Source organism: Callorhinus ursinus, unplaced genomic scaffold (genome assembly GCF_003265705.2).
Source record: "Callorhinus ursinus isolate GAN/ISIS: 27379988/994484 unplaced genomic scaffold, GSC_fseal_2.0 scaffold9, whole genome shotgun sequence".
Lineage (NCBI taxonomy): Eukaryota > Metazoa > Chordata > Mammalia > Carnivora > Otariidae > Callorhinus > Callorhinus ursinus.
The window spans coordinates 33,477,672-33,763,468 of NW_027397071.1; the positions used below are offsets into that span (position 1 = coordinate 33,477,672).

The window sequence follows — 285,797 nt, forward strand, 5'->3', positions numbered from 1 at the left end:
CTCGTACACTCATGCCCATTAAATGGTTATTCTCTACTGTTTTTGCAGGGATAGGGGCTAGAACACACTGAATCACAGATGCCATTGCCAGGTCCCAATCACAAGTGACCATGTGACTGGGGAAAAAAGAGCTCTGAGAAGTGCACCCTTTAATTTATGTTTGTCATAGCCTCGTTGAAGAAAACCCAGCATCAGACTGCTGATGTCCTGGGGCGTCAATTACTCCTGGTTTCTTCTTTTGGCACAAATTTAACCTCGCAGTTTGCAAGTACGTGTGTCTCTTGTTATGGGATCCTTCAGGAGAACCTATTGAAATCATGCCCCCTCTTTTTTGTTCCCCCCACCTGTCTTGAAAACATCTTTTTCCCTATTAGGTTGGTTTGAGAGGTTTTTCTTTCTTTTTTTTATTAACATTTTTTTTTCATAAGTCTGGGTTTCACTCAGATATCGGGAAGCCCCCACTGTTCTAGGACATTTATCCCATGTTGACAAGTCCTTTAAAAGTGCTGTCATTGCTTCTTCAAAGAAAAAACTCACACTGGAAAAAATCTACAGCGTTTGTTCAAACTGAAAGACTTTTCATGAGCCCAAAACGGGGAAAATAAAGAGTATTCAACATTTTTCACTTGTGCAGTTTACCACCGAATGATTTTACTGCATTTTATTTTAAATCTCAGGACACTTTCAAGAAGGCATTCATCTTTAATGACTGATACGTAAGTTGGAGAGTGGGTTGGGATAGTTCTATCTATATGCCCACATCATAGCTACCAAAGATTTTATTTTTCATTTCTTTCCTACTGAGCCCTTAGCCAATCCTCACCAAGGCAGGCAGATCAGTGAGCTCCCCAGCTCAAGAATTAATCTTGCTGCGATAAACCAAGTTTCAGTATGCCCGAGACAGGTACAATATCACTCACGTGCAACATTGTCCCAAAGCCTATAGGCATAGCATCTGTCTCATCCCCAGGTCAACATAGGCTTAGTAATTTCAGAAGAAATTTTAGACAGAGCTCCTGCATAATAAATAATTTGGTTGGACTTAGTCCCTGGTTCCTGAGAAATAACTTCTAAATTTTGGAATTTTCTGAGTGAGAGGAGTGTTATTCATGGTAGGTCTGACCACACCTGAGTTTATGCTAATGAAATGATTCATAGTTGGCCCTTAGATCGTTTTGTGCTAACAAGATGACTCAGAATGGAGGCTGGCCATGTTAGAAAGACCACCCACAAGATTAGAGGATTGGGGCTTTGAGCCATGTGATATTAGCCCAACTTCTCTGGATAGGAAGGCCACTGAGCATTAAGGTCAACCACATAGCCCGTGATTCAATCAGTTGTGCCTGTATAATAGGGTTCCAACAGAAACTCTGGACACTGAAGCTTGGGTGAGCTTCTTTGATTGGCAGTATTCTGCTTTTGTCACATATCCATGTGCTGGAGGGGTAATGCATCCTGACTTTACAGGGAGAAGACAGCAGAAGCTTCACATTCGGGACCCTTTTAGGCCTCACCCTGCGCATCTCTCCCTTTAGCAGGTTCTAATTTGTATTCTCTTCCTATAGTAAAGTGTGGTCATAGTATGCTTCCTTGAGTTCTATGTAAGTTGTTCTAGCAAATTATCAAAACTGAGGTGTTAGTGTGAAACCCTGAATCTGTAGTTAGTTGGTCAGAAGTGAGAGTGGCCTGTGGACCCCAAGCTTACGACTGAAGTAGGGGCAGTCTTGTAGAGGATTATGCCCTTAAGCTGTGAAGTTGGACCCAAGTCCAAGTAGTTGGTGTCAGAAATCATTGCAGCCCCAAATTTACTACTTACTAGGTACTTCGTATAATGTATTAGTTTCCTATTACTGCTGGTCACAATCACCACAAACTAAATGGCTAAAAACAATACAATGATCATCTTACAGTTTTGGAACTTAGAAGTCTGAAATGAGTTGTCAAGTGCTGCATTCCTTTTGGAGGCTCTAGGGTAGAATGCGTTTTCTTATCTGTTCCAGCTTCTAGAGGAGGCCTGCACACCTTGCCTCATGATATCATCATATCTCCTTCAACCCCTCTGTGTTGCTTTGCAAACTGACCCCCATCCATGGAAGGCAAAGAGAGTTGGAAGAAAGAGGCAGACCAGTCCAGAATGGTAGGTGGCAGGTTTAATCAACAAGGGAACTTAACAAGGCCTGTCTTGGGTAACCACAAGACTAGTAGATGTCTGCACCCACCCACCATAACCCTAAAAGTTTATTAAGAGGCCTTAACTGGGTTCAGTCATGTATATGGTCCAGATGGTCTCAACAGTACATAGCCCCACGTCAGGCTCCTGACTCAGCAGGGAGCCTGCTTCTCCCTCTCCCTCTGCCTCTCTCCCTGCTCATGCTCTCTCTCTCTGTATCTCTGTGTCTCAAATGAATAAATAAAAATCTTTAAAAAAATATATCACTATCTAAAGGCTGTGTCCTTGGGGTAGCTTCTAACACAGGGAAGGCAAGTAGAATGCACATTCCAAGAACAGAAGGGGTGAGTGCCCAGGTCCAGCTCACAGGTCAACTGGTAGTCATACCCTCCTGACAACCTCCTCCAGCACTCTGCTTCTATTGTGACATCACCTTCTCTGACTGTGGCCTTTCTGCCTTCCTCTTATAAGGACCCCTATAATTGCATTTGGCCTATCTGCAATCCAGGATAACTCAAGATTCTTACTTTAATCGCTCTGCAAAGTCTCTTTTGAATGTAAGTTAACATGTTTACACGTTCTGGGGACTAGGTCATGGGCATATTTGGGGAGCCATTAGTCTGCCTACCATATATGGCTTTTGCCAATGGAAGAAGACTCAAAAGAAGTAGCCTTCCCTAGGTTTTTGTTCACAAAGCCAAAACCATACTTCGAAATCATTTCAAAAGGCACAAGTATATTTTGCTAAATGTAATTGGTTTCTGTCTACATAGGCCTCTCTTGTTAAAATTTAATTATTACTACCCTTAGGGTTGTCTTTACTTTTCTTTTTATTTCCTCTTACATACCTATTATTATTAACCCAGATCCCTTACACCAGAAGTTTATATCTGAGAACAGAGAATAGGATTCTAAATTCTATTGCTAAAGTTCATTATAATCCTTCTTAAAATGGCTTCTGATCCTAACGCCCTCATTTTTCTCAATAGCAATATAGCAGAATAGTAATTGTGGATAAGACAATGAGCAGAGGAATTAATTGTATCTGAGTTACAAGTTTGGTCCCCCCATTTCACTAGTCGTATGTTCTCGGAGAAGCTACTAAATCTCTCTAAAGTTGAGTTTCTTCATCGGCATAATGGCAATAATAGTTTTACTGTAATCACATTAATTAAATTGCTGTGAGGATGAGAGACCCAGCACAGTGTCTTGCACACAGTAGGTCCAAAAAACCCCTTCTCTCCTTCACCGTCACCAACAATTGCAGACCTGAAGGGGGGGGCCTACCTGCTCATGTGAGATTATGACTCTATATGCCCACCTTAAGCCATACATTCTACATACACACATCACTGAGCCTTGGCACAGTGGGTCTGTTTCCAATGTCAATGCTTTTTAAACCATTCAGGCGTGTGTTACCTGGCTGTGGGTGGGGGGATGAAATATGATATGAGGCTCTGTCCTGACTCTTATGATATTCTTCCAACTTCATCTCATTCTACTCTGCAGCCAGCATGCCCTCCACTAGGTTACCTGAGATCTCCATGAGAAAAGAAACAATGTCTGCCCTGTTAGTCTGTTTCTCCAGCCCCTGGCAGAATGTGGGACCCATAGACCTCCCTCCATAAATATTTGCCAGATTAAATGAGAAAACTAACAAACGCCTTGTTCTTTCTTGTTTTTTTTTTTTTTCATGTGACTTCTGCTCTACCCTCCACTCCCCACTGTTATTTTTTATCTTTGACCTACAGTCATAATTTTAGGATCAGCCTAACCACCTCTCAGGCCTCACTCTCTTGTGAGGTTTTTCTGACCACTTCACAGGGCCGGTCCTCACCTGCTTCTGAATTCCTCCAACATTCCCACTATCTGCGCCTTCTATCGTGCACTGTATTCTTCATAACCTTTTCACCTCTGTTAAATATCAGTTGAAAGCCTCTCAAGGACAGTTTGTCTTATACTTCTATTACTAGTGCAGGTGTTATTCATTTTATTGCACTTGACTTTGTTGTACTTCATAAATACTGAGGGTTTTTTTTTACAAATGGAAGGTTTGTGACAACTCTGCATTGAGCAAGTCTATCGGCACCCTTCTTCCAATGGCATTTGCTCATTTCATGTTGCTGTGTCAAATTTTGCGGATTCTCGCAATATTTCAAACTTTTTCATTATTATTATATTTGTTATGGTCATCAGTGATTGCAACTCACTGAAAGGTCAGATGATAGCATTTTTTAGCAATTTTTTTACTTACAGTATCTACATATTTTTAGACATATTGTTATTGAACACTAAGACCATAATTAGTGTAAACTAACTTTATATGCCCTGGGAAACCAAAGAAAAAAATGATTATATTGGCTTTATTGCAATGCTTGCTTTATTGTGGTGGTCTGGAACTAAACCCACAGTATCTCTGAGATATGCCTGTGCAGAGCTTGAACACACAGTAGGCATTTGATAAATGCTTCTGGAATTGGCCTTCCCTTGCTCCAAGTGACACACATAGCAGGAGAGCCTTAAGAAATATGGCCATGGTTATGGTTATATTTATAACTAGTTCATTTTGCAGAATTGTCAACATTGTTTAATTAAATTGCTTTGTTTTAACAACATGCCTGATTGAATCAACTACACAAAATCCAGTTGCAATTCACATTAGCAGTTTGCAACCATTAAGTGATATACAGTGGGGGCCACCAAAAATGTTGCTGGGCTACTAATGGCATTCCCATGTTGCATTTTGTAGAATTTTTGCCTCAAGTTTTGGGATTTCTCATTGTTTCTTTCATAAAGTATCACTCCAAGGTGTATGGAGGGACTGGATGGTTATAGCAAATGGCAAACTGTGTTAATGGGAGTCAGGGAGGAACTTAATTATTCTCCCAATTTCCAAAGGCAATGATGTATCACATTAATACTTTTCCTTTGCTTTTCCTGCACGCTAGTTGCTGAAAGTGAAATGATATCCCAGTCCCCAGTGTGTTTGCAGAGGTGTCATAAATTATACTTCTGCACCTTTTCAATGTAAGAGCTATTTCCTCCTGATGCTCCTTGTCTGCACAGACCACAGACAGAATGGAACAGGCTACAAACATAGTGAAGACAATATGTTATTCCAAGTTTAATTTCAGGAAACTTTTTTTTTTTTTTTAATTTGGGGATTTTCCCCGATTTCCATTCTGCAGGGCTGATGACTCTTACTAACCAAATCTTCCTAGGGTGTGATTTTTTTTTTTATTAGCCTATTTAATCAGTTTTAGTAGTATCCTTGAAATCTCTGAAATTCTGAAAATAACACACCTGCAATTTTACAATTCTGTGATTGGGCATGATGAAGAATATAAATCGCTGGGGTGGTTCCTAATGGTGAGTGACTAGGGCCAATGCCTCTGGATCACTCACTCCACAGTGCAGATGGGGGAGCCAATTGAACTGATGATTCTCACTGCCTGAGCCAATGCAGCCAAGTTCATAGGATATCAGCCTCCGTGACTTTTAGCAAAACAAGCTCTGAGTGTAGCTTGTACAACTGTCAAGTGGAATCCTCTAGTTAGAAATGTTCTGAGGATTACTAGGTAGAATTGCTAAGGCAGTAGAAATCTGTAGAAATAAAATTTCCCCTTGAATTCAAAATATTATTAGAATTTATAATGTTGAATATAAAAATCCAGTTAAAACAGAACAGTTTTATATGGAAAAAAGAAAAAAGGGAAAGAAAAAGGAAAGAGGGAGAGACTGAGGGGAAGAGGGAGGGAAGGGAGAGAGGAAGAAAGGAAGGGAGAGAGAGAAGGAAAAATGATTTTGAGATCTTCAAATAAAGTTAATTCTGCCTATTGAGACTGCATATTAATTCTTTTCTTCTGGCTTATCTTGGCTTATTTTCTTGTATAATAATATATGTCTTATAAGCAAAAAATTACATTTATGAAAAAAATTATTTAGAAATTTCCACAGTGCCAAAATATTTATTTTGTGAAAAAATTATTTAGAAATGTCCACAGTCCACAGAGAAATGTCTCATCACCCATTTTTCTCAGATACCCAAGATTTCCATTTACTTAATTGCTCAGAACAATAGTTATTGATCTCTTTACATATTTTTTCATGAAAAAGTGATTGGAAAATAAATCTGAATTTTACTTTTCCACAATATTTATTTTATTAAGCTCTCTAGATACTTCAGCCTTATACATCAGATGTGAATTGACGGTCCCACTTCCCTTTTAACATATTTTTTAAAAGATTTATTTTATTTTTGAGAGAGAGAGAGAGCATGAGTGGGAGGGGAAAGAGAGAGGGAGAGAGAATCTTAAACAGACTCCACACTCAGTGTGGAGCCTGACTTTGTGCTCGATCCCGCGACCCTGAGATCATGACCTGAGCCGAAACCAAGAGTCGGATACTCAACCATCCGTACCACCGAGGCGCCCCCATGGCCCACCTTCTCTTAAGTTATAAAAAGAATAGAAGAATTCTTTCTTTTTAGAAGCATTCAGCTCTTCATAGCTACCAAAAGTCCAGGTCTCAAGTGCAGGATGAAATGCTAGCATAACAGTTATGTTTGTTTTTTTGTTGCTTGTCTAGCTCTTTGGTTCTCAATTGAGTTTTTAGGAAAAAATAAGACTTAAGACTTAAAATAGTCTAAAAGAAAAAGAACTGGACCTATTGGTAATGAGAAATTGGGCTGCTATTCTTGGATCTTTCAGGCCCAACTGGCCTTGGGAAGTAATTTAATGTCTCTATTACTTTTATTCCCACCCCCTGCCCCCCAGTAAGATAAGAAAGAGAGCTACCCTTTCTACTCAGGGATGTAATAAAAGAACAATAAATAATAAGTACGCAAAAGTCCTATGTACACTTAGCAAGCTATACTATTACCAGATTGTTGGGGGCGGGGGGGAGCTCCAGTTACCAGTTAGTTTGTGACTGGCCCTATGCTAAGTAGTTTGTATACATCATATCTTTTAATCCTTAAATAAGCTATAATATTATTGTCTTTTAGAGTTATAAAACTCTAACCAATTTAGTTTATGCATCCCCCAAGGTCTACTCGTTGGCCATGCTATCTAGCCAGAGGGACTAGAGCAAAGGCGGAGCGTTACTCCACCATCACGGAGCTGCTCTCTGCTCTCTGCTGTGGCAACTGTTCAGGGCCCCGCATGTTGCTCACAGCACAGCAGCCTCGTCTGTTGCCCCTGGACTGCCCTGTCACCACTGAGGCATGAGCTTCTGCTACACCCATGCATACGCAAATCAGAAATGTCTGGGAGCTCAAACCCCATGGGGCATCTGTTGACCAATGTGAGATGGGGGTGAGAGGATATATTTTCTTCTCATCCTGTCTGTCGTCCATGCTGTTTCGTTCAGCTTCTCTGAAGACAGCCTGAGAAACCAAACAGTGTATCACAAAGCTATGGCCCGCTCTGTAATTTACCGCCTTAGTATCCGTTTTCCTTTCCTGGCCTTGCCTCCCTTCTACCTCCCTTCTACTTTCCCAGGTTTCCACTTCCATAAACTACTAGTACTTAAGCTTTCACTTTGGGTTTTGTCTTACAGAAAACCCATTCTAAGAGAGAAAGCCATCAAGAACAGACCGGATGGGGAATCCCAGAATCATAAGCAAAGAATCTATTTGGTAGTGTGCCACAAAAGATAAATCATATGTCAAGATAAATTTCTTTGGGATCACTATTTATAGTCATATGTCCTATTACTTATGTCAATTCTTTTCTTCTTGCTCATCTCGGCTTTTTTCTTGTATAATAATATATGTCTTACAACATAATGTTAAAGAATAATAGCAAACAAACTCATAAAAATACCAATATCTCTCTATTAGTTAGAATGGGCTATCCTTTTGTTACAGTAACAAACCATCCCCAAATCTCAGTTACTGAAAACATAAATTATTTTTCTCCTTCAGACAATTCTCCATAGCAGTCAATCATCCATGTGATGACTAAGGATTCAGGCTGCTTCAATCCTGTGGCTCTGCCATCTCAACCCATTGCCTCTACTGTAGACAATGAAGGGGAAGAGAGAGAGAGCTGGAAAAGCCATGTGAATGTTCACTGCCTCCACTCAGAAGGAACCGTCACCCAACTGTAAGAAGCTGGGAAGAGTAGTTTTCAGTGGTCCTCTGAGGAGACTTCATACTGAAAAACACTGGTACTGTCCACTAGAATCTACCAGAATCTACTTATTTATACACAGCTGAGGTAGCTACTGCTTGTCAATGTTTTAAGTTAAAAAATGTGTTTAACCAGGGGCATAATAAACCCAAATCTGGAATATTTATTAGAGTTCACTGATGCTACTTAATTCAGTAATCTGTCACAGGAGTCAGATTACTCAATGCCCATTATTATTCAATACCAAAAGTCACTTGGGAATGTAAGTCACTTGGACCTCATGGGCCTTGGTTTCTTAATCTACAAGTAAGACATGGGAGTAGTGTCCTGTCTGGAACTTCCATTTCACAAGTTTTGCCTCAGTTGTGCTGGGCACTTTGGACGCTCTAGGAAAAGGCAGCCCAAGCCTTTTTGCTCAATCCTCTACTGCCATCTTGCAGTCAGTCCTGCAGGCGCCGTCCACCCAGGATTTGAACTGAAGGATGCCGCTCATTCCGATTTCCGGAATGAGGATGCTGAGGTCGCACCTGCTTGCATTTCTCGCTGTGCTCCAATAAGTGATTGAATGTCAAAGAAAAAGTTAGTACATGACTCCTAACACAGAAAATGGTGCACTAAATTTTGTCATTTTCCCCACTGTTTTATTATCCTTACCTGTTGAGAGAAAAGTGATTAAGCAGTGAGTGTTAGCTTTACTCGCAGAGTTAGAAGAAACAGTGCATGCTGGTGGAACGGCTCCTGCTCTGTGATTAGCTAATGAAGCAGAGGGGAGAGTGTACGGGAGGAAATAATAACAGCAGCCTGAACCAGGTTCAGGGAGAACTAACACATTCCCATTGGGATGAGGGGGCAGGCTTGTTAGGTGGGGTTCCCTGAAGACACATGTGATTTTCATCTTCTTTTTCCTTTTTCTTGTCCCCAGTCTCTGACCTCAAGGTTCAAACCTTATGTCATGAAGCGCAAATGTACACGGCCAGATTACGGTCATTCTGCACACAGCCTGAGCCTAATTCCTCCTATCAGTGCTACAAAGTGCTACCCACTGCAGTACTTCTTAATAGTACGGTGGGTCCCGTTGTGCTACGCTTGTGCTTTTCTAAGCGAGCTAAATAAAATCAACTCCTGTTGTCTACATGCCAACACTTCAGACCACGCTATGTTAATGTAGTCAAATAGAATTATCCAACCTGGGTAATGTTAGTGCCAAAGCAAGCCTATCTAAGTAACTATTACATTATGTTTTGAGTTCAACGTTGTGGGTTTTGAGGAGTGAGCAAGTAGCACATTAGAATAAAGGAGAGATTCATTGTCACACACTCGGGCTTGACGGGCTGCAGGGGGAAGGAAAATGAAAGAGATCTTTGGAGACAATAAGGGAAGGTATCTGGCAAATCCAAGAAGGGGAAACACTGTAGACACGGGGGCTGGAAAACATAAAGGTATGCAATTAGAAGAAAATTGAGGTGTCTCCAGAATGAAGGAGAGCAGAAACTGAATGAAGGGTGGAAAATTGAACTGAGTGGTAAGGAGATTAGTATGGGAGGAGAGAGAAGAATGGGTAAAAGATGCCAAGAATAACTAGAGGGAGTAGAAGAAGGCATGAGGGAGTCTTCCTGCTTGCTCACACTCCAATATACACGGTGCTATTTCCTTGCATGTACAATTGGAGGTACTGCTTCTCAAATTTCTTTTCTTCCTCTACTTTCTTGGAGTTATGAGCATCCAAATCCTGTGACTGGTGTTTCGTTGTTTGAACTTTGGATTAGACTCAGACGAGTTGCCAAAAAGTCCTCAACTTTAGAACAATTTACCATAAAGATCTGGAAGAAAAGGTCAGCTTACCTGCTTGACCCATTCATTTGAGAAACATTTACTGAAATAATCTATTCCCTTAACTGCCTGAGTTGATTTAAATCTCTTTGTTATTTAGTCACAAATTCAAAAATATCCTTGGCTTCATTTTTCATGTATTAAGAGACCTGGGTTTTGGCAGGATATTTAAAATCTGAATAAACAAATTAAAAACTTATGAAAGTTAATGACCTGGATAATTAACACATTTCAGAAATTATGGTCAACTATGTGCAGATACTATTCACGAGATGCAATCCTACCTTTTTATGAAATTAATAAAAAGAAAATATCCTCCTTGGGGTGCCTGGGTGGCTCAGCCGGTTAAGCGGCTACCTTCGGCTCAGGTCATGATCCCGGAGTCCTGGGATCGAGCCCCACATCGGGCTCCCTGCTCAGCGGGGAGCCTGCTTCTCCCTCACCCTCTGCCTGCCTCTCTGCCTACTTGTTCTCTCTCTCCTCTATGTCAAATAAATAAAATCTTTAAAAGAGAAAAAAAATATCCTCAACTTTCCTTTCCCTCCCATGACATACAATTAGCAATCAAGTTCTATATATCCTTTCTCCATAATGTCTCAAACTAAGAAGACCTCCTTCCCATCACTACTCTTCTCTTCCCTACCTAGTATCTAAGCCACTTCAATACCTCAAGGCTACACTTCTCACCCTGGCACATATTCACCACTGGAATAAGAACTACGCACAATGCTATGAGCACATCCATGGTTAGTCATTCCTGTCCTCAGAAACGCACAAAGGCCGGCCTTGAATAAAATACAAACCTGTATCACAGTATCCCAAACCTCCCACAATCTGCCCTCAGGCTATTTTCCAACCTCACTGTCCCCGATGTCCCTTCACATCTCCACATTTCTCTTAACCCTTTTGTGCTTCAGTTTCTTCATCGCAGAAAGGGACAATTAGGGGCACCTGGGTGGCTCAGTTGGTTAAGCGACTGACTCTTGATTTTGGCTCAGGTGGTGATTTCAGGGTCATGAGATCGACCCCTGTGTCCAGCTCTGCCCTGGCATGGAGCCTGCTTGAGATTCTCTCTCCCTCTTCCTCTGCCCCTCCCTCCACCATGCTCGCAAGTGCTCTCTCTCTCTAAAGTAAATAAATCTTAAAAAAAAAAAAAAAGAAAGGGACAATTAAACTACTGCCTTCAGAGGGTTATTGAAGGATTAAGTATGTATCTGGCACATAGTAAGCATTCTCCATATTAATATTATAATTATTTGTAGCACTAATCTAACCCAGCTTTGAATATTTGAATATATGAATATATATATTTCCTAATTCTCAACTATGTGTTCTTCTACTGTGCCAAGTTTTATTTGCTGAAGTGACTCCCACGATCAGACTCTGGGTGAGGCATTTTCACATTGTTCACGTTGTTACCCTATTTAATCTGCTTTAGGTGGACCTAAGAGAATACTTAATTTTCACAGAAGCACAGGGTTCTTGTGGTGGAGAGAATAGCTTGCTCTGTTTGCTTGATATTGTAACAAATCAAGTATCATGTGCAAGTGGACTCTATAAAGGTAAAGGAATATTTTAGCCTGGAGCATGAAAGCTGGTTTTATTGAGCATTGAGATCTATTTAAAACATGCTTTTTTAAAAGCTATCTTGCATAAAGTCTGGATTGAGCATCACAAGTCCAGAGTGGTCCTTGAGAAGGTTTTTAGTAGAGCTTCCAACCTAAAGCAGAAGTACCCTGAGATAGAAGAAAATCTCTTCTGTTTTAAACTATCATCTGAAAAGATTTTCCAACCATCTTTCATAACCTACTGCAAAATTGTTGTCTCAGAATATCCAAAATGCTCAACTATAATATAAATTATCCTGTGGGTACTACTTCCTGTTTTTCTTTCTTCTATAAAAATGAATCCAAGGGCGCCTGGGTGGCTCAGTCATTAAGCATCTGCCTTCGGCTCAGGTCATGATCCCAGGATCCTGAGATTGAGCCCCGCATCGGGCTCTCTGCTCCACAGGAAGCCTGCTTCTCCTTCTCCCACTCCCCCTGCTTGTGTTCCTGCTCTCGTGCTCTCTCTCTCTCTGTCAAATAAATAAATAAAATCTTTAAAAATAAAGAAACAAATAAATAAATAAAAATGAATCCAGTTCATACCCTTTGATATAATAATAATTCTACTTTTACTGTTTTAAGCAATTCTTTTTCTTAGATTTAATAAATACCAGTTTCTTTGAGTTTGCTATGTAGGTCTTACAATCTAATCATCTCTGCGCTTCTTCACTGAGCTTGCTCAGAAATGTCCTACATAAATTTGTAAAGGTCAAGACAGTGCAAAGTACTGTGGTTTCACTTACTGACAAATTCAGTAAGAATAGTAACTCAGGTTCTTCAGTTAGATACTTTGCTATGATGCTGGAAGTGCTTATTTTAATAACTGATGAGTTCTCCCAGATAAAAATTTATATGTTTGATACTAGTAAACTTGAATATATTTTAATATTTTTATTAAATATTGATTTTTGTATTTGTTTTCATTATTTCTATCAAGAGTTTTATGTTTCATGTGATCTAATCATATTTATATAGTTTTTCCTTCATTGCTCTTATGATTATATAATCTTTCTATATCTAAGCCTCTTTATATTTTTTAACTTTAAAAATACCAACTTTTATTTTTAACTCTTTAATGTTCGTGATTTTGTTCATTTGTATGTTTGTTTTTGTATGTCACCTCAGGTAAGACTCTATCCATTTTTTTTCCTCCAAGAGTAAAATACTCCCTACAGTAAAATATTATTTTTAATACATTAAGGTCTCATATAGACCAAAGGTCTCCTGGAAAAAAAAACTGTTTTCAGTTAGTCTCTGGGTCTATTTTATACCAGTTGTAGAGAGATTAAATAACTGTTTAATTAAATAATTGATATTTTATAATAAACAGGAGATTAAACATGGAAAAATAGTCCAGATAAATTTTTAAATTATGACAAAATATACGTGACATAAAATTTACTGTTTTAACCATTTTTAAGTATACAGTTCAGTGTCAGTAAGTAGATTGACGTTGCTCTGCAACCATCATCACCATCCATCTCCAGAACTTTTTTGAACCACCAAAACTGACATCACTTTTCAATAAGAGAGGAGGCTGATATTTTCTCTCCCTTTTGCTGTAATATTTTGTCATGGTGCCATTTCGTTTTTCTCATTTACTCAATAGGGTGTGTGATTGACATTGGCCCCAGTCTTGTGCCTTCCCGGGGGCAATCCCTTGAGATCCTCAGCTCGTGGGCTGGTTGATATAAATAATTCCCAACCCAAATCCCAATGACTGTGTATTCTTGGGAAGGAACTCTCCTAGACTGAGGCAAGACCAGACAATAGTAAGACCTTTGTTGTTTCGGTCTGACAGGGTTCTGGAAAAGCAACAGTCTGCAGGATGTACCAAGGCCATGGCTCTTCCTGACTCTGGCCACATGCCCCACAAAAAGGGCATGAAACTAATGTAACACCGCGTGTCAACTACACCTCAATAATAAAGAAAGAAAAAAAATCGGTGGACTTGGAGTAAAGCAGGTTGTGGGTGGGCTTCCTCCAACCAGCTGAAGGCCTGGATAGAACAAAAGGTTGACCTCCCCTGAATGGGAGGGAATTGTGCAGCCTGAGGTGACGGCCTTCGGACTTGAGAGGCAGCATTGGGTCACTCCGGGCTCTTCTCGTTTCCTGCCGACCTGCCGAGTTTGTACTTGCCAGACTCCCCAATAGTGTAAAACAATTCCTCGAAACACATCGCTTTCTTCATGCATAGACACATCCTACGGGTTCTGATTCTCTGGAGAACTTCAACTAATACAACAAATATCAAACCTTAACTTTCCTTGGGAAAAGTCTTTCCTTCCTCGGCTGGTTTGTTAAGGGCAACATTTCTACTGGTTTTCTGATGATCAAACTCAACTCTATGATGAAACAGCCTTCCTTAAGCTTTAGTGGGTGATAAAAATCCTCAAGGATATTCTACTTCATTGCAAACACCTCCTTTCACTTCATGAAAGTAAATCTTCCTCACAAAACTCTCTTAAACTGGGGCCCAGGAACATTTAAACTGCATAAGCTTGTTACTGTTAAATATTCATATTTGCACTGCCAAGGAATATTGCATTTTAATACCGATTGCATTTTTAGGAAGGCAAGAGCTTGAACTTACTGAATCAGATTGTATTCTCGACACTTCAAACTTCTGTCAAACTCCTCTCAACTCTTCATTTTCTTCAGCACACATTGCCACTTTTCTGCACTCATTGGCACTGTTTGTACATTAGTCAGTGTACATCAAGACAATGATAATTAAATTTCACTTGAAGATCAGAGACAGAGTGATTACATTTAAACTTACAGCTTTCCGCAATAGGTAGCTTTCTTGTATTTCACAGAGGGAAAATTCTACTTGAGCATTAGGAGGAATATAATTATCTTGTTCAAGATACCAGATCTTTCAAGAAACAATACAATAGTATCTTGGGGAGGAAAAGGGTAATCAGAAATTCAAAGCAGGTCTTTTCTTACAGTTATTTTGCATTTTCAGGATGTAACTGTCCTTCCCTCATATGCAGACATTTGCTACAGCCCAAAAGAGAGAGGAGCGCAGGGAAGCCTCTGTTTACCTCCCTCAGTGTAAAAGAAAACGGGGAGAAAATCCGATGTCTCTCTGTGGCAGAAAGACGCACGATGAGGTGATCTGATCCGCAAAAGCTTCGCAATCACACAGCGATAGTAGCCCACAGTTCACTCTCCCAAGATGCTGCGGGCCACCGAGATGCCCCACGGTGGAGTCTCCCCGGGCACACGGAGCCCCCTCCCGCGTGTGGCTCGAGTCCCTCGCAGTTGGGTCTGGGTGTGGGAGGAGGATGATCTTTGCTCAAGGTTGGTCATGGTCAATAAGGATACCCGGATAGTCAGATCTAGCTGTGCCTCTCAGTGATCTAATTCAAATTCGCTTCCTAAACTGCAGGGCTCATCCATTTCCTACTGCACTGTAACTTTAATTCAGCTGTGTCCCCTCAGCCTCCATCCAGCACTGATGAAGGAATCTGAATGCAGAAGTCAAAGTTGCATTACAAGTGGAGGCTGTGCATCAGTGCCGAAGTGACAATCATCCCTATTCTCCATGTGAACTGGGAGCAAGCACTAATTAAAATTACAAGCTAGAGAGAACATGCATTGAAAAAAAGAAGCCGTCCCTAACCAATAATTCCAGGGATAAATTATACTTGATTTGCTAACATATAGAAGTGTCCAGGAACTATGATCTACAAATGTCTTGAATATGGTTCTAATCAATCTGCAGAACAATAATCAAGGAGGCATATAATTAGAACCGACTCATCCGACGAGCAGCACATAACATTGTCTCACCTTGAAACAGTGCAGCGCATCCTCTCTCAAAAGTAAGAACTAATGGCAAACAGAGGCGGTTTTCTCATTGGAAATGCACCCTGACAGACTTCTCGTGGTCCAGGAAATGCAGTCCTGGACGTCAGAGATGCCCCGGGCCGGTTTCACCGAGGCTCCAGCTCTTCTGGCGACTTCTCCTTTCCCCTCTGACCCTTGCTACAACCGCTACATGAATGTGACAAGGATTCTGACCTGAGAGGCCCTTCATGACAGCTCCAAGCCCCACTTGGCGATATACACTCAGTAGTGAAAAAGGGCAGACAGGAGACTGAGAAAATGGTCCGCCACCTTCTTTCCGGAGCTACTGACGACCTGTGGCAGCTCCCTGTTGCACCACTGCCCTCAGGTAGGGATGGCAGGGGAGATCCCGAACAAGAGGAAACAAAACTGTGAGCACTTACTACTTGCCTTGTTGGTGTTCTAAGCCTTTCTATGGATCACCACATCACCACAGAAAGACTAATGCAGTGGATTATGAAACAGCAGTGTAGAAAGAAAAATGGCCTCTGGTATGTGTTGAAGGTGATATTTGAACCCATGTCTCTATAGCTCTAACCTGTCCTTGGCTGAGGCCTCACTCCTCTCCACTGTCCTCCTTTCTGACCTTAAGCATGCCGAGCTCGTCCCTGCCTCAGAGCCTTTTTACTTGATGTTCATTGTGCCTGGAATGTTCTGTCTCCAGATCTTCACACAAATGCCTCTTCTTCACCGTTCAGTTCTCCAACTCAGACATGCCTCCCTTGGGAGGCCACGTGCTAGCCACACCAGCCTGCTCACCGCCGTATTCCTTATCATCGTACCCCTCATAGATCCGTGGTTATGTGCACAGACTCTGGAGCCAAACTGTCTGGATCTGAACTCCGGTTCCTCCGTTTACGAACTGGGGGACCTAAGGCGAAGGACCTGCACTCTCCATGTTTCAGCATCATCATCTGTAAAATGATTGGGAGAATAGCTATTGTACCTCTCTCATGGATTTGTTTTGAAAAATAGACAAAGTAATGCAGGGCCTGCTACAAACTCATACTGGATACGTGTTTTTTACTCTCTTCCTCACAGCACTGTGAGTGGCCAGTGCTACCTTCTTCGTACCTAAATGTTTATTGGGAGGGAAGCTGTTTTATTCCTTACTATGCCCTCAGCAGCTAGAAGGGTACCTGGCACACAATAAACTATTGTGTAATGCACTCAATAAGGTATTGACTAGAGATTGAATGATTCATACCCCATGTTATACTGCTCTTCAGGCTTTCGAATGGGATGGTACTGGGTCAAAGTCTTTGTTCTGCTACTTTGTAGTTTTGTGATTTAAAACGTTAGAGGCGCCTGGGTGGCTCAGTCAGTTAAGCATCCGACTCTTCATTTCGGCTCAGGTCATGATCTCAGGGTGGAGAGATGGAGCTCCGCGTGAGGCTCCGTGCTCAGTGGGGAGTCTGCTTGAGATTGTCCCTCTCCCTCTGTACCCCCTTCTCTAGCTTTCTCTCAAACAAATCAGTCATTTAAAAACCCTAGTTATTTAACCTACCCAGGTTTTATCATTTTAATAATAGCTACTCTGAGGCTAGATAATGAGTTTGTGATGTAGCCATTGATGGAATATTATGCATCAATGAAAAGGAACAAACTACAGCTGCATACACCTGCCTGCGTGGATTTCACAAGCATAGTGTTGAAGAAAAAAAACTGTACACAACATAGGATATATTGCCATAGTCCACTTTCCAGAGTTCAGAAGAGGCAGGGTTACACTATGGTGTCAGAAGTCAGGTAGTGTTATCCTTGGGGGTCTGATGACCGGGAGAGGACACATGGCAGCTTTTGGAGTTTTTCATAGTCTGTTTCCCATCCTGGGTGCTATGTTAGCCAGTGCTCACTTTGTGAGAACTTAGTTAAAAGCTACACTTATCATTTGTATGCTTTGAGTAATAATAGTAATAATAATCGCATACTTCCTTGTATGGTTGTGAGAATTAAATGAAATAATGTAAATAAGGGACAGAGAGATCTCACTAAACACTAATTCCCTTCCCTTCCAACATGGGTGTAAAACAACAGACTTCGGTTCCAGCACCTCAGGGGCATTCAAGGCCCTTTCAGTCTGGTCTCAATCCAGGTCCCCAGATTGTCGGTCACCACACTCCATCAGATACATTGTATCGTTCCAGCCACACAGAACTTCTCCCTCGAGTCATCTCATGGTTTTTCACACTTGTTTGCTTTTCACATAATTTTCCATCTACCTAGAATGTTCCTTCTCTATTTTGTTCACCTAGTAGGCTCCTACTTCTCTCTCAAAACCCAGCTCCAACACTGTCTCCTCAATAAGGCCTTTCTTAGGATTCCTTTCAGTCAAGCACTCGCCCCCTTATGCTCTCACAAGAGTTAAGCCTTTATCTTATTATGTTGTAATTATCCTTTTAGGTATGTTTTGGTTTCAAGCTATGTAAGTTGTATCCTAACAAGGTCCCTAGGAACTTAGGTTCTCAGGTTCTCCAGTGACTAGCTTTTTAATCTTCAGCACGTTACTTCACCTTGCTAAGCTTCCGTTTCCTCGCTTACAAAAATGCAGGTAATAATAGTTTCTGTAACATAGGAAAGTTACAAAAATTAGAATTTTTAAATGAAATAATATTGATGAAGGGTTTAAATACAAAACTTAGCAAACAGTAGGTGGTCAATGTTAGTTATTGCCATTATTAATTCAAGGGGAGACATCCTTCATTTCTGTGTTCCCCCACCTACTTTTATACATAAAACACATAGTAGATACTCAATATCATTAGAGAAAGGAAATCAATAAAGCAAGAGACTCATCTGCTGCTTTGTAGGCAAGAACAAGAAGGCAAAGGGAAGGAAAAGAGAAAGTAGAGAAGTGGAAAACTGAGTGACAGACTTCTCTGCATGACATAAATATTTTTTTTAATTAGCTAAATTAATATTCCAGAAGGAGACTGACAGACCGGCTCCCCTTTGCTCTCATTAACCCAGATCACTGCAGAGAGCTGAGCATTCCCTAAAGTCACCCATCTCTCATAGGCAGGAGCCCGTGCATTGTGCGTAAAGTGTTACTGATATATCCTAGCCGCATGGCTTGAGGCAGATAATGACAATCCAGTTGAAGTCCTGATGACTGATTATTTTCATAAGACTTAAAGTCAGGAGATGTTTATGCTACTCACAGTACCTTCCTAAGAAAGCTACCATCTATTGAGTGCCCATCACGTGCCAGATGCTGCACTAAGGCACTTTACATACATTACTTCTAATCCATACAGCAAGGTAGGCTGATTCCAATTTTACGGAGGAGGAAACAATGTGAAAGAGGTTAAGCAATTTGCCCAAGAGAGAGCAAAGTTAAACCTATGTCTATGTAAATCTAAAGTTTCCATAACCATTATACCTCTATTTGCTTAAATTATTTATATGAATATCTTACCGTATAAAATAAACACTAAAATTGGGATAAATATGTAATTACAATGAGGATTGACATGCTGGGGAATGCTTCTCAGTGCTGCCACCTTCATGGCTGTAACTCTGGCTGACTACTGGAAAAGCAAGTTAACAAAAAAGAAATGAAAAAGAAACAGAGGGTCTCTATTGTTTTTTAAAGAATGTGAAGAGCGAAAAGAAAATTAGGAGGAAATTAAAAAGAAATTTAAAATAAGCAATTTACTTCCAATAAAGATGAAAAGTTAATACTAAAAAACAATATAAAATATATGAGATTTTTAAAAATGTATATGAAGCTAGAAGACCGTGAGATTAAAGAGGAATTCCACACACTAAAATATATACTCTAGTAAGAAAAGGGCTAAAGTCCATGACATGAAAAGATGATATATAAAAGTAGATATGATTAAGAACTAAAATGGGTTTTCTTAATAAAATAAATACCACCACAACCACCAACAAAAACAAAACCCAAAAAGCTTGAAGAGAAAATAGAGGAGGGAGAGTAGGGTACCAAGGGAGGCAAGCAGGAGCCTGCAGTAGGCGTAGCACCAACAAGGCCATTCAGATAGCCCTCAGGTGCAGTGGCCGGTGGGGGGGGATGGGGGACAGGGAAGAGGCAGTGTCTAAGTGGACAGGAGCCCACAGGACAAAGTCTCGGATCCCTTGGGTATTCTTCCTTTACCTCTGTCACCCCAAGACTAGCTACTTAATGAGCAGAAAAGTTGGTGCACATGGCTTTTTGGTACTACCTGACGGCTGGGATGGAGGTGGGGGATGGCTTGAGGCGGACTGACCGTCCCAGGACAGTGCTTAAGTGCCTGGGACTTAGTGGCATGAAGCTGAGTTCCAGTTCCCACACGCCACTTGCAGCTGGCTAAGTTGATGTACTTAGGTTAACTCAGTTTCCTCACTTGTAAGAATATTTACCTTCAACAGTTGTGAGAATTAATGCAATAAATCAGAAAGCTTGGGATAATACCTGCCTTAGTGGACTACATTTCCAACAAACTTCATTTTTCAAAGGGAAAGAATAGGTCTCTGGCCAAATGTTAAAGAAAATGCTAGATTATGAACTTGAAAAGCCCTAAATACAAATACACACACACACCACCTTATATACCATTTAAATTTAAAACAATATTAACTATTACAAGAGTTAAGGGAACACAAATAATTTGATTTTTCATTGTTATTATGGCTTGATTGTGAAGGAAAATAAAAAGCATGTACTTGAATAAACTGTTTTTCATTTTTTGTGGTTGTTGACTGAATAAGCCAGTATTATTTTATTGGTCAGGTGAGGACTAGAAATTCGACATCCTCAATCAAAATCTTTTGCTTCTTTTTCCCGTCACAACTCCCTCAGGATGACCTTTTATTTCCAAGGGAAATGGTAAATTAGTAACCAGTAAACTTTACATTAGACTAGCACTCAGATAATGTGCCCACTTCTGCTAAAAATTGAGGTAAATAGATGGTCTTTTATCTGGGTACCTTCTTCTGAACACTTTGACTTAATTAACTGACTTCTTTATTTCATTTTCCTTTACAGCCCTATAAACTCAAAGCCAATCAACCAACAAGCCAACCCTCTCTGATTACCGCCAGAGAAAGAGTCCACGAAGTATAAAGAATATTCTTGGAACTCCGAGTAAAACCACAGGTGACCTATGTTGGCTAAATGATCAGACTCTGTAGCCAAACAACCATCACACCGGCGCAGGTCCGGCCCCTCACCAGCTGTGAGACCTTAAGCAAATTATTTATCTTCTTTTGCAAAAGTGGATAATGAGTACCCTTCTCAGAGGAGTGTTGAGAGGATGGAGTGCAGATAAAGCCCGTGACATTTAGCGCAAAGCCTGGCACATATGAAGCATCTATTAAATGGTAGGCTCTAGCACTTTTATTGTTGCAATACGCAAAATTAGTAAATGGGGGACATCATTTAGGTTGAGATACTTTTAAAAATTACACAGCAATTCTTGTTTTGTGGTTCCTTCATTATACTGTTGAATTTACTGTGTGCTAGTGCTCTGTTTTGGTTTAAAAGCTATTAGGATTGATATTTCAGCAGAAAAACATGAGTCTCTCATCTAATCAATATCTCTGATACCTATCATTATTATTCCTGGGTGTTCTACATAGTAGCTGTCAGCCTTTCTAAAAGAATATCAAAAGACCAGTCATTTTATGCCTAATAAAATCAAACAACAAAGCCATGTTGCTGTGACTGCCAAAATGCTTTTTAAAAAGCTTAAGTTCTGACATATGATTTTAAAAAGGCCTATGAAAAACATTCAGAAAACTATTCAAACCATGATCATTCAACACTGGTCTCTTATGCTCAGACAACATTGGTTTGCTTAAGACTATGCCTTTTAAACATTTCAAAAAAAAAAACCCAAAAAACATTTCTAAGGGATTTTGGTCTTAGAGTTTCAATAAGCAAATAAGAGGAGAAATGTGTGAAAGATTAATGAGGCAGGTTTTTTTTTCTCTAGCAGGTAAAGACTTTGGTCAGCTCCATTGTACTGGGTTATCTGTTTTGTTTATTTCATACAGTGATCTCTAATGTTAAGTGTTAGTATACCCGACAGCATCCACAATGTATTAATTCAGAAAAATTTTACCAGTTAAAACAATAGGCTTTAAAAATCAAACTGACCTCTGGAGACTTCTTTCTCAAAAATGGCACACTCAGTAAACAGTAAAGCCATCAGGAAAAGGACAAGGATTCCAGGAAACCTTATTAAGAATGAGGGGTGATCTATTGCCAATATTTGAAAAAGTTTATAGACTTAACGAGCCTCATTATATGGTGCACCTACAGCTTATTATTAATACACTCTGACAGAGATGTTACCCTGACCTTGAAAGCTCGGTGGCCACAGTGCCTTGAAATGTACTTGGGTAACGTGCAGGAATTTCCACCAGTCCCATACATTTTGGAACGAAGTACCAGTAATATGCACAAAGTACATGTTGGTTAAGCGTGTGATCTCCTAAACATTAAGGTTTTCTGTTTGGTGCATTTAGCTAACATAATGTGTTTCTGTGATCATTTGGAGAAAGACTCAAAGTGACATAACAGAAAATCCTCACTCCACACCATTCAAGTGATAATTAAGACTGTCATGAATTAATCTGCAAACCACCAATGCTTCCTGTCTGCCAATGCATACTATTTAAGGACTACTCAAAAGCAACTTGATACTTACTAGCAGGAAGCATGAGATATGGCATTTTCACCAAAAAGCACACTAATTTGATTACCCTGTGAAGCAATCCTCAGCTGTAGTCAACATGCTAGTAACTCTTCACACTAATGTGAGATTAAATGCAACAATTTCATGGAAAGAGAAATATGTGGAACACAGGATTGTGTGAACACTTGGTACTAAGTTTTACTTGTAAAATACTGCAGGGATTACTGTCTTTAAAGAAAATTTCATTATAAACCAAATATGGAGAGCTGTTTTCACTGCAGAAATTCAACTTGTATGCATTCATTCAAGCTTTTCTAGTTAGGCGAAAACTGCAATAAAAATTTTACTGAGTTAAAATTCTTACAAAACACTCTATACTATGAGAGCATCTTGAAGGTCACTTTTAAGACTGCAGTTCAAAGTTGAATTGTTGGAAACATACATTTTCTCCTTTCGCATTTAAATAAAGCAGGCATCCTGAATATACCCCTTTAACAAGTGCACATGCATATTTTTAAATTTGTTCATGAATTTGTGCAAAATACTTTTCTTTGTGGAGAGAAGATAGTGATGGTGATTTTGTCACACACGTGCAGCTGTTGTTTTACTGGTTAAAATATTATATAGCTACCCTCGAATAAATGTGGATGAGTTTGAATTGACTATTTAAGTAATTTATAGATTTGTATGGATTCTCTTCCTTATACCTAAATGATTTTAAAAGCCTGTAAGACAAATGAACTGTGTGTGTGTGTGTAGAAAAGAACAAAACCAAGCCTATATTTTAAAATAAAATAAAGGAGATCAATCTGAATTAATCTGTATCAAGCTGCATCTAAATAAATGGAAAAAAATTCCTTATTACTAGTAGACCAGTTGTATCTGTCTCTGAGAATACGTACACTAATGTGAATAAAAGTTCACAGTTGTGACTATTGCAAAGAGAAACAATCAAGAATGTGGAAATTCTATATCCAGGTGAAGTCCGAGGAGTCCCAAAGAAACCATTGGGTTAATAAACAGAATAATGTGTCAGTCAGTAGATTAATAATTTTAAACATAAGAAATTAATTTGTACTAGGGGACATCCTGAATGGAATTTAAGGCAACATTTATATACTTTTAAAAAGAAATCCCTTTTAAAAATGATTCTTCTTTTGGTGATGAAGATGAAAGATTCCAGACCGTATTCTCTAATACAGACTCATCATAAATTAGCATTTCTAAAGAGAACAGTAACTACTTAGGTACTATGTACTTACGTACCTGGTCACATCACATCAGTTTTAAGAACTGCTTCAAGAGAAAGAAATAGTACTAACTGAATAATCAGTGTTTTTTTTTTTGGTAATTCATCACTGAACCAGCCCGACCCTAGTTAGCTTGTATACTGGGAAGTACGTATCACACAACACTGTATAGCTTGATAGGAAAAAAGTGTTAACAAAATAGAAAATTAAAACGTTAATTTTAATTATATAATGCCCCCAAATAAAGTTTTGTAAATTCCTGAAGAATGTTAGCCAAAGAAATAAAAATACCCTTCTCAGAGGATTATTAAATCTGTTTGAATATTAATACAATTTCTTATGTCAGTCTCCAACTTAAATATTAACTCTTATGTGAATATACCCCTCTGTTGTTACCCTATTATTAAATACTGATACTTTATTATATAGTGTCTGCCTTACTCTATCTGTATTTAGATATATGAATATATACTTGAAAAATTTTTTCTCATTATTCTTTTTCAATTCAATAGGCATGATGAAGTATGTCCACACAAAAAATAAAGTTATTTCTAACTTAGTGGAAGCACTTGAGAACCACTACCCTTTAGAAGAATTTGGTATAAATGCTTATGATGTAGACAGGAAAAATCTATTTGTTGAGATTCAATTATATGATTTTTGAACCTTTCCATGATAACAAATATTGTCATTCGCAGCCTATAGGGATAGTTATAATCCTCAAATTGTAAAAGTATGCCCTAGGAATTTCTTCTCAATTCTGCTGAAAAATCAATTTTTTTATGATGCCCAAATTTGATTGTAGAATTTCTAGCCCTTCTTTTTTTAATTTTTGTTTTAGTCCTGATGCAATGCAACAAGCAAAAGTATTTTCAGTAGATTTCTCCATTGAAACTTTTCTGCCAGATTCTGTGCATGGGTCATGGGCAGTTTGAATACAAATGTATTCTTGACAGCACACAGAACCACCAGGCAGGTTAACTGTATTCTTTCTCATACCCGTGGGTTATTATTATGAAGGGACCTACATATGCCATGGGAGTGGGGGGGGGAGTGGTGGGAAAGTGCCAGTGTGTTAAAGCCAATTAGGTATCATACATAAAAGTGCACGTTAACTACTTGAAAAAATTCACATTTATTTACTGTCAAACCGTGTTAAACTTTACACTGGATATTAGTGATGGGCTCATTATTAACAGGTTTACACAAAGGGATGAAAAGAAAAGCAGAATTTTGCGGAAACAATTTACATTTCATTAGAACTTTATCATAAAATAAATTAATTACTAAATATAGGCAGAAGGAATATGGAAGAGTAATATTTATGTTTTATTTTATTTTTTAAAAAAGAATAGGCACCTTTTGTTCACTAGAAAGTTTGTGAGAAGTGCCCAGTGCCCTCATTGCCCTCTGTTCAAGAATAAACAGAGGGGTAACACACACTCTTTTCTAGATTTCACCACATTTGTGCAAGGCATGGCGTAACTGGCTTCGAAGTTTTTTTTCCCCCATAAATGGCATTCTTTTGGCAATAAGAAATTTAAATGTAAGAATAAAGACTAAGTGGTCAAAGCAGAACACTGTGTACAGTGGAAAATAAGTGAAAATGGGTAGAACTTACCATGACAAGGTGTAAGAAAAAACATTTCATAACATATGTGCAACCAAGAGCTTTTCACAATATTTTCTTCAAACTCTTTAAAATTATTTTAATGACAATTATATTTCAGTTGGACACAAATGTATTTATTTTACCCTAGCAATAGAACAAAATATAATTTCTTTAGCCATCTTTCATGAGAATAGTTCATTGTACAGTTGAGGAAACATAGGAAATAAGGCCTGTGGCTTGATTGCTAGTGGTTAAACATGTTTTCAACCTTTGCCTTAATGTAAAAGATTTGCAGCGAGCTCCAAACTGACGCAGAATAGCTCTCCTGCTTTTCCAAGTCTTGTCAGGAACAGTAAGGTACAGTAAATTTGTCCCACAGGATTTTAAAGCCTACGTCTTGTATATAATACAATGCAGGCCTACAAAAACGGTGCAGCCATATTTACAGATTTAGTTCACAGACTGCTGCAGTAAAATGGCTGGAAAAGTTTTGTTTTGCTTGCTTCACAATTTCTCTAAAGAGCAGCAGAATCTTAAAATACCTGGTTGGCATCTCTTTTCTTTGTAACAAATAATCATTTTAGTATACTCTGTGTATATACAAAGTTTTTGTACGTTCTATAAAAATTCACAGAACTTCAAGGTTCAGTCACCTTTTTACACTGGAGAACCACAGGTCAACAGAGCCATGTCTCTGAGCAGAGTGTGAGGGAGCTGCAGTGGGCCAACGGAGTCTTTATTAACACTTGCCTGTGGCCCCTGGAATTCCTTAGCTGCACTGTTAAAGACTCGTGACCAGCTGCATTTGTCCTTCCCTAACATCTCCTTCAGGAATACACCCTTCCTTGTTAATGGGGATTATGTAACCATCACTATTGCCCCGGCTGATCTGGTAACACATCTGAAGCTGATGGCCAGCTCCAAGATTTGGCATGCTTTTGTAGTAAATGTCCTCGTTCTCACTCCTCCTGCACGGAGAGAGGTCCTCTTCCATGTCCGGGCTGCTCTCCGGGTAGGGAGAGTCTCTGAGGTTGGGCATGCTTGTATAAAGAGAGTCTCTGTTGGGGGACTGCAGGTGGTCCTCAGCCTCGGCGGTCAGCTGGGAGACGTAGCTGTCCGTCCCCTCAGGCTTCGCCTTCTTCTGGGGCTGGTACAGAAGGGAGTGAGTCCGCTGAGGAATGAGCGGCGCCTCGAGCTCTTGGTGATGGAGCTCCAGCCCCGGGTTGTCGCCGTGCATTAACGAGGAAGCGTCGGCCACGATCGCGTCATCTTCGCTGCTGCTGCCCCCAATCACAGGCTTGACTGGCAGCGTGAGCTCGAGGTTGTGAGTCTTGCCGCTGCCCCGCAGGTTGTTGTGCACCAACTCTGAAATGATCATTTTCTCGAAAGCAGTATCATTCAGACTGAGTCCACAGTCCACGACTTGCACGCTGTCATTATAGTCCCCCTTGCGCAGTGAGTAGCTGTTGTTAAAATTACCATTTAGCGGTAGAGTATCCATGGCACTTGTATCCCTGGCATTGTTCAGTGAATGTCCTGGAACGGCAAAGGGGGGGGGGTCTGTTACTGCCTCTGTTCCTTCCCAAAGAATCTTTACTTCTTTCATACAAAACTCTTTAATGTCGTTCAGGACAAAGTTGTATTTAAAAGCTAACCCTTGAACAGTGCCAGGCTCTCCCGCATTCCCAACTGTAAACAGTTGCGACCCCTTAGGTAATAGGAAAAAGTGTGAAAGAATAATACTATTTTCCAGGGAGGGAAGATGGCATACGGGATAGTACTTCATCAATTTCGGGGAGACAGTGGTTATCAATTGATTGATTTTTTTGGTCAACTCTCTGACACTCTTTACAAAGAAGACTTCACTCCATGCCCTTGCATAGTTAATGCAAAGCAATTCATTAGTGACATTTACATTTTAAAGTACGAGACTATGGTTTATAAAAATAAAATTAACAGAATTTGTCCTAAACAACACTAAATTAAAAAGGAATAAGTCACATACAAAAACCGAAGGCAAATGTACAACATAAACCCACATAACTGGCAAGCAACTTTTTAAACAACATTCTAACATTTCCTTTTTCTGGAGATGAAGTAAAAAAAAGAATGAAAAAAAATGGACAGATACAAAGAATTCATGTGAAACAAAGACAGCCATCTCTCATACTGACTGGACCAAGGGCCCACAAGCACCATCCAACAACACGATAGACAGCAGGTGGAATGACTCACTTTGGACAACTCACATCATGTCTGTCTGCTCAGGCTATCTGGCCTAAGAGTAGCTGATATATAAAAGAAAGTAAAATGATTTATTGTAACATGATGAAGAATTTCTAAGCTTCTCAGCAACTTAGTCAGAGCAAGGGTTCAACAAATTAGATTACCAGCAATAGCAGCCTTTTGCTTTTTCATTTAATATTTATTACTTTTTTTTTTCTTTTGGTACTAATACTCTCTCTAATCGCAATGGCCCCAGGCTCCTAATGGTCAAAGTTTGCCTGCAGCCCTGCAGTTGCATCAGCCACAGTGGCAGCACCGAATGAACCAGCAAAGTCTACTGTACGAGACTGGCCCACAGACACACCATGGGCATGAAGGTTAGACGCGGAAATGTTAGAGATTTCTTAAGTATGGGTCACAGAAATCAAACCAATAAGAGATATTAACTATGGAATGGGAAAAGGGTGTCAGCCTTGGCTAATTATATTTTTTATCTCTAAAGGAATGAAAGATTGGATAAGTCTGCTGAAGGTATGAAAAGAGGTTTAGGAGGGGAAAAAAAAGATGGTAACATGCTCTCTTGGAATCAGAGGTGTATTTTCTACAGACACATAAACATGTAAACTAAGACATCACAGTGCTTCTCAGGCAAATGGAGATAAAAAGTTTTAGAGAAAATTAAATGGTCTGCACCATGTAAAGTTAGGTTATTCATTCTCAAAATCCTAGAGAAAAAAAAATCACTTGTTTACAGATAGGTCTGGAAAAAAAAAAAGAATGAAATGATGTTACTGAATGAGACTGGCCACTGTGCAGCTGCTGCATTGTATGCAAGGCTTGGAGGAGTCGAGGAAAAATTTCATTCTTGGAAAAAATAGGAAATTTCCCTTTTTAGTGCTGACTCCACTCTTAAAGCTGCAGATTATCCTAGAAAACTCGATTTCATGACCAATAAGTACATGGGCATTGTTCAATAACTCCTCATTAGCAGAAAATGAGACCGTGTGTGTGTGTGGGGGGGTGTATCTGTCGGTGACTCGTGCTATTTTAGAAACTCTGATCCAACTTCTACGTTGGAAAAGCTGACAATTTCATTTTTATCAGGCTCCACGTATAACAAAATGAAGTTACAATAGTATTTGTAAGGCTTCCTTTAGCTTGATTGACATAATGGTCTAGCTTGCTAAATTCATGCCTGTGCCACCATCTTTATTTAGAAAACATCTGGTGTTTTAAGTTATAGGTGACACATAGATCACTTGCTAGTATTTGTTTCCCCTCTCGAGGTTCGATCTTGCCATTTTTCTTTCTTTTTATCATTGCTTAATGAATATAAAAAATATACTGGATAATGCAAAAGGTGTTTTCTATGATATACTGCAGATTTAAGCACATCTTTGACTGGTTTTGAAGAGGTAACTTTTTCTGCCCAAGTTTAGGCAATTCACTTGAAGACTTTCCACAGCCTGTAGCAAGATTACTGTGGGAATGCAGAAATGATAAGTCAATTATTAAGCATTCTGGTTGACAGCACCTCAGGCTTTAAAGAGCAAATTATTTCAGCATTGCATATACTTAAGTATGGACAGCATTTGCTACAGACCTCTATTACTGAGAAAAGACAGTACAGATAGATGTACTGTTTGAATTTGGTAATAGTTTCGTTGGAAATTGTGAACCACTTGCCCGCTGAGTCTACTTCATGACTGCTAGTTATGTTTGAATTGTGCCGGTTAAAAATCATGCTGAAAAAATTTACATTTGATAGGCAAAGTTAAGTTTGACTCCCATACTTGTCTCTCTGTAGGTTGCTAGAGGAAAGCATAAGGAAAGTAAGAAAAACAAGAGAATGAAAAGAGAAACTGCAGTTACGTTAAAAAAGAATTTTAAGGAAAAAAAACGGAAACAAAGTTCTTTGTTTAATTTAGTGGCAAATGTCAACCACAAATAAATATCATAGGCTAGCAGTAATTATGTGATAACTTTCACCGAAATCTTGAAAACTGTGTTAATATTAATTTTTTTAATAAGCTATTAGAAAACACAGTAATACAGGATGGGTTAGTGACAATCTCTCCCCCTCCCCCAATAAAAAACTAAAGGCGTAAACTGACTAATATTAACTTCATTCTCAAAGTTTTTTTTAAGAAAAAAAAAAACACTACCATAAAGCTGCACTATACTATAGTTTGGTTACATTGATAATGCTGGATGTAGTTTTCTATACCTAGGCATCCAAATTATCTTTATCAGCTAATTCATTTCAGAAGCAAATTCTGTCTGCAAGCTTTAGAGTAAACTAAACAGTATATTACATAGATAGGATACCTCTAAATGATATAAATCTTGAAGATGGGCTCTCGGACCATGTGATGTCAGTCCTGTAATAATATATTAAGATTTATGCCACCTGTGTTAAAAACATGGATAATTATTGGTAAATACTATCATGACTGAATTTTTACTATAATATAGTGCAGTTTTAGAAGCCTGGCATGGGCAATACCATAATTCTTTAAATTGAGAAATTAAAGATGTAATAATAAATATATGGCAACAAGTATTTTAGAAAAAGGGCAAAGATCAGAGCTCTGTTTAGCAGCAAAGAAAGGTAGTTTTATTTGTAAGTATAAGCACACCTGGTGAGTTAAATACAGGAGCTGAAGGGGCATTACATACAACTGTTTCAGCGAGCAATGTGTTATAGGGGTTGTTAGTGCCGTGGGGTCGAAGAAGAGGGTTTGTTAGTAGGTAATTGCCAGTCATTCCTAAAGCAAAGAAACAGAAAAAAATACATCAGTTCTCTTATTTTTGTGTTACAGTTGCAGTAAAGTATTTTTTGTATTCATCAAGGGTAGCAGACAAGTTGGCAACGGATAATGTGCTGAAATTTTCTGACTGTATTTGAACTACTAATTTGAAGGAGAAAGGGGAGAGGGAAGGTAAATTTCAGTAATTCACAGGTGCTTTCTAAGTCCCCCAAGTAAACACCTGCTGAGGATGACATTTACTAATTTATACAAAATCACTTTTAAACAAAAATGGCAATTAAATGCACAGAGATCAACATTATGTTTCAAGATGTTACTGCTTAATATTAAAAACCTAACCACTGAGGCCCAGAAGAGGGAATCTCAAACTTTCAGAATTTACAGGTGTGGGATTATCCCTCATGAAAACATCTGTGTTAATACCAACTTTGACACAAGCAGGAGGAAAAACAACTTCCACAAACAAGTAAAAAGTATGACACACTGCACAAAGCTTCTCTTAGTAAATGCAAGAGCACGCATGCCGAGGTGGGGAGAAAGAGACTGTGTGTATAATCAATTATTAGACCATTCACAAACTCCATACAGTAAGAATTTTCATTCTGTAATCTTATTTGCCAGGTTTCAAAAATGAATCACTGAATAATTCATTTCCTTTTTGATAGTCATCTTAACAGAATTAGGTAAAACATCAGAGCAATGGAATAAACACACATTTCACTCATTCTAATTGACAAATTACAAACCTTTCAATACTTATCAAACATATGTTTTGCATCGCTAATGTAATTTGACTAAAAATATTTTAAAATTCAAGTTGGTTTTGATGCCATACATACTCCTTTCTTCATTTTAAACCAGAATCTCATCAGAACAATGTCAACAGTGGAAAGCGTCTTTAATATTTGTGATAAAATATAACATGTTCTATTATATTACAAATCAGTACATCCAAATTACCTGGATAAATTACCTTCTTAAGGATATGTATACATAAGATAACATGATTTTTTCATACCAAATTCAAATTAACTAAGCTTGCACTCAGGATTTTGTGTGTCTCTGTGCACTTGTGTCCTTATCCTGCTAAATTATTTTATTTGCCAGCTTATTTTAAGTAAGCATTATATTGTTCATATGAGTTTAAAGTTGTAAACACATTAAAAATAGTATTCAAATAGAAAAAACTGCTTTGTAGATTCTCATGTCTTTAATTATTTGCTTATGAAGATATACTATAAATGTTTTTGACACTTATTTTTTACTTTTGGAAGGAAGTGTAAGATAAAATAATTTTACAAATAAGAATTTTCGCCGCAAAACTGGCACTATTTAACGTGAATAGGAGTTATTCTAACTATATTAATATTTTAAAAAGAAAACGTTCGCAAATGTCTCAGAAAAGAAAAATCTGTATTCACTAAAGGAAAACATTTTAATCTGTGGCAAAGTATGTTCTTAGTAATTACTTTTTCCTGCCTTGTTCTGTTACTGTGGAGTTTTGAAATTCTACTTTTTGCATTACATTATTGAATAAGATGAATTTATATGTACTTTTATAAAGGATAAAAGTTGACTCAACAGGTTTAAGAGCCTGTGATATAAACCCATTTGAGAGGGGAAAAATAAATCAGTATTTTCTCTAGAATTATTGTAAATTGGCAAAAGGAACAAAATTTATATTGTAGGCTCAAATTTTCCTAGTAACTGACCTTGATTAAGTGTTGAGGTGCTATTGATGTCGCCTGAGATAAAAGAAGATTCAGACTGTTTCCTCACAGTGTCATTCCACATCCTTCTTATACGACTCTATTAACATAAAATAGCAAACATATGTTATGTTAGTTTCCCCAAGCTCACCTTCTGAAAGTCACATAAAGACCTACCCTAAACAACCTGTGTAGGATTATCTGGTGGCCTTTAAAAAGGAATGTGTGTTGATGCTGGTCTAAAACTAAGGAAGTCTAGAACTAAAGAATATTTAATCTTCCACTCTTAAAAAGTTTTTTTTTTTAACGGCCTTTTTAAAAAGTGGAGGTGACTGATTATTCAACAAATGTTCAGTGAGTGCCCACTATGAGAACTCAGGGTATCCAAATGATGATCATATACTTCTTAAAGAAGGAGAGCTCTCAAAAATGATGTTCACACCTGAAGAAACACCTTGAATAAATACTTAAGAAGAAATTAAGACCAAAATACTAAAAAAGCAAGTATTTGCTACCTAGATCATTATTAATGAGGAGACAATTAGTGCATGTGAACACAACATGTCTCAGTAGGCTTTCTATAAAGAAGGTTAATTAAAGATGCTGTCAAGTTCTTTGTTACCTGTGTGCCAGAGGAATACCGAGCACTAGTTCTGGTGGTTGATGCCTTCACTGAACTGTGGGGGCTCTCGGTTGGGAGGCCGCCGCAGCAATAGGAGTGTCTGAAGCACTTGCCATATTCTTTTCGTACCTGTATTGAATAACCACGGAGACCGAGAGATTAACTCACACATACTTGGCTTCTCTTTCTCTCTCTCTCTAATTAAATGAGTAGTGGAAATAACTGAGAAGAATAAGTTCCACTAACACTCTTCTGTGGAGCAAATACACCGAATTTCTAAAATCAAGCTCGACGGAAACTGCTGAAATAGTAATCAGAAAAATATCTCTGCCTACCAGACTGGCTAGTAGGATCTTCAAAATGTGATGTAATATGTAGAAATGCTTTATGCCTTATTATTATACAAATGTTATTAATACACACGTTTTAAAGCCTTATTCTATCTATATACTTAGCAACCCCAATTTTATATTTCATGCTAAGAAAATAAGGACAAAAAATTAGTACCTTCCTTGCTTAATTACATTCAACCACTCGTAATTCAGTCATTTGAGTTTTATACACTTCGTGTCCTTTTAGGTAGGTCAATACATAAACTTCTTTTACTGGATTGCATAGTTTTGCGGGTAACCTCTTTATAATGACAAGACTACTTTGGCACATGAATAAAGAGAAAAAGGACTTTGATACATATGCTGTTAATTAGGATGGAATGTTTTCTTCATTTTCTGATGTGTCTAGCTTTAACATTTAGTGTAGAGTGTCCAAGATGCCTATTCACTTCATTAGCACACAAGGGAACTATTTATGCAATTTCCATTCACATTAATGAGTTACCCATGTAATTTCCCTTTTCCCCTGAAGCTTGGATATATGAATAGACAGGAAAGCTGTTAGGCCTAAAGAAAGTTTAAAGGAAACTTTAAAAAGTGAAGTCCAAACAATTGCTAAAGAATAGGGCCCCACCTAGAAAGGTGGTGCAGAATTGGGAGGCATGGGGAGGAGGGCTGGATTCTGTGCAGTTCTATTGGCCTATGAACAAGTTCTGCTCTGGCTTAGAGCCAGACTAAAATTAGAACAGACAAGAAGGAGAAGTTGCATGAGAAATTATTTTCTAGTAGGTTGCCAAAAACACTCAAAAAGACGCCCCCCCCCACATACACACACAGTTCTGTGCTCAGTATCTGCCTGCAAAGACCATGACTTTGACACTTATTCCCTGAAAAATTACAGCATTAGAGGTACTAGATGACCTTTTAAATCCAAGTGCACTTGCATTTTCATCCTCTTAGCCTTATTATACACCTATTAGAACAAATAACAATGGGCTTGAACTTTCAAAGAATTTTCTTTGCTTAAATATGCTCACTCAAGCAGTAAGAAGCGTGATGTTAACTAAATCATTTTATATCATATTCTTAGCCATTCATCCTGGCAGCACCCAACAGGACATATCCAAGGCTAAGTAGAATGTGTTCAAAAGGAAGTCCAACACACTGTTTCAAAAATGTAATTGTTAATTAAAAAGCACAGCAAAATCTCTTTGTTCAATTAATAAACATACCTCTATGAGGAAATAATTTATGCTTTATGTCAAACAAACACATTTGGAAGAAATTATGATATGTGATGCTATGTATGTATACAAAATGCTCATTTGTGTAAGAAATAGTAAAAACTAAAGTAGTTACAAGGTTATACCTGTATAATGTTTAGAAAATTAAAGTTCAGTGTTATTAAATAACACCTGATACCTCACAAAATTTTTTTGTACATTTAGTGGCTATTAATTGCTCTGAAATGCTGTTGACCAAGACAATGGCAATCAAAATGGTATTTTATCCAAATAATACCCTCCAATGTTGGTTTTGCTTAATGCCTATATTGCTGTGAATGTACATTATCTGTCAGTATTGCACATTCCACTGTCATTATCTCAAAATTATAGCTTACTCAACAACTGATGGAAGTAACAACACTATCATCTTGTCAAGACTGAAAACATAATAGTTTTCACTTTCAAAATTCTATTTCTCTGTTCAATTTAGTGACCAACTAGTAATAACAAAATAAAAAGACTATATTAGATATGCAGACAGAGAAAGGATGTGATACCTAGTTAAAAGGCAGCTAAACTCTTCTCTTAGGTTTACATCTTCTTGCAAGTTTTTCATCTTTAACTTTAATTTTTGAATCATTTTTGCTGACTCCAGTTAACATAAAATCAAGACAAAATAATAAGATGTGAGATATTAAATTACTGGGTTTTAGATCTTCCACAACTACTCAAAAGGTAACATTAACATTAATTTTTTGTATGTCTGGTGCTTTTAAAATCAAAGTCATTTATCCTTATGCTCAATTTCGTTTTGGACCACTGCATTCCCTTTATCGAGCAAAAAAAATGAGATTATTTAACCTTTTCTTTATCTTGTATACCTTTTGCACAAAGCACGTTTGTAGACCCCACTAGCAAAGAAGGAATCTTAACATAAGTGTCTAGCTTCTAATATTCCCAAAGTGAGATCCAAAAAGATGATTGGTACTGACTTACTTTATATGTGAAGCCCGAATTTCCAGACATGCATTACAATTAATGTATGATTAAAAATGATTCTATTTAGTACTATGTCAGCTGTAAAACTGTAAAATCTTCTCTATTTCATCTCTGATTTTCAAACCAAAGAACAAGGAACTAAAGCCTCTAGGTGACTTCACTTACTTTCTTTTGGAGAGCACAGTGAAAGATGAAAATGAACACTCCCTGGAAAGCATTAAAGATGGTGAAGAGATATGCCATCACAATAGTCTCCTCATTTATAAAAAGCAACCCAAATGACCAGGTTAGGCCAAGAAGACATAGAAGAGCAAAAGCGCCAAGCACCCAAGACCTGAAAAAATAAAGTGAATTTTATTAACAAGTTCAATGAGAGAACAACATATCTCACACTTAAATATTAACATTATCAGTAGTAGCAGTTGACTTTCTCTATGTTCACATTCAAATTCAACCAGCATTTTGGCTTTAACCTTTCACTGATTAAAGAAAGAACAATAGCATTTAGTACTGCAGCCTCCAGTGAAAACAGCAACAGCAGGTATGACCTTCTCTTACTCCAGCATTAACAAGGTATCAAAACTATATTAAAATACAAGGTGTGAAAACATCCCCCATAACTTTATTGTCTTTTATGTGCATTTTAGTAAAAGAAATTAAGGAGTCCTTAATTAGTTCACTCCTATCTTTTTATTCCTGTGGTGTACTCATGACACTGAATAATGTGACACATACAGAAAGGTTAAATGGCAGATAATCGCTTAACACCTAAACTGCAGATTCTAATCAACTAATCTTAGGTGAACCTAAGGTATTTTAACTAAAGCATGAAGAAGCCTTGCTGAAATGGGACGAAAATATGAGAACAACTTCAAAATAAAATAATTTTGGAGAGATTTCATCATGAATAGCTTAAGGAGAAAAGAACTGTAGAAAATAGGACGGAATGGAAAGGATTTAAAGTCAGTGCATTGCATGTCTAACTAATGATCTTACTTGATAAATGGCTTATTATCTTCATAGCTAGAAAGCATTATAAGCAGAAAAGAGAAACAAAATTATTAGACAGAATTAAAATAGAAAGTAGTAAGAAAGCATTTATATATTTTATAAATTAGTCAAAATTAAGAAAGTCAAAATGCAGAGGCAAGCAATTAAAAAATAAAGGCATATTACAGTTTAAAAATACTATAGCAACTTAGATATTCCAAAATAATTACAAAAATTAAGGGCAATTCATGATATTGACGGATTTGTAAAAAATATAAATCATGCCATAAATCTGTTAATGTAGGGTTCTACCTTACCCAGGTAAGTCCGTATTATAGTAGCCATCACAAACACGGTAATTACTGGTGTAGATGAGAAGACAGAAAGAGGAAAAGGAAGAAAAGAGAGATGCTAAAGATTAGCTCTCTCTCTTACCATGCAACATGCAATGAAGCTGGCACTAACCTATCTAAAACAGCTAAGTTTAAAAAAAAAAAATTACCCTTATTGTAGATCTGCCATTTTTTACATTAAAAATATTCTTCACATTCCCATTATAACCAACTTGAATAATACCTCCTCACATTTTAAATTAACTCATATCTAAAAGATAACTCTGGAAATGCTTCCATAAATGACTTAATGAATCAACAAATATAAATTTTATAATTAGATAGCATTTTTCATTGATAGGACATTGTAGTTTTTATTCAATATTGAAATAAACATTTCTTTAATTATCATGAAAACAAAAGATAATCTCCAAGTTAACAATAGTAATAGAGTGAATTATCTTAGGAAAACAGGATTAGAAGTAGAAAACTGCTCAGAATCCTTAAATCGAAAAAGTCATTTAACAAAACAAGCTTAATATAATCATATCAGCCATGCAAACAGCAACATCATTTTGAACTGCATTTTAAATTCAAATGAAATTGCTACAGTGATATGGAATTTCCACAAAGCCACTAAAACAATTTCTTGGCTCTAGATCAAGACAGAAACTGTTATCTAATTTTTGACCAATGTCTGTGACATGATTCACACTGAGACTCAACCTTGATCAGTAAAACTTCATTCTGAAAATTTCTACAGTTGATAGAAGGCATTCATGTATTCTCTGTGGAGAGTATCTTTCACTTAGTTTGTCAAACACTAAAATTAAAATACTAAATACTTACTTAATGTTTTCCAACCTGCTAGAATCTGGTTTCAAAGTGTTTGAGTGCTTCACCATTTTGCATAATGTGATCACCAGGAAGATAATATTTAGCTGTTATAACAAATAAAGAATTAGGCCACTATAACCACAGAGAAAAAATGAGTAAGTTTTGCAAATATACTTAACAAGTTAATGCAGCTAAATACCAATGACATGAGTATATAGTAGACACTCACTGACTGAATTTTACATAGGCAATGATCAAGTTGAGTCTAAATAAAAAATACCCCAACTATGTATGATTCATTTTTTTAATAGATCATTTGACATGAAACTGCAACCTAATTAAATCAGCATCATGTGGTGATGATTAAATAAATTAGAAAACCTAAATTAGTTTCTTTAGCTAGACATACTCCAGGGCCTAAAAGCCATCTAACGGAAGCACTGAAGTGAAGTCTTTAGAAGGGGCGTTGACATCACGTAGCTTACAAGAATTGCTGGATTTGGGACCCTAAGATTTAGCCGAGAGTCTAGCTTTTGATTTTGACTGATTAGAAGAGGATAATAACATTTGCACGATCTACTTGTAAGGTAATTGTGAGGATCAAATGAAATAAAATAAATGAAAAATAAAAATATTTATTAGTTCTAGAAAGACAAACTTTTAAAATATCTATTTATTTGTTATATACCATTTGTTAAATGGTTAAAAGCCATCATCAGTCCTTTTGTCTTTATGCCTCTCTATTGTATGGGTGTGGGTAAATTCTGAAGGAAGGCTGCTCTGGGTCCCTCTAAACACTGAGTTGTGCAAAGAATCCAGGTGCAAACAAAAGCAAAAAAAGGGAAGATGGAACCTGACATGGAGGGTAGGCTTGGGAGGCCAACATGAGTGAACTCAGACGAAAAGACATGTTTTGACTCAAGAGAGATAATGTTTGCAACTTTGCATCTGCTTCTACAGAAACCTGGCCAAATGCTGGACAGAGGAAAGGCTATTCCATTTTTAGGCTCTAAGAACAGAACTAAGCTCGATCACTCCTGGATTTCTTTGACATTTTATTTACTTCAGATTATTACTTTTAAAAAGACAAAACAAAGTTATATTTTGTAAGCTTTACTTGGCTTAGAGAGTGCAAGCCCAAATGCTGTATTCAGAAAAGGACAAATAGGGATGAAAGCAATTCCTTGATGGTAAGCACTCAGCATAATTTTGTTATAATAAGATGATCATTTTTACTGAGTCACAATACCATCTGATAAAATGATAATGCTATTTTACTCATTCATCACTACTTCTGATTTTATAATTAGGAAAAATTATATAGGGCAATAAATAAAATTTCCAAGTCCTTCCTAATGATGAGTTTAGGAACAGAGTGAAGGCTTTAATCTAAGCTGTTTATCACTCATTTTGTCTACTGTGCCTTATTATTTCTCTTAAATGTAGAATTTCCTCTTAAGGGATAAAATGAGGTTAATGGGTATAATTTGCAAGTGTTGGCAGATAGCATTCTATCGTTTCATGTTAATTACTTAACATTAACAAAAGAAGGACAAAAGAAGCTCTCTGTTTAAAAAACCTACTTAAAAATTAACTTATTAAAATACTTGTCTAGAGAAAATGCAAATAGATTTTCTAGTTTTATATTCTAATGATTATTCCAGTTGGTCACGATATAAATAAATGTTTACATTTTCAGAGACATTACAGTATAATGCAATTCATTCAACAAATATTTATTGACCTTACTGCTCCACACAAGAATGTGCCTATTGTATTGTGGGTAAGATACAATTTCTACCTTTGAGAAGTTAGGGAGATCCTTCTGATAGTACAGTAAATATCTGATTTAGTTTCTAAAGAATGATGGTACAGTATATCTCTAATTTTTTTAAAGGCAAAACCAATAGTGTTTTTACTTTTTATTTTATGCAACAGTAGGTCTTAACTAGTAAAATTAAGAGAGTGGTTTTACAAATAAGAACTCCAAATATCCTAAAAACAAAACAAAACCCAAATAAACACACAACTGATACAACTCTTAGGAAAGAAAAGCTGCCTTGTAGATTCAGAGTTAAAATCCTTTAAATCTCTAGACCCTTCTTTTTGAATGTCCTAATATAACCATTTATTTCTTTCATTCCATAATTCTGGACCTAGGGTTGTTTCTTCCCCCTTCCTTTACTTACACAATTTCCTAAAGCATATAGGGCGGCCACAATTTGGTGTTCATCACTGTCTAAGTATATTAATTATCCCTTCAGGAATAAAATAATAGTAGTAGTAGTATACTCCAGGAAAGAAAAAAGTTATCCACTATAATGTATAAATTACAAGAAAATAAAGAATGTGAATGTGAAAAAATGTGATGTATAAAGTATCATATTATGAAAAGAAAATGAGTAGAAAGGATGAACACATACCAACATATTTTTTTCAATGAAGACGACCAGGTTAAAATCTGTTATTTCAGAACTAACACATTTTCTAATAAAACTGAAATGAAAATGAAATCTACCCATTGAAGAATAGAATTAAAGCTTAAATATGATACAAAGCTTTTTTTTTTTTTTTTTTTTTTTAGTCTGAGGATTAACCAAGTTGAATGTGACACAGAAAACTTATTTAATCCTTAAAACACAGACTGGTAGATACATCCCCCCTTCCTTTCTCCTCACTCTACTGAGGTTTTTTAACATTATAAATGCATCTAGGGCTTCTTTCTAGTTACAAATATAGTATATTCACAATACAAACAAGTTCAGAAAATTACGCGAAAAACAGCAACAACCTATAATCCTATGTCCAGAGGTAACAGGGAGCACTTGGAGAGTCAATTTACATTCTAAGATGTTAAGTACCTTGCCAAAGATTACTTAGCTACTATAATGTCAGTGCTGAGATTCAATATACTGTGAGCTGAGTCCATAGCCCAGCATCTTTACAAATAAAATGAACCAGTTTATTCTGGGCAAGAAAATTAAGAGTCCCTAGCAAAGACATACTAGTTTTTTATTAAAAAAAAAAAAGATTCTACTTCTATAAAGAGTAATCCATTTTAGAAATCACTCAGAGATGATGAATGAGTTGAAGATAAATAATAAATTAATTAATATATAAAATACAGCCTCAAGGAAATCCTGAACATAAGAGATGTGCTCTTCAAATGACTTCTACCTGATCGACTTGCTAGAGTAACTAATTCTCTATTTCTTTGGAAAACACTACCATCCCATAATCAGCAAATGGCTAAAATGTCCACACACTCCTACTCCCACTAGACAAACGATATGTTTAACAGATAGTTCTCTTTTCTCAAACCTGTGTGTGTTCCACTCATATAACTAAACATCACACAAACTCATAATTGAGTCCAAAAAAGGGCTGTCATTTCTAACATACGTAGAATAGAATGTTTCAAAAAGATGTTTTAAAAGTGAATCTCTTTAAAAATAATTAAAACTACTAGAAAAATAATCATAAAACCACAGAAAGATTTTTGCACTCAGATTGTTTCACAAATGTCTGTGATTTCTCCAATTTCAAAAAACTAAATGGAAGAATTAGAACCAGTGCACTAATATTTAGGTTGCCAAGAAATTTATAGTTAAATCCAACACTAATTTAGACTTTGAAATATGACTTGAAAATATACAAATAATGAAGCAATGGTATCTTCAACAGAACAAAATACCATCATTTCAAGACAAAGTAGTTATGAAAAAAGGCACACAAGACATACTGTGAACCATAATATAAAATGGCAAAAAAAAGCGCTAAACATAAGGTACTTTTCTTTTCCCCAAATCCACATTAAAAATTTCACTGATAATGTGTTTATTATATTAAAGAAGTGAAAAAGATACTTATGTCACTTAGGTATTAAACATTTTTATATATTATCACCAATATGTATGACAGTGAAATGCTTTCTGGAATTAAATAGAACAAATCCTGAAGTGTAAAAAAATTTTTAATATGAGGTTTTAGAGTTCTTTCTTTCTCTCTACTGCTAAAAAAATGTAAATATATTTATTTTCATAGAAAAAACATTGTTGGTTGTGATCTTTTTCAGGAAGACTCTTCATAAAGGAGTCATGATTTTGTAGAGTAAAATATTTTTCCCCTCTCTTCTCCTTTGTTGTTCTCTTAAAATGTAACTAAGGGAATCAGAATAAGAAACTGAAGGGCAAATAGAAATATCTCTGATATTATCATCCAAAATAGTCACTTACAGGCAAAAAAAAAAAAAAAAGTTAGTTTCAAATGAAGTACTGACTGCAAATCTGAGTTCTCCCTTCTTCGCATTTTCCCCATGACATAAATGGCTCTTTCCAGCCATCAACTTTGGGGGCTTCTTTTTTTTCCCTTTCTAATCACAGGAAGTGATTTCTTTCTCCTCCCTTTTATTTCTTCCCAATTTATTTTCCTGCCTTTGGTATGCATTTAAAAAATAAAAGAAATCCCAAACATCAAAGAAATTTCTCCTATTTCTTCCAGGAAAGCAGGCAAAAAGCCAGGGAGAGAAGAATGTCTCTACCGTTGAAGTGCTGCTTTTCTCCCCTCAAATTCCAATGCAGCCATTTTTTGTCTACTTGTTTTGGGTTTTTTTTCTTTCCAACATAAATACTACTAAGCTTAAACATAGTACATATTTTGAGATAGGCTGAAAGGTGCTATGCATCAGAGAGAAAGGAAAAAGACAGAGTTACAACTGTGTATCCAAAGATTTGTCTAAACCTGGAAAGTGCATGTCATTACTCAGTCATTCACAGAGAAGTCAGTAGTCGTAGGACTGTGCTCAATATTGAATGCCAACCCACCAGCCTAAATGCCCACACTGATGATTAATCTTAGAGATGAGGCAACTCATCCAGGGATTAATCAGATTTATCTCTGCTCCGTGTGTGTGTGTGTACACATAGGTAAATAGGTAGACGGGCATCTCTTAATAGAATTCTATGTGAAAGACAGCCAATTCAGAAGAAACAGATTTTCCTATTCAGCTAAATAGAGTTAATTGCCAAATGGGGCATTCCTTCTCTTCTAAGGACAAATAATACTCTTTTACCTATCTCAAAATAATAATTTCACGAGTTCTTGTATACATAATCTGCCAGTATAATTTGCTGACAGAATTTGCTACTTGATGATATGGCAGAGCTAACTGTCACCCACACTGGTGACACGAAAATACAAAGAAGTTAAAAGAAAGCAGAGGGTACCAGCGATTACAGGAGCACACAGTTTGTTTTAGAGTCATCAACCTGCTCAATTGAATCACATCCGTCTGAGCTTAGCAGCTTAAAATTCACTCCACAGCTTGCAGTGCTGACATGGATATGATAAGACAGAAGAACAGAAACACCACTCTGAAGTAACCTAACTGAACTGCACATGTTCTGACCCTTTTTGTCCTCCCTGGAGCTTTTGCTACCTGGCAAATGCAACTCTAAAACCGCACTTGTATCTCCAGATCTTTGCTGTTAGCCGAGCAGAAGCCTATTCCTCCCTGGGACTAGCAGCCAGAGAGGTGTTCTCTGAAGAAGACTTCTAAATGAGTATGTGAGCTGAACTCTTACTGAACTGAATTAATTATTAACGATGCAGATGGAGCTGTCCAAATGATAAGAACAGCTCCTGACGTGTCATGATCCAAGCTTTCATTAAACCATTTCAGGCATACTAATGGTTTCCCACTGCTCATTACTTACAAGCACTTTTCTCATAGATATAATAACTCTAGTGCCTGTAGGCAAGATAGTCTATAGAAATACCGAAGCAGGAAGTTTTAGCTTCCATAGCATGTTATTTTTCTTCATAGAACATTATTAAAAACGTACACTTACTTAATACTATTAAGTTAAACGGCTTCCATTCAGAAAAGTTGGAAATGTAAAACTACACTTTCCAGGAATGGTAATGAGTACTTTTTGTTGTAAGAGTACTCCTTAAAAGGGAGTACTATATTATATAGTGTGTGTGTGTATATATATATTTACATAAATAACTTTTATATAAATATAAATATAATAAATATATTTATAAAATAATTATATATTATATATTAATATATTTTTAAAATAAATATAAAATATTTATATAAACCAATTATATATATAAATATAGCTTATATTACTAAGATTTGTGTTTGAATTGACTTTTAGATATCCTTTCTCATCGGAAGGATGTATGTGGTATAACTATATTAACATTCAACAAATATGCTGAACAATCATATTAGATCTCAATTTAGGTTATGCACAATGTTTTACACCTCTATACCACTCTTTGACTCTGTGTTGGGAGAATTAGAGGGCAAAGCAGGTGCAGGAGAATTACTCCTAGGATCTGTACTGTCAAAATAGCTACCTGCTGGTTTTTGTGTGTGTGTGTTTTTTTAAGATATTATTTATTTATTTGACAGAGAGAGACACAGTGAGAGAAGGAACACAAGCGGGGGCGTGGGAGAGGGAGAAGCAGGCTTCCTGCGGAGGAGGGAGCCCGATGCTGGGCTCGATCCCAGGACCCTGGGACCATGACCTGAGCCGAAGGCAGACGCTTAAAGACTAAGCCACCCAGGCACCCCAACCTGCTGGGTTTCTTTGTTGTTTTTTAAAGTTGGGAGCACTATTCCCCAAAGCCCTTCACATTTCAACCTAAATGATTTGGTACAGGATAGCAATGATGACAAGACTAATAAATAATGGCAGGCCCACACTGTAAATGGGCAATATAATAAAATGTCCTTCACCTCTTTTCTTACTAGAAGCTGATTATATGTGAACATTAAAGTCTTTCGGCCAAGTGAAAAAAATTTTAATACTCTAAAGTCAGTATTTATTTTTAGATGGAAATAAAACTAGTACAAAAGAAGTTAACACGATACTTCTATAGACTAGGTATCTCTAAAATGGTCTTTACAATTTTCAAAGTTACCAATACATTTACCTAAGGGCTCAGGGGGAAAAAAAAGAGAAGCCTGTGTCTTTAAGGATCATGCCACTTCAAATCAGCTGCTTACCATTTAATTTGAGAATGGCTTAGGCTATGTTAAATTAAATAAACCAAGAACAAAAACTAGGGCAACCATTTGGATTGAGTAATTCTGATGAGAAATTAGCTTTTCTAGGAACACTTGAGAATGTTTTACTGGCTTGATTCAAACAGGCATTCACCTCAAATTTTCATTTTGCTTTGTATAAGTGTATAATTCAATTTAAGGACAAAAGTACATACATTTGAAGTGGTTGTACATTTCCTTGAACTACTACATATTTCCCTCAATTTTATGAAACATGTTAATTCTATGTTAACTATAGAAATATCTTAAGCTCATGTGTATCACTTCTTTTAAAGAAAAAAAATCCTTAAACTAGGTATTTAAAAGATATATGCAATATTTAAACTTGCTTATGTTTCCTTTTCAATCTTATAATGGTCAATAGCATCTATCTGTAAGAACAGAATGCTAAAACTCAGTGAAAATTTTAAATCCCAAAATCCAAATATTTTAGCTACATCCTTTTATTTCAACTATATTTCAAATATTTGACTAATGGTAATGTAAGCAGTTCAAAAAAAAAACTTACGTCACTATATTTAACTTGCATCAAATTTATTTAAAAAAATTTCTTGAAGACCAGTATTTTTACTTGGCATTTTAAAGTCTTAGAAAAGTAATTTTATTTCTAATGAGTTTAAAATTGATTTAATGCTTATTAATCTAAGCTTAAAAAAATTTTGTGCCCTAAAAAGAATTTAGGGTGTGGACATTTATTTAACAGTATTAAATTACTATGTGGAAATTAATATTATAAATATTAAGCTAATGTTATTTCAATTCCACAAAACATTCATTTAATTTACAAATGCCACATAACTTGGTACAGGGCTAATAGTACAGATTTTGAAGACATAACTTCCTGAACTACAACTCTTAGCAAAAAACTCCACTACCCAAACACAAAATACACTATACATTTCAGTTATTCCTAATTATTAAACTAGGCCCAAATCATGCAATATATTTTTTTAGATTATGACATGACATTGTAGCAAACTAGATAAGAAAAAGTACTTTTTAGAGGAAAGAGTATTTTCGAAATAGTACTAATGAGCAAGTACATAAACTCTCAATAATGGCATAACATTTAAGGTATATTACGTATTTTTATCCTGTCGCGGCTAGACACATTTATAAATCCTTCGATGCATAGATAAATTAAAAATAAAATCAATTATCTTTGTTTCAGTAGCACTGCAGAAGCAGCAAGCTAAAAATGAAAGGAAAACAGCATCTGCTTACCAGAATAATGAAGGTAACTGGTCCAATGAAACTCCATATAAAATAGTTATCAACATGAAGCCAGCAACTATGATGAAAAGAAGAGTATGCATTAAGTAGCTTCAATGGATCCTCAACATTACAAAAAATATAGAATTTAAAAAAATCTAACAAAACTATCTTTACATTTGCCTTTGAAATTTCATTTACCATGGGTAAGAACAATTTTAATGATTCTGAGTGGGCTTTGACATATAAGAGTAGTAATTCATTTACTTCCGCCTACTGTTTTTCATTACAGGTTTTAAATTTGGTAAAGGCATACATTATTATGCTCGTATGGGATAAACAACCCCACCACACCCAATCCCTAATTCTTAAGACCTCTGATTTTACTAAGAAAAACTTGAAACTCAATATTCCAATTTGTCTCATCATTTTAAAGTTCTTATCTTCAAAATTTGCCTTTCAGATCTGTATCTGAGCTACAGTGTTTAACCCTATGGAACATAACAGACAAACAAAATGTTCAGCTGTTATGCTTGCTTCAAAACAGTACAGCATAAATATAATACCTCAACTGGGAATGGATGAATACGAGATAAAAAAAAATCAAAGCATAGCACTCATAGTATTAGAGTAAATGATGCATAAACTTATTAAGACAGATTTTACTTAGTGGTTCATTTTTCATGTAACACTGACTCCCCACTGAATTTCTTTTATTTGTCTTTCATCATCTGTTTAGTCAAAAAGCTTTCTTTAGTCCAAGGAATCTTTATATAACTAATTTTATCAAAGGCAAATATAAACAGAATTTGTACGCAAATTCATGCTCCTGGCAAATAAAATCCTCAGAAATATGGCTATGTCTACCTTCTGTCATTTTCCATAAATATCTATATTTTTTATAAATGAAAGACAGTGCCTTATTTTAATCCTTTCAAACTGCCTGATAAAATATTATCAAAGTAGAACATATGGGATGGAATGTGCTACTGTCACAATTCAGAATGAGAGTTAGCTAGAGGGTCGGATGCACAAAGAGAGCTAATGAAGCATTAGGTTAAAACTGAGTAGTTAAACCTGTCAGATGCTTTAAGTTCAGAAGAATTTTTACTTAATATCTTTCTAAGGCCAAAAAGTTATTTACTTTTTCAATTTGTTTCAGGTCAATCTTTTGTGTTAAAAAGAAAGTCCATAATTTAGAATCTGCCTCGCCAGAGTACAAATCCCCTGAACCTAGAAAATTACAAAAGACTTGATTGTAATTTGTGCACGGCATGCCCATTCTCTTACCAATAAAGCTTTCAGATGCTGTTTTAGTCTGTCAGGGACCCTCACTGACAGCTAACAGGCTTTAAAAAATTATTCACTTGAAAAACACTCAGGTCGCTTGCAATTACTTACGCTTTTTCTGTTCCATAGCTCTTATAGTCAATAGCAGCTGAAACTCCAACCACGGTGGCAGGAAACAAGTAACCAGCAACATAATAATATTTCTTCCTTGAATATTCACTTTCAAACACTTCAACCAACATCAGGTAGAGCTGCACACCTTCTAGGCACATCCAAGCAAAAGCGGCCAAAAAGAAAAAGTGTAAAAGTCCTGCAAATATTGGACAAGCAATCTAGAAAGGAAAAGAACAAGAAGCACAAAAAAGAACACATGAATACAAGCAGACCACCCCAAAATGAGACAGTGTTTACTGACAGTGCTCATGATTGTCTTTAAAATACATTATTTAAACTACTGTTTCTTAAAAAAAATTTAACAAATGGAAATGAGTTCTAAACACTGACAAATTTGAAGAGTTTAATGCTTATAGAGTATAATGGCAGGTGTGCTAGAAATTTCTTCACTGGAAGACACAACTACTTTTAGTGAAATTAAGTGTAAATAAAAAACATTAATTTCTCTTCTAGAATTATCCACTATTAAATCTGAATATTCTACTTATAGATTATTTGCTCCATATGTCTTCAGAACAATTGTTTCCAAATATATTATTTTTATTTTTTCAGTAAGAGAATTTAAAAATTCACTTTAATGACGAATACCCTGGATCTAATTCCTAGCATTCTTTTCCTGTCGTATGCAGAGCATTCTTAAATTCATCCCAGTGCAGATGAATACAAGGTAAAGCACTAACTACTTACTAATAAGTACTATTTCTGACACTGAGACCTCATGATGATGAACTGCTCAGAAGATGAAGAAATTATCACTGGGCAAAATAAAACCTGTAAAAATAGTATCTTTTCATTTCAGTGTCCCTGGCACTCTTCTATTCAAATTACATGTCTCAATAACAACCCAGAAAAATGCAAATGCACCTTTGTACGAGAAATGAGTTAACTCATAATAATAATAATACCTAACGATTGTGCTGTCTTTTAATTTATTACAGATTATCCTCCAATATCGCCATTGTCAACTTTATGAAGTTATAAAGTCAAATATCAATATGGGCATCATGTGTGGATTCACACCTGTTATAATAATTTTCAGAGATCCAAGGACAGTAAGCTGAAGGGGTGCTTACCATGTATTTTGTCTTGTCAATGCCTATTAGGAAAATAAATTCCGCAATGAAAAGGTTGATACAAAGGTTCTTGTGAATAGTATTGCGGTCACTTTGCAGACCACGGAAAAAGCAGAAGGTGAAGATGCATATAGCCAGGCAAACAAGGGAAATGACAATTCCCACCCAGGTGATGACTGTAAGGAGTAATTCGTGAACTCCATCTTTGTACTGAAAATAAAAATAGTATGAGGAACATTAGTATTCCTGCATCATTGCATCAACTAAAGTTAAGACAGCTTTTCACATGTGGTAGCTCATCTTTTAATACCAAACTCTATGAATATTCTTAAGTGTTCAAACAGGGCTCAAAACTAAAAAAAAACAAAACAAAAACAAACAAACAAAACAAAACTGATCTATGTAAGAGACTTCAATATTATCTTATCTTATATCCAAAAAATGACCTAAGAAAGTGGAAGATTTTACCTAGAAAATAATGCAAGAATCCAATTATTTCAAAATAATGGCTGAAATAATTACCTACATAAGCAAATATTTATATAATAGAATAAAAGATACTCAGTTATGTTTAAAAATGATTGATATCTTAATGACTCCTGGCTAACAAAAAATTTTAAGTTTTCATTTTCCCCTTGAGTTTTGATATTTATTTAAATGCTAAGCGTCAAATGCAAAATAGATCTGTGAGTTTTCATGCTTTATTTCTTTTTTTTTTTAAGATTTTATTTATTGATTTGACAGAGACAGAGACTGAGAGCAGGAACACAAGCAGGGGGAGTGGAGAGGAAGAAGCAGGCCTCCCGCCGAGCAGGGAGCCTGATGCGGGACTCAATCCCAGGACCTTGGGATCATGACCTGAGCTGAAGGCAGACGTTTAACGACTAAACCACCCAGGCGCGCTTCATGCTCTATTTCTTAAAATATTTTTTATCTTCTGGCTATCATTCCCTTAATCACAGAAAGGAATATAAAGAAACATTCCAGAGCTATCCTGACCTTTCAAAATCTGCAGTTTTGCACGGTGTGCAAAGTTAAAAAAACTTAAAAACAAAAGCTGTAAAACAAGATTCAAACATTCAAGAGGGTGTGTTAAACTTTAGAAGCCTCAGTCTTCTGTAGGACCTATTGCTGGTCATTTTTTAAATCCCCGACTGCCTCTGCCAAACACCTGCCCAAAGGAGACATACTTAGAATGAGTCTGTAAAACACACGATTTTGAGAAGTAACAATAAATATAGTGCCAAGACTTCCTAAAATATATGGACAGTGTAGAAACAATCAGAAATCCACACTACTTTGTTTGCTTTTTAGTTACGATAAGCACCCAAAGAAAGGACTATTATACAAGCTGTTTTGAATCTCTGAGGTTTTTCTCTGCTACTAATTAGAAGTGCAAATACTTACTGCAATTTCCCTGTGGGCCATGAGAATTGCAAAATTGGTTAGGTGGCTGCATGCACATGTTGTACGAGTTTTATTAGTGTCAACCAGCTTGCAGCCCTGAGTAGACCAATATCCCATCATAGTTCTTTCTGAGTAGTTCCAGAAGGAGCAGTTTGCATTGAAATAATTGTCAGGCTGGGAAATAAAATGACAAGATAAAATTAGGGTTTTACACTCTAAGATGGCAACAGCAATTGTTTAATATGTGTAAAAGGTAATTTAGATTAAACTTTGCATGTTTCGGACTATAAAGTTTTTCATCAGCAAAACATATACAAGGCAGATATCTAACTTAAAAGGGATTTTATAGTCCGAAACACTCTAAAGTGTACTCCAAATTACCAAAGACCCATTTTATACAATTACAATTTCCATCTTATGATTTTACATACTGATGGTACATTGGAATCATTTTTTTTTCTCTTCTGACAAAATCAGACCCATGAATTTGTTCTGAGAAAATTCTATAAGGACCAAGTGTTTTAAAATCGATTTGGGGCCCATTTTTATTCTAAGTGACATGTTAGCAACATCAAGGTTCTTAAGAGAGTGAACCAACTGCAGCAGATGTAACAGAATGACTGCACAAATTTATTTTTCTTTGCCAATTCTGGAGATCCACTTGGCTATCCGTGGGCTCTTATTCATTCTGCTTGTAACGGAAAGCCAAGATTCTGCACACAACCTTCCAACACAGTGTAATGATTTAACTCCCAACTTCATCCTAAGGCACGGCAGAGGAATAACATCTCTTTAAGCCTAGATTTTTAAAAACCCAAGGCTTGATAACAATTGTGTCACATATGATCAGTAAAATCAAAAAGAACAAAAACAACAACAAAAGGTGTGCCACACCAAAAAGGCAGAGTCCTAACAGTTAATACTCGGCTATCCCGCTGTTAAGGTAAGAGTTAATTTTCATTCTAAAACAAATTACAGTCATTTACATTTTCCTGTTGATTACTGAATTAGCTTTCATTAAGAATACACTTAAGTTCTAATAATCACTGAACCAGGCTCATTTAATTTTATGTTCACAGACTTAAATAAACTTATGTCTCTGACCTAGTCCAACATTTGAAATCAAATGGAAAGGTCTTTTCTTTCCTCTCTGCCACCTTCCCATTCCCTCTGTCCCCATCCCCAGCATGTCAAGTTTTGCTTTCCTTCCTCACTGGCTTTATAACCTTCCACTACTTCATTAGCATATATAACTTACATCAATGTGTGGCAGGGTAAAAAGAACAGGATCTGTCAAGTAGACTCGGCTGGATTCTTTATTGATTGAAACTGAAATGACGTGGGAATTCACTGCAATGGTGCTATTCCGACCAATAAAGTCAGCACCCAGTTTTATGGTTGCATTTTCTGTACTAAGAAACTGTCCCAAACTCCGGTAAATGATAAACACCAACTTTGCAAGCCCTAGGAAGGTAAAAACAGTCATATGCCTTTACAGGAAATATGCTTATGAATAAAATAAGATACATTCAAATAAGAATAAAAGGGAAAAAATCCTTATGGCCTTTATTTAGATTAAGTTTCTTGGGAAAGAGTAAAGCATTATTTTAAATCTGCTTTTAAATGATAAGTAGCATTATTATATTAGGAGTCAAATATCAGCATTCTAGGATTAATAGATTTAAATGAACAAAAAACCTGTCAATTTTTAAGACTTTGCTCCATCTTACCGTTCCTGCTGTTCTGTTTGACAGTATTTGCAGAGAGTTGGATTGAGCTGCCTGCTCCTTTGATGCCCAGAGGAAATTTAAAGTCTTGGACTTGTCCTTCTGTACTGAGTACTGCAACTTCCAGAACTGAAGGAGGCAAAAAATAAAGGGGGAGGGAAAAAGGGCATTCTTTAAACTACAAAGAAGCAAATGATAATTGCATGAAAACCACTACTTCTTTTTTTCCACTTAGAAAACTTTACTGTTACATTTCAACAAAATCATAAACAAACTAAATTAGGAGGTCTTAAACCTTGGCTATTCTAAAAAATTTCATATTAATAATTTTAACACATTTTCATAGTTTTGTATCTTTTGTCATCAACTAATTCCAGACATTTACCCTATGAATATGAACAGTGTATGAGCTGAAAGTGCACAACTTTCAAAGTTTCATTTATATCATTTATATTATTAAAATAAACATATTTCAAAAGGAATTTTTAGCTTTTTACATTAAATAACTTTTCAATGAACATTCCTTGACAATGGCAAAACGAAATAAGAAGCATAAGTTAGAGTGCCTTTATTGCATGTAGACATTTATTTCTTTGTATATGATACATTTTAACAGATAATGAGATTGCATAATGCAGTTCAATTTTGCAATACTTGATTTTCTCTAATTTCTAAACATGGTGAGACCAGCACAGAATATTTATGAGAAAATGTTTGGCATTATGTTAAAATTTCCCATTAATTCTCACTAGTAACTATAAATGTTTATATATTTAAGTTGGGCAAAACAGGCCCTGTGTGCCAAATCTGGCCTGCCACCTTTTTTTGTAAGTAAAGTTTTAGTAAAATACAACCATGTATGCTCATTCACATATTGTCTATGGCTGCCTGGGTGCTATAATGTCAGTTAAATATTTGCAACTTAGACCATGTGGTATAATTGCCTAAAATATATACTATTGAGGCCTTAATAGTAAAAATTTACCAACCACTATACTCTATTCCAAAGTTCAAAAATCATGGAAAGGTAAACAGGTTAACTTATAACACTAAGAACATCTACCTAATCAACAAGACCAATGTTGTTAAACTTTTTTTCAAATATATATGTATATTTAATGGTCATCAACATAAACATGTCTATTGTAATTCCAGTAAAGAGTGTAATACTTTACATCACTATTCATCAATACTCATTTAATTTTTAAAAAGAATGGAAAAGTATTCTTGTTTCTACTAAAGTCAACTATTTTATATTAGTAATTAGAAAATGTCATTTGATTGATGAAATTAGAGTAATTATATACAAAATTCATTAGTTTCATATGTTAGGATTTCTAAAAGTAACAAATACTTTTCAATACATACAGTTCATACATTTTACTCTGAATTTCACTCTATGGTATATATTTTTGTGTAGCTATTTCTATACCTGTACAAATATGTCTATGTGTTTGTACACACACACACACACACACACACACACACACACAGATATGATGAATTCACCCACCCTCTTTCTTATTACAAATATGGACTTACACCATTATAGTAACTTTTGGATAATAATTTATTCTTTTAAATCTTTCACAAATTTGTTCTGTAAAGTACATGTAGATTTAGTTGTAAATATGAAATCATAACATTGGAAGATTTTTATAAGCTATTGGACCACATGTCAAGCACCTGAAATGCAAGTTTATAATGAGAGTCATATAAATCTTAGAATTTTATAAGCTGCAAAAGTGGTTAAAATGTTTATGTTACTGGTCTATGCTTTGAAAGATTAAGCAGGTGGGTAGGTAAGTGATCTCCTCTTCCATGTGTGTGGGGGAAGAAAAGAGAAAAATACACATCTAATGTATGCCTCACTCTTACACTGAAAGGGACTCTCAATTATTAACTTTTCTTTTATTTTCCCCAATAACTAACTTTTCTTAAAGCAAGACAGAAGACAGAGTGAAAGACTGAAATCTGAGTTTTCGTGAAAAGTTCCAAATATAGACATACATGTACAGAGTTAATTTCTTTTTAAAGATTTTATTTATTTATTTGAGAGAGAGAGGGAGGGGGAGAAGCAGACTCCCTGCTGAGCAGGAAGCCTGATCCAGGATTTGATCCCAGGACCCTGAGATCATGACCTGAGCTGAAGGCAGACGCTTAACGGACTGAGCCATGCAGGCTCAAAGAGTTAATTTCATTCAACAAATATTTACTTATCAAACTTTAATTTCATTCAATGTATATTTACATAAGCTTAAAAATCACATCCATGGTAAAAAATTAATTTGAATTTTAAAAGGATCATTAATACAGATCTTTGTAGAGAATCAATAATCAACTTTATATTAATCAATTAATACATTTATATCAATAAGTAAATTTGAAAACAGACAAAAGGGAAAACTTCTAAGAAACAAAAAACTGACAAAAGTAAATTAAAAACCCTAATAGTTTATGACCATTAGAGAAAAAAAACTGATAGCTAAATATATATTGAATCTTAAAAAACTGCTCCAGAATAAAGAATGCTTTTCAACTCATTTCGTAAGACTTGCATAATTCTTTTTTTTTTTAAGATTTTATTTATTTATTCATGAGAGACACAGAGAGAGAGAGAGGCAGAGGGAGAAGTAGGCTCCCAGGGAGCAGGGAGCCTGATGCAGGACTTCATCCCAGGACTCTGGGATCACGACCTGAGCCGAAGGCAGACGCTCAACCATCTGAGCCACCCAGGTGCCCCAAGACTTGCATAATTCTGATGCATGAAACAGCATAAGGAAAGAAATTATAGGATATTCTCTTATTAAAAGGATGCAAAAATATTTAATAAATTATACGTACACTTTTTAATATCCTGAACAAACTGAGTTTAACTCAAAAGGACATTAGAAAATATATTAATATAATTCACCAAATTAAGAAATTAAAAACAAAATAATTATTAACCAGAAGAATTCAACAAATTTCAAAACCCATTCAATTAAAAGAAAAAACTTTACAAAATAATAAAAGAAAAAAAAATCCTTGCCCAGGTAAATTTTTGTTATCAAATAAAGTTTATCTATCCAAACCTACAGGCAAACAATGGTGAAAAACTCAAGAAACATTCTTTCTGAAGTCAGGATGATTCCTCTTAGGGGTTTTATTTATTAGCATTGTTTTAAAAGACCTTGCAGTAATTCAAGAAAAAAGGTGTATGGGCACCTGGGTGGCTCAGTAAGTTAAGTGTCTGCCTTCAGCTCAGGTGATGATCTCTGGGCCCTGGGGATGGAGCCCTCCCTCTCCCTCTGCCCCTCCCGGTCACTGCTCATGCTTTTGTTAATTCTCTCTCTCTCAAATAAATAAAATCTTTAAAAAAAAAAGAAAAAAGGTGTAAAGACTGAAGAAAAAAGCAAACTTATTGTTTACAGAAGATATAATTAACTACATAGTAATTTTGAGAGAGCTTCTATATATGATTGGAAGTAAAAGAATTTAACAAGGGTGCAATCAGCAAAATCAACTGTGATCCTATACACCAAGCAACAAACAATTAGAATATGTAATTTTAAAAAAAGATACTTTACAATGAAAACAAATATTGCAAGTTATCTAAGAATAAACCTGATTTTTAAAAGTGCAAGATATTAATGGGAAAAATACAGAACTTTATTAGAAGACCTAACAACAAATGGAGAATTACACAAGATTTTATTTGGGAGACTTTAACAGGTAAATAAATCTGTGAAATTTCTTTCAAAATCAATCTACAAACTCAGCCTAATTCTTCTTATATAATTTTTTATTTTTTCAAATTTTTATTTAAATTCCAGTTAGTTAACATACAGTGTAATATTGGTTTCAGGAGTAGAATTTAGTGATTTATCACTTACATACAACACCCAGTGCCCATCACAAGTGTCCTCTTTAATGCCCATCATCCATATTTAACCCATCTCCCACCCACCTCCCCTTCAGCAATGCTCAGTTTGTTCTCTATAGTTGAGTCTCTTATGGTGTGTTACCCCCTCTTCAACGTAATTCTAATAAAAATTCCAGCAAGACATTTTGGGGAAAAAAAAAGATTTTTGAGTTTGTGGAACTTGGCAACTGATTTTAAAATTCATACAGAAAAGACAGGCCAAAAGCAGCTAAGACAATTCCTCCAGGAGCAGAAATGAAAGAACTCACCAGATAATAATATTATCAAAACAAAAACAAAAGGAGCAATGCATAACACACTTCTAACATGTATAGAAACAAAAGAGATATCCTTACAAACCACTGGGGAAAGGTATGATGTTGAACTAATAAAAGCACTGAAACAACATATTATCAACAAAAACCCAGAAAACAAAAACCAAATTAGTTTCTTCCTTCATACCACAAATAAAAATCATTTCCAGGTAGATTAAAACATAATTATAAAAAGGCAAAGTTTTATCATTTCTAAAGGCTTATATAAGATCATTTATAAAGTTACAGGTATGACTGTGGAGAAAATTTTCTTGAGGACATCAAAAAGGAAAGTATTTCTTAAATAAGATACCAAGAGCACCTACCCTAAGAGAATAGACTGATAAATTTGACTTCATTATTCTGTAAAACAAAATATACCATAAACAAAGTAAAAAAGAGAAACGTTTTCAAACTATATAGTCTACAAAGAATTAGTGTCCAGAATGCATTAACTACAGAGAAACAGGTGCATAGGTAAAAGTCATGGAGAATAAACTCACAGGAGAGAAATCTAAAATACCCAATAAAGGCATTAAGTAATCTGAGAACTGTAAATTAAAACAATAATGTGATCAATTCAACCCATTAGAACGATAACATTTATGTCAATAACAAAGTGTTATTTAGCAAAGAGACTGATGGGGAGAGAACAATGGTGTTAACAGTTAAGAATGTAAATTGGTAAACAATATTAGAAAGCAACTTGGCAGTATTTAATAAAGTTGAAGGTGGGCATGCTCTACCATTCAAAAATTCTATTTCTGTGTATTCATATATGTCTAGAAAGGCACATACATATGAGAACAAAGACATACAAAACCCTTCACTGTTTTCCTTATTAGCAAAAAAGCATAAGCCACTAAAAAACCTATCATTGGCATAGTTAAATAATTGTGATGTATCTTAGATCAAATGAAAGAATGAACTAGAGATGCACATATTAACATGCATAAGTATAAAAATATAATGGCTAGGGACAATTATACAACTACATCTATAGTGTAAAATCATTAATGTTAAGAACATAAAAAGCAATTGTTAAATGTACATAGTTGTAGAGCAAAATTAGAAAAAAAAAAGCTTACTAAGGAAAGGTTACACCCTTCTTGATCTGATCAAGAAGGAGAGGATCCAGAGGACTCACACATTATCGATAACTATTTATTTCCCCCCAAATGTGAAGCAAATATGGTACAATACTAAGATGTGGCTCAGCTGGGTGACTGGAATACAGATTATTTATGATATTCTCTGTATCTATATATTCTGTATGCTTGAAATAATATATGCCTTTTACAACATATTTCCTGACACTGAATACACTTCATTCATAGGAAATCCTCCCCCACAACCAATGCCGTAGATGGTATTTTCATATATTTTTCTGTCCTTGTATTTTTCAAATTCATTACCGAGTAGTGGCTGCAATGAGAAGAGAGAGGAAGAAAAGAGAACACAGAGGAAAAATTATGACCTCTGCTAGAAGATCTGCAACATTCCAGGTGGGCTCCATCAGCCTGAATCCAAGGTACAAACAATATGGAGCTGACTAAAGATGACAGGTTGCACAGCCAAAGTCGAGCCTCAATGGTGACGTGGCTTGAAGGAGTGTAAGCCTTTGCTGCTGTGAGCTGCTGTGTCTTTGGGGTTTTTACGACAATATAACTAAGTCTAAATTGACAATCATGTTGGCTGCTAAGCACACTGGGAAAATAAATGATAGGGAATTTTATAATGGATGGATTAGGCTGATAACACCTAAATTACCTAATCAATCATAAGGTCACAAAGAGAGACAACCTAACATGTGCCTCTTTTGCAGGATGCACTGGAAAGTTCTTGGAGAAAACAAATGAAGAAACAAACTTAAACCTGACCTGATCAAGCTCTAGATCCAATTACAGTATATATCAATCATGTAAAATGATATAGCGGGGATGAAAACAGCCAAATCCAGAATGTGGGAAATTTCATAGTACAAATCATCTGCTCAATTTCTTCAAAAAAAGGAAAACGTTTTTTAAAAAAAGATGTAGAGAGAAATGACTTAAGCAACATATCAAATGTACCACATGGACTTGTCTGTATCCTGGTCAAAGCAAATTACGTATTAACAAATTTACAAAAATGAAGTAAATTTAAACATACTTTTGTTATCTTTTGAACCTATTTTTGCTAATTGTTAAAAGTATGAAAATGACATGGTTTTTTTTAAAGCATAGGATGCATAGTAAGGTATTTACAGTAATAATATGTTAAAATTTGCTTTATAATACAATGGTGAGAAATGAGTGAAATAGGATTAACTAGACATTGTTGAAGGTGGGTAATTTTTTAGCAACACGAAAAACTTCTGCTCCTCTTAAAATGTCATTAAGAAAATAAAAAGAAACGTCACATGCCGAGGGAAAATATTCACAGTACATATATCCAGCAAGACTTAATATAAGGAATATATTAAGAATCTCATTATTAAGAAGAAAAACAGCCCTATTAGAAGTGGGCAAAATATATGGACACTTCACAAAAAGATACACGAATGGCCCATAAGCACATAAGAGTTGAATAGTTATCAGCAATAAGCAACTTAGCAATTCTATAAATGCAAAATAGAACCAGGATGAGATGACATTACAAACCAAATGGCTAAAATTAAAAGGACTGACCATCCTAAATGTTAGTGAGGATGTGGAGTAACTGGCAGTCTCACAGCAGTTAAGAGTATGAAATTGTACAACCACTTGCAAAAATGGCAGCGTTACAAATAACAGTGAAAAAGTGGAAATGATGTAAGCACCTAATAGAGTGAAAACACAAATAGTGGTGTTTCCTTATAATGGAATACTACTCAGCAACAAAGGATTGAACTACAGATGCTCCTACCAACACAGATGAATCTCAAAAACATTATTCTGTGTAAAAATGCATGATCAAAAAGAGTACATATTGTATGATACTCTTCAACTAAAGGTCCAGAGAAGGCAAAATTAAATTACAGTGACAGAAAACAGATCGGTGGTCACCTGGGGCTGGGAGTATGAGGAGATCTACAACAAGAGAATAAAGGGCTCTTCTGGGGTGACAGAATGTTGGCCATGCTGTTGGTCACATAGTGTGCATTTTTCAAAACTCATCAACTGCACACTTACGACAACTGCTTGTATTGTATATAGACTATATCTCCAAGTTGACTTTAAAAAGCTATAATCAGATATATTTATAACAGATATAATTGTACCATTTTTATGAGGTCATGTATTATAAGGGTAAATCACACAATGAAGTTAAACTAGGGATTCAAGGGGAAATCACTAAGGAGTAAATCAAATTGTCTTAATAACCTAAGATATTGTAGCCATGCCCTAAATTTAGATAAGAGCTTCAGGAAAGTGAGGAGATAAAGGAATAATAGACTATTTTAGTCCTCATGTCTAAAAAAAAGAACAAGTCCTAGGAAAAAGGTAAATGCTTTCCTCATTCTAAATCATGGATGATATCTGCCACAAAATTGTATTTTAGAAACAAACAAAACAAAAACATAACTACACTAGAAGATGTAAAATGACTTTTGTACTGACAATTCTTGGGTAATCTACATGCATATGGTAAGTTCAGGGCATTATTTTTGAGAAGTCAGTAAAATGTGTACTACATTCTATAAGAATCTTTACCCACAATGTTCTTTTTAAAAATTTTAAAGGTTTTTTTAGTTTTTTAAGTAATCTCTATACCCCATGTGGGGCTCAAACTCACAACCCCAAGATCAAGAGTAACATGCTCTACTGACTGACCTAGCCAGGTGCCCCATCTTTTTTCATCAAAATTTTTAAAAAAATCAGTGTGAAGACTAATCCTTTAGAATTCTGAAAAACAGATTTTAGAAAAAATATATTCCTGGACATTTACATTTTAGACCATCTCAAACTGGTGTAGAAATATCTCAGATATCTAGTAATAGTGTGTCCTGTATATGTGAAGCTGATACGGGCATAGCATGTCACCCTGGCCCATCAAATGTTCTTGCATACTTTGAGAGGGTGTAGGAGGGAAATATTAGGTGTTTTTTTAAAAATAGCCATTGGAAGATTCTGAAAACAAATGTAGGCCAAAACACGCCACTTCAGATAATAGTTTCTATGATTCATCCTCTAAGATGATCAAGTTTATACTCTTTTATCCTTATAGGTACATCGCTGGGAAAATTTGAGAAGAACTGCTCAAAGTACATCCTAGGAATTTTATGAGACCAGCAAATAAATTAACCAAATATAATGAAAGCTTTAGACAGAAACAGGGAGCTTTATTCATTTTGTATTACTACTAAAGCTATAGTAGAGCATCATTTTCCCTATGACTGGTATCCCAGATCATTGCCAGCCAAATTATGTATCTTGACTTCATTTAATTTGAAGTTATTGAGTTATTTATCATCCCCAAAACTCATAGTACATAAAAACATCATTTTAATAATAGTTTTTTTCTTTCTAAAAATTCAGTTATTTAAAATAAACTTAAGGTTTTGAATTTAAATTCAGTTATCATAATCTGATTCTATACATCTTTATTTTCTGCATCTTAAAATACAAAGTCCCATGATTTAGGCAGGCACAATTAGGCAATGAGATATGGCCTCTCTCAGAGCAATACCTCATTCAGTATCTGTGGTGCCGATGCACTCTTTTGGTGGGAAGAGTCATCTGTGTTCCCTTTTGGCTTTTTTTTTTTTTTTACATTAATGCTTGGGAAACTTTTTTACTTTACTAAAAGATATTATAAATTTCATTTAAGTTCAACCTCCCTGAATAACCAACAATTCTAAATCAGTCAAGCCTAAATGAATATAATTGTACTGTATTTACTATATTTTTTCAAATATCATCAAAACTGAATTCCTACCTCTCATGGCCAGCATTTAAATTCTAAATTTAAATGCTTCAAAACTATCTGCAGCTATTTTGCAATCTATGAAGCATGTATAGTCTGCATTATGGGAGATGTAGTTCGCTGACCACATTTTCACCTGAAGGCAGTTGTGTTTAGTATAAATATTTGGCTCAAGTTCTGTGTGCCTAAAATATTTGACTGGGAGAACACATTCCAGAAAGTAATTTAAATTCATTAGGAACATATTATATAAAATGGAAAAGCATTTGCCACAGTTCCATAGCAAGCACTTTCATTACTTATGCAATCCATATTCTGGCATTTAAGTACTCTAAGCTTCTTTCCTTTAATGATTTTTCAGTTGGGGGAAAAAAAACCTACATAAAACCAACTTTTAAAAGATAGAGACAGATTTTGGCTTTTGCATTAATTTTATGAAGTGGGATCAATAATAATTTGACAAAAGAGAAGTTTGGCCTTGGGAAAGAACAGATTCAGAAGGGAAGCATCATTCTCTTACACATATATCTTCTAAATCAAAATTATCCCTGACAATGTATTCACTTACCAATATTTTCTGTAGGCATTGAGACCCTGGTTGGTTCTACAAGATTGTCAGCCAGGACAAAAGCTCCTTCTTCCAGTGTATCAAGTAACATTGTTGCTGTATGAGCCTGTTCAGAAGAATTCATGTGTTTCCAGGATTCCAAAGCTTCAGGTCTCAGAAGATTGTCCACTGTGTCCACAATTGCCTGCATCCGTTAGAAAACTACCATTAGTTTTGACTGCTTCTAGTACCAAGATGATTTTCAATCACTGACTAATGACAATTGTAATGTTTATCTGTCACGATGATTTACTCTTATTTCAAGATGGAAGAACACCTGAACACCTATATCTGGCCAATTAGGAACATAATCTTACCATCTCAAAATAAAACTAACTGCAGATTAGCAGACTGCTATTAGATTATAAAGGATAAATGTGAAAAGATGGCTTGTTGATACTTGTCAAAGAGGCACAACCAATGTCAGCTCTTAACCTGAGGTATTACTGGTACATGCATAGTCACTCCTATTTATAACCTCAAGGTTTAAATGTTCTAAATAGAAAACACTGATGTCTCTGGAATAGCCTGATACCTATGCTTGAAAGTTACACCATACTGTTTTTTGGAACCTGAACTAAAATAATAACCAAAATTATGCCTTATAACATTGTCTAATTACGACCATTGGGAAAAAAACAAGTTGATTTCAAAGTTTATATATTATCTGTGAATATTTCACTCTTCTAATTCCCTGTCCAGCTAGAAAACACTGGAGAACATACCTTCATAAACAATGATCTGTTTTTAAAAGAATCAAGAGATCAAAACATTTAAAGCCTATACCAATAATTTAATGAAAGATTTTAATGAAATAATTTAAGTAAAGTAGAATAAGGTCGTCATAAACATCCAAGTTGTACATGTTCATATTTGTAGGTTTAGTTTATTACCATGCAAAATAACATTAAATAAAAAATAAAACACAGTCCGTTAAGCAATTGAAGGCAGGCTTTTGTTCTGATACTATAGTTATTCATGGACTATGCCTTGCATAGCTGAAATCACTAAGTTTATTTACTCTATCCCATTTATCTAGTCATAATACGTCATTAAGACCATATATAAATTGTTTTGATCTATTGGTAATCCACTGAGGGAAAAGAACATACATTGTACAAAGAACAACAACAAAAATTACTAGTTTGAGGTATGATATTGAAGTAAGCAGAGGGAAAAGTTGTTTGAAGCTACTGTCAGAGTAAGATTAATTAGCTTAATCCATCTTAATATCCTCGTTGTCTGCCTTGTGAGCCACCACGACCTTCCTGGCAGGTGGAAGATACTTCCAAGTGGCGTTAAAGGCTTTTTTCTCTCTCTAATGGGAGACAGAATAGTCAAAATGTTCACAGTGATACTGATGCAGCCATTAACTAGAGTGGAACAGAAATTGGTCTGCCAAGGCCAGATTCATTAGTCACCAAGAAATACAGACTGGAGTCTCTAATCTAAGTTACAAATGAATCTTCTGTCACAAAGTGGGAATTCGCTTCATTTGCATAGTGTAAGTCAGCTTCTGATTTGTAATTTAAGGAGTTTTATTAGTCTTATCTCAGCAGAGAAGCTCATTTGAGAGATAGTGAAAATGACACTGGTCAGAAATTAAGGTCATGCTGAAACTTACTACATACACACATAACTCGCTGATGACATGCTTTTTATTAATTTGAAACACTCCTTATTTATTACCATTTGTACTTTTCTAGTGGAATCAAAAATGATCATTAGTCTAATCATATTCCTTAAATAGTCTCTCCCTGCCAGAGAAAAAAAGCTATTCTTTTCCCACTGAGCTATATGAACTGGGCAACATACCAATTATTACATTTCACACATTAACTAATACCTTAAAGGTGAACTGAAAATTTCAATATGACAAATTCTATACACTCCAGCAGTTATTTCTTTGCCCTCATTAAACAGGCTAAAAAGAACATTCAGAATATTACTACCTAAAAACAGAATTTCCCACCACCTTTTCTCGTAAAGTTCTCAGGTCCAACAATGTCTATTACAAACTAGTGATATGCCGCTTTTTTTTTTTTTTTTCCTAGAGCTTGCCAACCAAAACTGGTAGTTATGGCTTTTGAATAACTGCTACTCTACAAAACTACAAGCTTCTTTTGTTTTTTTGTCATATGTATACGGGTAAGTTCTTTAAGGCTGGATTTATGAAGGATATGGTCCTCAGATGAGGACGATTAGAAAATAACTATCACCCCAAAAGAAACGTCTAAAATTCACGTAATAAAACAAAACGCAAGCTGGTAACGCTATTCTGATCTATCCCACAGAACTAGCATGGCATAGTCCACTGCTGGCCTCAGCACATTTCGTATTACTTGGATATACCAGGGAGAAAAACTGGCTGGAGTGAACAAGGATTCTGAGCCAAACAGTGGCTTTCTGTTTCTGTTAGCCTGATAAAAACCAACATAGAACATACAATGATAACACTGTCACATTATTTATATTTCATTTCTAGTAACCCATCCCCATATCAACCTGATTCTAGAAATGACTCCTAAAAATTTCAGGACAAGCCTATTTTATTTAAGAGTACACCACGGAGATAAGAAAGCTGTGACTTTTTCATGCACATACATTATGACTATACAGTCTTTGATATGATAAACTGCCAAGAATATATCATAGCTGTTTTACTCAAGTTGTTTTTTAATCCATAGAGATGACAACAGGAAACAGAGAGACGACATGATTACTTTCCAATTCAGAGGACACTTCATTAAAATTCTTGTATGTTTGGATGAATGGAAAAAGAGCAAAAATTATAAAGGTAAATTATTTGCTTATTCTGAGAGTAATATACCTGAGAAGAGCCAACATTTGTACAGCTGATATGGGGCACATTATATAATTATCAAAGACTGAAATACATTGGATCATGCAGCAAGATGATAAAGCGTGGCAGGTAGCTGAAGAAGGGAGAAAGCAGGGTGACAGCACAGGAGAGATACCTTAAGGTAAGCCCTGCATGTCTTCTCTCGTTTTTGGAGCTTTTTAGTAAAAGAAAAGAAAATCAGAGGTTAGATTTTATCTGTTGAAAATGAGGGAAAAAGAAATCCTCAAAACTTAGGCTGGCATTCCTGACTTCAAAGGTTATTATGCACAGTAGTCCTTTGGATTTTTTTGAGTTTACACCGATTGCCAAAACTGCCTATTTGTAGTTCATAGCTGCATTTTATTAAGTGTACTAATCCAAAGTATCATGATAAAACCAGAGACAAAATATGTGGTTATAAGAAACAAAAATGTCTATTTTTTTAACCCTGTAACACCATATTAGCCATGGATTTTGGCTTAATATGAATCTCCTATGCTTATTTTATAGTGTGGTTAAAATAACTACCAAATTTTTGTCATATTAGGAAAAATTAAGAGCACTAACACACTATCCTCCTAGAGAGGGAAACTTGCCCTTCTCCCAAAACCTGAAATTGAAAGCAGTATTACAGTGGCTAACATTCCCCTATGCGTCGCAATTTTAGTGGAAACATGAGTTGCATGTATTAGTGTACAGAGTATATGAGATGTAGAACACATAATCTCTCCAAGTGCAGATAATGCATTCTTAAGTGTGAGTACTGAACACAATCAGGCAATGTCTGCCATCAACTAAAATCTCCCTCAGAGATTTTAATTTTTTTTTTTTTTTTTTTTTTTTTTGCCATGTTGTTCCTTTCTCAGCTGTTAATTCTTTCTTGGGAAATTGACCAAATTAGAAATTTTGTTTCTGAGTATATGTCAAGGGGGGCAAAGGTTTGGCAGTCCATTGCTAGAGGAATCAAGAGCTGCCATACAAAATGTCTGATTAAATAACAGGAAATTCCTACCTACCTTGTTATAACTCCGTCCGGCAGAATCCTTTTCACTAGGTTTCAGTTCCTGCAGCTGTGCATCAAGAATGTCCACCAACTGCTCCATCAATCTCACTGAAGAACTCACATCCCCAGCAAACACCGGCCCTTTGGTATGTTTAGCCAGTTCGTTGGCGAGACTAGCAGCATTTTCTCCACTTCTGATCTGAAATCACAATTTATATTATCTCAGTATGATTTCTTGCCCTGTCTGCAGCTTCTTGTTCTTTTCCTGAGTATCTTTGTTGTGGTGAGAGAAATATTTGCAAATATGTCAAAATCTGCAACTAATTGAGACCAATAACTTTCTCCTCATTTCAGATGATTAAAGGGTCTTAGATCCTCAGCACACAAAAGAAATTCTTAGCCAGACATTTAAAAGAAAAAAAAACAGAAATCCTTTTTTTTAAAGTTTTTCAGACAGCTTTCTCATTTCACTGCCACCATTTGAAACTGCTGTTTAAAAATCTTATTTATTTTTTCCAATGATCCAGAAATTTAAATCAGAATGTAATCAGTATGATACTGGGAGTTATTATCTACTGCTTGCCTGCATTTCAGAAAGGTAGATGACGAAGGAGAAACTAAAATGTCACTGCATTGCATTGTAATATTAAAGTTACTAATGCCTTTTAAAGTCGTTTTTACTTATTCTATCATAATCATCTGTGATATAAACATCTGCTTGCATTCTGTGGATTCAGTTTCAAACTTAATGGTATGTGATTTATTAGGCCAATGGACCATTTGTCTTACAAACATCAAAAGAAAGAGAACAAACTGAATATGAATGAAATTAAAAAAAAAAAGAAGCAAGTATCTACTCATTAAAAAGCTCAACATAGAAAACAGCATGCCCCAAAACATGTAACTTTGAATAAATAGTTTACAGACAAAACTATGCATAATTTTTTATTTTTGTACTGAACAAAGAGCGATGAAGCCGGTTTTAACACACAAAGCTAAATTATTTATGTTAGACGTTAAAGCCCTTAATCACCAATGTGTATCATATTAAAAGGTTCCAACCAACCTTCTGAGCCAGCTGATTTACCCAGTGTGAGGTACAGTTGCTAAGATCAGGGCCCTTAGGGTTCCATGTTCCAGTGGAAACCATGCAGAGATAGGAGGCAGTTCCTACAACAGAAATTGAAACCATTTTTCTGCATGCATTCGGGAAATCAGCTACAATGATACTACACTGCATGTTAAATTTTGAATAAACGCTAATGGAAGTGGCTGACAATATCTGACAAAGAACAGGGTATAATGCATATTATAAACAGTAAATATAAAGTCAGCATAGAAATATCAGACGTTTACAGCAAACAAACAAAAAGCCCTTGATTTTCTTGGGACTCATCCAAAACGGTACTTGTAATGAGAAAGGCAGCTGTAAGGAAGCCTCACTGGAGTCCATGGGCAAAAAATGTCAGGCTTGACCTAGGTCTTTAAGAGGGAGAGGTATACTTCAGGGCCTGACCTTAAATAACTTTTACCGTTTATGAGCCTTTAAGTTATCTACCAATGCTCTATTACCAAAGTTAACAAAAACAGTAACAAAATTAGCTATCGTAAATGTCTCTCTTTCCTCGAAGTCACTTCAGTGTAATTCAGAACCTACTCACACTAAACGTAAAAATGTACATTTGGCATTTTACAAGAACTACCTCTTGTTCCCTTGGGACATGGTCGTTCAACCATCATTCCCCTTTGTGTCTGAGGCCACTTTATCCCCCTCGCGTCTAAGGCTTCGCAGAATCTCTCTGGCAGGGGAAAAATATTTGTTACAGGAGGAACTTTGGTTGTAGAAACTGCTGGAGGTGGTTTTGCCCCTTTGCTTCCTTCCTGTGATCCAGCTACAGTTGTGCTCATGGGGCCTTTCTGTGAAGTAGTGCTTGTGGTTGATACTGTGGTTTTGAACAGCTCAGCTGAAGAAGTTATTGTCACAGCTGTGGTAGGCACTATGGAGAAAAGATGAGTATATTAATCTCAAACACACACCTGCACTCACATACAGGCACACACGTGAATATGTATATGCACACACACAACCCAAAACCCCGCACCATCCAACTACCCCCAAACCAGCAACATGAGAATTAGTGAGAACACCAGTAAGGTTGGAGAAAGAATAAATCCCTTCATTTGTTCCACTTTATTCATATTGTTGGCTAAGTAAAGGAAGTTTAGGCTTTACTGTACAGTTTTCTGTATGACTCTCATTGTCTTAAGTCTACTTCTCAATGACATATTTGATAATACAGCTTAAGTATATTTCATCATTTATCATCCAACAAAAACTGAAGGACAGTTTTAAATAGTTTCAGTGTCTATACCAAGTATATGTTACTATGAAACAACACAGAAAAATTCTTTTTTAATATAAATGCATACCCTATAAATAATCAAATTCAAAGCATCAATAAAAATCTGACAATTACATATAGTTAGGACAATAGAAAATTTAAAGTCACCCACTCTATATCTTGCAGGAAAATAAATACTGTGACATCTTTCCACCCAGCAGCCATTCTTGCTTGAGAGATTTTTGAGCATGCCTGATTAGATCCAAACAGAAGAATAGCTCGGCATGCTTGTGCTGTGTTAGTAAGAAAACATCTGAGGCTTCGTTAGGCACATTTACATTTGAAAATGTAGTAGAAAAAGCAACTAGTTCTGGTCAGAGGATTATAATGCAAGAAAACGGGTTAGATCAAATCAGGCCTAATCTGAAACCAACCTTACAAACCATACGGACACTTTATAAGAAACTACCGTTACACATTTGAAATTATTTTAAAAGGTTCTTTTTGATTTCCAGCATTACTTTCAAACTGTTTAATCTACTAGGTTAAAAAAATAATTTAGCTTAATATTTTCCTTCATTAATTGCCATCTAATTAGTTTAAACAACTAAAATTCTGTCAGTAAAACTTAAATCTTATCATTTAAAATCTACTAAGTGATCACACTAAAGTTTTATCAACATTTATAGAAAACTGGCTCTTGAAACCTTTATCTATGATGCTTTAAATTTAATAGAGTACAGCATATTAAAAAGAACTATTTTTTCAAGTAGTCTGATAAAAACATTAACTTTTTTTATGCTTTCTCTATAATGTAAGAAACAAACCAGAACATTAAAACTTAGAAAACAAGTTCACGTTATCACTAATATGTTTATTATTTTAAGTTCTGGTCCATAAGTAGTTGTTATTGACAGAATATCCTAAGTCCATCTCAAAAAGTAGTGTGTGCACATGTTTCTAGTTCTTTAGGAGTGAGAAACTTCTTCTGGTCAATAAATGCATACCATACTCTTTCTACACCTTTTTCCCTTCTATCTCAAGAGAAATTTCTTAATCATGTGTTTTATTTCCAGGGCATAATTTATTGACCATATGAGAGATGCTGTGCACATTAGTCAAACATCATGCCTAGCCAGCTGCTGCAGAAACCTATTCAAACCTGTCTATCTTTCTCTGTAAAACACTTGCTTGACATCTTGTTAAACCTCTGTAATTTTCTTTTGATTACAATGCAGCCAGGCTTTCAGGGCTTTCTCAATTAACATTTGTCAAAAGCATCACACTCTTTTTACAGAAGTGTCAAATGACTGCCTCTGAATCAAATCTCAGAGAGTAGTGGGGAATCGGAGCAAAAATGAAAAGGACAGAGCAACACAGTTTAGAGACACACCATCTTATGTATCTCTTGACACTGCACTAATTAGTAAGTATTTAAGCCACTGAAATAGGTCTTAACAGTACTACAATTAGTGATCTGTTAGCTAAGCACCAGGAAAGATTCATAATAACTGAGTCAAGGTAGGTAATAAAATGACCTCTAGTATATGCACAAAATTTCTTGCAACATGCTATAGCCTGTTTGTATGTGTTTTTGAGAATAAATTTCATACATTTTCACCTTTTGTTCATCAAAAGTTTTTTTTTTAAGATTTTATTTATTTATTTGACATAGAGAGAGAGAGAACAAGCAGGAAGAGATGCAGGCAGAGGGAGAGGGAGAAGCAGGCTTCCCGCCGAGCAGGGAGCCCGATGCGGGACTCGATTCCAGGACTCTGGGATCATGACCTGAGCCCAAGGCAGACGCCCAACCGACTGAGCCACTCAGGCGCTCTTTGTTCGTCAAAAGTTTAAAGGGAATAGATCTTCTTCAAAGATAAATCAATGAAATATTGGGACATCATGAAAAACATGAAAGTAAACTTCTAAGTAGCAAAATTAAACCCTTTTGAAAGACAATCAGAATTTCTGGAATTTTGCAAAGCTGACGTTCAGCAACTTTACAGAAAGCATGTTTTTCTAATGATGAAGCCACAAATGTAGAGGCCGTTTCTAAAAATTAACATTTCTTCCATAAGTGAAGACAGGTCCCAACAGGGCATCTGATAATGATAAAAAGCTACACTTATTCAGCATTTACGTACCAGATGCTACGCTAATCACCATTCATGGATCATCGGATCATCTTATTTAATCTTTACCACAACCCCATGAAGTAGGTACTATGATTATCTTCCTTTTACAGATGAGAAAATTGAGCCATGGAGAAGGTTAGGCAATTTGTTCAAGGTCACCTGGCCATACTCTTGAATGTTATGATCTTACTTTTCTAGGCAAAAGATTTTCAGACTCTGGGAAAGTATGGCATCCCACAAAGCAATCTGCCCTTATTTAGGGGCATTTAACTGATTCCTCTCTGTGTAAATCTCTAAAACAAGAAAAGGTGTGGGAAGATAACATAAAATACTAGAGCAACAGTTGATAAAAAGTTTCATAATCTAACTTATGTGGCAAAAGATTCAAAACTCAAGACTATCCTATAAATGGTAATAGAAAACATGGCAATTCACAATAGAATTGTATCTCAAATCTAAACCTTATTTTACAAAGTTCTGTCCCAGAGTTATCAGAATGTCGTATCAAGCATCCAGATTAAGTGACTTAGCATTCTGCCTACCTTTGTCATTTGAGTATAGAGACCCCAAAACAGTACTAATAAAATGCTAATAAACATATTTAAGAACTACCCTTGAAAATTTCAACAAACACATACAGAATGCTTCAATTTACTATGGTAGTGCTTACTACCAATAGAACCCATTTATGCTAAGGGTAGTACTTCCCTCACCCAGGTCCAAGAACTCACTCATTGTTCACTGAATGAACTCTAGTTACAAAGAGTCTGTAGCCTGGAAAGGCAAAAATGTGTATTCATTAAATTTACCTTTATTCAATGTCTAAAAATAACGATTATCTTTTATTGAGCAATCATTATCAGTGGAAAGATGTTTCAAGAAATGTGTATTCTATGCTCAACACTTCCCAAATAAATAAACCTAAGTAGTTCTCTTGATACAAATTTTTCCTCATACTACTGAAGTGTCTTACTTCATAATTATTCTAAGACAAATATTCAGGAACTGTCAAAACCCAAGACACAATATTTTTTTCAATAATATTTGGGAGGGGCACCTGGGTTGCTCAGTTAAGTGTCTGCCTTCGGCTCAGGTCATGATCTCAGGGTCCTGGAATCGAGCCCCATGTCAGCTCCCTGCTTAGCAGGGAGTCTGCTTCTCCATGTCCCTCTGCCCCTCTGCTTGTGTGTGCTCTCTCAAATAAATAAATAAATAAAATCTTTAAGAAAACTGGTATCTGGGACATCAAATTTGCAGGCAAAGTAAATATAAAGCAATTCAGATTAAGAAACAGAAAAGAGTTAAAATAGGACCGAAAGCGTTTTTCCTAAGTCTACTTTAGAGAGGGAGAATGTAAAAAGGAAAAACAGAACTAGTTTAGAGAAATGGAGTGACTGAACTGTGTAGAGATAACATAAGGCTAAAGATTGAAAGAAAAAAAAGATGTATTTGAAAATCATGATTAGAGCAAAGAAATAATATACTTGCCCTGTTAGGAAGGCAAAGGTTTGGGTTTATAAATGGGGAAAAGTATTGAAGCTAATATACTATGAAACAGTCCACAACAAAAAATGAAAGGAATGATAATTTTACAGCACGACGTATACCTTAGAAACATACACAGTAGAAAATCCAGGACATAAGACTAAATTACAGCCAAACCAGTTAATCATTGCTTTATGACGGCTGAAGACCTGAATTCTGATTGCTCTGTTCTATCAGTTTTGTGGATCTTGCTTCTGAAAAGCTGACAGTGGCTTATTGATTTGACCTAAATTGATGGGCCAGAATAGTTCTGCAAGGCCCCATCTACATGCATATAGATATCAGCATAGATCTTGGATGAGAGAGACAGGAGTCTCTAAAAGCACATGAAGATAAATTACAAGAGAGGGGAAAGAGAATATGGTTCAAACAGCAGCAAGAGAGATTTAGGTCATATAAAACTCTGTATCACTAAGGGTTTAATTAGGGGCCAATATGAATTTTTATTTTCTGGGAATATTTAAGAATGAGTAAGTATATTGGATAACAAAACACAGTTGTAGGAACACAACTACTAAATATGTCTAAGTTCCCCATTTTCAAAGCTGGTAACTGTTCTTTCAAAAAATATCTAAACTATCAAAGACTTTTTCATCTGAAATGGATCAAATTATTTACTAGAATATAAGCCACATATGGAAAATGACATTATTACTCATCTTGTAGTCACGAAGTACTTTGTGACAAGTAGACAAGGGCAATGATTCTTTGTTGAATTGAGTCTGTACTCAATTTATTCACAATCTTTCAGGTGTTGCCTGATTATGAATTTCCATTTTTAAAAGTATTTTATTTCTCTTTCTCCTAATGGACGGGGAAGAGATTTATTGCCGCCCAAAACAAATGTAACAGCTGTGAGAGTAACACAGGTTACAAAAAAATTAACACAACAATCAATATACAATGTCAAATTTTGTCAGTTCCTGAAGTTTTGCCTTTGACAAACCTACAGGATAAAGGATGAAGGATGGTACTAGCTTTTAGAAAAACAGCTGAGATACAAGAAACATCCCAAATTGCTGGTCTTATGAAAAAAAAAAGATATGTCTAAATTTAAAAGTAAATGTTTCTGAGGTGCCTGTGTGGCGCAGTCGGTTAAATGTCCAACTTTTAGTTTTAGCTCAAGTCGTGATCTCAGGGTCATGAAATAGAGCCCCATGTCAGACTCCGCACTCAGTGCAGTCGGCTTGAGATTCTCTCTCCCTTTCCCTCTGCCCCTTCCACTCGTGTTCTCTCTCTCTAAAATAAATGAATAAATCTTTAAAAAAATTTAAAAAGTAAATGATTCTATGATATTATCCTTAAAAGATTTAATTGCTAAAAATTTAACAATGGATATTACTACTGTAATTTTAAGGCAAAAAATTCCAGACATACATGAATTAAAGGGGTCTTGCACTAAGTCAGTATGTCATTATTCTCTTACTTTTTAAATAAAAATCACATATTTTGGTATACTATAATGACTCAAATTAGAAATTCAACTATAAGAAGTTGTGACTTTCACTTTTAAGGTCTTGACCATATTACAATATTTAGAACTTAGTAATAAGTGTATCTTCTTTTTTTTAAAGATTTATTCATGAGAGACAGAGTGAGAGAGAGAGAGAGAGAGAGAGAGGCAGAAGGAGAAGCAGGCTCCCCGCTGAGCTGGGAGCCCGACACGGGACTTGATGCCATGACCCCGGGATCATGACCTGAGCCAAAGGCAGACGCTTAACCATCTGAGCCACTCTGGTGCCCAGTAATAGTATATCTTAAAATACATTTAGGTACATGTAATTATGTTTTAGTGTACAGAGTGTATGTACTGCTTTGATAGAAAAAGATACTAATTTCTTTTTCACCTTGTTGAAGGGATTGATTTAATCACTCCAAAGAACTTCCTGGTTCTTAAAATTTTCAAGTAACTCAATAATTGGAAAATTCCAACTAACTCAGTAAATTTAAATATTCAGATCTTTAAAACACAAATATTACTGTTCAAATATAAATGACTTATAATTAGTACAAGCTCTGTAACAACATATGAATAGTTTACTTTTATCATGAGTATGAGGTAAGCTTGTTTTAATGAAATATTCATTTAATTTATCCTCATAAATTGTTTCCCACAGAACTGAATTCACTTGATCAACTAAAATATATTTCCAGAGATTTTACATTACTTTCTAAAGTAATGATCCTCCATAAAGATACCTAAAGAGAACACAAATCGAAAATGTTAGCTGATCCATCTTCATAAATCATCACTGGGGATCATTTAATGCTTAGTCTATGTGTGACAGTTAAAGTCACAGAAATATTTACTTAAAACCATCACTAATTTATCAGGAAATAAAAATGTGTAATTTTGCTAGGAAGATGTTGGATGACTCCCTCTCCTACCCAGAGAGCAGACACCAAAACGTCAGAACACTTATGCCTGACATTGTACATCAAGCCTAGCAATTCTCCTGGGACTTCCTAACACACATTTCCCTTACCACTGGCGCCAAGAAGTTAAAAGGTCTGCACATAGACTGTAATCAATTCAGAAGTCAGGGAGAAGAAAAAAAAAAAGAAAAAGAAAACAAAGCTAACAGGTTTGTAGCTGGTATTATATTTTTAGCAATGAAAAACAGTAAACTGACCAATGATGCCAGTTTTTCGTCATCAAAATGTAAATGAAAAAATTCAGAGAAGGAAAATAGGCCAAACTAAGGCTAAAATGTACACATTATGTGACAGCATGAAATATCACATTATCCTTTGAGCTTTAACTATGAAAAGGAGAAGGAAACCTGCAGGAAAAGAACTCCCAAGTCTTTTAAAAGTAAGCTTAAAGACATCAGCATTAGCAAGCAAACATTCTTACCTTGGGCAGGATCAGGTGGACCAAATTCCAGAGAATATCGTAAAATGAAGTTATTGTTCCACACGTAGAGTTGGTTATCTCTAGGATTGTAATCCACTGCAGCAATATACTGGTATTGGTTGGGGAAGGGAACATCTACATATTCTCCTCGGTTTAATCGGGTATTGTAAATGTAATCAATTGCATTCTTGCCTGTTTCACTCTCATTGTCTTGATAAACTGACCTGACCACGTAGAGGACGCCGCAGATCATAAAAGCATTTGAGGCAGCACGTTTGTCATACACAGTCTCCCACGTTGCTTCAAATCGAAGAGTGTATGGATTTAGCTGGCTAATAACGATCATTCCGTTGTTCTGTTCAGTGGCGTAAATGACCCATAAGCCATTTTCATCAACTGCTAGGTCGATATCCGTCTTCCCTCCCCATCTATATGGTGAGGTATCGTGATAGTTGGCATAGTTAATTATGGCCTCTCCACTCTTAATTCTAGTCCTCAAGTCAAATTTCACAATGTTCCTTGTTCTCTCTTTGTTAAAAAAGACAGCACCATCATACACCACAAATCCAGTACCATCTACTCGATTTGGAAGTTTGTATGTCGTCGTTTGGCGACTATTTTGGAAATCTTCTAAGGAAGCATATTCTATTAAAGTATCAGTACGATAGGGAGTCCAGGGCATGAAGTAAATTTTATCTGCAGCCTGAAGAGGGTCCTTGCACCAAGCACCTGCCTTTTGTTCAGCTTCATATATACATGGTGAATCCACAATTGCTTTCAAGGTCCCAGGGCACACAAAAACTAACAGCACAGAGAAAAGACAATAATTAAGCCAAGTTAAAAAATTAAACAGGCAAACACAAATTTTAATGATCATAAATCAAAAGAGAAAAAATGTGTTTTATTAACATTAGATTTTACCAAAATTTATACTTAATACAAGTACCACCCTTCTTTCCTCAAGTTACAATAATCAATGTACCAGCATACAAATTGGCTGGGGTTGATTTTCACAAATACAAACCTAAGTTTAAGATCATTCATAACTGAGCTGACAATGTGAATTTTTTGCTATGTGTTTTTAATCTTATAATGTGGTAATTTATACTTTAAAACTTTGAGCTTTGTGCGTAACAGTGTACAAAGTACGTTATTTTAGTCCCAACTTTGTACCCTCCCTCCCCTAGCCCACGTATAAACCCTCAAAAGCAAAACACCAAAATAAAGGAAATACAACAAAAACCCAATGTGAAGGCTTATTTAGAACTTTTATAAAAGTTAGACTGAAAACAAAGGTGCTTCAGTTGAAGAAACATAAATAGTCAGAAAATGTAATTAGGAACAGAGAAAAGTAAATACAAGGAAAGCAGTGATGAAACGACCAGGAGACCCTGTAACCATGGCATGCTATGGAGAGGGTTCTGGAAGCCAGGCAAGATGACACTTTAATAATAAAATATCCAAGGGTGTCAGAAAAAGAGATAAAGGGTGAAAAAGAAACACAGAAAGGAGCAGCTCCCCCTCGCCGACTTCAGAATTTTTACCCCATCACCAGATTTAGCAGTCATATAATTTCATTGTAAACAGTCGACTTCTTTATGAGGTGCATTTATGAGATCCTGCTGATTATTTTAATGTCAGGAGTGTTGTGGGGGGAGGGAAGGGAGGAGGTGACATCCATAAGGCACATAACAGGGAGCTGGGGTTCAGACTGTATACGTTATTTACCTTTTTGCTCCACTTCTATTTTAAGCATCGGAAGGAAAACAAAAAAAAAGTGCAAGGAAAAAAGAAAAAAGATTAAAATAAATAGACTATTAGTCTAAGACCGAATTCGTAATAGATGCTAAATATAGGAAGAATAAGAGCTGTACTACTTTGGATAAAGAGAAACACACAACAGGAAAACCTAGCAGGAGAAAGATTCTAAAGTTACATAAAAGAACATGGATCAATCATTTTAGTAGATTAAGGAGGCAATACAAATATGTTGGCATGTTGCTTCACTTAGTGTACCTGAATAAATAATGAAACTCTTCACTAATGCATGGTATATATACTCTTGCCTTTCCAAAGTTACTCAGCATTTTTATCCAGTTTTACTTTATATATGTATGCTACAGACACAAATGCATGCAAAGGTGTATCATCCCCATACTATATTATCCTACGAACTCATTATTAAATTGACTAAAATCAGGTAAGCATAACAGGAAAATATATTACAAAAATGACAACTCAATTTTGGCGCTTAGGTCAAATTTCATGAATATTGATATGGTTATATTTTAACATTTTCCCAAAGACATTCATGTAAGAACAAATATATAATTATGCATCTTAGTACTTTTCAATTTTTTTATTATTTTCTATTTCTAGAAAAATCCATCTTAAGAAAAAATGCCTCCTTTTCAGGAATAGATAAATCTCCCCTGCAACCCCAGTAGGGATTTTGAAGGGTGAGGTAACGTAGTGCCTTTCTTCCCCACTAAGCATTAGTAAATTCCTTACTTAGGTTTATATATACTTTACATTATAAAATTCTTACTAAATTCCGTACATTACATATCTCAAACTTGTAATATTAAGTCTATTTTTTTAAAAAAAGTAAGCAAAATACATACAAGGAAAAAGCAAGCACAGTAGGCAAGGAGAAAAAGGAAGAAAGAATTATGGTTAGCTTATTATGACATTGTCTACCATCATCAACATACACAGAAAGCAAGCTGGCATGCATGCAACAATCATACCAAGCATTCAAAGCAAATACCTTGACTCCACAGACCTCATAAAAGGTAAATGCTTTCATAAAACAAACCTGATTAGTACAGTTAAATGAGAAAAAAAAAAATCCTCCCCTTCAAGAAGTCTAAAGACACGGATTACACAGTTAGGAAGGGTGCTATACAAGATTCTTGCTGGTAAATAGAATTCTAATAATTACAAACCATAAAACGCTATTTTAGATCGTATGTAGGCTTTGAAGTATGCTGCCTGAATTTCATAAAGTGACCAGATTAATGTCTGTGATTCTCCCTCTTTCCTTATTAAAATGCATTAGGGTGTGCTAATACTCTATCTCCAAACTGATTACTCAAAGATACCGTAGTTGCACATTTCATTAAGATGTCTTGGCTTGATTAATTTTTTAAAAATTACAATAATTCAATATTAAATGCTGACCTCCTGGAATACCTCAGGGAGAAATACCGTACAAATATTTTTGCCAGAGGAATAGCATACAAGCCTCTGCATTAAGCTACCACCTCCCCATCCAACTTGGTCTATTTGACCACTTTCAGGAAACATACTTGCCCTATAATGTGTAATTCTGATTATATCCAGTAAAAATTAAGTTTGGTGTTACTGATATGAAACAGCTCTTTTTTATAAACCAGTAGGTCTAAACCTATTCCTCAGTGAAGAGCAAGATTATACCTGCTTAGAATCGATAACGGAAGGGCGTGGTGGGAAAGTAAGGATACGAGAGATCGTTAGTGTTTTGACTTCTCAGACTGTATTTATATACAGCTGTATTCTTTTTTTTTAGGAAAGAATGATTTTACTGAGTCAATCAATTAAATGTGAAGGATGGGAATAATACATTTTAAAATATGTTACATATTCAAAACAGAACTTAAAACAAGTTCAATACAGAATGTATAAAATATATTTGTTTTCCATTAACTGAAAATGGCCAGGCTTTATTATGTGAGGCACTAAAATGACAGTGCATTTGCTTGGCAAAATATTAAATAGGGAAGTCTTTCTTTGTGATTTAACCGATTGTTTAAAGAAAAGAAAATGTATAGAAACTGTATAATTTATAGTTCTGATGAAAACAGAAGTAACACCCAAATGTAAAAATAAAAAATAATTAAAACCTTTGATGATTGATGAATCACATAAGATGTGGATACTGAAAACAAAAGTCCTTACATTATGATTTTTATGAAAACCCAAAGGACAGATCTGTCAAACCAGCCAAAACTCCATCAACCCAGGAGAATATAAAAATACAATAAAATTAATGAAATTAGCATTCTTCATCACATGCCAAATGTATATTGCAACTTGTCTTAAAAGACTGTATGAATTAATTCATAACAATACATTTACTATTCTATAGACCAAACATAAATACACGACCCACTAACATCAGTGGAAGACTACATGGATGTGCAAGACACGAAATTGACCCAAAGAAACTTAAGCCTACATACTCTGTATCTGAAGTGACACACTATTTCACTTTGAATAATCTCACATTGATTCATTAAAAATATTTAATTAATAGTAATGGTTATTTTTTTTCTCATCAAACAAAACTTACAGCTAGAATTATGGTATAATTTGTATAATTTAATGATAATTTGAAAAAGAGGGCACAAATATCAAACCAAATCTTGCTTGTAAGGTATGAAATTCTAATAATTATTTTCCTTTATCCTATAAGAGCTTTATCACTTCTTTTAAACACATATACATTCAAATACTAACACTTCTGTTAATGATAAAGGATAACCAGGAAACACACATTTTTGACACAGGCATTATCTGGGTAGGTATAAATGTCACATGTAATATTACATGTGCCTGTCTATAAACATAAAAAGTAAAACAAACAATGGCATTTCTAATAAATTCTGTTAATTTATTATAAAATTTTCAAATACCATGGGAAATTTCTGGATATTTTTTTAAGAAGGAGGAAATGTTTTTCAGATGTGTAAACTCCTACAGCATTTGCTCTGGATAGAAACTGGCATAAAGCCAGGTGGTAAAAGACATATAATAAATGTTATAGTGACAATTTTTATCAACTACATAAAGTTTAAAAGGGGTTTGCAAATGATACAAAGTACAAAAACACTATTAAAACAAGGGGGAGGGAAAAATACAGGCTTAAAATTAAAGTATAAGGGATGGGTATAACAGAAACATAAAGAAACAAAAGGAGAGGAAAATGAGGAAAAGAGATAAATAACTACACAATCCTACCAAATATCAAAGCAATTTAAAAAGAGCCTTTGCATTAAATTTTAATATTAGTGAAAATCATATAATATATAGTGTGTCACTACTATACAGTATATAGGAATTATAATTCTATTCTTTAGCATGGAATAATTTGAAAAAAAATGCCAGACTTATTTCTGCCTCGTGCAAACATCTAGAAAGGTAACAGCAAATTAATTACAGGTTTTTGTTTTTTTAAGGACAAAAACTAAAAAGAACAAATACTTCTCTGCGTATAGCTATTGGCAAGTTAAGTGCACAATATACAATACTTCTGGAGAACTGAAAAAGTAAAATTTTGAAAGTTAGATGTTCCAGAAGATATCCACATTTTCCTTTCTAAAACAGCACAAGAAATAACTTAAGAGTCTGAAAATAATGTTTGCTTAACACTGTTCTTGGTCTATAGACTAGGTTACAGGAACTGGCTCCAGAAAGACAATTCTTGGCAGCTCTGACTGATTCCACTGTTTGGGAATGGATGCTGTATTCCTTTTCTAATTTGAAGACAAAAACCATGATAAATTCAAATGAAAGCGACTTTACGGAACAAAATTTTGGTTAGCTCAAAAGAATACAATGTTCCTCTAAGTGGCACAGGAGAATGATTACGTAAGCCACCAACACTACATACAAGAGAAATAATATAAAGATCAGTGCACTCAGTAGGCTTCCAATCCTACAAATGGTATAGAAAATACTGAAAACATAAAAAGCATCCATTTCACAGTAACACAGGAACACAGAGCAGGGATGAAAAGAAAAGATAATCTGTGTTTGGCCTTTAACTGATACCCACAAAAAAACAATTTATCAAAACTGTGGGCAGAGAAGAGAGAGACCGCACCTTCACAGAATGTGTAAGAATATATTACTATCATAATGGACATATTATATTTATCTGAATTCAGCCCTTTCGTTTAAGAAATATTGATAGTTTGGACATAGAAATCTATCAGGAATAGTGATCTAGCTTTTGAGGTTCTGGAAAAGGCAATTTCATTATTTAGTTTAAAGTCATCTTTTTTAAGGAGGGAAGTGTACAAAACTTTCTCAAATCATTAAATTGCTGCTGAAAAACTTTTCAATTCAAATGCCTATGAATCAAGGTTACAGGATCCCTCTTTTTTCCAATTTAAAAAAGTAAGAACAAGACAAGAACACTATTAAACAATAGCTTATGAAAATTACCTAACATATTGAAACTTTTGGTTGTCTAAAATGCTTTTTTCTACTGAAAGTGCAGGATACAATTTAGCAGTATGAATTCTGAAATTAGGAGGAAAACTACACAGAATTAGAGCATTAGCTAAAGATTACTTACGAAACTCCCACCTGAATTTTAAATATCCCTCTACAGGATCTAATGGATGTTGTCAAATTAAAAAGAGAAGTATATGTAAGGTTTGGTTGTATCTATTTTATTTATTCTTAAGATTTCGACACTGAATCTGGTAAAAGAAATGCTCCTGTAAGGACAAGGAAACAAAAAGGAAAGCACTTGCCTCAGTTACTACAATGGTAGCTTTTACCACAACAGCAGGTAGCCATTCAAGTAGCTCACGATTAAAACCGAAGTCAATTCCTTCTTTAGAAAACTGTGAGCCAAACCAATTTGTCAGCAACTGGTATTGGGCAAAAGTACAGATTTCGATCTGCCCTACTGAATAGCTAATTCAAGTTTGTTTTCTGGAAAAACACTAGTCTTAAAAGCCAAACACTTAAGAACACAGACAGACACTTGGCCAGCATCACACTATGGCTTCCTTCCACACTTCATGAAGCTAATTGGAGGCCCAAGTCTGTTAGTGCTCTGCATGCATAATGGTTTCGTAGGCCATAAACATATGCTTCTTTCACATGTGTAGTCTTTCAGCATCAAGGAGGAATGCTGGAAAAAGTGAAAATCACAAACTTCATACTTACTGTAAGGGACACATTCATATTGGACTTCAAGATATTTGTATGTTCCAGGACATGGATCAGGAAATACATCTGACCCAGTAACTACTATACACTGTGTTCGATTGTTGCACCTAGAAAACAAAACAAATCAAACTGGTGTAACATAATCATTTGTTTGTTTTTAATGAAGAAAACTAATGCAGAACTGATTCATATTTTCTTTAAGCAACTAGTACCATAAAACAAAAAAATTCAACTGATATTAGGTTGCTCTACATTATTAAATAAAGAGCTATAAAAATCCCATTTTATGTTGTACTATTTCTGTATCATGGGCCACACTAAATTTTCACTCAAAGTAAAAAGAAAATAACAGTTCTCTATTATTCTACTATACATTTAATTGGAATTTTTAGCATATTCAACATGTACTAAAAGAACAGTATACCTGCCATGTTTAAGAACTAAAATAACAATTTAAAAAATGATACTATGATTGAACTGAAACAGTCATAAATGGAATAGCCTGGATGTAAGTTTTGAAAACACATTAAAACAAAGGAGGAGCCAGGTTTTTAAGTTTATCCATTAAATCCAGTTTTGTGTTAAGTTTTGTGTTACAGGGACTTTCTGCACTCTTCCAAACCAAAAGATCACACCTTCCATGCCCTGGCTTGATAAATGATAGAACACATTTAAAGCAGTTAGCACAGTGCCTGGCACATACTGTGTCTAAGACTGTTGTTACTCTTGTTATGTTCATTGATCACCATGTGCTTATACTAAATATGACATGACTATGAACCTAGATTCTTCTAAATTAATACTCTCTGAAATAAAATGTTAAAAAGACGGGCCCTAACATGATGCCTAGAATGTCCTATTTATTACTATTGGAAATACTTTTTTATTTTTGTGTTGTCACTTATTCATCAAGATTATTAGGATTAAGGTAGAATTTTAGGCAAGATGATATTTATTTAAGTTCTATGAATTTTTCAAAATGATCTTTTTATAAGCTTTATAAAGGCAAGAACCATTTCCCTTTATAATTTGCTTTCATTGCAACTTAACGGGAATGTAATGTTTGCAGGGTTTTATTATATTTTCTGATAGTACATAAATTAAGAAGGCAAAGCAAGAAGAACAAGAGCATTATAGCAAAATTTATTTAACAATTTGAATAGCAGATATTCTATACTGCATAAAATAACTGGACTATAAAATGGCAAATAAAGAATGTAAAACCAGCTCGGTTTCTTTTAGCACGACAACTAATGAAGGACAGTGGAAGGAGACATGCATTAAAGAGGGGTAGGTATGTTAAGTCATGCACCCTTGGAGCCATTTCAACTCAAACCAGGTGGATTCATCCTTGAAGAGCAGCAAGACTTGAAAACTTCTACAGTATCAAATGGGTAAATTTTATAGGTCAAAGTATATATAATAAACTTCAAACAAAAGTCTTAAATATTACATAAACTATAATATTGCTTGTACAGATATTAAACTAATGATGTTTTATCACAATTTATCTAGAATACTGTATGCCATATATTTTTAAAAACATACCATATAGAATAATTTTCAAAAGCATGGACAATGTAAATGGTGCAGTGTCACATTCTTATGCAACATCATGTTTTACTCCCATTATCTGTATTTCTTTTAAACTGGTTCAGTCATTTGAAGAAATTTGCCAATGGTTCTCCATTTGGTAAGTGAATTATTTTAACGTGAATCACAGAACCAATTTTATATCTTAAAAATTTAAACAGCAGATGAATTTAAGATTTGTTAATATATCAGTACTTAATATTTCAACTGTTTCATTTTCTTCTTTCTTAAATTTTACAATGAGAGAGTTCACCACTTTGTTAGTTTCTTGATCTCCCAGGAATCCTCAACCACCACCTGGTCCTTATGAAAAACTAAAGTGCTTTTATTTCCTTCCTTATATTTATATACACCTGCAAGGATCTTCCCATTTTCTCACTCCCACATCTTTCAGAAACAAATCTAAACTCTAAACTCCTGTGAGTTAAACATCCCTTTTATATACTCCCTTAGTGTACATTTTATAGCCACTCGACAAAACCTTGCCATGGGAAAACATGGCAAGAGTTAAGGGGGTGGTACTTAAGGTTGACATGGACCAAGACTGTGAAGGATTTTGAACCAAGGTGAAGGAGGATATAGCCCAAAGGATTTAGGAACTTACATCATTTTTTCTTTTAAAATAAAGAATATATTGGGGCGCCTGGGTGGCTCAGTCGGTTAAGCGACTGCCTTCGGCTCGGGTCATGGTCCTGGAGTCCCGGGATTGAGTCCTGCATCGGGCTCCCTGCTCAGTGAGGAGCCTGCTTCCCCTCTGACCCTCCCCCCTCTCATGTGCTCTCTCTCTCTCTCATTCTCACTCTCTCAAATAAATAAATAAATCTTTAAAAAAATAAAATAAAATAAAGAATATATTGGTGCACCTGGGTGGTGCAGTTGGTTAAGCCGCTAACTCGGTTTTGGCTCAGGTCATGACCTCAGGGTCCTGAGATCGAGCCCCACATCAGACTCCCACACTCAGCGCAGAATCTGCTTAAGACTATCTCTCCCTCTCCCTTTGCTCCCCTCCCGACTCATACATTCTTTCTCTTTCTCCAAAATACATAAATAAATCTTTTTTAAAAAAAAATACATTGACAATTATCCATTTCCCCCCAGAGGATCCTATAAATAAATGTGAATATAATATGGGGTCAAAAATGTCTTTTATTTTGGGTGCCTGGGTGGCTCAGTCAGTCAGTTGAGCATCTGCCTTCGGCTCATGATCCCAGGGTCCTAGGGTCAAGTCCCCCATTGGGCTCCCTGCTCAGCGGAAAGTCTGCTTCTCCCTCTCTCTCTGCCCCTGCCCCCCTGCTCGTGCTCTCTCTCTCAAATAAATAAAATCTTTAAAAAATATCTTTATTTCATACTTTTCAATGTCACAGGATGTCTGCAAGAAGTATACAAGGGATACATATTCCTTCTTCTATTACATTTTGTTTAAAAGAAACCAACACCATAAAATGAAAAACAATTGTTCATATTTACTTCTTCTGAACTTTTTTTGCATTAGTCATCTGACCACAACTACAAATTCAAATTAATGTCAAAAGCAATTACAATTTATATCAACCAAATGATTTTTATTTCTTTTAATAATCACATTGTACAAAACACTTTATGATAGCAAAAAGTGTTATAGGGCTATATTCTTAAGTAAAATGAAAGTAAGGAAACTTAATGGAGTTCCTGAAAATAAAACTATATAGATTTCTAGAATTCATAGGTTCCCAAGATGTCAAAAATGTTCATTTTATATATTGGAAATACTAGAAATTGATCTTGAGAAAAAGTGTAATTTGGGGGCTAAAACAGAAAAGGGTCAGCAAGAAGAGGAACACAATTGTTAGAAGCCTAAGACTATCAGATTTGCATACCAGTATCTTGCTTTCATGGGAAAGAATACCTAAGCTAAATGATACAATTATGTACATTCAGTTATGAATGAAGCGAGAGCCTGAAGTTTTCAAATTCAGTAAGTGTGGGGACATAAGAGGAAAGAAAATACCAAATGTCAGCTGTTAGGACTGAGAAAAATCTGAAAATTCCTTAACCAGTATACTGTTATTAAGACTATAAAACTGTAAACTGCTATCATTTAAGATGATAGGGAAAGAGAAAGCAATTTAGCCACAGAAGCAAAGTAAATTCTCACCAACTGCTCTGCCCCAAGTGTTCATCCTAATGAAAATGAAAAGTTACAACTAAGCCAAGAAAAGAAAGGCCTTCAGTTGCTTGTATTCCCAGTCCTGAGCATACTTCCTGGCATGATTTTCTCCCTCTTCCCCAATAGAAAAAGATTTATCAGTAAAGGTATGGCTTCTATTAACTATTAGATTATTGGTATATTTTGGTCATATTATATGGATTCATTGTTAAAAATCTACACTTTTCTTAAATGTTAAGCATAAAAAATTAAGTATGAATGAGAACAAGGAAGAAGAATACGTTTTTTTTTTAAAATAGGTACATCGCATGTATGCCCATTTTTAACAACAGAAGGGAAGTATAATGTTTTCCTAAATATTTGCTAGCTAATGAAAATTTCTAACACTAAATAAATCTGGAAATAAAGTTTTTGACAATCTGTGAAAATACACCACGTTTCCTAGGAGGATGTCATTAAAAATAACAACAAAAAAAGATCCACTCTAATCACTGCAAATTTTTCTATGTTCAATCTTTGACTTCTTTATTTAAAATAAGTTTTAATAAAGTGGCTCAACTACAGGAAGAAAATGATCACTTTTAGAACTCAAGGGCATAAAGGCAGCCCTAGCAAATAATGTCTAAGCAATCTCTAGGGTGTAATGTATGATTTAACACCAACTAGTAAATAAATGTAAAAGTACCTAATAAGCACTCAGTCTCAAATTCTAAGCATTTAATTATTTTTAATATTTAAGCACATTTCCAAAAATTTCCAAAAGTTGGCACGTACAGACAAAAGGTTAATTATTTCACATCACTGCGTTAAAACCACTATCAAAAATAACACCTATGTATTATTTCTACACATTAGGTTACAACTTTCCGACTATCATTTTAAATATTTTTCCATTAATTTTCTTACTAATCTAAAATATATAGAGTACAACACTCATCTTGAGAATTCCACGTTAACTAAAATAAATCCAATAATAAATGCTCTGTAACATTATCAAATTCAAACACCAGAAGAAAGTACTATTTCTGACATTAATATTCATAAAACTTACATTTTTATCATAAAGTCCATCATCTACAATGAAGAAAATCCTAAATCCTACTTTACAGGTCATAAAGCTGTTTTAAATGGAGCAAAAAACCTGAATTTTAAAAATTAGTTTAAACTCATTCCTGCAAGTCTTTCTACTCTAAATGGAAAAAAAAAAATTCTATTTGGGAATAAAGCCAAATGTACATCTCAAAAGCTGAAGAAATAAAACCACATAATTTTGGAGATTAATGCCTATTAGTTTACTTCCTATGAATAAAGGAATGCCAATATCTTTGCTTCTCAGCAAAATTTGGAGTATAACATTTGAAGTCATTGATATTGTCTAGGTTTGTGCATAATATGTAAGAGAAAAATACAAAATATCTAATGAATCTCTTCACCATCACAATTAGCATATGGTAAAAGTTAAAGGTATTAAAACTGTGTATTTTATCTTCCAGATGTAATCAATATTCTCAGGTTTCAATATTAACTTTTAAGGCATCCACAATCATTTTTGAAATTAAGTTAAACATTGCCACAAAAATGCATAATGGAAAAGGCATTTTATAAATGTGTATTATCATTAATTTACATACTTATATGGAAATTACCTTAGAAATTGTCACGCACAAATTAGCAGTACTTTGAAGAAACATTATCTTTTTTATTTGAGGGACAGTACTGATTCATCACTAATGAAATATTAATAATGCAAACAAACTATTAATATGTTGCTTTTCCTTAATCTTTTAAAAGTGTAAATGAAAGAAGGCTCAATGCACACATAACCTATAATCTGAGAATAAACTGTATAAAAATGAACAATATAGCGTATCATTTGACTCTGGTCAGAAGCAAAATCATTTGCTATTTGGGAAGATTACTGTTTAAAAGCAGAGGCTTTAGGATCAGAAAAAACTGGGGTTTCAATTCCAGTTTGTCTGTTTCCTTTAACTATGAGCCCATAAGCCATGTATTAAACCTTATAGCCTTCTTTCGAAGTTTGTCTTTAAGGTTAGATGGGATAATGCAGGCAAACTCTGCACAATGCCTCAACAAACATGAATTACCAAAAACATCAATAATGATAAGTACTCCCTTATATAAGATGGGCATAGACTGCAAACCTTAAAGGGGCAGAATACCTTTTATTGTCCAGAGTAGTTCCTATAGTGAGCATATGATTTCCTGTGTACAACTTTAAAAACAGGCCAACTATTCATGCAAATTTGTTTCCTTCCCAACCCTAATCTTGAATTGTACCATGTCCAACAAATTGCGTTTACCCTTCTTTTGATTATCTTATGCTCATTATTACACTTTACCAAGTGCAAAGTATGGAGATGAGATTCCATGTGTAATCTATTATGAGAGGTGTTTTAATCAATAGTCTTGTTCTGCTGATTAAGCAGGGGCTTCTGTTTTGGCAAGATAACATTAGTTTCTCCAGTCATGCTCCAAAAACCATTGGGAATCTTCAGCAGATCATTAGATATACTACAATAAAGCTTTGGTACATTCTCTTTTCTTCCTTAAATTACTTCTTCACTGTCCCATCATTCCCTGTCTTGATGGCACTGCATTATTATCACGTCTCCCCTGAAACTTGCACTAGAGCTAGGGCTCCAGGCCATAGGATGCCATTTTCAATTGAAGCTTCTGCTTGAAAATATAAATTAAGAAAATTTCATTATCTCCTGCCAGGGGCCATTATTCACCACAGTTCTAAGGAAGATTAAAAATGCAAAATCTACCAACCTGAACAAATACTCCAGCATTCAACAGAAAAGGTCAGTATATCATGACAGAAACTAAAAATTAATGTTTGCTGAAATTTGGAGTCACCCTCTAGAACTAGTCCAATTCTTTATTGCGCCTGTAGGTTCAGTGAAGATTGCTTCCACACTTTGTCTCTTCATGGCATCTGTTATTTTTTAAAATTCAATTATAAAATACTAGCAATAATAGGTCTGTTTTCTTTCCTGAGTAATCTTCTACCTTAGTTAAAACTGCTCACTTTTTTGGAGACAAACTACCTGCTTTCAAGGTACCAGGGTTATCATGCAATGACACTCTTTTCCAAAGTGCCATATATAAGCAGAACATTCACAAGAATACCCTGAAAGAGTTTAAGCCACATACACATGGGGGATTATTTCTTCTTAATGAATGCAACAGCTACAGTTCAATTACTCCAACTGAATCCATTCTCTCATTAATAAAGAGAAACGATATTCATTCCTGAGTCTCAATTACTAAAAAACAAAACAGAAAACAAACCTATTATATGTCTATAAGTAAATTTTATTCTACTCAAGTAAACCAGTTTAAAAAAATTAGAAATGTTACCTCAAAGGGCAAAACATAAAAAGAAATGAAAGAAAAAAGACACTGTCAACCTCTACATTTTTACTGGAGGTGATTATATGCCTTGCACATAACAGAAATTCAGTATTTGTTTTTGAATGAATGAAATAAATGATGAATAGTTAGCCTGGCTATTTATGATTATAAATAAACACAGTTAGTAGAAAATAAATACCAGACATCCAATTCTGCTTTAATCAGCTGTACCTGATTCTCAGAGAATTCTGTCAATTTGGACATAATTTTGTATCATGAAAGCCAATGATACAGCACTTAGGAGATAGGCTATTTGAAGGCAGAGGAAAAAAGTACCCTTTAAACTTCCAAATCACTATATACACTAACAATTCCAAATGACCAAGGAACGAACGTACGGTACTCTAGGCACTAGAACCCTTGACCTTCTGAGTCCAAATTGAGAATAAATTTTTATACACAGCAAATGACCTTAAAATACTAATAGGTAAGTTCTAATGTGGAATAGATTTATTCAAGGAAAGTAATCAAATAAACTGAGGGGATAAAAAGAAGTTATGTTCCAAGATAAAAGGTGACAATCATCCTCACAAATCAAAGAGGGAAACTGAGGTGAATGTTACAGCAAACCTCTTATTTTCTTATTGTATAATGCTCTTTTAGCATCTAAACTTTCATTCTGTAAAGCTAAGAAAAGTGGGTCCCGCTTTCTTTAAATATTTATTAATGATGATTTGTGAGCCTAACTAATTGCTAGGTAAACATAACATTAGGAAGCTAAATGGTGTGTAATTATTATGGGAAAAGAAGAGGTGTTCTATAGTAATGTTCCCATTTGTCACATAACTATGTTCTCATAATTTATTTAATAATTTGTGTATTCTAGTAGATTTCTATCCATCATATAGCATTTAATTCTTTAGGCATGTTAAGATATTATACTCAAAGCCTTACAGAGTATGTGTTGTTTGAACTATTTTGAAATCACTGAAATAAAGTTGGATTATAGAAATAAAGTTACTAGTAGAATCTTTAGGAAAATATACTTGAGTACTGGTACATGATATGAAAACATAATTTGGAAAAATAACAATTTCTGTTCCATTCAGTTTCCAATATGCTGGTGTTTTCAAAAATTTTAAATACAATCCTGATTCCAAAAAAACTGCAACTGTGATTACATCTTTGCAACTGTACTTGAAAGAAAAAGGTATAGAAAAAGACTATTATTAAATAACCATAAGCAAAAATACAAAATAAAATTCTTTCAGTACTGTCAATATATAAATGTAAACCTATTTGACTGAAAAGTGTACAGTATATAACAGAAATAGAAAGCCAAAATAAACCAAATATCAAGTAACCTACAGCAAGTCAACCAAAGCTTTGACAGTAAAATCTTGTTTAAGCCCATGTCCAAAATATTGTCACTCCATTTTTCAGTGTGTTAAAAGCAGGAATAACATAAAAGTGATACCTTCCACAATCATTTTGTGTCTGAATAAAATACTCTATCAGGAATTATAACCAGACAGTTTGCATACTTTAATATTTGCAAGTTAAATTTGCATCTTAGAAACTTAATAATCCTCAAAAATTCCACATTAATTACTAAAATAAGCATTTGAAATGGCAATGCTGATTTGCTAAAAACAACTTACTATGTTTTAGAAACCTCTGAAATTCCTTGCAGTTTTTACTGGACCTTGGGGTCAGTTTACTGCAAATTAGGCTTGACTCACTCAGAGACCTATTAATCCAGTACAGAATCTCTTGTTTGCAGAAATGCACATTCAACATAAATGTGCTTGCTTTTATTAGCAAAATAAGAAGTATTTATTTACAAAGCATGCCACTGAGACTAAGTTTCATTCACAGGGTCATCAGGTCTAACTACTTAATGAAAAGAATAAGAAAATTTAAGAGGGGGTAAAAACTGTAAAATTTTGAAATACTTAAAAAATATCATTTCTGTGTCCAAATTTTCAAGACCTCTGCTTTTAATAATTCAAAAAATATTATGACCTGTATCAATTAAGAGCAATTATTTATAAAAATGTTAACCTACTACAGTTTGTACTTGTAGAAACTATCACATTTTTAACAAGGGAAATGGGAAATCGCTATGGGATGCCCTAGTTAGATTAAATTAGCAAGAAACTTGTTACCAGACCATACAAAAGACACAGCGTAATAAGACATGACCTTGCAGAGCCTTGGAGCCAATCTGTGATGTTTTTCCTTCCTATAACCCTTGCTAATTATCTGCAAAGTTGCAGACCCTTTTGTCGTGGGTTATTTTTCTTCAAATTGTGAGGGGATTTTTGGTTTCTAAATATTTAATTAGTCTTGTTATGATATGAGAATTGTTGTACATGCCAAGCATTTCGATTTTCATACTCTATTCCTTCTAATTATCTTCAGATTTAGATTGGTCATCCCAAATCTTTTTCTTTTGTAATTATTTACTTCTTAAAGATCATTCGGTGAAGAAATATTTCCACCCTTATGGCTCTTCTTTTTCACAAATGGCTTTTCTGGTCTGTTAATTACCCGCTCAGAGGATTAGAGTTTGAAATAATGCAAAAGAACCTGCAACTAAAAGGAGTTTTAGAGGACAACACTGAGCAAACTAGATTTTTGTCGTTGCTATTTTAAATTCACCTTAAAAGATTACTCCCTTGGTTTGGATATGATTTTGAAAAACAAGAAAATTATGCCATAAATATATTTTTCTGCCTCCCAAGATGTTTGATGAGGCATCATTTGGTCAGTATTATAGATCTCTGCATATAAAACAAACGAGTATCCAATCTAATTGATGGCTAATATAATTTCAGCTTTACAAACCTCACTTTGATTACAGCACAGCAACAAATGTTCACAGAACTATACAAATCGAACTGCAAGCAAAGAAATAAAATCATAAGACTTGATAGCATGGCTTTTAAAAAATTTCCATCTATGCAAAACTTAAGACTAAATACAACTTTCTGCTGAAATATTTAATTGACTCAGGAGAAGTTTTTCATTTTTTTATTAGAATAACTCTATTCTATAAGTGCCTGGGTTTTGCTTTGGTTTTTAATCATGAGGCAAGAAAGCACAGCTATTCTTTACCTGAAGTGAATTCTTTTGGCATAAAATCTTTCACATCTTTCACTACTATTATTTTCTCACGAAAATTTTTCAATTCAATACGCTTTTCTTATATAGCTTTTATTTTAAAGTAATTTATTTTCCTCATGCAACTTGTGAAACATTTGGTAGTAAAATATGTGACATAGGTTATAAACAAAAATAAAGGAAGGCCTTGTGTAAAGGGGATGCAAAAGTATGACCGAGCAGTGTCTTAATAATATGATTTGAATTAACAGAGTAATGTTGGAACAGGGAAAATACGTAGAGTTAATATTTCCCCAAAGGGCCAAGAAACTGAAAACACCCTCATTCCAAAAATAAAGTGGTACATAATTATTCTAGAAGTTACAAATATGTTTCTATTAGTTATCTCGTTTTAATTTTGTACCCCATAAACACTGTTATCTGTGTTTTCCTTATGTCGTTCTTTCCCATCTAGAAAAATGCATCAGAACAGAATTCTCACAGAAATGACTATGTATACTTCTAGAACTATTTCATTCTTAATATGAAGACCATTTGAAGGACCTTAAGTCTCTGAGGTAGAACATTTTTAGAGCTGAGGACACTAGGCTACTAGTTTGCTGAACTGTTGTTTCCCATCTTAAGGTGGTTCCCTCTAGGCAACTCGCTGCCATGTACTTAGGTGTGAGGGAGGCACACACATTTGCAGGAAGCATCAGCTAACGAGGAGGTAATAAAGAAAGCTAACACACAAACGAGGCTGGCCAAACAGTATTATAGTCATCCCTGATTAATGGAACCCGAAGTGATTTTTGTCTCCTTTCCCTATAGCAGGGATTGTCTATATAACTAATTTGGCAATTAATCATATTCTGCTTTGTGGTGTCTCTTGTATATTTTGCATTTTAGTTTTTATTTAATTCAGCAACTATATTCATGTTTAGAATTAACTGGTAAACTCCTTATGTTTTTGTTTACATTCTTTCCCAAACACCTCTAAGAGTGCGGAGCAGTTATTTGTATTAGGTCTCATTCAATGCCTTTAGTTGTTGCTAGGGCCCTAGTCTGATCTCTCCAGCTTCTTTTAAATCCATCAGAATGCCTAGTCCTGTTTACAGCAAGAAGTACTACTCAATAAATACTTTCTAAATCAGAATTCCCATTCTTCTATTATTTTATTAAGGGTTTCTTTTAATCAATGGGACAACTCAAAATGTCCTGTTGATACATACCAGTTGTCATTTCTTTAATAAAAACTGGAGATTTTGTATAGATGTTTACCTAACTGTTCTGTAAGACAAGAGATGAAAAACAATAAAGACAAAAAGCTGGAACCATAGACTCTTGGGATACTCCTAGCAGTAAGAGCAGGTGTGGAAGGCTAAAAACAATCCTTAATACCTATAATCTGAATATAAATAAATTCATTAGAGGCTCTTTATAAAGAGGTGGATACTGTGTGGTTCATACACTCTCAAAATTAATGGAGTCTCACCTGACTGATAAATAATATGGCAAATTTCACTGGCTTACTAATGATAAATCAGAAGTAATCTTTAATCATGACAAAATATTCATAATCTAATCCTTTTATCAAATTGACTATCACTGCAGGAGTCTCATGTGTTTGCACAATTAAAAACCCCATGTTAGCTGTATATAATAAGACATTACATTTGATGCAAATCCTTTTCTATTGAAATAAGTGCCAAGCTGACAGCAGGAAGTAGCTGATAAGAAAGTAACAAGGCATTGCTCATGGCATTCTCGATAACTGAACACCTACTCATAAGCATTCAGTTGTCAGCATATTAACCCAAAGTGCTCTTTAAAGAAAAAAAAAAGCACAGATCAAGGGAAGTGTCCTCTTGCTGCATCTCAGTCTCAAAGGCAATAAATTATCTAAAAATAGACAGATAACAGAAAGAGAGATACATAGATAGACAGAAAGATGGACAAATAGGAAGGAAGGGAGGGAGGGCGGGCGGGAGAAGGGGAGGAAGGAAATCAAAATTTTATATCCACCTGTGATTCTGGCACTAGAAACAGCAATATAAGACATAAGCTGCTATATTCTAGGTGTAGAAATACCTACAATTTTAAAAGCATAGTAATACCCTAAATATACCACATCGAAACAATATGCAGAAGAAAATGAACAAATGGATATGAAATTATGTATTACAGTTCTCTGCCATAAAAAGAGTGAACTCATTGTTTCAGAATTAATATAGAGGACCTGAAGTCCTAGTGTTATTTTCCATATTCACAATACTGGGTTAAAAATTATTTTTAAAATATATTTTATAGAATTTTGAGAAACATAAAGAACACAATCTTTGAAAGATCCTTTCTTCCTTAGCCTAAGTACAAGAAAAGAATTTATAGTGCCCGAAAGGAAGAAGAAAGCTGATAAGATGCTTCATGGTATAGAAAGTTTGAAAGGGTGAGGTCAGAAGTTGAATAACTCCCTTAACAGACCTAACTCAGCATTCCCTCAACATATAGTACATCTTCCCACCTCAGGACATTACTCACCACTTTCCTTTCTCCATCAGTCTTTAGAAGTTTACTGTGATGAGAGATTTAACATACTTATTTCTGCACACATCTCATTTTCTTCACCAGACTACATCTTTGGGGGGCTCATGCCGGCTTTAAGAATCTCTGAAAACATGCAGTGCATAATGCTGTGCCTTGTTCCACAATTTATTAACTCCATAAACATCAGTCTGTAGACTTGCAAATATATATTCTTACCAGTTGTTCATAAATACCTTTACAGTGTTTGGCACATTCGCTTGGACACCATATAGCTCAGTAATTATTTGGCAGCATAAATCAATGAATGAAAGATAAGCTATAACTTTCAGAAGTCAAGCATAGTTCCATACTCATATGACAGAAACCAAATTAAAACTTTTCTGATTTACATGGTTCGTGTAAGTTCTTAAAAACTACAAAGCAGGAAGAGGCTTCCCTTCCATGTTATATTCCTAGCCTTAATTAGCTTCGTAACAGTAACTTGTCTGAAAGGCTCAGTTCTTCGTAACCTATAAATTGTTAGACTCAAGAGCTTTTAATACCACTAACATCATGTACAGGCTTTGGGAATACAGGGCTGTGTGCTGTGAAGCAGCAACATCACTCCTCTGAAAGCTGACATGCAGTCTTAGGCCACAGATATAAACAGGGTAAGCATATTCAATGATGAATGACTAGAAAAACATCTTTATCATTGTAGACTAAAGACATAATGTATACCTTATTACATTATACTTATTAAGATCTATGAAGCTATTTAAAATTGTTACACATCTTATAAAAGTTACAGATATATATAATATTATCTTAATTTAATAAACTGTATTTGAGGTTTGTAATTTATAGCTAGGGAGTGTTAGAATTATTTTTATTTGCAAGAAAAAATCTTCTAATCCTGAAAGTACTATATTTAACACATAACATCACAGATTTTATGTTAGGAATCACAGTCAATTTATTAAGTATATTTATCACTATTAAGAAAAAGAAACACTAGAAGAGCTTGCTACTGTTCTTATCTTTGACCCTTCAACTTTTCCATTTCAACAACCTCATTAATGTCAAAATGCCATGAGAATGTCGGCCCACTTTTAAATCTCTACAGTCTGGGCAAGGCAAAATCTTTTGAGTTCAATCAGGAGTGCTTTCTTTTTGTATTCAGCTAAAAAACATAATAGCGCCACAAAGGTCAGAATATTACTTTTATTAAAGAAAAAGGATCACATGACAAAGATAAAATGCTATCTGTAGACCTGAATTGGGCAATGGAGGGGTGGTTAAAACTATTTTAGTTTTTAAATTGCCAAATTCCTACAATGTATGTAGCCAGTCCCACGGACAAGACTTGTTTTATACTTATCATTAGTTCCTTTCTTAGGTTAGGTAACATGGGAAGCAGAATTTGAGGCAGAGATCTCTGGGAGGCTTATGGTGCTCTTGGAACTATGAGGGAAACAACTGGGGAGAAGTCTAATGCGGCTGCAATAAAGGCCCCGCAAATTCTTCAGGGAGGGAGCTCTGGAGTTGGGAGGGCCCTTCAGAGCTGTCTCCAAATGAAGCAAAGGATGAGGAGGCCAAGCCTTTTTACTCTGGCATTCGATGAGGGCTGCCTCTGGGGGGAAGGGTTTCAGATCCCTTCAGCCCGCGGCAGTCCTGGGTGGGGACTCACTGGGAGTCCATCAGCCTGCAACTCCTTTGGCGGCTGGAGGAAAGAGTGGCTAGTCCTGAATGGGGAGTCTGAGGGCATACCACAACATCACCTAACACACTGTTATTGGTAAAGAGTTTAATGAATTGTTTTCAAAAACAGTTCTTTTAATGATACTTCTCATTTTCACAGATTTTATTGTATTTCATCTTCTTGTACACACTGACATGTCAATCCTGTTTACTAAGCGATATTCAATGGGTTTCCTATAGAGCAATGAACCTTAACAGGCAGATTTTAATTGGCCCACATAGGCAAGCGCATTACTATTAATTCCACAGCTACCGCATAAAATAAAACCATTGCTTCTCAAACTCTAGAGCAATTAGACCTCTCGGCTATTTGGCTAACTCTGCTTCATGATACCCAATGCAGTTAATTATATTTTTTGATGTTAATAGTCTCTGTCAGTCTCAAGCATAACTCCTCTTTGATGAATATTTAAATTATATTTGAATAAATAATCTTGGTTACATTTCATATTCAGTAATCATCACAGCTTAATAAAGGTCTACTCGTCAAGGGTTGAAATAAATGGCAATGCACATATAAAGGTCTCAAAACAACTTATCAGATACTGTATTTGTAATGACCATTATTTATCTTTCTAACATACCTGTTTATATATATTTTCAAATAGCAGAGTCTCATTCACCTAACAACCCACAAATAGATTTCAAAAGTTACTTATAAACATTTTTTAAATTATATATACAGAAATCCATGAATTAACAATGAGAACATCTTAGGACTGGGTCATAAGATAATTTAGTGTATGAAAAAAACCCCACAAATTAGAACATATCCTAGAAAAACTGGCATACTTTCTCTTGCTTCTTCTTGCTGTATTGTTTTAGCAAGTTTCAAAAGTAATAAGAAAAAAAAAAAAGGTTTGATTTACTAAAACAGTTTTTGATTATGGATCTTATAGAAACCCACTGAAATGATTACTAAAGAAAAGTAAATTAAAAATGTTATTTTTTTCTCCACATAAAGGCTATAATAAGACTGTGGGGTAAGGGTGAAGGAAACTTCCAAAAATGGGGAGTGGGGAGAATGGAGAAAAGTGTAAAAATAAAGCCCATTTGTACAATTTCTTAAAAAATTGTTTAAACCTCATTTAGTTTAAAACTCCCCTAGTTTAGCCTACAACATAATAGAAAGGTTTTAAACAAAGCATTTATTTAACGTAAACTGTGAAAATGGTTTTTTTACCTTAAATCTTTTATTTAATGAGTAAATGAATGTTTTGTTATCTTATCTACTTAATGTCCATTAATAAATTTATTTGTTAAATTTTTAATTTTTCAAATTCTCATCCCAAATTCTGAATCTTTAGAATATAATGTAGACACAATGAAATAAAATAAAAAAGATACAATGAAATGTCCTGAAATGCATATATCAAGCTATGAATGTCGAGTAAAACACTGCCAATTTCTCAAAATCATCACATTATAAATAAAACTGGTAGGGGTAGATTCAAGTTTTGTGAGGTCCAAAGCTTATAAAATTTAGGGGTACCACTTTTATGAAAAAACAAAAAACAAAAATTACAAGTAGAAAATTAGGTACCAAAGTGAATAGTTATTTAGGAAAAAAAAAAATCACAACAAACAACTCATTTTTAAAAGCCAACAAGTATCATAAGCAAGAAAATCCAGAAAACTGAAATAACATTTTAATAAATTAATTGCCAGCATTCCTTTATATTTTCCTTAATAATTTTTTTTACCACAAATCTTACCCTTGTCTCATATATAACAATTTCACAGTGTCACTTTCTATAATTTTGGTTTTCCTCTAGAACAGCTGCTCACAATGTGTTATTTATTACTGATGGTTAGGATACATAAAGTGTACAATGTCAGAGGTGCTCATGTTTGCTGAATTGCTACAGCCTATGCCCCACGAATACAAGTATTCTGATAAATTCTATTTTATCTGATACTTATTGAAAGAGGGGAACAGTATGTTGTCTTTATAACTGTAAGCACTACATTTGATAATGTTGTCTGTGTACCCCCCGAAGAATATATAGGAGAGAACTTCTGTTTTGATTAGTTATAGATGAGAACCAAATCCCCCACTTACTGTTTAACACATTTAACGACCGAAAAGATTCCACAGACTAGCTTCTGGCTCCATACATTTCAAACACTATTTCTCCTCCACTTGCCACATATTTCAGGTGCCATAGGACACATTCAAATTGTAACATGACATCTGGCCTTGCACATTTATGTCACAATCAGTAAGGCAATATAATGAATAATAGGAGTAATTCTGGAGGCCATTTCTTCACCAGAATAGCTAGCAATAACTGTACACGAGTGTCTGCAAACCACATAAAAATACCCCACTATATCCAAACTGAATTTATCACCAACTGAACCTCTACTTAACAGAATCCCAGTAGCTCCTGGCTACTCCTAAGTGACCATAAATGAGGGAAAGTGTAACAGAGAAGAAGTCAGAGAATGAAATCAAAACCTTAAAAGATTCTGTTTAAATATCATACTTCAGGAAACTTTACAAAAACATATGACCCTTTGAGCACACTGCCTGGGGCCCTAACAATGCCTAGAAGAGCCTGTGCAAGTGAACAGCTCTGACATTTAAGATTCATTAGCTTCATGGTAAATCCAATTTTAGAAACAGGAATATTTTCACAAATTACAGGTGAGTTCAATAACAATGACAGATCTCTGGTCTGAAAAAAATGAACAGAAAGATCACTGCATGGGCGCCTGGGTGGTTCAGCTGGCTGAGCGTCAGCTCTTGGTTTTGGCTCAGGTCAGGATCTTGGGGTCATGGGGTCAAGCCCCAAGTCAGACTCCGCACTCAGTGTGGTGTCTGCTTGAGATTCTCCCTGCCCCTTCCACTCTCTCTCTAAAATAAATAAATCTTAAAAAAAGAAAAGAAAAGAAAGACCACTGCTATAATCTCAAGACAACTTATACAGAGTGACTATCATTTCAGACACTCTCTTTAAGGCCAAGGTTTAGGTGAGTTCTAAAAGCATGTCTGTGTTGGCTGCATATGACGTGAAGAAATATTGGGAGAATGGGGAAATGTATTAGTTAAACAATATATTTGACTGATTTATATGAAATAAATATCAAGACTATAGAATCGCTCACTTCTTTTCATTTCTTCAACACCTGATTTTTCCTAGAAACGTCAGAAATATTAGGTCCAAACCTACTGTGGAATAGCAAGCAGCATTAAGAACCATAACTGAATTGCTATACGGTATTTCAAGAAAATACATAGCAAAGTAAAAAGAATAGGTCTTTAAAACCTGTAAGACAGATAAATTCATAATGCTATCAAAAACCTAATTAATCACAATAATCTTCTTCAGACTACGTACAAAGTAGTGTATTGATACCAGTGTTTTTTGTTACTGCTGCTATTACTAATATAGTCTAGGTACAATTACATTATGTGATATATAGAAAAATTAGTAAGGCCCTAATAAATGACAGCAAAGCTCTTTTAAAATAATTTAATACCAAATATTTTTCTCTCTTCATCTGATAAAATTACCCAATAAATGTATTATAAATGATACTGATTCACAATTGCTACCTGCTTTTGGGTGGCAAAGCAGAGCTCCTCAACTGCTAGTAAGAAAATAAAGTAAGGATTTGGAATAAAACAATGACTAAGGATTTTTTTCTCTACCAAATAACATATAGGATTTTTTTTACTTACTTAAAAATCTCAATAAAACAAAAAGGATAGTTAGAATGGAAGATTCTCATCTTCACTCAAAATTAGATTTTATCATTATTTATTGCATAATAAAATGTATTAAATAATAAACAGTACATTTTCAGACAGTGAAATTATTCCAAAGCTTTAATGAATACATGTATTAATTTTCTGTTAATAAATATGCTGATAAGAAGCTGAACTACATATAAAAAATAACTCCAAATTTTTAAATGAATTTACAATTCATAATTTATTTTTTATAAGGGTAGAAAATATGTATTACATTGCGTTTCAGTAGCATTTGGCTATGGATTTTTGGTGGGGAAAGGGAAGAGAAAGCCAAATAAAAGAAAAAAGAGTGAATATGTTTTGATTTGAAAATCTAGTAAAATTTCATTTCTATTCTCTATAACTGATTAAGCATCTATTTTTATTTGTTTAAAGTATGACATTTTCTTAAAAGGATGCCTGTAAGCCATATTTATATATGACACTAGTAGTATGCTATCAGAGAGCAGCTATACACTAAAAAGAAATCACACTTACGTACAAAACAAAGTACTCAGCTGGGTATTTGAAACTAGTCTTATGTAAGCAGATATAGTGTGCTTTCATTTAGTTATTTAACATTGATTATGTAGTACATTTAGGTAATTATAACACTAAATTGGACTTGGTTTCTGTCAATTAACATAATTAATGTTTAAATTGACTTTGTAAAGAGAAACCAATATTTTAGTGAAAGCTGGGGTAAATAATACCTAAGACTATGAAAAGCATTATGAACAGATTATTTACAATAATACTGAAATTTGTATGTCAAATTGATGTTCACATTTCTTTTATTTCTTCACCTCTCCACTTTGGTTTCAAAAATAAAGACAACTTCTAAAAATAAAAAGTGAAGCAAAAGCACCAGAGTTGAAATGAGGTATGTCTTTCCTTTTGAAAACTAACTTCCTTTTCCCTTATCTGACCAGAATCCGAAACCAAATCAAATTCAAACTTTTAAAGTATTATTCAAACCTCTTATTTCACTGAATAATCCTTAGGGAATACTGAAGATCAGTAATGTTTTGTTCTAAGAAAAACTGGTCCTCGCTTCCTCAACCAAAAGACATAATATAAAGGGTTAAAAACCCACGTATTAACCAGAAGAATCAGATAAAACTGGCAATTCACACTTATTCTCTCAGTCCTCATTATCCAGTAGGATTGTTTTACTAATTTTCATTTTAAAAGGAGAAACAGAGGACCCTGTAGGGCAGAATCTTTGATGTGACATTGTTTCTTTCCTCTACATTTGATAAGCAGGGTCGTAAGGGATATTTAGATTATTTGTCTTCTAAGCCATTTTATAATTTATTAGTCTTTCTTGCACAGTAAATGTGAATGTTTAATATGTTTCATGTTTATTACTGCCAACAGTCTCCCCTTCCTATAATGAATGCTTTGGTTTAAATGCCCATCAGTAAGTGACATGCAAAGTATGTGTCCAATTAGATATACCAATTAGAGCTTTAATGGTTATTTATTACTATACTAAGGATCAAGGGTCTATACTAGTAACCTCCCAATCCTTGGCCAAAGAGAGATGCTTATAATTCCAGTTCGTTGTCTTAAAGCAACTCGGCCAAGAGTAAAAGCATTAGTGGAAATCCATCACCTAACAGAAAATAACCTAAGTATACTGCACAGAGATGATGAGTTAGTAGCATCTGAGTTATTCATTTTTCCCCAGATAACATTTCATCTTAATGGACAAATGGCTGATGAATCAGACACCACAGATAGATAAAAGCACTTGGGATAAACAGCACAAAGGTAAGAATGTAGTTCTTCAGAAATGGCAGTCTTAAATCCTAGGAGAATGAATAGTTTCAATGAATAAATATACTAAGCAAGAGAAAAGTATCCCTGACCAGTATTTACAATAATGCAAGAAGAAAATACACAAAACCCCAAAATATTATAAAATATCAAATTAGGTGAAAAGGCAGATTTGGCTTATTTTTTCCTTCTAAAAATGTTCCATTAATGAGGAAGGGATATGAATATCTTAGAAAGACAGGTTTTAAACATATTGTTACCTATAAAGAGAGATCAGGAAACAGAAAAATAATTAAACTCTCATATAGCTCGGACATGGATACAAAGCTTCTTTAAAAAGACTGAATGATCGATATAAAAGTTGAAAGGGTTGTATGTCAAGGAAAATATACTCACACCGAAATCTATAATCATGAAGTCTCCCAGAGAATACTGGCAGAACTGTGACTGCATTCTAATGGATTTTCTTGGTTAAATTTTGAGAAGCTTCCAATATTCATCAGTTCTCATAGGAAAGTTTTACATATATGTGTGTGTATTTAAGTATCTCTTTTAAATATTTTACACACACTTAATATCTTATCAGTATGCTTGAAAATAGCACAAGTGTATTTTTAAAACCTAGATAACAGAATTATTAAGACTAGTTATTAATTATTACTTAATAACAAATTTTCATGTCACTAAGATATTAGTTAATGAGATTCTAGGTATAGACAAATTGAAGTTTGAGCCCCTATAGCAAATAATTCAACCTTTCCAAAGGTTCACCAAAGTGAAAAGAGGGATATCATGTAATCACACCTTCCCACGGATATTTTCAAAATAAGTGAGGAGAAAATACATATTGCAGTGTGCACAAAATGTACTGAATGCAATGATAGTTTATTCCCTGATGTAATGAAAGTGAACTAGAATATGATGAGTCCCAAGTTCCTCAGCGGTTCTAACCATGTTATTCAATAACTCTCTTGAAATAGAAACAATTGCCTATGTCCCCACCACCCACCCCACAGACTGTCCCTAGGTATGTGCTTTGACCCCACAGAGGGTCCCTAGGTATGTGCCTTGACGGGTAGCAAGAATGGGAGGTGGAAAGGTAGAGGGAAAGATCATTGTGCTTATTCCAGACTAAGGCATGCATGGTCCTCTCCATGGAGCCTTACTTCTAACTGCATGCTGGGAATATGCACTACATTTTCGAGACTCACTTTGCATCTACTGTCCATCTACATTCCATCATTTAGGGAATGAGGCATTGAACAGAAAAAGTAATGCACATACATAGACAACAATACATTTCTTCAAATTCTCATACACACAAGAAACTGTCACTACTTGAGTTGCTGTTAGATTGACATATTAAATACAATGTAATTATGCTCGGAGATAATAGGTTGGGACACCGATAGGTTTAGAAAAGGGAAATTTAAGGATAGAAAATTTACTGAATGGGATTCAGGATGAAAATAGATTAATCTGGTTCCTACATATTTGAGCTTACTTCTATAATCCCAACCAATGTGGAAAGGATCTAGGCTCTGAAATAAGTTTTGTCACCTACTTATTTAGCTTAATTTAATGAAATTGTACCCAAGTTCTAGAAGATTTTTTCCCTTTAAGACAAAAGTCCCTGAATTGTACCCCTACTTTATAAATCTACGTCATGTATTTACTCATCGTGGGCTCTGCGACTAGGGAAATACCTAATTCTTCTGGTCTAGGCAAGGCTGAATGCCAATTTCTTGATTTCTATTCTGAAACTCTATCATGAAAACCCTGAGTGTTCTTTTATTTGGGCTGTCTAGATAGAATAAAAATCTTCAACATCAATAAAAAAAAGTGTACATCTTTTACACTTTACTATTATTATTTTACTATTGCTATTACTATTAACTTTGCTGTTAGCTTTATGAGACATTATCTTCTTGTGCCTGTCCTGGTTCCCTTGATGGCAACTTTACCTGTCCCTTATATTCAGGTGTTCTCTAGAGCTTTTGCATGCTCAAACTTCAGAACCTCTGTGAATGACATCATCTATTCACCAGCAACTGTCAACTTTGCGTTTATGTTTGCTTCATCTATACGTTCTTTCACTACTCTTGTGAGTGCCAAATCTGTATAAACAACTGCTTGCTGAACTATTTATTTATATGCAAGCTTGTTCCCAAATAAACTTAAAGAAACTTAAATGGGTAGTGTAACAGCCAAAAATATACTGAACTTAAATTAATAAGAAACATCATGTAGTTATGCTATGAGGTTCATGCTGGCTGTCTACATGTGGGCTAAAATTTTGGCCAAAAGTTTTTTTAAATTAATTAATTAATTTGACAGAGAGAGAGCATAAGCAGGCGGAGTGGCAGGCAGAGGGAGAAGGAGAAGCAGGCTCCCCGCTGAGCAGGGAGCCAGATGCGGGGCTCGATTCCAGGACCCTGGGACCATGACCCGAGCCGAAGGCAGACGCTTAACTGAGCCATCCAGGCGCCCCAGCCAGAAGTTTTAAAGGAGCTAGTTCTCCATGTCTAGGGTCGTCCTTTATCGTCCTAGGGCAATTTCAAAACAACAACAGCCTATTTTTGAATCAATTACACAAAATATACCTATCCTACCATAAGAAAACACTGAGGCATGTATTCTTTCTAGCTTCTTGAGGAAAATACCTATTAATTTCAGAACCTCTTTGTACTGACAGAAGTACACTGATGCATATCTGATAGTAAGAGTTAACTCTGTAACTCATCCACTGTAAAACCTCACCTACCCATGCCCATTAACCTAACATTAAATATTGGAAAAAAGTACATATTTACTTTCAGATCTCTAAACTGAAGTGCTAAAAACGTAAGGGCATATAAAGCATCGTTTAAGGCAGCAAACTACCTTGATCAGAATGGGCAGCCTCTCAGAGTAAAGAACATGAACAAAGGGACAGTCATAAATAACACTGGAAGATGATCTCAGATACAATTTAGCACATCACTTTAAGAAACTAGATTGTACCTGAGTGTGCCGCAGAAACCCGATATTGTTAGCAAAATTCTAATTTCTTATTCATCAAATACTTCAGAATAGTACTAAGGTTTTTTGTTTGTGTTGCTTTCATGAAATCAAAGAGCTAAAACTGTTGCACAATTTTTTAAGGTACCTCACTATAATTATCTTCAAAGAGTCCTAAATCATTATCTCTAATGGTGTTTATTTTATTTTAAGATTTTATTTATTTATTTGTCAGAGAGAGAGAGAGAGAGAAAGCACAAGCAGGGGGAGCGACAGGCAGAGGGAGAAGCAGGCTCCCTGCTCAGCATATGGGACTCGATCCCAGGGCCCTGGGATCATGACCTGAGCCGAAGGCAGATGCTTAACTGACTGAGCCACCCAGGCATCCCTTTTCTTTTCTTTTTTTTTAAGATTTTATTTATTTATTTGTCAGAGAGAGAGAGAAAGCGCAAGCTGGTTATTTTATAAAGTATTAAAATACATAGCATTTTAGGGAAGAATTTCATTTCTCACTTTCTCAGATAAGCCATTTGTTGTACTTTAAGACAAGTGTCATGTCAGTTTCTAATAGATCCTTCGTTTCACACTTTTGAATGAATAGGAAATAGAAAGTGAAGAATGAAAAACAATTATTAATACTTTTACCACCGCCACAAAATTACAAGTGTATTTATTTACTTGACTCTCAGTGTTGAAGTGATAACAGTGAGGGAGGGGGTAAAAAAGCCTTCAAATACAATACAAATATATTTTAATTTCAATGGTATTGAAATTTGTGTTTATCTCCATCATTATAGTTTAGAAACTTAATAGAAAAGTTCAAGTGCTTTTATTTGAGCTTTCTAGAGAGAAATTTTTTTATCTTAAAAAAGTTTCTTTTTTCTACATTATCAAATATCACATTTTCTGACAATTATAAATAGAAAATTTGCTAAATTATTAGGAATATGGTAAAAATAACTTTTACTTTATTTGTAAACACTGAAAGAGTATTTTTCAATAAAAAACAGGGATATACTTAAAAAATGGGGTGCCTGTCTGGTTTAGCTGGTGAAGCATGAGACTCTTGATGAGTTCAAGCCCCACATTGGGCAGAGAGCTTACTTTAAAAAAACAAACAGACAAACAAAAACAAAAACAGGGCATTCAATCATTATTCAGTAATAATTCAGCAGCAAAAATATTGTCTACATATTTTCTTACAGTTATTTGAATCTGCGTACCAGTCAAATATGGCAGACTTCCTTAAAGGTTTATATTCTGACATACGCAGAATGAAGTATTTATAAGCCACCACTGCGAAACTCATTTTTAAGTCCTCTTAACATTGTCTTCCTGTCACTAAAGTGTTCTTGTTTAGATTATTATTGTGCTGACTAAATAATTATAAGCCACCACTATAATACAACAATTTGAAAATGGGGATTCTACAGCTAATTTTGGAATTAACCCCTTATTTGCACTAATACATCATAAATTGTTTGGAGATTTGGTAACAAGGGTACAGTGAACAACTGTGTTCTTCCACGGAATTTAAATACCCCCAAAATTCTAGTTTCTTTTAAAGTATTATCAAAAATGCAGCCCTGCTTTTATAACATAATGAAACAATGAAAATAACTTATCTTGTACATTTTCTACAATACGTAATTATATTTAATAGATACAAATGATTAAGACTTATGCATTTTGTTAGATATTGGACAACGTATTTAAATGTAGACATCCACAAACAATGATAAGTTACCTACAATGTAGAATTCCTCAAGACTGCTCTTCCAGACCCTCTCTGCACCAACGCCTCTGATTTTTGCTTGTCAACTTTGTAAAAACAGGTAATTGCACATAATAATTCTTTACTTCCCACTTCTCTCTGACCTACTCCTAAATACTCATCTAATATCACTACAATTAAACAGTTCAACATGTAAAGAATGGAAAATGGTCCATCATTAGCGGCTGCCTTTATTGATTCCTTAGCATGGGCAGTTCCCCAATTTTGAAACACTATGTGCAAATTGTTCTATTACAATTTACGGAGCACAGAATCTATTCTTCCAAAGAAAGTTAGTTATGTTTTAAAAGGTTTATTTCACAGGCCAGATTCCAAATGCTACACAATCCATAGCAAACTTCTGTTTTAAATTTTAAAAACCTTTCTCAAGTCCCACTTATGCAAATGAGATTTTGCCATAGCTTTTTAATAACTTTAAGAACACTTTAAGAACTGAAATTAAAACATTTTTTAAAAAGATCTTATTTTTTTTAAGTAATCTTAAATGTGGGGCTCAAACTCACAATCCTGACATCAAGAGTCACACATTCTACTGATTGAGCCAGCCAGGTGCCCCCAAAATAAAAACATTTTGATGGAAATCTTTTTAAAAGTATTGTATATGTTCTCTGGTTTCTTAAAAAAAAAAATCTTGACCAGTATTAACATTAAAGAAAACTACATAAATGTGCTACTTATAATAAGGCTAACACATATTCTCTGTGAAATCAGAAATTTTACAGCAATTTGTACCCATGTTCTTATGGCATGGATTTTTTAAAAATAGTTTTTCCATTTTTTTTCTTCATTGCCTCTTATTACCTTTTGATGTTTTCATTTTTCCTACACTAACCAGACCCCAGTCTAGAAAATTTGCTCTTCTACTTTAAGGTACACTAATAAATAAGCTAGAAAGTTAGACAGAATATTGTGTCCAAAGGGGGAAATGAGTCAGGAGAAGAGGGTGAAGGTTTTGAATAGAAAGATGAAGGGTTTTCCTAGTAAACAAAATACAAAAGCAATAATGTATAATAAACTCTGTGATACTTAAACGTTCCTTCAGAGAGTTTCTATGTTCCAAATAACTACATATGCTGGGTATTATTGTATAGTTTGACCATAATTAACCACGATTTTAATATCTTATATATAAGAAAATTTTCATTAAGATGCCAAGTGTAGCAAAATTGAGAAAATAAAAGAGGCCAGGAGTTAGGTGCTCTATATTAAGGCAGAGGAAAAGCAATACCCATCCTCAGCAGTTTTTTGGTATTCTATCTATATGTAGGAAGGCAATTATCCCATTAAAAGATATCATTTACATATTTTAAATTTTATAAACCACTTTCCAACACATTTTTTTTAGAAAATCTTTTTTTTTTTTTTAAGATTTCTTTGAGAGAGAGAGACAGAGAGAGAAACAGGAAGGGCAGAGAGAGAGGGAGAGAATATCAAGCAGGCTCAACACTGAGCTCAGAGCCAGACTTGGGCTTGATCTCACAACCCTGAGATATGACCTGAGCTGAAACCAAGAGTCGGACACTCAACCTACTGAGCCACCCAGGTGCCCCTCCAACACATCATTTTAAAAATACAATATTAACCAATGAGATAAATATATGGAAGGAGAGAAAGACAGAAAGCACGCTATATGTTTTCTTAACTTGAGTTTGCTGTTTTGTTTGTTTTTTTAAAGCTAAGTTTCAAGATAATGAGAAGATAAACCACAGACTGATAGGAAATATTTGCCACAGCCCTATCTGATAAAGAATTGTTACCAAAAATATATAAAGAACACTTAAATGAACAATTGATTAAAAATGGGCAACAGTCCTGAACAGACACCTCACCAATGAAGATATACAATGGCGAGTAAGCATATTAAAAAATGTTCAATATGACATGTCATTGGGGAAATGCAAATCAAAGCTATAACATATCACCACATACCTATTAGAATGGCAAAACTACTTTGTATGATACTACAATGGTGGATGCACACTATCATAAATTTGTCAAAACCCATAGAATACACAACACCAAGAATAAACCCTCACATAAACTATGGACTTTGGGTGATAATGAGGTGTCAATGTGGGTTCATCTATGGTAACAAATGAGCCACTGTGATGCAGGATGTTGATAACTGGGGAGGTCGTGCCTATGTAGCAAGAGGAGTATGGTAACTCTGTACTTTCTCTGCTTATTTTTGCTGTAAAAAATATTAATCAAACCATTAAGGACTGTGGTGCCCGGGAGGCTCAGTTGGCTAAGCGACTGACTCTTGATTTTGGCTTAGGTCATGATCTCAGGATTGCGAGATGGAGCCCCATGTTGGGCTCCATGCTCAGCAGGGAGTCGGGTTGAGGATTCTCTCCCTCTCCCTTTGCCCCTCCCCCCAAAATAATAAATAAATCTTTTTAAGATTTTATTTATTTGAGAGAGAGAGTGTGTGTGTGAGCAAGAAAGCATGAGCAGGGAGGAGGGGCAAAGGGAGAGGGAGAAGCAGACTCCCTACTGAATAGGGAGCCTGATGAGGGACTCTATCTCAGGACCCTCGGATCATGACCTCAGCTGAAGGCAGATGCTTAACAAACTGAGCCACCCAGGTGCCCCTAAATAAATCTTTTTAAAAAAATTAAGGACCAATTACTGCCAAAGACCCAGACAGTTAAGCATTCTTAAAGTTACAAAGATATTCTAAAATTCTGCAGACATAAAAAAGAAGATTACATTGGAATATTATTCTTACTCTGTATTTTATGACATATAAAAATCAAAGATAGGTATTACATATTCCTTCTGATATGTCAAACTATATAAAAATGATAGAGATTTAAATGTCCAAAGCTTAAAAGTAGAAATCAACATTAGTAGGTAAAAGCCTCATTCAGTTTAATAAATGGGCTGAGATACAGACTCTATTCATCGACTTTGGAATTATTAAAATAATTTTACCAGTCTGGATGCGGTAGCTAAAATGGAATATTAACAAACAAGTATTTACCTTTGAGTCATAATTTTGAAGGCATCTGGGAGGTAGCAGTCTGTATTCTCCATCTGAAATGGGTCAGCATCACAAATCTTGTCATCTGTCCGACCGTAGTTTGCGCTCTCAATCATGATGACATCACTGCCTGGACATCGCAGATCTATAGAGTAACCTTCACAGGATAATTCTCGCCTAACTAACCCGAATGGTAAAGCTGCTCTGCTGAAACCTTAAAAATGAAAGAAAAAAAAAGAAAAAAAATTAAAATCAACATATTTATGAAATACATTATTTTAATAAGGCATTTTTCAAGTAATATGATTCATGTCTATACTCAAGAGGTGTCACAAAAATTATGTTTTTTAAGTCATCCATTCATACATTTATTAAATAATTCCTTGACTCCTTACTACCTGTCAAGAATTTATTAGTTTTTTAAATATATATCTTTAGCTGAACTATTCACCTGTAAATACAAATTAAAATTACTCAAACAAAATATGTTCTGTATAATCTACTCACAATCAGAAACTAAGTGACTCATTTTGAGTAAATCCAAAGAAAAATGACCAATTTAATCAATGGATTTATAAATAATGACAAGTTTTACAAATACAAAATTTAACAACTAATCAAGAAACCATTTAGGCAGTGGAATAAAAGCTGTGATATACACTGACTTTAAGGTCTCATTTAATGTAGACATATTAATTGCTGTTAGTAGCACTATCTTAAAAAATTCTTTTTCTTAGCAGTTCTCCCCCCGCCAAAAAAACGGATACTATTACAATAACATACTCATGGCACAATAGCTTATGTCAATTTATAGACACTTTATTTAAAATTGGCATAAATGGAAGCATGCAGCAGTTGGGCATTCAAAGGCGCCAGCACAGCTCCAATCGTCTCCAACAAGCTGAAATAACCCAGGAAGGGCAAAATTTGTCTAAGTGTCACTTTTGTCATCTAGAGAACCGAGATGAAACACCTGTGATGTGACTTTTCCTACCTGTGTGACTCTAAAATAAGATCATGTACATAACAGTGCTCAATTAAAAGCGCTATATGAATTTAAGTGTGGTGTATTAGAAAAAGTATAGACAACTTCTGTTCATGAGTGCTGAAAAAGATTCCCAGATGGGAGAAAAGATTAGAATTTTAAGTTTTCAACCAGGGGACCCATGAAGTAGTAACACAGCACAGGACACAGGGTAAACACAAAGAAAGCCAGAAGTATGTGCGAGTGAAGTCCATCCTCACTGTGCCGGTGTTCTACCCATGGTTAGCTACCACTATCAAAAACTTCAACATTACCTCAATTTTGTATTTCATTTTTCTAACCTGTCACCATCTCAAGCATTCCTGTTATAAAAACTAGCAATAATTTTAGTATTTCTTCTTATCTCTATCCTTTTAATTACTCTGCATCACATAAATTATCCTTTGTGTCCCTTCTATAGAAAAAAACCTGACATTCAGAAGGAAACAGTTCCAAGTTACGAACTTCAAGTTCATAAAACCGGGTTACATCCAGGTCAATCCAATGCCAAAATCTGTTCTCTTTAACTGTATCGTACAATGCCTCTCACTAATTCAATGGAAAAAAGTCACCTGGTAAAACATGCACCTTCTTTCTAACAGACAAATAATCCTCCAGAAGGGTGACTGGGTTACACTTTGATATGACTTAAAAATCACCAATTCTCAGACATGGCTGAGCTCTCAGTTCTACTGAGAAAACTAAAGGTGTAATTGGAATGAAAAGAGCAGAAAAGGACGCAACTTGGAGAACAGAAATATTCAGAGGATTGCGGCCCACCCCAAACTTGGGAGGTTTTTACTAAGAAGGTTTATGGTCTTATGAGATTACTACAAGTATGTGGAGAGATGCTCTATGAAGAAGGAATACAGAAATGGAGCTAGACAGGAGCTCCTGGATGGCTGAGTTGGTTAAGGGTCAGACTTCAGCTCAGGTCATGATCTCAGGGTCCTGGGATTGAGCCCCACCTCAGGCTCGGCCCTCTGTGGGGAGTCTGTTTCTCCCTCTTCCTCTGCCCCTCCCCACTACCCACCCCCAACTCGTGCTCTCTCTCAAATAAATAAATAAAATCTTTAAAAAAAATAGAGCTAAACAAATGTCAAGACAGATATAAGCCAACCTTTTAAAAAGTTTATTTGTGAAAGTTCATAAATAAACTTTTACACGTTTATTATTGCTTTCTTCTGTTTCCTGATACTGTACTAAACTGATTTTATAATTCAACTTAAACTAGTGGGGTTTTTTTTACTACTATTCTTATATTTGTTTCTGTAGAAAATACGCTTTAAGGGGGCGCCTGGGTGGCTCAGTCAGTAAAGTGTCTGCCTTCGGCTCAGGTCATGATCCTGGAGTTCCAGGCCCCATGCTCCCTGCTCAGCAGGGAGTCGGCTTCTCCCTCTGTCCGTCCCCCACCCCGCGTTCTCTCAAATAAATAAAAAAAACATATGCTTTAGAGCTTCACTTACTTCAATGGCAAAAGCTCTGTGGGAATTCAAACAAGCAACATACAAAATTTTGAAGCACAGACGATTTTAAAGGCAGAGATATTTTTGTAATTATAAATCCTTAATAAATGAGAATAAATCATATTATTAGAAAATACTGTGACTGTTAGAACACATTATTAGAAGATTGTCTTGGAGCCATAATTCACAACTTGTCAAAAATATAGGATTGAGGGGCGCCTGGGTGGCTCAGTCGTTAAGCGTCTGCCTTCGGCTCAGGTCACGATCCCAGGGTCCTGGGATCGAGCCCCGCATCGGGCTCTCTGCTCGGCGGGAAGCCTGCTCCTCCCTCCCCCACTCCCCCTGCTTGTGTTCCCTCTCTCGCTGTGTCTCTCTCTGTCAAATAAATAAAATCTTAAAAAAAAAAGTATTAAAAAAATAAAAAAATATAGGATTGATTATGAAGCACTGTGGTTTTTAAAATAATCCCTTAATTTTTGTTGTTCTTGATAGTTTGCAGGATTACAGTTATGGTTCTAAGTTAATTTTCCTCTGCCTTTGAAAGATATTTAAGAATTGTATTGTTGAGTGTCCTACTGTTTTGGTAATTCAGAGAGAGGATTTTTAAACCTTGGCCATAGTCATACAAACAGGTAAAGTAAGAAAAGGAAAAGGAGAGAAAGATCAGTATACTTTAATAATTTAGATTTCTAATGTAGAATCTTCTGGAGAAGAGAGATCATGGTACTTATGCTTTCACTGCAGAGAACTGAATGAGTTCTTAATAGTGAATATTGCCTTATTAAATGCTACAGTGTCTGTTGTTTCGAATCATAAGTGTTCTCCTTTATAAATTCTTGCCCTCTCCCCTCTGTTTCCATTGAACTTTATACATCTTCACTAAAGTGCTTATTATTACTATACAGTACTATGCATATTCATTTTTAATTTATATCTTCCCTGCTAGACTATGATGATAGAGTTCTTAGTTATAATTCCAATGCCTAGGTGGGTACATGACACATAATTCTAACCAGTATTGTCAAACCAAAGCTAAATCAAACTAGTGTTTGTTAAAACCATAAAAAATTGCAATTTTCCCCCTCCTTAATACCTATTTCCTTGGGTAATAGAAATAAAAACAGTTAGCATTTAGAAACAGATAATCCACTTATAATCAATGAAAATGATATGCCATCCTCAAAAAAGAAAAAAAATTCTACCAATTTATTATTTTCTAGGTACTGCTGGGTTCATTAGTGTTCCTCACAAAGATAGCTAACATGTTTATGAACTTTAATTTATTTAAACCATGTTTTTCCAATCAGAAATACAAAAATTCAAATAGGGACACAGAAAAGTTATTATAATAGCTAACATTTACATACCAATTAATACGTTCTGGCACTGTGCTAAATGCTTTATATGGATCACTTTTTTTATGCTAAGCAACATCATCAACAACAAAAAACAATGGAGTAGGTTATTATTATAATACCAACTTTACAGAGCATGAAACCAAGGCATAAAGTTCAGAGTCTCAAGGATTACTATGAGTTTGACTATAATGCACACAGGGTTCTCAGACTTCTGAGCTCATGCTCTTCTTAGTGGCCACAAACAGAAAAGGATTGTGTGCCTTCTCAAGCCACCTTATTGATAATAATTTTATAAATTTTCACGCCGTCTGAAACCCACCAATGTATATTAGTAAATTTGACAGGGCACAATTATGGGAAAGGGTCACAAAACATATAGATAATAATGAAAATTATATTTTTGGAAATGTAGTGTAGTGTGCCATAAATATAAAAAGAACACAATCTACGCTGTTCAAATATGAACACATGGCAAAAGTACGGAATACTGAAGTATATGTGTCTGGGTCAGCCTTGCGAATTTGGCTTAGGTCATTTTATGTTTCTGGGTTTTAATTTCTTTTTCTGAAGAATTAAAGTCCTTTCAAAGTTGCATCAAATTTCATCAATCTATGATTATAAATAGGCAACCTCCTTTTTATCAGGTAACATATGCTATTCTAACATTTTCAAGTGATTACCAAGTAATATATTACTTGCTCTATTTCTTTAAAATATAAGCATACACAAGAAGGCTAACATGGATATGTTATGGCACAACCATGTAGCTTATACAGTACTTTCAAGGTAATTCTTGAAAGCATGTGTGATGACCAGGCAGCCAGTGTTCACACAAATAATAAGTAGACATCTTCCTGGATAAACTATTTTAATCAAAGACAATGAAAGGGATAAAATAAACATGGGTCAATCATGGTAATCACAAGAAAAATTTACATAATTTTTTTAGAAAAATGTAAATTGCTGTGCCTTCTTTTTGAATTTTTAAAATTCAACATTTTCACTAAGAAAATGTGATGAAAAAAGGGAACAAATCTTATTCCTAAATACATTTATTTACTCCTTTATTTATATTACATTAATAACTTACTATATTGAATCACGGAAATAAATCATCACAGGTATGGCTACTATTTCTTAAACACACTTTCTTCCTTTGTATATTATGTAATTCTTATCTGTTTAAGTGGGTATTTTTAGGACTTTTTTTTTTTTAAGTCACTTGCCAGGACTATATAATTGATTCCCAAACATGATTTTGCATCAGAGTCAGCTGGTAAATGTTTTTAAAAAGATCTTCAAGCCCTAATCCAGACCTACTGAATCACAATCTCTGGGTTCAGATAAAGCTGGGTATCTGTATTTGGGAAGGAAAATGTTAATTTATTTGCAACACACTGATATAATAACTAATAAGTGCCAAGAATTTCTCCAAGGCCTTTTTAAAATAGTTTTTATTTCTCTATTGAGATTACATATTTATTAAGTCATTGCCATCATATTTCCTCTTAATTCTCTAATATACTTGTAGCTTTACTTATTTACTCTTTGAACATATTCATAATAGCCACTTCGAAATTTTTATCTGTTAAATCTAACATCTGGGCCCACATCAGATACAGTTTCTATTGAATGTGTTTTCTCCTGATTATGGGTCAATTTCCTTGTTTCTCAGCATATCTTATAAATTTTTTGTTGTTTAAAACTAGACATTTTAAATAATATTCTGTTAGCAACTGCGGATCCGGATTTTCTTTCCCAGAGAATTGCTACTCCTGTAATATTTTAGTATCTTGACTGGATTTAATCTACAGAATCTGTTCCTTCAGCCTGGGGCTGCAATCTCTGCTCACTATTGTTATACTAATTCTAGTTTTTATTTTCTAGCCTGGCTTTCTAGGGATCGCCTCGGTCTGCATAGCTTAGTGATCAGCCAATGAAAGCACCATGAACCCATAACACAGTCTCCACCCTCTGCTGATTGGTTGGGGGTGTGTGTGTGTGTGTGTGTGTGTGTGTGTGTGTGTGTGTGCGCGCGTGATCAAAGTTCAGGCAGTTTTCAAGTCAGCCTTGGTTATTTACTCTCTGCCAACTCCTCTCACATCTCTTTGGCATGTGTGTAGCTTCCCACTTAGTCAAGAATGCATAGAGAACTTTTGGCTCTTTCATTTCAAAGATTTCCTGGGTTTGTTTCAGACTGGCCCTCCAATCTCCCCAACAGGGACCACAATCTCAGGCTAGCAGAGCTGTGAGTCTTTCCCATCTGTTTTCCACAGTGTTTACTACTTTTATTGGCAACACTGCTGGGCACGGGTTTCCATCCTCCACTCCAAATCAAGCCAGCTCTCTCTGGCAGCAGTCACTGACTTTCAAGGCCAGCCTTGCCCTAATGAAACTACCACAAAGATTTAGCTAAGGAGTGGAGGGTAGGAGCAACCCCAGGCTAGAAGACTTTGAACTTCCACTGTTCATATCAGAAGTTCTATAGCTTTTCATAAATAAATGCTTCCCAATTTCTTATTTGGCTCTGGTTAATTTCCAGAGCCCTAAATGGTTGTGGTTCACAATTTTGTTCAGTTTTATACTTCTTTTGGGAGAGGATTTGCCACCCTCTTCACCCCATCATCTCCAGAAATTCGTCTAAGGACTTTACGAATATTTACTGACTAAAATGCTCAAAACAACCATACTGACTAGGTGGTATTACTATTATCACCATTTTACAGAGGAAGAAACTGAGGCACAGAAAAATTACTTTTTCCATCATCATACCATCCAGTAAGAATGAAATCAAGGTTTGAGATACATTAATGCAGCTCCCAAGTTCATATCCTTAAATGTTACTTTAATGCCTCTTCAGTTAGAAGCAGGTTTGCAGACCCTTGTTGCAGAGGACATAGTTAATAAGGTGTCCTGGGTGCTTTCCAGTCTTAGGGGAAGAAGAACAAGAAAGGAGGTAATAGTGAAAGCCAAGCTTTCAATGAACCTGTCCAATCAACATAATCAACATAAAGAAATTCCCAAATTAAAGCCCTTTAATCGTACTATTACTATGTCATTTATTCTAAGTTGTATTTTCAGTCTATTTCTATTTCAACAAAGAAAAAAGAAAGCATCCCAACAAACAAAGTGTAATCCAATCCATCTTGCGGCCCTGACAATCGAAGAAAAAACTTGTGGGAGACCCTGTGAGCAAAAAATCAATATTGCAGCTTTGTGCTGTGCAAATGTGAATACCGCCAAATAGCGGTGCTTAGAGTAAAATGAACTGTTTTGCTCCATTTTCTCCACTCTGAACAAATGATTTTGAAAAGACAGGTTTTTTCCCCCCCAAGCTATAAAATGTCAAGCAATAACTCTCTGTGCTTTAGGCTAGTGATTGGAATAAATACCTCCTGGTAACAGGTGCAGTGACTTAGCACTGAAATCATTCACATTCGGAGGATAACTCCCAATAAACAGATGCACCACTCTGAGATGAAAATTTGTTAAGACCAGAATTGAAATTGTCATTGGATTTTGCATCATATGAGCATTTTTGCAAGAATATATGCTACTCTCGCAACAGTATATTCTGCCACAAGTTTATACTTGTGATAAACTTTAGGCACTTGATTATGAAAACTTTATTTTTCTAACATTGTCTCCATTCAGTTTGCCCTTTACATACATTTCTGTAAAATCACACATTCTTATAAAAGTCTTATTAAGCTGTAATATAAAAACATCAACTTTTCTGGTACTGTTTTTCTTAATGACTTTGAACTAAACCCTGTCATGGACGCTAATGCTCATGCCGTCCAGGGTCCCGGTAAGCACCATGCCTTCTGATTATCAAGGACCTCTACGGAACTGAGGCTGTGACTTCAAGCTCTACTGAAACAATTAACGCAAGCCACAGTCTACTGTGAGTGTTGGCATATTGAAATCTGATTTATTTCTGTTTATATATGTTAATGAGATTTTTTTTTCCTAAAATGCAAATGAGAATAAAATACTTAATGAGGAGGGGACATGATTTCAACCAGGCTGATCTACAGCTTACAAGCTTCCAGAAAACTTTTTTCCATTTCATTTTAGTTTAGATGAAAAGAAAATGTCAAAAATAAGCCTAAAAGATAACTTACTTCACTAATGGTTCAACATTTCTATTGCTCTCTGAATATTCATGACGTCATCAAAACAAAATTTTAAAAATCAAGGATGTATAAAAAAGCTTTTGTTGGTAGAGGCACCTGGCTGGCTCAGTCGGTAGAGCATATGACTCTTCATCTTGGGGTCCTAAGTTCAAGCTTGATGTTGGGTGGAGAGTTTACTTTAAAAATGAATAAAATTTAAAAACTTCTTTGTATATGAAAAGGCAATGTGTTAAAAACTCATTTCACATAAGTTTACAGATTATCACTCTATTGTTTTAGTTATTCTATTAGTCCATTTAAGAAATAACTTTTACCAATCTACTCTTAAAACATCTAATATTTTTATGTTTATTAAAATATAGTTCTTTTAACCTATCCATCTTACGTGAGGTAACTAAAACTGCCATGCAGAGAGTACAAAAAACTTTCACCTTTGAACTTATTTTCATGCTAAGAATAAAGAAAATAAAGCAATGCAGTGTCATTTTCTAGCATAAGCACATTGGCTTTGAAAATGTAGCAATTTTTGTTAAGTAAACTTGGTTATTAGCATGAAACACAAATCAAATCCTCACAGAAAAGTAAAGTTCTTGTAAAAGAAAGTGTTCAAATAAGATCATGAAACTACAAAATAATCATCTCAACATTTATAAATGAAATGCCTTAAATTCTTGTCATTTTGGCTTACAAGCTGTTTTTTTAGGGGGAGGATATATTTTATTTTATTTTTTTAAAGATTTTATTTATTTATTTGACAGACAGAGACACAGCGAGAAAGGGAACACAAGCAGGGGGAGCGGGAGAAGGAGAAGCAGGCTTCCCGCTGAGCAGGGAGCCCGATGCGGGGCTCGATCCCAGGATCCTGGGATCATGATCTGAGCCCAAGGCAGGTGCTTAACAACTGAGCCACACAGGTGCCCCGGGGAGGATATATTTTAAATTATGAGACATTTTAAACAAAAAAAATTTAAGAAGTATATTTATAGCTTTCTTACTTATATCCAACTTCTATCCAAGACACTATGATTTACATTGGAAAAATCCTAACAAATAAATGTGGAATAAAAAAAATAATACATAATTAAATCCAATTATACAAACAACAAAAGGGAAAAGAAACCTTTATCTTTGGGACTTGCTAAGAGTAACAAAATTCTGGACATTTTGTACACTCAAGGTAAAAGTACTTTTCTAATGCCGTCAGCTATTAGGTTCAATTATTACCACTTGTGAAAAGCCTCTAGATATTTTAAGGAGAAAAGTATGCATTATGAGTCCTTCAAAACATTTTGGGATTAAATTCCTTATTAAAAAGAAATTGATCTTTCCCACTTAAAAATTTGTAAATTATCTTCCACTGATTAAGTCACAAGTGCCACTAAAATACAGCAATTTAGTTATATAATACTATCAGTTTAATATTAAGACCTAAAATAAAAATTCCTGATAAGCATGTCTATTAAAATAATACATGCCACATGAAGAGATGTCTTTAATTGTTTCAACAAAAGCTATAACTTCTTCAAATTTCAGAAATATAGGATACTTTAATTCTGATCTACTTCTTAAAGATATTAGTGAATTTTGTATTAAGCCTCAATATTACCCTTACTACTCACTGCCTATGTTTAAACTATTCCCTCTGTATAGAATATTCTACTCATTTTTCTCTTAGGCAACAATTACTCTCCAAACTCCTATCAGGCCTTCTCCAACAATGGGGAAAAGAGAATCTGAGCTCAGGTTTTGGGTCATCTGTTTTCTTTCTTCCAAAAAGTAAATATTTACTGTACACGTACTATGTACCTAGCACTCTTCTGGACATTGAGAAATAACAGTGAAGAAACATGACAATGACCCCTGTGCCTGGGCAATTTACAGGGGTAGTGAGTTCTCCTTGAGGTAAGGTATCACATCTATCTAGTTTACCATTATAATGCCAAAACCTAACAGTCAGTTGACAGTGCTCTCTTTATAGAGGGCGTGAAATAAAGATATATTAAATAAATGGATGTATGAATGAACTACTAAGTGAATGAACAATTATGAGCTCCTCTGTCAGAGGAGGCAAAATGCTTCTAACAGTCTCCTTACTTAATATTCCTCCCCTACTGAACTCTGAGCTACTCAACAGAAAAAAGTGAATCCTATTTACTTTTGTATCCTTGGTTTCCAGCACAATGTATAACACACAACAGGCATTCAATTTTTACTTAATTTTATTTTGTGCTGTATTTTATACCTTAATTCCTCATACAAAAAGATGTCAAATATTCCTAGAAACATATAATGAAGTTTTTATAAGGGAAAAAAAAACATACACCACAACTGTATCTTTTTATATATGTTAAGATGTTTAAAAAATCAGGTATCAGAAAATAAAAAATATAAATGTAACAAAGATGACATCTTCACTAGAGTCCCCAAATCAGTGGACCTCAACTATGAAATGCACCCTTAAATCACCAACCATCTGCTGGAGTTCACAATCATCCAGGAATCTACATAAAAACATTACAGAATAACAAATTTATCCCTCTCTTTCCTCTACCCCAGTAAATAGGAAACACTCTTTACATTTATTACTTTTTATAACTAGTTAGAACCAGTTTAACATTAAGAAGTTACTATCAGAAATGCAATTCTCAAATCATTCATATTGGATTATCCAATTAAAAAAAATCTTAAATAATTCTGTGTAATTTATTCACTGACAACAAAATCACAGAATAAGTAACAAAACAACAATTCCATCCTCTCCTCAGGTAAAACAATTCATTTCTACTTTCACATTGATTAATATAACTTTCTAACAATTTTATTTCTCTTACTATTCTGTTATAAACTTCATAGCAACTCCCACCCCACCAAGTCTCGAGTGTTTGTTCTTAAAAGCAGTTAAACAAGAAGCAAAAATGCAAAACTGTGATTTTTCCCTCATTCAGTGACTTACCCCAAGCCATACTAGCTAAGATTCTATTCCTTTCCTGTCACTGTATTAGTCTGACAAATAAAACTATTTAGGGAGGAGCCCTCATTTAAAGTACTCCCCAGATAGGTCTCCCAAATCAAGGAGAGTCAACATTTGGATTCTGAGTCTTTTTGTTAATGTTATGTGTATTAAAACATAATCAATATTTTTAAATGCAAAAAAAAAAAGCCACACAAAAAACTACTAGTCATTATTTCATTCTTTAAAAGGTACATTTAAGTAGAATCAAAGAGGGACAACAATGTAAATGAATATAAGATTTCCATGTCAATTACCTTCATTTGAAAACAATAAACTCTATAAAGCCTTGAAGAAGTTACCTGTGTAACAACTGGCTTCCTCATTAAAGGTATCTAATAAGGGGGCCAAATTAATTCTAAAACTTATTTGAGTTAACTACATTGAAACTGCACTGAAACCACCCACTCATTTCTCTCAATCCCAAACAGCAATCCAAAGGTAATCACATTCAACCACGGGTGACTCAAACAAGTGTCCTAGAAGGAAAAGGCATTATATCGCCCTATACATTCCTATGAAGTATTTATTTCTCACTTCAGGTAGGAAAGATTAATGCAGCCTGAAACCAGTCTCAACTGTCATCTTGACTTTTCACAAACTGTCACCCACACTAACACTTCGATCACTTAAAAAGTATCAGCCATTTAACCTTTTTCCCACTGAAGAAGGGAGAAATTTCATGTCTTTCCTCTACATGCTGTAAATGGTACTTTAAATGTAATTCCTCTACATGGTACTCTTCTTTCCCTAAAACTTCACAGGACTCCTGAAAGTTAGAACTTTTTTTTTTTTTTTTTTTTTTTTACTGAACACAGTAATACTATGGAAGATGATAGAAATGCTTTTCTGTTAGGAATGAGAAAGGATCTTCCAACAAGGTCCTAGGGGAAAAAATGCTTACTGCAGTACCTTCCCACCTCAAAAAAAGCTACTCATGACACCAAAGTTGATTTTTAAAATTTCCTACCTTTTTCTCTTAAATAATGCTTAAAATTGTATTCTAAATTATGCTACATACATGAATTTCTTTTTTTAAAAATTTTATGTATTTATTTTAGAGAGACAGAGTGCATGCACACATGGGGGGAGGAGCAGAGGGAGAGGGACAAGCTGACTCCCCCGATGCAGGGCTTGATCCCAGGACCCTGAGATCATGCCCCGAGCCGAAATCCAGTCCAACGCTTAACGGACTGAGCACCCAGGTGCCCCTACGTGAATTTTTTTTTAACTGAAATTCGGGACTCTCACTCCTAACATGTAGAATCCTTTGTAGCTGAAGGTTATTTTTATCTCATGAACAATGTGGAAAGATAAATTTCTAAAGGATATATGGAGCTTATGGAAACAACTAATCAAGTGGCTAATACAATCTATAAGAAACAAAATTACTCCAGTGAACTATTATGCTATTACTTTTTTCAATGAATGTTCCTGGACAAATTAAAAACTGCAAAATGACAAAATGAGTGAAACTAAATGCAGTAGTGAGCCCATTTTATGAGCTTTACTTCAAAATGCAAACTCAAAATAATCAAAAGCACCACTAAATGAAAATTGCATTTGTAATGTTATCTCTTACTAACATCTTTGGCAGCCTCACCCAAACACTTTATTGCTCATTCATTCATCCATTATGTATTTGTGTCTCTAGCACATTCGAATTCCTTCATTAGACTATTTTGGAATAAGCACAAGAAACTAACAACTCTCAGATTGGAGGCAATTCCACTACTTCTACAAACTACAGAAAGCCCACACAGTCGTAAAAGTCTTCCCTGAGGTAAAGAGATGACTTATAGAAGTACTCACTCCCCTACTAACTCTGATGCTATGAGTTAAAACAGAAACAGCTTCCCAAAATGCTATGAAGGTTGTCAAATAATTCCTTAAATGACAATATCACTGAGTTCATGGTTGGTTTTGGTGTTATTATTTTTGTGTTGGGCTGTTGAGGTTTGTTCAATTTTTAATGAAAGATGAGGTTTTAAAGAACACACAGACTATTCTCAAATATGAGTCACCAGAACATTCAGGGAGGGAAGCAAGGAGGGAGAGAGAGAGAGGTAACTTTAACCTGACATTGTAAAGTTATAAAATGTTGCTTTAAAAAAGAAATACCACTACTTTTCTGCAGAGTTAAAATTACATCCTTTCTCATATTTAACTGCCAAACCAAACATCAAGGGAACTAAGAAACAGCATGGTAGTAGATCCAACAGCACAGGCCCTGCCCCTCCATATATAGCCCATTGTTGTCTTTCATACTTGCTCCCTACAGGTACCAACAGTGCAGAGACAACAGGGCAGTTCCAACTTCTGGACTCAGACATTCTAACGAATTACAAGGAATGGCAGGAAAAAGGCTCTAAGAAACCCTGTTTGAACCAGTGCTGCTATGCCCTGGTGTACTACTCTAATGCCGCTTCCCTGGTACTTAAAATGTTTATTTCCCTTGGGGGCACCTGGGTGGCTCAGTCGATTAAGTGCGTCTGACTTCGGCTCAGGTCATGATCTCCAGATCCTGGAATGGAGCCCCAGCAGCGTCAGGCTCCACACTTAGCCGGTAGTCTGCTTCTCCCTCTCCCTGTGCCCCTCCCCCTGCCTGTGCTCTCTCTGTCTCTCTGTCAAATAAATAAACTCTAAAAAAAAAAAGTTTATTTCCCTTTGCAACCTCAAATACTTGTCATTTCACCCTTATGAAGTTGAAGTTTTACCAGATTTTAAAAAAACTCCCTTCTATTCAAGGCAAAAAAACAAAAGAAAAAAAAAAGGAAAAGAAAACAGAAGAGCTTGATAAGAATCTCAAAAACAAGCCGTGCTTCTTATCAGAAAATGAGAGTAAATTTAGGTGAATCTGATTTATAATGACAACAGGAATGTTTCAGAAAATTACATCTCCCAAGATAAACTGTCTAAACAAATAATCAAAGGTTAAATACTTTATATAAGCAGTGCTTACAAACCCCTGAGTATTAATTTCAAAGTAGGTAAAGAAAAAGAAAGGAAAAGGAAATAAACATGAGCAGCAAATAAACATATAACAATGCTCAATTTAACTTGTAAGAACAAAAAGAAGGCAAAAAATTAAAATTCGGTCAAATTTTCTCCTATAAATTACCAAAAATTTGTTAGATTATTATAAAACAAACAGCCTCATATATTTCTGAGGCCTTACAAATTGGTACAATCATTCTAAAATAAACTTATCAAATTCCTTTTGTAAGAATATGCTCTAAAAAGAATCCAAAAATTTGCCAAAGATCTGAATATTTGTAATAATGAAAAATTTGAGACAAACTAAAGATCCCAATTAGGGAAATGATTTAAAAGTTGACTGATAAAATAGAATATGATGCAAACCTAATCAACAGTATTATATTATAAATATAGTAACTAATAGTAAGTATTATAAATAATAACAACCTGGGAATGTATTCCCAGAAAACTGTACAAAAGAATTATAAATCTACTTCAACATGGATGGATGGATGGATAGATAGATAGATAGATAGACAGACAGATAGAAAGACAGACAGATGCATAGGAGGAAAAAAAATCCAGTAAGTGGAAACCCATTTTGGCATAGCAGTGACCATTATGGTAACCAACTGGGAACTGAAGAAAACTGGCCATCAACCCTGAGATACCAAGAAACAGAACTCAGGTTAAAGTGAACAGGTGAACGAAAAAACACTCAGCCTGGGAGGATGACGGAAATCCTGTTCTCCTTTACGGGAACAATCTGAAAATATACCATATCTCAGCCTGAGAACTGAAGTGCTTCCCTGACCTTCCTGGTTCTGAGTTACCAGACTATGCATAACAGAGGCCTATGTGGACATGGGAGATCCTGGTGGTTTTTCCAAAAACTACATATATCCTTATTCCCTACATCACAATTTCCTCACTGCATCTGAGATACATTTTTCTTGGATAATCTATGCCAAGGCACACTTATTCAATAAGAAATATTCTGCTCCTGCAGCGGCTTGTCTCCTATAGACTGAATGGGTTTTTCCTACTGCCCACCTCTCCCAACTCATACTTTCTTCTCACCGTTTGTTCCCAATTTCCTGCAACTCAATCCAGACTTCCTCCAAGTACATCCCAGGGTGCCACTTTGCTGTTGTTTGTATTAATTCTTACATGCTGTAAGGTGGATGAATAATCTATTTTTATGGAGTTAACTATTCATGTAAAAGAAAGAAGCAAATGGTACTTGTGACATCAAGGTGTTATGGAGAAAATTCTAATAATTTATGTATTCCACATAATGTATTAAAATGTACAAATGTACACTAATAAATGGTAGGTTTTTCAAAGAGAATTTATTGCCAAAGGAACAAGAGCATTAAAGGAGGGGTTACCGGGTATCACAGTGACCCACACACACATGCACTCTGTATACTGAGCCTTACTGAAAAGGCAAAGAGTAGAGCCAGCACATCCATATTCCTCAGGATTCCCCAAGAATGCAGAGACAAAGAACCAATTCTGCCCTTTTAGTGAGATGTTCTCTCCAACCACCCTGATGATGGTGACTTTTGACTTACAGTTTCTGCTTTGCAACAGTATTCTGGGAGCTTATTAGCCACATGATCTTGTAGGGAAAGTATCCACTTATATCGCACAAGCTAATTTGCTTGTTTCCTGTGTGCTTTAAAACATAGTTGTTGGTTGCACATATCTTGAAAGTCTTAGTCTTCCGGGACAAGAAGGCTTATTTCTAGGAACCTCTTAATCATATGTTATTTTTCAGATGAACACTGCCCAGCACAAACTGTCTAGATTTGAACCTAGGCTCCTCTGTTCATTAGCTGAGTGATGTTGTTGAGATGGAAAAGTCTGTAGTTCAGTGTCCCTATCTGTAAAATTGAGATAATAATAGCTCGTATGCCTCATAGGGTTTTGTGAGGACTAAATAAGTTACTATATGTAAAGTATTCAAAAACAGTGCACGGCAACTCTAAGTGCTCAATTTTGCCAACACACTTTTCTTAAAAAGTGATTCATGCATGATACCTAGTCATAGGTTCTGGGTTCCACCTCCAATAAACTAAGGAAATAGCATAACTGGTAAATTATAAACCAGATATGATTGAATAACTCATTATATGTAGATAATCTGCAGATTATAAAATCATAATTATAGGTCATTAGAAATAAGCTAGTCCGTGTCATTCCCATTTCTCTTCCCAATAGTTTCTTTGAGGGCACAAAGTACACTTGCTAATTGTGTGTGTGTGTGTGTGCACGCGCGCGCACGTTCAACTGCATGTGTGTGCAAATGTGTGTGCACAGAGTACATTGGTAGACAGGTCAGGAGAAAAAGACTTGTAAGGACTTACAAACATATTCTAGACACAGCATACATTATCTTACTTAATTATCACAATAACCCTGGCTGCATCCACAGAATATACTGCCTACGTAGTGAATTTTTACTCATCCCTTTTTAACATTAGAGACAGGAAAAACCTCCTCTGACCATATAACCATGCTCTCCCACTTCACCTCCTAACTGTATCATAATCTGACTAAGCATCCATGGGCATTCTCTGCACTTATCACATGACTTCAAGCTTATCTAGCTATGTGTTTCTCCTTGAAGACTAAAAATTCCTTGAAGGCAGGAATACTTACTCCTGTTTTTATCCCAAGCATCTAGCAGAGTGCCTGGTTATAGGAAACACTTACTCTAAGTGTGATATTAATTTTACAGCTCAGAAAATGGAGGCTCTGGGGTATTGATCCAAGGTCACATCACTGCAAAGGAACTCTGACGCCTGGCTGTAATGCTCCTCTCTCTATATACCATGATACCTTGTCAAGTCCAACTATCAGTAGTTACTTTTTGGGATTCCAACCCACTTCACTTCAACACTTTTAGCCTATTTTACCATGGGCATCATTGCAACCCTAAGAAGTCTCTCAAAACCTTTCCCAGATTTTTAATTTAAATCCATCAAACACACACTAAAGGGACACACTGATTTTTTTTTTCAGATTTTCCATAGGTTATATTAAACCTGTTTTGTAAACTGTATGTTTGAATATATAATTCTCTCACCGAGTAGTATTGGGTATCCGTGTATTATACAAGTAGAATATTTATTTGGAAATCTGAAAATCTCAAAGTCATCCAAACATTAGTAACAAACATTATAATGATGAAAACTTCATTACACATAACATTACTACAATTTTTTTCTGAGCATTCAGATGTCAGCAATTCTTATTACCCAAACCAAATGATCAAAGAGCATAAAACCTCTGCAGGATTCAACGGAAATAGACTAAAAGGGTTTATATATCCTGGTCTATTGCCTTGGTCACCTTTGCTTTCATAGTGTCTAGAACAAAGTCAGTTTGTTGAATAAATTAATCATCTCACTAAAAATCCATTTCATTATTTCTGAGGAAATATGCTTGCCTACACATTACTTTGTAGACAGTATATCTTGAAAGTCTATATAGATATGCCCTCTGTGGATGTGAAAAAGAAAGAGATCATTCTATATAGGAAGCCCAGATAAGTCTTCCTAAGCCATACAGAGCTTTAAGGGGAACCCAGTGGAGTGTGCTTTCTGGAGCTGGAAAATATGTGCTTATATTTTTATGTAGGAATTGTCATCTTGCCTGAGCCCCTATATCTCAATTTCCTATTTCACTAACAATTGTACCTGAACCAAAATAATCAGATGGCACCCACTACCTCTGAACAGTCTTACCATTCACTTTTTTAGACTCAAAATGTTAAATATTACACGGTCTGCAAAAATGGGAGATACTGTGCTAACGTCTAATGTCAGTAACTGCTACAACAGAAATTATATAACCACCTTTAAGAAGCAACTCCACTATCTTCTCAAGTAGAATTAGGAATTTTTTATGACATTTTCTCAGTGTCCATCATGCTGCAATTTGCATTCACATGCTTTCTGACTAAAGATGAAAAGGCAAGTCTACAGGAGGGTATTACATAGTTTCTGTTCCATTCACAATCATAATCACAGCATCTATAAGGTGGGTGGATACTTAAATCCATGTTAACATACCAACAGTAACCATCATATGTCCGTATGTTATTAGATCAAATTTTAAATTTTAATTCCTTGAGATAATTCTATTTTTAACCTTTTAAACTCAATTCCCTATTTATTCCCTTACCTTTATTGCATATTTCAGTTTTGTTAGCTCAGTTATTCACCACTGAAACATTTACTGAGCGGTCACCATATACAAGTACATAAATGTGGCACATATACACATACCATATACGCGAGACATAATATACTAAAGTGAATTTTTCAGTTTCTAGTTTTAAGCAGCTCAGTCTTAAAAGTATGAAGCGGGAGCACATCATTCAGTGAGAGAAAGGTGAATGACTTCATAAAAGATAGATAACTGTCTTGACGAAAGGGACATCGAGGAAGGTTCGTCGGGGAAAGCAATGTTTTAAAAACCCCAGTATCAACAATACACAAACTCAAACAGGTAAAGATCTCACCAGAATGAAAATGAGAGAAAACCACATCAAGCTCATTTTATAACCTATGAATACTAACTAAATTTTTCTCACTGTATTTTTTGTTTAACCAACAAAGGTGGTCATTTGTCATTCAAGATTTCATATGTTTGGGTATTTTGCAAAGGTATAGAAAACTGCTCCAGTATTTCCAAAATACTAAAATAAAACTCAGGTGCCTGGGGGGCTCAGTTGGTTAAGCATCTGCCTTCAGCTCAGGTCATGATCCCAGGGTCCTGGGATCAAACCCAGCATTGCTTCTCCTTCTGCCTCTGCTCCTTCCCCCTGCTTGTGCTCTCTCTCTCTCAAATAGATAAATAAAATCTTAAAAAAATAATAAAATGAAACTCAGTGTGCTGGGAAACTCAATAGAACTCAATTAGTGTGTTGTATAAGGACTGTAAAATTAATCATTTTTATTGCTTATCAAAAAAGGAGTTTCTCACTGTCTACAGCCCCCACCCTCATCAATTCATGAATGGCCCTTCTGAAATTCTACCATAATTCATCATCTGCACACTTAGATCTTTCTCTACTTCGGTTCAACCTCCACTCTCCTACCTTTTTCTTTCTAAAAGCAGATCAAGGGGCACCTGGGTGGCTCAGTCGTTAAGCGTCTGCCTTCGGCTCAGGTCATGGTCCTGGGGTCCTGGGATTGAGCCCCGCATCGGGCTCCCTGCTCAGCAGGAAGCCTGCTTCTCCTTCTCCCACTCCCCCTGCTTGTGTTCCCTCTCTCACTGTGTCTCTGTCAAATAAATAAATAAAATCTTAAAAAAAATAAAAATAAAAAAATAAAAGCAGATCTAATTGGAGCAGGCTTAATAGGTTTGGCAGCTCTCCCTGGTCTTCACAACAAACTTCACATGCCTAAGTATGGTATGCAATGCCTCTTGACTTTCTAGCCACATCCAAAGTGTCCAGACTCATCTCTCTCAATTCTCTACCTAAAATGAATCTAATCATACTCATCTTTCAAGGATATACTCTAATGTCATGAAGTATTTTCTGAGCCTGACAATCAGAACTAATCACTTGTTCTTTATGCTTTCACAGCTTTCATAGAGGCCTAAATTATCACACTTAGAGATTAGGAATAATTACAATTTATATAGGTTTTACTCTTTCAGAATATGAACTGTTATATCTTTCTTATTTATCTTTTTATTCCTAAAAGTGTCTGCCTGTGATAAGTTCTATTTTTTAAAAATGCAATCTCATGGGATGCCTGGATGGCTCAGTAAGTTAAGGGTCTGCCTTTGGCTCAGGTCATGATCCTAGGGGCCTGGGATCAAGTCCCATGTCAGGCTCCTTGCTCAGCGGGGAGTCTACTCCTCCCTCTACCTGCCGCTCCCCCTGCTTGGGCTCTCTCTCTCACACACACACACACAAATAAACAAACAAACAAACAAACAAAATCTTAAAAAAAAATGCAATCCCAGAAAAGCCTAAACAATTAAAATTTCATTTGGGGATGAATTGGGACAGACTTTTGAAACCACTCAGCCCAGTATTTCTTTATATATACATATTGATACAGAGTATCAAGACATAATATACTTACGTTCACATACAATTAATACAAATTTCATGAAAAATATTTTCATATAATAATGTATTCTATTTGCTATTCTCTTTCACTTAAGTGCTAATCATACCCACTAAATACTGTATTCACAAACTATTAATCAGTGGCGACCTACAATCTGAAAAGCACTGATCTAGTCTAAATCCTTAAATTAAGAAGTGGAACTCATAATCATTATGTGAATTCCCTGAGGTTCCTGAACTAGTTAATGTTGGACAGTATATTCTAAGATACTGGTCATACTAACCTAGGCAACTGTTCTACACATTCTTAGCATGCATATTTGTGTATTCTATCAATTGGTTCAGTAAGAAATCTGAGGCTTCCACTGAATACTCAAAGCTCTACTCTGACATAGTAATGATTCTCCTCAAATCATATTTTATAGCAGTTATAAATTTACTTATAACAATCCCTCTTAAACGTACAATATATACTCAGAATGTCTATCTTTGGCTAATTACACTAGGGGGCACTTTTCAAAATCTCTAGACTTTAGGACTAAGTGCATCTTTCTGAGAAAGTATGTCACATTCCTGGAATTTCAGAGCTATGGTCTTTTAATCCATTACCAGTTTTCTATCAAGGGATTACCATCTTGTTTTTCTTACATTAATTATATATAGAATCCTCAGACAGAAATTCTGACAGAAAGAATGTAAACGAGCTAAGCAGATGCTATTTTAATTAAAAAGAGTACATGCAAATATTTCATTTTGCATAGGAATTCAATGAAGTTTTAAAATTATTTTTATTTGGTAGGTTTTGTTGTTTAAATAAAAACCACATGTTAAGGGCTTATTGCATTTGATTATTAATAATGCAGAATACGTAGTCAACTAAGAGCTTCATCTGCAAAGATAACAAGTATCTAAAGAATATTTGGGAAATACAAAATTATCTATGGGTAACTTGTTCTAAGAAGCTGAACTTTGGCTTTCTGGCTAAAAATCATCTGATTACTACCAAATTTAAAAGACTATAATTTGGACAATATAAAAGGTGTAAAATTATGATTGTAACTGCAAAGAAGTAATGTGTAGTTTACATCTAAAATGATACACTGAAATATAAATCATGTACAAACTATTTAAAGCTGCTTTCAAGAAAGAAAGATAAAATTCACTTGTTGCAACCATGCTGCTCTGAGTATTTCCAGGGAGGTCATTACTAAGTTATTAGTGAGTGTTGATTAACATCACCTAATATAAGATCTATTTAGCTTTAGTTAATTGTTATCTAAGTGACCTGCCTAGATTTTCACAAAGCTACAGGCTAAGCCTAATTTGTCCCTGTTTTAGAGTAACATCAATTTGGAACTGTCTCAATGTACATTTTAACAATAGTAACAGGATATTCAAATTTGGAAAAGACAAAATTTATAGAAATCCCAATGCTTAATTAAATCACAGAATGAGGTTTTGAAGTAGTAAATAATAAAACACAATGAATCCTCAATCTGGTTGTCAAGGAAACTACTTTGCCTCTGCCATAATTGCTGTGATCCCCACCTTGCCCTTTTTGACACCAAACCTTATCATGCATTCTGGTCAGACTGAGAAAGTAGCTTTTCTATTCCTTTCAGGCAATCATGTAACATGCATTGAGCTTGACTGAACAGGGCCATGCGACCATACAAACGCTGAATTCAGGGCCTTTCCTTTTCTATCTAGAGACAGTAATTAACTAGTGAGCAGCAGTATATTCCTATCAAGCTTTAGATAAAAAATGGAACCAAGGCGACTTAGTAGGTCTTAGCAGCTGTGTTTACAGGAAGTTTTCACTAATTTACTAATTTATTATCAGAAGACCTGTTTGTGAACCAGTAATCATTAATGTCTGAAAGTTAAATATCATTCTCTGATTCCTCTGAAAATAAAGATCAGATAATAGGTCTGAAACACAAATATACCAAAACAGTACATTTAATATTGGTAAACCGAATATTTTTAGTAAAACAGTAAACACAGTGCCAAATAGGTATTAACCAGCTCAAAATGGTTTACTTAACTCATTTCTCCTATTTTTTTTTATATTGGTCATTGTTCAAATAACTATTTTAAAATAAAATGCTGAAATAAATTGGCAGTTTTATGTCCCTAATTCCATACATTGCTTCCACTGGTTTCTATTATTTTTATTTCCTTAAAAGTATTTGTTTTCTAATACAGTTCTATTCGTTTTCAAATTTTGAGGTTCTCTCTACTCACTTCCACGACTAAATAGTACAAAAGCAATATTACCATTCTATTTTTAAATTCTATCAGTCTACACTCAAAATCAAAATGATCTTCTTCATCAGGAGGACAAATGCCATGATTCAGTGTCCTCAATCTTTTCTGTCTTATTTACTTAAACTCAGTGTTTCTCTAGAGCTGGTCACTTAACCTAGCAATAAAGATAATAACACTGACTACATCATAAGAAGTCTTAAGAGTTTCTGAGTGTTACATGAAACAATGCATTCATAGTGTTTAGTTCTGTTCAATGCATGTTTAGTCAGAGAGCATTCAGTAAATTTTAGCTTTTAACATCATTAGGAATTTCCCCATTTTCAATTCAAAATTAAAATACCAGACAGGTAGAGGCGCCTGGCTGGCTCAGTTGGTGTAGCATGTGACTCTGATCTCGGGGTTGTAAGTTCGAGCCCCATATTGGGTATAGAGATTATTTAAAAATAAAATCTTAAGAAAGAAAAAAAAAGAAAGAAAGAAAGAAAGAAAGAAATTAAGAAAGAAAGAAAACCTTGTCTTGCCTAAGCATGGAAAGTAACTAGTTAAATAAAACTAATGAATAAAGTGTAGTAATTATGGGAACTCAGGCAGAGCTTTAGAAATAGAAAAATAATAAAGTTGAACTAGCTGATACCTGGAAGAAAAGAATCTGGAATCAAAATTTGGTACAGTATCAGGAGAAACCCAGGGCAAGTAGCCAGGATGTTAAGAAATCACACAATATGAAATTTATTGCTTAAATATTTTCTCCCCATTTTTATCTTATTTCAAATTAACGGATTTACGTATTTTCTTTTAGAATTAGTAACTACAAAGGAGGGGCAGGAAGGTATTTACATTTCATCTGCATCAAAGCAATATAGTCAAAGCTTAAGTAATCATGCAACTAGATGTGAAAAGAACACGATCCTAAACATTCCTATTGGCTACACCATGTTAATTCAAAGTTACACTGAATATTGGTATCTGATTTTCTTGGTGCAACTGATAAACTTAAAAAAAAAATCAAAGTACTTTTTGTAGTACTTTAGTTAGTACTCAAGAAGTGTTAAGATGTTACACATGATTCTTATTCTCTGCTTAAGTTCTCTCATATAAAATACACCATCCTGAAAATAAACTGCATAACTTCTCAGACTAAAGCAACACACCCCATGAAATCCTTTCTGTCCCACTGAAACACACCATAACTTAACTGGGTAAGTTAATTATGTGCTTTGGTTTCACAAACAAAATGCTGTTACCAGCTGTATTCTAAATAAGAGTAAATAGAGACAGTTTGAGTTGTCAACAAAAGACATAACTAAGTAGAAAAAATGCTGTCAATAAAACATGGCTACAAATTTAAAACTTTGAAAAACAAATAAGGCCAACCAGATTTGTATGTATCAATACATCTTAACCACTAACCAGTTGGGTCAAGTAAGAATAATCTAGAAGGGAAAAGCTCACAGAAACATATTTGTGGGGAAATGTTTTATGCAAAAGAAGGTTACAAGAGATTTTTTAAAAAATTTTTTAGCTTTTCTCAAGTAGGATTCCACAAGAGAATAAAGCCCTACATAAAGTGATTGAGAATCTTTTTTCCCAATTCTGCTATTCTAAATGCACTGGAAAGAAGTTGATTCATTTCATAAAATGGATGTGTTGGGTCTTAATTATCTACCAGACCTAGCTGAAAGGGGTAAATAGAGCATCTCCCTTAAAAACTATGAGAACAGACTCTGTATTTTTAAGTTTAAAAGATGCTATGGTTACGAAAGGCATTTAATCTCTCCTTCAGGGTTATCTTCTAACCATAAAGCTAGTTTATATGTTTACAATGTTGTAATTTTTCAAACTGCTTTCACATTTGTTTACTATGTCATTACCCACATAAACAATTCTAGTTATTTGAATGTGCTTTTGCAGGAAGCATGAATTTTTATTGTAAAAAAAAAGTTTTTACTATAATTTTTTTAGATAAAACTAACTTTCACTCTGATAAATACTGAAAGGGCCAAGAAAATATGTAGGACATTTTAATTATTGGTAGTATATTTGGCATAATCAAAATCCTTCAATAGATTTGCTAAAAAGCAGTCTCTTAGCTATATTATAGAAACCAGTAAACTCTGCAAACCGCAAGGATTATGGGGGAAAAACCATCTCCACCTTTGGCACCAACCTAATTTTTGGTTGTTTGTTCACCTTTCTCATTTCTAGTTAGAATCATTTTTCTATCATTTTTCCTAATACCTAAAATCAGAAGACAAATTGCACAAATTCTGTATAACCTAAAGGCTTCTACAGTACATCTATCTATGTTGCCATATCAGAGAAGCAGGGAGGTCAGTTGAAATGGCAGACTCAGGAACAAATGGGTAGGTCTCTAAACAATTTTCACCCGCTCCAAAAGAAAACATGAATCAAGGGCGCCTGGGTGGCTCAGTTGGTTGGGCATCTGCCTTCGGCTCAGGTCATGATCTCACGGTCCTGGGATCAAGCCCCATGTTGGGCTCCCTGCTCAGCTGGGGAGTCTGCTTCTCTCTCCTCCCTCTGCCTCCTCCCCCTGCTCATGCGCTCTCTCTCGCTCGCTCTCTCTCTCAAGTAAATAAATAAATAATCTTAAAAAAAAAAAAGAAAATGTGAATCAATCAAGTATCCACTGACCACCACAGTCTGAGGCGGATTTAGGGCAAGATTAAGACAAGACATTGTCTTCACCTTGGATAATTTTGGGGAGCAAAGGAAGAGATCTATACAAAGACTACACATATATATTCATTCAATTATGCAGCACATGGTATAAAAATTGGGAGTAAAGAAAGATTAATGAGAACTACTATAGTGAAATAAGATGTTACGAAGAGGGGAAATCTCATTTTAACTTTGAAGGATGAGCAGAGAGACAATACAGAAAGGATGACACAACCAGGAGTTAAGAACAGTCTTAAAAGTAGGTTTGTTCCTTCCTTCCTTCTTCCTTCTTTTCTCCCTCCCTCTCTCCTTCCCTCCCTCCCTTCCTTTTCTTATGTCTGTCTAGCTTATGTGCTATTTGTAACAACATTGAAAATAACAAAAGTGATTTAACAGGAACAATGTAATCATTAGCATGGGGTTAATATTTAAAATGCAGAGGAATTAACACCTTACCAAAAAAAAAAAAAAGTCCTATTATTCTTTATTTTGAGTGCCATATCCATCAATCCCCATACTGTTTCATAATAATATATAGTTTCACACTTAACATATAAACCTATTTAATCCCATAATATAGGAATTTGAGTACACAGGTTATTTCAAAATATATGGAGAAATGAAGCTGGGGGCCTAAAGGAGTCATCCCACCACAATGTTAAAGACTGAAAGATGCTATTGGTTAAATTCAGGATTTGAAGGGGTAAGACTAAGAGATCTTAAAATTGTTTTCTACAAAAACTCTCATTGCCGAAAGAACTTAAGGCTGACTTAATCTTCTATCTGTAAAAATCAGAGGCCGTTTCATGTCTTTTACTCAGAGAGACAGAGAATGTCCAAGTACTTGAGAAGTAACTCTCCTGGCAGTATCTGAGGTTTAAGTAATATAATAGAAAGCGTTCTAACAAGGGCACCAACAATATATTCAAACAGTCACTCATGGAAAAGGAAAAAAATAAAAACATCAAGGAATTTCTTTAGACACGGTGAGGTAACTTGAAGTATTATCTTCAGTGTTCAGATGAGGAAACAAATCTCGGCACATTTAAAGGGCTGTTTTTGCTCACAGTACTAGAAATTAGAACTGGAAATCAGGGGTGCCTGGGGGGCCTCAGATGGTTTAACGTCTGCTTTCGGCTCATGGCATGATCTCCAGGTCCTGGGATCGAGCCCCACGGAGCCCCGCGTCCCACTCCCAGCTCAGCGGGGAGTTTCCTTCTCCCTCTGCCTCTGCCTCTCCCCTTGCTTGTGCTCTGTCTCTCTCTCTAATAAATAAATAAATCTTAAAAAAAAAAGAACTGGGAATCAAATTCAGTTGTTTTGTATTTTCGCTTCTATAACATTTGATTTTTTACCGCAAGCATGAAGAATAGTCACTATAAGAATTTCCTTACATTTCATTACAGATATACCTGTCTCACTTGGGCAAATTCATTTTAAATCTTTTATTATGGTTGAGTAAATAATAACCAATCAAATACTTTTTAATTTGTTTTTTTAAGATTTTATTTATTTGACAGAGAGAGAGAGAGAGACAGCGAGGGGGAACACAAGCAGGGAGAGTGGAAGAGGGAGAAGCAGGCCTCCCCCGGAGCAGGGAGCCCGATGCGGGGCTCGATTCCAGGACCCTAGGATTATGACCTGAGCCGAAGGCAGACGCTTAACCGTCTGAGCCACCCAGGCGCCCCACCAATCAAATACTTTTTAAGCTTTTAAAAACACCTTAAGAACTGTATAATCCAATTAGGTAATGTTCCAGATAAGGAAACGATAGTCCAGAAATAGTAAGTCTCTGCCCAAGGATATGTTTAGGGGCACATTAGTGGCAGGAAAAGGTCAAAACAAATGATATACTTTCAACTGTGATGATTCTAGTTTTTCAAACATTTAGTTGTAAGTATTTTGAGATTTTTCCCAAGTCTCTTCAATAATAACTCTATGTTATAAGAACAGTTCCGTTTCTCCAGATATTTCCTAATCACACGGACTCTGAATCTACTTCTCCATATGATGCATTTCTAATCCTACAGTGCTACAGACTCCCACAGTCTGGTCCTGCATTGGAAATAATTCAATGGTCTCAAAGTCAATCAGACGTACAGATCATTCCTTGAAGGGGTCCAGGTATGAGTAAAAGGAAGAAACAGAGAAATTACTTTCATATTTAATTTCATTGTGAGGTTATCAAATTTGTTTTAATTAAATGGTTTTAGGGGAAGTATCTTCTTTCAGAATGTGTATTTATTTGTAATTTAAAACTGCTAACTTTTCCTGTGAATCAATTATAGTATATAACATGCTATTTTTTTAAGAAAATACATCCTAGTGCATTCAACAATAGAACTATAAACCTATAGTTCCAAGTTTCCCATAATTCCATTTACTCTAGTTTTTAGCCTTTTATGTAAAATTGAGCTAGTTCGTAATTTTAAGAGTTGGAAATAACCAGTTAATTTAAAAGGGACACATTACAACATCTCTCTCTGGTATTACAATATTTCAATTTCTTTTTTGAAGACAAACTCCTTGGAAAGATACCATCTGCTAGTGTGTTAGGACTATTCAGCAAAGCAATGAATAAAGGTCCTCCTCTGCTATGAGAAGGAAAGAAGTATGACTAACAGACTGATTCAGTGCCATGTAAAAAGCATTTTTCATTATTTAGCTTCCAAACAAAAGAATAATTTTTAAATGCCTGCTTTAATGAAAAGAATAAATAAATCTTCTGAAGTCTATTTTTTACTTTAAGTCAAGAATACATTAACAAAACAACTAAAAATCAAACTTCTTATCATTTCTTTTCATGTGATAGCTTCACCATCTATTCATACCTAGTTAGGCTATGGCCCCAACATAAATATCACCCAAACATATAATTTTAAAAACATACGCATAATAACTTAAAATTTATATGCCACTATATTTTCATATATTTTGAAACATTTTTCCAAAAATGTGTCATCGGTACTGAGTGGGATAAAGTAGTATTTATTTATAAATAATTGTTTAAGAGTGTCAAATCAATTAATAACTAGATTTCTGATCTCTATTATAGTAATTTCTATGTATGTGTAGTATGGGACCTGTACAAGTATGTAAGATGTGTACCTAATGAGAAACTGCGTCATATCAGGTTATGTTAGGGAAGAGGAGCAAGGCAGGCCACTATATAGTCTTCCTGTGCCTAAGGGATGGACTTTGAACGTAAGAGATTTACTCACTTGGAAAACTATGGATCCCCTGAATCTCTAGGGAAGCTTACCAGAGGAGAACAAACCTCCCCCCCATATTGTAGTACAATTTTAGGACCAGGAACTGTAAATGCTTATTCATTAAAACTACATAATATTCTAATATAGTAAAACAAATGGAAAATTATAGATTTTTATAAATACTCCCATCTAGTTTGTTTTTTTAAATCTGTAAACATGATTTACAGAGATTTTTCTTTCTTTCAAACACAATTAAACTGCCTTTGTCAGCCTGACTCGTGATTAACACGTGTTAAACATTTCCAGTGGTTCTGATGGCTATTAAGCAGGTAAGCCACACTCAGTAACTTCTAAGGGCAAGATATCCCTATAGCTTTCTGCTTAAGCTGGTGGCAAAATTTCTTTTAAGATCTATCTCAAACCTCTCTCCCCAAAATACCAAGTTTTTTTTTAAACAAAATGTCTCAGTGCTTTATAAATATTAATTTCTTTAATCCTCCTAACGGTGCTATTGTAATCAATCTTCATGTAAAGATAAGTAAAACCAGACATAGAGAGGTTAAGGAAGCAGCCCAAGGTCATGTACAAGAGAGTACTCCTGTTTTTAAGTCTGAACAGGCTGAAATTCATACTCAACCACTCCAGCCCCAGACCGTGCTTGTAAGCACCGTCATGCCACCTTGGTCATGTCAACCATTCCAGCCCCAGACCGTGCTTGTAAGCACCGTCATGCCACCTTGGTCATGTCAATCACAGCAATAAATTCCGATGCACAGCGAAAAAGGCAAACACTTCTTAGTTTGAAAATCAATCCTGAGAATTTATGTCATCTTAAAATGAGAATATCTATCACAACAAAATGTTGTTACTTCACTGGCACTCAGAACAAGCAAACAAGAACTATAAACAAGGGTGATTAGGGAGACAGGAATAGGAATTAAGACTCAATATTGTAGAATGAGGGGTTGAGTAGGAGTGGTTAAGATGAGCACCCAGGGAATCTTGTTTCAGAAAAGGAAATCAATTCGACTTTCAATCCCACTACGTAAGAGACTGAGCTTGATGATATATAACCTGCACCAGTCCACAGTTTAGAAACCACGGCTGAGAGTTTTTTAGAAGCTGAGCTCCATCAGGAGATTTAGCTGTGTAAAAACCAAAGGCAAGGAATAACAATGAAAGTCAAGAATTTTTAAATATTTTTTCTCTCAATCTGAGGGTTTGAGTCACCTTGAATCTGCTACTAACTTACTGCTATCCTGAACAAACATCAAGTCATGAAATATTCTTCAAGTAAAAAATGAAAGGGTAGGATTTAAATTATCTCCAAAGTTCTTTTTAAATTCTGCAGTCTTTATCTTTATCATTCAAGTTAAACAAGCATTTATTGATAGGTAACTCTACTTGTTCTAACATGAAAAGCTCTGTTAAGTGTAAATCGAGGATTTCTCTCATGGTCCAAAATGGTCTAACAGAATCAATGAAAAAAAGTCATTTTGTAGTATATCTGAATAAGTGAAAAAGATCACATGTTGTCCATTTTAGTATCATTAAGATCTTTACAGGAAAATAATGGAAAACAATATAACAAAGGTATAAAGCCTTAACAAATGTTGGGGTTCTTAAATATTATTTCAAGGTAGAATACAAAGTAATGATATGAGTAAATGAGAAAATAGACCTGTATTTGCTTTAAAAAAATAATTCAAGATCATATTCAAAGCATAGGAGACAACCAACCTCAATTCCTCTTTGGCCAGGAATTAAAAACTTTTTATATTTTTGAATGCATTTATATCCTGCAAAGTCATATGTGAAAAGCATTTTGATAGTTTAGCTTTAAATATTTAAAAATTTAGCTCAAATGTGCTAATTTTTAGAAAACGTCAACTTTTTAAACTACCTACACCATCCAGTGAAGGACACAAATGTGAAAATTTTCAAGGTCCAGATTCTTATTCAAATGAATAAAGACTTTTTTCACAAGCCCTTGATATACAGTAATCTCCTTTATGCACTTTAAAAAGTTGAACTACTATCACAAATGCGTAATTGATTTATGGGGGAAAAGTTCAACTGAAGGACATATTACTAGCTGTGCATTAAAGAGGCAGGGTGGAAGAAAATGTACCTCTCTGGAACATTTTAAAAGCAATATTTAAAAAATGCAAATGTTGGATACAGGCAAAGCTCTCCATTTCACATCAGCACACAAGTCACAATAAACCTAAAGTCCCCCCCGCAAAAGAAACAATAACAAAAAGGGAGAGTATATATCAGGACACAAATAAAAGGCAAATCTTTTCCCATGTGAACATGGTAAGAAGGGAGCTGTGCTCAATTACTCTTTTAAGGAATAAGATCTAACTGTTGTTCCAAATTTATACAAGTACATCAAGAATCTAATCACAACTTGGTAATATATTAAAGATTCAATTGTATCATAGTTCAAATCCTATGTAACAAGAAAAATGCAATTAAAAGTCTATGGAATGGAATGTATTCATAATGTTTCTGTCACTCAAAGGCATTATACAGGTGCTTTAATAAATTTTACTCCATAATTCTGTATTTTTTTAAATGACAGAAATGGATCTTTATTTTCTTATCCATTTTCACCCCATTCCCTTATGAATAACTACCTAAGCCAGTGAATTTTTCAACCAAACAGTAAAAGATAAGTATTTTCAGGGAAGTGGGTTGGCAGTTGGGACAGTTGTTCACTCTGCCTGTCACATCCCTTTAATGCAACTCTGATTTGCCTTTGTTCTGACAGTAGCAAACAGCTGCTTGTAAATGAGCCACTGTCCCTGGGCTGCCGCCCATTATTCCCCACTTTTGTTTGACAAGGTTACTTACTGCAGGGATTTTTGGGAAGAAAGGATGTGCAACCTATAGAATTAAGAGTTCAGAACATAAACAAGCCAGGTATTTTTCTTTTGGTAGCATGAGCAAATCACGACTACAGAAAAAGTTTTTTGCTCATTGAGCAAGTCAAACAGTTCTCCTTTAATACTAATTTCAAAAAAATTAAGCTACATCAGAAATTATGACTTTTCCATAAGTCCTATTTCCTTTAAATTTACATGACAGTTGTATAAAAGACTTAATCACAAAATAATATTTAGAAGCACATATTAATAAATACTAAGATGTTGTTCCTCTGCTATTTTACAATGGGAGTTCAGATCTGGAAAACAGCAACTGGAGAAACATTTTTGGAAAACTTGAGGATATAATGCTATAGGTTCTTTTATTTTAAATTTCAATAAACATTTCATTTATGACTAATTTCATTAAGGGTAATAAGGCAGGGACCTCCAGGATCAAAAATTTCACAATTTCATTCCATGTTCATTGTTATGTTTAATGAACTTTATACAATATATAAATTAACCCAGACTGAAACTGATTATTAAAATGTTTGATCAATATTCCACCAATGCTCCAAAAGGTATAATTGACACTATAAAGCAAGGCTCACCTTTAATTTTCACTTTGACCTATGATCTTCAGAAGGACTTAAAGCAACATTATGACAATCTCATACAATTAAGTTGTTTCCAAAGAGAGGTATGCAGAAAGAGTGGAATGGCAGGTTTTTGATGCCATGGATGAGCATGAAGAGGGCATGTTGGAGCAGCTGCTCATCCAAAATGAAGCATGGTTTTGTGGTTTTGAAAGTTTATGAGTGGGAAAAGATCTAGGAAACTCTTTATGGATTCTTAGGATAAAACCACCCAAATGTTACACAGAAACCTGGAGATAAAGAATTATTCACAAATATAATTTCTCACTATACCATCTTTTTACCTACATCTAAAATTAAACAGCTTTGTACATTTTTCTGATCTTAATATATAACCACAGAAGGAATGTGAACCTATAGTAAACTTTATCAATAGATAACTAAAACAAAATTGAAATTCTTTTCAGCAACACCAGCACTTTGGATGTGTTCACTGGTAAGAATTAGGTATTTCCATATTGGAGAGAAATTAAGAATCATGTGATTATTTCAAGTTCCCTCATTCTCTACTCAAATATTACAATACTATTCATAGAATATACTATCCAAGTTTTCAAAAAATTTCCAGCCTCCTGCCATCTAATATACTCAGCAAATTTTACCAGTCTTGTCTCATGTGGAAGGCATCTGAACTCTAAAAATATTTTCACTACCTTAGCTAGGCTGACTTTGTATACCTTGTAAAGGCTACTCCATTTTCTCTCATTCTTAGCCATAACTCTGATCTATCATTAATGCTATTCAAATAAAATGTTTTTTCCTACATTTCAGTCAGGATATGTCAAAGCACCTTCACCAAGTACCATATTTAAAGACATATTAAAGAGTATTACAACCGAATTATATTTGATTATCCAGTGTTAACAAGTATTCACATAATAAAAAAAAATAAAAGAAGCTAATGGTAATCCCTTATAACGGCCTTCATTTTTGCACAAAGATTTGAACAGTCTAGTAGTTCACTATTGAGAGCATAGGACAGAAGATTTTCAGCTTCATTTATATTCAGAGGCAGGCAAATCACCAAAACTCATTTATATCCCTCCATTTTCCTTACAGCGTGTTAACAGCAGGTGGTCTATCCATACCATCTCTGAAATAGGTAGGTGGCTTAAAGTGCCTTTACATTTCAGTCAAGACCCTGAATTAAAAATAAACTTGAGCTTTAACTTCATCATTTTCTCTACAAGATGCAGTAATACAGAATAAACACAGTACTTAGTTTATTTTAATCTACATTCCACATTCTGGTTTCATACCATAAATTTGCTCATTTTAATCTCTCACGTTCTCCAAAGAGTTAAGCATTTAAGCTTACAAAATGACCTAGTAATAAATGACATGTGTTTCTGATCGTCTTATTTTACTGTATTTATTTTTGCACACTATAGACTTGCCAGCATTCCTTTTAACTGATGAACATTAAAAAAACATTTTTAGGGGCGCCTGGGTGGCTCAGCCAGTTAAGCATCTGACTTCGGCTCAGGTCATGATCTCGGGGTCCTGGGACTGAGCCCTGCTGCAGGTTCCCTGCTCAGCGGGGAGTCTGCTTGTTCCTCTACCTCTGCCCCTCTCCCCACTCATGTGCTCTCGTTCTTGCTCTCTCTCTCTCTCAAAATCTTAAAAAAAAAAAAGGTAGGAGTGTAAAAAAATTTTTTTAAATAAAAAACAATTTTGACATCAACACAATAGGAAAATCATGATTATATAGACTATGTACTAGCCCTAAGATATCCAGAATATATCTACATATTTACAAAAATATCTTAGTGTCATCTATTGGCAATGATTTTTCAGAAACAAAAGTACAAAATATTTAATATAATTTCTAAGGACATATGCCTCCTTCTACTTAGTCTGACATGAGTATTAGGAGAACCAGATTAAAACACAAAAGTCAATCAGCACCAATACTAACAGGGTGAATAAATAAGTCTTTCTGAGAAGAATATGTCAATACAAAAAGGTTACAGGGAACATTCAAATCATCAGCATCAGAAGCGCCTTCAAAATAAAAATATGGAAGATTTAAACCACAAACTGTAAAAATTGATAAGAATCCTTTGAGGTAGGGGAAGTGATTCTACTACTTGCAGTTTTTCAGACTAAAGTCAAGATTTCTAAGGAACTCTGTCTCCATATCCATGAAAACTTACAACTCAGAAGGTTATGGCCTGACTTTTTAGTTTTTCATTACTACTTTGGCCTCATGCATTTCCTTGAGAATACAAAATAGGTAGGGAACAAACCAATCTACAGCCTCATCTTTTAAAAAAGATGATAAATTTAATTTTAAACAATTTTAATCTCTCTGGCTATCAATGTCTAGTGACAAATTAATACTTAAAATCAATGAGAAATGAAGACACATTAAAACACTGACTTGAAAAGTAGTTTTATTTTTCATTTTCCACCAGTAACATACTCATTTACAATTACGTTATATAGTTCAGAACCAGACAATAAAAATATTGTCTCCAAAAGAGGCAAAAGAGTATCATTTACTAATGATTTAACTAGGTAATAACTTTAACTAGGTAAACTGAAACAAACTTTTTTCTTTTAAAGATTTTATTTAATTATTTGACAGAGAGAGAGAGATAGCGAGAGCAGGAACACAAGCAGGGGGAGTGGGAGAGGGAGAAGCAGACTTCCCGCCGAGCAGGGAGCCTGACATGGGACTCGATCCCAGGACCCTGGGATCATGACCTGATCCAAAGGCAGACGCTTAACGACCGAGCCAACCAGGCATCCAAGAACAAACTGTTTTTAAAAGTAGTTTTATGTAAGTACCAACCAATATAAGTGTATAAAAGTATTCATGAGCAGAAAAATGGAAAACCTAAAAAAAAAAGAAAGTATGGTTTTGGTTGTTTTAACTATGCTAACATGTCAACGAATCAAGTACAAATAGAAACTATTTTTGACAGTATAACACCGATAAAAACCAGAACCTTGATCGATTCATTATACTATCTGCAAATAAATATGTTTTCATTAGGACTAGCTATTCTGATAACTTAAAATGTAGTTTATATTCCTCTATCTTGAAAATAATTTCATAGCCTAATTAAATTATCATTATGGGTATTTTCCAAAATATGAAGCTATTATTTGAAATTGACAGAGAAAAGTCCCCATATCTACCTCTGTCTTACTTGAAAACTGATTCTTGCGATTAGAAATGTTAGCTTACAAAGCCTTACTTTGTGTTAATATATATCAAGATGTTGCAAGAAAGGATAAACAGAATATTTACGTCTTATTAGAGCATTTCAACTACAAATGGGAAAAGAACACTGGTAATTCCTTGTTTTTAGACTGAGTAGATGTACTAAATAAGATCTAAGGAATCTAATTATTCCAATTTAGGTAATTAGAAGTTAAAAAAAGTTTTTGTACAAGTCATAAGCTTCAACAAATGTTAGGTTATCAAAAATGTATTTTTAATAAATTAACCACATTTTATTCTCCTTTTAAAAAAACTCTCATGAATATGTATAAAAAGTTTTATGTGCAGATACACAATATGTATGAAATTAACTCTGAATAATTGTCTGGCACAAACCAAGTCTTTAATTTCATACAACTTTCATAATGAGTGTTACTAATTTTTTGTTGTTGCTTCATACAGGAAAATGTGCATTTCCTACTTGTTCAATTTCGACATGGTGTAACACTACAGTGTTCAAGATATGTAGCTGTAATATTTACCAATGTAGCTCAAATGACTAACAAGTTGTCATACAAAGATATGCACACTTAATAAGTAAATACAAAAGAATTCAAAATTAAACCTGACCTCATGAAGAGTCCATTTAAATCTCCCTTAAAAAAAAAAGCTAATATGTCAACCTACGTAAACAGAAAGTATGATCTGAACATTTAACGTATCTTATCCAATTTTAAGAAATCACAATTATATTTTACATTTCATAAACACTTAATAAACCAATTGTTTCCAATGGTTTTGATGATCAATTTGACATTCATCCTCTCTACACAACAGTGAGAAATCATACTTCTTTATAAACTGTTAAGAGAATAGTCGAAGTATTCAAAGTATACCTATATGTTAGTAATTTTCTATTACAGTATTTTTATATGTATGCTCAAGTGCATTTACCATCGTTGGAAGTCATTAAACAGAGTGATCTAATGCTAATAACAGCGGTGGCCAATTTTTCTACCCCTACAGTCTTTGAAAATAGTGGAAAACACACTTTGAAGATGAAAATGAAAGAAAAAAGAGACCTAGAGTAAAACACAAGAAACAGATTTATACCTGTACCTGGACAACAACGTGGTCTTCTATCTCAGCCGAAAACACCCACATTCATCCAGGTTGCACAAGCGAGAAACCCAAGAGTCAACCTGACACCAGCTTTCCCACCTCAAACTCTGGCTGGTTTTAATGTTTTATTTATTTTTCTCATACCTTTCCTTTTCTTTGTCTCTACTTTTAGCAAGATAATCCACTTATTGATCTCTGATGCCCGGAACTCTCCTAACATCTTCTCAAATCTCCTCACATTCTTTTTAATTCCAACCTCCCTACTTCATAAGCCTTACTCCTCACAGCAACCATGACCTTTCCAAACACAACCTGATCAGGCCAAGCTCCTGGTTACTACCAGCTCTTAGCATGAAGATGAAAATTCTGAACATAGGCCATAGGGTCCCACTTGGTCTGAACACAAGATCTCTATATTTTACTTCAATTAGTCAAATGTACCAAGTACCTTTTGCAATTCTCCCGAGAAGAATAACATGACTCCCCTACTTTGGTCAAACATTCCCACCTACATTCCAACTCTTCTTTTTATTTATTAAAGGATGACAGCATACAATATACAAGGAGCTGGCTATAACAAAGATAGGATTCCCAGCCACACGGAGCCAAAATTAGTGTGAATAACAGGTACTTACCTCTCTCTCAAAAGATGTAAAATAAACACACACATTCATGCTGCAGAAGGTACTAATACAGAAATAGGTGAGGAGTTAAAGTGTTGTATGTCTGGAGGTTGTGAGAGAAGAGGATGTTTTATTTGGGCAGGTAGCTTCTCTGAGATAAGAATATTTAAATTTTAATCTAAAAAATATAAAAGAAGTAATTGTGAGTAGGGGAGGGGAAAATGATTCTGGGCAAAGAAACTATAGGTGTAAAGGCCTTCAGATGTTTATACAAACTAAAATAAGACTAGTAAGCCTGAAAACAAGGGAGTCTATCCAAGAGTGGCTTCATGGAAAGCCAGAGAGAAAACCATAAGTTATATCACTTAGGGGTTTACAGCAATTGAGGACACCAAAGAATTTTGAATACAGAAAGAAAGTGACCCAGATTACATTTCATAGAGCTCATTTTTGCTAACCGGTCGAGAATAAATGGAGAAAGAACAGGGAAAGGGGATGGGGGTGGGGGACTCAGATGGAAGTGGCCACTACACCAAGAAAACATCATTGTAGAATCAACCCTATTTGTAATTTATTAGTTAATGCAGTTTCCCCTAGATTTTAACTAGGTGTAAGTTAAAACTTGTCTGGTTTTTCTTCAACAATATCACCAGTGTCTGGGATACAGCAAGGGGCAAAGATGGATATAATCAATGAAACCCTTAAAGAGAAAAAGAAAAAGACAGTAAAATATTTAAAACACACACACTATCTATCCAAAGTGGAGCTTTATTATGAAGTACATTCTAAGGGTTTAATATTTTGTGTCTGTGTCCATCTTTGTATTTACCCAGGAGGTGCTGCCCAGCTTTTATCAGATTCTCCAGGGGTTCCTGAAGCTCCAAAATTTTAAGAACCACTGAAGCCTGTATCTTATCATAAATCTAGAAGGTAGAGTTGTCAGAGGACATAGAGAGAACAATGAATAGAATTTAAGTTCTTCAGAGATGTGTAAATTAATTCCTGATACTCACATGAAGTGCAAATATCATACAAATTAAAATTTTTAAAAACATTACTTATCCTTGACTCTGCAATTAAATATTTAGTTTTCTTTTATAATTGTATTCTATTTAGGTACTTCATTTTTAGCAATTCCAAGGAAAAGCAGTATACAATCACTTTTTAAATGTTTGTGGATAAGTATTAATCTGCAGATAATCAGATATTGTTTTTCACAGTTATTTAACCAGTTACTTTCAAGTACAGAATTAAATACAAAACTCACTCACCAGCCTCAATTTTGTTTTCTCTCTTGTATATCAGTAGAGCTACCTCCTACTCTCTGACTTTCTGGTACATATCTAAAAAGAGCTACATGGCATAGGCCCATGTGCACATAGCAAAGGAAGTCAGAACGCTCCAGGGAAGGAGTTTGGTTTGTTTTTATAGGCACTCAAAACAGCAGTCCCCTCTTCCCATGGGGCTTAGCAACAATGCCACCTTGCCCGCTAGTTTCACGAAACACTGATATCCAAGCTATGTTTTGTTATTTTTGGAAAGTAGACATTTCAAAACATTGAGATGCAGTAATCACCAAACACTAATCATAATAGTAGCTTATTGCCAAAATCAAGTAAGATGCGCAAGAATTTTGAGATATGAAAATATTGTAGGGTGCCTGGGTGACTCAGTTGGTTAAGAAACTGCCTTCGGCTCGGGTCATGGTCCTGGAGTCCCTGGATCGAGTCCCGCATCGGGGCTCCCTGCTCGCCGGGGAGTCTGCTTCTCCCTCTGACCCTCCCCCCTCTCATGTGCTTTCTCTCTCTCTCATTCTCTCTCTCTCAAATAAATAAATAAAATCTTTAAAAAAAAGAAAATATTGTAATTTTTAAAGCAGAATCAATTGGCTACTATTAGATCACTAGAAATATTTTACAAGGTTACTCTATCTCTCACCTATCCTGTCTAACTAATTAGACCAGGAAGGAATCACTCCTACTTAAATTTACTTAAGAAAAACTACTTAAATTAGTGGGAGTTTTTTTTTCCTACTCTCCATGGTTTAGAAAGAAATCACTATTCTATGTAACATAGATCTCAAATTCTTTTGTCTAGAAACATAATGCACTTCTTAAATAACAGTATAATTTATTTGTAACCAAAGGTAGCAACTTGCATTCTAGCAATGAAAGCATTTACTTGCCACTTATAATTCTGTATTTTGAGCTCACCCTTGTTTAATGTTTAAGACTTGTGTAAGATTCTGATGCTAAACACAAGGTCTCGAGAGTATCTATTTCATGCAAAAACTGAAATCACATAAATCCCAAATATCCGTGAAAGATTACTTTCTTTTGTGTAAGATATACAATCAAGTTAATAACTTAATAATTAAAATATGCTCGCAGAAGTGGATCTTGTGTGGAAAATTAATGCAAGATTACAAAATGTCTTAGTAAGGTATAGTTTCAATAAGAATTTCCAATAATTTTCATGGAAATTTACATACAACATTATTTTTTTAAAATATCTTCTTACTACCACAGTAAGAACTGGAAACTAACACTGAAGTGCAGTTTTAATTATTTCTTCAAAACTTTTTGAGAAAATAGTAATTCTTTATCTCTACGTATTTAAAGGGAACCAGATATATAAAAAGTTGTATTTGTTCACTGAACCAATAGCTACTGAATATGCTAATGTGAGCAAAGTACTGTTATGCGAAATAAAACTTGAGGAAACAAAAGGGAAAATGACACATCCCTATCCTCCTAGAGCTTATAGTGGGAGAGACATACAAATAAAATTAACTTACAGATATTAGAACTGTTAAAGAAGAAAATAAACAGGATGATGTAACTTGGGAGGTGCTTTCCATAAGATAGTTATGAAAAGCCTCTCTGGGGGGTTGACATTAATTAGAGCCAAGACCTAAAGGATAAGAAAAAATCAGTGATGTGACAACCTGAGGAATGAGTTCCAGGCACAAGAAAAAATATGGCATGTTCCAGAAACAGAAAGAAGGCAAGTGTATGAAATGTTAATATTTCTTCCCTATTCCTCTAAGTTCAGCATGCCTTAACAGTAAGAACATGGGACTCTGGAGCAAAGTCTGGATCTGAATCTCAGCTGTACTAACTTAAAAAATTATGTGATCTTGGACAGCAAATTACCAAAATACTTAGACATTTTTTTCCCTAATCTACACAGTATAGAAAATAAGATCCATATTTTATGACCATTAGCATAAAAAAATCTTCCACAAACAAAAAATGCCCAATAAACTGTTCCTTCTTCCAAAAGTGGTATCACTTTTATCTTTCTGAACTTTAAACAAACACAATTTTTTTTTAATTTCACGATCTGTACAGAAGATTTTAAATAAAAATATTTCAAACAAAATTTTCAATGCTCCTCAAAAATTAATTAAGCTTTCACGGAAAGTTATGATGTAAACCTTTCTCCCTCCCTTTATGGTGAGGAACTGTCTCCCTGGGAGTTCTGTTCTCAGTACTGTCTATTCGGCATACAACAAAGGTTACTTACAAAGGCCACTACACTTCCCTGGGTATTTCTTAGAAGAAACAAACTACTGGCTCAAAATCAGTAGCTAAAACTACTAATCCCACATTTGAGGAAATGTAAGAAACTAGGAAGAATCGGAGATTACTTCCTAGAACAGGTAGCTCCAATCTATAGTGCTCAGAGGAAAGTGATCTCTTCATATTGGAAGGAAGGAAAGAAAATTGAGTAAATTATAATCATTAAAGTAGATACGATGTGAACTTCCATATTCCCAAATAAAAGTGATAAAAAAATAGCTGCAATGTAGTAAAGTTGTTAAAATTCTTCCAGTTTTAATACTTCACATTTATCTTTGTATCAGTAAAAGTCTAATTAGAGAATCAGATATGGCTCACTCACCAACTCGCAATATTTCAATGTATTTTATTTATTTATTTTTAAAGATTTTATTTATTTATTTATTTACTTATTTGAGAGAGAGAATGAGAGAGAGAGCATGAGAGGGGGCAGGGTCAGAGGGAGAAGTAGACTCCCTGCTGAGCAGGGAGCCCAATGTGGGACTGGATCCCAGGAACTCCAGGATCATGACCTGAGCCGAAGGCAGTCAGTCGCCCAACCAACTGAGCCACCCAGGCACCCCTATTTCAATGTATTTTTGCTAACAAGTCAGAAGAGAAAGATGGCATGGAAGTAACTGAAAAAAAATGTTGGCCAGTGCTTCACAACTGGTTTTGTCTACCAGTTGAAATTAAATTAAACTTTGGAAAAACTAAAAAGGTTACATTTTTAGAAATATATCTAGGAAGTTGAAAGACAATGAACATTTTCGCTGACTTATCCCTTTAAAATAGTTAAGCCTGTTTGTTTAGAGTGAATAGTAAATAGAGAAAAAGGATCGAGATACTAACACTATGGAGAATCTGCTACCTGCAAAGCAGTATATGCGAGCTTTCTCAAGTTTTAGAAATAAAGTAAAATGGATAGTCAAATCCAGGGAGATGAGAAAATCTAATTTTCCTACTTCACTGTAAATATATTTATAGTGACTGAAACTTTCATACTATCAAAAATGCAAATGAGGCTGTCAAATTAAATAGAAACCATGCAATAATCATGTAAATATATATATATACACATATGTAATTTTAATCTTAATAAGCCACTTGCCAATTCATTCACTTGTACAATATGGTACCTATGTCAATGGCTGCTATTTGGAGGAAAAGGAAAAAGAATTCTTCTACGCATTGTCTCAGTGCTATAGGAAACACACTGAATTTTTTCTGAATCAGAAGGAGGTCCTCATTTAGTACACATTTGCCAAGTGATACGCTGCCTTCAGACACATCACTCGGCAATTCATTTTGCATACAACCAAATCTTCCTGCTTGATAGTTCTCAGGCTCACACTGAGTACCTTACTGTTAGAAGGATATATAGAATTAAGCCATGAAATATATTGTGATGACTTACTATTTTGGAATGTTTGTGACTGTTGCCATATCACTGTTGATCCGTACTTACAGTTAATAAGTGCATACTAAAGTATAAAATTAAAAGACCCAAAATGCTGAAAATGTAAGTTTTCAGTTTTAGTGACATATAATAAAAAAAAATTTAATTCCAGAATTTTTAGCTCTTCCTCCACAACAGATTGCTACTTATATCCGAAAATTACAATTGCTTTCTAACGTTTTTTTCTATAAATACCTAAAGCAGTTTAAAAACAAAGTATCTGCTGCTATCCAGATAAATTTAACTCCCAGTACTAAGGAACTACAAAAGTCTGGAGGTGATTTAATACTTGTGACACATAATTCAATAAATTTGGGTCAAATGTATTAACTTCTAATCTTCTCAGACAACATCATTATTTATTTTATATACAACGTATATAATTCTACCTCCAATCTTTTTGTGTGAGAAAACATGCTCCTTCATTCTTTAGTAGGCTCTCAATATATGATACCAGTTTCTTGGGTTTCCCCATTAATTGGCCCTAATATAAACAATTAAATCTCACTTTATGCTAAATCAAATGTAAATAACAGTAAGAGACTGAGCTATTCTCCACCCCACCCAATCCACTATCTTTTCATCTGTTCACTATAATCCACTATTAGCAACTTAAGAATCATCACAGGAGAGAGCCACTGTTGTTTAGGGCGAAGTATCACATTCTTCAAAGGGGTGAGGGCGGCAGCGTGAGTGGTGGAAAAGGATTGTCAAACATGGATTTAGATGATTTTTTCAGTTTCTAGGAGAAGATTCTTTCTGGGATTATCATTTAAAACCCCAGGCTCCTCAGGCACAAAGCAATACTTAGAAGGCAACAGGAAAATACTACAACCAGGCAACCCTGAGTCACATCCAGTGGGTACTGTGGTGCGGGTATTTCAAAAGCTTGCAATACAGTATGAAGACCAACATGAGCTGTCCATCCTCAATTCAACTGAACAGGGCCTAAAGCCATAAAGGAAACAACCCTACACACAGCAAAGATCAATAGCCTGGGAATCATACAAACCAATTTCTAATTCTTGTTCTGACACCAGTTATCTCCAACTGTTGATCACAAACAAATCACCTAAATTAACTGCACTGTTTAACTCCCATAAAATGGAGACCCCTTGCCTTTGTAAAATCTATACTGAATATTGTCTATGAGAAAGTATAATTATGACACTAAAAATTATATTCCGAACCTTCCAGTGTTTGCTTATTTCTCTCTGTGACTGAGTACTTACAAACTAGCATAGTTTTTATGTTATCTGATTTCATGGAAAGTTTTTTTCCCCCAAAACAAGGTCTGGTCTTTTTCATTTTTTCTTTTTAACAATAGTGTGACTAGAGAAGGAATCATTCATTTACTCATTCTTCCAAGTATTTATTTAGTAGTATCTTCTCTATGATATACACTGCTCTGGTTGCATGGGAGACATCAGTAGATGTGAAAAGTGATAGGTGCACCTGCCTGGTCAAAGAATAAAAGTGTTATGAAAAATTAATATCCTTTCTCTAGAGTTTATAAAAAGTAAATCCAGTCCAAAAAAAGGCTTACTCAGCTCTATTAATATAGTCATCTGCTCTGTTAATATAGTCATTTATTCATTCATTCATCTAGTCATTCATTCACCAAATATTTGTTCATTTAAAACGTATTTGTTGTGCCTTGCCCTTTTCTGAGGTCTGGGAACCACATTGGCAAAAGACATGATCCCTGCCCTCCTAAAGCTAGAATAAAGCTAAGTAAAACTAGCTTTTAAACAAGATCTATTTATTATGTGAAAAGACTATAGTTACCTCGTTACTATCAGAGAGGAATAGTGAAGTCCAGAGGAAGATAAAAAAAAAATTGATAGGAGCTACTAGGTGGCTAAAAGAAAAGTTAAAAAATTAGTGACAAACTAAAAAGGAAGCAAGAGTTGCTAAAGGTGTTGGCTCATTATGGGTTAGTTCATGTTTTTTCTGGTGCATTTACCAACAGGGATAATGTAAAAACATGGTTAATCTATTCTAAAAAAAGTATCTACTTTTCAAAACTTAAATTTTTTTCTCTCTCATCCACCTTAGATTCCTTTAAAAAAATTCCTTGATAATATTGTATGATGAGTACACATTATTAATTTTCTCTTAATTTACAAACTTGGCTAGTTTTAACTTCGGCAAGAGAAATAAAATTCCAGGATAAATAGAGGATTTCTTTGTTCACAAACTGCCTTCTGCTATACTCTATAATGACAAAACTGATCGAGCCCCACATCGGGCTCCCTGCTCAGCGAAGAGCCTGCTTTTCCTTCTCCCTCTGTGGCTCCCCCTGCTTGTGCTCTCTCCCTCTCTGTCAAATAAATAAATAAAATCTTTAAAAAAAAAAGAAAAAGAAAAAGAAGTGCTTTTTATTTTTTAATTTAAAAAAATTCACTAACAGATGTTGCAAGAAAACATCAGTTTGTTGAGATCAGGATTTCAAATCCTTTTTTTTCTTTCAAATCCTTTTTTTTTCTTTCTAATTTTTTATGATGTCTTAATTTGCTTACAATTCAATAGTCATTAAAATAGTATATATTTTTTTAAAGTCTTACCCAGTCCAAATGACCAAAAAACCACAAAAAAAAAAACAAAAAACCCATACACACACACAAACACACACAAAAGTGAGCATTTATTAAATAATATTTCAAAGAATTTTTAAATTATTTTTTTGGTCATTTTTACTTAAGAGAATTTCAAATCATGTAGAGGTTGAAGAATGAAACATTTAAAAAATACTACACAGTAGAAATAAAAGTAATACTGGTGAATTGACAGAAACGATTTAAACACAATTTCTTTCATAAATTTAAAGAACATTTATCCACAATCATATCACAATTAAAGTAGCAAATGTTTTAAAATCAAATGCTCAAATTATTAGAATATGCTCAAATTATTAAAATAAGATGCTCAAATTATTAAAATATTGTAAAACTCAGTCACTATAACTTCCTGTCTTAAACCGTGTCAGTTATTTACAACTTGTATTGGTAGTATCTTCTCAATCCCTCTCAATTATTATTAAAATATGAATGTTCATAGTTACTTAGATTCTGCACAATTAACTTCATAGAGGCACACAGCAAAACTATTCAATCAACATTTTCCAACGTTAGAAAAATAAATGATGATACACATTATATGACTATGAAGTCCATGACATGTTAAAATAATAACTCTATAGCAAGCTGAAAATAAGCCATATCCAATAGGAAGTAAGCACTCTAAATTACAAACAGCACAATTACTCTTTATTACATGGGTGGGTGGTGTGTTTAAGGTGTGTACAGTTCATTTCATGTGTCTTTTAGGTTTTGTAAATGATTTTTCTTCACGTCTTTCTCCATTTGCTATCATTTTTCAAAGGGGGCTAAAATTTAACTGGCTCTCATCTAAGTAATCATCCTGAATTCTTATAATTTAGCAAGTAAAATGCTAACTCGAATACTGACCCTGTTGTAATTCAAGCTGAATCTCTAAAGAGGTGAGAACATGTTATGCTTCAAAAGACAGCAAAGATTAGGAAAATACTATATTAGGTCTTAGCTCTAAATAGTTTCATAATACATTTGTTCTTCCCTTAAGAGAAAGTTTATGGGAACAGGTAAAATTCTTGGTTTCAGTTCTTCACAACACCAGCCACAAAAAAAACTTGCACTTAGTAAAAACTCAATAAATGTATCATTTGCTGAATGAAATGACAAATGATTCTATGAATAAACAGAGTCAACTGGTAGTAGTAATATTGGCTCAATGGCATTAGTTGTCCTAAATGTCATTAGGTCTGGCTTTCTCCCTTCTAACGTGTCATGTGTAGACTTTCTAATTTTCTACATGAAGCCTCATTTAAACCAATACTGCTTGAACCTAGGAGAGTAACTGTAGGTTTCAATGGCTAGAACTAACTGCTTATACCTCAGAGAGTTAGAGTATAATATTTAACTTTCATCCTCCCTGATCCAGTTTCATCTCCATAAGTCCAAATGTAGTCAATCTTTATCTTTACATTTCCTTATTTCCCTAGTGCAGACTAACCGCTAATTTTAATTTTCCATTTAAGATCAAATGTTTTACCATTCCTATACATTTTCAAGGGCCACTTCTCAAAGTATTACAGTAAAGATTTAAATGACAGTTGTGAGACTAAAGATTAACTGCTATATAAGCACAAAAATAATTCTTCTAAGAGGTCTTATAAATGGTTGTATCAATGGTATATAGCCAATAATATTCTCTCTAAAGTCACAATATGGGTTTTAAAAATTGCATTCATTTATTCAATTACTTATTTAAATACTGTAATATACCAAGAACCCACAAATTTAAAATAAAAAAATAGTGGTACATTCAAATCACAATATAATCTTCCAATTGCTTATTTATTGATTAGGAACAGACCCCTCTCTGCATATAAGCTATGAATGGATGGTGAATTTGAAAGAACTGCCACCAGAAGGAATCATCTGTGGGCTAATAGAGGCTTTTCTACTGATGTGTCAGCACAATGCCAAAATATGTAGTCAACGAAGTAAAAAAAAATAAGCTAAGTAGGATGTCTGGCACCAGAGACAAAAAGCATATGTTGAATGCCTACATCTTCCACTTTCTCAGTAGGCTTTCTGGTGTCAAACAGACCTAGCCTGAGTTTGAATAGTGCATGTACATTAATGAACCTTTTAAAAGTCATTTCCTTTTTATACATATGCATTGCTTAAAATACAAATGGCTTAATCGTAGGCACCACACTATATACATCTAGAAACATTCCAAAACTGAAAATGAAAGTGGATTTTTATTATTATGCAAATTAAAAATCATCAAGAAGTCATGTCACATAGTCCTGGTGGACAAATGAATCCCATCTCTGCATTTATTATTGATTTAATGCTGTCTAAATCACCTAACTGTGTGTAAGTTTCTTCACATACAAAATTGAGAAAATAATACAAACCCCATAGAGCTGTTGAGAATATTATCCAGCACAATGAAGAAAAAGAATCTAGTGTAGTCTCTGATATCTAGAAGGATCCAAGGGCAGCCATTGTCTTTAGATTTAAATTAAAAGCACAAATTAGAGAAATTAAGAACTAGTTGTCTCTATACTTAAAACTTTTCCAAACTTTCCTCATATTTATTATTTAATTATTAAGGCAAGTTTTGTTATTACATGATTATAAATTGTGAAATATTAAGACCCTAATAATATACTTTTAATTCTGGATGTATGCCTCACTTACACATTTGTCTAAGTCTGAGCTTACTATTATTATGCTTCTAACGGTAGCAACTGATGTAGGAAAGATGCTAGGGTTCAAAGCCGATGGCCAAGAAGGAATTCTTGAGACGTCTTTGGTGCAAAAAGGTGGTTTTATTAAAGCATGGGGACAGGACCCAGGGGCAGAGCTGTACTAGGGTCTTGAGGAGTGACCCATTATTTACTTTCCAGTTGGGCGATGATTATGGATAGTGTAAGCCTCCCAGGTATTTTGAAAACAGGTTTCCAGGACCTTGAGGGACTAGCTATTGTTAGGAAAAGGTCATTTGTTACTGTTTAATAAATATTCAGTCATGAGACCCTTCAGATGTATTATCAGTGAGTCATATGCTTGGAGGGTAATTGCCAACATGTATTTTGGGGGATAGAGATGAAGGAAGTTTCCAAAGGAATTTTTATATGTTAAAGTAGACTTATAGGATCCTGGGGTCAGGCCTTTGCCCTTAACAAGTATTAACGTCGAGGCAGCTAAGTTCCTAGAGGAATGTCACTTGGCCCGTTTCAAGGACTTGTCAATGGGCTGTAAGTAGTAAGGACATTTAATAATTTTTCTTCTGCCTTTGTTTCCCACATCAGCAACTTCATTAAACTGACCACACAAATTACCCATCAAATCCACTTCTCTTTTTATATTTCTCATCTTAGTGAATTCATGATCCAACGTGACTCCCCACATTCATCACTTACTATATCTAAATATTAATTGCCATTTTTCCCAGCACTGAGTTCATTTTAACTAAAAATGCTCCGCTTATAAGCACTGCCGAGAAGACAAAGCCAATCTGACTGTGAGATCCTACTGGCAACCAGACACAGTTGATTGAAAAAGACGGTTCCTCAGTGCAGGGGCAGTTAGTTTGTAATCCCAACAGAAATGTATGACAAGACTTCATACAAAAGGAGTGAGGCCGTGGATTTCTCTCTTTCTCAAGGATCTCAATTAGGAAAACTGGGGCATTTCCAGAATTAAAAGAAAGAGCTAAAGCTGTCAAGGTGGAACAAGGCTGGGTGGAGTATACTAAAGTCATCCTAAAGATAAAACTGTGAGGGAGGAGCAATCATGGGTAAGGCAAAGGGGAAAAAAAGATAGCCAGCTGGTATCCTGGTATCTGGGAGAAGGGCAAGTGGATGCAAAGGGAAGCCACAACAAATAAAGTCCCCAAAACTGCTGCTCCTGATCTTAGATCGGTGCTGGATATGACCAGTTTCCTTATATCTTTCAGCCTCCACAGGACAACCTGGCAGTATGACTCCCCCTGAATCCCTGGGAGAGTCCAGTTTATTTTATTCCCAAACATCCATTAATTTCACATCCTTACCACCAAAAAACCTGAATAAGTCACCCTATCCTTCATCAATGATTTACCAGAATCAACTCACGTTTTTATTTTACCTCTGAAATCTCATCTATTCATTCCTTTTTATCTAATCTCATTGCAATTTTTTTCCAGTCTCTCATTCTTTCTGGCCTAGATTACTGCAAAAGTCTTAAGAAAAAGGGTATAAATGGGCAGACAACAGGATGATGCCTACTCACAGGTATATTTCGTTTGCTACCCCCCACCATATTTGAATTTGTGTTTTGAGTTAGTTGCCAATGTTTCAAACTGTGGAAATACATCATTCAAAATCAATTTCTGGGGTGCCTGGCTGGCTCAGTCAGAAGAGCTGAGACTCTTGATCTCACGACATAGGTTTGAGCCCCACGATGGGTGTAGAGATTACTTAAAAAATCTTAACAAAAAAATAAATTTCTAACTTCTATTGGGGAAAATAAATCGGATCAACTGACAACATACATTGAAAATAATCACTTGGAACTGAGTAGCTACTGTCTACTTTGGACAAGCATACATTTTTCCAGTTTTGTTTCATACTCTGCCTGCTTCACTTTTCTATGTTAATTGCCTGGCCCCACAGAAACTGGTTCAACATTCTCTATGCTTTCAGTAGTCAATCCCATCCAATGCAAATAAATGCTTCCAGAATAAAAATCTATAATCACCTTTGAAATTATGCAGTAATTATCCTGTCACTTACAAGATAAAACCCTAAACTCTTTAATATGACCTGTGCTATATTCTCCATCCAGTGCTATCTTTTGTCAGACACCTCCCCCCACCCCCGCCACCTTAAACATGTATTCGACCACCTACAATTCCCCAGTTTTCAGTGGCAATGTTTTTGCACACTCTAGTCCCTCTCCTGGAATGCCTCATTCTTCTTCAGCTGCCCAGTTCTTACACATTCAGGTATCTCTGCCAGAAAGTGTTTCTTGACATATCCAGTTTCAGCTGGGTATGACACCTATGCACCGCTCCCTGGTTCCTTGTAGGTTTTGTACATTAATTACCGCTAAATTCAGTAAAGGCAAAAACCATGCCTACCACACAGCACAGTCCCAGCACTTGGCAAGTGTTCAATAATAACTGATGAAAAAATGATTTTTTAAACATCTCCTCTCTAAGCAACAACAGTTCTAAAAAGTAGGCATTTTCCCAACTTGACAGCAAATAACAAAATGCAGACTCAAGTTAAATACGTTGCACAAGTTCACACAGCTGGTAAGTTAAGAGTCAGAATCTGAACCAATGGACTTTACACCAAAACTTGCTGCCTTTGAATATATACCCTTTCTCACTCCCATGGGAAACTCTGGTGTAAATGTAATTTCACTACAGGATATGTCAGTGAAAGGAAACAGAGACCAAGTCAATACAAAAGATAATAATGTCTAATCCTAAATCAAAGCTGACAGGATAAATCCTGTGAAATGTTCAGCAGTATCACTGAAATGTGACTGGCTGTCAAAATGCCATGACAACTTTCACAGTCCTAGGCAAACTAGAGGAAACTTCATAAAATCTTCAGACTTTGAGCACTTAGCACTTCATTATCTTACCATAATGGAAAAATGATTAGAAAAAAAGAAAATGAAAAAGCAATCTACAATGGGGAAGAAAATTCAATGCCACAGGATAGACAAAAGATAGGTCACAAACTCTTTCAGAAAAATGTTTACAACAGTCAAGAAAACACAATTAATAGAACTAATTAAAGGATAGTTTTGTGATTCAAGTTATTAAATTTCAAAAAAAGTAACACTATTATAAATGTTTCAAGCACAAATTAATTTGAGCAATACTCAGCAACAACTTGTGATATAAATTTATAAAGCATAAAAATTCTAAATTTTGTTTTCACAATCATAGTAATAAATTGCACAAGAATTTCTTTTAAAAAAGAAAAAAAATATATGTAGTAGTAAAGAGCAAAAAGTTTGAAGAACAAAAAATCATCTTTAATACTCCTTTACTAATATTTGATTCGCCTTCATTTTTTACAATCTTTGAAAACTTCACTGCTTATCCACATAGGTTGCATATCATTAAGTTTTTTTAAGAGACTCAAAATAAAGCCTAATTAAATGTTCTAGCATTCCTAAAAACACCAACCCCCACTTTTTTTGCCCGCACAGTATCTCAGGGCCAACAAAGTACTGACAACTATTGTTTTCAGTACATTAGAGAGTAAAACCCTTGAAAGCAATAATCTTTTTTACACAGATGGATATAGATGTTTTCAGTGTTCTGTATGGCATCTTCTTGCCACATAAGCACCTGCAGTCTTACATTGTCCTGCTAGGCATTCCTAAAAACACCTGGGCAAGCTGTTTACTAAAAAAATTAGACATTGGAAAAGATGAGGGATAATTAGCAAATAGAACTATTCCTGGCACTCTCTCGACATTAGTGCAGAATGGAGCTCCGAGCCGGCACCTGGTGAAGGGAACTGCTAGATGTGATAATTCCAATTTACACATTCAGCACAACATTCTGTCTGCCTGTCAATTTGAAACAGTTTCCTATTCAGTGATAACAGATACCCCAAAAGAATGCAGTGTCGAAATGCTGACATGAATTTTTTATGCACCAACTAGACCCTCTCTCCTCTGGACCAGCTACATCTGCCTTCTTCACTCTTGGAATGGATTGACAGTTGGGTACTTTTTTCAAGTATACCAACAACAAAAAATTGAAATTTATAGAGTAAATTTAAAGTATCAGATCTTCAGGCAGAATAAATACCAATAAAAAGTCCTCAAGCACAGTTAAGAAAAATAATTTAATGAAGTTGTAAAAAATTCACTGTGTAAGTATACCTTAATTTATATAGTGCAGTATTATTGCTCAGCTGCCAAAAAACATGAAAGTACATATTTCTACTAAATACACAATGTACTAATTTTTTTTTCTAAATTGATATAAAGAGAACAAAGGCAAGCAAGAAAGAGAGACAGAAACACAGACAGCATGGTAATCGAATATTTATCTGCAAATACCAAATAAAAAATAAAGAGAAATTTGAAACTAAATCCATGCAGGTTTATTTTCCAGATACTTTCGCATGATCATAGTTTGAAAAATGACTATATAAAGATAATTAAGTCAAATGTTATATTCAGGAAATTATAAATTTTAGACTCTTTTTATCCCTTCCATATTTAAATGGCAAATACATGAACTATACGTATAAAGTACTACTATTTGTGTTTTTTTTCCATATATATATATATACCAGATAATATTCAAAAATATCTCTCCCCAAAATAAAGTATACCCTCTCCTTCCAGGTAGTCACCTGGATGATTATTCATTTGTTCTAATAACACAAGCACAAGCACAATAAAACACAGCTCAAGCATTTCTGGAACTCTCCTCTTATATCTGCTGTATGAAATGGCAACAGATTCTTTTCAATTACTTTCAGTGATGCCAAATGTTCATTTTAAGAATGAACTGACTGACTTGCTAAAATAAATATAAATCATGCAGAAATGAAGTTGATAAAATAATGCTTCGATCTGAGAGATACAATTATTGTTATAAAACAAGAGGTGGTAATGAACTATTAAATGTGACGCTCATAAACTAACACTCCTAAAACCTCAAATCAATCCTGAGCACGTCAATGAAAACTTAAGTTCTCTGAGCAAACCTTTTAATTACAAAGTATTTAAGGCTAGAATATTTAGAAGTCTAGAATAAAGTACTTTTTTAAATCATCAATCTAAGTAAAATACTTTCTTCTGCAAAAATAATTGATTATAAAAAATACTTCCTTTAGTTGCACTGTGCATTTACCTAACTCGAGAATCTGTCATTTTCCTACATTAGAGAGAAACAGGTAGACAGAAACAGCCAGCATGTTAAATGAGACATCCATTTGCAAATGCTATTTAAATAAACAGAGAATAAGAAATTTTGGTAATGTGCAACATTGATGACCATAGCTAACACTGCTGTATAATACACAGGGAAGTTGTTAAGAGAGTAAATCCTAAGAGCTCTCATCAGAAGAAATATTTTTTTTTCCTTTTTTCTTTTTCTTTTCTTTTCTTTTTAAAACTGTATCTATATGAGAAGATGGATGTTAGCTGAACCTATTGTGGTAATCATTTCACAATATATGGTAATCAAACCACCAAGCTGTACACCTTAAACTTATAAGTAATATATATCAATTATTTTTCAATAAAACTGGAAAAAAATTTAAAGAGAAATTTGAATGCCCGTATACATATGCACACACTCATATAAAGATATATATACACACACATATATATGTGTATATTGTATACATATATAATTAAAAGGCATTTTATGAAGCTTTCCCCACCAAAGCCATCAATTCTAATATTATAAGCTGTAAACACTTTAATAATAAGTGATTAAGAACATATTAAACAAAATAGTAATAATTTTCAAATGTGATATATAAGTCTATGTAAAATGTCATTATAATTAAACACCATTATTTATTATAAAAATAAAATTCCCTCCGTCTTAGAGCTAAGCTAAAATTAAGGAATTTTCTAATTACCAGAAGAAATTCACAAGCCAAGATCACAAGAATTTCCTAAATGACTACATTACTCATCATTTTTAAGCTGATGCCTTCATAATTACTTATCCTCCAAAGCATTTTCTCAAACTATCGAAAGCAAATGGCAATATCAGCTGAGTTCATCATTGGATTTCAAGAAAGAAGCTCTATCAGGGAACAGAAATCAACATTAGCTAACTTAGATGTAGGTTATTACCATCCAGATAATTTAAAGAACTATCAAAATCATGTACGAACTGAGGCTGCTGTCAGCAACTAGGGTTTGCTACCATTATGTCTGAAAGCATATTTAAACTCAGCTGTTAATCCCAAAGACTCCATTCCTGCAAACTACATACTATGCATACAGCTACGTTTGCTTTTGAAATTCACTAACTCATCACATTGTTTTCAGTGATAGTGAAAAATTGCTATACCATGAATGAAGTATATATTTAAACCACTGCTTTGGTACTAATACACCTTAAATGCATTTTGCAACTAATTGAAATATTTTTCTAAGCACCAGAGCACACTGAAAAATATAGAAATAAGTAAAACATTTTCCCTGACCTCAAGGAATTTACTAAAACATATAAAAGAGGTATAAGAGGTGACCAAAAGAAAAAAAAAAAAAAAGCCTTAAGTGAACAAAGAAAACTAAAGTACCTACAAAACTGTTCTGTCCATTACTATAGCTACTAGCCACTTGTGGCTACTTTAATTTAAAATAATTAATATAAAATTACAATGTCGGGGCGCCTGGGTGGCTCAGTTGGTTAAGCGACTGCCTTTGGCTCAGGTCATGATCCTGGAGTCCGGAGATCGAGTCCTGCCTTGGGCTCCCTGCTCGGCGGGGAATCTGCTTCTCCCTCTGACCCTCCCCTCTCTCTTGCTCTCTCTCTCTCTCTCTCATTCTCTCTCAAATAAATAAATAAAATCTTAAAAAATAAACAAATAAAATAAAATACAATTAAATTAACATGTATGTGTTCAATCACATTATAGTTGAAGTGCTCCATAACCTCTGTGGCTAGTGACTGACTGACTCTACTGGATTGCTGCTATGTAAATTCAAAGGATTCCTGTTTATATGAGAAAAAGCATCCTAAAGGTACTAGTTTTTGAAAAGTATCCTAAGGAACAAATAGGAACCAAACAGGTGGGAGGGTGGATTTCTTGGCATTTTTTTTCCTTCTTTTTTTTTAATTTAAATTCAACTAATTAACATACAATGTATTATTTGTTTCAGGGGTTACAGGTCTGTGATTCATCAGTCTTACATGATACCCTGGGCTCATTACAACACATACCCTCCCCAATGTCCATCACCCAGTTATCCCATGCCCTACCCCCTTCCCCTCCAGCAACCCTCAGTTTGTTTCCTAAGATTGAGCTTGGCATTGTTTTTAAGGGACACTTAGTAACATAGCTTGGCTGGAGCAATGGGAAGAAAACCTCACTTTGGAATCAAAGTTCAGGTCCTTGAATTTTATGCTATGCCTTTTAGACTTGGTTTTACTCAGTGAAAAACTGCTCACAGAATTGACATCATTAAAGGAAATAATGCATACATAAGTATGTAAAGACAGTGATAAAGTGGGGGAAAGGGTCAGGAAGGAGCAAGAGGTCAAAGAGGAACGCAAAGGTGCTAAGAAGAAAGAGCGATCAGGACTGCCGGCTTGAACTTCGTTCACGGTATTAGACTAATATTAAACAGCTATAAGACTGTACTGAAATGTTACAGTTAAGCCTCAGAATGATCTATTGACACCTGCAAATGCTTCTTTTATCCTTTGCTGCAGCACACAGATTAGTAAGGAACCAAAGTAGCATTCACCACAATCAGCCATGAAGTAAGTTTACTTTGGTAAAGTTGTTCAAAATTGTGGTGGAATCTTGTAGGGTGGAGAAAGAGTATTTAGGAAGGGGGTGTTAAATATCAAGTTGTCTACTGACTGTAGCCCGGTGTCAACCATATTGTGTGTCCTTGTGTTCATGGGTATATAGCATTTTATATTTATAAATGAGTCTCTGATCTGTGTTCAACTGAAATGAATTCCAAACCACAGAAGTGCTAGTCACTCAAATTATTAATTTATAGTTCTCTTCTACAGTTATGCATTTGAAGCTGTCAAAAACCACGTATCAAGAATTATAAAGCAAACAGACATTGCTTACGAAGGTTTCCACCATGACAAATTTATCTTTAAGGTTTTACTACTTTACTAAAACACGTGATCTTAAGACACTTTTATATATTTATCAGTATCAAAATGAAGTCAATTTTCCCAAAAGACCAAAATATTATTTAAAATTAAACTCAGTTCAATCTTTTTTTTTTTTTTTTAAGCAAAAGTACTAGAAACATTTGTTTGGACCTTGTCAGAAGGGTTTCAATTTTACATCATTACGTTTTAACTTGCCTAATCAGTTGAACAAAAGTACTTTATGTAAAATGATTCTTTTAGTTGCCTTAGCTACAAATCCCTGCAGGATACTATAATTGAAATCTACTCACGTAAGTTAGGAATAATTAGGACCCCAAATTAAGCCAAACACAAAGTTAATTCAAACAGTCAGCTGCTTGTCATTTAAATGGTTACGGAGTTTTATTGTTGCTTAACATTTCCGAATGCTTTTAAATGTACTTTGTTCTTCTAGTCTATATTTAGTATTTTAGTACAAATAGAAATGGGATCAAGAAGCAAAGATTCACCAGCCTTTATTTAGATCGGAGTAACACCTATACCCAGTCTTTGTCACTGAAGGTTTTCCACACAATTTTCGCTATGTCAATTAACAACACGGATGAAAGAATGGAGTGACAGCTCTCAAAGGCAAGCTTTCTGGTAAATAAAGAGGGATCACAGAATGTACCCTGAGTGCCATTAATGCAGGAAAAGTAAGAGCTTTTGAAAGCTAACAAGGATAGTCTCTATTTGCCTAAACTCTAAAACAAAGGATTAAATGAACTTCCTGTTGTAAGCAAACAAAAGAAAAAGGATAATGTCTAAACCCCATACCTGAAGGAGGGGCTCCAAAGGCTTGCTTTCAACTATTTTAGTTGCGACTGCTAATCAGCGTGAACTGATAAACTAAATATAGTAGAAGTTAAAATTACTGTTTCACATTTCAGTTTTTCAGTGTTGTGGCAGTAAATCATTCTTAGCAATAGCTTGTACTTCCAAAGAGAAACTGATTTTTGAAAAAAATATACGCCTGTGGCTGTATAACTTCTCAAGATCACTTGAAACTTGCAGAGTTAGCTAATACTGTTTTTAATCTGCAATGGTAATGTTTAAAAAAACCTGAAATATAGGATTTTTTTAATCACAGCCATTAAGCTAAACAATGTTATACAATATATTTTAAAGTACATCTTAAATATTCTGTATATCTGTATATCTGATTTACAGTATATCTGACAGCCTCACGAGGTAGGAAAATACACCATTGACCTCAGGCTAGGTATCAAGCTCTCCAGAAAGAAAAACGGACTGGCAGTAAGTAGAGCTTGGCAGAGGGGTGAGCTCTGCAAACCTTTCTTAGTTTCTTCATCTATTAATTGAAAACTTCTATAACTACTAATCTCAAGTTGTGATACTAAGTCTATAATTCTTCAATTCTCCCAAAAAATAAAAACAAAAGTATTCTGACCCCTAAGGTAACTATGTAAAACTCTCTTTGTTTAAAATCTGCTATTTAGGGCGCCTGGGTGGCTCAGTTGGTTAAGCGACTGCCTTCGGCTCAGGTCATGATCCTGGAGTCCCGGGATCGAGTCCCGCATCGGGCTCCCTGCTCAGCGGGGAGTCTGCTTCTCCCTCTGACCCTCTTCCCCCTCATGCTTTCTATCTCTCATTCTCTCTCTCTCTCAAATAAATAAATAAAATCTTTAAAAAAAATAAATAAATAAATAAATAAATAAAATCTGCTATTTAGTTACTTTTCAGATGGCTTTAAAAAGCATCTAAAGAAGCTAATGAACTTCATGAAGAAATAAATGTAATTTGTGATTTGTATTACCATAAATTTAAAGTAAATCACATAAGTAATCGATCTTTCTCTCTGACAGGAAAAGTAGAAGGAGATTATGTCCACTACCAAAAATGAATAAAATCTTTGATTATGTATAATACTGCAAAGTAGAAAAATCATTAATCAACCTTAAGCAGATAAAATATCTTTAAGTTGTTTTTGATAACCAGTTTACATTCCAGTACGTCTATCCTCTACTCTCTTACGGGGCTAACATGTCAGGGTGTTAATATTGAAGTGAAAATGACAACAATTCTTAGTTTCTTTTTAAATTCATGGACTTTGAAAAATTAATAAAATATAAACTTTTTCCAAATAGGTTAAGAAAATATACAGCCTGCATTACATGATTTTATCATGTTACTTTAAGTAATAAACACATTTGTAGTAAAATTATATTAAAAATGTTTCCACATAGCACAGAATGAAAGTAGGACAGATCAATGGGGCAAAGAAGGCAGTATTAGGGAGAAAGGGTCAGGCTGCATTGTTACTGAGTGATCTTTAAAACAAATCATGAGATAAAAGGTCAAGAGAAAGCATATAAAATTGGATTACAAGTGTAACAAAATATAAAAATGTTCAGTAACATTTCAAGATACTTTAGTCCCTTTTTAAATAAAATAAATTACAAAACTGAAAGTGATATTTTTTCTGTATTTCACCTATGCTGTTAAGGTTAGAAACAAACCTTGATTTGCACTGGTAGAAATCACTGTCATGCAAAATCTGTTTTTCTAGACTAAACATTTTAATAACCAAAACTCCTGGATACAGATGTCCTCTCACAGACCAGCAACCTCAGCATCACCTGGGAGCTTATTAGAAATGCAGACTCTCGAGGCCGATCCTGGATTACTGAGTCAGAATCTACATTTTAACAAGATCCCCAAGTGATTTATGTGTGCGTTAAATTTTGAGGGGCACTGTTCTAAATAAACAAGAAGATTAAAAGCATCCAGCATGTCTGCCTTAGATTTCTTCTTCTCCCGAACACATCTCTTCCCTACTTTTCCTCTCCCTGGATCATAATACACATTCTCCTTTCCTAGATGAAGAGCCTTCCTGTCCTTGAACTGGATCCCATTTCTTTTCTGCCTGGAAAAAAATTCAGGTACCCAACTTATCTACTAAAAACAACTAAAAAAGAAAATTATAAAAAGTACTTTCCTTAAACAATGGAGTATACTGAAATACCACCTGTCTCCTTTACTTTACTTATTGAATCCCCTGCCACCACCACCTCCCCACAGCATTCTGCCATGTAAAAGTGGTTCTCTTAAAATCCCAGACAGCTTTCTCCCTACTACCCCCCAGCAACAACCCCAGTCATACTTTCTATTGTGTTTGACTAAGTTATGAAGTCCATAACTCATAAATATATTGCCTCTAATCAAAACCTGAATATTAGTTATGTCTACCACATGGTTTAGATTTTAATACCACAAAGGAAAAATAAAGAAGGGGAGAGAACTAATGATTAACACACACACACACACACACACACACACACACCCAAAGACATAGTAAAACAGTAGTAAGAAGCATTCTACAAATAACCGACAAAATGAATGAAAATTTTACTTAATCTCTTAGATTACAACCCTATGCCAAACAAAACTCTGCTATCTCTGAATTCCTCTATTTTTTTCCCAGAAAATTTCTCGTGTTTCTTGACACTCCAGAATTCCTAAAATGCAAACTCTATTTTTACTATGAGGTATTTTAATTACTCTTGTCATGCTTTGTACTCGCTCTCTCTCACAAGAAATTCTCTCTTAAAAATAAAATTTATTAAACAGACTAGATACCAAAAAAAACCCAATCATTTAAGCAGAGAAGAGCACTATTACTGGAATCAGAACAGTTACATTTCATCCATAATTCAATCTGTATAGATAAAGTTGTGTTCATTTCTTTTTCTTTCTTTTTATTGTTCATTATCCTTTTTTTATATGGGTAATGTCCCAATTTTATCTACTTTTGTTAGTTAAAATCTGATTCACACCAAAGATTTAATATTAGTTCACTTCATTTTAAATTAATTGAGAGCTGAGAGCTCTCACCTAATAAAGTTAACTCCTAATGGATTAAAAATTTAAATAAAAACATTTAAGAGTTACAGGGAAATGCAAGTGAATAAATATTTAACCAATCTCAAGATACAGACTTTTAAGATAAAAATAATGGAAGATCTCACAAAAGAAAATAGCAATACATCAAAAAGTAAGAAAAGAAGAAACAAAAGCAAATGAAGTAAAATGTTGATAATTGTTAAATCTTTGATTATTGTTATTTTATAAATTTCTATTTGAAATTTTCATTAAAAAATTTAAGCAGAAGGAAATGAATTAAGGCAAACAAATTATGTTTTTCACAATAAAAATGACAAAAGGATATTAGCAAAGAGCTTAATAAGAAAAGCTAAACAGAAAAGTTGACAAAGGTAGTACACAAAAAAATTCACATCAAAATTAGAACTAGACAATAAATAAATCCATGAAAACTAATTTTTTCCTCACAATTAGCCCCAAATTATAAATTTAACTTACAGATACCCTTTTTCTCATATCAAAGTGTCAATTCCTCTAAAAATTTAACATCAATGCTGATAAAGTAAGTAAGATTGATACTTCCACACACTGGAAATAAAAATGACCAGTGGTATAATCATTCAGAAAAAACAGTTTGGAAGATGTCCACATGCGATCAGAATTTTAGAATTCCAGTCTCAGGAAATAGCCAGATATGAAGGAAAAGATTTACATAGATATTTATTTTACTTATACTTGAAAGAAATTAAGTTCAAATGGCCAAAGAGTACAGACAGGGGATTATATCATTTTTGACATATAAATGATAAATTACCATGCAGGTGTTAAAATCCATTATCTAAATATATAATGACATGGTAATATAAGTTATGACAATATAAATGAAAAATCAGAATATAAAAGTTTATGGAAATGAACCTAATTTTGTTTCACACATCATAATTTTGTTTCATCCATAATATCAAGCATGTTGGTGGGGCACCTGGGTGGCTCAATAGATTAAGCCATCTGCCTTGGGTTGAGGTCATGATCCCAGGGTTCTAGGATCAATCCCCACATCGGACTCCCTGCTCAACCGGGAGCCTGCTTCTCCCTCTCCCTCTTCCCCTCCCCCGGCTCATTCTCTCTCTCTCTCTTTCTCTCTCTCTCTCTCTCTCTCTCTCTCTCTCGCACATGCACGCACTTTCCCCCAAATAAACAAATAAAATCTTTAAAAAAAATCAGGTATGTTGGGAAAAGAAAAAGAAATGTGCTGTGGTTATATCAAGATCCTACAATTATGAACAGTTTTAAATGCTTATTTCAACTTCCTAATTTTTTATCTTTTCTCATGAGAAGGTATTACATTCAAAATCAGAAGGGGGGAAAAGTACTTTTAAGAAAAAAAAAAAAAAGCCCTCCAAGCAAGAATAATGGCAGACATAAAAGTCAAACCCAGTAGAGTCCCATGCTGATAAGGAGGATTATAAATGTTGTTTGTGCTTCCTGAAGCTCTGATATGGAATTCCCTTCTCAGCCTTACATTTTAGCCAAGAGATCCCAGGGCCAGCACTAGGTATTCTCCTGGAATCACTTCTGTCAAGCTGACAAAAGGAGTTCAAGAATAGGGTTGAAAGATGTCATGAGATATTCACTAATCCACACTGATGTCTAATACATGTAGACCGCACGGCTGTCATATGTCATTCTCTGTCATGCAGGAGGTGAAAAGAAAATAAAGAGTACCATAGGGTACTAAGCATATGTTTCAGGAAAACACTCCCTTAGTAATGTGGCAGATAAATCGGTTCTTGGAGACATACCAGTTCTACATTAATACTCAGAAGTGCTCAATCATTTGTATTATCATATTCTCTAATACCACAACCTAAGTATATAACATATAAAAAAGTGAAAAGGTGTATTAATTCAGAAAATGAAGCAAAAGATTCATCAAAACTGAAATTACTCAGTAAGGAGTAATGAACACAAATACTGTTTGGCAAAATTAAGATGATTTACATGCTTCCTATGCTTTTAATTAAGCATTACCTTTAATGACACTATTCTTTCAAAAACTATAACAACTGTGATAAATTCCTAATATGGATATAAAATCAATACTTCAAATATTTACTCTTATATGGACAAGTTCATAACCTCTTTACTTTTAGCAAAGTATTATTTCATAACAACAGATCTATTTATTTAGCATGTGACACAGTCTTTTCTGTCGGAAAACGGAGGCTTGTAAAAACTGAACAGCCAAGCAGTACAATGTTCTTGAGGTCCGCTGGGTGGCTGTTGTATGTGACACAACTAATTTATAACACTTTTCCACCAGCAACAGACCTACCTGTGAACCAACATAGACTGTGGATAAACAAACCTTTTCTAACACTGAAAAAGAACAAAAGAGCATGGAATAAGGTAGAGAGTGGGAAGAAAGTGGGAAATCAAGCACTGGAATTTAAACTCCAATGTATGAAATATGGCATATTTTGACACTGAATATTGGTACATGAGATGACAAATGTATATTCTAAACTAACTTTTTAGGGGCGCCTGGGTGGCTCAGTCATTAAGCGTCTGCCTTTGGCTCAGGTCATGATCCCAGGGTCCTGGGATCAAGCCCTGCATCAGGCTCCCTGCTCGGCGGGAAGCCTGCTTCTCCCGCTCCCACTCCCCCTGCTTGTGTTCCCTCTCTCGCTGTCTCTCTCTCTGTCAAATAAAATCTTTAAAAAAATAGTACAAAAACTAATGATGTAATATATGGTGATTAACATAACAATAAAAATTAAAAATTAAAAAAATAAATAATAGTAATAAACTGACTTTTTAAAAGATGCTAGTGTCTCCTAGTAAGTTTAGTCTTATTTTTTTCAATTTTGAGTCATATTCTGAACAAATAAACCTTATTCTTAAATCCTGATAGTAATACAATAATGCATTTGGTTTTTACAAGATGCAACATTCTATAATTTGTAAATGGCATTAATATTTATATTTTTAAGACTGAATTATATCACTACCTATGCAGAGGAAAGCTGCTGCAATCAAATTACATTACAGTCATATAATACAATAAAGTGTCCTAAGAGCAATATAGTTGGGTACTTTCTCAAGGAGTCAAATCACACTGATCTGCACTAAATGTATAAACAAAATCATTATTTAAAAAAATGCATTGTTTTAAACCAATGTTAATTTACATAATTTGTGAATTTAAAAAATAAGGTGACATTTGCTATGCAGCCAACACAGATATGCTATAAGATTCCTATTAATTTAATGGGAATTGTGACTCCCATTAAGTTTAATAGGAGTCATACGGCCAAATCGCCACATACCTTGCTAAAAATTTACTTCCTAGCTTTCAACTAAACAAAAATATACTGAAATGAACAAAAATAGTCAATTTTGCTAGACTGGGAAATCTCAAGTCCCTACAGTAAGTCAATTCAGCATTTTCATAGCAACGGCCATGTAGTTATTCCCAACAAGAAAAAGAACAAGGTTATCACAATGAAGAGACAAATTGAAGCAAGGGTTTAGGAGCTCTGAAAATATAACATTTACTCTTTACAGAAAATATGTCCTGTTTTTTACAATCTGGAGCCAAGTTTTCCATTTTTTTTTTCTTCTCAATACACTGTCGAGAAAGAGTGGGAAAAAAATCCCTTTTTAGAGCCTAAAATTATGACCAAGAAGCCTGATCAGGGGTTATAAAAAGCCATATGAAAAGATACAGATAGTAACTCCTAGTAATCAACTGGTTACTCTTCCTGAATCACAGTGAATTAAATCATAATTTCTTTTCAAAAACACTTTCAAAAAAGTTACTTTATATCCATATCCACTCATCTCTACACCTCACCTCAAACACCCCCACATATACAATACTACAATGGTTAAGTGTGATGCTGAGGGACATCCACATCATCCCCCAAATCTGTCAGAAATGCAATGCTTGGGCCCCATCCCAGACCTTCTAGGTGATTCTGGTGCTTTTAAGTACCACTACAGTACTTTATTTCATACCATGCTGTTCTCCATTGATTTTTTTTTTTTTTATCTCCACCACCATGCTCACCACTGCCTTTTTTTTTTAAGATTTTTATTTATTTATTGAGAGAGAGAGAGAGAGAATGGTAGAGAGCATGAGAGGGAGGAAGGTCAGAGGGAGAAGCAGACTCCCTGCTTAGCAGGGAGCCCGATGCGGGACTCAATCCTGGGACTCCAGGATCATGACCTGAGCTGAAGGCAGACGCTTAACGACTGAGCCACCCAGGCGCCCCTATAACATTTTTTTTAAAAATAAGAATAAACAACAATGTAATTTGAACTAATTAACTAAAATTTTGACTACTGAAATCTAATTAAATACTCACTGCATAAAGAATTCAACCTGAAACCCATTTTAAAACCGACTTTGCTGAAGAACTGCTATTATTTGTAACTTGTCACTTGAGCAAGCCTTCACATGTCTGACTTATGCTTGCCAGGGCTCCATTATATAGCATAATTTAATTCTCTAGGACACAAAAATTCAATTTACTTTCCTACTTACTGATACATGATTCCACAGTGGTTACTCTACCCATAAAAACTGGCCAAAAGAATCAAAGCACACCAGTTTCTCAACAAAACTGATTTTTGAAGGGTCTGAGATTAGTTCTGTAGGAATAAAATCAATTCTAAGAAAAACTTACAAAATATTTTGAAAGTCTGATCTTTCATAATCATTTTTTATTTGGAAATTCTAAAAGCAATTTTCAAAAATACACAGGGGAAAAGAGACTCTAAGAATAAATAAAACATTGTTCTTGTTTTGCAAAAACAAGTAAATTTAAGGGGTGAGATTTGATTGTTCAATACGAGTTGACAGAGTAAGAGATAAAGGGAAAGAAGCTAATTCTAACAATTAAAACTTTATATAATTAGATTTTACTGTGGTAAAAACTTAAAAAAATGTTTAGTAGTTTGCTCTTTACTGTGTACACAAAACATGACATATTTAATGTTCCTCTGAACATAAAACAAGTAAATCCTTGCAAATGTGGAAATTTACCTCTCATGTGTATAGATGTAAAATAACTCCAAAATTATGTTTGGCCTTTATAATAATATACTAAAGTGAAACACTAATGTAAAAAGGAGGGAAAATAAAAGCTCTGAAAAAGGCAAGTCAATCACTAAATATAATACACAGGCTAGTTCCGTTTTGTTTTGATCTTAATTAGCTACTACTTAAAATCCACATTTGATTTCTACTGGAAAGTCAGAAGGCTGGCAAAACAAGTCTAAATGCTGGCGTGGCAATCATGGGTCCTCTGGCAAGCATTTCCCTGCCTACTGCAGACCTTGACTGGCCTGCTGCATTGAAGTTACTTGGCCTGCTTGGCCCCAGTAGGTACCTGTGGTTTCTGACCCTGCACAAGGCCATGAGCTCCTCAAGAGCAGGAACTGTGCCTTATGCATTTCAGAATCCTAAGCACCTGGCTCAACACTCAATAAATGAGAAAGGAAGAACCTACCTAGGAAACTTTATCTAAATTATACCTATAAGAATCCAGACACTAATACAAAAAGTGCTCATCTCTGTAAGATTTGAAAAGGTAACCACCATGTAGGGGCTCTGAAGAAACTTAACGGCTGAATGGTTGAATTTCTAACTCCTTTCCTGTGTTCTCATACCTAACTTTGATTGCTTTTCTCTATAGGTGTTCACAGAACATTATCTGCTTTCTGGCAATAAAGGACTATCATGTCTTGTAAAACTTTTCTAAGACAAAAAACCATGTGAGCTGGATCAGTATTCTAACAGTTTGCATGAACTGTGACTACTCTCACAGAGAGCAATGTGATTCCTCCCAGGTTCTTTTTACCCGTAGGAGGCAACTGCTTCAAAAGCAACACCCCCTGGCCTGATGCGCCAAAAATGAAATTTCTCTTAACGGCAGATATGAATCCTGACCTGATAGGTGACACTAGAAATAAAACTGCAGTATCTCATGAAAAAGTCTCTGTTTGCTAGCCCCCCCCCGCTGAGTTAAGCTACTGTGCCAGCAAAGTAGTCTCTCTTGATTGGAAATTTTTTCATTATGTGGACTAATGAGCCATTGGTCCACACCTGGAATCTTTTTTAAGTGTATAAAAACATTCAAACATAACAGCAGGAATTTAGTTAGTTTCCCCCCCAAAAAAAAACCAGATGCAAAATTATAGACTATACACAAGATTTTCATAACAATCTAAGCCAGAGATTCATATTCTTAAACTCAGTTTCTGCTTGTTTATCATTATGGTACTATTCATTCAGACATATTACATTTTACTGTTAGATTTGATGTATCTCTCAATTCTGATGCGAAGAGCACTATCTTCTAAAAATAGAGTATTAACCCATTTGTAACTTTCAAGTTTGACTTAAATCCAAGTGAACATTATTTACTTTCTGAATACAGTATTTGTTTTAAAATATTTCTAAATTTGTCATTTATTTGAATTATATTATCAAGTTATGTCAATATATTGAAAGTAGGGGGCTGGGGAGGCAAGAAGAAAATGATGAAATATGATTTTGGAATAGCAATTCAAATAAAATTCAGCAAAATTAAAATGTTAACACTGAAGCTTATTACAAAGATGTTTAAACTTCTATTAGTTGACAGCTGCCTTTCTCCTCCACCTATCATTTTATTAATAGGTTTAAATAGGACCACTTAAAAATACATATAAAACCAATTTAAAAATTCTAAAATATTTTCTTCAAGAATATTTAATTGGGACAAATAAAATCCATGCATTTCTCAGAGATTTTTGTATTCTTCACAGATTTTACAAGATTAATATAGTTTCACGCTGAATACATAACTACCACTATCAAGTAGCTATGAAATTAACATATCTTAGCTCCATATTAACTTCTGACCTGCTCTATAAAAAGCACTTGAAAGGGTGTTATTTTCACATGGAAATAATACGTAAGACTAAAGAAGTAACAGATACCAAGAAATCCATACAGTAATTAGTAAATGATGGTTCCGATTATTTCATTAAGCCTCAAAAGTGTATTTAACTTCTTTAAAAGTCAGGTCCATCTCCCAAAAGAGATAAATAACATTCAAAAGGAAGCACTACAAAAAAAAAAAAAAAAAAATTTCCAGAAGATATGAAAAAACTTTATTTAGGAGTTTTAGAACCAAACTATGACTCCACTTAAGAAGCAAACAAACTAAAGATGAAGTAAAAAAAGTGACATGAAATACTCTCAATTTTACTGGAATAAGTTTAGTCAATAAGTGTAAAATATATACCAAAGCAAAGATTTCATTTACTTCTTTCAGGATTATTAACAATAATATTTTACAGGTTTATGTGAAACATAAATTCAGACTTCTAGCACTTTCTTCCATACAATAGCTGTGTGTAGTGAAAATAAATTCAGCCACCAAAAAAAGAATGTGACATTCGGGAAATCTTTTTAACAGCTAATTTTTAAAATAAAACTCATTCTAGCCACTTCTACATACAGAAGATTGCATAGTTTAAACTAAATTCACCCAGATTTGAAAAATAAAATTTAAATTAAATCTTACCTTCTGTATTCGGTAAGAAGCTGATTATAATGACAAACCACAGACTTCGCATTCTGCAACCAGAAGACACCATTATTGATTCCTTTAAATATTTTCTTTGTATTCCTTAATGAATCTAGTTATAAATGCCCAGCTTCATCGAACCCAGCAGTCTGCATCATTGATCCTCATATCTGAAAAACAAACAAATCCATCATTTACTCTTATGGTTCTGTTACGTCACAAAAAAATGCAAAAGTAGTAATAAGTGTCTCTCTCCCTCCATGCCTCCCTCTATCTCCTAAATATAAAAAAAATAAATGGTATATATTTTGATTCTATATCCAATATGGGAGCTGCTCCTACATACTGGATATCTGAGCCTTAAAGAATATAAAGAAAACGATCAAAGCTCAAAAAACACTTATAGATAACCATACATATGAATTCATAGAACAGCTATATAAATCCCTAATGATTTTTTTCTTTGAAAAGCTTAGGAAGTCATTCTAGAACAATACATCTGTCTCGCTACGCCACATATCAGTCTTTTTATCAAATTACTAGCTTTGGTCTATATTGCCTCTAAAAAAATTTATAAATACATATACTTTTTTTGTTTGTTTCTAGTGATGGTAACAGCAATATTATCTACTATTTTATCCTGTTATCTTGCAGGACAGATTAGAGATATAATTAAGCAGTTTATTTTTCTACACAAGGATGTACAATTTTTAACACATGGGTGTACATTAATATAATAATGTACATTTATATAATAATGGCTTTCCCAAAACACCACATTCCTAAACACTACATATCAAATTGCTATAGTTATTCATAGAGGGAGCAGTTTAATAAAGGGCCTCTTAACTATTTCATTTTAAAGTTTTAGATTTTCATATTTTTTTTTTTTTACAGCAAAGTATAACTTAGTAAGATTAAACCTATATTCTTGAGCAGGTTGGTCCATCCACTAGACCCAAATAAAAACTCCAAGACCATGATGATTGTATCTCCAAGGTTGTAACACTATTTTTCTAAAAACTGGGAGAGGGGTAAAAAATATAAAACCTGGAACCAACTTTATTTTATTTTTTTTTTAAAGATTTTATTTATTTATTTGAGAGAGAGAGAGAGAGAGAATGAGAGAGAGCATGAGAGGGAAGAGGGTCAGAGGGAGAAGCAGACTCCCCGCTGAGCAGGGAGCCCGATGCGGGACTCGATCCCGGGACCCCAGGATCATGACCTGAGCCGAAGGCAGTCGCTCAACCAACTGAGCCACCCAGGCGCCCTGGAACCAACTTTAATTCTGACTAGCCCTTAAGAATCCGGTTCTTCAACTGGAGAGGATACAAAAACTTCAGGAGCATGACTTAATCGAATTTCTCAGTTCCTAGGACATAAGACCAGGTTATTTGCTAGGTTCTACTGAAGTGTTTCACTTCCTAGGTTAACATGAGGAATCAGAGTAAATACTAGCCTTACAATACACATAAAATGCAGACAGTTCTCAAATACATCCAGCCTCCTGGTCTAGCCTTGAGGGTAGAAAAACTACAAAATTTTCCTCTAAAGGGATATCTTAACAGTTTCTTCATATTAACTTCCTGTAATTTTCTTCTAAATAATATTCTTACCAAGTTCTCTCAATCTACCCTTAAACTGCTGCAGGTAAAGAGTTCTTAAAGTGGGGCCATGGGGGGGGATATCTCTCATTCTGAAGTTGTATCTATAAAAAAGGAACTCATAATTTAGATGCTGTCATGAAAGCATAAAGAAAATTTAGAAAACTTTTCCTAAATAACTCTGAAGTTCTCTCTTTCACATTATCTGAGCTACTCTGCATTTGCTACATGCTTCATGTATCATATATGATTCTATTATCAGTTTACTATATTCTATTATCAGTTCACAATGATGTAACTTCAATGGAAAAGCAGTCAGATTCTAAATAGTTTGGAACACTTACCGCCCTACAAAGTCACTGTCTTGCTTCACTGACAACCACACCAAAAAGAATGTAAAAAAATTAATCTGAAGCTATTATCTAGTGTTTAAATATAAAGATCCACAAAATCACAGATGAAACTAGCAAGGTATTTCCGTAATAAGCAGTTTGTTTTATCAAGCCTACAGTTTCAGGATAAAACTGCTTCTCTATACATCCCTCCATGACCCAGAACAGCCCAATTTTTTTAGGTCTCTTTGAAACTACTGAAGACATTTAGGTACCATGATGAAGGGGTCAGAAATGGTATTACCCAATTCTAAGAACACTTCAGATGATTCTATGCCTAAAGAAATAAGATAAAATAAAGGAAAGAACAAACTTCCTCTACTGAATGCCAAAAATATAAAAAGAATGATATATCAAAAATTAATCTGATGGGGAACATGGCACACAACCTTGTAGAATTGGCTTCTATTCTTTTTTCACACTTAACTCCCAAAGACTAACTCAAAAGACAAAACCCAAATAAACCTGCAGTTTACAACTGCAGTGGCAAAGGACCTGCCTTAAAACTGAAAGCTATTTTATACAAAGCATTCACAAAAGAATAAGAATATATTAAAAAATAATCCACTACTAATCAAACAAATGCTAATCAAAATATCTTTTATTAACTCATCAAATTGGCAAATATTTTCTCAAGATAATATGGAACTCTGGCCAGAGTTGGAGAGTTCCATCAGCAAAGGTAAAAAGGAAATTATCCTTCGCTCAGAGCAAGAGCTAAACAGGCTGAATCTTCCTGGAAAACAATTTGTCGATATGTAATATGAGGTTTAAATATGTGTGTCTTCCTTGAGATACCTCTAGAAATCTAGCCTAAGGAAATGATAGGGAAGTAAGCAAAGATTCACTCTAGGATACATGGAACCATGGAACCAGCATGGTCCATACGTGCCGCTGTGGAACATCTAATAATATTACTCAGCCATCAGAAAGGATGAATATCTACCATTTGCGTCGACATGGATGGAACTGGAGGGTATTATGCTAAGTGAAATAAGTCAATCAGAGAAAGACAATTATCATACAGTTTCACTCATATGTGGAACATAGGAAATAGCACAGAGGACAATAGGGTAAGGGAGGGAAAACTGAACAGGAAAAGATGAGGGAGACAAACCATATGAGACTCTTGACTGGGAAACAAAATGAGGGCTGCAGAAAGAGGTGGGTGGGGGGCTGGGGTAACTCACTGATGGGCATGAGCACTGGGTGTTATATGCAAGTAATGAATCATTGAACATTATATCAAAAACTAATGATGTACTATACATTGGCTGACTGAATTTAAATAAAAAATAAATAAAATGTAGATGATAAAAAACTTAGAAAGAGAAAGAAAAAAGAGAAGTCAGATAATTTCATGACCTGTCATATTGGAAAGGCTAATCAAGAAACAACTTCTTATATCCTCCATATTGTTCAATGATCCGATCAAGCAGTCAGAATTAGTACACGTAAAATTAAGTCACCCTCTGGACTGCTCCTGATTTGATCAAAGAATTCTGACTGTCCAAGTTCTGCTTGTAATGAGTATTTTCGTTTCAATGACATGCATACAGGCTGCCTGCCTACATGCACACAACTCTTGAACACATTTCTACTTTCTTAAAGCGATCCAAGATCAGTCTGTCTTCAGTCATCTGCTATTTGAAAGAGTCCTTGTTTGTGGGAAGAAAGGGAAGGAAGAAATCAGAGACTGATGACTGCTTTGTAGGAAACCGTGGCCAAGATAGGAAAACCTCTGTTAGTGAGGGCAAAACGAGGAGGAAACCGCACAACCAAGACCTCTTTTGTGGTCGTTGGCAAGGACAGATATTTCATGAACTGATTTCAACTATACTAAAATGTAAGCATATTCTTGAGGATTTTAATGTGAAACACAATTTTAAGGTTTGAGAATGTGAAACACAATTTTAAAATTACACTGTAGTCAATTATAAGACTTAGTATAGACGATTATTTCTAACAAACAGAAGCAGGTTCTGGAATGTAATAAAATCATGATTTTCTTCATGCAAATAAATCTTACATCCATCTGTGAATAAGTAAAAAGAATATCAAATTTATTTTTCTCATCCTACAATCTATATCCAATCATCTTCACTTCAAATAAAATTATTTACAAAAATTCAAGCTTTAAATGCAATTTTGAAAACTAAGTCAAAAGATTTTATTGCTGTGATCCAAATTAAGAACAACCTTCCATTAAAAAAAAAGTCAATGAAAATTGAAACACTTAACAAACCACAATCAGTTAAAAATAGGATGAATAAATAATCAAACATGGTGAAACTAATCTTAAGAAAACATTGCTCCTAATCAGAGTGGAGCCAAAGGACACTCACAGGCATAAATGTAGCCAGCTAACAGACTCCTCCAAACTCTTGACCTGCAAAATGAAGCTCAGCAAAAGCTTCTTACAATGCAAAACAAAACCAAACAAAATCAGAAAAAAGTCATTAAATTTCCTTTCAATGAACAGAAAAGATTAAGTAATTCTCCATATTAATAACTAGTTTGTCCTTAGATTTTTGGAAAACTTCTTTCCAAGAACTTTGGTGAGGAAAAAACTGTGACAATAAAGGCACAGTGCACAAACTCCTCTTAATACTAAGTCAAGGTTCATTTCTTAATAAAATCAGAAACATGTGCCTGTTCAGCAAAAATAGAAAAAAATAAAACCTGTTTGTTTGTAAGTATCAACGAAAGAGGTAGACTAGATCATGCTTCAAATTAAAAAGAGGAAAAGATAATTTAAAGTTTTCTAAAACTGGTTAACTAAGGTTGATATTCTATTAGGAGTAAAGCCAACATAAAGATTCATATCCAAAGCTTTGTCTTTGATTTCTACTTATGGACACTGAGGTACTAAGACCACTGGATGATAAACCCAAAACAACTAAAAGCAATGAGAACAGGGAAAGAAAATCACCATCTAAGTATGAGACCTACCAAAGTCGCCCATCCTTGTTATTATAAACTAAAGCTGTGTAAAAGGAAACATTAATGCTTCATTCTACGCACTAAGTGTATGTCAGTGCTAAATGAAAGCCAAAGAAGCTCTGTCTACAAAATCAGTCTTTCTAATCTTATTTGCACTATAAAATTATAATAATTATGAAATGGGACTTACTAGCAAAAGAGAACTGCTCTTCTACATTTTGCCCATACAAACAAAACAAAAAAGGATAATACTAACCCCATTAGACCCCCATGCAAAGTCTTAGAAAATGAAAAATAAATTAAGTTTCATTTCAATCTAAATCTCATTCGGGGTGTTCACTTTCCAGAAATATCTTATGTGTGGGCCAGACAGGCCAGAATTCCCCCTTCTTGTTAACATCGGAGAAAACACTGACACTCTTGGGAGTTTTCTTTCAGTAAGTTGTCTAAGTAAACCCTTGCTATCGCTAATCAGTGAGCTTATTTTAGCTCCAGACATTCAATGTTCTTTTGTGTTTCAGTTTATTTTTTTTCCTTTCACAAAGATAGTTTGGGGCTGGGAATGCTGACAGAGATTTTAAAACCACGTGGCCAACCACCGGTCGCTACCCTCTCTCTCCGTTTCATTTCTGTGGACACTAGTATCAAGTCCAGAGTACTTTAATTAAACTATTTATGCCAAAGTCCCCTTAACATTCATTACTGGTCTTACCCTTTACTGAAACTTCTGCACTGTGAGGGAATAAATTCTAGGAGAGGTCTTAGAGTGGAAAGGAGAAGAGTTCAGGAATGCTCCTAGGAAATTACACCAGCAATCCGCTATAACATCTACCAGCCATGCTGAGCATGCAAAAGAGGCTTGTAGCTGTGGACATGGGAGGAACAGAGCAGGGCAGTCTGCCATTCTCTTCATTAAAATCCTTCCAGTTGAAATAATAAAAACAAATTGCTGTCATTTTCAAACCAATGTAGGGGACATTTTATGACTGAACATAAACTTACAAATTAAGTCTCAAAAGAAAAAAAACAGCAACAAAAGTTACATGCCCAGTTCAAAATATTACCTTACATATCATAAAAAAGTTGATGGTTTCCTCAACTTTTCTACCAAAAAAAACTGTAAATCCGTTTGTTTAAAATATTTTATATTTATTGTTAAATTATACTCCACCTACAATATAAGAAGTTAGTGTTTCCCCCACTTGGGGGAAAGGGGAAGGTATTTTTAAATGGTAGTCCTCTTCAACTTTAAGACATTCTATTTCCTCATAACTTTCTAATAGTCTAGAATTCTTATGCAATTCTTTTAGTTAAATGCAAATTATGGGCACTATAGCCAAAAATTATTTCCTGAGTGCCTTCTATGGGTGAAACACTGTATTATACATACATCACTAATTCTTCATGAGATCAACATTATAAAGGTCAGAAATCTGAGCCTGAGAGAGGAAAAAATAACTCGACAGAAGTTATTCAGCTAGCAAGTAGCAGAGCTTGAATTCTAATCAAGGCTAATTACAAGGCCATTCTTTCTGCTAGTCACTACATTATTCATTCAACAAATATTTACTGAACATCTATTATGTGATGGGTACTGAGGAACAAAAGAGACAAAACTTCTTACCCTTGGGAGATTACATTCCAGCTCAAAAATAACCCTTCCTAATAAAAAGCTATAATTGCCTGGTCCATTGTAAGGTCTAAATAGTTTATTCATAGAACTTCATGAAATCTTCACAACTTGAAGAAATATATATTATTATTTCCATTTTGCCTTAAAATGAGAGTACATAACCTATTCAAGGACAGTAAGTAAATAGCAGTGCTGGGATATAAACCCATGTTCTAAAGCCACTATTGCCACTAATTAAGTAGTTCAGATAAACCTACCTTATGTTTTATCATCTTTCCCTTTAGAATAAAAAATGCAAGTAAAACAACGGCATTTTGGGATTGTGAAAATGACAAAATACCAAAAGAATAATGAGCTGATTTTTAAAATGTTTCCATTTGTAGAACTAACATCCCTTAGGTAATGATAGATAAATGTTAACTTAATTTTTATTATTTCCAGTCAAGCTATCTTAATTTCATTCACTGATAGTGCTATCTAAATTAACAAATTATTCAAACTAATAAATCTTATCAGCCAAAATACCTGAGCAGTTGCTTACAAGCCAAACAATAAACTTAAGTATTTCCTCCAATTATAATTAACAATGAATCTTAACAGTCCTGGAAAGAATGTTTTCACATTAATATCTATAATATTATGGACTAATCATTCATTGTTCATGCAAACAGAAAAGAAAAAATCCAAGGTTGCTCATCAGATTCAACCTTATGTTTGGTTCACTGCACTGGATCCTTTGTTCATAAATCATTGTTATTAGTCATTCCCTGAATCAATATTCAGATTCCCTCTTGGTCTATATATACAACCACTAAATGAAATAATAATGACCCAGGATCTGTTGTATATTAGATCATCAATATCACCATCAGAGGCTTCTTAGAGATAATTAGGTAATCTGAGTAAACTACGTCAAATGATCTTAAAAATAAATATGAAAAATTACTATGAATACACACTAAGAAGCTGAAGAAAATTTTGTGAAGTATAGCACATTGCCTTATGTAATCAATAAATGATACAACTCATTTGCAAGCTATGTCAATATATATAGTGTCATCTAAACTTCTAAAATAAATTTTTCACTTCTAAAATAAAGTAGATAATATTAACACTATAATTGCATGTACGTCAGTTTAGGCCAATGAGTATCTAGTGATTACATTCTAGACATTTTTGATATTGTGTACTGGAAGGAATGTTACTTATTTGTTAATTATCTTTATCTTCTACACTATTAATTGGTCCCATGTTAGGTTCAAAAGGAATTATAATACAGATTTAAGATATGGCTGCCACCTTCAAAAAGTTAATAATCTTCTAAGAAGAATTAGAAATAGAAGAAAATGACTAAGACCCAAAATATGCATTAATTAGTAATTGCTGTACTCCCCAAAAACTCTATGGTAATAAACGTATTTCATACCAAAATAATGAGAGAGAAGAGAAATAAACGCAGTTTCTGGACCTGTGTTTTTCTTGAGATGTGTACCTAGATCAACCAACATCATCTAGATAGAAAGAGTCCAAAATTGAGATCAAAGCACACTCTGGAATCCCGTCTTAACCTACGAAGGTTGATACAATTCACAAACATGTAGTCCCTAAGTCCACCAACTATATACGAGCGTAGGAATAGACAATAAATCTACTATCCCATTATCTTCCCAATTATTCCAATTATACATTTATGGTCCTGATTCCACCTTAAGTAATCTTAAAGAAGATTTTTAAGGACTACTGCAATATGTTTGACTTGTCCCTTCTCTCAAAATATGTCTCAGCAATTATTCTAATAATTCACATTCTAAAAATTATATCTAAAGGAGTTGCTATTTCAGAAAAACATTTTTTGAAACCTACTTATACATGATCTCATTGGCAGCCATATAATAATAACCTGAGTTACTCAGCTCACATATTCCACACTTTGACTTCATGGGAAAACCACACATGATCAAAAAGCAAGATGACATCAGGGACTTCCTCCAGAAAAAGCAAGTTCTTGTGCCTTAGCCAGGGTTGCTTTCCATCAAATCCTAGGTTCCATACCATATAAATCTGTGTCTACAAGCAAAACTCAAGACAACAGCATTGTAAAAAATATGTATCAATTATTTCGGAAAATTAACATCAGAAATAAAGTTGTAGTGTAAGAACAGAAAAGACTCTTCACTGTTAGACACATTCTGTGTAGTTGCTATGGCTCCTCTAAAAAACATTAGGACTTAGATGAGAAGGCAAGAAAAATAATCACGGACAAACTCTTAAGAAATAGTAATGGAGGGCGCCTGGGTGGCTCAGTCGTTAAGCGTCTGCCTTCGGCTCAGGTCATGATCCCAGGGTCCTGGGATTGAGCCCCACATCGGGCTCCCTGCTCTGCGGGAAGCCTGCTTCTCCCACTCCCACTCCCCCTGCTTGTGTTCCTGCTCTCGCTATATCTCTCTCTGTCAAATAAATAAATAAATAAAATCTTTAAAAAAAAAAAGAAATAGTAATGGACTGAGTTGTTCTGAACGATTGTTAAATACAAAAAATAAAATAAAAACTTTAGTTCATTAAAAAATTAAAATCAGGTTGTGTGTGTTAGTGCTTCTTAACTACTCAATCATGGAATGGGGGAGGTATGTGGTTTTTAGAAAAGGTATTTGCAACTTTAAAAGATAATTTTATAACCTCTACTAAAATTTCACATATTAAAGTGGTAATAAAAGAATGTTTAATAAAAAATACAGGTTACAAAAAGCTGAGAAAAACTGACTAGAAGCTTGAATTAACTTTCCAAGACTTTTTTTTTTAAAGATTTTATTTATTTGAGAGAGAGAGAGCACAAGTGAGGGGGCAGAGGGAGAAGCAGACTCCCCACCGAGCAGGAAGCCCGATGCGCAGGGTTCAGGAGCTCAAACCCAGGACCCTGTGACCATGACCTGAGCCGAAGGTAGAAGGCTTAACCAATTGAGCCACCCAGGAGCCCCAAGACTCTCTTCTTTAGTAAAAGACTACTGTATTTTGTAATATTTCAACAATTTTTAAAAATTTACCAATTCAGAAAACTTTGAGGAAAATATATTCCTTGTTACTAGGCCACATATAAAGAAAAGCAAAAAGCTGTACTTAATAACTACCACTGATAACTAGTGAGTCTTCAAATCTCGTAAACTAAAAATTATCAATACTGTTCCATTATGTTTGGAAAGATAAGAAGCAAGGGATTGTGTAGACTGATATTACAGAGCAGGTATCAGGAAACTTTTTCTACCAATGACCAAGTGGTAAATATTTTAGGCTTTAAGGACACTATAGTGTCTGCCATCATAGCGTGAAACCTGCCATAGACAATGCATAATAATGAATGAGCATGGCTGTGTGCCAATAAACTTTACTACAAAAAACAGCCAGCCAGCTACAATTTGCCAACCCCAGCTAGAGATGAACTGGCACAGGACGAAGATAACTAAATGCAGTTCAGTCAAGTAATGAACTGACCAATAACTATCAATGTCTGCCAACATAATCAAACCAATGTTAGTTTGTTATTTTAAGAAATTAATTTAAATGTTAATGTAAAGGTAAATTAACCAGGCTGGAATGAGAAAAAGCAACATTATACTGACCAAAACAAATTAGTGTTTCACTGTGTGTATATAACAAAGCCATATGTACAGCTTTTGCAGTGTCTGGGGAGAAAGTCCAGAAAAGAAAATAAAGGACATTACCACAGTAACCTATCTTGCTACTCTGTTTGGCAGGAGAGAATGTAAAACCAATCAAAACAGTAAGTAATGGAAGACTGAAAAGTAATGAGGTTTGGACAAGACCCCTGAGGTATTCTACCATTAGCATGATGGTTTCAAATAGCTGTTGGTAAAAGTGGCTTCAAACTCCTGAAATTCCTGTCAGCATTGTTACTCGCCCATATGAAATACTGGATATATCCCAGTTCCACATTGTATTCAGCAGGAAACTGCTAAAATTCTAATTTGCTGAATTTCTGCTAGAAAGCTAAAAATACTACAAGGCCAAAATCGCCAATCTTATTCCAAAAAATTATGAAGTCACAATAAATGCACACAATTCTTTTGGAACACAAGTATTTTTACAGCTTTCCAATTCCCTGTATCTATATTCTCCCCAATCAAAATATTTTGAATGTTACTAATGCAGCAAATATTTTTATTTTCTGCAATCTAATATTTCTTAAAATTGAATAGTCATGCTATAACATATCATAAGAATAACATTTCTAAGCTACAATTAATAGGTATCACATTAAAATACATGAGAGCTAAACTTGTCTATCAATATTATATATAAGACAAAAGAGTGGAGAAGGTTACAAATTTTTAATAAGAGCATTATATTATGGTAGTAATAATCTAGGTGTTTTACTGGAAGTGAAGTGGATTACTGTAAATGAAATTTTAAAATGTCCTTTCCTTTTACAGATAACACAAAATGACTTTTTTTCATGTCTCTAGCGATAAGAATAAATTTGCCACACAGTTAAATGGTGCCTTCACCCTTCCCACTCTGGCTCATGAATTAATAATTCAGTGACATTAATACAAGAAGATAAATGATAAAAAGGTTAAGGCGCATGGGCCAATCATACACACATACTTCTTTTAGCACAGTTAATACTTCTCTGCCAATTATAGCTAAAACTTTTTAACAGTTTTCAATAGCGTTTTTACAATCTAAGTAGCAGCTTATGCACACACAATTTCACACAATTCAGGCTTAATAAATCTCCTGCTGGTACCAAACAATCATTCTAGGGGATTAAAGTGCAACATCTGTTAACATTAATAATGTTTTATATAGTCATATGTATTAAAGAAGCCTCTACTCCATTATTAGTCTCCTAAAAATCCTTCTAGACCAATATACTGATTTAGCATGAATTATACATATATCCCTCAACTGGTGACTTACAACAAAGAAATATATTAGTATGAAATGGTAATAGAAAAAAAATTGCATTCTCTGTGAAGTAACAGATTTTTTTGAACCAAACCTAACGAAATGTATTTGAGTGTGCATGTGCAGATATATATACACAAATGAAATTAGCTCAGTCTCTAATACAGTTTTTAAAACCAAAAATCCTCAGTAGCATTACTCATGGCAAATTTCAATAAACCAATGCTCTGTAAATATGAAATGTACTTCAATGTAAAGTGGCACACATTCACTCACAGTTGATTTGACTCTCTCTGAAACGTCTTCATCCCCTCTTACTGTTTTAATTCCCAGGGCCCTAACACCTTCTTTCTAAATTTGTGCAAAAACCTCCTAGGTGACTCCTCACCCTCCATCCAACTTGCTGATCTCCACTGGACTTAGCTTCCTAATTTCACTCTACAACATAAAAATGTGTAAAACTGGAACTAATCCCAGAGATCACTTCATACATACGACAAAGAAAACACTTGGGGTTGTGACTTGACAAAGGCAGATCGCAGAACTGCTGATTTTTAAATTTTCCGTAAGTACATATATTATCTTGCTGTAATTCAGTTATCACAACAAATCTAGTATCTCTATTTTAACAAGACGGAAATTACGACTGGGGGCCAAAGGAGTAATAAATGCATAGTTTAATAAAAAGTGGCAAAAAGCAAAACTAGGAAAAGAATCCAAATAAATCTAATTTAAAAAATACTTAAACGCTCTGCTTCTGTCAAATTTACTTGCCCAGTAATTCTGAATATGCCTTTAGAACTGATTTTTACCAAGATACCCATATACAAAGCATCACCCTCCTTTCCCCCTAAGGAAATTTATACAGATTTGGTAAGTTTAAAAACCACCTAAACCATAAAGACAATCTGACCACCTCAAGGTGAAAAAACCTCTCCTTCCACAAATTCCTATAGTCATCATCTGTATCATTTTTATGGTAGGTGACCCTGAGTTATCTTAGGACTCCTCTTCAATTAAGCTTTGAAACTATTTTTAAAATCTCTTTTGTCCAAATTTCCCATTTTTATCTTTCTTCAATAGAAGTCTCTTCAAACCAAACCAAAAATTTTCCAATATACATACTTTGTTCAAGACACTGAGGCTGGTACTGCAAGCAACACAAGGGTGCCAAAGATAAGGAAATGAGACAAAGGCACAAATAACTTTACTTACTTTAATGTAATTAAGAAGAGTAAGTGGTCCTTACAGACCATAGCTTTTGCCCACCGCTTTAATCGAGTCTGATACATACCATAATATCCTGGTGATTAATACAGTGAATATACAATAAATTAAACAGGTTTCTGGAAATTACCATTTTTAACGGATTTCCTTTTTTTAGCTAACATCTAAGCTTGAGAATAGCCATCTTTCATTCATTTCCTGTTCTTCCTCTTTAAAAATTAGCGAGATTCAATTTTTGGGCCAGAGGAGGCTTACCCTCACCTCTGTACCTTTCTTGGCATACTTAGCGATCTTCCTTCTGCCTAGAATCCCCTCTGCCACTTTCTCCTTGGCCAACTACTACTCTTTTCCCAATACTCAGTTTAGGCCTGTCACTAAACTATCTAACTCCCTCCTTCCCCTAAACCTTGCCCAAAAAGCACTACCATTTGTTCTTTTGTTGTTGTTGTTATTTTTTAAAAGATTTTATTTATTTGACAGAGACCCAGCGAGGAGAAGGAACACAAACAGGGGGAGTGGGAGAGGGAGAAGCAGGCTCCCCGCCGAGCAGTGAGCCTGATGCGGGACTCAATCCCAGGACCCCAGGATCATGACCGGAGCCGAAGGCAGACGCTTAAAGACTGACTACCCAGGCACCCCCAGCACTACCATTTGTGTCCATAGCACAACGTGCCGTATCACAGAGTATCTAAAATATCATCTCAAATTACTGTAAGCTGACTGAAAACAGAACCCCTAACTTTCACAACTATAATCTCAGTGCTAGGCAGCCTTGCCTAATGCTTGGCAAATAGCACATAACAAATGTTTTCGACAGAGAGAAAGGAAAACAGGGAAGAAAGGAGAAAACTGTGAATGAAAAAACTGACTATGGATGCAAAGTAAAGACCATGAATGGTAGATAAAGAAAACTGAATGGAATCCAGAAACTAATGTGTGAAAGAAACACAGAATTTTAAAAGTAGACACAAATGTAAGATCCCCTGGAATAGGGATTTTCAAGGATTTTTCTTCCTACGAAAGATTCTTTTTAATTAAATGTTTAATTAAATATTGAGTATGCCTATTTAAAAGACAAAATAAAAAAATGAATGTTTTTCAGAAAGCTTAATTTACCATTGTTTGGCATAAAATACCTTATCATTTTTATCACTTATAGAAGCCAAATAAACTGAGCCTCCTTATTATAAAAGTGAATGAAGCATGAAGGTCACAATTAATGGGGAAACTAAACCTACAGCTCAGCTCTAACCGAAACCAAACTCCAGTAAAATAATCCCTTGATGGAAGTTTTTCTTTAAAATACTTGAAAATCTGGGGTGCCTATGGGGTGCATTTGGTTAAGCATCCAACTCTTGGTTTCGGCTCAGGTCATGGTCTCAGGATCCTGGGATAAAGCCTTGCGTCTGGTTCCTGCTCAGCACAGAGTCTGCTTGAGACTCTCTCCCTCGCCCTCTGCCCCTACCCCACCCCGCCGCGACCCCTTCTGCTCTTTTTCTAAGATAAATAAATAAATCTTTAAATAAAATACTTGAAAATTTAATAGAATCTATGAAAACAATTGGTAATTTCAAATACTCTAAATAATTTAACATTTTTTTAAGTATTACAAAATACAAAGCTATATGAAATTGTTAAAAATGCCTGATAAATCTGCTTTTAGATAAAAATAAGACTGAGTATATTTAAAAAATTGACATTTATTTTCAAAGTACACTAAAAATACAAGAAAATTTTTTTCTTGCAAAACTTTTTGACAAGGTAGGCTTCCACATCTATACATTTGCCCAGCAATATTTGGGCTTTGGAGAAAATACTATTTCCATCAGTAAAAGTTTTTGTTTTGGGTTTTGAAGTTTTTTTTTTTTTTTGTAAAAGTTCTCTTAAAAGTGAAAATTTTTAAATAGAGGGCAACACATGGGTACAACATACTTTTATCACAATTCAGAACAAAGAATGGAAAAATTAAAATCCACACCTCTTTTCTCCCCCAAAATTATGAGAATAACATTAGCACTCCAATTCACTGCTAATTTGAGGGCTTATACCACACCTCTAAATAAGACAGTAAATTTCACAATGGGAATTACACTTCAGCCTTACTTTGCAATTAAGGTATCTGATATTGCCTATAAAGCATGAGGCATTGTAGATTATTTCTTTTTGGTATTTATGTTCTGCTGAGGCTGTTGAAAAACCACAGCTACTTCCAAAGCCTAACTTTCCACCCTTCCTCAGACCAGCATTTGCAATTTAAGAGACTTTAATATACGAATCAAGCATTGATAATAAATCTAAGCAGCTTGTTTGCAGAAAGATATCTGAATATTAAATATGAAACTTAACAGGTTTTAATAATTAGACTCTGTAAATTGTATAATATATATGTCTGTCCTAATTTGGGAAGATGCACTTCTCACATAACACTCATCAAACTAAATACAAGAAATTGTTCTGGCATTCACTAAATTAAAATCTTGAAACCCTACAGCTACAATGTGCAAATTTAGAATTTATTAATACCTTAAATCAAACCATAGTTATTATTCAGTGTTATATAACGCAATTTATAGTAGTCTTCTGCCGTAAATGCAAGAACACAATGAGATTTTAATCGGAATCTAGTGTTAGTCACAAGAAGACATTTTGGAAGGTAAACAACCACCACCACCCCCCTCCAAAAAAACTATCATTTCACAGTTAAAAGATAAAAATTATCCACCTGTGATACCCACTGAGGAAAGGAATTGTGGAATAGCTCTTTACACACCAGAAAATGTTTCTAAAGCTCAGATTTAGGCTATCCTTACTAGAAACTTATATGAGATATTAAATGCTATTTTTTCATAGTTTGCTAAATGCCTAGATGGTTACAACATGGATTTGTTAAAATATTTTCACAATTTTTCTTCATATATTTTATCTCATGACCACTAAAGTATCTTTTTAAACATTTCTATTCTTTTATAAGGTTTCCTTTACCAACTAAAAAACCAAAATTCACACTACAGTATCAACACCCACATTAAGTTAACTTCCCTTTATTTCATGTTGATTACCTTATGCAACTCTATCTTCAGCATAACTGATAACCAACCAGTAGAAAAAAGAAGTCAGCCTCATACCAGGGCACAGTTCTGACAAGTAGCCTCTACTGTCTTCCTTTTAAAACTGTTAATACATGGGAGGATCCTAATCTTTGCGATGATTTGGGGGCAGGGATTTTGAAGCTGTGATTGTAGGTCAGGGAGAAGAACTACAAAAAAGAATCCTACTTGCATTTTTTCCATATGGTAATTCAATCAGATATCAGATTATAGTAAAATGAGGAAAATTACTGATCTTTTTTATTTAATCACACAGTAAAAGTGGAAGCAGATGTTTTCAGGTGGGTGGGTAGACATCAACATTTCTTGTTTTCAGTATCAGAACACCAATTTTGATAAAGGCAAATCAGGTCAATCACTGATTTATCACCTAACAAAGACACCGACCAAAATAGCAAACTCTGAGCAGAACTTAAGAAAGGAGGAAGAATCTCCCAACAAAAATGAGGAAAAAATAAAACAAATCGAAAGAGTGAAAATGGACGCCAAACAACAGGAGCCACTTAAATATGTGAGCCAAATTTAATCCACAACAGTAATGATAATAATAAGAATTTACTGAGCGCTTTCCATATATGAAGCTCTATTAAAACTCTAATAACTGCATCACACAATTTTTCTCTATTATATGGAAGTAAGAATACTTTGATTACCACTGAAAAATCAGTACCAAGTCTTGTATTACTCCCATTATCATTCTTATATCCATGAGAGGAATCTGAAACTGGTTAGGTTCTAGACCTATTTACTGCGATCTTTATTATCATAAATGACAACTATTTATTCAAAAATATATTGAGCCCACTCTGAGTTAGTAACTGTTGATAGGTGCTGATAGGTGCTTGTGGTCATTGTTCAGCCTTGTCACCCAAAATTAACCAGTTATAAAACCTAAAAGTTATTGCTGGGTCTAAAGAATTGAAAAGCTATTGAGGAAATAATTTCATTGTTCCTAATAATAAGATGTAGCCAGGAAATTTTCTAGGTACTAACAGAATAAATATATACGTTTACCAAAAAAGATCTTTGAGGGCACAGAAACTCCTAAACCTTTCCAAAAAGTGACAAGACTTGTATCTAAGGAAACCTACGAATATCAAATTAGTTTGTGAAAAAGCTGTTAAGAATGTTAATAAAATAGCCCTCAACAAAGCCAAAAGTATTCTTCCACAAAATAAAAGATTTCTCTCTAACCAGATTTTAATAGCTGACTTTTATAAGTCTTGATTATCTTAGAAGAAACTTCACATGAAATACAAGTCAACAAACCAAAAACCTAACCTTATAGCCTCAAATCCACATAATAAAATTTTTCACTTTAATCAACACTTGAAGAAACATGAATATCATTTAAAACATGTATAGGTATATACTCAAGAATAGTTTTAGGAACATCTGTAAAGGAAGCAAAATTATTATATTTTCCCAAATACAACATTAAAATATGCATATCAACTTGAAGCAATTTTTTTTGGACTGCTGGTATTATTTTTAAGCATAATGCATGCACCCCAAAGTACAGGCAGGAAAATGGACTCATTCTCCTTGCTGTCAAGCAAGCTAATGGCAGGAATGAATGATGTTTCAAACCTATGTTTGATTTCTAGCTCTCTCTCTATCCCACATTCAATTACCAAATTCCAGCCCATCACTACAAAAGTTTTCCTGTCTATAGCCATTGCCTCGCACCTGGACTGTCATCCACACCTTCTAAAGTTCTATTTCCTCCATTTTTTCCCTGCTGTAGTTCATTGCTTACACCATCTTGAGAGTTAGCAATTAAAAATATAACACATTCTCAATCAAAAATATTAACAGCTTTTTATGGCCGAAATGTAAACTCTAATTTTAGCGGAGCAACCTCTTTATAATCAGGTCCCAAACTAACATCTCATTTTCATCTCCTTCCATTTTCTGTGCGATTCATACCTTCCATACACATTCTCCTGAAGGTCCCGTAATTTCTCCCTTTCTTTTCCAGTGCCTTTACCTCTGACCTGTCCGCCTCTCACAAACCCTACATCTGCTGAAATCATTATCTGCCTTCAGGTCTACCTAAATGGAGTCTCTTTTCTCCATACTTCTCATTTTGAATTCACTCCACCTACCCTATATTCCACAGCCTTTCCTCTACACTTCATTTTGGGATGTCACTATAGTATGCCTTATAATTATTTGTGGAAATGTCTGTTTCTCTCACGAGATCATACGTGCCTCTTACAGAGCAGTCCTTAACACAGCACATTTTTCTAGGCAGGGCCTTAATAAATGGCTGTTGATCCAAAATGAGTAAAATTAAAGCCCAGAAGTTAATGGATAACTAGATGAAATGCACTTACAGATAAAACTGTTCTTGTAAAGGATAAAACACAATCAATATTGTAAAATACAGACTTTAAGACCAGTTCAAGCAAATGCGTACTTTTGGTCTGGCAATTCTGGCAAACTCAGTAGTAGAAGTTCTCACATTTTTAAAAACCACATGTGCTGCCATAATAACCTCTGTGGCATTGCAGGAAACCAAAAAAAAAAAAAAAAAAAAAATCTTGAAAGTAAAATCCAAAGCATTATAAATACTGTGGATTATTAAATAAATCCAAGCCCTCACCTGTCACTTATACACATGCAACATTGTCAAGAATGACTGCTCTCAACTACAGAAGCATAATGGACTTTAAGAGAATGTACCAACATGTGAAATACCAGATTTTTTTCAAAAGATAATTTGGGTTTCACTTTTATTTTAAAGAATTCTCAAAAAACTATTTTATAGAGTAAGAAATCTCTAGTACTGAATACCTTAATACAATTTAATTTATCAAAATTGGGAGTGAGAAATAGGATAGTGGCAATAATTTAATCGCTCTGGCTTGGTAATACCACCTGGCCTTGAGAAAACTATAAATTGCACAACATGGAAGGGTGACAAGGCCACCAAAAATTAAGATTTACTTCATCAAATTTACCTCTATGATCTTGGCTATGGCCTATAAATGTCCCTATAAATGAAAAGTTGGCTTAAGGAGTTTTAATTAGACTAATACAGTCTTGAATACAATTCCAAAGATGGAAAATCTGCCTTTCACCTAAACAGCTAAATACATCAAATGCACTATATTCTGAAAGATAAAAATAAAATTCTGACTACTATATTTAGAATTAAGAACAATTTTCAATTTTTTTAAAATTTATAATATTTACATATATTAAACCAAAAACTGTGCTACTCTAGCTTTATTATTTAATTCTTTATCTGTTGCATAGAATCAGTAAAACTCAAAGTCCATATAAAGGAAGCTTACTACTAAAGATAGGGAGCTTTTAATTTGCGCTGAATTGTTCACTAAAATATTTTTCAATCTATTCACAAATCTTGCAATAATAAAAAAAAATGGACTTAAGTCCCACCTTTAAAGCGGTTTCTATACCACCATGACAGGAGATTTCGAAACATTTTAACCTGGTTGTTAAACACTTCAATTTCAACAACTTCTAATTGTATGTTAAAATGATGTATAATATTAAAGCTTTAATGAGTACTCAGCATTAAAAAGTCAATTTAATAAGGAATTAATTTTCAAATAGATTAGCGGAGCTTTAGAAATTCTGAATGGTATAGTTGTGATTCTGTCCAAAAGTTAACCTTTATAAGCAGTGTTAATGAAAATTTTAACTATTTAGTCAAAATTATATATTGTTTCCTGGAATCCTTCCTAATATTTTTAGTTTAACTTTCTACCTACTTGAATTATTCATACATACTTATATAGTTCCTTATCTAAATTCCTATCCTTATACAGAGTTGCCTACCTTTCACTCTGTTTAAATCTTTTTTATGCAATAAATAAAATGTCAACAAACTTAAAAAGTAAAATTATAATTTTATCTAATTCTTAGGTTCTAAAAGGGTAAGGAGAGAAAAAGATACTTAGGTCTTAGACATAATGCCATAATTTCTAAGTGTAGAGAACAGACAGCCTCGTCTTCAGCCAAAAATGAGATCAAGACAATGTTGAATCCTTGGCCAACAACACAAACATACATTTGCCTTACCATATTTTGGTTGAAGCAAATATAAATAAAACAAAGGAGAATGGCAGGTCAATCAAAGGCATCAATTGTACTATCTAGTTGCCCACACAAATCCTTCTTTATAGACAAACTGTCTTTTTTTTCTTTTAAAATCATTTAATTTATAACACGAATTATAGAACGGCAAAATATATATATATTCCTCAAACTGTCATTTAAGATGTTTCAATAAAAATTTTCTATATTTTCTTTGAGAAAAAAAGTACATGGACTGAAGTTTTTATTTTGTAGGCTGAACAAAAATAGGCAGGTATAAAAAAATCACTCATATCATAATGAATGATGGATTATCAGACCAAACATTAAAAGAATATTTTACAAGAGTTAAATTATGCCAAACATGAAGGTATGGGAAATGTCCTTTTTTAATTATGGAGGGCTCAATATATATTCAGTCATATGGAAACAATCTGAAGACCACCACCACATGATTCCACATTAAATAAAAAACTTATCCATTGATACTAATCGCTAAATTTATACCTTGCTCTTTTTCAGAGGTCAAACAGCATGTTACTTGGGAAGTGAAATGAAAAAAAAAATGTGATTTTTTTTTAAAAAAAGAGAAATAAGGCCTTCAGCCATCAATTCAGAAATGAATAATATCCAATTATTAAGAACAAAAACATTATAAAGCAATATACTAAATATTGAAGAAGTGTTAAGTACAAAAACATCTGAAAATATCAGTTTAAAAAAATAGGAGTTAGTGATTTATTCTTCAGAAACAGACAAAATCAATTTTAATAAAGTAAGCTAAGAAATTAAGCCTATATTTTAATTTATTTTCAATTAAACATTAACATTGTGGTGATTTAATTGCAACCTTCTTGGTAATGTTCCTGATTTTCCCAGATTTAACAGGCAATATAGGGAATGAGACTATTAGTGTATGTAATCTATAAGATTCTCAATATTCTTCAAATACGTAAGCAATGGTTGTACTAAAGGCTATTCAATTTAGTATTGTTCCAAAGAGTTCTTATTCTAATTTTTTAAGGACACTTAAGCTATTAAAAATCAATCTAAATATTTTTTTAAAAAAAGCGAACTCTGGAAAATGTGAATTCTAAGATACTTAAGATTTGTTCTTCCATTTTTTTAATCATGTAATATTAGTGACTGAATAATAAATGCTTTGAAAAAATATCTTTTCTCATGTAATGAAACCAATTATAGGTTTCAGGCTGAAATGTCAGGAGAACTTTGCACTTAACATATCAGTAACACAATACAAGAAAATTAGTAAAAAAACAACAAAACAAATGGGAGGTATGGGAGAGTACTACATTATTAAAATAGGCAAAGTGTAAGAGCTATGTTTGACCATCCAGTTCATTATAATTCTATGTCACCATAATTCGACAAAATATTTTATAAGCATTAATCAACCCAAAATTCCTATGAAGAGGACCAAGATGGAAGAGTGCTTTTAGAGTGTATTCTTAAATACCTTAACATATTGCAGCTGTTATGTGAATCCCACGTAGCAAAGATCTAAAACAAAGATTTTCTTAAATTTAATTCGAATAATTTCAAAGGTCCATGCTTATTTTTGCATCTGCCAACAGCTACTATGGGCCAGTAATTACTACTAAGAGATAACAAAGTATCCCTTACGATGCTCTGACAAGTAATAAAATACTACAGTTAAGCTATTTCTTTGAACCTAAATTTTTATTTCAGGCCTCTGATATGAGCAATAACAACTACCTTTCTGCTTTGACTGGTATTTGGTCAAAACAAAAATGCCTTTCAATATTCCGATTTAAAGAGCATTGAATATAAACTAATTTTTAAAGAACATTACATAAAAATTCAATGAGTAAATGGCTTCTTTTCCTTAATTATAAGTCTCAAAAAGGCTATTTAAATTTATATTAAAATTGTATTAATATTAAAGTATGAAAACCATACAAATATGAGACAAGATTATCCATGAATAGAAAGCATCAATATTTTTATTGTGAATTTCAGTTATTTCCTTAGGTGTTGTATTTCTTCTTATACATAGGTAATACAATCATGTTTAAATTACTGGAGAAAAAAATGTGCAATCTTATAATTTATTCTTTTTAAAAATGAATAGAAATTTGATATTCTAAGATTTTAACAATTTCAATCTTCAGTTCAGCTTTGAATTAGCAATATCCTGTGACTGCCATAATAAAGTGTACATAATAAAAAGTAGTCTTTTAAACCTTTGTTAGATTTCAACTTGATGAAACCTATGCCTTTGAAAATATAAAAGCAAAAAGGCATTAATATTGTTTATTATATTAAAATGAAAGCAATAGTTTTTAAATTTTAAATTTAGTTTTTAAATTAATAAAGCAATATAAAATATATTTTTCCAACAGTTATTAAAACATGTAGATTCATAGTTTTGAATTCCAGACTCTTCATATAGGTACACATAAATTTTGAATAAATATTATTTAGGGTTTTTTACATGTTTTATTAACTTCCATTTAAAATGTTAACCTGTTAGAATATTTGACTCGGTTCAAAGAGAATAAAACATAGCAAGTTTTTTAATAGAAACTTCCATTTTTATAAAATGTATATTAAAAAGATTATTTCAAATATGTATTCATAACACATAATGCCTTTATCTCGAGAATTATTCCTCATATTATATTCTACTCATAATGTAGCATATTTTTTAAAAAAAGCCAATCTGCTCAAACAGATGTCGAAACAATTTAATACATACACATTTACTCAACATATATACAAATGAGCAGAGGATATTATATCATAATTAATATTTTTTATTATTCATCCAAGAATATTTGATAGAAATTTCTCTGATAACTTACAAAGAATGTCAGGGTTATTTTAAATGGAAAAACATCGCCAATTAACTTCCTTGTCATAAACATCCCCAATATAATACCAATAACACTTTTACAATAGTAACTTAATTAACTTGTCAACAAAACATTTTCTTTGCAATGGATTCAAATTTTACTACTTTAAAAAACACTCAATAGTCTACCTCCAAATTTAAGACAAAACAAGCAGAACTTACCCTAGCTGTGCCTTTCCAATAACCTCACAGAAGTTATGCACTCTGTGACAGTTACTGTTCCTCACGTAACAATTTTCCTGGAATGAATTCTCTAGTAACCCTTACCTCTCTGTGAAGGGAGGTGTGATCTTCGAGGGAAAAGGGTAATGAACCATAGTATCAGATTCCATTTTCTGGTGCCGATCATAGTTAGCACCAACAATGATAAGAAATCTTTTTTTATCATATGATTTAAGACAATGAAGTTGGCAGTACAAGATGCCTATCAATAATTCTACCGAAAAGGAGCATTTGTATACTTTTGTAAAAACATACCAACATAATCCTATTGAAGTGTAATTGCTGTTGCTAATATTCTTACCCTGGTATGAAAATGCTCTGCATAAATGTAGCATAAACTTGTTAAGATAATACATGACCATGCTGAGAGGTTAATACTTATATAAAAGCCCATGCCAGTACCATAAATCTCTTTATTAGACAACAGTTTCCTTACTTAGAGGGTCATTCTGTGTAACTAACAATCTGATTTTTCACATTAGTAAAGCTTAGCTAATAAAACAGTAAGTCTACAACAATGAATTTCATTAAGAAACAAAGCTTCTTAAAATAGCAAATAAGTATTTTTACTTGTCATATCATTCCTTGGTAAACTAAGGGAGAGAAATGAACTATTACATCTCTTTTCAAGGATGCATTAAAGGATAACCTTTCTTTTTTTTCCAACAAGCAAATTCTGAAATAACATTTTTATACTATAATGTAAAAATACAAATAAAAAGGTTCATTTTTATGATAACAATATAATATCTTATCCTTAAATTTCCTGGCACAATTATGCATATGATGTGAAAAATTTTGCTCACTGAAAAGAACCAAATGTTCCTAAAGGTTTTTAACCCTGATTACCAAAACACCTGATCGGAAAACTCTCAAGTATTTCTGAGTATCTGGCTTATAATTTCTGAGAAATTTAGCTGACACAGTGTTCATAAATATAATTCCATTTTTTAATTAAGTACTATCTATCTTGCCTGCATTCATTTTTTTCCAAGTTACTCAGCAATTTTCTAAACCATTTAATATTAGATCTTTACTGGTGGTTTCCCTGTTTTTAAGTGTCACTGCATTAATCGGTCTGTTATTACAAGTAAAAGTCATTAATCCAAAGTGATCATTTTTGATTTTAGAAAAGAGCAAATGCAACTCACCTACTTTGATCTATTAATTAAATGTAAAGGAATGTAATTTACTATTTACTGTTCAGTGATCGCTTTATAATATTTTACATAATCTGGAAAATTTTCTAAAAAATCTGATCTCTCTTTTAACAATTATTCGATATTTAAACAAGACACAGTTTTACAGTCATCCAGAGCTTTGACCGATCATAAAACTAGTTAGCATCTCAAAATGAGTCTGATTCATTATCTTCATTACTTTTCAAGTTATCTTTACTAATTAAGTAAAGGTAAAAAGCCCATTTGTAATCTGTGAATACAGGAAATGATAAATACTTGGACATTTAGTATATTAAATTTCACTATAATTTGGCTAATCCCAAATGCTTTATTTTCCTTAGAACAATTTTTCTCAAACAAAAATAAAAAATGTTAAAAAATATAATTTTCAAAAAAGCAATACCAATTGATACTGCCTTGATTATTTTAATCTCATATACAAGCTCCCTCTGCAGGTAATAACAAGGGTTAGCAAAAATATCTGAAACATGTAGGCAGTTGCCTGGTAAAGATGCAGGTCACCATTGTATGAAAATACTATTATCTAGAGTCTCCTCCTTACCAATTACCTGATTAAAATAACTGCTTCTGAAAATTTGTGGTTCAACATGATTATTCTTGTCCTTCAGCTTGGTTAAGAATGCAGCTTGACCAGGCAGGATATACAAACTTTTCAAAGTCACCCAAGAGCCCCTCTTACAAAGTGTATTTCAAGGAAAAGAAAACATTACTTTGCTTACACAGCACCAGCCTGAAATGACAGACCACCCAAAACAAAGCTGTTCAACCTGTTTATCTGATGCATCTTCTGATCCCAAAGTAAACAATCAAAGGTGATACTTTAGGATTGACTTACAGTGAAAGATAAAAGATAAATTTTAAATAAATGCAGTCACTACTACATTTTCTTCTTAGAATTTAGAAAAATTCTGAAACTTAAATCTGGAAGTATTTACTTCTGAACAATAAATTTATTTTCATTAATTCAGTATGAAAAGAAAAAGAAAAACTGGTTTGATGTGCAAAACACCCTTTACCCCTCCAACGTATTTTTTTCGGAATCTGTTTTAGATTTGTGTTTGCACACTCTCCTCTTCACCATATTCCTTTCTCTGTGAATACAGATATAAGGTACATCTCTGACAAAGGGGCAGGGGGACAAAAGGCAAAGTTAAGAATATTTTCAAAGTCTTAGGGGGCAATGTGTTACCAAAAATTATTACTGGACAATTTGATGTCCCCTGATTTTTCCTTTCAAACTACGTATGCACCACCTTATAGCATATAAGCAGTGACTAGAAATTTGAGGCATTCAATTTGACTTACCCATAAATGAACTGAGAGGCTTTTATTATAAAGTGCTTTTTTTAAACTAAGATCCTTAATTAAACACATGTAAATTATAAAAGATATGCTCACTTTCATGCTAAGCATACAAAAATACCAATACAGAAGTACCAGTTAAATTTCTTTTCTACTTAAACAAAGAAAACGAGGTTAAGGGGAAAGGCAACTTGTAATAAGCAGCATTTTAGTGAGTTTTTCACTTTAGAGAAAAATAAAATTTTGTTTCACTTATATCTTTAAATATTCAGGCTGTAGGCCTAGTTTAAAACCAATGATATATGAAAAGTGACCTCCATGAAGGCTATGGGTATCACAGCATTTACAGCAGAAAAAACAAAGGTGGGGGGAGACATCTCTATTACTCAAAAGGACAGAAACAGTTAAATGTCCTTAGTAAAAATGAAATGTCTAGGACATCAAAATTTTAGTATAATTTTTATTTGTTGATGGATATGAAGCAAAATGAAACGTTTCAGAATTACATCCACCTTTTTTTAAATGTAAGACAAGATACATAAAGTACATCAATTCTTCATTTAATACATTAAGGCTTTGTCAAATTCCATAAAAATATGCACAATCACTGGGATACAAATGCATAGGCTTACAACAACACCAAAATTCATGTTTCCCAAACTCTCCTGAACATTAACCCCAGGAAGACCAGGACTCTTAAGAATTAAAACGTACCATAAGCATCTCGAGATTAAGAACACAAAGAGTGGAGAAAATACTGTATAAAAACATGTTTTCTGTAAGTTCTAATAAACACAGTACTAGCCAGTGAAAAAATGGTAGGCTTTTAAGGCAAAGGAATAAAATTTCTGTATGGAAAGTGCCAATGGAATCAAGAAATAATAATTCCAAATAGAAATACTTTGTTTCAAAGTAAAAAAAAAAAAAAAGAACAGGAAAAATCATTTTCGACATGATTTTCTATGTAAATTGTAGTTGAGAACTGATTAAGTTAATATAATCTATATAAAACAGAAATCTATCAACTAAAGACCTTTTCTAAAATCTTGTAATGATTCCCTCATTATATGGAGAACTATTGTCACAGTATTCTAAGAAAAATGATTAAAATTAGAATTTACTTTATAAACAAGAAAGAACTCTCTTTTGCTTTCTTTATAGACACTATTTACTGTCCTCTACAATAGAAAGTATTAGTCAAAAGCAAGGTCACTTAGCCCACCCCCAGCAGCCAAGAACCATTTTTGACAATAATTGGGGTTAGATTATTTTGTCATCTAAATCCAGGGCAATAATCTGTTTGAGGCATGGGCTGATGTAAAAATACCTACAAGATGATGCAAAGCATGGGTAGTACAAGCATTTCGTGATCCAAAAGTAGTAAATACCTTTGAGAACAAAACAGAGATTAACCAAGTCATAGCATTTTCAAAATCGGTTTAAAAAGTTATCTTAATCATACATATTTTACATTTTAAGCTTATATTTGCAGTAATTTTTAGCCAGTAACAGTCATAAATATTGATACATACAAAAGAACGGGATATAAATTCCATGCTTATATATGTACGTGTGTATATATTTATTTGATCAAGAAAAGAGTTAAAGAGTATTACCTAATAATTGAAAGAGCAAAACTAACCCATTTTATTTTATGAGGAACTTCATGGTGCATTTTTCACCACACATTTTTCACTACAATGGCTAAAGATTTTATTATTCATCTAGAAATAGATTTATCCAGTTTTGTTCTAACAAAATAATAAGCCTTTGAAAAGACCTAAGTCTGAAGTTAACCATCTTTCCAACTTCTTCCATCTCTCATGGCCAAGAACTAATAGTTCGTTTTTATCTTCTTTTTTCTACTATCAGATTTATTAAAAACAACAGTAACAGCAACAACAAAAAAAACCCCACACATTTTTGAAGTTACTTAATGCATCTTAAACAGAATTAAGTCATTATTTCAGGATGTTAACTTCTGCGTAACCTGCCTGCTTTTTAATATCTCTATTTTTATAAAAATATTGAATCTGTCCTTACAAAGTCTCCCAAAGTTTTTTCTTTCTTAGCTTTAAGTAGGCTTCTTTTAAGGCAACTAATTTCAATACTGAAATTCAGAGATTAAGGTGTAATCCCTGTGTGTGAATTTTAATGTTTATAACGTACTCCTCACAGATTAGAAAAATCAATGACAAGACCAACAGGGGCCCGTTTTGCTCAGCATAGGTTTTCTTGTCAGGTAGTGATTAATGCTGTACTCTGTAGAGGGAGACATTACATCCGGGCTAAAACAGACCTAAATTTTACCCTCAGGCAGAAATCTGATTTAAACATCTCTATTTAAAGTGACATTTGTCCTCCCTTTTCAACTGGTTTCCCCAGAAATTCCAGGAAGTTGACTTCATGACCTAAAAACAGCTGGGTGGCTGCGAGCAGCAGTTGTGGCCTGTTCTTGCACTTCGGTAAATCTGGGTGCCAGAATGAATCAAGGTGGTAATAAAACAGGTGCCCAGCTATCCGCTATGATGAATCCCATGCCACCTTATTGCTACAAGAATTTAAGATTTAAAATTCTTTATAATTCTAGAGTCAGTAATAAAAATTTCTAAAATGTGTTTCTGTTGCTGATAATAACCTCGCTATCCATACTGATGGGCCAGATTTCTTTTGATGCCTAAAATTACATCTGATATTTCATGACACTCATCTGAAATATCAGCTGATCACAAATTCTAGAAATCCAGAAAAGCAACAACAAAAAGCAAATCTCTAAAACAAACAAGAATATGCAAGTGGAAATAGTTTCTTGGACTTAATGTAACAGCTTCCATAAAAACAAAAACGGAAAACAAAAAGAAAAAAGTTCACATAACAAAATTACCAAGTAAACAAGACATATGCATATTAAAACAGACACCAATATCCTTACACTGTGAAACATGGTAATTTTTGATATTATTAAGCAATTTAGACATTGCTGGCAAGTTCCTACTAACCAAGGTAATCTAATTTCTGTTGCTTTTCAATGTAAATTGATTTTTTTTTTCTTTTAGCCGTTCTGGTAATTGAACAAATTTATGCAACTGTGATGGGATATTACTTACCACCACAGAATGTCATAAAATTTTCTATGAAGACAAACTATATTACTTCATAAAACTGCATTTTTGTTGTAATTAAACAAATTGTATTTAAACTTGCTCTGTGCTTCAAAGCAATCAATAGTATTTTGCTGTAAGCTGCACTTTACTTGCAGGTGTTAAGCGCTAGGCTCCTTCACTCGATCTACCTTTTTCAAAGATAATTTTTATTGGCAATATATGGAATGTTATTTTCTTCTTCAGAAATAACTTTTAAAAAATCATTGTATAAGAATATATTAGAAAATATCTGCAAATTATTGCCTACTTTAGTCTATCAGATAAATGACATAAAAAGATTTTTAAGTATTTTTGGTTAAGACCTTTTATGACACAGTGACCCACTTAAAAAAAATCTACTTATGTCAAAAGAGCATAAAGAGATTTTCATTGTTTATAATATACACATTACAAAACCTATAAAGTCAAAATACCACATTGACAGTCCTGAATAAAATTTAGGAACTACCCCCAGTTATATAGTTTCTCCTTTCAAAGTTATTCACACTTAGGTCAAGAAAAATGTCATCATTTTAGGATTCTAATTCCCTAATTCCAATCATTAACTATCTTTATGTTAAACAACCCATTTCTTAAGAGTTTTTCTTAAAGCATTAAAAAAAAATCACTACTTGACCAATCTTGAGTTGCAAAAAGATTTCAGAGAACAGTCTCAATTTTTCTGATAACATCAAGTCTAATTACAGTAATCGGGGTGATTAAATACTTTTCAACCTTTCAACCTTCAATCAAGAATTATTTGAAGAGATGAATATTTAGGTGGGGCTATAGACTAATTAGTGTTATGTAAGAGAGAAGTTAACTAAGCTATGATTTTAATCTATCTTTAAAATAGAAATGTTTTAATCTTTCTTAAAAATAGTTACAAAACAGTTATCTATTTAGGTAATATATGAACTAACATTTAAACAAATTACCTTAAGAACTGATATGACCAAAACATAAACAGGATTTCAAGGCCTTTTCAGGTCTAGGAGCTAAAGTTGCTATTTTTAACACTTGATCTAAACCATCAATTTGCAAAATTTTTTAGTTTAGTATTTTTGCAAATAATTTGATGAATCTTTCTTCATAATCATGCACTTTATTTCTAGAATTTATTAGCTTGAAAATAATTCCACTTTAATTTTACATGCACCTTTTCCACAGAAAAGCAGACAGTTGTCAAATATGTACCTCTCCAAGACTCAAAATCAGATACAGTGGACATGAAGAGGCCAAGTACACAGTCTTTGAGGAGACTTTTCGTAAAAATAGCAAACGTGAATTCTTCAATTACTGAATTCTTCAAATTTCCAAGAATGTTCATTCCTAATCTAAATACAGTTAATCTGCTCTCTTAAATATCAGCAATTGGGCAAGTGGTATGGATTCTTATTAAAATGAGAACACTTTCTCTCAGGTAGGTATAGTGTGTGTAGCCCATACCTAAATTGTAATTCTCTCTTCATCTCATACTACATCTGTCAATAAACTAAGCGTGATTTGAGTTATTTATTCACAAGTTAGGTCAAATAAATATTTTGATAGAAAATACAGCAATAAACATTTTATTACTATACTATGGTGTACAGATTTCCAGTTACCTCTTGACCTTCCCAACTTCCCAATCTTAGCTCACATATCCTATATTACTTAAGACATTAAAATATTATGTTAGATTTTTTAATAAAACACAGCTTCAATAATGATCAAATAAAGATCTAACCTTAAGTAAACCTTGGTTTTAAAGCTTTCCTCTTGCTTATTTTAAGAAAGGAAACGCCCAGAAGCTTGGTGTTAACGTTTCTGCTGATTGTGAAAATTGCAGCAATAAAAACTCCAACTGCTTGTCTTAAAATTAAGACTTGTAGTACTACTCTATGGGAGATCCGTATATTTAATATTAGTTTTTATAACATTTGGAAGTTTTGTTGTCTGCTTTGATGTTAGTCTATTAATAAAGCAGAGTCAAAAGCCTGAAAAATTTTTATTTATTGGAAATTCTCAAGTCAAAACCAGAAGTAATTGGTTTGTTCTACTCCACATGACTTAGTATTCTGACTTCTCCAACTACCTGCTCCCAGAGCTATCTGCATTTCTAAATTCATTTTCTGTTGCCAACACATAGTTACCCACAATGATTGAAAATGGCAGCTGAAGTGCTTCTACAACACATTAATTTTTCTCTAAGTAGTCCAATTTTGTCATTGAAATGTTGAAAAATCTTTTCACTGCATTTTACACCTTCAGAGATTTGCTGAATTCAGGATCACCATCATATAAAATGAGGAACAATGTTTTCAAGACAATTTTTAGATTATCACTAATAGCTCTAAAGGATAATGTTTTCTTTATAGCACTCTGCATTTAAAGCAGACTAGTTAACAGCAACTTAAGAGCAATAATAGTAATTACATAAACGTGTGCATTTTTACCTCAAAAGTACTTCTTAGACAATTGAAGGGACCAGATAAATAAACTATCAGAAAATGATTTCAAGGGCATGATATACAATTTAAATGGCGCTAAAAAAAAATCTCTTAATCTGAACAAAGTATCTTACTAAACTAAAAACCAAAAAGGCAATTAATGTAATGATATTTTTCCCTCCCAAATTGTTCAGTAGAGTTAATTTTCAGTATTAGAATAAAAAACAAGGAGGTCCGAACATTAGTTAAAAAAAAAAGTCCACTTCTAATGAAAGAATATAAACTCATGTTCAAAATCAACTAACCATCAAAGGTAAAAGTATAAAAAATATGGGCAACAAAACCTCCTCTGAGGTTCATTTTCATCTTAAAACTAGGCTTTAGGAAATCTTGAGCTAAATAAGTAAAACCAACAGTTCCGCAGAAGTTGATGAAAAAAGTTCTCCCTTGACCCATCTGCTTGCCATAAATGACCCAAATGACCCATGTACTTGTTCTTGTTTCTTCACTCATGGATATTGAGTTGTTAAAAGAAATTCAAAGAACTTATCTCTCTGCAAATGTAAAAAAAGCATTAACAAATATGCTATAAATATTAGGAAAAATAAACCAACTGTAAGCTGAATTCTCCAGTTTACAGTGTTTGATAAAATACAAAACTTTTGAGACAAAATCAGTATTCAAAAAGAATTACTACTAAATAGAATTCACAAATAATCTGAGTATCACCTAGAAACTTTTTTCAAATTTACACTTGCGGAAGTTACATTAACAAAGTTCATATTGAGGTTTTAATATTCAAACCCTCCATTGATTTTCCCCTTAATTTAGCAAGTGTATTAAAAATAAGTTTCCTAGGCATAAAAATGAATGTCCCTTTATCACAAGATTTCTATTGTTTTATAGACTAATTAAAAGGCTTTCTTCCCCATTTTACTAATATAACAAAGTGTAGGCCCTAGAAAAGTATTAAGTTAGAAGGAAAAGCTTTCTCACTCTCTTCCACTGAAGGGACCCCAAAAGACAGGCAACAGTGACTATCATTAAATAAAAGGTCACCTTTTTTCTAGGAACAAACCATTTATCAATAGAAAATAATTGTCTTGCCATTTGCAAGGGCTCCACAGCAATAGACAATGTTTTTCGCTCACATAATTACAAAACAGTGAAAGTTCAGAAACACAGCCTGAATCCACCTCCCTATTTTTACCCTTTACAATTCTCATTGCCCTTTGGGCCTCTACTTGGAAGCAAATGGAAGACAGGCTGAAGTTTTCTCAATTGAGCTGAAGCTAAGAAACCTTTGATATGCTAATAGTCCCCTTCAAACGGTAAGAATTCACACTTGCATTAATTCAAACAATTTGTGCAGAATGATGTGAAATGGCACCTCTTTTAGAGGCAAGCAACAAAAGGAGAGAATCGGAATGTGTGAAGGAACTAAACAACAGAACATTTGTTCTGCAGTATTCTCTCTATCATGCATAAATTTCCTGGAGAGTGGAGAGAGGGACAACAAAAAGTTCCACAACACACCTGAACAGAAGTAGATTTGCTTATATAAAGTTTTCCAAATATCATAAACATACTGAATTTAAAGTTACCAAGTTACCTTTTACTTGGGTCAAGAGTCCCATAACAATGTGGAATGTTGTTAAAGACACTACAGAAACTATTCTATTTTTCTGCCGTGGACGCCTATTGCCTCCTAGTACCCAACTTTTTAAGGTCTGCCCAAGATCAAACTTGATTTAGTAAGAGACATCCCAAAGGAAATTATTTACCAAACGGATGTGACTTTTCTTCATTGTGCAACTCGAGTTGAGCAAAGAGCAAACTCGGTGGGGCCCGTTCCAGATACAAACACTGACAGGGAAATGAATGAACCAACAGCGTCCGTTAAATCTATGCCTCTGGAAAGGGGAAGAGAGAAGTACACACACTGTAAAGGCGGCAGGAGAAAATTTAAGAATTGGGACGGGGGCGGGGAGGAGAGTGCCTTAGAACCCGGCCTTTGTAACGGGAACCATCTGGTCGGTGGTTGCGGCTCAGACGCTCCCAGGCTGCTTGAAGGAGCTGCTCAGCAGCCTGACACCTTTCAAGAAACAGGAGGAAAACATTTCCTCGGTCTGAATGCAAGGCAACACAGTTTGCATCAGGAAGATCGTATTGAGAGGGCCCGGGAAGGGGGAAAGGATGGGGGGGGAGGAGTCCGTAGGAGACCAGGAAAGAAGCCGCACCGCAGGACTTTTTCCCTCCAACTAGGTTTTTAGAGGGCGGAATGAAGAGAGAAGATATATATATATACATGTATGTATATATACATATATATACACGTATATATATATATGAAAGACATACGTTCCTTAGCCTTTAGCCTCCGATCAGCGACACTTTGGGCACACAGTAAAGCTGCCAGCGATTTTCCCTACCCCAAGCCCCGCAGTTTGGCGAAAGGAAAAACTTTACTGATCCCAAGTGAAGGAGTCCTGCAAGCGTGCCTCCCCACTGCTAGGACGCTTTTGTCGCTTCGCCCGCCCTCGACTCTCTACCGGAGGGGTCGGGTCGCCCCAGCCAATCAAGGAGCCTAGGCTCGGTTAGCCCGGGGGGGGGGGGTCTCCCCTTTCCTCGCGCTCCTCCCACGCCTTTTCCTCCCCGCGGATCCCCACCCGGCACCGCCGTCCTACAAACCAGGCTTCCCGAGGTTCCCAACCCCACAGCCACCCCAGGAGCCCACGGTCGATAACTTCTCCCGCAGGCCCAGCGCGGCCCGCTGCTGCCCTCTCACTGCGGGTCCGGGAGGCTCTCTGCCCTCCCCAGGGCCCGCCGGGTGCCGGGCCCCGCCACCCGTCCGCCCGCCCACCCCGCGGGGCCGCCCCTAATCGTTGCCAGCCCCCGCGCCGGCCTGGCCACATCTGGCTGCGCTTTGCTGTCATCCTCGCCTCTCCACACCACCTAACCACCAACAAGAAAAAACAACAACCCGCAACAACTCACCCAAGCCCTCCCCCCACCTCCCCCTTCCCCCTGAACTCGCTCCGAACGCCTGGCCTCCCTGCCCCACTTACAGCCCGGGACAGGTCTGCAGGCGGGAGGGGCGGTGGGGGACTGGGCCCCGGGCCCCGCACCCCGAGCAGAGCGGCCCCACGGAGGGCGCGCCTCACATCCCCCAACCCAGACGGGCTGTAAAAGGGCGAGCGGCACCTTCCAACCCAAGCTTTCAGAAAATCAAAAAACGCAAAACCCGATCGTACTCCCCCACGCCCCCTGCAAACAGACTGATCCCTAGAGAGCGTTACAACAGCTCCCTGAGAAAAGGAGAAGCTGGCTGGACGGGACTGGAGTTCTGCGTATCGATTTCCGAGGAGAGGTGGGGGGAGGGGGAGCAGCAAGAGCCAGAGCGGGTCTTCCCCTCGGCCCGGCCGAACATAAACAAACAGCCGAGCCCCAACTCACCCGCGGCTCCCTCCACCTCCAGCATCCACCCCCGGGCAGGAGGCGCAAAGCAAACAGGTCTCCGAAGCCCGGCACAGAGGCACATTGTTCGCTCCTGCGGCTCTTACCTCGGTCTGCGAGCGCGCCCCGGGGGCGGGCCGTCTGGCGCGGGGGCCGCGCGGGGAGAGGAGCGGAGGGCAGCGGCGACCCCGGCCGGTGAGGGCCGAGGCCGGCTGCGCGCGCGGGTCGCCGGCCGCCGAGTCCGCGCCAGAGGCAGCGCCGCGGCTCGCCGGCCGGACACGGCGCCGCGGCTCGGCGCGTCCTCCTGCTCGGCCGCCGCCGCCGCCTCCTCCAGCCAAGCAGCCAGCGCCGGGAGGCTCCTGCGGTTAGGTCAACATTTTCCCGCAGTTTCCCACACGCCTCTCCGCGAGAGGGGTCTTTTACACACGCGCGCACACTCCCAGACCGCACGCTCCCTTAAAAAATCAAAAATTTCGGGAATCAGAGCGAAAGGGGTGGCGGAGGTAAAAGCCCGACAGAGGTGCGCAGACTTGGGAGTCCCCTCGGAGCGGCAGCCGCGGGAGGGGCGGGCAGACGCCGGCGGCGCGAGGCCAACTCAGTTTGTCAGGCGAAGCCCCTCAGCCCGCGATCTGCGCCGGCCGGACTAGCATCCCTCGCGCCGACCCTGCGGCCTGGGGCGGGAGACAGCGGTGGCCCCTCCTCACATTTCGGGGCTCCGGGCCGAGGCTGAGCGGTGGCCACTGCCCCACCAAAGGCTGAAGGCGAGGACTCTGGCTCGGGGAAGCAGGGAGGTGCACAGAAGAGCCACGCCACGCACAGCTACGGAGGGGAGATGCCCCCCAACAATCCCAAGGAATCTCCGGTAAGCACCCGATTTCGCTCCGGCACCTCTGCGAGTGTGTGTGTGAGCGGAGAGAGAGTGAGGGAGAGAGAGGGAGAGAGATGGGGGAGTGCGAAGTCCTGACACAGACTCTCGGCGAGGTCTGAACTGGAGTCACCTCCAGCCTCCTCCTCCTCCCCAAATCCCCACCTACCCACCCCCCCTCCGGAGTTCGACTAATCATATAAACATATTAGCGTGTACAGCGGCAAAGGACAAATCTCTCCCTCCTGATTTTTCCAGCAAGGGGCTCAGGCAAACTCAAAAGAAGATTACAGGCAGCTAAGTACAAAACGTGGAGCAGATAATCTATAACTCATTGCCGCCCAATGGCCATTTTCCACTCCATTTGAGCAGCTGCAGCGGCGGTGCGCCCGAGCAGGGGGGAGGGGAGCGAAAGGGGACACTTACGGACTCGAGCAGTTCGAGTGGCGGCGGCGGTGGCCGAGCAGCCGCCCGAGGACAGGCCGGCCCCGGCTCCGCCGGTGGGGCGGCCGCAGGGCTGTCCGGGCAGCGGCGGCGAGGGACGCGCGCACTCGGCCTCGGAACGCGCCCGGGAGGCGGCCTGCGGCGGCTGGCGCCCCTCCTCTGCCTCCCTGTCGGCTCGCCCCCCCCCCCCCCCGCTCAGTCCCGGGGCTCCGCATCCAGCCTTCCCCCTCCCACCATCAACACACCCCTTCCACCCCGACCCCCACCCCCAAACTCCACTCACTGCGCGCTAGGTCCTCCGCGCGCTCCTCCGGCGCGCGCTCTCCATCCTGTCCACACACACTCACTTTAAAAACATTTATTTTATTTCTGGAACGGGGTGAAGGGTATTTGGGAGAGCACGGCGGAGTGCGGCGCTCGGGCCTCCGAGGCGGGGCGCAGGAGGCTGGCCAGCGGCTCGGGGGCCCCCTCCCCTCTTCCTTCCAGGCCCAGGAGCTTTCTCCTTGCCTGCACTTCGGAGAGGGGCCCAGGATGCGTCTTTTACCCACCCCGTCTCCAGGTTTTCTCTTTTCTCCACGCAGCGAGCCGGAGGCTTCGAAACTTTTAGTTTCCGCAGCCCTCCTTTTGTGTGACTGCTCCGAGGAGAAAAGAACGTCTGTTCGCCGCGGTTGCCTCCGTCCGGCTGCGGCGCGCGGGGGACGCTCCAGGGTTAATGCGTCTTTGATACCTGAGATTTCCGGCGCGCTCGTTAATGAAAGTTACATTTTTAGAAATTGCGGTGACTTTTTCTTTGTAGTTACAGAGACCTTGCCAAACTTTGACTTTATTAACTATATTTCACAAGAGCGTTTTGTTTGTTTTTGATTAAACCCGCCAGGATAAGCAAAGGAAGGAAAGGAGACTGACTACAAGGCTCTTTACTTGCAAGAGCATTCATCGTGCTGTTAGGTCTGTTTCCCTCATTTCCTTACATTGAAACTGCTTTTGCTCTTGTCCTCTGACCACACTTCCTTGCCACCTCTCTGTTGGTAGTGTCAGCAAACAGCCAGGCAGCGCCAACGATGGACCTGAGCTGAAGAGAGCAGACCACGACGGGACAAATCACGCTTGAAAAATATTTTAAAGCCAGTTTAAGTGTCCTCTGCATACCAGGAAAATCAAAACTGAGTGTTTTTTGGGTTTTGGGTTTTTTTAATTACAAAATCTCTAAGCTGAAAGTCACTAAGTTTTAGGATATATTTCTCAATCACTAATACAACTAATGAATGCAGCCCTCAATTAAAGAAGCATGTTTCCATTGGTTTTCAAGAGAAACCGATTCATCAAGATTTAAAACCACTAGAAAATAGGATGAAACTTGAGCTTCTTTGCTTTCAGAAACTATGTACTTTTTGTTGCTGCGGGTATGTTGCAGTCATCATACTTAAGAAATCATTTCAAACAACAATGTTATTAAAATGTCAACAGCATATTGTTCAAAGACTTGAAGCCTCTAAATACCTATCAGTATTTTGTCACAGAGCCAGATATTTGTAGTACTAAAGTAAATCCAGCTATTGGTCAAGTTTGTTCCCAACTTGTAAAGAATCATAAGTTAAAAGTACACATGTGCAAATAACCGAAATGTACTCTTTTGGTTGACTCATTATACTTATCAAAACAAGAAACCTTGATCATCAAATTTCTTTCTACTTAATGTATTGATGTTTTAATAGTCTCACCATTCCAAAAGATAAGAGTAGCCACTCAGAGCATTTGCACTTTAAACTACCTAAACACTGCCATTTGGAATTTCTTAGATAACATAATTCAAATATTATCGACGCAGGACACACGCCTAGTCTGGAAAAAAACACGTATGCAGAGCTGGTGTGAAACCTTACTGTGTATCTAAGGTTTCCAAATCTGTCAAAATTATACGTAAAACAGATCTACCTGGGAAAATTAAATCAGGCTACTTTAGTTGAAAAGAGGCAAAATTATAAAATTCTCAGAACTTGCAGGTCATTTATGTCATGGTGTCTTCTAGAATTTAAAATTGTTTTATTCAAGATTATAAACCAAAATATGTCAAACTAATAATAATCTACATTTACTGAAAAATTTTAGCCCTTTCCTTTGTTCATCTTTGAAGGTTTTTCACTCATCTCAGCATGATTCACAAGAAGCCCCAATGAGTGCATAGATCAGTCTAATCCTATTTTCTTTTGGGAGGCAAAACCTGGGCTGAAGTTTTTATTTAGTGAGCCTAGTAAATAATCAATAGAAATTTTTGACTGAATTAAGCAGGCCAAATGTTGGCTCATTTACTTATTTATTTAACTCAGAATCTCTGGAAGAACCCACTGTCTACATTTCATAGGTCTGACATTCTTTGATCTCAGGACCTAGATGAGTCACTCTCTACTATGTTCCTGAAGAGACTACTACATCACACAAAAAAAGGAGGATGCATGGAGGGGGAAGAAATTGTCAGAAGTGGGTTAAAACTATAAGGAGTGGAAAATGTGTCATACAAGTTTTTAATTTTAATTCAATAGGATGTGTATTTTATAGAGTTCAAAGGGTTCAACACGTTTTTGCAAAGAATGTAATAAGCTTGCTATGTTTTTAAAATTACAACTAAATGTATTCCTTCTCTAGGATGTTTTAAATATTAAAGAATTTTTTAATTCTTTCCTTGCACTTTACCCATAATAATGCTTCAACCTTCTTTGTGTCCACAAAGAAGAATTGAAAAAGAGCTTTTAATTGCATTGATATATTCAAGATTAAGCTGTTAGCCACAAACCTGCCATTACAAAGGAACCCTTAAATGACACACACATCCAGAAAACATAATTTGCCTGACACTTCATGACAATTCAAAACATAATTTATAACAATACAGGTGTTATGGCAGAAAAAAATGAAATTAGAAGCTTAATAATGTCTGCAGATGTTAGCAAGTTAAGGGGAGTTGGAGTATATTATGCAGTCCCTAAAATCCAATCAAATTAACTACTCAATCTGTATTATTATTTAAGTAATGGCAAAATCATTGACTTATTCATAATACTTGCTAATTGTTTTTAAAAATAAATTCTGCAAAGGACAAAGGAAACACCCATTTCCATTTGTTTTATGTTAAATCAACATCTAACCACTCATGGTGATTTCATTCAGAGAAAACAGAAGGAACTCGTTAGCTTATGTGGTTAGAGAGATTGATGGGCTTCAAACATTTTAACCATATATGTTTTTTCCAACTATAGAAACTCATGTTTTTAATTTAAGCAACCTTAAGAAACTAGATTATTTTATTCTATGAGTTCACATATTTCTGATACAGAAATTATGCTAATTTTTGAAGCTATTACCATCTAAGCAGCTTTGTTTAAAGGAAAGTGATGAGGTACTTGTCAAAATACAAGTATGAATAACAATAGTTTGGTTACCAAATTAAAGAATCTGAAGAAGTAGGAAAATGGGCTTTAAAATATTATGATTAGCACAAGCCAGTAGAACAATAACTTCTTCACTGCCCCACTCTGGCAAACTTGGATATAGATAAGACAGTTCTAAAAGGGGCTACGTGGAGGTGGGCTGGGGTGGAGTGGGGAGATTGGGGACTTCATATTGGGCCAAAAATTCTAAGTTTGAGCAATGCAGCTGTAGAGAACTATTAGGGAGAGTAGGCTGTACTCATTATGGGGAGCGATGTTAGTTGTAAAATAAAACAAACCAGTAAACAACAGGTGAACCTGGTCTGGTTTCTAATACACAAACAGAAATAAAATTAGCTAGATTTCATCCTAAAGTTAACCAGTTCCCATTTCTTTATCATTACTATTCAGTGATGCTTAGTGCTGAAACTAGCTTTCCCTACTCTAGAAAGTATTTTAAAGCTCTAGAGCAGATCAAAGCAATATGTGAATGCCAAACTTAACTAGAACTGGTTGAAAGTTGCTAGCTTTATTTTTCATTTTAGCTTTGCCATGCATGTAGGCTGAAAAGAAATCAAAACTCATTTTCCATGAGAGCAGAAACATATGAAAGCATTTGGCAAAGCCAATAAGTTTAACTATTCTCCCCAGCTCTCTTCAGGCTGAGTAAATCTTTGTCCAAGAAAGCCAAACTCTATCTAAAGTGTAGAGATGCAGTCTCCAAAAGTAATGACATTTAAACAATAGTATACATATGATTATAGTGAACTGTGCTTAATGATATTATTTAGAAGTACATAATCACCACATATATTATTATATATTAATCATTTTATAATTAATACTTAAAAAAATCCCCCAATACAACTGGTAGCATGACTCTGTGCATTTAGAGTGTTTATATGTATAACAATATATAAAAGATTATAAAAATTTTATACCATTGCCATTATGATATTCAAAAGTAAGCAAATTAAAAAAGATGTCCTACGTAATCATTGTTCCACTGAGTCTTATACAACTCTGTTAGTCTTTCTTTCCCATAGATTGTTCCCATTACTCCTGTTAATCTCTGCACTTTGAGGATTTTCTATAATTGGGTCTTATAGATCTTTTTCTATCAATGCTTCTGTCAAACCATGAAGTATAACTATAATAACATTTTATACAAAGCTTTCTATAACCTCTTATAATAATTATTTTGTTCATTGTACTCACAACCAAATATTTTATTAAAGTCCATAGTTTAAAAATAGGTCTCCCCATCCCTTTTTAATATATGCAGAAAACCTCTATCAACAATAGAGATGAAATTTCTTTATTTTTTTTTAAGTATTGAAGCTAAACTAAGAGTAGCCTAAATCACAACTCTTTGTTTTAAATATAAAACATTTGGATGGGCAATTCTTCGTAAAGCAGACATGTATAGCTTGGGTGAGAACAAAAGCAAGTCAATGGTTAATAGTAGAGGCTACTCCACTCTACTGAATCTAAACCCTCAGAGATAACCGAATAGCAATTTCAGAGAAGTCTAAATAGAATTTTTAGTGTCTCTGCAAATGATTTTGATTAATCATGTCAGAGTTCATTGTAGCACAGCAAACTTGCAAAAGGCTTTTAAGAGTCAGAAAACAAACTCACAAATGCCTCTCGCATCTTAGAAGGTGAGTCAAAGGTATAAATATACAACACTTCTAATATTTTCCTATTAGAAAACATTATAATTTACTTAACATTAAGCATAAAATAATATAATAATTGTAATCTATGATCTTACTATTTTTTCAACAAAAAATTATTTTGTTGCAGTTTTGAAAATACAGTGTAAAACTGTATAACATGAGATGTTTGACCTTGACTTTGGTTGATCCTTCTGATCATATACACTACCTATTACTAACATTTTTCACTATTTTGTTCTTTAATATGATAGTTATTTTTTAACTCCACTAACCTGCTTTATTTTTAAAGGCCATTCTTTGTTGTATATATTTCAGTAAACATAAATTTGTCTGAGCATGTGGAAAATAGAATAGCAATTTGCAAAGATTTTTCTTCTAAGCCTAGCTCTCATCATAGTTTCTTGATAAGATAATAGAATGTAGCCATCTCTATTTTCAAGAATAATTTAAATCTTTATAATTAAGTTTCAACTTATTGCAGCTCATTACAGTGCATTCTTAAGGTCACTATGAAATCAATCACTTAGGACCTAGACCAAACAATGATGTAATAGGCATATGTTTTTTGATAAGTAAAAGTGCATTAGAAAAGAATTCGTTTTCTTTAAAATAAGCATCCAAATTTAGAATCATGCCTGAAATGTCATTTATATCTTAAAGGAATACTAAAATGATTTGGAAATGATAAGGTGTGTGGAGCTATATTCAATGAAAAATGTTTGTTTTGGGTTAAAAAATAGGAACACAAAACCTCTTCAGCTATTCTACATTAAAAAAGGAGTTGCTGAACTGTCACCTGAATAATATATTCTTTGAGTGGTTTTGTTTCAGTGATGGAGATGTGTTGCACTGAACCATCCACCCTGTTATCCGACTGTCCTGGTTACCAAAATCACATATCTACAAATAACTCTTTTAGTGCATTAAAAGAGTGCCCCCCTTCATTATGGGAATGTAATTTATGACACCAATTTAATTAGAACTATGTCCTTACTACCTGAATTAATGACCCAAATTCAAACCACATATATTTCATTGTTCAGACAATGTAGAATACACTACAAGAAAAACTAATTTCCTGTTTATTATCTAATGATAATTGGAACACAATAATTCATTATAATACTGGATTACTGCTATATATGAAGTAGTATGTCTCAAAGAAATAGGTCATGGAAATAACATGAAAAAATATTTAAAACTTGTTAAGATAAAATTAGAGAAATGCTGAGTAAGAATGCTAGGTATAAAATGTAAATGTTTGAGTATTCAAGAATATAAACTATTTTTAAATAATATGGATCCCCAGAAGACAATCATGGATCATTTAAAAAAAAAACTATAGGTAATCAAATAAGGAATCTGAAAAATATTTAAAAGAATGAATTTTGACATTTCATATAATTACTCAATATTTACTTTCTCTCCAATGCCTTATTGCAAAATGATTTAAGATATGATATATATAAATCAAAGTATTTTATGTAGGTATAGACTGGAGATGATAATGCTAGCCTGTTTGTTTATAATGAATATTTCTATATAGAAGGAAATCATATAATGTCAAATTAGATACTAGATTGAATATTTAGAAAACTACATTTAACTACTTAGGTAAGTTTATAGCTTATCAAAATTTGTAGATAAAATATTACAGCTTATAACTAAGGAAAGTCTATCTTTGCCTCAGTTTTCCAGTTAATGAAAGAAGTGTTTAAATACTCTAGAGTTAGATTATTAACTTCTACAAAACTGAAACAGATGTGTGTCTTAGTATGCCATTAAATTTATGATTTACATAGAACCCTTACATAGAGCTAAGCAGAGGCCACTGATTCTAATTTGCTCTAGATTTACAATAACCTGATCTGGGTTTTGTAAGTATTGAAACACTTTAAACAAAATTAGAAAGCAGTTGTGCTTTCTGTGATTAAAGATGCAATTCTCTTTGGAGTAATGAGAAAAGTTAGAACATGTTTCTTTCTTTATGGATGTTTCTATTATAAACATGAGTGCTATACATTATATATTTTTCTTACTATGATTTCCTTGTTTTTAACTATAAAATAAACCAATTGAATTTCACTGGAGTCTCAAATTGAAACTATGCCAAAATTTAGCTGAAGAATGTGTACTGAGCTTCATAAAAGTCCTTAAAAATTTTTCCCAGGGTCTTACAGTCTTGTTATACAAATAGTAGTTCACCATAATTTTCTAGTGCAAAGCATCTTTCTGATGAAGACCTGTGCAGCAAAAGGGCATAAGTGCTAAATACATTACAAACCCTAGAAAATGACATATATAAAATTGTTCAGGATTAATGATTCATATAAATTACATATAGAAAAAAGTCTATTTTATCTCATTATACAAATTATAACATTTACAGGACTATTATTTAAACCTTCTTCTACTTCACTTGGTGAATTATAATCCATCAGCTCCTAAAAATCAGATCTATAAAAACACTTTATTTTAAACCCTGTGAATACTGTTTCCTTAAAAGTCAGTCAGAAATGTTGATATAAATATCATTGTAAGCATCTGTGTGTATATTTATGTATATAGAAAATAAATACATGCAAAAGTATTAATTCATTAAAAGTTTATCTCTCATAAAACCTTTATTAGCCCTTGAAGTCTTTGCCACTTCATATAAAATGATTTATCTTTTGAATAACAAGGTTCCATTAATCTGTTGACAAAGGAATTTTTAAATCATTTAAATAATTTATTTGAATGAATTATTTAAATTCCGTAAAATATATATGCACATGTATATGTATATGTCTGTGTCTGTATATCTGTGTTCTGGCACAATATCACAGAAGAAATACGAAATAGAATTCAGAATACATTGTCCTTGACACCACCAATGTGACGGTGTTACTGCAAAGTGTTCTTTGATCACCCACTGTTTGCATAAAACCCCTGTTAGAGGGCCATTTGTGCTACATTTGGCACAACAGGGTGGTTTAATGTCAGAGAAATGTGCACATTATTTTTTATACTCATTTTTAATTTTGCGTTTTTACTGAGATTGCAGGCTGACATATTTTTCAAATTCTAAGGATAATAAAGGCAGTTATTCAACACTCATAGAAAACTTGTTTTCCTCAATTCGGGGCTCTAGGTGCTAGTGGGAAGTGGTAAATATACTCCTTCCCCAGAGAAATAAATCATGTGTGGAAACAAAGAGCAAATATACTTGGAAAATAAGTAAGAATGTACACAAAAATTTATAAACAAATACACAAAACTAGGACACAAAGATTTATATAATATGCTTAATATGCATGGCATTCAGGAATTTTAACTATATACTATTTCTTCACAGACTATTACTTCACAAAATTTTCTCTCAAATAGATCTTATTATTCTTTTTTCCCTGAAGATGCATTTTTACATATAAAAATAATGAAAATGATGGAATATTTCCCCAGGTTTGGTAAGGTTATAGAATAAATTTATGAAAGGTTCTCCCCAATTTTATTTTTAAACATGCAGGAAAATAAGCTTTCGGGGAGCCTTGGTGGCTCAGTTGTTGGGCATCTGCCTTGGGCTCAGGTCATGATCCCAGGGTTCTGGATCAAGCCCCTATCTGGCTCCCTGCTCAGCAGGAAGCCTGCTTCTCCCTCTCCCACTCCCCCTGCCTGTGTTCCTGCTCTTGCTATCTCTCTCTCTGTCAAATAAATAAGTAAAATCTTAAAAAAAAAAAAAAAAAAAGAAAGTTTTCTCTTAGGTATCTCCTACACAGAACAAAACAAAATATATATATATATATATATATATATATATATATATATACACACACACTTAGTTTTTACTTTCTAGTCATCTTTCTTTTGGAAACTCCATCCAGTTTTTCCTTGGTGATGCTGTACCCCTCTCCATTCTATTAGGTTTTGGTGGGTTCATTCAGGTTTTATTTCAATTTTGTGACCTGCCCTTTCAAAAAATTCCTTTTAGCTTTATTGACCAGAGAGGTCCTAATTTTATGTATATTAAAATCTCAATCTTTGTTTGTGGCATTTAGTAAAATTTGAAGGTTCTATTTTCTCCAGTCCTTTTCTCCCTTACCCAACAATCCATAATCCCAGCTATAACACTATATGGTTTATACCCATTACCCACAATACTCAAACCTTAGTAAGAAGTTATGAAAAGCTCTCAGTGGACTGATACAACTGTTAAAGGTACTTGTTATACCAATGTAGCATCATGAACTACTGGGGAGACGATAGTCTTTCAAAAATTCATTACATGCGTAAAACTCCTATCTGGAACTTCCTTTCTGGAAGCACCGCTCTCCCTGCCCACAGTCTTATATCAAGAAGTGGAAATAGCCCCCAAAATACCTCCAAGCATATATATATGTTTATATATATGAAGTAATAGTACACTGTTCAATGGTACACACCAATCAGGTGAAGTAATTTTTTAAACACTTTACCTACTCTCAGATTTTTGAAGAACAATGGCCCCTTTAGTGTCTAGCAAAGGACCTGAACTATAGTTGGTTATTGAAAAGTATTTATAGAATATATGAGTCAGAATCCTATAATCACGAATACTACTATAATATTTAGTTCAATAATAAGGCTACTTCTTATCCAAATATTGTAGCATTGCTTTGCTGATATGGATATTACAAGTCAAATAACCTAGAAATCTTATACAAATATACTTATCACAAGTGTACATATAAACACACATATAAATTTACTTAACACATTTGTTTAGTCAATTTATTGAAATATTTTTATAGACCATATGTAAATATTTTACTATCTTTACAAATTGGTGACTACAATGAAAATTTGAGTGTTTTTCTAAAAATTAATAATATTTGTGTGTGAGTGTGCTTTTAAGTAAAGAGAATCACAGATACAGACAATTGTTCAGGGAGTATATAGCACTATTATCTTTGTGTGTGTGTGTGTGTGTGTGTGTGTGTGTGTGTGTGTTGGAGAGGTGGGAAATAGCTCAAGGAAGGCAGGAAGTTAATATGTTTGAGTTTTTGAATTCAGAGAAGTTGAAAAGTTGGCTGTCTGTTCTTTATTACCTAGAACAAGCTTTCTCCCTTCTACTTTTCTGTCCCAACAACTTATATAACGTAACAATATATTTAGGGAAATTAGAATCAATGGGACTGACATGAAGCATTTCAAGGGTTTTATTTTGTACCCCAGTACTTTGGTTTTATTCAAACACAAAACATCTGATATTTCATGTCTTATGGTAAAGTGTCATACTTCTGTCTTAGCTCATTTATGATTCACTAAGCAGTCAGAGACTGGAACCCTACATCCAAGAGCCAAAAAACATTTTAACCATTTTTTTTCCTGCCAAATCACTATCAAATTTTATTAATATTATTTTAAGGAGTAAATTAATCAAAATTTCCAAGGAAGATCTCATTTTCTGCTGACACTTTAAATTCTATTTCTTTTTGTTTATATTCCTAGTTTTTAAAAAATCTTTTCAAAATATATTAGTATAATACTTTGCTATCTAAGGAAATCATAGTGAATATTATTTTATCTTTCTTTGATGACATGCAATTTTTGAGTGTTGAAGAACCATAAAAATGAACATTGATTATCACAGCTCTTATTAAACATCATTGTATTTATTGATTTACTCCTCTTGTACTAGACAGTAAGCTCCTTAAAATCTCACTAAACTCTCTATGCCAGCTCTTAGCACAGCATACAACAGAGGTCATGAACTGCTGGCCTGTATAAAATCTAGCCAATAAATGTAATTTATTGGTTCCATGGATCCTGGGTTACATAGTATTTTGTTTGTTTGTTTTTAAAAACAGTTATTTGTCAAGTTTTAAAAATTAGGAGGTTTTGATCAAAACATGAATTTCCAGCTTCTGGAAAAAAAAAAAAAAAGGAAAGGTCCAACAACATTGGGTGGATGTTACATCATCATACATCATTCAGCCAGAGAGGCCTTTCCTTTTAATGAAAACAAGTACCACCCTCTGACCTCCTCAAAATCAAGGCAAAATATCTTGTGCCATGAATCACCTAATCAGTGATAATGTTTTGTGTTCTACTTAAAAGTGTCATTAAAGGAAAGTGAAATATATCTTCACCCATATCTTCGTTTTTGTTTTGTTTTATTTTTTAATTACTTAATTAATTAATCTCTATACCCAAAATAGGGCTCAAACCCATGAACCCAAGATCAAGAGCCCCGTGCTCCTCCAGCTGAGCCAGCCAGGCGCCCCTTCACCCATATCTTTGTAAAGTGAGAAATAGAAAGATAGATCTAGAGAACTGCATGTTTAACCTAACTGCCCCTCACTCATTTTTCTTTCCTATTCCTATAAGCATTTTAATTTTTGAGCTCCAGTGGTCAAAAACTTATATGTGAGTGAATGCATGAATTATACTGTCAATATATATTGAAAGATAAGAAGAAATGTATTGTATAGTAGTAATGGTGCTTTGCCGTATTCAAAGGGTATATATATATACTACCTCATTTGTGCACTTACTGCGTAGCTCAACATTGAAGTTATAACGCCGCACCCCCCATTCTCACCAATTAGCTCAATCCTCTCTCTACTTATATTCACCAGTTTTTTCTTTTTCTCCTCACTTGACAACACTTTCTAGCACTCTTTCACTGATGTTTACTCTTGCATATAGTTTTCTTTCTGAGACTTGTTCAGTTTCCCCCTACATGGCTAGGTAACTCGACAGTAACAAATGACGGTTTTGATTATTTTTGTATTACCTAATATCCCGTAAGTGTAGTTCACCAAGGGAGGACACATGAAAGGAATCAGTCTTTTTCAACCAAACAAATGGAAGGAAATACTCTTTAAGTATTAATTCACAGGGTTTAAAAGACTTAATAGTTAAAACAATTATGACACACTAATACAGCAGAAAAAGCTAAACGCAAAATGTTTTAAGGCAAACAAGCTAAGCCTTTACTAAAAAATACTAAAAGCAATTGATAGTCTCAGATATGTTTAAAAATTATTCTTTGTTAAGGGTGTACTTTTCAAAGAGAGAATTAAGATTATCTACTGAACCTGAGTCAGGAATATTTTTTTTATTATCCCAAATTTGTTATGTTCCTTATTTATGAGTGTTATTAGTACTATTATCATAATCCCTATTTTATTTTATAATTTGTATTTTCATATACAAAATTTTTATTATGATTACAGGTCAAACCATTTTCCCATATGAATATAACTCAATTTTATGTAAGTATGTCAACTGGAAAATATGATCATAATGAATTAACTCCACAAAGTGAGAATCACCTATATTAAAAATACTAGTTTTTTAAAAAGTCCTGTAAATTATAGTTTGCAGAATATCCTCTATATCAGTAAAAAAATCCTAATACACACTTTCTGAAAAGAGCTTTTTGTGCTCGTTGTAGTAGTTTTACTGAAATACTGCTGTCCTTATTTAAGTTTCATAAAATTTTAGGGGCAACTGGGTGGCTCAGTAGGTTAAGCACCCAGCTCTTGATTTTGGCTCAGTTAGTGATCTCCGGATCCTGAGATGGAGCCCAGTGTCAGGTTCCGTACTCAGCAGGGAGTCTGCTTAAAAGACTCTCTCTGCCCCTCCCCACTCAAATAAATAAATAAATCTTAAAAAAAATTTATTAGAACAATTATATATGTCAGTTGTTGGAACAGACACCATATAAAAGAAAATCTCAAATTTCCCATGCAACTTAGAAACTGATATTGGCATATATGATTGGATCCTTTTCATATTAGAAATTTTCAATATTTTTTCACTAAGCAAAGCTCTTCTACAACAACAGAAGTAAAATTGTTTCTAGTAATCATAGTACTTATTTTTCAGAAATTTTGTCTTTTCTCCCTTTTCACTTTTCCTGCCAAATTGTGAAATAAAAGATATATTCCATTCATAAAATTGGATAATTAATTTGGCCAATTAACTTAATCTGTGTCCATACTAAAAAGTATGAAACATTTTTATTATTGTTTTTGACTCTTGACAGAACATATACATATAGAAGTAGAACTTCTTTTCTTAATGCTTAATAAGCATCCCATGAGGCTATACCTAGCTTAAATCATTTATATTCACTTCTTACTTAAAATTCTACAATTTGATACAGTCAAGAATTTGGTAAATACCATTTTAAATCACTTTGCTCTGCAGAAGTTTTTGAAACACCACCACTGAAGCATTTGACATATCCTTTCAAAAAAGCCACAGACCTACTTTTTTAAGATAAAAACTACATTGAATTAACATTTTCTTCTACCTTATCTTGAAAAAGATCTGTAAAGGGCTTCATAAAGTATAAAGTCACTTAACTTTGGCTAATGTTAATTTTAAGATGTTTGAAAAAATTGTTTAGAAAAGCAACACAAGCTAAAAGCTTAGAATTTGGACCAGACCACCAGTAGTCTCAGCTCTACCATGTTGAGGTCTCCATAACGTGCCCAAGTTATGGAGGCTCATCTTTAAAATAACTCTTTCTTTCTTCCTTTCCTTGTTTCTAAAATGGGAATCATAATTATGTGTATTTGATAGCGTTGTCATGAGGGTTATATGAATTAATACAGGTAGTCCTTAGCACATAGTAAGTCAGTCCTCAAATATTTACTATTATTTTGGTACATTAATAGCATAAAACAGTTGACAACTCTTCAATATGCTGCCACATAAATGCCTAAAACTGTATGAGCGAATGTGAAACAATTTTGAACATTCTTATATATTCGTACATATTGGGTTGTATTATAGCAAAAGATTTTAGAAGTACATTTTGAAATATACAGCTTTATACTAACTAAATGAAATTTTTTGTCACATGTATGCCAGTGTTGTTGCTGGTAGTTTTGATTGCTTTAAGTTAACAATTTGAAGAATCCACTCACTCTTAGTTATGTTCACAGCTTATGATTTTCATTCTTTTTTATTCAGAAGTGCTTCGTTTGGGGGCACTTGGGTGGCTCAGACAGTTGAGCGACTGACTCTTGATTTCAGCTCAGGTCATGATCTTGGGGTTGTGAGATCGAGCCCCGAATCCACATCCAGCTCCACACTGGCTGTGGATCCTGCTTAAGATTGTCTCCCTCTCCCTCTGCCCCTCCCCACTGCTCATGTTTGTGCACTCTTTTTCTCTCCATATAAAAAAAAAAGTGCTTTCATAAATCCATAACATTAGAAGAATATCTGGTTAAGTTTATTATACTCTGAAATAGCTAAACACAATTGATGACAGCTGTCTATTAGGCACCTTAATTTTTATTTATTAATTTATAATCTTTCATATTCCAAAAAGAATTTAAGGATATTTAAAAATAAATAGAAATACAAGTAATAAGAGTAACTAAGAATGACAAGGCAAAGACAAATTAAAGATTGGAAAGTAAATAGCAGGAAAATCAGTGTAGGCAAGGTATGCTTATATGCACACCAGCTTTAGATTTGCCTTTAGTCTAAGAGCTACACAAAGAGAAGGGCTGTTTCAAGTTTCCCAATGCCCAGCAAATGCATGACTTGATGATGAGACCCGAGAGAACCCTGACTAAATGGTGATACTGGTCGATTACTTATCCTCCCATCCCATCTCTATTTCTGGTCCATCCCTCCATCCTGTCTTCTCCACTACTGAAGTTGATAGTCCAGTTTTGCCTCTGTTACAGAGATGTCCTTCCTTCTTTCCTCTGTTGTCCCAATAAGAACAAAACCTCCCCAAAGGCTAGTTCAACTTTTTTTTAAGCCAAGTTACTTAGGGAATCCTATACATACTTCCATTGGTTCATTCTGGCAGGTTTTTTTTTTCTTTTAATAGAATATTTCTCCATTTATTTAGGTTTTCTTTAATTTCTCTCTCAGAGATATTTTGCAGTTTTCAGTGTACAGGTCTTGCACATATGTTGTTAAATTTATCCCTTAGTATTTCATATCTCTTGATGTTCCTGTAAATAATATTTTTTACATATTCAATTTCAATTGCTTTTTGCTAGTATATACAAGTAAAATTAATGCTTTTATTGAGATATAATTCACATAGAATAAAATTCACCCTTTTAAAGAATATAGTTCAGTGGTTTTAGTGTATTGAGAAGGCTAGGCAATCATCACCACTATCTAATTTTATAACATCTTCAGCACCCCAAAAAGAAATCCCATTAGCAGTCACTCCCCATTTCCCCTCCTACAGCCCCTGGCAACCACTAATATATTTCTATTCCTGTGGATTTGCCTACAGAATTAATTTTTAGGTACTAACCTTATAGCATGAGACCTTGCTACCCTCATTATTTCTAGAGCTTTTTACAGATTCCTCCCGATTTTCCACATATATGTTCATGTTGTCTGAGAGACTGAATATACAAATAGACAATAGGCAAACCAAATATGACAGTAGAACTCTGACCCACAAGTTCTGCAGCAATCAACATAGAATGGTCAAACTAGATCAGCGACTACCAGCTTCCCTGTTTTTTGATCCTCCTAACTCAAGACAACCAGAAAAAGACAAATGTGCTTCCCAAACCATCACACAAGACTCACTTCTAGTGAACCCACCTCTAGCTTCCCCATACCAGCAGCCTCCAATCAGTGCTTACTAGAAGTCTTCCCCTTTTTTCTTTATAAAGCATGCCCACCCCGCCCTGACTTTGAGTCTGCCAAATGCAAGTCTTAGGGACTGACTATCCGCTATAGCAAACTCTGAATAGTCATTCTGGAAGATTCATAAAAGAAAGGAAGGCACCAAAATCTCTGGAAGGACTTTGGGGAGTGGGGAGAAAGAGCCCAAGATGGTTTTGTTGGGGTGTTCCCCATTTCCACTGCCAACCCCTGGGAAACATTACCTTAAAGCAACTATAGAATCTAACTAAATTTAATGAATTAACCCTTCCTTGTAGGGAAATGATAAACTTGGAGGAGAGAGAGACAATGGCCCCACTGGGTACAACTAAGATATAGTACTAGTTAACAGCTGGGTTCTAACTCAGGGAATGGTTTACAATTAATATATTTTTAAAGTATATCCATTTTACTGTAGAACACAGAATGAATTTTGGTATTATTGGTACGGAGAGAAATGATCTCCATTAATATACCGTACTCATAAAATAATAAACTTGTCTGGTTGTTTGAGGCTTCTTGTCTTCTTGGAGTTGCTATTTTGCTTTTACTGGATTTTGTTCAAAAGGAAGTTGTGAAGCAGGGTAAGAGATTAACATTAATCAAACACCATCTCTATGTGTCAGATATCATGAGGACATTTTAATGTTATTTTATTTTAAGGCTGGCATTCAGCTGGCAAGATCCAGCAAGGCTTGCTGGTAGTTTATGACCAGCATCTGTTCTGATCTATTAGTGCCCAAGCTCAACCATTTACACATTGCTAAATATTTTAGTGTTACCCTTACTCTGTTTAATCTTCAAAATAAACCTCCTGGGAGACAGGAACACTGGAAGCTGGAGGCAGAGATACGATTCAGGGACCCCTGGCCCTGACTTTGCCTGCTCGTCCCCATCATGCCCAGAGGAGGTTTTCTTGCTTGTGCTGGTTTGGCTCTAGAACTGGGAGAGCCCACTATCAGTAAGCATTTTCTTACATGGAAGTGCCTAGGGTATAAATTCTTCTAGAATAGTAAGTTTGAGTTTAAAAAATTGTGTTTTTCGACCCTGGAAGTAGTGTGTCTGGCAGCTGTGTGGCCCATAGCGAACCAGAGGAAGAGAAGAGCGAAGCCAAGGTGTACTGTGTCTGTATGCACCTGCTTCTGATAAAAATGGCCACCTGGGTGCGGGTGGAATCCACTTTGGTATTTTTGGCTAACTATTAGGAAATGGCAGGTGTGCGTGTGCTATCTTCCTGCCCATCTATAATCAACCCGAAATGCTATAAATTCTATGATAGGGGTGCCTGGGTGGCTCAGTTGGTTAGGCGACTGCCTTCGGCTCAGGTCGTGATCTCAGGGTCCTGGGATCGAACCCCGCATCGGGCTCTCTGCTCTGCGGGAAGTCTGCTTCTCCCTCTCCCACTCCCCCTGCTTATGTTCCCTCACTCGCTGTCTCTCTCTCTCTGTCAAATAAATAAAATCTAAAAAAAAAAAATTATATTGTAAATGAGGAAAGTGTGACAAAGGAAGGTTACTTTGTCTAAGGTGCTAATAGTAAGGTAAGTATTAGACGTGTCTTTGAGACTCTAAAACGTGCACGTCTTGTTTCAACATTCTTTTAGCTGAAAAACATTTTTCTCTGAAAACAATCTTACATAGCAACCCAATCAGTTAATAAACAATTAATGTATGCTCTAATTAAAGCAAGATGAAGGCTAAGATTTCACGCTCAGCTACACCTTCTCTACTTTGAGCAGTGCCCAAAGTACCTCTGTGAAACTTAGTGCTCTTACGATCAAGTTGGAAAAACAATGATTTCCAAAATGCTGCCTTCCTCAGACCCACTCTTGTTCACCTTGGTAAATAATTTATTCAACAAACATACTGTGTCACTATTGACCATCAGACTCTAGGAATGCCAAGATAAATAAATACTGTCTGCCGTCAAGAAGCTCATAGCCTGAGGGAGGAGAAAAATACAGGAAAAATAAATTAACAAGCAAATAACAACCACCAATATTGAGATTTTCCGTATCAGTTCTCACAACTATAAAGAAATGGGAATGTTTAGCTCTTTAACATATGAGAAAACCAAAATCAGAGAAGTTAAGAAGATGATGTAATGTCATGCATCCCCTGAGTGTCAGAATAAGGATTATCATCCTGGTCCCAGGGGTGCCAAAACCCAGATTCTCTTCTGTAGGATGCAGCCTGCAATTTGTGGTAAATCTTTAACAAAGTAAGCACATTTTACCACAGATTTAAATTTAAAATGCAAATCTCTTAAACAAAAGCCTACAGAAACCAACAGATTAAATCATTAAAATCATTATCATAATAATACCACTTTACACAGCCACTGTCTTCACACACCTATTAGCTCCTTCCCTCTCACAACAACTCTATGACGTAGGAAAGGCAGGGATTATTTGGCTTTCACTGAGGGGGAAGTAAGTCTCTGGGCTATTCATGGAAGGTAACCTGGTGGGGTGAAATTTACTGGCCTAAGGGAAAAATACCTTATCTTGCAATCACTATCTCTAACTAGTAGTGAGACTGTGGACAAGTCAACTAACCATGGTAGGTGACAGTTTGCTCCTCAGTAAAAGCAGAGTCCAGATCTTTCGTCCTTCAGTTAAGGGCCTTTCAGTTCTGACATCTGCAAGATACTATATGGCTTGGTCAAGAATAGAATCTACCTTCTATTCCAAAGCCTTCTATGATTTCATGCTACTTGTTAATATTAAGCTGTAGGGAAACTTCCTGGTTTCCTAGGCATAGAATTTGGTCATGTAACAATTTAATTTCTAATCTAATTTATGTTTAATTATAATTAGACCAAACTAATTGAAAATATAGGTGAATAGTCCTGACTGGTTAGAAGCTGTGAACCCACATGATAAGTCAAGAACCTGTGGGTGGGGAAACATTTGAGAAAAATCTAGATGAATATAAAGAAGAGCCACAGAGAAGTGATAGCACTATGTGACTGCACCACAGATTTCCTGTACAGAAGGATGTTTTTCTAGTGCAGACCACAAAATTATCAGGGCAGCAACATATCTTAGTGTTTGGGATTTTGGTCTCAAAGTATCTGCAGAAACTTTTATTCCTCAGAAAGCAAAACACTGACAATTTCTTGACCGACCTTGCTGATAATTTCATTTCCCAGACAGCAAAGTAAGCAGTAAGGGGAACTCCTACTCTGAACCCAATTCTGACAGAAACCAGTAGGTAAGATGGAAATGATGGGAACCTTGGAGAAAAGCAGCCATGCACTCTCAGAGTTTGATTTAAGCAGTGTTCTGCCTATGCAAACACAAATGATTCTAATGAGCAAGAAAATGGGGAGGAAACCAAAGAAACCAGTGTGCATCACAGGGACCAACTGACTGGCTCTGAATTTAAAAGAGTTTGTGCAAAAGATGGTAAAAGGGGGCACATAATCAAGCACAAATTTGGGAAGGTAAGATAGATCTATAAAAATAACATCAGCAAGACTAAAGCACAAAAAGAGCTGGGGCTTGTGAAAGATGCCAAAGAAAACAAAAATGATTTCCTTAGCATGAAATGAGGAAGAAGATCAATACAGGAATAGGCCCATTTTTTTTAAGTTGAAGACATAACATTTATTCATGAAAAGGAAAGGAAAGCATCTTTACTTCTCTATGTTTCTTCCTTGTTGGTTCATTCGTATCTCTGTTTACATGCCATCTCTTCAGAGTGGACCCTGACCACCCTTTATAAAATAATTCTGACATCCTCTGATTCTTAAGCTTTTTATTCTTCCAATCACTGACTGCCATTATTTCACATACTTAGGTGTTTTTCTTCTCCTGTACTAGAATGTAAGCTATCTGAGTGCAAGGAGTTTTGATTTGTTCAATACAGTATCTTGAGTGCCTTGTATGTACCAAGTACTACTCAATAAATATTTGTTGAATGAATGAAATAAAGACCATTAGACATTGGCCAAAAATTGAAAGACAAAATAGCTAAAGTGATTTCTAATGTAAATAACATTTATTGAGGATCCAGTAGGTGTCATACACCTATGTATTTATTTGCATTTTTTCATTTAATCATCCTAGCTACAAAGCATGCATCATTATCAGATTGATAATGTCCCAGATGATACAACTAGAGAGGTGTAGAGCTAGGATTTGAGCCAAGAGTTAAGTCCATTGTTTGAGCACTTCATCTGTATGCTAGGAGAACCTGACTGGTCTAGGTGCCAATATGTTTCTGGACCCCTATGAATTATTACCAGAGACCTTCTAAGTGAGATTATGGAGTGTTTACCTGGTTACCTTTGAGAAACAGGATGAAGGGGATAAGAGACTATTTTATGTTAAAAAAATGGCAGAGTATGCAAACTTCGAATCTATGAAACTAATGTTACTTGGGAGAGAATAGCCTAGATTATATTTATAAAAGACAATTACAAATCACAAGCACAAAAGACAATTTTGTGAGCATTTTTTTAAGTGGCTATTAAGATAAAGTATAAATTCACAAGAATAAGCTATTCAGCCCAATCTTATATATTATTTTCTACAAAATTGATAAACCAGTATATTAGGGCAATAGAAATAGATATCTGGATTCTAGCAAGCCATTTAATAAGGTTTTCTTTATATCCTTGTGGCCCAGATAGAGAAATATAGGTTTGGGAATAGTACTATTATGTATTTTCATAACTGACTGAATGATTGCACCCAATGGCAATTTTAAGGAATCTGTGTCAGCCTGGAGGAAGGTTTTTCAAGTGGTATACCACAAGTCTTGGCCTTGGCTTTGTCTGAGGTAAACATATTTATCAATGACTGAGATAAATCTGTAAGAAGGCATACTTGTCAAAAATTGGTTACATGAGATAGGAAAAGTGAGCAGTAGATACATTAGGTTACAAGATCAGGATCTAAAAGTTCTTAACAACTAAAAAATGGGCAAAATCTAACAATATATAATTTGGTTGGAATAATTGTGAGGTCCTGCCTTGGGACAAAACACCAACTGCCTAAATTCAATTTGAGGGATATGAGATTTACTAACAGTATTACTAGGAAGAAAAGAGGAGCTTTGCTTGGCAGTGAATCAATGGTATAATATGATCACAGAAGAAGTACAAGGAGGAGGAGGTGGAGGAAGAGGAGGGAGAGAAAGAAAAAGAAGAAGATGAAGAAGAAATAATTTCAATGCATTAATAAATTTAGGATGTGCATAGAATAATGGAGGATATAATCTGATTGTATTTCACGCTCTTCAGATTACCAAGATCAGATCTCAGAGCAACATTTTAAGGAAGACACGAATGGAAAAGTTACAAAACTTCTGGAATTTAGCAGCCTGCATGGTAAGGGGACTTAAAACCATCTCACATGAGAAAAGGTTAAAAGAATTGAGGAACTTTTAACCTGAAAGTTATTATATTTGACAACTTTATTAGAATAGTGTAAACATAAATATTATAATTGTAATAGTTATTCATCATTTATTATTTGCTAGATACTGTGCTAAGCATTCTATGTTAATTAATGCTAGCCGCAACCTCAAGAGGTAGGTTCTAGTTATGGATTAGAAAATTGAGACTGAGAGAGATTAAGTTAACACATCTGAGGTTATAAAATCTAGCAAGATAATGCTTGACCTTGAACCCAGGTCTGTCTTTCTCCAGTGCCTGCCCATTTATCCTCTATGGCAGATTTCCCCCCACTACATGGAAACTCAATTATGTATTGTGTGTGTGTGTGTGTGTGTGTGTGTGTTTACATATGTGTTGATAAAATTATGCAAAATGAGAGAGAATCCAAACTATTTACAGTATAAAGCTTGGAAATGGAACATCAACATTTTAAATGTGGATGTCTTGGGTAATGAGAATATGGCTAGTTCCTTCTTTTATCCACTTCTTTTAATTTCCAATTTCTCTTGACTAACCCTATTCTAATTTCATGAAAGTCTCGCCTATATTTTTTTAATTAAAGACATTATTTTGTGCAAGTGAGATTAGCTTTATTCTGAATATCCCAAGATGCTGAATTAAGATGCTGCAAGGTATAATGAGGCACAATTCAGTTTAAAAACCAAACCTCTTATAGTCAGATTTTTTCAAAGATGCAGTATCTTGATTGTAGAAATAGTGAACTTTCTGCTTCTGGAGATGCTAACGCAAGTCTAGAAATACTACAGTTTTATTGTTCTATGTGGTTAAGATTATAATCTGAAGGATCAACCATGTTAGAAATATGAGCCAGGAAAAAATAAGCCAAGGACTAGGTAGTTATGAATATGTCACTTCATACTGAGGCCTTTCAGTCGGCTTAAGAAGCCTTATTTCGTAGGTACTTGTAATACAATATTTGTGCAATGAATACATGAATGTACACATTTAGAACAGGAAAAGTAGACCATGGATAATATTTAGTTTTTGTACCAGACTTTTTACAAAGTGTGCGCACATAGCAAAGACTGTACTGAAAGAGGGCATGCTCATTTGTTTACTCAAGTTCTAAAGTACTCCTGGCTGTTGACATCTGAGTACAGAGTAAGTGTTCCCTCCAGGAAGTGTCATTTGGGCATGACCTCTACTCATACACACTCTCCCTCTCTGCCTCCATTCCAGACTCCTGTAAGCATACCATTTATTATTTTTACTTTTTAAAGATTTTATTTATTTATTTGACAGAGAGAGAGACACAGCAAGAGAGGAAACACAAACAAGCAGGGGGAGCAGGAGAGGGAGAAGCAGGCTTCCCGCGAAGCAGTGAGCCCGATGCGGGGCTCGATTCCAGGATCCTGGGATCATGACCTGAGCTGAAGGCAGATGCTTAACGACTGAGCCACCCAGGCGCCCTCATTTTTTTTTTTTTTTTTTTGTAAACCAGGACTTCCACTAACTAAACTGAAAGTTCCGCAAAATCAAGAATCAGTATCTGTTTTGATATTTCTATATTATATAATGCTTGATATCATAAATACTTGATATCAAAAAAACACAAAACACATGAATTAATGGTTTGGCAAATATATTCAGCAAGTTTTTCTTTTGTTATCTAACTACGGTCAGAAAAAGTGCTTTTGATTTCAAGTGTAGACTACTGCAGAGTTTACTTTTAAGTATTGCCGTTGTTATCTTTCTTTTTAAGAGTCATGCTTCCTATCTATGGGTAGATACAAAGACCCACTGCTTCAGCCTTGAAACTATTTTTATTTTTAATTTAAGGTAAGAAAAGCAGTATGATTTTTCTTTTCGGGGTATAAAGTTGTCAATTTTTGCCAAATGATAAGTGTGTAAATCGAGTTTATGATATGGAGGACAACATTAGAGTTTGAGATCTTACTTCCTTTTCAAAGGTGAACTCTAAACCCACATTCACTTGTGGTCCTCCTACAACACAATTTGTATCACTATGAGTAGGGCCAGGCCACAGAATAAATAACTACAAAAGAAGTAAATGTTCTGCAAGTCCTTTCATATAGTTGCAGTAGTGAAGGGTTTTACAGTGAACAAACTAGATAGGCTTCATTTATTTTTACTATTCTACATATTAAAGTATCTTTATGACTTTTTTGTAACTTCTCAGAAGACAGACATATTGTAACCTACAATAAGTATAGACCTTTAACAAGAAAATATCTGAAATTGAATTGTTAATATAAAGGAATCACCAGTTTACTTCAAAAAGGTGTAATTAGATTTACTCTTCAAGAAACACTGTGATCATGGAAGGCATAGTAAGAAATATATTTTCAAAAGGCTGAGGTCAGAAGTTTGGGGGAAGCTGTCATATGATCATTAATAAAAAATGGGCAAATAAATGTAACAGATTCCATTATTCATAAGATCAACTTAGGAACATATTAAAAATATCATTTTCTAGACCACATGCCCATAGATTCTGAATCAATAGAAATTGTCTGGGGTCTGAAAATCTATAATTAAAAGAATGCCACCCAAAATTCTGATGCACAGCCAGGTTCAGGAACCATGGGCTTTACCCTAGGGATAAGAAGAGACTACAGAGCAGAACTTGTTCTCAATAAGTGGGTTTGCCAGCATGACTATGAATGTTTAAATTAGAATGATGAGAAGCTGATGGCTGCTGGAATATTTCAAATAAGAAAAACAAAGCCTAAAATAAGGCAATAACAGTGGGCACAGAGAGTAGAGCAGACATTTTTGCAACACATTTTATGAGTAGATTTGACAGACAGGGTATTTCTTCTGAGAACTCTCTCCCTGGTTTGTAGATGGTGGTCCTCTCCCTGGGTCCTCACATGGTCTTCCTCTGTGTGTGTCTGTGTCTTAATCTCTTCTTATACGGACACCATCATGTTGGATTGGGGCTCATCCATATGACCTCATTTAATCTCAATAACCTCTTTAAAGGTTCTCTCTGCAAATACAGCCATATTCTGAGGTACTGGAATTTTTGATTTTTTTTTTTAAGTAATCTCTATTCCCACCATGGGGCTTGAACTCATGACCCCAAGATCAAGAGTCACATGTTCCACTGACAGAGTCCGCCAGACATCTCTGGAGTTTTGGATTTTAACACATGAATTGGGGCAGGGGAGGCACAATTCAGCTCATAATACCCAACTAGGAAAGGAATTAAAATGGACCAACCAGGTCCTTAATATAACATCAAATGCTCAATAAATATTACATTCTTCCCTTAAATTTCAGTCCCTTTCTCTTCAGGCCATGTAAAAATATCAAATAGAAAACTGGAAAATAATACATCTAGGAAGGGCTACATGATGGAATCCCTCTAGATACCAGAAGTTCTAATTGTCAAAATAATAGGGATCTTAAACCTTATTATAAGGAATAATCTTAGATAATCCTTTTAACTTTGACCTGCCTCAAGAATAAATCAGAGGGAAGAAGTACATTCTGGTCAAGGCAGGGCTTCAAAAGAACTCACCCAGGACTTTTCCCAATTCCCCTCCCTTGTGGTGGAAAAGGTATTAAAAGAATTATTCATCTATTGCCTTCTATGATTATCAGCATGCAGTGAAACCATCTCAGAATTTAATTTTCTTTATATAAGTGTAGTTATCAGGACCATTTTGGTTGCAAGTTACAGAAATAACTCAAATAAGCTTCAGCAAAGCAATTTACTGGTTCATGGATCCCTAGAAAGTTTAATAACTGGAATTAAGTCTCAAAATCAGCCTTCCTTGGGATCCATAAGCCCATGTATTCTCCCTTTGCCTACAAATCGGCTCCATAATTCCAGTTTAAAAAATTACAAGGGCAGATTATAATTGGCTCAGTTTTGGCCAGTGGGTACCATAAGACCAATCAGGAGTTCAAGGTCAAGTGAGAATAAATTCCTTTCTAGAAATTTCCAAAACACAAATGTAAAAATATTTGGAAGTCCTTGAGATTTTGGGTGAAAATAACATGTTGCAAAAATAAAGGATATTCTAAAAATTTAGAATATGCTTATCATTTTGAGTATTCAGCTAAATGGAATCTGTCTACAAAAAAAGTTTGAAAAATAGATTTTTTGTAATAACCATCAATATACATTTTGGTATTTTTATTCTAGTACAGTATTTACCATCTTTACTGGTTTATTTAAGCTGAACAAAAAAGTATCTATTCTTATTTCTACTCTTTTTTTTTCCCAAAGTTCTTATAGCTTGGTAAATAAATGTGATCAAATTCCATTTCAATATAACCAGGTTTAGCTTGCAAGTTAAACCTCACTATATTACTAATTTATAACATTATAGAAAGGAAAGTTTATGTTATTCATGAGGAAATTAAATCCAAAAAAATATTTTTGAATTTAGTTTTATGTGCATCAATGAAGGGAAGAATAAAAAAGACAAAAAAGAATGAAAATGGTAATTCTAATATTTGAAGTCTTTGTGGGTCTGATTTTGCTTTTTATCTTTTTTCACCTGATTCTTGATCATTTGCCCCCTCCGTTTTTTTAATAGTGTGTTTGTGATTTCTGACTGTGGGCTTATACTAATGGAATTTTATCTGTTAAAATTCTTGGAGTGATGGAATAAAGATGGGCTCTCTAGAGTGGATTTTCTTTTGATTTTACTAAGCCCAAAAGGCACAACTAGGGACCAGCTTAAATTTTTATCTTGGAGTCTTTAGACCACTGAGATTATGTGAATTTTTGCTAGAAACAAAGTAAGGCTGGTTTATGATTATGAATTTTCAGAGGAGAATTTTTTTTTCTCTTTAGTTATGCATTTAAGACTTACAATTTTTCTTGCAGTCCTCTATGGGATGGATTTATTTGTAGACCAGGTTAATGATGAGGATATATCCATTTTGGATCCTAGCACTAAGCCTTGGGCTTTGTCATTTTTTCTAGTACGAGCAAGAACATGAAAAGTAAAATTCTTGCTCACCCCATTCAGTAAATGTCCTTAAGGTAAGAAATATTTCAGTGTTCAACAACCATTTGTGAGAGAAATTATGTTGTCCTCTAAATTACTGTAGAAAAAAAATGGTAAAATTTCATATCCATCAAAGATAAAAAAAAGGAAAAACTTTTAACTTGATAGAGGATATCTACAAAACCCCCACAATTTAATGGTGAAATTTTCATAGCATTTTTTTTAAAAATCAGGGAAAAACAAAGCTGTCTACTATCACCATTTCTGTACAATACTGGGCATGATGTCGACTTGGTGGAATATACAAAAACGAAATGGTATAAGAACTAGAAGAAATAAAAATGAAATTCCTCACAGAAGAAATCATTGTTTCCATAGGAAATATAAGAGAAAATACAGATAAATTATGAGAATTAATTAGAAAGTTCAGAAGGTTTTCTGGATAAAATAAAAATACAAAAATTTGTGCTACCATGTATCAGAAAGAAATGTTTGAAACCATCACTTTAAAAAAGAAATAATTGGGGCACTTGGTCATGATCCCGGGGTCTTGGGGTCCTGGGATTGAGCCCCACATCGAGCTCCCTGCTCACTGGGGAGTCTGCTTCTCCCTCTGCTTCTACCTACCACTCCTGCTCTCCCTCTCTCTCTATCTCAAAATAAGCAAAATCTGGGCTGCTTGGGTGGCTCAGTCATTAAACATCTGCCTTCGGCTCAGGTCATGATCCCAGGGTCCTGGGATCAAGCCCTGCATCAGGCTCCCTGCTCGGCGGGAAGCCTACTTCTCCCTCTCCCACTCCCCCTGCTTGTGTTCCCTCTCTTGCTGTCTCTCTCTCTGTTGAAAAATAAATAAAATCTTAAAAAAAAAGAAAGACATCTTGTCTTCAAAGACAATGGCTATCAACAGATAACATATTTAACTGCTCTAAAAGCAGAGCTTTATTATTATTATTATTATTTTTAAACAGAATAATCTAGTGGCAGTATTCAGTGCATGGAGTGAACTCCCTCTTATAAAAAGCCCATCAACTGTTTTTTGCTAATTAAGATGAATATTATTCCTGTGAAATGAACCAAAAAGTTATATGAGACCGGAAATCCCAAAAGAGATCTATAATCTACAAGAATAATTGCATGCAATTTTAATTGAAGGAAAAGGAGAGAACTGTTTTTAATCTTTGCTTTTTTCAATATCTTAAAACTAATCAACCTGTTGGCCAATTAACAATTCTTTACTATTACTACATCTGCTCTAAAAATTGACATTTGATATATTGGAAACTGTTGTGGAATTTTAAAAGATAAATGGCAAAATGACTATTGGCTATAGTTAACTCCAATATGAAATTTTTGTCATTAATGAAATAAAGTAACAAATTTTTATTAATGTTCTCAGAAATAATATATTTTATTATTCATTGAAGACTAGATGCTGTGACTATTCACAGAAATATGCGTTCAATCTTTGTTCATTAAGTCAGAATTGGGAATGAGAGGAAAGATCTATTTTGTTGAAGTGCAGATTAATTACACTGAGAAATTTGCTTTATTTAAATAGTTGGCATTTATCTCTAATCTACTAGAAAAACTTGTTAATGCTGAAGATTTATTTTATTTTAAAGTTAGTTTGAATAGATACATGTCAAACAAAATATGTATTTACATTTCAATTCAGTTCATGTAGTACAGAAAATGAGTGGCTTGCTTAAATTTGCAGTTACAAATCAGAAAGAAATAATTGGAATGAGCAGATGTTTTAGTTATCCAATAATTTGTTACGTTGACGCAATCTAGGTTATGGATGGAAAGTTAATTTTATTTTTTTTTCTAAAATGTCATGATATGTCAGTTGTACTAAAGATACAACTAAAGATGTTATATCTAAATATACTAAAGATATCTTTATCTTTAAGGTATCTTGTGCTAAACGTTCTTTATAATTGCCTGGTTGTCTATTATACTTTCTTTCAATCTTGTACCTTAAAATAATTCTACACATTAAACTTGCAGAGATGACTATTTGGTTGTAGATGAGTAAATTACACAGATTTTAGATCAAAGGTTTTGTTATTATTGAGGAGTTTGATTTACTGACTTAAAATTTGAGTTATTTTAAAAGTTTTACCTTCATGTTTTAGCCTTTCCCTAGCTAGATCTTTTCTCCTTTTTAAAAAATATCTATTTATTTATTTATCTATAAGAGATTTTATTTTCAAGTAATCTCTACACCCAACATGGGACTCAAATTTACAACCGGGAGATTCAGAGTCACATGTTCTACTGACTGAGTCAGCCAGGTGCCCCTAGACATTTTGTTCTGAAAAAGTTCCTAAAATACCAAAAATGTTTATTTTTTTCACACACATTTGCCTGAATTCTAGGAGCACTTTTGTATTGTAGTAAAATTAATAAAAGTGATAGCCTAGACCTCATTTAAAATCCTTCATTGTCTTTTTTTTTTTTTTAATCCAAGTAATCTTCAATTTATATTTTTGGCTCCTTCTGTGATTAGGTGGTTTTTTTTGTTTTTGTTTTTGCTTTTTTTAAATTGTATAAGATCATTTTGATTATGCAACTGGCACAAGAGGTATTTCCTCTATTATATAGATCTATATTTCATTAATAATGAATATACAGTTTTGAGTAGCCTATTCAAATAATACTTTCATTCTGATTATAAAAATCATACATATATTTTTTTAAAGATTTTACTTATTTGTTTGAGATAGAGTGAGAGCACAAGCAGGGGGCGAGGAGAAGGGCAGAGGGAGAGGGAGAAACAGACTCCCCACTGAGCAAGAAGCCTGACACGGGGCTTGATCCCAGGACCCTGGGATCATGACCTCAGCCGAAGGCAGATGTTTAACTGACTGAGCCACCCAGGCACCCCATAATACATATTTATTATTGGAAATGAAGATGGAATGAAGACTATTAAACCACCCATATTCCCACTGTTTTGTGCATCTTTTGTGAAACTTTTTCTAAGCTTACCACCAGTATGCTCTCAATTCTCTCTCCACTGGATGCACACGCACACATGTACACAATATATAATGTATGTATTCTGTGTTGTGCTTTTTCACTTATTAATACTTTTTGATGATTGGTTTATTTCAAAGAGATTTTTTCCTACAGTGAGAAATTCCTTCTTTTTATAGGGAATATCGAAGACCACTGAGGGGAAAAAAAACTTCATAGGAGACAGTAATAACTTGCTGAGAAATATCATTTTACATTGACCTTTCCCAGTCAATAAAATTAATTTTTATTGTTATTTGAATTGTAAAGAGGTTATGATTAAGACTAAAACTAAATATTACCATTTTTGCATCATAAAAACAAAAGGCAAGAAAACTATGTGTTTAAACAAAATCATACAGTATCTAGCTTGCCTAGGAGAAGTTATGATATATGCTCTTAAAAAACAAACATTTTTAAATTCACAGATGCTGCAAAGCCCTGGTCAAACATAAATTACAATCAGTTTTTATGTAACAGTAAAAATTCCAAAGGACTCTTACTCACTCACTCTCAATATGTATCACAGATATGCTTTTTCTTTATGCTCATAGTATATAAACCACATTTATTTCTATATCTGTGTATATTTTAAAATAAATTACCCCAGAAAACAAAATGTTGACTACACTGTGTTCAAATGCAATACAACAAAGAAAACAGAAACTTTATATTCCCTCTGAAGAACCTGGAGCATATATGGTGAGAATTTTGGAATGCTTATAGAATTTGAATGCAGCATCCATTTATTTCAAGAGTATAAGGTACCTTATAATTATAAGATCATTCAATATATTTAGCAAATGCCACTCCACTTTTATTATAACAATTCACGTTTTCTTTTTTGTATTGAGTACTATCATATATAGAAAGAGTTCTTTACTTACCATTCTGGGAAAAATGAAATTTATCATTATGCCATACATACCCTGGAAAGCAAAGAAAATATTATTATTTATTATACCTCCATCCACAGGGGTTCTAACCACCAAATGTAATGCATCAGCAGCAAAACAAAAATGAAGTAAATCTATTGCAGAAAACATGAATCAGTGTTCTAAGAATTATTGAACACATATTGCATGCCTTTGGACAGAGCTACTTTAAAAGATTAAACAATTGTGATAAGTAGTTTCAAAGACTGAAATAAAACATTTTATTTTCCGCAAACAAATATAGGATTAAGAGAATATTGTCAATGAACTGTTTATTCTTCTCCCCTTTCGCTCAGTTGAATCTTTCAATGATACAGAGGGGACAGCCATGCCTAGAACTTTTTAAGGGAAATCTGAGGTTCACTCTACTTTCTTGAAGTCAACATTAATGACCATTTTTTTAAAAATGTAAATTAGTTTCCTGTTTGGAATCTTGAACTGGAAATCTGATGTAGGAACTGAGAAACAAAATTAGGAGTCCAAGCTCCTATTTTTTCACACTAAATAAATGATAATAAAGCATTATTTATATTCTTATTGTTTTCTGTTGATTAAAAACAAGGTTTTAATTGCATCACATGATAATAATTAGAACAAAATTATATTTTAAAAAAAGCATTTGCTCTTGAATTTATTGTGTTCTTTAAATTTTTTTAATTAACACTTTCACATTTAATAATTAGTAAAAAATAACCTTTCTTAATGTCAATAGTTCTAATATAAAGAAACATGTCCAGGGGCGCCTGGGTGGCTCAGCCATTAAGCATCTGCCTTTGGCTCAGGTCATGATCCCAGGATCCTGGGATTGAGCCCTGCATCCAGCTCCGCATTGTGCTCCCTACTCAGCGGGAAGCCTGCTTCTCCCTCTCCCACTCCCCCTGCTTGTGTTCCCTCTCTCACTGTGTCTCTCTGTGTCAAATAAATAAATAAAATCTTAAAAAAAAAAGAAAGAAACATGTCCAAATGTGAGAAAATATGCTTTTCTCGTATCCTGAAAAATGTTATTACCTATTGGTCGTTTTTCGTTCCTTTATTTATTTTTTAAATATCAAAAACTTAATTTAGAGAAAAACACAATGAGTTCATCTCCCTCAACCCCTCTACCAAAACTAGATGATGGCTAACGAAATTTTAATGGATAACACTCAGAAAGGGTTTTTACTTGAATTTTTGGATAATGCTATTTCAGACCCTTCAGGATTATTTTTGAATAAAGTAATGTTGAATAAAAATTATCATATGTAAATGTAATCTGAATCATGACTTCCAAGAAAGATAATGTTTCTACAAATGAGAACTAGCTAAAATTTCAAATGACAAATATATATTTTTAAGTAAGCTCTATCTATGCCCAACATGGAGCTTGAACTCATGACTCTGAGATGGAGTTGCATGCTCTCCTGACTTAGCCAGCCAGGCGCCCCTCAAATGACAAATATTGATGTTCACAAAGTCTACTTTTTTCTAGAGAATAAAATTAAGATTTGAAGTGTGTCATATTTAGATTTTGACATTGAAGACATCATATTTTTTAGGCATTTTTATTCTTAAAGAAATATTTGGGTAGAAAATATGGAAGTCTGAAATTCTGTAGTGATTCAGGAATTCTGCCAATGATTGTAGTTTCTTTTAAGAAAACTATTTTCATACTTCATTATAAATATTAATAATTTATTTCAAAATTTGTATTTATTGATTTTTATTGAAATATTTTAATGGAAAAAATTCTTTAACTTAGGAATACTTCACTGATGTGGTGCTTATTCTCAAATAATTATCAATATAATTTTTGATATTATAATTCATATTTATAATTTCTAAACTGTTAAAAAAAAAAGCAAAGTATTTTTAAACACCAGCTCCTGAAGAGGGCAGCACGTTCTAGATATTATTGAATTCTAAGCTCAAATCTGACAGCTTTGGCTTTAGTATACTTTTTTTAAGAACTTGAGGAGAGAAAAAATTGGATATTTTTTTATAGATGTCTGCTCCCATGATACAATAAACTAGCAGAAATTCTAAGCAGTTGTAGACCAAGGTCAAAACTGTATTTGATTATTAAAAGAGAACATTCAAATTAGACACCTAAAGCAATGTATTTAGAAAGGGAACAACAAAATACTAGTAAGGAGACTTTCCATGAGGAATGCGTTTTATCTTAATACTGTAGATAACTTTTCCTATTGGCAGTGCATTGACTGTCAAAACTACTAAAGGGGTTAGATTTAATTATCTCACTTCTTGCACATTTCATCTCAATTGCTATGGCAACATTCAGTTGCCTCAGCAGCAATGCACACTTTAATCAGATATTTCCTCCTTATTTCTCTATGAGCCAAAACTGTGTAGTCAAATTTACAACCAAGTCCTGATGAATCTGATAACGCTTCCTACATTTAATGGGCAACTTGTCTCCACCCACACATATAAATATTTTCAGAGAGGCTTGTAACTATTGGACAAGTATAATACTTGATAAGAATATACATTTGGACTTTCCTATTCCATTGATTTTTTTTTCTCTCTTTCTGCTATCATTCCTTTATTAGAAGTTTTTTTTACCAATTCAAAACTCACTCCAGCAAGTCACTACCATGGGTCATCTAACCTCAGTGGGAGAGCCGATGAGTAAGGGAAACAACCTCTCACGTTCAAATGTCAGCCCTCTTGAAGAAGCCTATTGAATTATTTGCATTTTATCTGAATATATTTGGAATTGGCACATCAAAGAGCCTCTATTTCTTGAAAGCAGGTAAGAGAAGGAAGAAAAATAACTGAAGACAAAGCAAAACGTATGAAATAGGAAGAAAACTGTAGGGTATCAGACCTAGAGGGCCAAGCATGAAGGAAATTTAGTCAAGCTTCAATAGTAGCAATTTTAATGAGAAGTAAAAGCATGATGCATTAAATTGTTGATGTCATTTGGGTGAATATTAACCATCTACATTGTTGGACAAATCATCATTTTAGCATTTTGCAAAAGACGAGAGAAACTTTTCTGGCCATACAAGGAATATTCAAACTGTCTTCAAGTCTGATTTAAAGGGTTAGCTTATTATATTTTCATAAATGCTTGGAATTTTTCAAATATAACTATATTTTAATTTGATACTGTATAATAATTTTTTTTAGAAACAGTAATTAAGAAGCAAAGTGATCTAAGGTCTTCTTAACAATTTTAGGGGCTGCTAAAATTTGTATTTATTTTATCCTAAAGTTGTGATAGTTCTCTGGAGGGAAATTTTATACCAGTAGCTAGCAATAATATTTCAACATGATTTTTCAATCATCACTTAAGAGTGTCTAGTCAAATTTTCATTAATAGAAGCAACCAAAAAGATGCTTTCTGTAGCTGGGTTTCTGACATTTTAATAGCAATTTCTAGATTGTATCTTAGGTATTATAGACCACTAAATACAGCATTCAATCAAAACATAAGCAAACATAAAGATTATTTAAGGTACCAGTTGTACATATTTTTAACGTTAATTGAGCTGATTATTAATAGAGTATGTTCAAAATCTACTCATTAATGATGAAGTTTGGATGCCATATAACCTTAGGAGTAGCTGAAGGAATAGTAGTTTAATTAAAGAGAACCCTGCAGAGGAAGAGAAGCACAGAATCTATCTTCAAATATTCGAAGGGCTTCTTATGCAAAGGAGACAGTAAGTATCTTAGAAAACCAAGAGAAATGGTAGAAATTTCAGAGAAGTGGATTCCAGTTCTATATAAAGAAAATTTTAAGACAATTAGAATTTCTCAAACAATGGCTCAAGCTATGAAGCAGTAAGTTCCTTGTCAAGGCATATTTTATAAACCTTGCATAAAGACTGTTTATTTTCTGTTGCTTTAATTCTGTGATAACATCGTAGAAAACGTGGTAGAATCACTCCACAGATTTAGATTTGGGAGTTCAAATGAGTCACTTCTTAATGAATTTTTCAAGTACCAGTCCTTTATGTCAGTATGGAAACCTAGCAATGATCTGCAAACAGCATATTCAGCAGCAAGTTTGCAAATCCTACTCTGGAGAAATGGTCTAAATGAGAAAAACAAACAGTTCTTAGTGAAGAGTTATCTAAAACCTCCAAAGACACATGTAAATCAGCCCTAACTGGCATTCTTTCAAGAACATCAGTAGATGCCAAGGAGTGACTAAGGGTGAAGAATGAGTTTCCCTTTCAGTCTTCTTGGCTCTTCTACCTAAAGCTGGGGTGTTGCCAGACAATGTATGCCGCTGTGTTGGACTTATTCTCTGGATGAAAGGAAGATGTTGGCACTATCCTCAAACTCTGTATTCACTTAAGAAATAATAATTGCTCAATTAAAGGTCCAGAGTTTTTTCTGTACCCAGAGAAATTAAAAGTTGAAGAGAGAATTGCGCATGATGTGGGAATGCTCATCTTCACCAAGATTGCTGAATAAGATAAGGGAAAGTTGTAACTAATTTGAAGATTATAAATATAAGGAAATTGCTGATTCTTGAGCCAAAGCAATGGGCACTTTTTGTGTAATACCAGATCCTATAAAGTTCTAGTTTATGTTAGTTGGAAATAGTCTTTTTACTTAGTTTGGTTTTGAAATTTCCTTGTGTGATCCTGCTTTCAAATCACACTGAAGGAAACCAAAGGCTCACAAAAGGTCTTGCATGATATCTAACCTTAATGTACTCTAGGGCCGTTGTTTGGAGCATGAGATCTTTTGAAGAATGACTGTCTTCCAGAAGCATCTGTTTCTATGCAAAGACCTGATGGGTAGTTTCGCAACTATAAGAGAAGCTAACTTTAAATTTTACCCTCAGAGAATATGGCATGTTACCTACTTCATGTTCTCTCTCCTGCTTTTCCAGCCTTCTTCAGATCAAGCCTTTATATTAACTTATGTTGTTTAAAATTCTACCTGCTGAGGTTTTGCTGGCAAATGGTCTTGAAACTTGTTTCCAAACTGCTCACCCACAAAAGCTTTTACTAGCCAATTCCATTTGGTTGGCTATACTCCAAAACAGTCTTTGGTGAACAAAAACATTAGCTACAGAGAAACAGAAACTTCCATGGCACCCTGGAGGAAATTTTTGATCCAAAAGACACTACTAATAAACCAAAGTGTCATTGCAAATTCATGGACATTTCCTTATGTCATGAAAAGCAGTAGAAGGAAAGGGCTGCTTTTGTGCAATGGTTGTTCCGTGTGTGTAAACCTAGTCCCCAACTTGAGATCAAAGATTGTCTTCAGTCAACAAATATTTATTTAGTGCATACCATGTCTGAAGCTTAAAGAGTCAGAAAGGACAAATAAAATTAAAATTCTGCTATTTGTTGAATGAATGAAGAAAGACATATTGCTGTCCTATAAAAAACCTTAATCATCTATAGGATTATAAAATTAACATGAAACAAAGCACAATATCTCAGTCTTGTCTCTATCAGTTAAAATGTTTAATCTATTTTATGCAACAGGAGGTTTGAATATATTTCAACAGCACTACTTCCTTCATTTAAATAGTTTTAACAAAAAAGAAGCACAAATCATGTTGCTTTACCCAGTATGGCCTGCACCTCCACATCTACCCATTTACACTTTGTGTCTGTGGAGCATAAGGTATCTTTACTGAACTGTTACTACTTCGATTGTGGCTTAATGAAGGCAGGGAAAATCTGTGTTTTTGTTTGCTTTCTGGCGAAAGCAACAGTGCCTGATAAACAATAATAAGCATTTAGAAAATGATTATTCAATAAATAATGAATGAATAATGAGAGGAATGAAATGGTATTGACTTAAATGCAAGAACGTTCAGCAAGGTTAGTGTGGCTTGAAATGGTGTTAGCTTCATGGGGTTTTTCCATGGGGCCTTCAGGAATAGATAGGATTTAGATAGAAGAGGGAAGGAAATAAGGCATTTCTAGTGGTATTAAGATTATGAGCAGAGGGATTGTTTGGATGCAGAGATATTAATGAAAGGATTTCATTCTTCTTGATGGGACCGTGGGTTGTGTTATGGGTTAGTGATTTTGTTTGGTTTAGATTAATGGATATTGTATAGTAGTGTTTCTCAGCCTTTAATTTGCATTCTTGGGGATTTTGTTAAACTGTAGACTCTATTTTAGTAGGTCTGGATTGAGGTGTGAGATTATCTATTTCTAACAAGTTCCCAGGCAATGTTGATGCTGATGCTATACTCTGAATTGCAAGACTGTGGAGGATTCTTAAAGCCAGACACAGTCATTTGGGCTTGATGCAGCAGTTATTCGAAAACTACTCTTATGTTCTACAGCAGTTACAGCATGATGAAAACTGCATTTAAGAAGATTAGTGTGTCAACCTTATGAATAGTATGCTAAGGAGGAGAGAATGTGGATATAGGAAAACCAGCTGGGAGGCTGTCTTACACTTTATCTGCCTATTTCACAGATTTGGTTTTCAATTACCTGTTGATTGATTAGTTTGTGTGGACATGGTCAGTTCAAAAGTACTTTCTCAGTGGGCCCACTGACTTTTGAAAACAAGTCAAGTTTAGGTAAAACACATGGGGAATTCATGAAGGCTCTTCTGTTCCTCTGCATCTGGAAAAACTGCATTCCTTCTTAAAAATAGTTGAAATGTTAGCTCTTCTATTCTTATCATACTATAAAATCGTAATTATGTCCTCAGATTGTATGTCTCAGACTCTGATCTTATTATATCATAAAGATAATAATAATAATAATTAGCAATAGTAGTACAACTAGTGTTTTTTGAGTGCTTATTAGGAGTGCCAGGCAAATTGCTAAGTTTTATAATTAAATCCTTATAAAAATTCTGTGAGGACTGCTATTATCATCCCCATTTCTACAGAGGGAAAAAAGAAAAGAATACTTACATGCTTTAATATGGTGTTAGCTGCATGCCAATAAATATATTTATTCAGAGAATGATCAGTCAAGATGTGTTCTAAGAAATCACTGGTTTCTTAGTGTAGCTTCCATTTATGCTTGACAGCAAATTTGATCTCAAATAATTATAATAACAGGAATTTGTGAGTGTTTCTTATGTCCTAGGTACTACTTTAAGCAATTTACATGTTTTGTCTCATTTAATACTCATAATAATCCTATGATTTAGGTGTAATTATTACCCTTGTTTTACATATGAAGAAAATGAGGCACAAAGAGGTCTAATAATTTGTCTAAGTTTCCATATTTACAGAGCAGAATTGTAGTTTGAGCCCACTACACTGTATTACTGATCTTAGCCTAACTTGTCTTCAGTAACATGGAGTTCTGAGTGTTTTCTTAAGTTTTTCTTAGGTGAACACCATAAATTTCTTCAAATCATAATATTTGTGAAAAGTTAATTTTCTCACAAGTTAAGAAAGAGTCCATGAAATGTAAGAGGTCTTATTGTTATATTTTTGCTTCTATGAGTACATCACAATGCCTGACCAGGAGGAATTCCCCAAGACTGGCAGACATTTAGACATGAAGACATTTTTTTCTATGAAAGCATAGCAAGTTTCAGATAACCTGGGGCCCCCATACTCCTCACCTCTCCAGTCATGCTCCAAACCCCTCATGCCCACAACTCAATTCCACAAAAGAATGAGTATTCTCCAAAACTGGGAAAGGAATATTCAAAGGATAGTCTTCTTTAAACTTTTTTTGCCTTTAGGAAAATATAGTCGACCTCTGTGATCCCTTGTTAGGTTAATAATGATAATCTTTCAGATATTTTAAATGCCAGATACGATAAAAATTATTACTTGATTGACCAAATAAACAAGCATTCAAATACAAGTAGAATATTTTATGCTACACAAGCTTAATATTCTAGTTTAAATTTTTAATATTTAAATTTGATAATGTCATAACTTCTGAAAATATGCACTTTCATATTTTATTGTAAAGAAAATGATCTAATTTGCCTAAGTATACCAATATATTTTTGAGCATATCCATTTTTTAAAGATTTATTTATTTTAGAGATAAGGAGCATAAGCAGGAGGGGCAGAAGGAAAGGGAGAGAGAATTCCAGGCAGAGTCCATGCTGAGCATGGAGCCTGCCGTGGGGCTCAATCCCACGACCTGGAGATCACGACCTGAGCAGAAACCAAGAGTCCGACCCTTAACCAAATGCACCACCCAGGGGTCCCGAGCATCTCCATTTTTGATTGCACTTCAACTTCCACTTCATAAATTTACTTTGCTCTTATAATTTGTCTCTGCCTTTTGCACATGCAGACATTGATAACATTGAAGAGTTGCAGTGTATCTGTAGCTTCATCTTAGGCTTCTCCTCATCCATGACCTGCATGGCCAGTTCCTGCTGGAATTTACTTCAAGTCCATGCATGGAGGGAACATTGTAATCTATTATTTGTCATACTATTTTAAAACAGTTGTATTATAGTAATGTAAGTAAATATAAAAATGTTATCTATCCACATATTATTTCTACTAAGTTTTCTGCCCCTCAGGATGCATCATAGTTTTCTTTTTTTTTAAAGATTTTTTATTTATTTATTTGACAGAGAGAGAGAGCACAAGCAGAGGGAGAGGGAGAAGCAGGCTCCCCACAGAGCAGAGAGCCCGAAATGGGGCTCGACCCCAGGACCCTGGGATCACGACCTGACCAAAGGCATATGCTTAACCAAACGAGCCACCCAGGTGCCCTTCATAATTTCCCTTTTAGATAATATTCATTGATGTTTTAAGACCTACTATAGAGATTTGGCCCCTTCCTACTAAAGTATGTAAAAAGGCCTTTAAAGCAAAAGAAAACTGAAAGCATCCCTACAGCCCTTAGTACCAAACATCTGAGAAGTCTTAATTGTTACCACTGGAACCCCCGCAGAGCATATTGTTCTTTTTTTATTATCGTTCTACTTTATTTTTAAAGGGGGGGGGCTTCATTCTATACCTCAGATTGTATTTTACAAATTCATAAAATATAAATGACTTTTCTATAACCTGAACATTATTTTAGGATTATGACAAAATTTCAGGGGAGATGTTGAATTTGGATTTTTTAAAAGTTATTTTCTTACTTTGAAACAATTCCAAATCACAAAAATGTTGCAACTGCAGAACAAATAATATTGTTCCTGAATGATCTGAGAGTAATAACAACTGAATACTTGAACATATTTTCCCCACAAATAAGGACATTTCTCTTTTAAATGAAATACAGCCACCAGATTCAGAAAATTGATACACCACTACCATATAATCCTCAGACTGCATTTAAGTTTTGCTGCTTGTTTCAACAATACTCTTGATAGCAAAAGGATCCAGTCCTGAATCAAGCAGTGCGTTTCATTAATATGCCTCTTTAGTCTCTTTTATTTTTTTTAAGATTTTATTTATTTATTTGACAGAGAGAGATAGCGAGAGCAGGAACACAAGCAGGGGGAGTGGGAGAGGGAGAAGCAGGCTTCCCACTGAGCAGGGAGCCCGATGTGGGGCTCGATCCCAGGACTCTGGGATTATGACCTGAGCTGAAGGCAGGCGCTTAACGACTGAGCCACCCAGGTGCCCCATGCCTCTTTAGTCTCTTTTAATCTAGACTTCCTCAATTTTCCCCATTATTTTCATGGATTTGACATTTAAAAAATTACAATTTAGTTATTTTGCAAGATGCTCCTTGTTTGAGGTTTATCTTCTGCTTTCTTATTACTGGATTTAAATTATCTGTCTTTGAAGAATCGTGAAAGTGATCTTGTGTACATCTCATAGTATCCTATCATTTGGTACATTACTTGAGATGTTAGTATTAACTCATGATTAAGGCGATCACTGTAAAATATTTTTTTTGTAAGTATATTGTGGAGAAGTACATTAACTTTCAACTTATTGATTTACTTATATCAATATGAACTCATGGATATCCATTTTATCCAATAGGTTATAATCTGCTGTTATTATTGTTCACTTTGATCTTCCAATAGTCTCAGATATGGGCAGTGTGATCCTCTTTAATCTGACGTCTTTCTTTGACATGTCTCTGGCATTGTTTTGAGTACTTCCATATTTTTGCCACAATAAGAGAGGCTCTTTTCGTCTTTTTCATGCCCCAGCTCTGCAAACAGCTACTTCTCCAAGCAGTCCTAAATTCTTTTATTCAGAAATGGTATTTAGAAACCAAGATTTGGGAGGTAGATGTGCCCATTGTTTTGGGTGTGTCATTGTTCCCAGGATTTGAAACTAAGGAAATGTATGTAGGAAAAATTCATCTATCTATTTATCTATCTATTTTACATATATACACATATACACATATATCTTATATCTATACCCACACACTAGGAGTTCACACTGATATATCCATTTTTATTTATTTTTTTATTTTTTTAAAGATTTTATTTATTTATTTGACAGAGAGAGAGAGACAGTGAGAGCAGGAACACAAGCAGGGGGAGTGGGAGAGGGAGAAGCAGACTTTCCGTGGAGCAGGGAGCCCGATGTGGGACTCGATCCCAGGACCCTGGGATCATGACTTGAGCCGAAGGCAGACGCTTAACAACTGAGCCACCCAGGAGCCCGATATATCCATTTTTAAACCAACACCACAGGATCCAACATAGTTTCTTTCTTTTCATATTTATAACTACTTTCTCCAACAATGAAAACCCTATCTCCCAATTATCCTTAATATATTTATTTATTTTATCTATTTCCTCATGTATAACCAATATCCTATTGCTGCTAAACATCCCAGTCCTCCCTCCCCCTACCAGATGCTCTTCTCATCCTTCTTGAGCTCCAACATTGCTCTTCATGCTGCTGAGGCTCTCCCCACCTATACTCTCTATGGATGCTAACCTTACTTGTCCCCATAACGAGTTTGGGACTAAATTGTTCGGGAGAGAAAGATAAGAGAAGGGAAGATGCAAAGGAAGTTGGAAAAAAAGAGAACGAGAAGAACTTGTCATACTTCTAAATTGCTTATTTGTTTGCTGTGTGGATTCTAATGCCATTGCATAATACATATTTGATTGAAAAGTTCTCTTTTTATTCATTGAGTAACAAGAAACAAAATAACAAGTCTACTTTAACTAACTAGACTTCACATATTTGACAAATATTTATTAAGTACCTACTCTGTGCCAGCATAAATAAATTTTAGTAAAAACCCAATTAACTGCAGTTCTCAATTAATCAATATATTTTACTTACTTGCTTTTCAGGGAAATTGGCCAATTATAAGAAATCACATCCAAATTGAAGATTTATTCCAAACAAGTTCAGTCATAAAGTCAGTATGGATTTTACTGTAATTCACATGACTAATACATTATACTATATAATAAGATGTGATATTCAGAATTATGACCCTGAAAGGGAATATGAAACTCAATGACAATCTAAATACTGCCATGCTCATTATAGACATGTTAGAAATATTTTTAACAAATATTGCTTTTTTCTGTTAACCATAAAACTATATTCCCCAAACAACCAATTTCTAGTTTATTTATTCATTCTACAAATATTTAGGAAGCATCTATATGTGTCAGGCACTGTTTAAGAAAATCTATTGAAGTTCCTGTTTTGATGGAGTTTAGCATCTTAGCGAGGGGAAAAAAGATAATAAACAGTCAGTATGTGCTATTCCAGGTATTATAAGTGCTAAGAAGAAAAATAAAGAAAGCTAGGGGAGCTGCCTTAGACAGATATCTAGTTTAGTTTTTCCTTGCCATCAGTTTGTCATTTATCCAATTCTCTTTCTCAAGATGAGAAATACATTGTTCTCATATTTGTTTGCTGGTTTTCTTTAATATGTTTGGGTCAAATTTATAATAAACTCTTAGTTGTATCTAAATCATTTTGAATAGACTGGGCTGATATTAATCAAGATGGCAAATTGGAAAGGTAAAAGGGAAAGAGTTATTTGGGGAAGCAGTTTGAGTGGATTTTTAAATTAAAAAAGAAACTTCCGTATATTGCTTAGGTTTTCTACATGAGTTATGATATCTTCGTGACGTTTAAAAGCTATTTTTGTTAAAAAATATTTTCACAGTAGCTGAATTCTACTTCAAATAGTATGCTGATAGAGCTTATGGATCCTGAACAAGAATGAATGGAAAATGAAATGATTGAGAAAGACAAAAATCTGTAAATCTTTCTATTATTCATTAGCTACTTTCCAGATATGTATGTTTTACTAACTCCCACAAACGGTGACTCTACTTTAATAATTTAAATGATGGATATGGCTCAAAACCCTTCTATTATTCTCAAACAAAATTTGGTGTCTTATTCCTTAGCTCAATAGATTTCTGTCTACTCCAGTGGTACTGTTATAAATGTAAAGAATTGATAATATCAGTTTAACAGAAAGAAAAATAAGAAAATGAAAGTGATTAAATTCTAGGATAGATTAGTAAATAGAAGTCAGTGGCATGTATATGTAAAAGAAAGATCACTGGACAGGAATTTTGAGACCTGATTTGAACTCTTCCTAGTTCTTTTTAGGTAACTTTGGGCAAACAAATCCTACTTTCTTATCTCCAGTCTTCTCTTTGGCAAAATGAAGATGATGTCAGTTTGTGTCTAAAGTCACCATTTAGAAACAAAATCCTAGAGTTAAAACAAACAAAACCAATAAAAAAATACCAGCCTCATATGTTTTGACACACACACTTTCTCCCACTATACACACACATACAGTACTAAAAGAAAAATTATTTTTCAGTCAAATAAGAGAATATGTTGAATACTTAATTATTAAAATTCCTATTCACTAAGATTACTGTTCTGTTAGTTTCGATCCTTTCAAAAATTACAATAATCCTCTCAAATGATTATATTTGAGAAAAAATGAGGATAGGAGAAATAGCTACATTACATTTCTCTTTTGATCTTTATTTTTTTCATAGAGTTCACAAAAGACGTCTACATCTCAATCATTTAGACTTTGCGTATGTGCAAAAATACATTTTATGGAAAAAATCCTGATACATTCTATATTATTTCTCAAATAAATAATAATAATGTACAAGGGTGAATTAGTTTACTCATTCTCAGAGAGAAGGAGACCGAAAATAACTATTGTATTATTTAAATTATTGAAAAAAAGAATCCAATAAGTTTTGTTAACCACAATAATACCTTGGCTTTTATATAGTACATTTATTCACAGTAGAGAATACTTTACAAAATATGCATGTGATTTTCCTAGTTCATTTCAAAGGCATTTTATAAAATACAGATTAAACAGTTTCAAAAATGTATTTCTTTTACTCATTTTGCCTCCATAATATTTAGCATCCTATATTTTCAATTTTAATGAATTATTCCTTTTTAATGTGTACCAGTTTAGTATACATATTATATACACATATTTGTAAAGGCGCAATGTTCACTGGCAAGGACCTTACAATTGGTATTTTATTTTATTTATTTTATTTTTATTTTTTTATATGGAACACTTCACAAATTTGCATGGCATCCTTTGTGCAGAGGCCATGCTAATTGTCTCTCTATCATTCCAATTTTAGTATATGTTCTATGATTGGTATTTTCAAAATCAAAACCAAAATGGAAAAACTTTCCACAAAATAGTCAGAACATACAAATAACTCTGAACTTTGATTTTATTTCTTCCTGTGCATTATATTATAATTTACTTTATTTTTTTAACCAAGCAGTACTTGAATCCACTAAAAAATTTCTTCTGACATACTGACATGCTTTTACACCCCTATCTAAATTGATGAGCCTAAGAATAATCATTTTTGGGGCGCCTGGGTGGCTCAGTCATTAAACATCTGCCTTTGGCTCAGGTCATGGTCCCAGGGTCCTGGGATCCTGCTCAGTGGGAAGCCTGCTTCTCCCTCTCCCACTCCCCCTGCTTATGTTCTCTCCCTCGTTGTGTCTCTGTCAAATAAATAAATAAAATCTTAAAAAAAAGAATACTCATTTTTTTGGCCTTAGCCATTTTATAAGCGAAACAAAGTCACATGAGTATTTGTTAAAACCTCAACTACAAAACTAGTGAAGTATTCAGTGGATGGCAAATTTGGATGGAAGGGAAAAGCAGCTCAGAGACCTTGTTAGCTGGCTGATACAATATACATACACTGAGCAGCCTAGAAAGCACAGGACAAAGTGTTAGGTTGCAGTGGTATTTGCTGTAAAGCTACATCCCCCCCTTTATAAATCCATCAATAGTATATTTTTTTCCACATAAATTTATATTCAAAGGGGGAACCCAATTATCTGTCATAGGGCTATTATAAGAATGAATTGAGATCATATTTATAAAATGTGTGTACTAAGATCTTGGTCCTGTTTTAAGTGTATTCATCTTCACAACAACACTACAAATATTAGGTTGAAGCATAAGAAACTGCCATTTCTATAGGTGAAAAAACAGTTGAATATCAGCAGAATTACATTTCAACCTCATCCTATCATTTCATGTTACAAATGAAGAAACTGAGGAACAGAGGGGTTAAGTAACTTGCCTAAGGAGAATCATTGTTTTTCTCATTTTACAATTGAGAAAGCTGATGTTTAAGAAAGAACAAGCAACTGGGGCGCCTGGGTGGCTCAGATGGTTAAACGTCTGCCTTCGGCTCAGGTCAGGATCCCAGAGTCCTGGAATCGGGTTCCGCATCGGGCTCCCTGCTCCTTGGGAGCCTGCTTCTCCCTCTGCCTCTCTCTCTCTCTCTCTCTCTGTCTCTCATGAATAAATAAAATCTTAAAAAAAAAAAAAAAGAAAGAACAAGCAACTTTTCCAAGGATACACAGTTACCTGCCTCTCAGGGAATTAGATCAAAAGAGATTATATCTGCTTATGTACTTTGTACATTTCATATTGCTAAAATGTTAAACTATTTCTGCTGCTAATATAAAAATCTTCTCTTCCTACAGTCATATTAGGTCTTTCATTCTCCAATAGCCAAGGATTACAAGGAAATGATGCCTTTAGTTATCAAGATAAAAAGGCTATCATGTTTACTCTCTTCTGAGATGTTTCCCCTCCAAAATGACAGGGTGACTGCAGTCATCCATCCCTGCGCTTTTTGTTATCAACTGAGTGCTAAATGATTAAGGTGCTAAAGTACTTTGGTTTGTTCTCAAATTATTTTCCATGAGGTCCTTGGGACAGATGAGGTGCAAGGGCTATTGTAGATAACATAAAAACATTCATGAAACATTATCATTTCTCAAGTAGCACACAAAATAATCTTCAAACAAAATTTCATGTGATTTAATTTGAGCTGGAACCAGGACATTTTAGAAAGCATACACGGCAAAAGAAGGAAGAACCTAAGTAGGGACATCTGGTTGTTCTTTTTTTGTCCCTCTTCTGCTCTATTTTCATCAATGCCCCTGTATAAGTTAGGCACTTTGAGACATCATCTTTGAGCATTTGGTGCCCTGCAGTAAGGCTAGGAGAGATCATCTTCAGCCTTGGCACAGAGAACATGAAGATCTTTGTTAGCAACATGTGCTAGGTGTACTACTCCAATGAAGTACTTAAATTCCATTAGTGGTTTCCTTGTAAAAATTTCAGCTGCAACAGTAATAGTTTATCTTTATGGTTCTCTTGGACACAGAGGGTATAGTAACTACCAGTGCCTGACTCAGGAGTCAACCTGTGTATGAAACCAAACTCAACCTGTATTTGAAATCTCTGCCACTTAACTACTTGTGTGACTTTGGGCAAGTTTCTTCATATCTCTGTACATCAGGTTTTCATAGGAAATGTATTAGTTCCTACTAATATAATTTAGAAGTATTTTAAATGGGATAATGCTCGTAGTGTTTAGAACATTGCCAAATATGCTCAGCATCTTAATAGGTATTGATTTCTCATGAAATTTTGAGCATATCTTAGTTTAACATTTAGAAACACAAGTGCTTTCATATGTTCAGAGAATGCTTAACCATCCATCAGGAATTTAGTTTAATTTCCTTAAGAAATGATTCATCACACTCCTTGCGTTTATCTTATTCTCACTTTATTTTCTAGATTTATCTTTAATGTATCTTTTCCCACTTCTCAACATTTCATACCATCTCAGTTTTCCCAGAATAAATATACTTCATCACCAGTTACATCTATCCTTGTCCTTTCCTGCAATATTGTAACCTATTTCATTGTTTCTTCTTATTTACGGATAACTGTTGTATTACCAAAATAAACATCAGTTGCAAATACAGAGTAGCAACACTGGGTGCTATTGGAAGCACAGAGAAATTTTCCCCTGAAGTTGAAGCTGATGAACTAGAGGCACATTAAAAACAAATTAAAATCCACTCACTACAACCAATATAGGTTACCACAACAGAAAATTGCATGTGGATATTTTACACAGTCACAGAGAACTTGTACTAAGAGAAAAAAGTAGAATGTGAGTTATAAATCACAGTAGGTTAATAGAAGACTGTTAGCTCTGATTTTCCTTTTTTCTTGTAGAACCTTTTAATTACTGCATTTCTAATGCACTTACATTTGCCAGTAGTTCTCTTTTTTATTCTTCTAATAATAGTTCCTAAGGTACATCCTATAAATTACACCTTCCCTTTTCCTCTCCCTCTTCTCTTTAAACAATTCTGAGAGAGAGAGAAAAAAGAGCATACTGTAATTTTAAGTAACTCTTTTGGATTAGTTCATGTGCTCCTTTAAAAAAAAAAAATCTCTAACTGTCATTAGCACTGTGCTTTTCTGTCCCCATTCTTATACATGCCAATTTATCAGCTGTAGCATTGCTGCTGGTCTGCCATTTTTCTATTAAGGCACCAACTCTAGACAAACAAGCCCTCTCCATTCACTCCCTACATTCTTTACTTTTTTAACTTGTTCTAATTCCAGGTTTCCTCTAAGGACCCTCAATTTCAAAACCCTTCATTAGGCTGGCCGAAAGTACTTCTGTTCCCTTTTACACTATAAAAGGCTAGCTTTCTCCCCAAACTCATTTGTTCAGTTTTGTCTCTTAACTTCCTTGCCTCTTACATCACTCTTTGCAAGGACAATGCCTTTTTTTTTAATTCTCTAAGCCTTGTCCCTCTGTCTTTGAGATGCTTCTGGAAATCTCACCTCCTGATTAAGGAGAAGAAGTAAGTGTTACCACTGAACTTGCCAAACAAGTTAAGGGATGACTATAGGTCCTACATTTGATAAAATGGCAACAAATCCTAATTTAGAAACCCCGGGAAAAGCAATTACGTGGGGACAGAGAAAAATTTGTGGTAAGAATAACTCCATGGCAAATAATTAGGTATAAGAAGAATAGAAATTATTTTTTTTCTTGCAAAGATAGAGACATTCATTCATATAATAAATATCCCAGATCCTCTACTACACTAGAGCCTGGAATGATAATAACGATCCTAACAGTAAAATATCTATTTTTCTGGCACATTCATTTATGGAATAAGTTATTTTTTGTTGCATTCTTTGCTTCCATTCCTCACTCTTCACATGATACCATTCAAAGTCAAAAGGTACACATAAGACATCAAACATGTGCTTTTAAGTATTGAATTCAATGTCATTTCCCTCAAAAGCTTCAGCTAGAATAGTTTAAAATATGATAATAAAGTAAGAGTCCAAGAGTGTGACAATTTGAAGAAAAGAGAGAAAGCCATATATTGGATAACAAATATTTAGTGAGTGAAACTGTTTATGACCCCTAAGGAACTTACAGTTAAATAATGAAATTATGCTTCATATGTTTTTATAGATTTGGTTTAAAACTACCTTTCTATGTTCAACAAACTAGGTAGGAAACATATTATTCCCAGTTTAAAAGAGAAAAAAGTTTTATGTCAACTATATTTCAATAAAAAATAAAAATAAAAAAAGATGTTCTTCACAGAAAAAAAAGAGAAAAGTTAAACAAGTGGCATAGCTAGTAGACAAAAGCAGGATTGAGGCTAAAACATAGGTTTCCAAATCCTGGTTCAATTTTTAAAAATTATAATACATACTTCTGCCTTTTAAAAATGGACATGCTAATGTATACCAGCAGTCTTTTGCCATACAAATAGTCAAATATATACCACATTCACAGTTAGCTTATGTTTTATATATTTCATAGATAATAAGATATTTGAAAACAAATTAAGTTTTTATCAAAATCCTTGGTAAAGTTTGTACTTTCCTTTTGTGTGTTCAATTTTTTGATAAAAATTTAATATATATATTTTATATTACAGTAGGAAAAACTCATGTATACTTTGATTTCAAAGTGAAGTGAATTTTGAAATTCTGAGGCATGTCTCTGACATCAAAGATATTCAAATAATCACCACACTGATAACATTAACTTGATTGAATATTGCAGTCTTGGTTAGACATATTTAAAAGTTGTCTTCAGTTGATTTTTCTTACTTAGAAAAATGCAGCTTCTCAGGAGAATTCAGTTAGGGGCATTAGTGTGTTAGCTTTCAGAGAAAAAGTGGGTAGGTTTGTGTAGACTTCACATGCATCTTTAAATTTTAAGTGCAAAAGATCCCACGTCTTGTGAGAAGTAAAGGTAATTCTCAATGAAATTTAATTGAATGTATCTAATTACCATGTTCTGAGTATGATCATTACTATGTTAAAGTTGCTCTAAGGATATGGATCTTGAAACTCAAAGACTACATCTCCCTGAACAAAATTTTAGTATCTTAGTGGTTAGTACTCAAAATGCTAAAATATACTGCCCAAAAGGTCTGTTTTCTAAAAGTAAGATGACTCTAAATTCAAAGGAAAGCATAAAATTATTTGTATGCTTTTCTTTTCCTTATAATATACTTTTCTTTATCACTGATTCCTTTTTTCCCATTTTCTGTATCTATTTTGGCCTCACTCTTCAACTTCATTTCACTGTAATTTTCTTTACCCTTATTCTATAACCTGTCACTTCTCTTAGAATTCCCATGTCTCATCTTCACCTGAGATTAGCCTCTAGCCTATAATACACAAAAGGGGGGTAAGACCATTCCACGTACTGAAAATGTAACACTCCTGTTTATAATATATATATATTTTTTCCATTTGAAGGCTTTCTTTCTGTGGTAATAGAAACTTTTAACCATGTTTTTCTCCATTCTGCTCTATAATCCATCACTTTGCTTTTCCACACTCAACTTGCAGGTTTTGACCCTCCTTCTCTATTACTCTCTTTGAGATCTGAACCTCTTTCATCCCTTTTGCTATATTGCATGCCTGTCTCCTCTCAAAAGCTCCCCACTTCTGTTCATGGCAGCTGATCCTCTAGCTAGCTCATCCAGGGAGGGGATATAGAGGAGAAAGCCCACCAAGTGGTTTCACTTTCAAATACTAAATGTGAATGTTGGCTGGGGCGCCAAGTGGCAAGTCTGTACAGTACAAACAGTAAGCACTATGGGGGCTCAAAACTTTTGAATTATTTCCCTGTATATGTCTGGACTCCATATCTTGTCTGAATAATCATGTGCTTGTCTCAACTTTGTTAGGATTATTCAGTGCAGTCATTCAGACCAAAAGGCATTGAAGCTGTATTAGAAATACTGCCATGCCAGAGTTTGACTTAGGTTCACAAAATAACAAAAAGTAAAAAAGAAAAAAAAGAAGAAGAAGAAAAAGAAAAAAAAAGATTTTAAGCTATATTGTGTGAATGACAACTACTCAGAGCTCAAAAATAAGATGCCACTTCAGACATGGCTGTTCAATAGACTAGAAATCATATTCAAGGATGCCAGAAATTCACTGTGCTTTGTTCTTATTCAAATAACTTTTTTAAAGTGGATATGTATCCAATAGTGCTATGTATTCAGTAGCATTTAATAAACCCTTGTTTAAATGGATGGAAACTGCATAATAAGAATTTTGTCAGAGAATTATTTGGAAGAAAAATACATGAACCACATTCTTTTCTTTAAAGTGACTTCACTCCCAAGAGTTCCTCTGTTGAGAAACACTGGTAGTGTCGTGGAGACTTGCTTGGCAGGCAGGGTGGGTGAGTCTAAGCTTGATATTTATAGGACCTCTGCTGAGGTGAGTATCTCCCACTTCACTCACCTGCTTTATTTATCAATCAGTATTTATTGTTCATCATGAACAATTTAGGCTCTTTTTCGATTTTTCCCAGCCCAGAGAGCTGGGCTGGGGTAGAAAGAAATTAGTTTATATTATATCCTAATATAAACAGTTTCAAGGCCTTACCCTGGCTCCTTCTCAGTGTTTCAGGCCAGGGCATTTTCTCGAGTGAGCTCATGGTTTTGTGTCTAAGGTAGAGGAAAGACGTCAATGGACTCTATCAAGGCACTCATAATTTATTGAGCACTAGCTATGTACCAGCACTTTTGAAGATGTTTACATAAATTATTTCATTTTCAGGCTCCCAACACATCTATCTCCTTTTCACAGATGGGGAAATTGAGGCACTGATCAGCTAAAAAATTTGTCTAAGTTTATGCAGCAAGTGGTAGAGCCAGGGATGGAATCCTGCAATCTGACTTGAGAGACTGCCCTCTCAACAAATACGGTTGTCCTAGGGTAACTGAGTTAATTAATTCAACTCTTGTTGTGTGAAGTGGTGGTTTTGTTTTGTTTTGTTTTCTGTCTGCCAGGCTTACTTTGCTGGGTTGAGTCATGCTGCAGTTGCCAGCACAAAACTTTTTGTTGTTTTGTTTTTTGTTTTTGGATGAAGCTCTTTCTCTTGGCCTGATTATTCCAAAAGCAAAACACCAGCATTATCAGGAGGACACTAGGTCACTGGTCCCTGGGGCAGCAGGTATAGAGAAGCACCCACTGGAAGGAGTGACAGAAGTAGCCCAAGTCCTGCTGGCTACAGCTCTATAACCAGGTTAATTGTGGTGAAGATAGAATCTCGAGAAATGATCACTTAGGTCACCAGGTTAAGGGTGCTAGCTAAAGAACACAGAGGTCAGGGCCTGAGGTGAGGCTAAGAAAACACAAGGAAAATGCGGTCAAAAACACAAGTGTTAAAATACCAGACTGCATCAGGAAAACAGGGGTAGAAAAGTCACACCACAGCTCAGGCTCACTGTGTAGAATGGGGAAAGGTTAGACTGCCAGGTAACAGAGCAAGCATAGTCCGCTGCACTTGGTGGGGTCCCTTTTGCATCTGTAGCTACTATGGCAATCCCTTTGTGTCTCGCCTATCTACTTTTTCTGTAAGGGTCTGATGGTGAACACTAAACACAGAAATATCCTACAGTCTCTCTCTTTAGGGTCCCAGATCACATTTAGTTCTAGGTTCCTAAACTGGTAGAGCTACATCTAGGAATGCGTGGGAAGATTTCATTTTCCACTCTGCTTTTTCATTGACCTTCCTTGTGTTGGACTATTGCTTCTGATGGAGAATCAGACTGAGACTGACGAGCTTCTTCAACAGATACTGACTATCATACTAGAAACTACTATAGAAGAATAAGGGCTAGCTCAGAGAATCTGTCATTCTTCTAGTCAAGAGAATTAGGACCTTGGGTAAGGGAGACACTGGTTGGTATATTGTTTATAAGTTAGCTCAGCATTCAATCTTGATCTACATCTAGATCCTGCTAAATTTTAGGGCACCCTAAAGACATACTTAGGCAACACTGATACATTTCCTGCATTGTAGGATACATAGAGTTTGTTTATGACATAATTATTTATTTAAATTTCGTTCTGAGGCCACCATGATCTGTCTTAGCAGACGATTTCAAATTTTGAATTCTAACCTGGGTTTCAGTTTGTTCTCAAGTCTTTAGTTATATCCAGCGAATCAAAGGATAGGTTGATAATTTCAACAATAATATTTTATGGGTTAAACATATTTGGGGTTGTGAATTTGGACATCTCGTTTTGCAACTATAAATACAAACAGATATACATTGCTTTAATTTTAAAGGTCAGACCTGAAAGGTTCCACTTGCCAGGATGACTCTAGAAGCTCCATGGCTAGTACCCTGCTTGTTGTTTAGTCAGCTTCTGTTTGTGCACTCAGATCATGCTGACAGTATCACGGGCTCTTGAAGAAATGGAAAATGAACATATTCTATGGACTCAAAGTATGTAAATACATGAAAATATCTGAGCCACGGAAATATTTCCTGTTTAATGGTTCAGACTTATAAGTTAGAAAAACTGGCTCCATCAACATGACAAGCCATCAATTGGAGTCTGGGTGAGGGATCGTGATTGAGGGAGGCTTCTCTGGGCTATTAGTGGAGAAGAACAAAATCTTATAAATGAATGGGGCAAGAATGTTCACATTAAACTCCAGCTGCTATCTCATCTTTATTCCTGATAAATTTGTCCTCAGTGACCACTTCTACTCTGTACATGATATGCAGAGTCCAGAACACTGAAGAAGCAACTAAGAATCAGACTGAGGTTACTAAGCACAGAAATCTGGGTATAAGAGAAAGCCAAGATTGCAAACTGAGTATGGCCTCTTAGACCCACGTCAAGGAAGAGCACATTCTTGCCCAACAGTGAACTGTAGGTGATATTGAGTTCAGCAGAGCCTTGAGGGAGGAAATAAAGCATAGGAACCCCAATTGATATAGCATGGTTAGAAGAGAAGGTGACCTCAGTCCTTTGCCTTAGTTTTGGGATGATGCTCGGGCAAGGCATTCCCTACAATATTCCCTATCAATATCAATTCCCTATGATACCTCTTCTGCCTGTCTCTTGCCTTTCTCTATAACTGCCTCCATGGGTCACTGCCTTAAACTCAATAAATTGAGCCCTTTCAGCACAAAATCTTTAATTCATTATAGCTCCAAGATACTCTTACCTATCAGTTTGATGCAACATAATGGAATGACCACAACACGGAGTCAAACCGGTATCAGTTTGAATTCTGGCTTTGACATTTACCATCTGTGCCTCCCTGGGAAGTTCACTTACACCTCTTTAAGCCTCAGTGTCTCCATTGTAAAATGGGTAAAATAGTACCCGTCTCACATAGATGATGAGAGGATTTAAGGGATGATATATACATAGGATAGGGCCTTGCACATGAAGTCATCAGTACATGGTAGTTTTATTATTTCCCTATACCAATATCTGTATTCATTTCCCATGGCTGCTGCAACAAATTATCACAAGCCGAGTGGCTTCAAACAACAGAAATTTATTCTTTCACAGTTCTGGAGGTAAAAAATCCAAAATTAAGCTGTCGGCATGGCTGGTTTCTTCTGGAGACCCTGAGGGAGAATCCTTTCCATGTTCCTCTCCTAGCTTCTATGGCTGCCAGCATTCTTTGGTAATCATTGACCTGTAGACATATCACTCCAGTCTCTCTGTCTCTGTTTTCACATGGCCTTCCTTTCTGTGGCTCTGTGTGTCTTCTCCTTTTCTGTTACTTATAAAGACATATGTCATTGGCTTTGTGGTCCACCCTAATTTGGGATGATCTCATTTGGAGATCTTTACCTTAATTACATTTGCAAAGATCCTCATTCCCAATCAGGTCACACTGAGAAGTTCCGAGTGGACATATCTATTGAAGGAACATCGTTCACTCTACTACAAAACATGTGGTTAGCTGAACTGTATCCCTCCACGTTGGTACATTGAAGCCCTAACTTCCAGTACCTTAGAATGCGACTGCATTTGGTAGATAGGGCCTTTGAAGAGGTAATCACGTTAAAAATGAGGCCATTAGTGTGAGTCCTAATCTAGTCTGACTGGTGTTTTTTTAACAGGAGGAGATTTGGACACAAAGAGAGACACCAGGAATGCACATGCACAGAGGAAAGCATGCTCTGTGTGAGGACACAGTAGAAAGTGGCCATTTGGTAAGCTCAGAAGACCAACCTGCTGACACCCTGAGCTGGTACCTGCAGCCTCTAGAACTGGGAGAAAATTTCTGTTGTTTGAGCCACTTAGTCTGTGGTATTTTGTTAGGCCACCCTCACAAATTAACATAATACATTACATTAATGAGGGGCCTGCTTTCTTTGGTTTCTTTTTTTTTTAAGATTGATTTTATGTATGTATGTATGTATGTACGTACGTACATATGTATGTATGTATGTATGTATGTATTTATCAGAGTGAGAATGAGAACGCACAAGCAGGGGGAGTGGGAAAGGGAGAAGCAGGCTCCCCGCTGAGCAGGGAGCCCGATGCGGGACTTGATCCCAGGACCTTGGGATCACAACCTGAGCCAAAGGCAGAAGCTCAACTGACTGAGCCACCCAGGTGGCCCTTTTTTTTTTTTTTTTTTTTTGGTTTCTTTAGCGGTCTAGCAGCTTACACATGGAATCTGACTTTCTTTTTGTTTTTCACTTTCAGTACAGTATTTATTTTTAATATTTTTATATTAACACACACTGTATTATTAGTTTCAGAGGTAGAATTTGTGATTCATCATTTGGAATCTGACTTCTTAGAGTGTGCTCATGAATCCCTTGTTTGCAGTAACCTTACAATGTGAGTAGTATCCTGCTCAGATACTACTTAATACAGTAGGTAGTGCCACTTTACTGAAATTCTGCTTGATTTTGTAGCTGAATTAAGTGAAACACAGTGAATATAGTTAAGTACCTGACAACTAAAATTCTGTAGTATCTCAGACCATCATAATGAATAGTATGGTTATTGTGAAATCTAGAAAGTATAGAGGATTTAGATTAAAGAGGACTATTATAAGCTTATTTTCTTGTGATCTACCTTTTCCTTTTGCAAGGTAAAGGTTAAAAAAAATCTGGCTAATTGACAATTTTGGTTATTAAAGTAATATAAAAGTCCTAAGACATATACATGATATTTTACCCCATTTCAACTTAAGAGCCATTTCACTTGTATATAAAGTTACCTGTTATACCATTTTCCATTAACAAATTCTAAAAATAGCCTTCATGAGCATGAAACTTTGCATCTTTTAATTTATGGGCTTGAAAAAACCCTAAACTCCTAAGTGTTATCTTTTTTAACTAGCTTATGATTAGCACAGCTGTTATTTTAGTTCATTGTTCTATTGCTTTTGTAAAGAGCTTTGGGATTTTTATGAAGGTGCTAAGCTTATAGTGTATTTTTAATCACCAATTCAGTTATCATTATCTTTGTCATTAAAAACACCACATTTGTAAGCCTATGCTGGCATTCAAATAATACACATAAGCAATTAACAGTAAATATTAATAATGATATCGTCAACCTCTAAAACAGAAAGCCAGAATGATTAAGTTAAAGAAGCATATATAGTTCTCTTAAGCTTTTCTCTGACAAGTATGATTTCAGATATATTTATTATTGAGATATTTATCTGATGTATTACTTACGACGGGCATATCTAGAGATTTTAGGGCAATACATCAACCAGTACTCTGGGGGTGAATCTCACATTGTACTCTCTTAACAATAGTTGGCAGCAGGTAGCATTCCTTTCCTCTGTGTCTATTCTGACCTGCTCCAAGGTCAAGACAATGAATATGTGATCCACCATTCAGTTCCCTCTGAAAATTCATGGATTTCTCACCGTTACTGTAATCTACATGTTTCTTCACTGTGTTAACATGAATAAATAGGGTACTGAGAAAAGCAAGGGAGACAAGGCTACTGATATTCTAATCTCTTTGGCTAACATGTGAGTGTTGGAATGATCCTGGAAAACATCAGGATTCAAGCGCTTTGAACAGACTTCTTGGTCTGGAACTGTTTCTCTCTTCTGTCATTGCTTCCCAGGCACTTGCACAGTGCCAGGCACCCAGGAGGTGATCAATAAATAATTTTTAATCGGTAAATTAGTGAATGAGAAAATTGCAAAATGTATCACCACTCTTCATTAGGAAAAATATTATTAGTTCCCCTTAGTCAACAGTGATAAATGGTACTGAACTCCATCTGGCGAAATTGAAACAAAAAACAAAAAACACATAGGCCACTTTGCCTCAGGCTCAAGCGAAGCATTATCAAGATGCAGAGAAAGGAACAAGCACAGACACACATCTGTGAAATAAGGAAGTAACAGCAATTACATATATCTCACAACCCATCAAGCAGTTCAAACAGAATATATAAACATGGTATCCATGCTGTTACCTCCCCAACCCTCCCCCCACCACCAATGATAGGACATTTGAAATCTTAGGAAGTCTCTAGAGGAAATGCAAAATCAAATGGAATATATCGTGAAAAGGTCTTGGGGGAAATAAGTTTTCAGTCCAATTGTGAAGAAAGTGTGAACTCTCGTTTGGTAAGAAGTACAAAATTGATAGATTAGGAAGCCACTGTAGGAACTTGGAAAGCCTATGGAATTGAGGGACAGAATAATGTGGGCAAATTTTTTAATGAACTCCTAAAACAGAGTAACAGGAAAATTTGATATAGTATATGTATAAATGTTCTAAGAATGTATTAAGCATAATACAATGGTTTATTTCTGTAAGTAATATCCTTGGGCCCTAGCAGAAGGGAGGCTGGCTCAGATAATGGCTTCCTGAAGTCAAATTGTTGTACTTGCCTACACAAGCCCAGTTAATAATCTTTCAAAATCTAACCACCTGTGAGTGAGACATTGAGGAAATAGTAATAAATAAGCTATTTTACTGCACCTTAGGGAAACACACTCATAATTTTACCCTACCTGAATCATGAGAGAGTAATTGTGATACCTTAGACATGGTTTTCTGTAAAATCACAGGCTTTGGCTGTATAGGTGAATTAGAGAATCAAGTCAATCAATAATGTTGAGTAAAGAATAAAATGACAAAACAAAACTTCTCCCTCAATTACCTGAATCATTAAGGTAAGAGTGGGTTTTACAGAGTACATTTTCTAGATCAGTGGTTCTTATCTTGTTTAAAACAAAATAAGCACTATCTGTTGACTGAATAAATAGTATGTTTCACACTTTTTTTGGGAATAAGTGTTATGATACTTCGAAAATCAAAATTTCATTTACAAATATTTCTGACTTCAAATATAGCACAAAGTACCACCTCTGTAGATGTGGGAGCAGTTCTCAGAGAAGAGGGGTTAGTTAAGGCAGTGCAAAATGCAAAACATCTCAAAGGGTCTTTGTTACAATGTGCCTGGTTAGGGCTATTGTATGCTTTTTTAAACAAAACCAAAAGTGGAATTCTTCAACAATGTTTTCTGGTATAATACATTCTTCTAACTGGAAAAGGTTAGGGACCATCGAGCTAGACAATTGCTTGGATCTATGCTGACAGTTGTGACTTTCTAGGATCACAGGATTAAAGAGCATCTCAGCAGATTTGACATCTTTGGCTGTCTTTATGATTGATGTTCATCACAGTGGTCAGAACCATGATGAGACCATCCCCATCAGTCATTAAGGAAGGCTGTCATTTCACGCATATTGCCATAATTTGAGGACATGTCTGAATAGTGGAAGCAATGAAACTGCAACATGGCCAATCCCATAAATTTAGCCATTTATCACATATTACAAGATCTAGAGTCGATGGCCAGGGTGATGTATATTAATGATGGAGATGGCTTGATTTAAATAGTTTATTGTCCACAGGTGTAACTTAAGTGTAATTTATTTCCTTTTTCCTCAAAAGAACTATGGTTGAGACTGGGAAGATTAACTGTCAGAAATTACTTAACTAAGAAAGAGAAAATGATTTAGTTTATCCCATAAGAGATTTAAATTACATCAGAATTGAAGGAGAAAAATATAAAAATCATGAAATGCAAAGAAACTGGAAATATGGCAGAAATACACACATCATCAAGTCATTAGTTCAGATGAATCATTTTGCTTAGTACAGAGCGCACAGTTAATAATGGATTATCTCCAAAAATGCTTAAAATGTGGCATTGCAAAAGGTGATTCTGTTCATCTTTAAAAATTTTTTGCAAAGTCAGATAACTTTGAGAAAAACAGTACGGCAGAAGTTACCAAAATTGCTAGACACAGCATCCCAGTTAAAAATAGCTACAAATAGTAAGCTATCCTTGGTAGAACAAAAAATAAACTAAAAAAAGAAAAAAAGTTTTGTTACTAAGGAATCAGAGATCTCTAGCAGGGACAAAAGGCAAAACACTTAAGTTGAAAAAGAAATAAATGTAAAGAAGCTTAGCCATAGAATTAAAACTAGATTGAAAACAAAACAAAACCCTGATTATCATAAATGATTTTTAAAATGGTGAAGGTTGAAAGATATTTTAAAATTACATATTCAAATTATGTGAGTGAATTATTACATAATAGGGGCCACTTTCTACCTACATTTATAATCCCAGCATCTAATGAGTGAAAGCACATATGATGTATACCTTTTGGGATGTTTACTAGTCCTAATCCTCTTCGAAAACTAGTCCCATTTCTGTAGTGGATGCTAGGTCCTGTATTTGAACGAGGTGATCCTTCTCTGTCATCATAGCAGATAGGACTGAGGACAGAGTGAAAGACATCTGCCCTAACATGGGTAGAGCTGATTCTCTCTCTAGAGAATTTGGAATTGAAGCACAGTTAATTAAGGGCGGGATAGGAAAGGGATGGGAAGTCAGTGCAGGGCTGTGTTTGAGCATGTGCATGTGCGGAAGCAGAGAAAGTCACTTGAGAGAAAAAGAGGAAGAGAGAAAGAGATGCAGAGAGAGAGAGAGACTGAGGGGCAAAAGCAAGAAAGGTAGAGGGTTCGCACAAGAGAAAAGCAGATACTCAATGAGAGACTGCCCCCATGAAACTTTCTCTTGTTCTGTATGGTCAAGGTTTCACATGAGGTTTGACTGGAGTCCTCATCCTGAGTTTCTGAGAGTTTTCCTTACAGGTTTTATGATAATCTTCAATTTGCTTAAACATTATGCTATGTGTTAAATTTAGGGCATGGAGAAAAGACAAGGTTCTGCAGAAGTTAGGGGGAGAAGTAAATATGAAGCAGAATCATCACATTTCTCTTCTTTTGAGTTATTCTATTTAGTAATTTATTAAAACACAATACCTGCATTTATAGGCTCACTATATGTTAACACATAATAATGGAAATGAGTAGGTTTAGTAACTTCTCCAGGCCATACGGATTCTTAGTGGACTGGAATATGATTTCCAAACACATAATCCTCCTATTAGATTTTGCTTAGTAAAAACTTTAAGATTTTGAAACAGTTATCCAAAATTAGGCTGCAAGTTCTTCCTCTACATAATGTGTTTTTGCCTAAGTAAGCATGATGTGACACAATTTGTACTTCTGGTAGAAATACAGAGGTTAGAAGAAAAACTGTAATAAGATGCTGTCTTCTGTCTACAAAACTAAAAAAAAAAAAAACTCAAAAACCTAGAGTTGATGAGGGTTTAGGGAAATGGGCCATCTCACACTTGGGTGTTGGAATTAAATAGGAAATATACTAATACTCATTCACTCAACAAATATTTATTGAATGTATTCTCGAAGTCAGACACTGTTCTAGGCACTGAAATTTGGCAGTCAACAAAACAGACAGAAATCTGCCTGCATGGAACTTACATATTTTTCCAAAAGTTTAAAGCTGTACATATCATTTTAACCTAAAAGTGGTAGTTTTTAGATATATGTTTATGTATTTTTTTCACACAATGGAATACCATGTTGCCATTAAACACATGTTTTTAAAGAATATAATGTTAGGTTAAGCATTAGGTTATAAAGGAGTAACTACAGTAGGTTCTCATCCTTATGAAAAATTGTTCTAGTTTAAATAGTGAGATGAGTACTCACACACATATACTTTTTTAAATCAAAAGAAATATATACGAAAACAGTATTGGTCATTGCCTCTGTATGATGAGATTATACATAATTTTAATTTTGCTCATATTATGTCTCCAGGTTTCTAGATTTTCTGTAATGAACCTGTATTAACTTGATATCGTTTGCTTCAAATGGAAGATGCATGATGTTTCACATTTTCGTATTTTTAAAATTGAGAATTATGAGCTCAATGCGGGCAGGAATTTGTCTGTGTTAGAAAATTAGTTGAATCAATGACTGTGATAGTGTCAAAAAGAAAATGTCCATACTTTAGACAAAGGAGTACATTGTAGTACAATTGTCCCTGTGCATGTTTGACATGAAGGATGCCTATAAGCTCATTAATACTTTTGTCCCTCCAGTTGAGCTATTTGTCTCTAAAATATCACATGAATTTTAACTTGTTTGGATCCATATATATTGTTTAAAATGTCCTTTGAAAAGATGAGCACAGTGTACCTAAAAGACAATTTAATTAAAGGTAGTGGATCCCTAACAATAGTTTCTCATTCAAGCCTGAACAGCTCTGTGTCCAAAGTTCCCATTGTATGCATTTTAATTAAGGAAAACAAACAAAACAACTGAAAATAGAACAACTGTAAGTCATATAATGCAAGCCATATAATATGAAATTAAACTGTCAGTCCAAAAGATGTTAATAAAAAGTTCAAGTTTTAGGGTACATTATAGTGAACATCTGTTGTTTTTACACGTTGGCATCTATATTTCCCACTCTGGAAAATAGGACCTGCTCTCTACAAAAAACCTTTCCTTTGGGGAACCCCTTCTCAGCTCATGTAATCCATGTAGGTTTGGCCCACACACCAAACTCTAGGGCTGTGCTGTTCAATGCAGTAGTGGCTATTATTTTAAATCGAAATTGCTTAAAATAAAATTTAAAATTTTGTTCCTCAGTTGCATCATGCATATTTCAGGTAATCAATGGCCACACATGACAAGTGGCTACCACATTGCACAGTGTAAATTATAGACATTTCCATCATCACAGGAAGTTCTTTCGAATTGTGATGTGGAATTAAGTAACTCTGGAAATCCCATGTGACTGGCCATAGTGATGAATTCAGGGGACACATGATCCAATCAGGTTGGTGAGAGCCAGGACCAGGACTCTTGTAAGGGTTGAAAGAGAGAGGTTCTCATGACTCTATTGGAATAAAATAGGATATGAAATTGGAGCTAGTGCAGTTTCCACAAGGGAAAACCCTGCTGAGTATGGAAACTGTGTGGAAGAGAGAAATGAGATCATGAGGATGTTTCTGGAGTCTATGAACTGGCAGTGCCTGAAGACTATTTACAGGTTTTTAAGTTACAAAAGCGAATAATTCTCCTTTTTGCTCAAGATCATTTGGGGGCTACTAGGTTGTTTAGATATATAACTGAAGGAGTATTGACTGAGATATATAATTGAAGGTGAATTAACTGAAAAGCATCGTGGGTGTCTCTTTGATGCCATCATCAAGGCTCAAAAGAGACTCCAAGGATATAAAAAAGATTTTGTTTGAGTCAAACTTTATGATTCAAATACAAGAGTGATATGTAATTATATAGATATATGTATGCTGTTGCCATTTAGCAAACAGAAGTCTTGTGTGTAAATTTCACGTCATTTATTTTCTGAAAAGCTGTTATCAAATCAGTGGGAGTAGATTCTTAAATTGATAGCTTCTTAGAATCTATGAATATGATACATATTTATGTTAATATAGAAAACATAGGGGGGACAATAACTTTTCCCCCATCTTCATCAGCTCATACATTCTCAGATTTGCTTTACTGATGCAGAGGTGTTTATGATCTTTTGTGGATTGCTTGAAGTGGCTTGTGTTTCATTTTGGTGTAGCCTGCTTCTATCCAATAATTGGATACATAAGCTCACTATGACTTACACATAAGTCTTTTCATATTTAGTCATAGTTCTTATGATGATACAGAAAGAAATTTGTGTAATTTATTGCTAACATTTTGGTGTGCCATATTTAATTTTATATTTCTTTTCTCTTATTTCTCTCCCCTAATTTATACCTGCTATCACTGGCTTTGAAGGTCAGAAAAAGTAGTTAAAATGAACTCTATGGAATAGGTAAAGAAAATGTAAAGACCCAGCTTGTTATCATTATATAAAGAATGCTTTAATTTCAGTGCAGACCTTTTCAAGTATTTTGTTTGTTTTCTCTTTTAAACATCTGTAATACAGCTAGGAGAATCATCATGCCCTAAGTTGAGTTGAGTTCTCCACTTTTGCTCTGATGAACTTCACAGCAATTTGTTTGCATATGCTTCCATTCCATTTTCATAATGAAATATATTTAACAAAGAGGAAAATGCCAAGAAAATAGATGTGTTTCTGAAAGTGGCAGGGGATTGGGTGGGGTAACTGGACATGTTTTCTAACAGGGTTTACAAAATTATATTTTCTCCCATTTCATATCCTTTGAATAGACTAACCAAGTAGAAGATAGTCCATTTTCAGAAAGGCTCCCTCAGGAATCGGTGGGAAATATTCAAAAAACACTCTGAGTCAACGTGCTGACACTGATGAGGAAAAAAACAAACAACAAAAAAAAACCAAACTCTGCTAGCATCTGGGCTGTATACAAAGAGCCATCACATCCCAGACTTAGGGAATGATATATGATGCACCTGGAAAAGTGCATTCAGTTTGGATAAACTCAATTCCAGAAATATGTAGAAGATTGGAGAGAGTTAAGAGGGGAAAAAAATGATGAAGTGACTAGGGAGGTGAGGTTGGGAGGGGGGCTTGGGAGGAAAGATTAAAGCAACTGACTAAGTAAGTTTTAAGATCTGACATGATAAGAGCCAACAAATATTTTAAAATAGCAAATACTAAGACAGAGACTTGAGACAGAGAAATTATTTGGAATGACAAAAGACCGCAGGAAAATAAGCAATACTGAGAAATCCAAAATTCTGGCTATGTATAGGGGAATATGAAAAACAAACACAATTAGTAACTTTTGAAATATTTTCTTAAGGAGACCGTAGGAAGCTTTAATTCATGGCAAATTTACTACTAACTACAAAGAAAGCCATGGGTGTTGGCAGATGATTGTAAGGAATGGGTGGTGAGTGATAGGACCGGAGATGTTTTTTCCTACTTAGTATTTCTACAAATCTATTATAATATGTAAATTCAAATTTATATTGAACAAGGGTATGTTCCTTGCCATGCAGTGAGGCTTAAACCAAACTTTTAAAGAACCCATTATTTCACAGTTTGCCCTGGGATCTCTGACTAACGTAGGGGAGAAAATGGTTTTTAATCTGCAGTTTTCCAAAAACAATTCAATTAAAAATAATAAAAAATCTGAAATGCTGCCCACAAGGGTTAATAACTACAGAGGTGTCCAACAGATATTCAATCACAAAAATTTAAATTCTCTTTTCATTAAGTCTCTTGTGTCTTTTTCCATAGTTAAACCAAGATAATTGTTTTGGGGCTAATTTCTGTGGCTATTTAATAACACCTCCTGCTAGACTTCTTATGTAAACTCAGCAAGAGGAAGCATCCAGAGTAATAGAAAAATAGTTGTGCTCATTTTACAGCTCAAATTCATACTTTTCTTTATAAAAGAGATCCTGCTGTTTGAGTTTGGCAACTGCCTTACCGACTGCATTGGGGAAGATTGGATTAGGAGGCAAAGCTGACTATGCAGTAAAGTCCCCACTCTCTAGCAGGATTTTTATGTAAATTCCATTACAGTTCATACTTTTGCAGATAATGAAATGGATACAAAACACTTCAAGTTTTCTAAGTCAGCAAAATAATGAACAGGATAGCCTGTAAACTGCTTTAATACATATTTGACATTTGGTCACTCATAAAAATGGGCTTTATATTTCTTCTTTCATATAGGTTTTCTTTTTTAATGCTACATTCTAACAGCTCATAGCTCTACAGGTTATTGCTAATGTGTGAACATGAACTACAAAGAGTTCATCGTACTTTAAATTTCAGCAAGTGGCAAATTTTGCATTATGTTTCCTTAAGAAAATATGGACAATTTTTTTCTCCAAAATGTCATTCCTTTAAATTGAAAAAAAAAAATCACACATACCTTATAGACTAATGGCAGTGCCAGAGGGATATGCTTTTGTAATGAACTAACCACAAAATTAAAATTATGTAGATTGATCTATAATTATTCTTTTATATAATTTGTGATGACATGTATGGGTAAAAGTGTGTTTTCAAAAGACTAGTCCCTAGAGACAATATGTTTTCAGATTTCCAAATGGATCTTTTTTAGCAATAGTCAATGACTATAACAGAAACAGTCAAGAAAAATATTATGTAGCACAAAGTATAAAATGTATTCTTTACCTTCTGCTATTGTCATTTTAGTTCCATATACTGTGTGTGCTTGAAGGTGAAATTCTCATTAGTGTCAATGGAGAATCCAGGCATGGGGTAAAGGAAACTCAAGACTTTGGCAACAATGACACAATTTTCCAAGTGAAGCAAGAATGTGAACAAAGTACCCATTTCAAATATAAAGTATTCTGGTGATCCACTATCCTATTAGTGTAGCTGAACTTTTCAGGAGAGTATACTCATCTTTATTATGGAATGACTAACACACATGCAATATTCCCTTTGGTATATTCAACAATTTCAGTCAAAATAGGAAGCCTATTGACATTTCACCTCATTGCCAAATCAAACAAGATTAGTCATATGAACTGAGTCTCACTGATAGATGATTTCTGATGGTGAAATGTCAAAACATGATGCATGACCTTTGGCTTGTAGTTAGCCTTTTGGGAACCATGCAATGCCTTTCTCCAAAGAGAAGCCCAGCGTCAGGTTCCTGTGGGTCTATGCAAGGAATCATATATGACTGGCTCATGATTTACATTTTAAAATGCTTCACTCTCATGGAGCTCTCAAATGCACAAAGTGTTCTGGAAGTAAACAGTCCAGGACTATGCTTTGGGAAGTCCTGATGACTTAGAGAAACAGCCAGATGAAAAAATGGAGACGTGACCATGCTAAACAGAGGCAAAAGGCCCACAAGCACAGATAGCAATATTGAGTGCTTACTTAGGCTTATAGTGATTGCTTTACATGGATTATCCCATATAAGCCTTGCACAATCCTATAAAGTAGGTCTATTATTGTCCCTATTTTACAGATGAGAAGATTGAGGATTAAAACCATATAGCACTCATACAGTTGGTTCTGCTCTTATTTCCCTCTAAGAGATTTTTCTTTAAAATTGCTGACTGTATATGGAAGAGAAAATAGAGATTCCTCTGTTTGTTATTAGTCTATATGATTCTGACAGTAACAAAATTTAATTTCTGGGAATATAATTATATTTTTAACAACAATAAAAATAGCCAGTGAATGTGTGCACACTCATATCAGGCCCTATGCTAGATGCTTTGGGTATAGAAACTCATTCAGGATTCACACAACACTGTGGAGTAAGTATTATTGTAACCATTTTACAGATAATGAAATGGAGCTCAAACAATTTAAAGAACTTGTTTAAGATTACAAAAAGTCTATAGCAGAACTGATCCAACATAGATCTTTCTGTCTCCATGACCTTGTGCTTTCCATATCCAGGAATATTAATTCTTCCCAGCTACATTCTTTCAGGCTAGAGATAAACTTTTAGGATCTGACAAACTCTGTTAGAGACAAAGAGTGAAGATCATTAGCATAAGATACAATAGCATGGGCACCTGTGTGGCTCAGGCGGTTAAGCATCTGCCTTCAGCTCAGGTCATGATCCCAGCGTCCTGGGATCAAGTCCTGGGATGGAGTCCAGGGATCGAGTCCTGCATCGGGCTACCTGCTCAGCGGGGAATCTGCTTCTCCATCTACTCCTCTCCCCTGCTTGTGATCTCTCTCTCTCTCTCTCAAATAAATAAATAAAATCTTAAAAGAAAAGATACAATAGCATAACTGCCTTTCTTTCTTTCTTCCCTTCTTATCACTTGCATCTTCCTTCTGTCCACTCTTGTCCCATTTTTATGTGAAATGATATTATATATTACAGTACTTTGAACAATTGTGATATTGTGGAGTTTGGGATGTCTGGCAGCGTTTGTCATAAGTGAAGGGAAGAAACAAACCATCCCTAACTCTAGAATTGCCAAGCTTACTGGTGTCTGTGAGTACAGGATGCCTTGCCTACCTTGACCTTGTTGGCTTCAAAACCTCAGCTCTTAATTATAATACCAGGTTCTACTAATGTGTACACTGGACATAAGAACTCTGCTTCCTTTGACTTCTGTTCCTCATTATGTTATGTGCCCCTGGTCTCATGGAGAAACAATGAAAGAGAAAGCAGGAGGGATAAGAGAGATTTTCCCCAGCACTTGGCAATTTGACATGTATGCAGATCTGTATTTATCTCTGTCTCATCCTTTTGAAGGTAAGCTTGTGGGGAGTACCATGCATGTCAAGTTGCATTAAGTACTCAGCACACTCTTACTCAATGCTTAACATAATAATTCTCATATTCATTCAAGAGAAAAGCCTTCCTTTCTTATGTCCAGCCAGCTGAAAAGATTCATAAGGATGATTTAAAAAGATTGAGAGGCTACTCTAAGCACAAAAATTTACAAGATACACACACACAGCAAAATCTCACAGTGGTAAAATACACTATTTGAGTTGCTCTTTCTCTTGTTTAGACCTAATGTCTGCATAAAATATTTGTTCAAAGCTGGTACATATTGTATCACTCAAGAATATGTGTATGTCTCTTCAGAATTAAAAAAAGAAAAAAGAAAAATTCATCTGTTTGTGAATGAATCTGTATTTTTGAGTGGACTGTTTGGTTGAAAGTTTATAGTACTTATTTTACAATAAAACAAAACAAACCCCCCCAAAACAAAAGATCTTACTAAATTAGCTTCTTCTAGAAAATAAATCTGGATATGATCAGGAACAGTCAAAGCAAGAAGCAGTAAAATCCAAAAATAATATTATAAACAGCTTAAGTCATTTAACTTTATATAAATCTACTGAGGAGGAAAAAAATGAGAGCAGAAAAAAAGAAACTGAACAAAGCAGGTTAAAAACTGGGCGGAGAGAACTCTTGCATCAAAGAAAAAGAAACAAAAGAAATTATATGCTATTCTTCTTTTACTGGAAAGAAATTAAGACTTGTACCTATGATACATTGGAGTAGAAGCAACTATAAAAGAAGAAAAAACATGCCCAAACCTGTATTTGGATCAAGGTGGAGTAGCTACCTGCCACAATTATATAAAACCATCTCAAGTTATTGTTACAGGATTATTTCTGAAATAGGAAAATACTCAAGTATGCAACATACTTCCCAGAATTTTCTCCCTCAATCAGTAAGTTAGAACATTTCAGAACACAGCAAGTGCCACATTCATTAAACTCTAATACTGAATTAGAGTTTTCTAAATCTTCTTTATCCCCTTTAGAGTTTTATGCCTGACTTCTGTTTCATTGTGTATAAAAATGTATCAAAAATTATGCATATTTTTTACTCTACTGTCATTTTTTAAATTGCTAGGTAAAAATTATTTCTCAGCTATAAAGCATACACAAAAGTGTTTGCCCCTAAGTTACAAAAATTTGCTTAAGGTAAAATGATTAGTAAATACTATAAAACAAAGAAATATCAAAATGCATTTATTTTTAGAAGTTTGATATCATATAGCCCCTATGTTTGCCTAATAATAAGGTAACCATTTATCCCTCATCTGGGCAATCCCAATTTATTTCTCTTGCTCTGGCACAATTATTAATAACATCTCTTTTACTCTCAGAGGCATCCAAGTTTAGATCAAAATTATATAGTTATCCCTACCTAATATCAAGGCAGCATGGCATGAAAAGATCTGAGGTTTTTGAGACAAGCCCATGGGGGTCTGTGCATATTTCCATCATTTACTTACTGTGTATACTCAGGCAATTACTTATCTACTCTGAGACCAATTTTGTCATCAACAGCATATGGATAATAATAGCTCATAGACTTGTTGGGATAACATGAATGCAATAGTATTATGTCTGGGTACATAGACAAATGGGGATAATAAGATCAACCTTATAAGATTGTTGTGCAGTTAACTTAAGATGATGAATTTATGCATAGTGCTTGGCACATGGTAAATACACAAAAATACAGTTTTCATCACACTCATTCTCATGATCATCATTATCGTCTGCCATTAGAGGCTGTTTGTAAATCTTAGAACTAATTGCTTCTCTCCTTCTAACGTCACCTTTTCTAGTACTCATGTCACCTGTGTGGAAGACGGTTAGAAATTTGCCCTGTACCCATAACAACCAGGAATTAGGAGCACTTTCCTAGCACTTTAGACTGAAACTGTGTTGAACACTACCTGGGCAGCATTTGGTCTAGCTTCTGGGGCAACACATTGGTTCATTTTGATATAGGCATGAGTGTCTCAGAGTGCATCTCAGAAGTTCCCTCAAGGCAGAGGAGTATGATCTCTGACTTTCGGACCATCTGGGAAAATGCCTGATTCTCCCCTCCTGAGAGGAAATTTTTTAGAAGTCTCCATCTGATTCTTCATAATTCAAGTGGCTTCCATTTTATTTCATTACATACCTGTTTTTGTTCTGAATTTTAATATGTTTTAAAAATTTTCCCAAGGCAAATCTGTGCTCCAGTGAGATGGGTAGTGTGTGCTCCTGACACTGTTGATACCCTTATGCCTGCTTCCGGGTTACCTCTACCCCAGTTTGAGAAAGAACAGAGACCCCCTAGTTGGGTTAGAAGCCAGTTCTGCATTTTTACCCAATTTATGGCCTTTGGCACACTACTGAATTTCTCTGAACCTCAGTCTCCTGGTCTTAAAAATGGGGATACTATAAATACCTATCAAATTGTTTGATAATGAAATGTGATCATGTCGGTAAGCCCACTAACTCACATACTAAGAATTCAATACATGTCAGTTATTTTACACTCTTTTTTGCATTAGTTAAAATGGTTCTTGATACCTAACCAGGTCACATTGATGAGGACCAGTTTGAATTTATTTCTATGGAGACACAGAGCCCAAAAGCACATAAAATAGATGACATCTGGCTTAACATATAAAAATGTCTGTGCAACACAACATGGAGCCTCATGCAACTATCCAGGTTCTCTCTTTCAAATTCCCATAGTAAGTCAGCTTTGAGTGGTAATAGCTTATTAATGACCTTACTTGACTAGGCATGCATGTTTTTTGGAATCCGGTTGCCATATAGGAACCATATGGCTGAGATCTCTTTAGACTTTACAAAGAGCATTAGTAAAATGAAAACAGAAACAATGTTGTGAGGCACAGGATTCAATCACCCAGACTCCATCCTTTACCTGGCTGACACCTAGTTGTCCTTCAGGATCCCAGTCAGACACATTCTCTCTTTTTTGGGAAATGTTCCTCAAAGACCCTGTGCTTTCCTCTATCACTGTACTTATTACAAACCACAGAAAATTAATGTTCATTTATCTATGTGCTCCCTTAACCTTTCAATCTCTAGAGTAACTGTTCACAAAGTGAAATCAGCAGACTCCTCAAAGTTCCTGAGACCCTTTCAGGGGGATTTGCAAAGTCAAATCTACTTTCAAAAATAATACTAAGACATTAGTTATCTTTTTCACTCTATTGACATATGTACTGAGGATGGAAAAGCATTGGTGTATAAAACTGCTAACATTTTGAATTAAGTGACACCAAACTAGTTTGTGTATAATTTGTACATCAAACTGTAGTATTGTAGTCATTATATTAATCACCTAACACTTGCAATAACACAAAAGCAAAGTAATACTAAACAAAGGACAAAAAATAACATACCAATTTCAGTTAACAATGCCCTTTTAAAAACAATGAAAATTAACATTCATTTTATAAAGTCCAAATTCCTGAATACACATCTTTAATATTCTGTGTGCCAAAATGGGATGTATATAAAAAGCACTCACACTGTAACTGAAGGATGGTGATTGTCAAGCACTTGTGAGATAAATGTTTGGGTTGCAATCTGAAATAGCTTCTCTTTTCATGGCATACCATTTTTACTTTAAAAAGTAACTGACAGACAAACCATGGTTGTTCAGAGTTGGGTACTTCACAGATATTTTTCAAAAGATGAATGAAAGCAAGCAAGTTAATTCAAGGAAAACAACCAATGGTATTTATTGCCAATGATAAAATACAAACATTCCTGCTAAAACTATAATCTAAAGAACAATTTGTCTCTGCTACTGTGAACTTGACAATTTCCCAATACTTATGGACTTTTCTGATAAGCATGGTGGTGATATTAACAGTGGTGATTTAAAAAAATAAGTTTTATGACATGTCGACTTTTGGGAAATCTGCATAATTCAGTGAAACAGTATTTTCCATCATGTTATAAAATCATGCAAGTAATGCACGGGTAAAAGATCTATGCAAAATGTGAGATAAACCAGAGCGCCTGGCTGGCTCAGTTGGCAGAGCATGTGACTCTTGATCTTGAGGTTGTGAGTTTGAGCCCCACGTTAGTCACAGAGATTACTTAAAAAAATGTAAGAAAAAACAATATGTTTTTCCCCCCTTTTTATTTATTTATTAATTAATTTATTAATTTATTTTTTGATGTAGTGTTGGGGGTTAGCCTGGTGAATGGTATTAATGAGGGCACGTACTGAATGGAGCACTGGCACTGGGTGTTATATGCAAACAATGAATCATAGAACACTACACTAAACCAATGTGTTTTACTGCAACAGATTTTAAAATATTCTTTAATATGTTTTCATATTTAGTTTAGTACCAACGAAGAATATCACATTTATCTCAAAAGGCTATTAAAATAATTCCCCCTCATTTCACCTAATATCTGTAAGGCTGAATTTTTTCATATACTTCAAACAAAACAATACATTGCAATAGATTGATATGCAAGTAGATGGGAGAATTTGGATGTCCTCTTTTAACACAGATATTAAAGATTTTGCAAAGAAATGTAAATGATGTCAATTTTCAGACTATATTTTTGAAAAAAAATTTTCACAAAAATATGGTTGTTTAAAAAAGATTCACTTATTTTAGAGAGAAATAGAGAAAGAGAGAGCACACAAGCAGGGGGAGGGGCAGAGGGAGAGGGAGAGAGAATCTCAAGCAGACTCCCTGCTGATAATGGGGCCCTAGATGGGGCTTGATCTCAAAACACTGAGATCATGACCTGAGCAGAAACCAAGAGTTGGACGCTCAACTGACTGAGCCACCCAGGCACCCCCAAAATGTGTTTTTATGCCAAAACGCAATTTTATTATTGCTATTTTTAATTGAATAAATATTAAACTTTTTGATATTCTAATGTGAAAAATATTGATAGCTATAATCAACAAATAAAGCTTTGGGGATCCTCAATAATTTTTGAGGATGGAAATGGGTGCTGAGACCAAAAAATGTAAGAATCACTGCTTCAGAGGACACCACCATTCATCTTTCTATCCAAAATGCCTATTATTCACTAGGTGTTTTATACATATTTATTTAATAGATAGATGGTTGATAAAGTAACTTAATATTGTATATAATGCCAGAAAAATTTTTTTACTATAATAGAAAATATCTTGATATGCAATATGTAAGGAATCAATTATAATACAATTTATTATTATTATTATTATTATTATTATTATTATTATTTGTCTACCCTTGTTTCTTGCCTCATAATGCCTTTCTCCAAAACTGAGATAAGGAAAAGGACTCTTTGGTCATAATTTATCATTTAATTAAATCAATCAACAAACATCTACTGGGAAAATACTATTTGCCTGTCTCTAGGTTGGATATAGGTGATGATGAGAGGGGCAATGAAGTAGTTTATTTTTCTTAAAGTTCATTATTTGACAGCCAAGTCAAAGAATTTACTTGTTTATATATTTTACAACAAACGTGTTTGAGATAAAATAGTTTTAACACCTTTTGAAGATTTTAACAAGTTTTGTTAACTGTTTTTTATATTGCTTTATCATTGTGCTTTAAGGAATATTTAGGACCCACCTCTTTTCCAGTTTCCTGTCATAAAACCTTGAATACGTTTTAGTCCTAGACTGCTATGGAGGGGGAGTTTTGATGGACAGAAAAACAGAAATCTGAGGGGACAGAGTGAGGACACAGAGTCTCATCTAAATTAATTTACAGACTAAAGTCTCACACGAATCAAGTCAGGACATTTAAAAAATTCTTAACTGTAATTTTTTTTTTCCCTTTTTTATAAAATTTTTTTTTCTTCAAAAAAAAACTCAAAAAAAAAAAAAAAAAAAAAAAAAAAAGGTGGAGGAGGGGGAGGAGGGAGAGAAGAAGAAGAAAAGGAAAGGGAAAGAAAAAGTAAATATGTGTGGGGATGGATGTCGTAATTAACTCAGTGGGAGAAATCGTTCACTAAACAAATCATCACATTGTCCATTTTAAATAGCTTACAATTTTATGTCAATAATACTTCAATAAACCTGAAAAAAAAGTCAAGTCTTTCAAAAGAGAGAGTATCTTCTTGATAACTCTGTGAATGAGAAAAAGTAGAAACAGTTTGGAATACACAGTACATATTTTTGGCCCCCTGAATGAAGGAGATAATAAATCTTCTCTTGCCAAGAAAAGAACGTCTTTCCGTTGTGCTGTTGTAGTTAATATACTATACCCAAGATCTAAAGCTCTGTAATTATTTCTTTTTTGCTATTTTATCCATTGTGAGATGCATTTTTTTTCCCCTTGTTTTAACATTTCTGAAATTGGGATAAGGCTATTCAATCAATGATATATCATAGTCTCATTGGCATAGTTTTAAATTTTCTTTGTACAATATAAAATATTGGTGCATCTTACTATTGATAGCATTTTAAATTAAATGAGACATAGTATCTCAGAAAACTACATAAGACTTGATTCTACAGTCATATGGTGACACCATAATCAGGATAGCGATCCTTAATGCCTTGAATTGGTTCTATTTCCCTTTCCTGTCTCCTTGGAAAATACCACTATTTTCTCATCTAATGAGCAAATAAGCTGATTTGCTTCAAGGCAAAGTAAGCAAATTTGAATGACACTATTTGATCCCTGAGAACTTCAGAGTTTGGTATAAAGTTTGCACAAGCCCAAAGGGAAAAAAATTCCAGATGTTTAGCTAATATATAAATAAGATGTGATCACAAGACAGAGATTTCTATATAAAGAGTGTATCCTAATATTTATGCTTCAAAATATTAAACCTATCCTTAGCTTACAATTGATTATATATAATTTTAATGCAAACAACAGCATATGTAATTTTCCTTTGCATTACCCTTCTCTTCTGAAGTGCCAAGGAAAATAAATGTGTGCAAAAGCATTTATGCCCATGTCACTATCTGTACATTGGTTAAACAATCAAAAGTACTTCTGCAGATGCATGTATGAAAATTAAGAGCATTCCCACTTCCTCAGTCAAGACAGTCATGCTGTTCTGGCCGCACAGATGCATAATGGAAACAAAATTGCTTTAAATAATCAAAATACACAAAGACACATTTTTCTGAGTGATTGGAAATAACCCTGACAAATGCTCACATTTGGTAAATTATGAGCTAGCCAAGGTACGTTTGCATAAATATAATGAAAAACATTTTTTAAAAATTTAGTAAGCATATAAAGCAAGCGATTCTCTTGGTAATGAATTTCTTTGACAGATAAACCAACAACCATGCAGGGCAAGTTTATGAAGGTGCCTCCCTGAGTGCTTGACAGTGTGTGTGTGTGTGTGTGTGTGTATATATATATATATATATACATATGTAGACAAAGAAAAATCCTGTAGAATTATGTGAGACAGAGATCTTCTTGAAACTAAAAATATAGAAAAAGGCTAGACATATCACATAGCTACTTGTATTTTGAAAAGAACACACAAAAAAATAAAAAAATAAAAAAAGAACAAATATGATGTGCAATCGAACACTATGATAATATGGCACACAAATAATCCATATTTCCCATACAAAACTCTTTGGTAACAGAGAGATTACATAAATAAACACATAATTATATTCTCTTCCAACAGTCTAGATACCACACCTCAGCTGCACCCTTAAACAGGCATCAGTATATAGTTGAGAGGATTTGTGGGTGTCTCATAATAAAATTGTTTGAATAGGGCAAGAAATAAATTTTTTCCTTTTTAAAAAGATTTTATTTATTTATTTGAGAGAAAAAGTGAGAGAGAGCATGAGAGGGGAGAGGGTCAGAGGGAGAAGCAGACTCCTCGCTGAGCATGGGGCCTGATGCAGGACTTGATCCCGGGACCCCAGGATCATGACCTGAGCGGAAGGCAGTCGCCCAACTGACTGAGCCATCCAGGTGCCCTAAAAATAATTTTCTACTCCCATGGCACTATTTGTTATCTGATTGCTTTGTATAGGTCTGAGCACTGAGCACCATAACATGTGGATACAACAAAGCAAAAGCCAAGGAAAGATGTACATTCACTTAGGATTTTCTAGATTAGCCTATTTCTTAAGGGAAGCATAATCAGGTAGGGAGACTGACCCACTGAGTTTGCTACTTGCATAGCCAAGCTATTCTGAGGATTCTGTAGCCTTTAGAAATCACTAGTAGCTGAAGAACACACCTTTAAATGAAATGGTTGTTATCAAGGTCTTTTCAAATGGTTTTGCCACGTAAGACAAGTACCCACATCTATAGGGGTAAACTGTGTTCAAAAAGATAAAATAAGCCAAGGACAGTGGGTGGAGTAGAGATGACTTGCTGGAAGGTTGTGGGGTGGGGGGGATTCTTTTAATTCCTAAGCATGAATTGTAGGAAGAGCCTGATTGTCTTTTACAGCCTTAGTCATCTTTGAACATCATCAACTTTTCCCCATTAACTGCCACCCACCTTCACCTAACAACAGGAAGTAAGAGCTTGAGAGAAACTAGAATTACAACAGGCCTCTGGTTGGGTAAAACGGTGCAGCCAACCAAGTTAAACTGGTGTCACTTGCCTCACTCATTTAGGTAGTTCTTATCCTTATCTCTTCTTCCTCTCATTTAAGAGTAAACTCCTAGAAAGCTTAATGCTTTGCTTTACTTTCAATATTCAAATATACTGAGATATTTGGATATCTTCAAATGCAATATGATTTCTCTCCCCATAATTTCAGTGAAACCTCTCTCCTATTAGCATCAATGACTAACTCATTGTGACATCCAGTATTTTCATATTTCATCTTCCGTGTGTGTGTATCCTCCTTTCCACCTGACCAGTCCTTTCTTTTGGAAACTCTCCACCCTTCCTCCCTATGGACATTCCCAGTTTTCTTTCTTTCCTTCCCCTCCTTCCTTCCTTCCTTCCTTCCTTCCTTCCTTCCTTCCTTCCTTCC

The 285,797-nt window shown here is 34.9% G+C and overlaps 1 protein-coding gene and 1 non-coding gene across 16 annotated transcripts; both read right to left on the reverse strand.

Annotated features, from left to right (window-relative positions):
• Nucleotides 1–24,609: 24,609 nt before the first annotated feature.
• ADGRL2 (adhesion G protein-coupled receptor L2) lies at nucleotides 24,610–240,767 on the reverse strand. Of its 15 annotated transcripts, XM_073896442.1 has the most exons (23): nucleotides 211,011–211,405; nucleotides 174,866–175,038; nucleotides 108,309–108,522; nucleotides 80,498–80,607; nucleotides 73,553–74,353; nucleotides 66,377–66,670; nucleotides 65,740–65,843; nucleotides 64,687–64,872; nucleotides 63,807–63,845; nucleotides 60,790–60,973; nucleotides 51,120–51,245; nucleotides 50,648–50,853; nucleotides 49,390–49,563; nucleotides 47,983–48,192; nucleotides 46,847–47,067; nucleotides 45,458–45,524; nucleotides 37,162–37,253; nucleotides 35,156–35,324; nucleotides 32,434–32,562; nucleotides 31,815–31,911; nucleotides 29,971–30,099; nucleotides 27,341–27,393; nucleotides 26,534–26,641 (listed from the first exon to the last, which is right to left on the reverse strand). In XM_073896442.1, the coding sequence occupies exons 2-22, from the start codon at nucleotides 174,936–174,938 to the stop codon at nucleotides 27,356–27,358; spliced, it is 3,663 nt and encodes a 1,220-aa protein (XP_073752543.1). In that variant the 5' UTR covers nucleotides 174,939–175,038; nucleotides 211,011–211,405; the 3' UTR covers nucleotides 26,534–26,641; nucleotides 27,341–27,355. The 15 variants fall into 15 exon arrangements, with proteins under 15 accessions (XP_073752536.1, XP_073752532.1, XP_073752537.1 ...); XM_073896435.1 differs by lacking the exons at nucleotides 27,341–27,393; nucleotides 211,011–211,405 and adding an exon at nucleotides 240,727–240,767 and having other exon boundaries at nucleotides 24,610–26,641; XM_073896431.1 differs by lacking the exon at nucleotides 27,341–27,393 and having other exon boundaries at nucleotides 24,610–26,641; nucleotides 211,011–211,404.
• Nucleotides 240,768–254,163: 13,396 nt separating this feature from the next.
• LOC112824152 (U6 spliceosomal RNA) lies at nucleotides 254,164–254,268 on the reverse strand. Its single transcript, XR_003208290.1, has one exon. It is a non-coding gene; the product is annotated as a U6 spliceosomal RNA (small nuclear RNA).
• Between the last annotated feature and the right edge of the window lie 31,529 nt (nucleotides 254,269–285,797).

Bases quoted from the DNA above. Each gene is read 5' to 3' on its own strand.
- ADGRL2 (XM_073896435.1), bottom strand. From the start codon at position 174,938: ATGGTGTCTTCTGGTTGCAGAATGCGAAGTCTGTGGTTTGTCATTATA. The intron at 35,325-37,161 runs GTAAGTATTTAG...TTATTTTTTCAG, and splicing joins AGCAGGTTGGAAAACATTAA to GTCTTGGGTGCTTGGCGCTT. The intron at 30,100-31,814 runs GTCAGTTACTAG...TCTTTGCTTTAG, and splicing joins CACCTCAACACTTAATCAAG to GAATGACTGGCAATTACCTA.